The following is a 288358-nucleotide window of genomic DNA, read 5'->3' on the forward strand; positions in this document are numbered from 1 at the left end:
CCCTGAAAAACTGCTGATGCATCCTGCAGAGACCTCCAAAGGTTGTGGAGGAAGGGCGGCCTCTCTTTTGTTTATTTATTTTTTTACCAAATTTTTATTTAGCATCTTTAAACTGGGAAAAAGAGAAAAAAGAAAGAAAAAGGAGAAAAAGGACATCAAAAAGGAAAAATAAAGCATAAAGTGAATAAACAGGCATCATCGAATTAGATTAAAATTTTGAATATTTTATTGGTTAGTTTTGAATAATTGCATACATTATACTGTTTTGAAAACTATAGATCATTGTTAAAGCACTATATGAATTTCAGTGGCAATAATCAGCAACCATAAATCATAAACATTAAATTAGGCAATAACTGGACCAATAGAGGAAGCCATGGAGATGGCCTTGAGTAATTCTGTATGAACAACTGAAGACTTTACATGAAGAGAAACACAAATTTTGGCACAAGCCTGCGCATTGAGTTATACTCCAAAAATGGTTTCCAAGTGGAATTAAATTCTGTGTCAGATTTACTCTTGAAATGTGAAGTTCTTGGGGACGCCAAGGCATATTCCCACAACTTAATTAGCCATTCTTCTGCAGAAGGAACTCTACATATTGTCCAGGAGGAATAGCATTGCTGGTGATTGATTGCAATAAATAGACAGACAGACAGACAGACAGACAGTTTAGTTTGTCCACGACTTTTTGAAATATTTATCAGGGGCTACACCAGGTTCTGGGAGTGTGCTCCCCAGCATGTCATTTGAAGTCCACATGTGGCCCTTGGCTCTCAGCCCTTGTCCAGATCAGGAAATAGACACCACAAGAAGACTAGAAGTATGCTTTCTTGAGATATATATTGTTAACAGAATCCGGCAAGTCTGACTGTGTTTTCCCATCCCTCCCTCTTATACCCCAGTGAGTCATGGAGGAGTAAACCCAAGTCTCTCCCTAATACTTTCTCCTTTCCCTGGACCCAAGGAAGGCTTCTGCCCTTTCTGTTTTTGCAACAGCTTCCAAATATTTCCCTCAAGGCCATCTCCATGGCTTCCTATATTGGCCCAGAAGTAGCTGGGTACCCTCATGCTAACCCATGGTTTTATTAACCATGGTAAATTGAGTGAATGCCAGTTGCTATGTTGAAGCACCACACAAACTAAGAATCCATGGTTTACAAATGAATAACTGAGTTCAAATAACATGCTACACCAAAACTAAAAAGCTGCGATATGCCTAATGGTTATTTCAGAATAAGAAAAGCTGAAATGATTTTACACTCTTAAAAAAAAGTTATATGGATCGATAATAATAATATATTAAAAGTGTACAACAACCAATCCTCAGCAACCCTGGGTGTGGTTTTGTAATATTCCTTATAAATATAATTCTTTAGCGCCTGTAATTCATATTTAAGAGGCTCAGTTTGGTGTAGTGGTCAAAGGCACCAGGCTAGAAACCAGGAGACCGTGAATTCTAGTCCTGCCTTAGGCGTAAAGCCAGCTGGGTGCCCTTGGGCCAGTCACTCTCTCTCAGCCCTAGGTAGGAGGCAATGGCAAACCACTTCTGAAATCTTGCCAAGAAAACTGCAGAGACCAATCCAGACCGTCACCAGGAGTCAACACTGACTTGAAGGCACACACACAAATCATATATCAGTATAATACAATATCATAGACATTTTGACAGAACAGAAAGTTTAATTACTTCTTTGGGAGATGCAATACACATCAAGTGACACAGTGAAAAGTAATTTTCTTGCTTACATGTTTTTTCCTGTCTGATTTGTACAGTGTGAGGGAAATCCTAATCCCCTTTCAGCTCAATGAATGCTGTGATTTTCTCTGTTTCTTCTCCCTTCAAGAAACATGGAAGAGGAGAAGTATCTACATCAAGAGTCTTGTGATGATTTTCTCAAGGGATCTTTACCAAATGGTATGACTCAGCTTCCCCGGGGATTCCTTCTGATGGCCTCTTGTGATGTTGAGTGTAAACTGCAAGCAGCACATTTAGTTAATGGAAAAAGATGCAAATATATCCAGTGATGTCGAGCCAGACAAGATGTAAAACGCAAGAACCACATTTTCTTCCCCCTCCTCCTCTTCAAAGTAGCACCAGAGGACCCCATGTGGTCTAGTTTTTCTCTCGTTATGTCTGTGCGGATGTCAGACATAATGGTACAGTAACAGTTGGGTGAAAAGTCAGTTCCCTGTCTCTTCTAGTGGTAACACCTTTCCTGCTCTAGAACGGCTGGTAGCTGTCTTATTCTGCCCTGCAAGCAGATTCCTGCGTATGAATCGATACCCCAGAAGACTGAGTCTTCACCTGAACAAATAAAGCTCAAAGTACTGCAAGGAAATAAGGTGAAACTGAACCACTGCCTTCCATCCCCAAATATCAGACCTCAAAACAAATCAAAGTTCCCCACTCCTTGTCTGCCTCCATTACTATATTCCTAGCAAATAGTATTTCCCATTTAAGGATGAACAATTTGGGGGAAAACAGTTGTTCTTTCAAATAAAAAAAGGAAGCCAGTTTCTGAGACTGTTTGATCCCTGTAAGTCAGATGCATTAAACTGGTTCAGACATTGCACCAAGCTATAATATGGCTTGTTTCCTTTTGGCTTACTGTGTTGCAGTTCCTAAACCATGGTTAACAGCTTGGCATGATGTGTGAACCCAGATAGTTGTGATTTATTCAAACAAGCAAGGTTTAACACAATGTGAGAACCACGTCTTTAAAAAAATATCCACCACTCTTGTAGATAAATGCCAACCAGACAAAAGCAGTGAGTTATAAGTTGGATGCTAAGCCCCAAGACAGAGGTTAGTAATGAGATTCCCATATTTAGTTGGCAGTGTCCAAACTGACAATATTGCACATGACTTCATTTGCTATTGTGTCATCTACAGAGCAAACAAAAAATAAAATTTTGACCACCCCAGGCCTTTTCTCCTCTCTGTCTGTGGACACTTTTGAACAGATCCTTCCTACATCGTGTGTATGTAGGGATGGGGGGGGGGGGAACCAATCACTGCGAGAAAGAGATTGCAGAGAATATCCTTGACAGCTCAGTTGGGAAGTAAAGCTACTGTCCTTAGGCCATGAAACTCTTGCTGCAACTTAAATCTTTTTAGGAAGGAGGAAGAGCTATGATTGAATTACTACAGACACAACTATCCCTTAGAACCACTTGAAAATGAGATTAGTTGGTTCTAATGAGAGAAGGATCCATAATGGGCACCTTGATCTGCCAGAAGGTACCTTACTGAGGAGCAAACATACCATTTTTCTCTACTTACATATTGAGGGATGAGCCCTTCCCGTATTACCTGCTGGCCGAGTTTGTACTAGACCTCACAAATCAGCCAATCCTATTTTAACCTAGTTTGGGTGGTTGGCTCATGATTCAGTTGTGTTATGAAAACTCAGAAAGTTTAAGTAAACCGTGGTTCAGTTAACCACGAATAACCATGCCATTACAAATAAATCAGCAACCATGTGCTTGCAAGCCACTTTGAGGGCAATCTTTAAGATACGAACTTCAGAGTTGTCACATAGGCAGAATGCACTATTTAATTCTGTTGTGACATTGGTTCGTGCAAGCTGGATACAACTTATTCCCCAACTGGTTCTCCTGCACCACGTTTCCCTCTGTATTCAGTTTGTTTTTATGTGAATAATCACACATTTATTTTTAAACCTGCATTCCAACTGCAGGGACTCATTCCTTTTCAATAGATCTTTAATAATAATAGTTTTATAAGCTAACTCAATGAAATCCGCTTGGGAGACTGAACCCATTCAACACTACTGGAGGCTCTTTGACTAGCACAGGGGAACTTTAAAGTCTGCACAGCATGGCTGATTACCATGTGTGCTCACATTTCAACTAGCCACAATAAACCATGTGTGACCTTTGTAATTCCTTGTTCTTCTCCTGCAATTAGAATGTTGTGTATTTGTGTGTAGCATGGCATTGTATTATAAATAAAAAGGATCATTTTGGGCCACATTCTTTAATGTGTGTCCATGAAGCAGCATTCACATTTGGAAAAATTACCACCACTGCAGAGCCTCAGAAATAAAAAGGCTTCCAGTGGAGACCCAACCCCTGTGTGAACCCAGCCATCGTGATTTGCAAACGGTGAGTTTATTGTTCATTGACTTGTGTAAATGTCATAATCCAAGGATCATGTTTAAGCAAACCACATGTAAATCCACTCAATGTTTTATTTCCTAAATTGATACAGCTGCCCATCTTAAGCAAATAATTCTGGATGGAATGCAGAATGATAAAAACAGCATAAATGCAAGTACAAACACAAACAATAATAAATACAGAAAACAAAAGTGGAGCCACTTCACCTGTTGAGTCAGAAACTCACCTACATGAGGCTCCACTAACAACTTGGCCCTAATACCTGTGAGAAAAGCCAGGTTTTTACAGCCTTCTGGATGGGCAACAGGATCAGACCCATCTAGATCTTAACAACTAAAGATTTGCAAAGCATTTGTTAATATTCAAATGGCTTAAATTCATCTACCATGCAGAACATTCTGGAGATTATGCCATTCCAGGTAGTGGTTTGGCATTTTCAGAAATAAATCCTGAAAATTAGAGGTGGCTTCAAGTGTCCTGGACATAGTATTGAGGATGAAATAGGCCTGTGAGTCAGTGGGGGTTGAGTGACTTCCAGCATTCTTGAAGAAACAGGTGATGTAAATCCATTTCAATCAAGTTTCAAGCCTGGGATGAGATGGAGATTGTTTTAGTTGCTTTTTGGAATTGTCTGTGCCCATTCCTTTCCCTTAGACCAGTGTTTCTCAACCTTCACAACTTTAAGATGAGTGGACTTCAACTCCCAGAATTCCCCAGCCAGCATGGGGAAGTCCACCCATCTTAAAGTAGTCAAGGTTGAGAAACACTGCCTTAGACCTTTTAATGTGGCTTGTTTAAGGATTCCCTGCTATTTTACTTTACAGCTTAATGTAGCTTTCCTTAATTTGATAACAATGCCTATGTTGCATGGAGATCATAGGAGTTGGGGTCCAGTACATCAGGCAGCACATCTGGAGTTGCTTTTTAAAAGCAGAAAAATGGAATGTTTTTAGGAAGTACCATCATCACTGACCACAGTGACAGTAACATTATTGATTGATAAAGTGCCACCATTCAGTGGCAACTCTTAGCAACCACATTACTAATTCTTGCTCCCCTATTTCAGGTAGGGCTCAAGGTGATCTTTCTGAGCATTAGGAATATGTAGTCCACAGAGTTGGATGGCTTCTCTTTCTACTCCATAATGGGATCTCCTTCTTCAGAGGAAAAGAACGAAGTCAATGCCAAAACCTGCCTTTCAGGAATGACCATTTTAGAGCAGTGCTTCTCAACCTTGGCCACTTGAAGAAGTGTGGACCTCAACTCCCAGAATTCCCCAGCCAGCACTTCTTCAAGTGGCCAAGGTTGAGAAACACTGTTTTAGAGACTTTCTGGAATGGTTCATTCCTTGGGTTAGGAAAGAGATCGTGAAAGCCTGGATCCGTTTTCTACTTGCTGGCAGGGAGCGTCGCGTTTGAACCCTCTCCCTGCTGGCAGAGGACGTCATCGGAGAAAGCAGCGGGGCTGAACTTTGGGGGCAGAGTTCCTCCTGCCCCAAGTCCAGCTTCCAAGCAGGGGAGGGCCGACTCGCGTGCTGCGCGGAGCATGCGCGCTGGGGTAGAAGGGAGGGGAGAGGGATGGGGGGGCGGCCGCTGTTTATTTGCAGCTGACCAGGCGGAGAGGCGGCAGAGCGCGAGCGAGCAGCGGCGGAGGCGGTAGGAGCGGCGCCTGGCTTGTTTTCGGGGCTATGCAGGCGCGGGTCGAAGATGAGCTCGGGGGATGCTCCGCGGAGCAAGGCAGTTAGCCGGGCGGCGGTAGCAGCAGCAGCAGGAGCAGTAGGAGGAAGTGGCGGAGGATGGGGTCGGCAACCGGGAGCCGGAGCGGCAGAGAGTCGCGAGCGCCGCTGCCTCAGCCGCGCTGGTTAGCTTGGACTGGCCGGCCCGGGCGCTGCGGGGCTGCGGCGAGCGCCGCGCTCTTGGCCGCTCTCTGCTACTGGAACTCGCTGCAGGGCGAGTTCGTGCACGACGACGTGTGGGCGATTGTCAACAACCCGGACGTGCGACCGGGAGTCTCCCCGCTGGCCGCCTTCTCCAACGACTTCTGGGGCAAGGGCATGGCCGAGAACACCAGCCACAAGTCCTACCGCCCGCTCTGCATCCTCACCTTCAGGTAAGCCGCTGCGAAGCCTCGCACCGGGCACGGCTCGCTGGAAGGCTGGGCGCTGCAGACTCGGAACTCCCGCGCAGGACTCGGGCTGGCTCGCACTAGTCGCCGTAGCGCAGTCCGGAGCCGAGCCTGATGCAACGCCTCTGCCTCTTGCAGGTCAGGGCAGTCAGCGCCGATTCCCGTGTCCCGACCCCTTTCCCTTCCGCCTTTCCCAGAGCTGTGGCTGTTTTGCCACTCTCTTCAAGACCCTGGAAGGTAGCTACCATGTGTTGGCATAACGGATGTTTGGAGCCTGGGAATCCCTGGTTGCCCTCTTGCCAACTTTATTCCTAACAGTGATTTCTGGAATGCTTGCTGAGAAATGCTTGCTCCCCTTGACCACCCACCCAGCGAATCAGCACAAACTTGCCCATCCTCGGTTCTCCCGAGGGAGGTGTTCATTGTACTCTGCACATGGCTGGAGGGCACTATTTTCCTAAGCCTGCCTTGCAACCCTCCTCTTTTCCAGCACCAAACGTGCCCTGTGAGTAGAGAAGCTGGAAGGCTTATTGGCTTTGCACTAGAGATCAGCTGGTAGGGGAGAAGCCCCTAGATAAAATTGGGATTGGCAGTTATGGATACTCAGATGAGATGGGAATGGGATGTATAGAATAACACCGGATGGAGTAACATAAGAGGGGTGTGTGTGTGTGAGTGTGAGTGTGAAAGGAGACAGTTCCCTGCCTCGAACAACTCAGAGTTGAGTCCTTGGTGCTCTCTGAGCTTGACTGTTTGCTTGCAGACGTTTCATTACCTTAGTCAGAGAGCACCAAGGACTCCACAGTTCAACCCTGAGCTACATATATTCTCTTCTGTAGAAATTTCAGAGTAGAAAATGTTGACCAAGAGATGCCACAGAGAACGAAAGGAAGGGCTCTGTGTCAGCTTTGTACCCTGAAGCTGGGAACATGAGGGTGGTAGTCTAACCAGCATTCAGAGGCATTTTTGTCTTGCTTTCAACGTAAATCAGGAAAGCACTGAGTGGCATAGAAGAAATGCATTATGGTAGCAAATGCAACTGGCACCCATAATATAAGGTTGGGCCAAGAGCAAGCTTGGGCTTCCCTGCCTCTCCCTGTTGCCTCTTAGTCATCTTTCCTGTGGGTTCAGTCGCTGCCCCAGCTCTGCTATCTCCGACCTCCAGCTCAGTGCTTATGCCAGGGGTGGCACCTTTGTTCGCTGAAGTCTGTTGGACAGTCACCCACCCCCTTTGCTACGTTCACAGAATACAGCTGAGCCACACATTGTAGCCTAGTGTGTTGTGTGAACCCAGCCCACCTGGTTAATCTATGCTTTTATTTGTACAACACACTGAACCACAAATTAGCCAACCACATTTTAGTCTACATGTCTACATGCAAACCCTATCCAGGTGGTCCCTATGTGGTTCAATGTATTGTGCAAACCCAGAAGTCTCTGTTTGGTGGATGAACCATGGCTACATTGGTGATAGGTGAAGGCAACCACCCAGACTTTTAAACTGGGTAATAGCTAATAGCTCAGAGGGCTGGACCTCTCTTTTTTTTACCAGCTCTTTATTCCTCTTTGCTTCTGCACCAGAGTTGGATAAAGGAATGTTCTTTTAAGAAATGTGGTGACCTTTTAGAAGTATTGCATGGCCTAAAATATTTTCCTTTGGGGAACTTTCCTAAAAGATTAATGCCTTTATTTATTTTTTCTTTGTATAAAGATTCCTACCCATTTCCCCTTAATGCCAAAGGAACCCTTCCTTTTCCTGGATTTACATGGCTTTGTGCTTTTGCCTCAGACTAGCTGATCTGTTTTCCATTTGTCTTCTGGAGTCACAGCTTCTGAGCATGTCATTCTTCTGTCATTCTCAGACCGGTCTTCAGTTTTATAACACCTTCCCCACAGATGTGTCTATTCTCTAAGGAGCCAGACCGTTGTATGCTTAATCAGACTATATGTCCATGTGTTTGTTCATTAAGATATAATCTTTATAAATATAAATACACGCCTATGAGTATAAAATAAATTAATATCTTTTTAGTCTGTCTTTCTCTAGAATTGGCATTATTTTAATTTTTTTTTTCTTATTGCCTTCATACTTAATGCACTACAAATTGTTTAAATCAATTCTGGGAGCTGAAGTCCACACATCTTAAAGTAGCTAAGGTTGAGAAACACTGCTGTAGGGTATCTGATAGAGAAAAGGCTTTCCTATTACTTCCCACCTGATCTAACTATAAATGCAGCAAATTTGTTGGCTGATGATGCCGAATTGTTAAGGGAGGTAAAATAAAAAAGGTATACAAAGGGTGGCTTCTTGTATTATTTCTAACCCATTTATGAGCAGTGGCTGTGTGTTTGGATGTACAAGTAGCCCTCATCTAGCAACTGCAATTGGGACTGGCAACTTGGTCATTAAGCAAAGCCATTGCTAAGTGAAACCGCACATGTGCTTATGATCTTTCTTCAGCTTTCCTTTGCTCTACAGACCTGTGAAGGTCGTAAATGCAAGGATTGGTCGTAAAGTCACATTTTCATCACTGTCGTAACTGCAAATGGTTGCTAAACAAGGCAATCGCTTTTCAGGGATTGAAAAGCATACAGGATTCCCTGTATGCATGGCCTACATGCACTCCAACATGGGTCTTGGAACTGGGGAGGAAGAGCATAGAATGGACCACTTGTGTACATTTGAACTTTTGCCCAACTGTCTTGCCCATGAGAATCATTCAGGAATTTTTCTTCCTGTACTCTGTGGCCTGATCCAGCCCAACTCCCTTTAAATAATTTCCTCCCATTATTCTCTTGGGTTGAAAATAATAAAAAGGGTTAGGTTATCTCTCCAAACTGGATGAGTGGACTTAAAAATAGCAAATGCAGTTCAGTGGAACCTAATGCAAGGTGAAACGTGTTGGCACAAAAAATGCAGATGTCACCTATAGTTTAATAGGATCTGAGCTAGGAACGAGCGACCAGGATGGGATCTTGCAATCATAATGGACAGCTCAATGACACTGTCAACCCTGTGTGTAGTTGCAGCATAGGGGTCAAATTCCATGCTTGGAATCATTAGGAAAGCAACTGAAAATAGGTAAAAAAAAAAAAGGAGCTAGAAAAGATACAGAGGACAACCAAAACGATTAGGGGACTTTCCCATAAGGAAAAGACTGCGGCAGTTGGAGCTCTTTAGTTTGGCACAGAGGAAGATATGGGGAGACACGATCGTGGCATGTGAGTGCATGCATGGCATAAACAATGAGAGGAGAACGGTTTTTCTCCCTTTCCCACAGTGTAAGAATTTGAGATCATCCAGTGAAACTCAATGCAGGGAGATCCAGGACAAACAGAAGGAAGTACTTTTACACACAGCACATCTGGTTTCATGGAGGTCCATGTTTACTAACTGGGTGCTGCGAAGTAACAGGCTTAGGGGTTTCCCAAATGATTCTGCTGTTACAGCAACATCCCTGTAATTTATTTTGCTGATTTAACCCTTTTTGGGCCCATAGATTGCATATTTGGATATCTGGCTTTACAGTATTTCCAAGTTTGATGTCCTATTTACAGTAGTTAAAAAAAAAGTTACTTCAATAGGACATTGCAGGAAGTGTGTGTTGAAGAGTTTCATATTTAGTTCTTGTCCATTATAAACTATAAAGCCATAATAGAGCAGCACCAGATCAACAAATCGTAGCATTTGGCACTGGGTACATAGATCCATAATCTGATCCAGTATAAAAATGGTAACATTGTATGCCATCCTCTGGGGATAGCACCCTGGAATAACAGTTGCAATTGAATAAACCTTGCTTTGGTTTATTTGAAAGGGCTCCCAAAACTAATTCTAACTGGGATAAAGACCTCAAACTGTGTTCTTGGCTTTCTGCACCTTGTTGAGATTGTCATTAGGGTCTTGAACACAGTTGTATCTTGGATATGGCCAGTGACAGCTTCATGTGGAATTAGCTGCAGAGCGGCAGTTGCAGACTTTGCTGTCCGCTGCCAGACAGAGGGCCTGCCGTACTTTGGGGAGTGATAGATGGTGCTAGTAGAACATTTTGTAAAAGTGCAAGTAAAGGTGGCATTCACTGGATTGCTGTTGAGGGGGATATGAATTCTTCAGTCAGCATGTCTTTGTCTCTACTTCAGCTTCAGCCCAAACATTCTTTGTGCTCACCTGGTCTTTTCTCCATCAGTATCTTCTCCCAGGTACTGGTGGGCTCACTTGATAGAGGAAAGGGAGACAATGTATTGTCGAAGGCTTTCACGGCCGGAATATGATGGCTGATGTGGGTCTTCCGGGCTGTGTGGCTGTGTTCTGGAAGTTTTGGTTCCTAACAATGCCGGTCACAGATGCTGCCGAAACGTTAGGAACCAAAACTTCCAGAACACGGCCACACAGTCCGGAAGACCCACATCAGCCATTGAAAGGGAGACACTTTGGATCTAGAATCATATTTTCACAAATTGGGGGGGGGGCTGTTCTTGTCTCTTAGGCCATGTGCTATATATTTCATGGTTCAATAGTGGAGCAGGCCAACAGGTTTAGCAGCTGGTATCTAAACCAGTTTGTTACCTTTCTTCTTGAGTTACCAAACAAAGTTATTGAATTCTAGGACCTAGAGTATTTGGTGTGAGTTTACTGGATATGTACTGGCTTGCATAGATTCAACTTAGATCATTTGCTGATATGACTTGGGAAAATTGTAATCATGCAAATTTGCTATTGACTGGGTTTCACAAAATCAAAGACTTAACTGTCATCTTCTTTTTTGACCTGCCCCATTCATTCCTTTTCTTAAACAGCCTTCCTCAATCTGTTGTTCTCAAGATGTATTATGCTCCCACAGTCCTCAGTCAACATAATGGCTAGGGATTATGGGAATTTGGGACCTAATAAATCTAAAGGGGATCAGATTGGGGGCAGCTGTTTTAATGCATGGACAACTTGTACTGGTGTAGAATACTAATCTGTGGCTTTACCTTTGTCCCATTAGTATCCCTGCAATTCTGTGCATTTGTCTTTGATGGTGAAGATTCAGATTCTTTGATTTAATACATCTCATCTGCTAAATCGCTCTCTCTTTGTCTTTTGGACAAGCATATCCTGTTTTGACAAATGGCTGTTTTTGTCTTGTTGTTGATAAATGCACAATAAGAGTGAAATCAGATGCTGAGCTCTGACCACAGGCATTCATGGGAGAGAGCAAGCAACAAAATGTGCGTTGTGATGTCATGACCCAAGCTTCACCCCTTAACATACTTGTGCATGACATCACAATGCAAGTATGAAAAGGTGGAATCTGCATTGTGATTTTACAACACTTTTTTTTTTCTTTTCATTTTGGCATCATTGTGGCTACCTATGGAGGCTTCTGGCTTTTGCTTAAATAGTTGTGTGTTTATTAATTATATATCCAAAGACATTTCTTCTCTTTCTCCTGCTATTTTGTGGTTTCACCATCATACATTACCACTGGAAGGTCTTGCTTTAATTCATCTTATCTTTGTTGTCATTGGAATATCCTTATCTTTCATAATCTTATCTAAATTTGTCATTGTCTTTATTCCTAGGATTAATTTCTTTTAATTCTTCAGTACAGTGCCCACTTTTATCTGTTCCTGAGCCCAAGTAAACCAATAACTACTGTCTTCAGTTTTTTGTTTTCATTGTAAATTCACTAAGCATTCAGGCTAACATTACCTTCGTTTCCTTAAAACTCAGTTGGAAAGGCAGTTTTCTGAGGAGGGCTAGTTGTTTAAAGTAACCGTGTCTTAAATTTCCCACAGTTCCCCAGGACAGCAGTAGACTCGAGGAAATTAAAATGGTAGCTCAGCTATTTAGTCAGTACTCCTCAGAGGGCCAGGGCAGCAACAAAGAGGGGCATCATCCTTGGCTCCTGGAAAATAATGGTGCCTGGCATCAGTCCATGGTTGGTGATGCAATCCTGAGCCTTACTGAGGAGGACAGAAGAAGGCTGTATTGGTATTCTTGCAGTCAACTGATCATGCTTCGTGAATCCATTTGTTGACAGTACAAGAACCTTACCAGTAGTTAAGGACCCATGGTGGAATGAAGGGGTGGCATGTGTGTGTGTGTGTCAGAGAAGAAGAAGAGAGATTTAACTGGATTTTTTTCATTTCTCTGACTTTTTTCTCTGCTTAGGGAATTGATACTTTATTTGGTTTGTTGGCAGGAAAAGGAAGACTATATTATTTTTTCCTACACTGTGTACTAATTGCTGTTTCTCTTTCTTTAAAGGAGAATTGGTTTTCTATTTTTGGCATCCCATCAGATTTCTTAATCCTGCCAAAAATGCATGCTGATTTTTAAAAAATACATATTGTACACATTAAGAATTCTTTCTGTAGCTTCAGCACCATCAGGAGAACATCTGGGCCATTAGCCACCTGACTGGGCATTTGTACCAATATTCACTTTGAGCAATAAAAAGCAAGAAAGATACCATAAAAATCTTGTAAGGTTTTGGGAAGGAGGTAAGAGTTCTCTGTTTCTGGTTGACTGTTTGGCAACTCATTTGCACAGTGACAGTCTTGTTCCCAGGGAGCTTTCTCGTGGAATAAGAAATGATTTTTCTAAGATATGTCACCGTGTGACAGGAGCTTCCACAGATCATGGTGTCACGGCATCAGTGTTGTTACAGAAATAGAAGAGTCATCTGAATGCAGTCTAAGTTTGCAGTCTTAATTAGGAAGGAAGCCCCATTAATTTCATTGAAACTTATTTCCTATTTTTCTTTGTCTTCTCAACTGACTTTAAAGTGCAATTTCCTGGGCTATTTCTTATGTCTGGATTCACTTTGGTTTCTTTCTTGGCTCATTTTGTTTATTCAGTTAAACACTACTGTCTCGGTTCAAAATTATCACCATAATATTACAAGTCCTTCCTCTCCCTTTTTGCAAATATCCTATGGCTAGTATTAACAGTGCAGTTGTATAAGCATTTCAGGCTAGCAGCATCAGTTTGTCTTGATTCTTAGCAGGTTCTTCAGCTTCCAGGAGAATGTCCAAAGAGTTTGCTACTCTCAAACACTCCATCCATTTCACCCTCATTTTCCAAGCTCCCCTGTGGCACTTATGAAGCCAGGTTGCTGGAACTTTCAAGTCAAGTTCCCCATACAGGTCTCAGTGGAGGCTATTGGTTCTCTCCAAAATATATGGTGAGTGGTTGTCTCCTTGAAGGACGTGAAAGTTGCCTTGGATGTATGACTCTTCCAAGGCTCAGTCTGTTTTGCTCATTCATTTTATTTCATCCAGTATAAGACTCACCATTTTGTCTGTTTCCATTCCTTCTTCCACTAGTGGTGGTTGTTTTGAATAAACAAAATGAGCCATGGTTTTGTGATGTGTGGATCCAGCCTAATTAGCAGTTTTGGATCAAGTTTCTTTCAATAGTTCCTCCTTATTTCCTCATCTGAGAATAAAAAATCTATTAATTTCTGCATACCAGAAAAGGGAAAAGACTGTAATGGTATCTGGGAAAGACCTTGGGAGATGGGACAAAGAGATGCTGCCTAGGGAATGGTCAGATAAGAGACAGCATAGCCCGCAGCTGGATAGTGGGCAGGGCAAGAGGCTCAGAAGGAAACCTCCCCATTTTCTCGAGATGGTAAAGGAGAATTGTACTTTCAGACTTGCAAGATTTTGTTAATATAGATTTACAATAAAGTAGAATTAGTTTATCTGGTCGTGTTTCTGGTAAGGCTGACAAAGTCTATGAGTTCTAGAAGAAGTTGTTGTGGTAGGTTTGTCAGATAAATATGATTTAATGAGTCCAAAATTACAGCCTTTTAGAAGACCCATACATTTAGCTTGCAGTTCTCTATCTTCTCACCTAGCAATTCATCACATTGTTTCTGGGCATAGCAGGAATTAAGAGCCTTTTTCACTAAATGCATGAGAGGCAGATTTTATTCAGTCATCAGACTTTGCAGAAATAGCATGGAACAGTTCCTGGCTGGTCTTGGAGGCTAAGTAGGGTTGGACCTGGCTAGCACTTGGATGGGAAACCAACAGTAAATGCCAGAGCTGTGGGTTAGTTGGAAAACTGAAAAGCATTCCAGAAGAAGGCAGCGCCAAGCTACTTCCCTACGGTTGCCAAGAATATTACATAGACATGTTCATGAAATTGTCAGGAGCCAAGCTTGACTTGGAGCCTTTACCTTCAAAAGCAAGTAGGATCCATTTATTATTAGCTTAATTTAATATATGTATTTATTACATCTCAGCTTTCTATTGCATATCATTGATACCCAATTTATGTCCAAGTATGTCTTTTAGGACATACCTTAACCCTCTGTTAGTTATCTTTGAAAAAGTCCTGGAGAACTGGGGAAATGCCAGAACTGGAGAAAGCAGATGTGAACCCCTTCTTCAAGAAAGGAAAAAAGTGATCCCAGTAATTACCTAACAGTGCACTTATCAAGGCCTGGAAAGATGTTAGAGGAGATAACAGCAGGCAGGTTGCCACGCCTTGTTTGACAAGAACACAACTATAATGGACAAGTGGAATGGATCAATTTACTTTGATTCTGCAAAGCTTTTGACAGGGTTTCACATGGTACGTTCACTTACAAGCTGTTAAAATATGGTTTAAATGGTACTTCAGTAAGGTGGATCCACCACTGGTTGGTTGTTCATACTCAGAGAGTCAGCCCTGATGGTTCATCATTGAATTGGAGTATAGTAGCCAGTGAAGTCCCACTGTGATCTGTCTCAAGGCCAGTATTATCCATCGTTATTGCTATTATTAATCTGGACAGGTTGGAACACTGGGCTAAAGGATCAAGTTGCCTTCAGCAGAGAGAAATGTAAGGTACAGGCATACCTTGGAGATATTGTGGTTCGGTTCCCAGACTACCGCAATAAAGTGAATATCGCAATAAAGTGATACCAATTTTTTGTTTTCTCAGTGCGTATAAAAGTTATGTTTATGCTATACTGTAGTCTGTTAAGTGTGCAATAGCATTATGTCTAAAAAACAATGTACATACCTTAATTAAAAAATACTTTATTGCTAAAAATGATAATCATCATCTGATAGAATGGCTCGATGCAGGGTTGTCACAGACTTTCAAAAAAATGCAATATCTGCGAAGCACAATAAACCAAAGCGCAATAAAATGAGGTATGCTTGTATTATGTTTAAGGAGGAAGAATGTAAGGCACCAATACAAGAAGGGAGGTTTGTGGCTTGGAAGCACTAGATTGGAGAAGGACTTGCTTGTGGTCATTGACAAATAGCTGAGTGTGAGACAAGTGAGATCTCCTAGAAAGGCTAATGCAGTTCTGGGCTTCATTAGAAGCAGCACTGTATTAAGGACAGCTGAGGTCCTTATTCCCCTTCTACTCTGTCCTGGTGAGATCGCATTTCCAGAAGGATATTGACAGGTTAGATCAGCTCCAGAGGAAGGCCACAAGGATGATATATGGACTTGAAGACTTGTTCTAGACTGAAGGGACTTGGGGTGTTCAGTCTGAAGAAGACTTAAGGAGACGTGGTAGCTTTGTTAAGGTACATGGAGGGAAGCTGCAATGAAGATGGCGAAGAACTATTTCTGGTGGCCTCAAAAACTAGGACCAGACATGACTTGTGTAAGTTGTAGCTACTTAGATTTCATTTAAATATAAGGAAAAATTCCTGATAGTAAGTTCTGTGCAGCAGTGGAACAGTCTGTCTATGGAGGTTGTGGGTTTTCCATTTCTGGAGGTTTTTAAGAAGTAGTTGGACAGCCATCTCTTGGTGATGGTTTAATTGGTTTTCTCGCACATTGCAGAGGGTTGGAGTAGATGATCTTCATAGTCCCTTTCAACTCTACAATTCTAGGATTCTGTGAATCCTTCTGATGAACTATTATACAGACAAGGGATACGTCTTACTTTGAAAGTCCTACTGGACACAATTTGTCATCCTAGATGAGATGTGTATAGTGTTTGAGATTAGATATGGCACTAAGTCAAAATGCAGATTGTTTGGTTTGGAATTAGAATGTGGGCATTATGGCTTGTAAATCATGCTCTATGGCTTAGTATGTTGTGCAACTCCAGCCAATTGTGATTTTTTCATTAAACTATGGCTAAACAAACAATTAGCACAATATACAAACCCAGAGAATATCAGTCGGTGTTTACTCTATCTTGGAATCATGCTTGCATTGGAAAGCCATCTTTACCAGACTTCAGAGTCTTAATCACTTGGCTTTTTTCCTCCATAAAAGCTGGTTTGATCCTTGAAAGGAATCTGACAAAGACCGAGATACTTTGGTTTCTTGTCATATTGTATAAGTCTATTGACTTTTACTAAAGATGGGCGTTTAGAAATTAGGGGTAGTTACATCTTTTTGACTAACCAAGAGAAACAAATGTACGTGGTTTGGAGTAACAAGTTCTGAACTGCGTATTAATATAAATGAGAGAATGTGTAATTTGCCCATTAGGCAGTTTAATGGCTGGCTTATTAACAATTTCTTTGTTTTTAACTTATTTCTATAGTTAAAGTTCTTGTCTTTTCCTTTGGTTCTAAGAATGGCTGACGAGAATAGTGAAGTTAGAATTCCATTCCATTGCTTTTATTCTCTTTCATTCTTTTTGGGACTACTGTGTATTCAAAAAGCATTATATAAGATTTTCCCAAGCTGTTGCCCTCCAGATATACAGAATTACAGCGTGTAATTCAAAACCTGAATAATCTACTGGCTGTTTTAGTAAATAGACCTAGGGAGATCTATTGAAAATTAAAAAAAAGTGCCCTACAGGGAGATCATGTAAATATTAGTCCACTGTTTTGTTTGAGTTGTTTTGTTAGTCTCCAGTCAAATGCAAGTTGACATTGGCTGTGTATCCAAATTGCACTAAGCTGTAGTTTGTTAAGTGATGATTTATTGCAGAGATGCTCCAGCGGAGTTCCAAATGCTGTATGTTGCCCCTTAAAGTCTTGGTAGCCCCTTAAAAATTTCATTTTAATGTGACAGAAGGAGGGAATTGTTACATGCAGGATGGGAATATAATCATATTGAGTATATTTAAATTTAACTAAATATTAATAAAACAAAATCAGAATTAGCCTTTATTGTTGCCCTATTAGTTTAATATGGGGGTGGGGAGAGGCAGCCTCTAGCATGCCAATCAAATATCAAGTATGTCCTTTAGCTCAGAAAAATTGGGCACTCCTAGTTTGTTGCACAAATCATAATTGGCTGGCTTCATATAACATGCTGAGCCATAGTATCTAAACCACAGTGTCTCAGTTAACAAAACATGTTAAACCCAAACCAGATAGACCACACTGTGGCTTAGTGAGATGACTAAGACAGTCATCTCAACAACTTAAAGCAGATTCAGGGTGAAACTGTCTTTTCTTGCTTTTACTGATAGGGCTTCAAAGAACTTCCCTTTAAGACGGCTTAAAGAGGAATCCTTGTGGGCCAGAACTATTTTGCAATTCCCATCCTTGATCTTGTCTAATTTATATATGCTTGTGGAGATCTCCACCTCTGGAGATACTGTGGAACAATTCTATGAAATAAGTAGGAGCACATTTCAACCTATGTAGTGTAGTGGTTAAGAAGTTGGACTGAAGCCAGGGAGGATGAAGTTCAAGACCACCCTCAGTTATGGAAAATGTTTGATGACTTTGGGCCAGCTACTGTCAGCCCATCTGCTTCATAAGATTAAGCTGACCTTCAAAGAGCCATACAACCACTTGGTGACTGTAAAGAGAGAGTTTTCTGGTTCTCTTTCCTGCCATTTGGTGGGCAGGCCAAATCTTGTAGACCCATCATAGGGTGGTTGTGTGGAAAATTGTATACCACCTTAGACCCCTGGAGGAAAAGTAGGCTATAAATCTAATGAAGAAATAACAGTAAGCCAGCAATGCATTGCAGAAAGCCATAATATGGTTTGTTTGGATTTGACTTAGTGAGATACGTGAAGCCAAGAATTATGGTTGTTCAATAAACCATGGTTAACAAATCAGCCTGTAATATTATGTTTGAATCTCAGAGCCTGGGAAAGACCTAATTCCCTTTCTGTTTCAATAAATCTGACTATAGAAGTCTTTGTGAGAATTTTATGTTTCAATAGAAGAGAATATATATAACTCAGGGTTGAACTGTGGAACTTTTGGTGCTCTCTGAGCAGACATCTGCAAGCAAACAACCAAGCTCAGAGAGCACCAAGGACTCCACAATTTTGTGCTCTGTTACCAAAAGTTTGATATGACTCTCAACAACTAGATGCTTTCATTTTTTAGAACCCAGTTTATCTTGGAATTGCTGAGGTAGAGAGTTCTTATTTCTCTTGCTGTCCAACCTTTGATGGACAGGAGAGCTAGCTGGTCCATTTGCCTGATAGCAGAGGAATGTGCTGATGTCTAGCGTTTGCTTTGTTTTTCAAACTGCCTTCCTTCTGAATGGAATCCTTCAGTGTAGCTATCTTCAAACACAGGAGTATCAAAAGATCCTGCTGTGGGAAACTGCTGAATTACAGTTCATTAGGACATTCAGCGTGGAACCTTCAACTGGTTTTATGTATTTTTATAACATTAAATGTTTTAATTAGATGACTAATGTCACTGTGATAATTCAGTCACGAATACTGTCCTGTTAATTTCCACAGTAATTACCTTGTTTTTATGCAAACATCATGGTCTAGTCATTTCTGCATTTTGTTTCCCAGTCGCCCTCCTTTCCCCAGCCTTGTGCTTATACGTGCCTGCCAATCTGACACTTCCCCAGGTATGTGATGAAGATGATCCCCATCTATGAAGCTTACAGTGCAGTAAATTGCCACACAGTCATTTTTCCATGAATTAGTAATCCATGCTTAATACGTAGAAAGAAATATGGCACTTGGATTCAACTCTCATATTCTACCTAAATAGCCTGGTTTTGTAATGCCATGAAGCTATCCCTTGAACTGGTTGGAGGTTTAAGATGGATACACATCTGGTTTCTTCTCCTGCTATGCCAGGTGTTCTAGGGAATTTCACAAAGGGCTACAGGTGTGAGTCCATATGGATGCTGGGATGCGCGCGCGTGTGTGCGTGTGTGTTGTATTGGTAATTTGTTCTGTAGTACTGTCATGGTTAGATTTCTTGGAGTAAAATATCAAGAATTTCTTTTGCCATAGTTCAATTAGGTGGAGCAATCTTGGCTCATCTTGAAAAAGCTAAGCAAGGTCAGATATGATTAGTTTTTAGATAGGAGACGAGCAGGAAAAACCAGGGCTATAGGGAAGGCTAGAATATCTTCTTGGAAGAATACAAGAGCAACTCAGAACTGTATGGTTTCCAAGAAAACCTCATAGATATTTTCATGAAGTCTTCAGGAGCCGAGCTCAGTTCGAAGGAGGCATCACGTTTAATACTTTGCCACAGAGGGGGGAAGCCGTCAGTGTCCTTATTCCATATCCTGATAACCACATGATGCACAGAGCCAGGGAATTCAGATGTCACATAACTTAGTTATGATTTATGAAGCATCCATTGTACTTTATTCAGAAATCATGATCAAATAAAGCATGTTAGTATGATATATGAAACCAGCCATTGGAGCCATTTCTGTCTTGTCCAAGTGAACTCCTAAGTTAGGCATTGAGGGGCATGAGTGGTACATGATAGGGTGGAGCATATTTCAAAAATGATTTCGACAAAATGCTTTGAATTGCCATTCTGTTATTCATTAAAGCAGCTCAACTTTTACAGGCTTCTGCATGAGCCCCCCCCCCAAAAAGATGTGACTGTTTTAAAAGTTGCATTAGTGGGCTCCTTAAAGTGGTAGCATCTTTTTTTTCAGGCTTGCACAAAAGCTTGACAAGAGATGGGCTGCAGAACATTTGCAAAGCATGCAAGTCTTTGGCAGATGACCCCTGGGAGGACCAAGGTCTCATTGGTTTGGCTGATACCACTGCCCGTCCGCATTGAGCTCATGTTTAAACATTGCTGTCACTAAGAGCTGGGCAATAGGAGAGTCCTGCTTTGAAGGGCTGCGCAAAAATCTTTCCCCAGACACTTTCAGCAACGATGGCACATCTTGTGCTTCTATTTTGATGCTGTTTGTCTCTGTCATCTGTTACAAAATTACTGCCTTGTTATTTTTACCTACAGAATTCTATTGTAAAGGTTTCCTATTAAGATTTTCTTATTTTAATTGCTGTACTGCCTGGTTAGCAACCATTGAAGAAACAATATTAAAGGGCAGCATATTGATTCACTGAAGATAGATTTGGGGAAAGCAGTTGCAGACAGAGGGTTGGTCTTTCAACAGCATAGCAGAGATACAGGGAAGAACTGGACTCTCCCACCCCATCCTCACCCTTTTGTCTTACTCTTCAGCAGGAGTATCTCTAGGGAAGGGGTCAAAAATTCATAAAGGGGGCCATAGCCATGTGATCAAACCCCACCCCTTTTTTACCTGCATCATAACACTCATGTCTTCCATCTTGACTCGTTTGACCCCCTGCGAACACCCTGCTCTTTAGAAAGTTGGGCAGAGAGACGAAATCTTTAAGCCAGAATTGTATGCCTCCTCTTGATTCCATACTCTTTCCTGCCTATATCGGTTGCTAACCTCCTCCTTCAACTGGTGAAGCTCTGCGGTCCTCTGGATCCCACCACAGACCGATGGGTTCCTGGGCTCACTTCACAAGAGAACTGAACGTGCTACTTCTTTGGTCTCGTTCAGTTTCATCCACAGAAGTAGAGAGACAAAGGAGAATCATATTTGTGTCATGCTCATTTGTAAACAGTTGCTTCTCTGTTCGCCAGAGTGGAGCTAAAATTAGTTCCAGGTAGCCAAGAAAGAAGTAAACTGAAAAGGAAAGGATTTTTCCTCCTCCTTTTGATTTCAGGCTGAGGATTGGCCAAAGTGACTTGATACAGGAAGGGGATGTGATGACTCAATGGTAGGGAACAAATAGCTTGTACCCTACAGATCTCTGGAAACATCTCCAGCAGTTTTCTACCTAGACCTGGTTCCCTGCCTGACTAGGTGACCCTTGGACAGGCAGAGCAATATGTGAACCCAAGGGAGCTTTGTATAGTCATAGGTATATGGTGACCAGTCTGTAAATATGTATAGGATATTCCTTATATGGATTAATTTGCATGGTTATGAGTGTGTGTAGATGGATATTCTGTCCTCTCTAAAACTCCATCCAGTATCTATTACAGTTCTGACTTTGCTTTCTTACAGGCTGAATATATTGTTGGCTGGGATGAGTCCCTTCTATTTCCATGCCACGAATGTAGTCCTGCATTGCCTCGTGACGCTTGTGCTGATGTATACTTGTGACAAAACTGTTTTCAAGAATAGCGGCCTGGCGTTTGTCACAGGTCTTTTCTTTGCGGCCCACCCCATTCACACTGAGGCCGTAAGTATGCAAGATAACTTCAAGCTACAATTACAGTCCAGCTTAATGAAAGCTTAGATCTTCCCAGTCACTGAAAATCTCTCCTATAAAGATAAGTGTAATATTGGCTCAATTAAAGGCAACTTCACATCTTCTCAATAGTTGTGATAGATCATCAAGAGCGAGGTCATCTATTAAGACTTTAAGTTCACTCTAGTGTAGAGCAAGTTTGCTTAGAAATAAATCCCATGAATTTCAGTGAGATTTCAGTTTGCTTCTACGCTTTGAGAATAATTTTAATTAACTGCCTTGATCAATACTGCTAGGAATAAATGCCAAGTGTTTTCATGGAAGAGTAATGGGAAGTTTAAAAATCACACATTGTTTTTTTTTTTAATATGCTTTAAATGGAGATGTGTAAAGTTCATTAACCTGGGAATAGACTATTTTGGAAATTCTGAAACTTTCCATGCCATGCTGGATCTCAGCTGGACCATGCTGTTCGCAGGAGGTGGTTCTTTGGTTTCTGGAAATAAATTGTCTGAACCAGAAACAGTCCAAGGGGTACTAGATATTACATTTCAGATAAAACATGCCTATTTTGAGGTTGGATCACACCCAGATCATCTTGAACCACATCTGGTTTGGAGGATTTACATCTGGAAAATCCTAAACCCCCAGAATGGCATAACTTATCATTTAGCTAGGCTTTGTCTTGGGGGAATAATCTAATTCCTCACTGTGATTTATTTATAAAATCTTAATTTTAAAAATGAGCTGGCACCATGAGCTCATATCAAAATCTAAGCATACTTAGGATTTCTATAATGATTTTTAAGATTATCTGAGAGCAAATCTCCATTAACTCAGGCCTACTTTGCTAGAGTGTTCAGAACAAGCCATATATACAACAACCCTGTGAAGCAGGTCAATATTATTACGGTCATATTGGAGATGAGGGAATGAAGCTGAAGGAGATCCCTTATATAAGGCCATGTAATTAATTTATGTTGAGGGTGAGATTTAAACCATGAAGTGATTTAAAACGTAGTGTCTTATTCAGTACACTAAAACCTTACTAAGATTTTGATATTTTTATCCAAGGATGACAAGAAAGTGGGGGAGTCAAATTCCAAAACAGATACACTTCTGGTAATTCTGCCATGTTTTTAGGAGCCCTGTGGAGGCTTAATCTTTCAGAAAATTGTCTCTGACATGACAAGAAGCTGTGCATTCATACTGCTATTTCAGTGACGGTTGAGCAGAAGAATATGTTAGAAGAATGTCTCCTCATTAATCCAGAGTTTTTCCATTTGTAGCTATACAGCAGGCATCCTTAAATCAAGTAAATACAGTACTTGAGCTGTGTCCACAAATTTAGTATCATTTTTAGCAAACCCTAAATACACTTAAATGATTCCTTTTGTTAACACAAACGGAGATATTGATTCTTCTCTTGCTTTTAAAATAAATTAAAAGAGCATTTCCTTCCTTTAAAAACAAATTGAAGTCTTGCAACGTTTCCCCTCTTCTTTTCCAGTGAGGCAATAACGTAAGACACAATTAGATCAGTTGCGGTGTGCAGTGCTCCTATCAGGAATTCTGGCCTAAATGTGTCTTCTTCCAGGATGATATAATCCTGGGGTAAAAGAGCTGTGGACTTCTAAATGTTGTTGGTCCCCAATTCCCATCAGCCCCAGTTACAATTAGGGCTGATGGTAGCTGAAGTTGAACAATATTTGGAGAGCCACTGCTTTGCTACCCCTGATCTATTCTATTCTTCTGTCCCACCTTTTTCAATTTTTCTCCCTTCCAGTAGTCCGTTAGTATTCCTTGCCCTTGAGCAAACCTAGTCCTCATTGGTTGTTCTGAGTATTTCCCTCCCCATTTTTAACCCCCTTCCTGTAGTATATTGCTAATTTTTATTTCTAAATAGCACAATCTACCATTGAGAGCCAGTTTGGTGTAGTGGTTAAGGCATTCGGCTAGAAACCAGGAGACCATGAGCGCTAGTCCTGCCCAGGCACAAAGCCAGCTGGGTGATCTTGGGCCAGTCACTCCCTCACAGCCCTGGGAAGGAGGCAATGGCAAACCACTTCTGAAAAACCTTGCCAAGAAAACTGCAGGGACTTGTCCAGGCAGTCTCCAAGAATTGGATACCCTTGAATGGATAAATAAATAAACTAATTAACTAACTAACTAACAAACAAACCATTGTGTCCTGATGATTTTGGCTTGAACTCCGAGTTCCTTCAATCAGGGTTCTGTCAAACCCCCTCAAATTCTATGCTGCCCAAGATACAGAACTTAAAATGCAGTTATGGAGAAAGGCAACTTGCTTATATCTGGCTCCTGATATTGTCTAGCTGTCTTCTGCCCTGACTTGTTAGAAAATATGTTTGCCTTTAACTGGTTTGAAGATAATTAGAAAATATTCCTGTAAATTAGAAGTGATGTCTGCACAGACTGTCACTGTTAATGAAACACTGCAATGGGCTAATTGATATTTCTGTTTACAAGTGCTTTCTTTGGGAAGGTGGAGGTGGCAGATGTGGGATCATTGCGATTGTGGAATGGTTCGAGAATGAGGAGCTCCTGGAACACTTAAGGTTGTGGACTATAGGGAGAGTAAAACTGTTCATTACAAAGGAGTCTTGAGTTCTCTGAGTACTTCCCAGGATTAATCAAGCAGTCTTTTCATTCCCCTATTATTTAAATAGGATTATGTGTGTGTGTCTGGGTTGCATATCATTAGATTTGGGGAGAGACTGCAGGTGTGCTAGTTGGAGAATACAGCACACTTGGATTTTTTAAAAATAAAAATGAATAGAGTTCAGAGTGAAGATGAATGATCTTTAGTACGAGCCAAGTTTCAAAAGAAGTCTTTAAAGTTCATGATATTTAGGAAAAGTTATAATAAAATGAATAAATTATTAAGAAACTTGCCCGTTTGGGGGACTGACAAAACTCTCAGTGCATCTCTTGTAGTAATGAAAATATAGGTATGATCTTGGCATTGCCTGATCTTTGAGAGAGAAACAGGGACATCTGCAGAGGCAATGAGAAAAGTCAAAATGGCGGCGACAACTGTATGGTAGGGTTCCCTTCCCCTTTCCCATACATTGTGTGAAAAGAGGGGAGGGGCTTCAAAGAGTTGACTTTTTTGGCTGCCCCTGTAGGGAAATGTATCGCAGTTATGAGTTACTGGGTTCGTTTATGTGGCCCATTAAGACCATCCCTGCGTTTAATTATATGTTACATTAGAAAAGCATTATTAGTAAGTATTCAGGACTTGCCATTATGCTTTACGGAAAACCACATGGGATGGGTAAAGCTGATTGAGGTAAACATTTACAAAAGCCTTCCCTAGAAAGCTTCCTGAATGACTTCACCTATTCTTATTTTTGATGTCATTTGAAGAGACCATATTTTTTTACATGGTCTCAGCATATAACATCATTTTACTGATTTTTATCACCATGGCCAAACAGAAAGTTCACTAAATATCTTAGGGAGATATGAAAACAAATCCTTAACAAACCTAAGGCAGCATTTATCCTATATACACATTTCTCAAAGTAAAAGTGATGATGGTGTATTCTACATTCATTGCAGAAGCTTTGAAGTTCAGTCTTGCTATTTGATTGCAATTGGTAACTTATTTTGCCTTTTTCCATTCTTTTTTTTTTAGGTAACGGGTATAGTCGGCAGAGCAGATGTTCTGGCCTGTCTATTATTTCTTTTGGCTTTTCTCTCCTATAATAGGTATGAGTCTTTTGTCATAGAATGTTTGTAGTTTTTAAGTAAGATATGGTGAACCTTTCGGATCTATATTGATAAGGCCAATTCCTTCCTTCATAGTCTTTTTTTTCTTCCCTTCCCTTCTTAGAATGACTGGGGAGTTAAGGAAACTGAATTATATTACAGTGAAACCTTGGTTTAACAGACCCCAGTTTAAAGAACTTTGGATACCATGGACCAAATCTGCATTTGGACTTCACCCTCACAATCATGGATGGGTCCATTATTTCTGAAGTCTGTCTTGACAATCACCTCTGTGTGGGTGCTAGCATTTTTCCATCTGTGCATTTACCAGCCTTCTTGCTTTAGGGGATAGAAGAGACTTTTGAACCCTGCACTTCTGTAAACCTTCTCCCTTTTGAATGTGGGGGAAGGGAGTAGGAACATCCATGGGAAGGCCAAGAAAGTCAAGATGGGGGCTATGGCCATGCAGTGAAAACCTCACCCCTTTTTTACATTTGTTATGCATGCAATGCATGTAAAAAGGAGGTGGGGCTTAAACCACAGGGCCACCATCTTACCCCTTTTGTCCCCACCTACCCACAGCATACCCCTAGGAGGTAGAGGAGATCAGAAGTTGGGTGGCCCCTTTATATCCTCTTTAGCATATTCTCCACCTCCTATATACTACTTTCTGAAGTAGTTCCTCACCTATCACCATAAAATCCTCTGGACCTGTTGTCTACTCTGTTCCCTGCTGTCCCCCCATCTCTCTCTTGCATCTCCCCACTTCTCACCCAACTTGGCACAGATAGTTTGGGTAGCCTCTCTGCTCATTCTCCATTGTGTGTGAGTGAACATGTGTCTTTTCCCTCTGCCCATCCCCAGAAAGAAGAAAATATTTATCCAGTCATACAGTAAATTCCCCCTTTTTTTCTGCCTTTGGATTTAACAGATTCTTAATTTCCTTCCAAAATAATGAGTGACCTCATTGAACATCTATGATACAGCCAACTTTGCATTATAGTCACACATGTAATGACTGCTGACCACCCAAAAATGTTAAAAGTTATCCTTCCAAAGTCACCCAAAGTTGACCTCCTGTGCTCGACACCCTGATAATCTTGTAATAAAATTTATAGAAAGGAAAAAAGAAGAAAAAGCCACTTCCAATGTGAATGGATTGTAGGATAATAACATGGCAATAGAGAAGGAACATAATTCTTCCTTGCCTGTTTCTACTGTGTTCCAAATCTAACCCAGCCATTGATTTATTTATTCAATTTATAAAGCCACCTACTTGCCAGGCAACTCTGGGTGGTTATATCAGTTTTTACAGGAGTGGGTTGAGAATTTTTATTTCTATTTTTACAGTACAGTTTTCATTTCACAATTGGCTTTTCCTTCTGCTTTGCAGGAGTGTGGATCAGCTTTATGTTGGGGAACATTTCCCTCCCACTGCCTCTCCGTCCTTTTTGCTGCTTAGTTTATTTCTTGGGACTTGTGCAATGCTGGTAAAAGAAACAGGGATCACCGTGTTTGGCGTCTGCTTAGTGTACGATGGCTTCCTGCTTTCACAAAAGGGATCCAGATTGTGAGTAGTAAACGTTAAGTTACTATTCTGGCATTATGCTTGTGGAAACAGACAAGCCTATTCCCAAAGCTGTTCAGTAGCATACATGTCTGTTTACACGTATGTTATTTGTTTTATTTATTTACCGGACTTATATGGCCACCTATCTCATATAATGGTTCTAGGTGACTCACAACAAGCCATAAAAACAAAAGTAGCCTTCCCCCAGGCACCAGATCAGGCAGCCTCCCAATTCAACTCTCAACTCTGTTTCATTTATTTGTTAGATTTATATCAGCCTTTTCTCCAACAGCTCAAAGCAATTTACATGGGGTTTCCCTTCATTTTATCTCCACATCAATCCTGTGGTTGGGCTGAGAGAGGGTGAGTGGCCCGAGGCCACCCAGTGAATTTTCATAGCTACAAGTGGACTTGAACTGGGGCGTCTCTGGTCCTAGTCCGATGCTCAGGAATGGGACCAGAGCATGGTGTGATTCTGGCTCTAAGGGGCATTGTAGTACAGTGGAACCTCAGGTTACGAACGTTTCTGTTAACGAACTTTTCAGGTTACGACCAGCTCCGGCTGCGAAATTTTGCCTCGGTTTGCGAACTCCGCCTCGGGGTACAAACAGGATACGCGGCCATTTTCCCTCCCGTGACACGGTCCGCGGCCATTTTTCCGCCCCTGACACGTGGTCCGCGGCCATTTTTCCACCCCTGACACGTGGTCTGCGGCCATTTTTCCGCCCCTGACACGTGGTCGTAGGGAGCGGGACTCTCCCTCCAAGCAATAGCGGCCTCCCTGTCCTCCACGCCAGAACGGATTAACGGTAATTACATTGAACCTTATGGGGAAATTTGCTTCGGGTTGCGACCAATTCAGGCTGCGACCAGAGAAGCGGAACGAATTAAGTTCGTAACCCGAGGTACCACTGTATATCGATTTGTGTCATTGGTTGCCGAGTTGTTTTGTCCTCGCTCCCCGAGTTACCTTGTGAATTGGGCAGCCATACAAGTTGGATGAACAAACAAACAAGCCAAACACCTCTTAGGCATCTCGATGGGGTTGGACAGAAAAGAAACCTCATTCTTTTGTCTACAATGAACAGATGCTTGCAGTTCAAATGCTTAACTCTTTCCCATGCATACTGTATATCACACAGCATGGCAAATATAAACATTTACAGTTTGGCTTCTAAGGGACCTAAATGTTTCTAAACATTGCAAATTAGCAGAAGCACAAAAAGGGGGAAGTTAGAAACTAAACAGCTTTTCCCCTGTCTTTTTTCTTTCCTTTTAGTTGTTATTGTCGACTTTGCTTTGTTGTTTTCTCTTTTTCTCAGCATGCAGAAATAGTAATAAGTAACAATACAGTGAAGGCCTTAGCATTAAGTATTCAGCTTAAGACAGAAAGCTTTGTTGTACAACAAATATTTTGATGTAATTTGCAGCTGTTTATTAATGTTATATTCAGCTTTGGATGTAAAAAATTAAACAATCTTATGTTTATTAACTGACATTTCAAATTATAATTAACATTGATATAATATCTTTTTTTTCTTTTTCTATCTTTAAAGGTCTAAGTTATCTAAATTTTAGATTATTAATAATCTCTAGTCAATACTGTATAAATACCACTGTATCAAAATAATGTAATGTATTACATTATAATAATATAATAATACAAATTTCTAAAGAAGCTTATCTCTAACCCGTGCTTTTAAGGTATAAGACAAGTTTATTGCCATCTATCTAAAATAATATGTTTCTGTAAATATTTTAAATATTAACTCTTTTTTTTCCCTAGAAAAGGTCTTAATACTGAACTTTGGCTATGGCACTGAGAGACTCATATGAACCTAAATCAAAGGCCATCATTTTTAGAACAAATGTTATACATGATCCCGTGAGGTTATGGTTGATCTCTGGAAAACTCTGTAGTTCACAAAATCATAAACTTGCAGAAATTGCTCATTTTCACATTTATCTCTTTGGGAAGCAATTCAAATGAAGAAATTACTTGGATCTCTCTTTTTTGGGGTCAGTGAAAGGGAAGTAGAAGTTAACGTTGTTGTTGTTTTTTTGGTGCCTTTGAGTCAGTGTTGAACAAGTCCCTGCAGTTTTCTTGGCAAAGTTTTTTGGAAGTGGTTTGCCATTGCCTCCTTCCTAGGGCTGAGAGACAGTGACTGGCCCAAGGTCACCCAGCTGGCTTCTTGCCTAAGGTAGGACTAGAACTCATGGTCACCTGGTTTCTAGCCCAATGCCTTAGCCACTACACCATACTGGCTCTCAGAAGTTAAAGTAGGGATGGGAATAAGATTGGAGAACCTTTAAAGTCATCCTGAGCAAATAGAAAATTGGTGTCATAAAAATATAATAATCTGTAATTAGTACACTGAGGGAAAATATAATAAGGCTAATGCTATTCCCATTGGATAGGTAAAGATAAATGTGTCTAGTGATTTCATGGACATATCCATGAAGTCTTCATTAGCAACAATGGAGGTGGTTTACACTTGTGTTCTTTCAAGGTGGGTCTAGCTGCAGGATTCCAAGGTGATGTCCTGTTCAGATTCTAACTAGACCTGACCCTGCTTAGCTTCCAACCCCAGGTAAGGTCAGCCACATGCCATCACCTGCTAATAGTTTAGCAAAGCCCTAGATAATAATGATTATATGGTAATTATTAACTTTGATTGCTTCAGGAACATATGGCTGCCATATCTGGACAATAGAACTTCCAGAAATCAGCCTGCATGGTCCTGACAGTGTGTATCTTTATACCCATAATAAATTATTATCAAGTACAAGAGTTATAATCTATGGAGTTTAATATTTTATGTCTCCATAAGCCCTTTTTTCTTTTTGGTAGTGATTTGAAGAGACCGGTTTTCTCATCATTTTTAAAACAAACAACACTGCTACTATAGTCCTAGCAGAAGTTTAGACTCATAATGCAGTAGCGTCAGAAAATGCAGCTGTCATCAAGGAGGACCAATGAAATAAGAACAAAAGAAGAGGAGCAACAAAATACAAACCAAAGAAGACACCTGCTTGATCAAGACCTACGCCCACAGTCCAGTGTTCTGTGTCACACAATGGCCAACTAAAGGCATCTGGGAAGCTTACAAGCTAGAGAGTGATAGTCCCTTTCAACTGTTGCTTCCTAAGACCCAGCATTTAGAGTATGTTGCCTATGATTCAGGAGATAGTAAACAGCCATCAGTTTTCGTTTTAAAAGCTATTAATAACAATTAGTGGCCATTAGAATTGGCTGCCATCACTACAGCTAATAATGCAGTAATATCAGAAAGTGTAGCTGTTACCAAGTTCTTGCCAACATTCCCTTGGATGGGCAGATTCCAGCTGGAGTAGACGATCCACCAAAGTCACATAGGGCTTAAGAGGTGATAATCAGCCCTATGAATTGTGCCTGGAAGCCTACCGACAGGCAATACAGCTCCCACAGTAATCATGTCACATGAGTAATGTCGGCAAAACCTGTCACCACATGGGCTGCCTTATTTTGAACCAGCTGTACTTTCTGAAAGGTCCTCAAGTGCAGCACCATGTGGAATGAATTATAGTAGCCCAGACAAGAGGTGACAAAATCATGAATGACCATCAGTAACATCTGTCACTTCAGAAAAGGCCACACCTGGTGCGTAAGTCAGAGATGTGTAAAGACTAACCTGAACACAATTTCCATTTGCTGTTCCAGCAGGAGCCATGAATCTAGAACATCCAGGTGGTGATTTTGTTCTCTGCAGAGGAGCCCAATACCAATTAGAGTCAAAGTGGGACTTCCTCTAAGAGTTAGAAGGCTTCTGAGTCCACAGCCATTCTGCCTTGATGAGATTGACCCTAAATCTGTTTAACTCCATCCAGACCCTAATAGCATCCAGGCTCTGGGATGAGGCTTTGACTGTATTTCCTGATCAGCTTGAGGTGGAGATATACAGCTAGGAATGATCAGCATACAGCATACTGATGATTCTTTACTCCATGCTGATGGATAACCTCTCTAACAGCGTCATGTAGATATTAAACAGGGACACAGGACCAAGTCCTGGGGCACCTCACATCAAAATGCCTGAGAGCTCAGCCTCTTTTCCTGATTGGATCATCCACCAAGGAAGGAGGAGAACCACTGCAGTACAGTGCCCCCAACTCCCAACCCTCATAGATGGTCCAGGAGGATACCATGAACAGTGGTACTGAAGGGTCCAGCAGTACCGGGGGGGGGGTCATACTTCCCCAAAACCCAACCAGAGCGGTCTCAGCCCCATGCCCAGGTTTGAATCCCAACTGAAAAGGATGCAGATAATACATTTCATCCAGAGCCTTCTGTAACTGCTATCCTACCACCACCTGATCAGTTGTTTCCAGTTCCCTTCCTAAGATTCCAAGCATGGATTTTGTTTTTTCCTTTTTATCCGTTATACAGAGGGTTTGACATTTTTATCCAACTGCCTATTGTGATTCCAAAATCTCTTTCCTGATGGATTTTATTAATGGATTGCTTTTTGGGGCCAACACACATCCCTACACTGAACCACATTTGCCATTTTGAATGCCAGTCACCCAGTTTGGAGAGATCCTTCTGGAGCTCTCCACAATCCCTTTTTTTGTGTTACTACCTTGAATTGCAAACTCCGGAACACTGATATATGAGTCAAAGGCACCAGCTCCAATGTCAGTCCTTGGGGGATCTCACTTCGTGCATTTTGGTGTGAGACCTGCTCTTTTCTTCCCATTCTCTGTTTCCTTGGCAGCTGAGTTTGCTCAGCAGCTTTTGATGAGGGATTTTCTCAAAGGCTCTTTGAAGATTCAGCTGTACAACATCTATTGAGTCATTTCTGTCTGCATGGCTGTTGACCCCCTCAAAAAAGTCTAGAAATTTAGTGAGACAAGGCTTACCTTTGTAGAAGCTCCCTTGATACCTTTTCAGCAAATCGCATTTTTCTATGTGTTTGCTTATTTTTTCCTTAATAATAATTTCAACCATTTTGCCTGGGATAAGGAAAAGCTAACTCATCTTTCGTTTCCCAACCCCAGATCCTTTGTTAAAAAGTGGGATTACACTGGCTATTCTTCAGACCTCAAGAACAGGTGCTGATGTTAAAGAGAATTTTAACAATATTTTTGTTATGCAAGATACAGCAAATAATGCATTAATACAGACACTTATTATAGTATATTTGAGATCAATCAGTCAAAATACCCCTTCCTATTATTTTTATGGTCTCATGTTTTTTAAACCTTGATGCTGCTTACACCATTAATATTGAGTTACAGATAGTATCTAACTCTGTCAGTGATTACCAAGATAGACAAGTAATAACAAATGTTGGAAATGCTACAGCAAAGAAGGTACATTTGACCACATATGGTGATGCAAAAAACTCTCAAAAGTATTAGAAGGAATAAATCAAAACATTCAGAACATTTGAAACGTAACATTTGAACTGAAATAATAAATATTAATAGAAGTGAATATGTGTAGCTCAGGGTTGAATTGTGGAGTCCTTGGGGTTCTCTGAGCTTGGTGGTTTTCTTGCAAATGTCTTGTTACCTGACTAGGTAACATCTTCAGTGCTAGAATGGAAAACCCCATTCCATTCTAGCACTGAAGATGTTACCTAGCCGGGTAACAAAATGTTTGCAAGAAAACAACCAAGCTCAGAGAACCCCAAGGACTCCATAATAACTATTTTTTATTAGGAATATTTCCAGGAAACATAAGTATCACAATTTATTGAGATATATGTGATGGTGGCAAGAATTAACCTGGCTCAATACTGGAAAAGAGAAACCCAGCCGACAATAAAAGATCGGGAGACCAAAATTGCAGAATATGCAGCAATGGCAAAACTGATAGCATATATTTTATATAGAAGCCTAGCTAAATTCAAGCAGGAATGACTCCCTTACGAACAATATATTACATAGCAAGGCAAATCCAGACATTTGGAATATGGTTTTTAGGAAAAGGGTTAAGAGACCAATCCGAAACAATAGATGAAATGACTTAAACAGATATGAGCAATAACTTCCAATGTGTAATGTTCAAAATGGAGTACCAATACTTAGATAGTGGTTAGTGGTTGGAGAAATAAATGGAGAAGGAGAATGGGTTACCAAAAGGTTTTTTTAATAATATTTTTACTTCTGTTTTATTAGTTGTTTATCTTCTACTTTGCTTTTTGATCTTTATCCTTGTGTCATTTCTGTTTAAATAATCTCTCAAAGTGTGTGCAGTTAAACAAACAAATGAAATGTGGAGTCCTTGGGGTTCTCTGAGCTTGGTGGTTTTCTTGCAGACGTCTTGTTACCAGGCTAGGTAACATCTTCATTGTTACAAAACCAATGTTTGAACAAAACCAATGTTTTTTTAAGTGTTAAAAACCAATGAAAGCATTAACGTTAAGCAGGCATACGTCTTCTGATAGTGTAGCCTGTTTTAACGTGGAGCCTTTCTATGACTCAGTCTCAGTCTTTGGATCAATACCTTTCACCCTGGTGGTCTGCTAAATAAATATTGTTGCTAGGCTCTCTCTCCATGAGAACAAGACAGAGGCAGAATTCTATCTTTCTAACGTAAGCTTCTGATTTCTTTATTAATTAGAAAAAATGGAAGGCCCCATGCAAAGATGGCTCGGCAGCCGGCAGCTTCTCTACATGCCCCTTTACTCTCTCCATCATCCAGCCGGGAGAACGGGAAGCACCGTGTGGCTCACAAGGGGACGTGGAACTCCTGCCACCCTGCCTCGCCTGAAGAACAACAGGGCAATGGCCTTTCTGTCTTGAGAAAAGCTCCATGGGCTGTACTTAGGTACAAGAATCACACCATTGCTTAGAATATAAATGTATGCAGAATGACAAAGAGGTATATAGGGGTAGGAGAGGACTTTGCATCAGAGTATTTATCCATGTAGTTCAGTGTTTCTCAACCTTGGCAACTTTAAGATGTGTGGGCTTGAAGTCCACACATCTTAAAGTTGCCAAGGTTGAGAAACACTTATCTAGTTAGAGATGGGCAGTGATAAGGCAAGGGTGTAGGGGCTGTCAGCATGGATTGCATCACTGTCCTGTGGGATGGTGTAGACAGTAAAGAAGATGACCTTGATGAAGATATGCCAGCTCCTTTAGCAAAGCGTCACGACGTAAAACTTATCTTAAATCCACAACAGACAGCGTTTGTAAGCAGGTCAGACAGACACCTCCCTAATTCACTGAAGTATACAAAGGGGAAGGAGGTACAGCACAATCAGATTTGCAAGATTGATGTCAGCCCCACTGGGTGGACCAGACCAAGAAGTCAATTCCACAGGAAGGCTAAAACTACTGTAAGCCCTTCAAGGTAGTCCAGACCAGGAAACCAAAACCCAGAATACTAATACTACCTTTATTGTAAGGTTACAGTAACAGAATCTTGTACGTCTGAAAGCACGCCAGACTTCAGAGAGGGGTCTCTTGCTTTTACGTTCCAGAGAACTAGAGATGGTCAATTCTAGATGCTCTCTCTACCCCCATTCCTGGTTTGGACTCAGATTTCTCTTATCAGACCATTGTCTAGGTTGTGGCTCTTCCTCCTGTGTCTCAAGGTTATTCTCACAGCCCATTACAACTACTTTTATTGAGATTGGTTATAATAACAGAATCTTGCAAGTCTTCATCTCTTCCTCAACATTTAATAAAGATAATACCTTGCTTTTGCCTTTTCTGTCATGCAAGGATGTGTGTGTATATGCAAAACCCTGTCTATTAATACATTTTATGCCATCCCTCCCAAGTATGAAATGTCTCAGGACTTTTTCAAATTTTCCAAAATTTAATTCTTTTCCCCCATAAAACAATGAGTGTGATAAGTGTTCCTGTTTATAGAACTGGCCTGTAAAGGATTGAACTGGGTTGTTTCTTTGTTGGGGTGATATACATAAACAAGTTGTCTTAAATGTGATGACAGGCCATACGGCTTTTCTGCAATTTTGTGGTTGTTAAGGGATTTATTCCCGAGAAGGATGCATTTCAGCATTTCCTGATTTTTTATTTGATTGGCTTTGAATAATTACCCTAACCCCACAACCACTTAGAAGAACAGGACATTTCTCTCTCAAACTTCCGTCTCTCTTCCTTTTGGATTCTTTCCTTGTTTTAAAGCAGAAATGGCTATTGTATTATAATATATCCTGTGGACTGCATAATAGATCATTCAGATCTAGATGTATGAGGAGTGGAATTTTTTGTTTTATGAGCTCTGGTCAGGACGTTAAATGTTGTAAGGCTATAAAACTGATGTCTTTGTTTTATCGTTATTCAGAGCCTTGGCAATTCTACTGCCTTTGATAGATGCTGGGTGTGCTCCTGAGGTCAGATAGGATCAGATTGTTTATGCTGTGTGTTTTTGTCTTGGGGCCAATACACATGCAAGACATGGCTATTCTTGTTCCTTGGCTAATGTTGGAACCAGCAAAACAAAAGGTTAGGAGGAAGAGAGCTGAGCACTCTGGGGGAAGCTGCAAGACTTTCTAATTAAAGGTCCAAGATTTGCCAGTTTCTGCTGCTTGTAATTTGTATAGAGTCTCAAAGCCTCTGCAGGATACCAGGATGCAGAAGATCTTTTACGCTAAGTTGTGGTATGCTCTCATGATTGCCATGCCAACCAAGCCTTCTTCTTGTGTGTTGGCTTTCAGCAGAGATGGAGAACTTAGGGCCTCTTAATATTGCCAGGAGTTCTCACCATTGGCTATGCTGGTTGTGGCTGGTGAGCCACAGATCCTCTTTTCCTTGGTTTATGGCTCCCATTATCCACAGCTGGCTATGCCTACTGGCATAGAAGCATCTCTGTGGTAACACAGTTTGAATCTCCTGAAAGTTATACAAACCTTCTTTGGAACGTAGGAAATAGACTTGGTTCATGCATTGCTTGCTTAACAATAGTTTATTGAATAGATTATGATTGGCTGGGATTACACAACACAAAACAATGTTTTAAAAGTGGGTGTGTGAGGAAATGATAGATCAGAGCAGAAGTAGAAACAGCTGTTTTCTGAGATGTGTTGGAAATTCTTTTGTTTGAGCTTTTCTAAGCAATGTGTGGGAATTTCCTTTATTTGTTCATTTGCTCATTTAACAATATTTATACATGTTGCCTGATAAATTCTGGGCAATGTATATGAACAAACGAAGGCAGATTATCTCAACTATTAAAACCATTCATAAACAATAAAAACTATAATAACAAGTAATAATAACCATGCTTCGGATCATCCTAGGGCCCAAAAGTCTGTTGAAACAAAACTGTTTTAAAGACATTCCTGAGTAATTTTTTCCAAATTTTGATTTGTTAAAATAGTGGAATACAAAAGAGTGTATGTTAAAAAATCCTAAATATGAGGGTTGAATGAAAAGTAATGCCTCCAATGTTATAAGTTGCCAACAGATGGCAGTACTGATGCGCAAGAAACTCTGACATGTTCTTTAGCAATTGTTCTTTTTCTTCAGTTGATGGGAAGTTGCTATGAGAAACAGTTGTGTTGCTATTGTGTATAAAATGGAAGCCTCCAGTAAGTACTTGTCAATGAGCTTTAAGCACTGCACCATGACTGGATTTTTGATTGCTGAAGGAGTCCCTCCAGTTGAAATTCACTGCTGAATGCAGGTTGTTTATGGCAGTGTTGTCCAAACTTGTCCACTTTAAGATGAGTGGACTTCAACTCCCAGAATTCCCCAGCCAGCATGGGAGTTGAAGTCCACTCATCTTAAAGTGGACAAGTTTGGACAACACTGGTTTATGGTGATGATGTTCATGTGAGTACCATTCATCACTGGGTCCAAAAATGTAAAATGGTGAACCAGGAAAATTGGATGACCTTTGACAGCAGCCGACAGGTTTTGCAAAGAATGGTTGATGAACTGATTTAGACAACTGGAGGATCACTCAAGGGGAAATTGTCATGCTTGGCATTTCACAGGAAGACGTGGGTCACATTACTGATATTCTTCAGTATCAGAAAGTTTGTGCTAGTTAGGTTGTTGAATGCTGATGGCAAAGATGACAGCTCTAGGAGTTCAAATTTGCCAGCTGTTGGTGTTGCACTATGAGAATGAAGGTGAGGAATTTCTTCCCAGCATCGGCACCCGTTGAAACATCAGCTTATTATTAACACTCAAAACTTTGAAACAACTTTTAAATACAGTTTGGAAGCACAAGAAAGAAATGTTGCTGCAACATGACAAAGTAGGCCTCACAGCTCCTGAGCCGTCCAAGAGGCAACACTGAAAAGTTGGATCTCACCATCTTACCCCATCAGCCATGTGGTCCTGACTCGGTGCCAATCCACTTTTTTTTCCAGAATTAAAGGAATACCTTCAAGGATATCTGTAGGAAGTGAAGAGGTGGAAAGAACTCTCAGGATCTGAATTTAGAGGCTAAGTGTGGAATTCTTTTGTAATTGCTTTTAGAAGTATGTCTATTGTGGGCAGAAGTGTGTAACATGGTGGTGACTGCTTATGTGTTCGTGAAGTCATTTCTGTCAACACAGTTCAAAGAATATTCAAATTGTTTTGAATGTAAATTTTGCTGCTGTAAATATTTGATATGATTCAGCTGTGGGATTTCTAGGATATAACAAAAGTGAATCCATAACCATCTGTTCCAACTGTATAAAACGACAGTTTCTAAGTCTCTTTTTTGCTGAAGCAAAAGCAATAATGGATCCTTTAATAAATGTCTTAAATGCATCCTATCATGTTAGAGTGTGTGTTGAACCATGATTAATTTTAAAAAAGGAACAATTTTCCTTCTTAATATATTCCACAAAAAGAGTGTCTTTACAGAGAGAAATAATTCAAGAGCCACCTGGAATTAGCTCATTTATAATGATTGATTTTCCAAGTTAAAGTCACAGGAGCGTGATTTGAAATTGCAATAGGATCTATAGAAGAGCCCATAACTTGATCCACCAAAACAGAGGAAATAAAAAAATAATCTAATCTAAAACAGTTTTCAGGAGCATGTGAAAAAGAATATGTTCCATGTTTTCAACTTAAAGAATGCCAAATATCTATTAACAATATATATGCTTACAGTACCTTCCAGTTTTGAGAAAAAGAATCGTTTGGAGTGCTTCTGTCTAATTGAAAATCTTGAGTTTGATTGAATATGTATAGTCTGCAGACTATAGTTTTGTGAAGCAACTACTTTATGAAATATTTCAAGAAGGTTCTTACAAGGACAATAAAAATAAGATAGTGAGATTAGCTTTCTTAACTCTAAAAAAAGTAAAACATCTTTCACTCTCAATGTTTATCTTCAACATCAATTTTAAGATTCCTATTAAATATGATAGCTATTCATATGCTTTATTTGAATATCCACTAATATGTTTGTCCATTCCAAGTCCTAGAACTGGCGAAAAGCTGTTCATTTGGTAGAACGTGTGTTTCTTGAAGCATAATACAGTAATATCAGGTTGTAATTTTTTCCAATTTGTTACGAATGTATCCATTCTTCATCTTTATCTAAGTCTGTTTACATTCCAACTGGCTTCTTTCCTTAGAAAATACATTTTCTTTAGATACTTTGCTTTTGGAGTGCAAATTTGGTAACCAGATTGACATATTGCATGAATGCATTGTTTGCTCAGGTATGGTTTGCAAAAAATATGATTTGGCTGAGTTAATGCAACAGATAAACCATGGTTTACAAACCACTATAGTTCACTCAATATGCTAAATCCAAACCTAAGAAATCAGATTATATTTCGGTGCGATGTGAGCCCAGTTAAAACATTTAATAGCTATTCCAAACCTATTTTTGTTGTTTCCATTTTTATTGAGAAAGGAGCACAGTTAATGATATGCAGCTTCACTGCTATGAAACCTATCATGCTGTGGGATAGTGATTGAAACACACATCATAAAACGTATCCACCAGATGTGAGGAATCACTAATATTAAATCAGGAATCACTAATATTAAATCAGTTAACACCAATGAACACCCAAATTTAAAATATTCTGTAATAGTCAAGCTCCTATAGTTAGTATGAAAAATCCAAACTTTTCTGCCAGCCCTGGGGATTTGTGTTGATTTGCAGATACTGGTTTCATCAGATCTAAGCCATCGTTGCACCCTTGGATCTGTGAAGCAATTGATTTTAATTTCTTAGGCTTTTCCCTTGCGACTTCACTGTGTGGATTAATGTAAATTCAGTCATCTCTCCGATTGTTTAACCTGTTTGCTAAGGATATTAATGAGCCTTGTCAGATGAGTCATTTCTATTCTTGTACCTCAGTGCAAAACTGCATTCCAAATTGTAGCTACTTTGAAATCAGTTTACAGCTAATGGCTTCTCTCTCCTCTCCCTTTTCCCCAAACTGGGGGAATTATCATTTTGTCAGAATTGCAAGAGTGTTTTATTAAATGCCTTTTCACCACTTTGTCCTCAGATGTTGTTCTACTGTTCTCAACATACGCTGTCTGAATTTAATTTAAGAAGAGTTATTGCTTATTGATAAAGGTTCTATACTTCATTAATTAAATGGGGAAATTAATACTTTTCAATTGATTTAAAAGATGAGAGCTGCAATTTAGATGAGGGATTTCCTTTTCTTCCATATTTATGCAAAAGGAAGATGTTCCTGAGTTTAAGATGATCTCCACCTAGAAGAAAAATTTGTTGGTAAAAATGTGTGTGTATCTCCTTTTCTGGGTGAATATAAGTTGATCCTTCTCATTTTAAGGTAAATAATGTTGGGGGGAAATGTCTTTTTTTAGGTTAATATGATCTTTGTTGCACTGAAAATACCCATCATATCCAACTATTACAGCTAATCCTGGCATTATTTATAATATTTTCATTGTGCAGAAATATATACTACAAATGCATTTATGTATTTACTATATTTGTTATAGCTTGCATATTCAGCTATGAAAGTTTCTTTTTCAACCAAATGAACTAATAAGAAGATACAAAATAGCGTCAGAAATAAAATATATCATAATCAATTATGACAACATGACAAGAATAAAGCAAAGAAATAATAAATGCAGTTGTAAGTATTCTAATCCCTCGGTTAAGGTGATTAATAATAATTAGACTTTGTTTATGTAAAGCCTAGTGGTTTGCATCTATGTCAGATCTGCTAAAAAATACAGTAGAAGAACATTGTTTATTAAATTGGGTGCCATTAAATTAATTTCTCTTACTAACTGATGCTTAACATGATACTCTTGGGTTATGAGAGTTTCCTTAAATCATTTACTGAATTCATGGCATGGTGATCGCTTCTAGCTTAGATGGAGCTTTCTTCTTAAAATCTGCAAAGGAGGATGTGATATTTAATAGTGACTTGTTTTGACAATTGGGGGGTGTAACAGTATGTGTGTAGGGTGGATTCATTTTGTTAAAGTTGACAGCTAGTCTCTTTTAAACGAAGCTTTGTTCCTTCCCCTACGTCTGTCGTTCCATTTCCCCCTTTCTTAATCAGTCAGAATTCTGTGATCGCTAAGGTTGCTCTGTCCTCTTTAAAAAACAAAATAAGCCTTCAAGGTTTTTTTCTCCTCTAGCTCTGTATCAGGGTTTTCTTTTGTCTGCCTATCTTTTTCTTGTAACTTGACAGTTTTATTTTGACTGCGTAAAGATACAGGGCTGGAAAATTACTTTTCTTTTAGAATACAGCAGATATAAGCAACACAGAATTGTGTTTATCTCAAACATCCTTTTAGAGGCCCTCAGAGTATTTCTGGAAGGGTTGGGATGGAGTGAGGAGGTAAAATCTGCCCCTTAAAGCTTTATCCACCCATTTAACTCTGTTTAAAAAAACCTAATCTCCCCCCCCCCCCCCGACTGACTTTTGCCAGTTTGGAGGGATACACAAAGTAGATGCCATAAGGTTTAAGGCATCCATTTTGCCTCAGAATTTGTCTTCAAATTCCCACCCACCCAAAAAACTAGAGACTGAAAACATCAGAGTAGTGACAATTTGCTGGCCCCTCTGCATCTGGGTTGTGATCTTCCAAATAAGTAGTTCTCATTAATATTTGTGCAGCAATGATTAATTTCAACAAAGTGCCTGGCATGCTAGGATGAGTGCATTTCTTTGTGTGTAGGAAGAACACACTGTACCTCGTGTTTTGTTTGTCAAGGGTAAGGAAGAGAGTGTGGTTTAAAAAAGACATAGTGTCTAGAAACAACATGTGTGAGGGGCAACTTGGTGCCTTCTGGGCATTCAGAACTACAGGTAGTCCCCAGTTTAAGGATGAGTTCTGTTCCCAAGGTCTGTCCTTAAGTCGAATTTGTATGTAAGCCAGAACATTATTAATGTATTATACTGTGTAAGTAGTATTGTGTAATGAACTCAAACCATTGTGTATTTATCTCGAATCATTGTACATTTAACTTGAATTTTGCTACAGTAGGCTCCGTTCTTAACTATGGGTCATCCTTAGACTGGGCGTTCTTAACCCGGGGACTACCTGTATATAAACCCAGCCTAAATCTTTGCAGTGTGGGAGAAAGTTGCAATCCATTGCTCCCAAGTTCTTGCCATTCCTAAGTAATTGCTGTGCTGTACTCAAAACCCAGCCAGATCAATATGGGCAAGAAAAGATCCCTCCATTTGGAGTAACTGAGCAAGATTTCATATATTCCCTGTTTAGATCATCGATCCCAATTTGGTTCAGAGGAGAATGAATAAATGGAAGGATTGTGGCGGAGAATGAACTGTTTGGTTCTTCACATCGAAAGTCGTAATAGCAAAACTTCATCGCCTTAGGCAGCATTTATAACACTTTGCCAGGGTTTGGGAAATTTTCTTTAGAAGTTTTACTTTATTAAAAGTAGAAAACATTGCAAAAGGGGAAAATCCACTCCCAGATTCTTTTTAAGAATCTTTCCCAAGGTTGTGAATGGGATCACACCTGTCTTTTAAAAATGAGAGGAGTTTCCCAAGATGATTTATAAAATACCAAGTAAGAAGGAGAGAGATTTGTTAATTTTTTTTAAAAAAAAAAATCGCCATGGAGTGAATGCAGCCTGTCTTTCATCCAGCTGGAGTGGGAAAACGTGTGAATTCTGAGTGTAGATTGGGTTTTTTCGTTCCCTGCACAAGAAAAGATGCTGCTTCTCTGATAGGATCTCGCACAGATCACTATTCAGTTATAGATGTTGACATGATAAAATAATTTGTGGACATAGGCAGAATCTTCATTTTTATCAAAACAGCTGTGGCTTCATCAAGGAGGCCATTTAATGGGTGGGTTGGCAACTAGACAACTGAGTCAAAGGCAGGAATAAAGTAACATGCAAACATGAAATCCTCCTCAGCAGTGGGAGAAGACCAGACGGCTCTGGAATTGTTTTGAGGCAAACTATCCTCCCCTGGTTAGATGTCTTATATGAACCAGGAAGACAAGGTGAAACTTAGATTAACTTTCTTTCCAGCAGCTAGATACTGAGATGAGAGCCCATCGTGGCCCTGGAACATAGGGGCTTCTCTGGGCCTTCTCTCGTTCTTTTTTCAATTTCTACAGGCTCAGGAGTGAAATGGAGGTAAGAAGGAGATGAAAGAGCCTAAGCCTCTTTCCATCCCACCTCTAGTCATGCTGATTCTTTCTTTAACCACACTAGATTTTTCCTTTTTTTTTTTTCTCTAAAGGTACCAAATAAGTATTGGGAACTGCCAAGCACAAATAGGTTGGGATATGAGCCTGGATGATTGCTTCTCATTGACTGAGAGGTCTTCCTATGGTCTGTCCATTCATTCATTCATTCATTCATTCATTCATTCATTCATTCATTCATTCATTCATTCAATTTATATGCTGCCCATTTCCCACAAAGGGTCACTCAAAGGGTGGGTCTCACTCATGGGTAAGTGGTAGCAACAGACAAGACTGAACAGGCTGTGTGTATGTGTGGAAATGGTGGTGGTGGTGTTGAATTGTTTTCCATCACTCAATAATATTGCCTGCTTTGGCTTGGATTGACTTTGCACAGGTGCATCACCTAAAATTAAACTCAAGTGTAGCTGGAATAAAGGCTGTTGAAATTGTCTTTCCATTTGCCCTTTGTCTTCCAAATCAGCTGTGTTTCCAGCTAGTGCCAAAAGTAAATTCAATTTACTGCAGGCATCTTTCTAAAGAAAAATGGTTGCTGTCCTTTCTTCCTAGTAGTCTTTGGTATAGCAAAGCCTTCTCCCACATTTGCACTCAGAATTCTTTGGTGTAAATAAAATTTAAAGTTGACCTTGGGAAGGTATGAGAGACCCATTAATGGGGGAAGGGAGGGAGGAGTAAGCTGTTAAGGGGGGCGGGGATTGGCAGAAATGTTTACACAGTTCTGACTAAGAGGGAAATATGAGAAAGAAATTCAAATTAACCCTGCCTTGATTTTGCTTAGTAAAAGATGGAAGAGCAAGAAACTTGGACGGGCTTTCCAGATTCTATTATTCTATCTTACTGCAAAAAAAGAGTATTTTTGGAATCCCCGCTATGCCTGTTTCTTGACCTGGCCTATCTCAAAGGGCTGACACCCAGACAGCATGATCGTTGAATTTGGGGAGTTGGTCCATCAGTTTGGAGGCCTCCAAGGCTGGCAAGAAGGCTGGCATAATTTGAATCTCCCCCACGTGTTTCATCTGATATGATCCAGTTTAATTAAGACAGTTTTCATACATTATGATAAATCATAGCTTATTTTTATCATGGTTCACTGATGTTCTGTCACATTCTGACAGAGAAGAGAAGCAAGCTGAATGGATGTTATATTGCTTTTAGGACAGGATTCTGCATGTTACAGAATCTTTGTGCTGTTGATGCTTTAAAAATTCTCCCTAGGATAAAATGTTTCTATACATACGCTCTTGTAATGGATGGCATGAGTGGGGAAGATTCTGGAATGGAGCTTCAAGGTTGTCAGGAGGGGGGAGAGAGATTTCAGGGCAAGCGCCTTCTCAGCCCGCAGCAGGAGTGTGGGAAGACGAAGAGGATGAGGCTGGCTCCTCCCTAGAGTCTCACGGGTTATAGCCACTAGTTGCTTTAGCATAGGTTGAGTCTGGCGAGATTTTGTCTGTTAGGTGCGAGCTAATAAAGGAACTGAACTGTACTGGATTGCCTCGCTGTTCTTAGGCTGAACCTGACAGCTCTTCCAATGTGTTAGAACTACAATTCCACAAATTTCCAACCATTATGTCTGTTGGCCATGCTGGAGGAAATTCTGGGAACTGCAGTTCCAACACATTAAGGAGATACAAAATTAGGGAAGGTGGGATAGGGTTTGTGATGGTGTCTGTCAAGTTCATATGCAGTTTAGTATGGAATTAATTTCATTTTTGAAAGTGAAACTTGCCTGTCACAGGCTATCAGTCTTGAAGATACAGTGTACCCTGGGTCAAGGCACTGTGCCTCCAAATGCCATCTGCAAGGTAACAATGACAGGACGGGCATATGTCTCCTACTTTGAGCAGCTTTTGGTTGGTCACTGTGAGAAAATGATGGACTTAGTTAAGCCCATGAAGGTTATCATCTTATGAGATTTTCTGACTTTTAGTGCACATTTTGAGGGGAACTAGAGGAGGAGAAAATCTAGCATACCTTGCAATTCCAGTAAAATGTCATCACTGGCTAGGTTTGGCGGCCAAGGCACATTGTTCAGAAATCATGAACACCGTTGATGTAACCCTATGAAGAATTGGAGCATTGTTAAAATAATTGTTAATTGTAAGTAAGTCTTACAAACATTTCTGCATGTCCAGAATTTTTTTTTTTGTATTAACAAAAGCAAAAGTAATTGCCAGTTCTTAACATTCTAACAGTTGTTATGCAGATATTTCAGTTTGAATATGCTTGGGTTCCCATAAAAGAAATACAACTTAGTACTGTATTGTCTCTTCTGGTTTGTTCCCAGACTGATAAGGATTCAAGAGATGGTCTCATAAATAACTCCTGAAAGCGCCTTACCTGCCAGTTTGCCGGTTCACAGAAATTCAGTAACAAAAGAAAATTAGACAATTCTGCCACAATGTACAGTATGTTGTGAAATGCTGGTTTGTAGATAGGAAATAGTTCAATTGCTGTAATTCCTATAACCTTAACCATTTCTTCTTAATCTTGCTAAAGGGATTTCATGAAAATTGTGCTTGAAAAAGGAATTACTTTCAGTTTCAGATAGATACCAAGAACCTGACATTTTGAAACTTAAATATTTAAATTCAGATTCATGCAGATGTTGGACATTTAAGAAGGTTATACAGATGGCCATCATTATTCCTGGGGTTCTTTTGCAGCTAACAATGGCAGGTAACAAAAATGCGGATTATGTGACCTTGGAAAAATTCCACCTGCCATTTTGTATGTGAATAAAATACACAAAAACCCTCCAAAAGTCCTCCTCCAAAGAGAAACATGCACCAAAACCTGTGGATATCTAAAACTTTACTGTGGATAATGATTTTTATTTACCTATTATGGATACGTAAAACTGCTGGTGACGGAGTTGCAGATAACCAGAGCCATCTGTATTAACACTCTCTTATACGGCTTTTAATGCAAGTCTGCAGTTGGTTTTTCCTAGTCCAAGAAAAATTACAGGAGTAGAAATAGATTTCTCCTTTAGAGAACAGTGCACATTAATTCATTGCAGTTGAATATGACACCAAGGCCTACTTCACATATATTGCTAATCCCAGATTAATCACGGTGCATTGAACAAGTCATAATGGCCTGGTTTGCACATAGCATTTAACTCTAACAGATGGCTTCATATATCCTGCTAAGCCCCAAACCCAGTGTGGTTTAGCCATCTTGAATTCACTTGGACTGCTTCTTAGTATTGGCTAATATAGCTGGAGTCTTTGTGTTCTGCTTATAAATCACAAACTACTGTATATAGAATGGCCTGATTTACAAACACACGAACCATAAATTTGTTTGTTTGGTTTGGATTTGAGGGTTGTGTGACCCAAGCCACTGTGGCTTGTAAATCATGATTTATGACATAACGTGTTCTGCAAACCCAGCCAATTTTGGTTTATTCAATAAAGCATAGGTAATATGAGCAGTCTTAGCATGATTTGTGAACTCAGCCAGTATGTGGGGGTAAAATAAAACCAGACTGCTGCCTACGTATCGCTTCACAGCTGAACGTTGGTAACAAACAAGGTGGAAAGTAATGGTATCTTAACATCATTTTTTAATAACAATGGGAAGATTTTTTTCTGCTTAGATCCAAGTGGAGAAAAGCTACTTAAATCAATTTTGCAATGTTTTCTAAGCCATTTATGTCTGCATACATGGTATATTTCATTACGAATTCATTTATGGTACATTTTTTATTGTTAACTACTCTGGGATAGATTTGTATGAAAGACTGTACACAAGTAGCTATAAATAACTGGAATTTCATTATGAGGAAAGGCAAGCCCACTTGGGGCTTTTTAACTTAGAATTATAGCATAATATAATTCAGAAATAAGGCTCATTAACTTTAATGGGGTTTACTCCCAGGTAAGAGAGGGTTATGAGAAACTTTTATGTAATTCTTAATGGCTATTATCCTTCCTTCCTTCCTTCCTTCCTTCCTTCCTTCCTTCCTTCCTTCCTTCCTTCCTTCCTTCCTTCCTTCCTTCCTTCCTTTCTCATAATAGTAGAATTTAGAGTCAACACATCAAGCCGTGCAATGGATGCATGCTTGTGACTATGCCGAAAAGCAGGGATATAGGAATCCAGATCTTACCCTTTTTTCAAGGTTTCATTCCTTGCAAACACATAAAGTTATATACTATTTTTCTTTATATGAATATTTCATGTGCATCACAAAATGTGGACAAATGCAACAATTGAAGGATAATTACATCATGCTTTGCATATTAGTCCAGAGAGTAGAAATATTATTATTATTTTATATTAAAATGCAAACCAGAAACACTTTTCCATTTTGCTCCTGAAAATTAACTTGCTCGAGAAGTTATTAAAAATATTCACACTATTCTTCTTTGAGCTCAAGATGGCAAAATGATCTTTTTCACCCATAAATCCCGTGAAATCAAATTAAATTAATACTCCTGTGAAAATTCTCAAATCTCACAGTGAAGAATCAGCCTAATTGTGAAAATCAGACCTAAGTTGTTTTGCAGACTCCTCCAATGTCATTCTGTCTAGGTTCACACTTCAGACTATTGTTTTTGGCTTGCTGTGTTACATATGCCATGGTTTATGGCTTGGTATGTTGTGCAAACCCCACCAATTATAGTTTATTCAATAAACTGTTATTAGAACCGTGTACATGAAAATCACCACCTTCATTCCACTGAGTGCTGTTCTTCATCCTGCTGATTTGATGACATTTTAAGATCTTTCTCTCTGGCTTAGCAGTCTCTTGCTGAAAGTTCCGAGTCCCGTATAACATGCAAAATTCTGTACCTTTATGTCTCCAAAATTATATATGGATTCCAGAGCTTTCTGTTGTGTGATATTCCTGTTCCTTTCTCTTCCTCTCAGTATCAGGTAAAAGGAGAATTGATATTTCTCAACCATCTCATTTTTCCTGAGGCCCCAGGATACATCCAGAATGTTGATTACCTATATTGTTTTTCATGGCTTTCTGGTCTTAATGTAGCACTTACTTTGTGGCCTTGTTCCCAAATAGATAATAAAACACTCTTATCTTTTACCCATGAAACATTTTGAAAATGAAAAACTCAAATTTTATTCTTTTTGCCTTTTGATCAGCTAGGGTTAGTTGTACATAGACTGGATTCTTGCTCCTGTTTCCATGGTCCTTGTGTTGCAGTTCAAGGTTGTGATGGCCTCCACCTCACCATGGTGCTGATGGTCTAGTTTACCCACTGTTAAGCCTTGATCTTTTTCTCTTCTTGGGCTTCCTTACAAATGTTCTGTAGTCACCGTGTTCATGCATTTTGGGTTTTTAAAGAGCAGAACAGGTAGGAATTTGGAGTCAGAGTCCAGATTGAAAGAATGAACTCAAGATGTAGCTGGGCCAGTTTACTGTTTTGGAAACCTGCCAAATAATGTACTGTGTTCTCTAAAACGCCCCATGAGTAGCAAGACCATTAAGTTCAGAGTCTGATATTACCTGACTGGGTAATGTTTGGGGAATGATTGGGATGACTCCTCTTTCTTTATATGAATAGGCCTCTCACTTTTCATCTTAACAAACTGCTTTGTTGTCTGAGGAGCTGATTTACATGGTTCTATCCATACCAGAAACTTTTAACACTGTTGTAAAATTGAGGTCTTGAATTTTATAGACTCCCCAGGTGTCTTCAGTAATTAAATGGTCACCACCACCACCACCACCACCACCACCTTGGGATAATCTTTTCAGGAAAAGCTTACGCATCTTCTTATATGTTCCCATTTGAAATCTCCTTATGTTTTGTGTGTCTCTCTGGGTGTCTGTGTCAGTATAAAAATACTAAGTGTATCAGAGACGTTGTTGGTTTATTAAGCATTTCTGTGATTCTGATAAGGGGCAATTTATGACAGGGCTTTTAGAAAAGGGAAGGAACAGCTAATCCAATGCTCATAGAAGTAGAAGTGAATCCCTTTCCTTTTTAGTTCTTTTGAAATTCCTTCTTTTTAGGGTTTTTTTTTAAAAAAATTCCTTAATGAATGTTGCGTTGTGGAAGTATTTATTGTGTTGTTATGATGACCAACTAAACATTTTTGCAATACCTATCTATGCATTAGCCCTGAATTAGAAATGCTGGAATATGGGGAGCAGACTGGGGACTCAGGCTGTCAAGTACTATGGACTGAATGTCAGCGAGAAAACCAAAAATACTGCTAGGCTGACCAGGTAAAATACAAGAATATCAGCATTCTTTGTGTATATAGTATTAAATCTGCCTGACATGGATGCTGTCAGTCACAAAGGCCTGTGCTACATACCCTGCTTTTTTCTATGAAAAAGAATAAGATATAAGGGGAAATTCTTCCCCCAGCCCTCATTATCTGCTCCATGGCTTTCAGTCTGACTTTCCATCCTACACATAATTACTTTATTACCAAGCTTCCATTGGCCCCAGTGGAGATTTTTAACAAGCTCAGTTGCTGCATTTCTGAGGCTCTGCTGCTGGGGAGGAAAGACTAAGAAACAGAAGGATTTTCAGAAGACCTCCTTTAGTTGCTATTGAGGAGATGGAGCTAAGCTGCACTGTTGATGTGGATCATGCCAGGCATTGATTCACTAAATCTTAAGAATCTAGGTTTCCTGGTGAATGACCCATCTTGTGAAGGCCTGATGTGATTTCCTCTTTAGAGAGGTGATAATCTCCCACGCTTGATCTCTGCTTGAAGTGCTTGGTTCATAGAAGATACAGTACTTGCATTTGCAAGGAGATAGCGATCTTGGCATAAGAGATATACCATGGAAAGTAACCAGGACACTAGGCTGGATTTCAGGAAACTCCAAAGTATTTGTAGATTGTATGAGTATAATTAGAAGAGAAATAACAAGTAGCCCCAGTTTAAGGACAAATTCCATTCCCAAGGTCTGTCCTTAAGTTGAATTTGCATGTAAGTTGGAACAGTATTATTGTATAATATTATGTAAGTAGTAGTGTGTAATTAACTGGTACCATTGTTTATTTAACCCAAACCATTGTGTATTTAACTCAAATATTGCTACAATAGGCTCCATCCTTAACTATGGGTCATCTTTAAACGAGGTGTTCTTAACCTGGGGACTACCTGTATTACTCAGGTCAGTAGGAAGCTATCCTTTAGGGCAGAGAGGACAAGGCTGAACGCCCCTTCCTCATGTTTGCAGATAACTTAAAGAGCTATCTGGTGCTTGTGGAGGGGACAAGATTGACAGAAGCAGTAGATAGCATTTCATTGTACATTCTCAGCTAGGATAAATGATGTCATTGGCTGGGCAGAACATTTTGCAATATCTCTCACTCACCTCTGTCCCTCTTCTGCCTGCAAAACTAATAGGATAGAGTAGCCCTTGCTGGAATTAGTTCTTGTAAGTTGGTTGCTGAAGTCATAAAAATGTATAAGGTTTTACAGGAATCATTTTATTTTGGGGGGCCATTTAAAAAGCACACAAAGAGGTGGTGGAGGAGGGTCTGTTCAGATTGATTCCTCTAGTAACTTTGCACCAAAATAGTAAGACTCATTAGAAATAATCTTAAAATGGGAGCTATTGATTGTCTGACAAAAACAGACGTTTGGATTTTGTAAGATAAGACCATTTTTAGTCTAGTCAGGTACTTAACAAAGATGCCAAGATCAAATACGAACATGTAATATAATGCTTAAATATTGATTCATTGTAAGGGATCTGAGTGTTTCTATAGAATTAGGAATTTTTATCCAGCACCAGAACAAACTCAGGGTTTGCTACCCAATAATTCTAGGAGATTACCAGTAAATTTTGAAAGCTTTATTTTAGCAATTTAAGCATATCACATTCTCTCTATCTCTTTGCCACTCAAATCTTACGTATACCAGAGACCCTTTTTTGGGCTGGCCAGGGGACAAAAGGGCACAGAAAGTCCCCTTAGAGTGCTGTTTGAGATGACCCTTGATGGAGTGGAACCATGATGGGACTTTGGCTTTTCCAGCACTCTTTTATACATAGTGCTGGATTGCTTCAGTTTGATTGCTGGGTTACCTCATACATCATGTTGTGAGCATTCATTTACCTCTGGTAGTCATCCATTGGACCAAGATATTCTCTTATATGGCCATTCTGTGACCATAGGGAATATAAGAATTTTATCAGAAAAGTGTTCTCAAAGAATTCTCAGTCTATTCATAACTTGACCTGGAACATCTCAGATCTTGATACAGTCTTGCATACACAAAATTTTCAGGGTTTTTTTCCAGTTCAACAACAAAGATCAGAATTGTGCAAGCCATGGTATTCCCTGTGATACTCTGTAGAAGCAAAAGTTGGGCTTTGAAGAAGCAGGATAGGAAGAATATTGTTGCTTTGGAACTTTGGTGTTGGAAAAGACTCCTGAGAATACCATGGACAGCCAAGAAAACTAATAAATTGTCATGGTGAGCTCAGACTCAGATGAGGAGACTAACAATGAGCAACCAGTTCCAGAGTTGCTGGAACTGCTGTCTGAGGAGCTGCAGGCAGAGGAGGTGGGGCTGTCCAGTAACCAGCAGGCACAGTCTCTGAAGTTGAAGAGTCTGAGCTGCCACCCCCTCCCAGTGCAAGTGCTCACCGTGTGGAGAGGAGAGCAGAGCAAAGGTGCTCTGCAAGGCTCCTTGCAAGAAAGGAGCCTCATCCTTCCAGATGAGCAACACCAGGACTGCTTCTGTTTAAGAGCAGCAAGCTCAAGCTTCTCTGGGGGAATGACCATTTGTTTTCCCAGACTCTGTGTGCCTTGACTCCTAATTTGAAACCTCATGGACTCTGGACCTGGATTGGCTGATGAAACTTTTACAACATTTGGACCCTTGGACTTCTTTTGACCACTCTTGTGCCTGCTGTTTTGGATTGGAACTCTTTTAAGGCAAACTTGCTGAACTTTGGGGGACTTGTTTCTCTACTCTGTGTGTGTGTGTGTGTGTGTGTGTGCATGCGCACGCGTTTCTTTTGTTTATTTCCTTCACAAAACTTATAAGTAAAGTTTGCAACCACCTCTTTGTGTGCTTGTGTGTACTTGGCCTGGGACAGGATACAAATGCATCATTGAACAGGTCAACCCAGAGTTCTCACTCAAGGCACAAATGACCAGACTCAAATTATCCTACTTCAGACACATTATACAAAGACCCAGCTCTCTGGAGAAGGCTCTAATGCTGGGAAAGGTGGAAGGAAGGAGAAGAAGAGGATGACCAGCAGAAAGATGGATGAACTCAGTTACAGTGGCAATGAGCACACCATTGGAAGACCTGAAGGACCAGATTAGGGATAGATAATTAGGAGTTGAAAATGACTTGATGGTACATAATCAAACAATCAATTAACATCTTATAAGAGAGATAAATTTGTGATTTTTGTAGTATTTTATTAATTTTCTTGACCTTATATTCAAAATATTATTTCAAATAGATCACACACTTTCTGGAACAAATTGCCTCTTGCACATTTTCTTATCCTGTTTTATTTTTATATAGTTTCTTGTCTCTTGCTTTGTTGTCATGAAGAGGGTTTTTTTAAGGATTGTTAAGGTTGTCTGCAGTCTACTCTAAAAATATTGATCAACATACTACTTTGGACATTTTTCTCTTCATCTATGAAAAGTTATAAACCACCTCTTTCTTTTCTGCTTTTGGAGTTTCTGGATCATAGTTCTGCTTAAGCACTTGACTAATTGGGCAAATGTGATAGAAGTATAGTACCTGGGAAATTAATATGGTGAGCAACCCATTCAAGTAGCAAACAGGATTTACTATTTGGTAGGAAATGGAGAAAATTCTTTTTTTCTTTTTTTGGGATTCTAAGCTTTCACTCCAAGAACAAATGGTATTATACTGGTGGAAGAGGTCCTTCTGAAAAAAAACAAACAAACACTTCTCCTTTAGCTATTGAGTGAAAACTTAGAAATCTAGCTTATATGATGCACACAGTTGAACTATACATACTTCCTGTATGACTGGTGGTTCTGCCAAAAGATTCAGATTTTCTGAGATGTACCTTGAATGTTTAAGAGAGGTAAGAACAAGAGCACCCCAGCAACCTGGCTGATACTCATTGCTGTTTGCCACTTTCCCACTTTGAGAACTGTCTTATGAACTAGCTATGATAATTAAGTCTACTTTTTCTTCTACTCATGTTCCTTTATATTAGCCTGAAAGCCATATACAGTAGAAAGACCACTGTATAAATAAATTAGCAAATTATGAATGTCCACCAATACTAAAGTTTATAAACATCATCATCTTCTTTTTCTCCTCCTGTATTTTAGTTACCTGACTGCAAGTAACAAGCAAAAGTTCTTATACTCCACAAGACCTTTTTTAAAGAGGGCTGCCTTGGTACTTACCTATGTAAGTATTGCTAAAAATCATATTCTTACCCCCTTTAATCTCTTCAGGTGAATTATATTCTATTAGAGACTGAGTCTGAAGAATAAACTAATCCAGCAGCACAGTCGTAACTCAAAGATGTGCTGATTAGAGCAGGTTAGGATGAAGAAGACATCACTTTCAGCATCACAAATCTTTTTTGGCCAACAGAAGCCCGAGCAGAAGTTCCTTTTGCTCGCTGACCAGAAAGCTGTGCCAGCAAACTATTCTGTAGATCAAGAACAGTTGACAGGCAGGGGACCTGAAACAGGATGCAGCAAGGTCTAAGCAAGGGGAAAGCTGAATTTTATTATATCGAAGCCCTGCTCCAGCCTAGATTGGAGAGACAATAATATACTCAATAATTTGAGTCCAGTGGAAGCTGTAACTCCTACCATCTTCTTGCAGAATGCAATTTCCTAATTCCTTGAGTGTTGAAATGGTTAGGATTGGATGTGGCATAGTTTAGTCAACTCTGTGTCAGCTTACCTGGCCATCCTGGTCACTAAAGATTGGGATCATTCTTAGGGATGAATATTAAGACTTACTGTTCATCTAAGAACCTATTAATGGAAGGCCATCTACAACAAGCCTGCCCCCTTCTCCTTTATTATTTGATTTGTGTCTACAATCATTAATGTATTAATGCATTAATGGAGCGTGAGATTAGTTGGAGAGCTAGTGTGAGATTTTGAGCCAGTCACTCTCTCTCAGCCCACATTTCTGACAGGGTTCTTACAGTGATAAAATGAAGGGAGATTCCATGTAAGCTCCTAGAGAAAAAGTGGGATAGAAATTTTATAAATAAATTTAGTTTGATAAATGCTGATCAGGATTAGTCTTAGTTCCAGGTTATATATTGAGTATTGCCATCTAAATCTTTGCTAGCAAAATTAATTAAATTAATCAATTATGTTGGTGAAATTAATGGCTCTCAGTCCTAACTTGAAAAAGTCAAAACCAGTTTTCTTTGGACAGCTTTGATGGTAGCTGGAGGCACTAATTTTTCTTGAATTTAGAATATCTAGAGATATGGTTAAACTGATTAAATTGAATTTAAACATATTGCTGTCAAAATAATAGATTTGGACTGATGAGCTGCAAACAGAGTGTAGTAAATGCTTTTTTTAAATAATATTTTGCTGTGTGTAATTTATATCATAGATTACTGGTACCCTTCTATACATTCCTGAACTGTTTTTCAGAAATTTAGTGCATACTTTCAGTGGCCTTTCAATGGAAATTCTTCTCTTTTTTCACTCAGGAAGTTTCACATACCAGTTAGAGAGGGTGGTTTGAATTTTCCAGATCTGAGTTTACATCATGAAATATATTTTCTGTTCTGGGTCAATGGATAGCAAGATTTGTCTGCTGGGAACTTTCCTGAGCATTTCTGACACTTATAAATTGGAGAGATCTAGAGTCCATTTATGTTAGGAAGATATACAATTCTTCTTACTTCTGTATTAGCCACCGGAGAGGAATGCAGTAACATGCCAACTTTGACCCTTATGATCAAGCTAAATTAACAATGTAGGGGAATCCAAGTGTCATCCAAGTGGAGAACATGGATGGAATGTGGAGCTTTGCTTTGGAGCAATTAGGAGGAGGAGAAGGAAGAGGGTTTTGTTTTGTTTTTGGTTTGGTTTGGTTATTTGAAATGTTCTAGCAGAAATATTAAGGCCATGCTAAGCTCCATATTCAAAGATTAAAATGTGACTTGAAGTTTATGTGCTGTATATTTAAAGTAGTACCTTAAATCAATTAAATATTTTCCTTGAAATTGCACATTGTGAGAACCCAAGAAAAGATGCAAGATAAGATGTATTCTATGTATTGTTCTTTTTGATTATATCCTACTTTTTGTTCAGAACTCAAGGCAGTATATACAGTATTCCCTTTCCTGTCCCTTCCAACCCAGAACACAAACCTGTAAGGTAGGTTGGGCTGAGAGAGAATGATTGACCCAAAGTCACTCAGTTTCATAGCTGTGGTTGCAACAGAACTGGGTCTCTCCACTCCTTGTTCAACACTTTAATCACTGCCCCACACTGAGTAGGTGTGTATCACTGTAGGTGATACCTGCCCACCAATGAACCCTTTGAAACCCAGTTTGTCTTTCATATTCAGATCTCTGCACAGCCCTAGAAAATATTTTCCCAAAGTCATGGACTGGCAATACCTCCAGTGAAAAGATAGGAACATGCAGTCCTAAGATTATTAGAGTATGCTGTGTATTAAATCAAATATTCAAGAATATGGAATGTCATGGAAAAAGAAATGGGAGAACCTAACACATCAACACTAGTAGAAAATTATTTGGACTTCTAAGATCTCATTCCATAGATAATTCAACAAAAATGTTTTTGTTGTATATGTTGGATATCTACGTGTCTTTTCTTGAAGGAACTGAGGAATTCACATAATTGTGGCATTGTGATGCTTCAAATTCCTGTGAAATGGGATTGTGCCCTAGTGATTCACTTTGGGCCAAAATTTTCATCACATCTTTTCTTCTGGGAAACGCATTGCTTTTTGTAGGTACTTCTGCTCATGTGCCCATTGGTTGAAAATTAGCAAGAGACAAAAGAAATACATATTGCACGTTCTTATGATTGTGAAAAGTTTCATAATGCAAGGATAGAAAGGTAATATTTTTTTCAGGAACAATATAGTAATCTGAAGAACTTCCCTCTCTTTTTGTTTGTGAACAAAAATTCTGTCCCTGGGAATCTCAGCTGGAGGACTATTCACAAATTGGGTCTGTCTCATACTATTCTGTATGATTAATTTTTCATTTTTTAAAATGTAAAATTAGTCAAAGTGACTTAAATATAAAAAAAATGTATGATATGACAGGAGCATATATGTAAGACTGTTTGACAGTTTATGAGTGATAAACGTACCTACACATTATTCCCTTCTCCCCCCATGTTTGTATTTTGCAAATAATAAAGAATCACCATTCCAGTTTGGAATGATAGCTTATCACCTGACACTGATTATGCAGTGGGGTGGTTCAATAAAAATGATGTATTGCAATAGACTTAGGTTTGCTGGCCATATACAAATGGGTTTGTCTCTAATAATGCCAGTATTTACTCTTCTTATCTGAAGGTGATCCTACTTATGTATTTTCGCCTGTGGATAATGGGAGGTTCCATGCCAGCATTTTCAGAACAGGACAATCCAGCTTCATTCTCACCATATCTTCTTACAAGGTACGCAACTGGGATTCACTTCCTTTCAATATGAGCCAAATATAAATCAAATTTGTTCTATATGCCTTGTTGCCTTTTCCCTCAAAAACTGTTTTTATTAAAATAAACTTAGGAGTTCTGTTATTCCTATGAGCTTAAACTCATTGCCATTAAATCTTCTCAGTGTATGTATTTCAGGAACTCTCCCAAATGTGACATTTGGAGACTTTCACATGTGAATACTGCCAGCTCCAAAATATATCTTGAATGCCTTGAAATTCATAGATTACACTGGTATATTTTGATAACGTGTTAAATGTGACTATGCGTCACCTGCTCCTACCGCAATTATCTATTTGTTTCATTTCAATTTAATCTTCAAGAATGGACTGTGTGATCCTCCACATCAAATTATTGGCTTTATCAGTCTTTGTTTTGGGGATTCCCTGCATGTACTATATAAGTCAGAGGTCCCCAAATCTTTTTGGACTGATGGAGTTCTAAGAGCATATCCTGAATGTTCTCAGAAAAAATTATCAGGGAAGAGGGCTTGCTCATTCACAAAAGAATTTAATGTGGGGGAAAGACCTGGTTCAAAAACTTTGATTATGCAGAATATTTAGTAAGCTTTGTAACATATAGCTCAGATATTCAAGGTGGCCTCCCATCTAAATACTAGTCAGGTCAACTCTGCTTATCTTCCAAGTTTAGAAAAGGTCAGCTAAGTGCTGCCCCCACTGAGTGATACAAGATGTATAAGCATTATCAGCTTGGATAAATGCTTAATAAATATGCCTTTTTGCTGGGTATTTGTGGGATTGTATTCCACCATCTCCCTGTGGAATTCAGAGAGTAAAAAGCAGAGTTATTTCCTGTCTTCAGAGCGAGCCAGCAAGGCAGCTAAGCTATGATTGCTGCAACCAGCCAGAGAGGAAGCTGTGAGATAAACAACTTTTCCCCAAATTTAGGGCAGGCATTTGTAAACTTAAAAGAGGAAACAATGTATGTCAAAATACCTAAGAGAATCTAGAAATTGTATCTCTAGGAAAAAGCAACACATCTTTGGAGTTTTTCCTGCTCCTTTCCTTGGCTTACAGTTTCTTTTTTGCCCTAAATTTGCAATAGCTCAAGATCATTACCAGAAGTAACTCTTGCAGCTTCAGAAAAGTGCCCAGGTCCCCAGATAATTTATCACCACATCAAAAGATTGGCTACATGCAGTGGCTGGTCTTTTAAACACCCCGTAGGACTTCCCTCAAAGCACTGCGTTACAAAGATGGTGGTCCTGTTGGGTCCTTGTTCAAATTAGGCAGTTTCTGTGAAAGAAGAGGGAAGTCCATGCTAAGCCATCACGTTTTAAATTTGCACTCCATGAACATGATCATGGGGTAACCTTTTTTTCCTGTTGTTCATGCTAATCCCAAGAATACAGCTGAACTCCCATCTTCGGGGGACAGACAGCATTGCAATGCAAACCTTCAATGCTTTGGGGTGTTTGGCCTAACCTGCTGAATGGCACCAAGGTTTATCCCTGAGCTTAGCATGTTTGGAGAAGCCACCATACAAGAGAGCAGCCTAGAACAGTTTCTCAACCTTAACAACTTAAGATGTGTGGACCTCAGCTCCCATATGAGCAAGCAGCCTAGCCACCATACAAGAGAGCAGCCTAGAACAGTTTCTTAACCTTAACAACTTTAAGATGTGTGAACCTCAACTCCCAGAATTCCCCAGCCAGCCATGCTGGCTGGGGAATTCTAGGAGTTGAAGTCCACATATCTTAAAGATGCTAAGGTTGAGAAACACTAGTCTGGAAGATAAAGAAACAGCTCTTTGTATCTTGGCAGGAGAGTAAACTCAGAGTCTCTGGAGAAGTAAAAACACATGTTCTCAGGGGTCACATAAGAGGGCAGAGTAGAAAAGAACAGCATGGCTAGGTTTGTAGCCCATTAATGTCTTCTTTTAAAGATCTATGTGTTTTCTTTCTTAGACAACCTACAAAACGTTAACTCTAGCTAAATACTGGAAGACTGGCATTACTGCCTTTCAATCAGAATAATCCTTTTTTTCTTTGATACTTAACACTGAGAGCTATTTTCCCAGGGCTGTTCTCATCTTTTGCACAGACGCGATAAAGCACTTTATAATAATGTTATAAAGCACTGTGGTTACAATTATAACCAGGTGCTATTATTTATGGGCTTTCTATTTGGCTGAATTGGTCTATGTTGGCACTGCTGTCAGGTAACCCAGCTTTGTCTGCCTTGGTATTGCTGGAGTACTTGTCTTGGTCAAATAAATCATTTTCAAAAGATAATCATCACAGCTTCTCCTGGATGTGTGTGTAGATGCAGGTATATCTAAACTGGTGAGTATCGTACTGTTGTTGTGTTAATCTGCATATAGACACACAGATGAACTATATCAGAGCTGTGCAAAGAGGTCCATACAAGCACACAGGAGTTCATACAAAGCCTCTTTTTTTTCCAAGTAGTTACAACAGCTGCCTCTTTTTCCATTCCTGTGGCTCTTTTGGAAACTGCTCCTGGATATTTTTGCATGCTAGTCTGTATCAATCTGTACAAGTTTCAAGGTATTTGTGCAAAGGCCCTATGGCATCTGTTTCTGCATTACTCAGCAATTTTTAAAAGTATATTTAAATACATGAATGCCTTCTATCCACATCTCACATTTCTGAACAGATCTACATCCAAAGTGTATTTTTAGACGTATTGGGGTAATTTTTTGCAAACAAGGATTGTGTGGCTACGAACAGAAAAGAGCAACATCCAATAGGATAATTATGTTAGATCTGCATCTCTGGGAGATGGAGCCTGGTAGTGAAATTCCTCAAGCATCTAGCCCCATAGAGGCCTGCTGTCTTCAGCCCCAGATTCTTCATCTTCCTGGACCCTCTTTTTCTTCTTTTTTAGTAATGTTTTTAAATTTTGATGTTTTATGTATTTATATGTATTTATGGTTTTAATGTTCTGCGTGAGTCGCCCAGAGTCCCCCATTGGGGGGAGATGAGCGGGGGAGAAATCTAAATAAATAAATCAATCAATCAATCTGTAGCTCAGCCCAGGAAAACTGCCTGCTCAAAATTGACTGTTTGAGCTGAACAGTCTGGTGTGATTAGTTTTTATAAAGTTCTCTTCTTTGCCCAGAGGCAGGTGGAGGTATACAGAGTGAATCTCAATTTGATATTTCATATTCATACATGTTTGTGTTATTTTTCATACCCAATTATAGATCTGTGTCCTTAGTAGACCTCAGTTTTTTGTGCATTTTCTTAGGTTGGTTATATCAGCGATACCAAATGGATTAGTTCTAGAGATACGCTTCAAGTTTTCAATATGTTTTGCAAAGCAGTTGAAGAGACATTAATGAAAGCCGTCCTGTATTGATTCTTAGGGCCTTGATTCTCTGGCCCTAAGTTTAATACCCCTTGTTGCAGGCAACCCTCGCTTTTGATACAACATTATTAAAATGGGAAGGCAGTTCTGATAGTGTTTGCTGCCACAGATGGAATCCATGGATTTTCAAACAGGCTTGCAGTGAATCAGTATGAGCTGTCTTTGGTCCAACTGTGATGTTTGGCAAATGAATTCTAAACTGTTCAAATTTAATGAGAGCTTTCATTATTTGGCAAAAAGTAAAGTAGCCAAGAGATTTTCTGTTGTGATGAGCTGAGATGTGAACCTGACTACTATGAACAGCATATGATGAATGTTTTTGAATTTGGGAAGCAAGTCAGTCAGTCGCAGTTGGCAGATGGTACGAGAGGAATTTAAGAGGTACCAAGAACAACAGGCCAATGAAAAGGCACTGAATTAATAACCATATTTTTCATGTTTTTGTTGAATATAATTTCTGAGAAGGCATGTAACACGTTGAACAAATCTAATATCCCTTAATATTTTCACAATGAGAAGAAGAGAAGCTCTGGATATCATGTTTTTATGTCTATATGCAGAATTCATAAGAACATTTGCAGAAATCAGAACTTTCTGGGTTAATATAATATGGTGCATTGTGTTGTCTTAACTATATTTAGAAGTTTTAATGACATAGGAGCCTTCAATGTTTTCTTGTTTCCCGTAATGGTATCCCATATTTTGCTGGGATTAATCTTTGCTCCCCCTTGAGTTTGCACATATTACCAGACCATATAAAATCAGTTTTTAATATAAAACGTAATTAGCCTGGCTGATCCATAAGAAAAAGGAATCCCGTATTTATGTGCTCTGCCACCATTTCCAGTGCTGGATGGGAGAGGGGAACCCAAGGCTATAAACCTGAGTGCTAAAGAACTCATAGGTACACACACATCATGATGAATTGCCTCTCCCACCGTCTGTCATGGCTGAATGGGACAAGAAGTCCCCTGTGTAAGTATACTGCTTTTATTACTTAGTAAAGCTTTGTTTTTACTGTAATTTGATATCCATTGTTCATTATTTCCTTGGGATCTCCCCTGTGGTGGCTCTTTCCTCCCATGTCAGTCAGATCTCTTTATTTCTTAAGTTCTAAATTTAGAAAAAGCTAATATGTGAGTAATAGGTTTTCTCATTCTTTGTTATGTGCATACTCTGTTTTCTCCAAGAAGCTCAACACGGTTTGGGTCCACACAGTGTGCTAAGCTGTCATATGCTTGACTCAGCATAGTACGTGAAGTATTGTGGCTGATTCAGTAATCCATGGTTAACATTAACCCAGCCTGGGTGTGCTGAGAACTTGAACGCTAGGGCCGTGCTGCACTTTGGATTCAGTCTCCTAAAAATGCTTTGGGACATGCAGGACCATGAACATAACACCTCTCTGCAACATTTTAAAGCAGCTTTGTGTTGCTCCCCTCCCCCCCCGATCATGCAGTGCATGCTCTGAACCAGCTTTGGGAGGTTGACTCTGAGGCATTGTGTAGCCCTACTGAACTGACTGCCTTCCACTGGAGAAACATGCAGACTATTGAACTTTGAATCTCTTTTTGCAGGTTTCTAACTTATTCCTACCTCCTGGTCTTCAACGCCTGGCTTCTGCTAGCCCCAGTTACGCTGTGCTATGACTGGCAGGTTGGGAGTATTCCTTTGGTTGAATCAATCTGGGATCTGAGGAATTTTGCCACCCTGATCCTGGCATTTGTGATGCTTCTGCTTTGTCTACATTGTTTTGTAGCCTTTAAGGTAAATAAGCTTTTTTCTGCATTGAAGTTTACATTTGTGTACCAAATACACATAGTATGTTCTTTGTATGGAAGATGTTGGCTAGACAGACATTTGGTTCATGCTAAACCATAATGGTTCATGCTAAACCATAATTCATGCTGACATAGCATGTTGCGTGAGTATAGACACTGTAATTTGTAAAAAATGATTTATGGCTTGGCTGGTGTGGGTCTTCCGGGCTGTGTGGCCGTGGTCTTGAAGTCTTGTTTCCTAACGTTTCACCAGCACCTGTGACCAGCATCTTCAGAGTGCAGGAGCACAGACAGGAGCAGTTCTCTCTGTGCCCAGGGTGAAGTGACCCTTCTGTGGGTATTTATAGAGATCTGGGGGGGGGTTGGGTTACTGAGTGGCTGCTTGTTTTGGAGTCAGCATCTGTGTGTATTTTCCTGGGGATTAGGCAGGGTTTTTTCTTCTACTGAATTGTTAACGAGGGGCTGCTGGGGGTGATTAGCAAGTTCATTGTGTGAACTGTTCACATGTCCTGGTGGTTGAGCTGAGTTCATTGACCTTTTGCAGGCTGTATTTTTCAGGATTGGTAGCCAGGTTTTGTTGATTTTTAGACTCTCCTCTTTTTTATTGAAACTGTGCTGGTGTTTGTGAATCTCAATGGCTTCCCGGTATAGCCTGGTATAGTGGCTGTTGGTGTTGTCCAGTATCTCTGTGTTTTCAAAGAGGATTTTTGTGTCCAGTGTGCTTGAGAGCATGTTCAGCTACTGCAGATTTTTCTGGTTGCTGTAGTCTGCAGTGTCTTTCGTGTTCTTTTATCCTGGTATGGATGCTGCGTTTTGTGGTCCCGATGTATACTTGTCCGCAACTGCATGGTATGCGGTATACTCCTGCAGCGGTGAGGGGATCCCTTTTGTCTTTTGCTGATTTTAGCACTTCTTGTACTTTTCTGGTGGGTCTGAAGTTTGTTTGGAAATTGTGTTTTTCCATCAGTTTTCCCATGCGGTCTGTGACCCCTTTGATATAGGGCAGAAATACTTTATTGGTGGGTGGCTGTTTTTCTTCTTCAGTCGCATGTTGCTTTCTTGGTTTTATAAAAAGAGCCATCAAACCAAGAAAGCAACATGCGACTGAAGAAGAAAAACAGCCACCCACCAATAAAGTATTTCTGCCCTATATCAAAGGGGTCACAGACCGCATGGGAAAACTGATGGAAAAACACAATTTCCAAACAAACTTCAGACCCACCAGAAAAGTACAAGAAGTGCTAAAATCAGCAAAAGACAAAAGGGATCCCCTCACCGCTGCAGGAGTATACCGCATACCATGCAGTTGCGGACAAGTATACATCGGGACCACAAAACGCAGCATCCATACCAGGATAAAAGAACACGAAAGACACTGCAGACTACAGCAACCAGAAAAATCTGCAGTAGCTGAACATGCTCTCAAGCACACTGGACACAAAATCCTCTTTGAAAACACAGAGATACTGGACAACACCAACAGCCACTATACCAGGCTATACCGGGAAGCCATTGAGATTCACAAACACCAGCACAGTTTCAATAAAAAAGAGGAGAGTCTAAAAATCAACAAAACCTGGCTACCAATCCTGAAAAATACAGCCTGCAAAAGGTCAATGAACTCAGCTCAACCACCAGGACATGTGAACAGTTCACACAATGAACTTGCTAATCACCCCCAGCAGCCCCTCGTTAACAATTCAGTAGAAGAAAAAACCCTGCCTAATCCCCAGGAAAATACACACAGATGCTGACTCCAAAACAAGCAGCCACTCAGTAACCCAACCCCCCCCCCCCCCAGATCTCTATAAATACCCACAGAAGGGTCACTTCACCCTGGGCACAGAGAGAACTGCTCCTGTCTGTGCTCCTGCACTCTGAAGATGCCGGTCACAGGTGCTGGCGAAACGTTAGGAAACAAGACTTCAAGACCACGGCCACACAGCCCGGAAGACCCACACCAGCCATCGTATGCCGGCCGTGAAAGCCTTCGACAATAGATTTATGGCTTATTGGGTTGCCCCAAGTAATAGTGGATTATTCAAGAAATCATGATAAATTATGGGTAAGGAACCCCCAACCAGCTCTTTTTCTGGAATTAAGGGTAGGAATAGGAATTGAAAGGCAAACAAATTCAGTTTTACTTTAATTCCTCCCCCAGCTTGCCCCAAAATTTGGCAGCTGAAGTTTGGATGATGCCATTTGGGGTCATGGAGGTTTGTTAGGGTGGAAGTGATAGTGCTTATTTATTTATCCATTTTAATTCAACTTCAGTGGAACCCAACTCCCCGCTGACTTTGGGCGGCCCAGGATATAAAAATAATGTAAATACCACAAAATAGATAGAAATACAGTCAGAGAAATAAACGAAACGGCAATCCAGACAGTTAACATCAATCCACTCACATACTCAAAGGAACTAAATAGTACCTTTTTTAATTGAAATAAATGGGTGATCTTTGACAGAATTGCTTTGGTAGAAGATATTTACTTGATTCAGATCTTGTGGATGCAACATTTCTGCAAAATATGACCTTGAGGATGCAACATTTCTGCAAAATCAGTTTCAATTTTTTCAGGGCTTCTCACTGTCGCGTATTGGGGGAATATTTTAGAATTTTGCTTGGCAGGACCACTTTTTACTTACTGTTGTGCCTAGCCACCCTCTTGGTTACTTAGCCCACTGCAATCCAAATGTAATGGAAAACTGACAGAAGATCAACTTGTTCTTGCTTAGGATCTCTCTGTAACTAGGTCTGATAGCAGGATAAAGAGGTCTGTAGGTGGAATGAGTGGGGTAAGAAAAGACGTGAGAGTGTGTGTTAGGATGTACCCAAAGCTTCTTAACTTACCATGGCAGAAGACTTGCACTTCCTTAGCTCCATCTATTTCTAACTTTTCCCATATTTTTTGCTTAGAAGATCTTTAACCGCTTCGGTTATAATCCATTGTCTTATGACCTTGTTTATGCTCCCTTTAAACTTACTTGCTTAGAAATCACCAAAGACTCAGAACAACAGCTCATCACATTTTCCATTGTTAGAAATGCATGTAATTTAGAAAATATCTGACAATTTAGCCTAAGTTAGTTTCCTTTTTGCAAACACACTCAGAACCTGGTGTTGGCAATGAAATTTGGAAGACGACCTGTGTGTAAATTTAATCATGAGTGCTTCATAATGCTCTAGAGATTTGGATTACATGAAGTAATACAACTAGCAGTTAGAAATATTATGAGACTCTACTCTAAAAACAAAGGAGTTGCTTGTTCTTAGAAATGTTTTTTGCTCATAAAGCAAAGTGCTCAGGTGGCTGTTGCTGTCCTATACATGTGTGTGTGCATGTGTTTCTAAAGCATTTTATATCTTGCTTCAAAACCTGCTACGCTGCATGAGCTCTTGTCTGAGAGGTGCCCATATAAATCAAATAAGGAATAATAATGTTTGTGCTTTTTTTAAAAAAAACGAGGCAAATAAATTTTTTTTTTTAAAAAAAAAATCTGTTATTTCATTTCACTGAATTAGTATTGTTCATCCTGTGGCAGATTTACAGATGCAAACCCCCTTCCCCATTAAAAATCAGAATTTGATCCAACTTAACCTGTTACTGTGTCTGCATCTCTACAAGGCCTAGAGAGTGGGCGGTGTAGTTAGAGGGATAATGTAGTGCTTTATTTGAACTATATCTTTGAGTTTTGCTCAACCATTGTTCAAACATAATGGAAGCTCTAATTAAGCACAATAAGCTTTCTGAATGATATTTTGCCATTTTTCCAGGTTGGAGAAAAAAAAGATATGATTTGACTGACCAGTCCGTGACTGCAGTTATGGTTAAATCTATATTTTATATATAAGTCACAGTCAACTGGTTCTCACAATGCATGAAGTCATAAATGATGTTTTGCAAACCACAGTGGCTGGATTCACACAGCACGCCATACCAAAACCAAAGCAATCCCATTATCACTTAGTGCAACACAGAAGAAAAGTTGCATCCCTGTTTAGACAGAGCAGTTTCATACCTTATATACTGTAGATCTCATGGTTATGCACTGTTCCGCTATAGCCCTACTCTAGTCATGTGAAATTAATCATGCAAACTATCCTTACAATTTCATTTAGTTCAGTGCTACATAGAACCATTTTTAAGAGTTTCCCCACAAATTAAACCTTTCTTAAGTTGTACACATGAAAGGTTGTTTTCACACATATTTCAGCTCTGCAACACTAGGACAAAGATCCATCTGGCATAAATCCCATAATGCTTGGGGCATATCATGTTTAGTGAACTGAGAGTAGATGCATGGTATGAAGTTGGCGTCTTACATTCGTGCTGAACATCCAATAAGATGCATGCATTAGGAGTCTGGGAATCCGGTTGCTGGACCAAACTTGCTCTATAGAAGGCCCTCGACCACCACCACCTCTAGCCTGCCAGACACTCAAGAGCACCCAGATCCTTTCTCCTCCTTAAGGATCCTACAAACCACTAAGATTTCAGAGTTGATGTTTTATGTTTCACTGAGCATTAGATGGGCTGAAGCACCATGAGGAATAGCCTGCCTGTGTGATGCCCATTACAGAAAAATCACCTGGGTAGTTGTGGTGTAGCTGCTGACTTTTCACTTGCCTGAAGTGCTTTTGCTGTGTACCAAAGTGAGTAAAGGAAAAACAGGAATATGACTCGGGAATGATGAACGGAACAATTCACACAATTAAACTGACAAATTGAAAATGTACAGAGAGTTATTCCAGAGAGTATTCAGTGTGGATGATCACAGCTGGATAATAGCTGAACTAGATGCATAACTCTGCATGGAGCCACTCTACTCATGCTCTTAGCTTGTCAGTGTGGTTGTATGAATTTCTCTTGAATCAGAGGAGACTGATTCAGGGCATCTTGCCTGTATTTTTCATTCCACTGGTGCTAGTCAGGCTTTTTCTCACAACAAAAGTATTAACTTAAGCTTGGAGTCTTTTTGCAATGAGAGGGAAAGGGATAAATCTTTTCTTCCTGCTCATGCAACTTGCATCCTTATGATTAGCTCTCGAGAAGCAGCTTCTATTTGAGAGAGAGAGGAGAGAGACGCTGTGTGTTCTGTTTAGTTGTCTGAACTGTTTTGGAACATGGACACTTTTTTTCTGTATGATTGCCACCAAGCCATCAAAAGGCTGTATTCACACAGCATTCTAAACCATAATGTGATTCAACTGGTTTTAGATTAACAAGTTTTTGTGAATGGCAACTTACTCAGTAAGCCACATCTAAAGCAAACCATGGCTTAGCTCAGAAATGGGCAACTGCAGGCCTGCTCTAACCTCCAAGCTTCTTTTTAGAGGTCCCCAGACTCAACTCTGACTGTGGTTCATGAAAATGGGCAGGTTTCTTGCCATTTTGAAGTGAGAAGCACTAAAAAAAATAGCATAAAACCTAAAGAAGACCTAACATAATTTTAAAAATAATTATTGTCAATCTCTGGCATGTGTGAACCCAAACTGTGATTGGGTTTTCACATTAGAATCATAGTATCAAAGAAGTAGTCAGTGCCATCATCCAAATTAAAGGATCTTGGGCTGTCTAGCTTCTGCTTGAAGACATCCAATGAATGGAACCCCAGCACCTTTCTGGATAATTTGTTCTACTGTGGAGTTTCTCTTATGGTCAAGACATTTGAGCATTCAACTGGAATTTGACTTTCTGAAGCTTAAATCCATTCTTACATTATGGTGATCAGGTCTTGATCTTCTTCTTAGGGGCTTCCCTTCAGGTAAGGAACATGTGCTTCCACAGTCCTCTTCTTATATCTAGATATTCCTAATTCCTTCAGTCTTTCTTCTGTGAATGTAATGCCTATTCTCCAGGCTGGATAATTGGCTGGATTCACACAGCCTGTTATGTCATGAGTGTGGCTTATAAATCATAAGCGACATTTCACAAACCAGGGTGGCTGAATTTAGACCATACAATAAGCCAAAACCAAACAGATCCTGTTATGGTACATTGCACTGTATGAAATCTTATATGTCACTCTCTATATAAAATAAATAAAAATGAAGAAAATGAGCTGTTTTGTTCAGTTGTCAGAGACGTGGTATGTAGAACACATATGAGGGCTAGTGTAATATGGTGAGATCAAGGAACTCAACTGGATGACTTTCGACAGTCACTCTCAGTTCAGCCTGTTTCTCATAGCTGTTATGGGGGTAGATATGGGGAAGGCTCAGACATCTTTGGGTTCTCAGGCAAATGGCAGGTCTAAGTGTAATAAAGAAATCACTGTTTTTGTGCCCAAAATGAGAAGATCTGCTACACGGGCTATAGTTATGATTATAGAATATGTCTACTGGATTGATTCCTTTCCTGTCAGTAGGCTTTAAGATGATACTAATTTCTTGTTCATTGGTAATTTGGATAACTGCATTGTTGGAATGGTGCGCAGTGTTGAATAAAAGGCATTTAAGCTATGAAAGTTGGTGGCTTGATTTCATTGCTAAACATTTCTGCATTTATATAGGTTAGCTGTTCTCTTTCCCTCTCTCATTTTGTTTTCCTTGTGTTGTTCTTGAAACAGCCATGGATCGTTTTACTGGAGGAGAGGAAGCCTAGAAGGAAAGAACAGCTTTCCATTATTATTTCTTTGCTTGTTTCAGGAAATTATGGTGCTCTTCTTCAGTAGTTCCCTTGATCTTTTTCATGTATCTTTTCTCATAATGAGGGAAACATAAGTTTCATTTCCCCATAGCCGGTATAGGCATCCTAATTAAGCTTATTCTCAGAAGTTCTGTTATTTCTTGTATATGGGTCATGGTTCTTGAGCATACATAATTTCTTTTTATCTCATAGGAAGCAAAGAGGAACAAGAATGACTGGTTTTTTAATCCCCTACTTTGGTTTTCAAACACTTTTTAATTAGATAAAAGGTTAACCCTACTATCTAAAATAATTAGAATATTCTGCTTAATAATTTTTAATTGATCCCATCACCTGCTTCTTAACCAGTAAGCTGACAGATTTTAGTGCAAATCTATATCTGTCTCTTCAGAAGCAAGCTCCAGTGGATTTAATTATATTTACTCCCAAGGAAATGTGTATCAGATTGCAGCCTACGTTTAGATGAAGTAGTCAGAAAGTCCATACATATGACTGAGTGGTAACCTATGTTGTATAGGGTAAAGGTTAGAATCTGGTGAGGAGCAGAAAGATGTTAATTTGAACCCAATCATTATTTCAGTTTTTCCCATTCTGGAATGCTGCAGATATGTTAATAAAGTACCTCTCCCCTCCCTGACTTTTACTCTCCTGAAAAATAGGGAGGGTCCCTTCTGAGATGCTTTCGCCACTCCTCCTCCTTTGGACTCAAATTTCATTTATCAGACTGTTATCTAGGCTGCAGTTCTTCCTCCTGTCTCCCAACATCAATCCCACATACCATTACATGACAGGCAAAAGTCTATTCCTTTTCATGCCCCTCCTTCGTACAATTAGATTGTAAGCCCTCGTTACTTTTAATCGGTGAAGAGTTCCACCTCATGCAACTGTTCTAAGAACTCTGAAATCAGAGGGAGAGGGAGAATTAAGGAGCTGGGAATCATGGACTATATGCAGGGAGTTGTCCTTACTGGGGAAAAAAGTGGATATATTGGGAGAAGAAAAAAGGTGGAAGATGTCTTCTGTAGATTCTCACTGATTAATTCTTTTACTCAGGCCAACTCTGCCTCAGATGTAGTGGGCAATGAATTGGGGCTTGGGCTCCAGAGATAAGTTTGTGGGTTGTGCAGTTGCAAGACTGAATGGAGGGGACCAAGGTCTGGGCGTCCACTTCAGTCAAACTGCTCTTATCTGGATGCATCAAAGTTGCTACCTTATGAGCTGGCTGTATTTGTATAGCTTCTATATTTTACTGTCCAGAAGTGAAATGCATTTTTTTTCATTTCGTCTGAAAAATTCTTTCATTTTTCATATGAAATTGTTTTCCTAAAAGATCCATTTTGAATTCTTGACTTATTCAAAGTCCCTTCCTTACATTTTGTGAGGCCTGTTTGATTTCCTGATACTTCTGCTAAGGTTACTCTTGTTCTGGTGTTCTGCAATGCTATTTCTGAATCTGTTGCATTAATATTTACTTCAGGAAGAGAAAGCAATATAGTAAATCAAAAATCTCTGGCTGGCTAAAAGGATAGCTCTGTTCTTTTATTCCTGTTTAAACGATGTGTCTGATCTGTTAATTACCTTAAAGGAGCGCAGGAAATGCTTAGATAAACTTTTGCCACGGTTAGTTGTGTCACATATGTATACTGGAGAAGATGCAAGTCTTCACTGTTGTATACATTGAGTAACAAACCCACAAGATTGGATTAGAACAGTTTTCCCCTCTATTATGCTTTCTGCCTTTAATCAGAATTATTTCATATTCATGTGCGTATATAACTTCTACTCCATCGTTTTGCTTTACCCTCTAATATAGTTTCAAATAAAAAAGCTATAAAAGTAAAATAGTTAGAAAAAAGACTGTCTCTTCAGTGTTTTATCTTAATAAGGCTATTATGTCATCATCCACATTTTGTTCAGCGAGATTGTCAAGTATAATTAAAATCTGTAAGGATTAAAGTTTCTAAAATCAAAGCAATTCTTTGTAGTGCCGCTAAGAACAAAAAGAAGAGAGTCCAAAATCCAGGAATGAGGATTAGGCTGTGATGAATTAACACAATGTGTATCTTGATGAGAAGCTGATGAAATATCATAGTAGAACATATTCCTAACTGTTCACAATTTACTGTTGCTTTGACCCTGAACAGATAGAAGGATCTGCCCTGTAAGTAGTAAGGCCACTGTCTCTTATATAGCACCGTTGTCAGCCACGGTGGACAATAGATAAAATGTACCCAAGACATACATCTTGTTCTTCAGAATATTTTTAATTGAGTGCTAGAGCTGGGATCATGCACACTACAAACACTGGGTTTGCTTTGGCTGGTGAGTTTCCTTTGGGTTGGAAGTAGGGTTAGAAAAGATGGGAATGTCATGTGGGGACTACATGAATAAGTTACCTATGCAGGGTTTAATTTGGGCTGTTTGATTTCTATCTGCATCGTTAGCATACTAGAGTTCCATAACCAGGAAACTGCAGCTAACACTATGGATGTGACTGAAGTTTCAATGTAAATAAGATGCTGTTGAGTCTATGCAAAACTGTCTGGGGGAACGTTCTCTGCCCATACACCACATCATCATGGTTAAATTGCAGCTTACTGAGAGCGCTTAGTGCTTCGGCTAAACTGTCATTTCAAGCTTCATTCTAGTCAGCCTGTTAAGGTGGGCCAGATGAAGAAACAGCACGGATTCCAGGAACACTCTTTATTATTGTGGGGCATTCTTGAAGGCCTGTCAGAGTTTCTCTCTGCCCTATCTTATACCAAACAAAATCAAGGCAGGATTATTATTTTTTTCTCACACTTTCCGCATACTCAGGACTGAATTGCTATTCCTCCTCCCTTAACTTTTCATTGCTCTCTTCTCCCTTTCCAGGGCCAGATCTACATTCATTCACAATTCCTCAGACAGTACATGGTCATTTAACTAGTGGAAAAGAGAGGTAGGGTTTAATATAGCGGAAATCTTGATATAAAGTCATTAGCGCCAGACTGAAACTATTGTCACATAACTACTGCTTTGATATGAAATGCAGCAGTTCTATTTCTCTGTTACTAGACAACCCACGACCCGTTGGGTCATCATTTCAGAGATATTTCCTTACCTAAACAGATCAACAGAATGACCATGGGCAGGCAAAAATGCAGTGGGAGTGGGAGCAACTTCCAGTTTCCTGCCGGCTTCCCCACTGACTTTGCTTGTGGGAAGCTGGCAGGGAGAAAGTCAATGGGGAAGCTGGCAGGGAAGGTCACAAGTTGCTCAGGTAAGTATCCCCCACATTGCTCCCCCAGTCCCTCTGTGCTCATGCCACACTGGCCACTTGCACATCCCTGCACACCCTCCCTGATCCACACCCTCGCACACCCTTCCTGATCCTCACTGCACCTCTCAGGCACCCCCAGGCACCCTTGCGCACCCTCCTGACCCACGCCATGCCTCTCACGCACCCCCATGCTCCCTCCCCTACCTGGCAGCAGCCACTTATCTGCCTGCTGGCCTTGGATTGGTACTTCCTGCCGGCTTCTCCACTGACTTTGCTTGTGGGAAGCTGGCAGGGAACTTTGGAAATGATGATTGCGTGACCGCGGCTGACTGTAACAGCACAGCGGTGCTGAAGCGGCCACAAGTTTGCCAAATTTCAGTCCCACAGGAGTCATGGGTCCTGGATTTTGGACATATTCTGTAAGTTAGCCCATTTGAGGTAACTTGGTTCAAAAATTGTTGCCCTATGATGCACCGTTTCACCCAGTTGAAGGTGACAAACAGACAAACAGATACAAGAGTTTTAGTAGTATATAGATACTCAATTTTGGGTGAAAAGTTAAATAGTATTATGCTTGCAGTATTGAAATCCTAAAATGCTATTAATATTGATAAATTTTTTTACTTGTTTATTCTTATTTTCAGTACTTTAAGGTTTCTAAATAATTGGATGTTCATTTTTAATATTACATAAATATTATTGCATTGAAATCTGCAATGAAATATTACAATGTATGAAGATTTATAACATTACAATAAAAGGAAAAATAGGGAGGGAGGGAGGGAGGGAGGAAGGAAGGAAGGAAGGAAGGAAGGAAGGAAGGAAGGAAGGAAGGAAGGAAGGAAGGAAGGAAGGAAGGAAGGAAAACAGATGTAGGATAGATAGGGAAACTCAGTAGAGTTCTATAAAACATAAAAATTCCTTTGAGTTGAACTCAGTTCCTAATAATCAAATCACATTAAAAGTTAGGGTTGAAAGTGACTGCTTGGTGCAGTAATCCTCAACAGATAGTGATCCAGTATGAACCTAAATACCAACATGAACCTGAAGATAAGTGTGAACATATTTATATAGTTTTCTTGGTGTCAGAATAGAGGGGAATTTTTCCACTGCCTTTCTCCAGGGTTTTTTTTAATCTCCCAGTCTAAAATTTAACCCTAGTGGCCTCCTATCAAAGTACTAACTAGGTCTGACTCTTAGTTTTTCAATATCAGCCTGGATGGCTAGCTGGAGCCACCTGCTGTGACTGTTGGTGACTACATGGACAGTTTTCTTTGGCAATAATGGAGAAGTTGCTTATTATTGCCTTTTCAATATCAGCCTGGATGGCTAGCTGGAGCCACCTGCTGTGACTGTTGGTGACTACATGGACAGTTTTCTTTGGCAATAATGGAGAAGTTGCTTATTATTGCCTTCTTCCAGGATATGTTTCAACTTCTTAGTCTAATATCTGTTATTTACACTGGAGATCTGTGTTGCAGTTAAGCTTGTTTATGTATGTATTTAATAGATCTATGAGGGTTAGTACTGTATGCCAGTGAAGAAGAGTGGAGCAATTTATCGTGGGAGTTTGAGGGCTATAAAATGCTCTATAGACTGAAAAATGGTCATAAAAATAACACCATGCAGTTTCATGTTTCAAATTGCTTAGTGATGTCTTGTCACATCTTAATTTTATTGGTCATCAAATATAGAAACTTGTTGCTAGGTAGTAGAATGGAGTTCTCAAGAGAAGACCTAAATGTTACAAGAAGAGGATTGTTTGTAAGAAATTACTGAACTAATAACCAATTACGGCAGGCTTTGACAATCCCAAGGAAGGGATTGTTAAGTACTGTGGCTAAAAAGTATGAATTTTTGGATTGCTGTTAAGGCGGGTGGCAGCTATGCAAATTTAGCAATGATCAGTGATCTTTAAAACAGCAACCAAACATTCTAGTTAGTTCTCGGTAGGACAATTCAATTTCATTTTTTCCAACGTCTTATATTTTAAGAATAGAATGGTAACTTTTAGGATAAAACTGTTATTATTGTTTGTAGATAGTATCTCAGAAATTATGTAAGTGTAACATCAGAGAAGTGTAAAATCCAATACATGTAAACCAAAATCATAACCTCAGTTTATTCTTCCAACTGTGGTAATTATCCCCACAATTGTGATTTGTGCACCATTTGGACTTTATGTATTTATCCAATCTTGTTGATAAGAAAAGTTAGACTTTGGTTTCATAGGAAAGACTTTGAGAGACACACATGGAAGAGCATCATTCAAACACTTCTTGTAAATGATACTGCAATCTCTCTTCCCACTCTGATTCTTCCTGCTTTTCTCTAAGATTTGGACATGCTGAATATCTCAGTTCCTTTCAGTAGCATCTGATGAGTTATAGCAGGAAGAGGCCATTTGTTTAGAGCAGTGTTTCTCAACCTTGGTAACTTGAAGATGTGTGGACTTCAACTCCCAGAATTCCCCAGCCAGCATGGCTAGTTGGAGAATTCTGGGAGCTGAAGTCTTTCAAGTTGCTAAGGTTGAGAAACTGTGACTTAGAGGGAAGTCTGTATTCTCGATATGGAGATGTTCCCAGGATCAATCTATTACTCTGCATAGGGCTGAGAATGGCTATGCTGAGTTTGATATCTTGATTCAAAATAAGACAGGGTCATATATTAAAAAATGCAATTTGATGATGCCATGGCACAGATCAAAGTGTCTAAATTTTAAAGAGAGTGGGAAAATAGATATCTAGTTCCATCCAAAATTAACGTTGTCCTTCACCAAGTGCAGTAATGCTTATAAACAGAAAATAACATGCAGTCAAGTTTTCTAGTTGTATTGTGCTTCAAATCTCAGAATTCCTGTCTTAGAAACTACATACAGCACTATATAAAAGCAAACCAAATAAAACTAGATTCAAATTGTTATCTTTTAACAAGTAATTACAAGAAGTAAAAGATCCATATAGATCAGGCATATTAGAGCTACCATGTCTATGCTGCAAAAACTGAGCCACCCCTAGATGAAGCAAAGAGATTCAGACAATCTTTGTTCCCATCTAATGGTTGTCCAGATTTTTGCATAAGGTATATGAACAAGTGCAACTATTGTAATCTTGGAACTGGATCTCTGATCTTGCCTTATTTGGGCATTATTTTTCACGTGTGTATCTTTAATTATTATTTTGTTGCAGAAACTGGAACACAGAGAAGTTCTAGTTGGCCTGTTGTTCCTGATTTTCCCCTTCATACCTGCTAGCAACCTCTTCTTCAGGGTGGGATTTGTTGTGGCAGAGCGCATCCTGTATATGCCTAGGTAATATTCATACCTTTAATTCTTTTACGGAGAGATGCTCAAGCTTGAGTTTTGAAATCATGGATTTTATTACATTGCATTCCCACAAGCTGCCACTTCTGAAATGTTTCAAGATGTAAATAAACAGGTAGTAGTAAAACTGTCCCCAACTGGAGTCCTTTGAGGTATTTTGTTCTATGATTCCCATCATCTGCAGCCTGGTAGGTCAACATATTCAGAGGAATTCAGATTGTGGGAGGTTGCTGTAATAGATTCTTTTGAACAAGCTGTATGTGGTGATTTCGTATAAAGCTGTTTATATATTGCTGCTGCTTCTTTTTTTTTTTTTTAACAATCATGGCTCACCAAGGGTTAAAATAATCTGTAGATTGAGTTTGAGATGAACATGTTCTCTGGGACTTTACTGAAATAGGTGCTGCATAGACAGTCATTCTCAAATGGCTTGGCTAACTTTTCAGATTGTAAAAACCTGATCTAGGTGAGCATTTGCGGGTGGACAATAATTTTCTATAAACAGCACTATCCTTCTCTGAAAGGAGTTGAGTATAAAGCCAGAGATGTTGCCTTGGCTTGTTTTTATTGGCTTAGTTTGTATAGGAAATGATTTGATAGAGTCACCCTGTTTCTTATAAAAACAAATGGAAGAGTAAATGGCAAACTTGAGGTTATCAAATTGATCCATGGTTTTGCTGAGAAGAGCTTTAAAGAGATATAGAGTTTTACTTAATAAAGTGAGACATTTTGTTATGGGTACATCTACGGAAGATGTTAAGAATGAACAACAAGCATATAAAAAATTACCCCATTAATACAGTGTGTTTCCATTTATTTGTTTATTTATTTTCAAGGGAATCGTTTCCACATCAGTTCATCTCTGTCATGAGAGCCAGTTTGCTGTAGTGGTTAAGGCAAGAGTCTAGAAACCAGGAGACTGAGAATTCTAGTTCTGCCTTAGGCCCAAAGCCAGCTAGGTGACATTGGGCTAGTCACTGTCTCTCAGTCCTAGGAAGGAGGCAATGGCAAACCACTTAAAAAATCTTGCCAAGAAAACTACAGGGACCAGTTCAGGAGTCACCAGGAGTCAACACTGACTTGAAGGCACCCACACATAAACTCATCTCTGTTGTAGGCTCCTGGGCTATTTGTTTTTTTGAGGGCATATTCAGTTCATCATGGGAACTGGCTAGGTTTCCCTCCTCTAACTAGATCATACAGGAGAGATGTATTTGTGAATACTACTCATATTTTTCATGGAAACTTGCCTGACATTTCTGATTTACTAACTAAAGAACATATTATAAGCTTCTAAAAGCACGAGTTTGAAAACAGCTGTCTTGATCAAAGAAGTTCATTGTTCAGCAGTGCTTCAAAATTATTTTATCATCTTGTTAACTATAAGCACTATAGGGCCATTGATTTAAGCAACTTAATTAGTAGATGTTTTAGTTGATTAATGGAAGTAACTGAGATAGCTGAGCATATTTATTTACTTTATAAACATTTTTAGCTCTTTTTATAAACATATGATGGTATGAGAAGAGAAAGTATGACCCGTATTATTGTATTTACTAATAAGAAAACCAGTGCTCCAACTTCTGATCCACACAAAACTAGAATACTATCATCCATGTACGGAAGAGATTAATGGGCTTGTGGTAAACTTCAAAATATCCCAGTGAGAAATGGACATGTTTGCAGGCATGGAATGCTCACTGACCTTTTAAAGCCAGAGAATGAAAAAAAAATTGAGACGGGACAAGGATGGAACAGAGGATGGTGGTCCTGAACAGGAGCAGTTTGGATTGTGGGTCCCATGTAGGATGCATGCAGCTAAACCCTTTAGAAGCAGTTGCATTACCATATCAATGGTGTTTACTGGGAATCTAGACATCATTGTTTCCCAACTGTAATCGCCAATGTTTTCTCATTATTTCTTCCATCCTTTTTCTTTCTACATGTGTGCATCTACATGTGAGTGCACAAAGACACATACATGCAGAGTCTGCTAAGGAGGAATTGATAGAGCTAGGAACCCTTTGTCTACAACCAAGAAAAATGCCAAGTTAATGAAATCCTAGAGATTAATCCTAAAGATGGTGGGACTGACTCTTTTTCATATTTTCTTGTCCAGTGCTCATTAAGGTTTGGTTGTTGGATCTACTAATGAAAGCCTGCAGTTCTGTTTCAGGATGTACAATAAGACTTAGGATGTTTCTCATGTTTAGTGTGGTGTAACAGTTTTATTCAGTGACAGAAGTGTAGCTATCTTGACAAGTTGGCAGCATGCTTCAAAAATTTTTGCCAATTCATATTCCCTTAACTTTTGGCTGGTGGTGTTATAGGAGAGCATTTAGTTTAAAAGGACAAGAACAGTTTCTTCTAGGAAGGGGCAATTTATATATCACTGCTAACCGGAAGAGAAGGTTAATGCAGAGGTACTCCTTGTGGTTGTCAGCTCTTCCTACTGATAAGCAATAACTCCACTCATCTATGGCTTATTTAAAGAGAAGAGTATCGTCCAGATATAGGGCAATGCATACTTGCAGCTGGAGCTATCTCAAGATGATAATCTTAAGCAAGCTGAAAACAAGCAATGGCTACCATTTGAGATAGGATCTGACTCCTTTCTGTGTATTTTCCTTAATTTTTAGCATGCTGCTGAGAGTTTGAAACTCTTCATCTTTGGCATTTGGTAACTTGATTCTGAATTTTCTAGTATAAGAATTGTGCTTCAGATTCAGTACTGGAATTTAAATCTCAGATGAAGAAAGTACAAGGTCTAATTTGTAAAATGGGGGAGTTCTTGTGATCTTCTTTGAAGTCTGAAGGTTCTTCTGATGCATATTCTAGTTGAAAAAATAAGAGCATTGAGAGAACTAAATGTGACTGCTCTCCAAAAGATAGAATAGTGCTAACTATTCTGTCTTGTTTTCCAAACAATGGTGTCTTGGATCTTCTATCAAGAACGTGTAACCACTGACAAATGAAAATAATTTCTCCTCCCCCTCCCCCTCCTCTTTCTCTCTCTCTCTCTCTCTCTTTTTTTTTTGCTCCAAGGGGAATCTGTCAATAAAATGTTCCAGCAACTTTGGAGGTTGGAACTTTTCAATGTTACTGAGTACGTGCTTAATTAGTATTTTCATCTCATACCTTCTTGCCAAAGATAGTATCCTTTTAAAGATTTTCTTTCTACTTTACCTTTAAATTGCCTAATCATTCTAAGATTAAACATCGTTAAGTATGTAGTGATGCTTTCAGTATATTTTTGGCATTTTTTGAATAACAAACATTATTTTGTAAAGATTTCTATTCATCTCCATTTTAGTGGCTTTGAGAGTCATCATTCCACCCACATCCCAGCAGTGAAATTGGCAGAAATTGAATTTTAGATTTCAGTTTAAGGATTAAACTGCATACTACATGAAAAATCTATGATTGGTTTTTCTTATTTTCCCTTTTTTTAATGAATTATAATAGCAAAGAGAGTTGTGTAATGCATAACTTCATGTCTCTGTCTCCAATCTATTGTCCAATTCTGCTGTTATGCCCTTTCAGGACATTTGGTATCATTCTCTGAATATTTCTCTTTTATTTTTTCTCCTGTCTTCCATTTAAGATTGTTCAGATTGCTTATTGAACCATTTTAATTCATAAAATTTTGGTTTTGGTTCAATTGGTGCAGCCCAATCCTCATTCATACATTGATTAAACATATCACTGTTAATTTTGAATAGGGCTTCTGACATTTATGAAAAGGAATTAAAAAGATGAAATGGCTGGATTGGTTTATGCTCTTTTCACACTTTCCTGGCTTGTTCTTGTCTTCCTTTGGGGCAGGGGTAAGTTAAATGACTGTAGGAAGACCCCACTTTGTCATGGAGTTCACTAAATGACTTTGGAGCAGCTCTTTTCTCTCAACCCAAGCTACCTCACAGGATGATTGCTTTGGGAATTAAATTAGGACCAGTCTTGTGAATGCTGCTGTTAGCTCTCTGAGCAAAGGGTAGAAGAAAAAAGTGGATGGATGGATGGATGGATGGATGGATGGATGGATGGATGGATGGATGGATGGATGGATAGATAGATAGATAGATAGATAGATAGATAGATAGATAGATAGATAGATAGATAGATAGATGTGGCTACTGACTTGGAAATGGTTGATGCTGTTCTACACAGAATGTATTTTGAGATTTTTGTGAGTCCCATGTTCTGCATCTTACAGTTACAGACTAATTCCTTGTGTCTCTACTGGATTTGATCTGTGGATAAGATGATGGATGGGCATTGAGCAGTGATTTGTTAGGATGTGTAACAAACCTTTGTACTTGAACCTGCAACTCTTTGAGATGGAGCCCTCCTTTCTGTATACTTCAGCAGCAGATACACTGTCACCTAAGACCATGTTGCACTTTGGTTTCAATCTCCAAAAGGTGATTTGGAGCATACAGATGTGCAAGTATAGCACCTGCCTGCCACAGCTTAAAACAGCCATGCCTTTTTCTGGCTTTGCATGCAATTTTGAGTTTGGTTATCCCAGTCCCAAGAAGAGGTGCTAAGATAGCGCAGAAGGGTACTAGTTTCAGATTCCCACGCACTCCAATCAATCTTTTAGAAACTGAATTCCAAGCTCTCTACTGCCCTAGTTCACAACATGTCTACTGCTGAAGTATATAGAAAGGAGGGTTCATTTGTGAACTTTGATGAGAATAGAAATAATAATTAATAACCCTCAACTTGTACACACAAATCCAGCCCTGTAAGGAAAGACGGATCCTTCCCCCAGTGCTTTCTTAAGGACAAGGAAAGTGTATAAGCCCAATGATCTAGCACTGGCAGCTGTGTAAGATCAACTCTCTAAGTTAGGAACCAATATTGAATCTAGGGAATTTGAGATTGTCTCTTTATCTCTTCTAGGCTTAAATATATTATTATACAATTTTTCTGTGTAGGCATGTATGGAGAGGGGAGAAGTTAGCATATTACAAAGCAGAACACCAGCCTCCAGGGTCACATTCATTTTAAAAAATGTCACATTTGTTCATCTCTTTTATTTAGAAAAACGGCCTAGGGGAGAGGAGAACTGGATTTATCACATATGCATGTGAACATTCATACAGCCCTCCATCAATCTACCAGAATTGCCTGCTTTCTCTGCCTCATTTCCAATATCCTGGTTATTCTTTTTAAACACACACACACATCCAGGTATTGCAGCTTCTTTCCCATGAAACCTGAAAGTATGTGAACAGCTGCCTGTTTTTCGATATCTAATATTCTCCTAGCCTTGTATAAATATCTCTGTATCATCTTTCAGTTACTTGAAAAGCAGACCAGTCAGCATGGGTGCCCTGAAGTTGGGTGGGAGTTGTTTACATTCAAAATATTTTTCAGAGCTCATGTTCCTGTTTGAGGCATTGCAGGTTATCTAAACAATATCCTGACATGAAAGTTGTTGGGGTTTTTTTTAGTTAGACAGCCAAGAATATTTTCCCAATGAAGCCATTAAGATTTAAAATTCAGTTCACACCCAGATTTTCTCTCTAATGTGTTTCTTAGTGCCAGATTGGGGAAAAGTTTGTAAAAAGCTTTTCTCTTTTAAATTCTCTGTTTTGAACAACTGAGCAAAATTTGTCCACTTGGAAAGTGACTGAGTATTGTCTCAAAGTTACGTGAAAGTTGCAGTGTGGAGTTGAGGCTGCAACCATATAAAGGTCTCCATTACTTCACTGATCATAGCAGCACAAGTCATGGATCCCACCCAAGAGAGAAAGTGCCCAGATAAAAAGGTGAAGACCCTCCCAAGTCCAGCTTAACCTCTGGCGACTATATGGACGCACCTGATATTTTCTTGAAAGCAGTATGAGAGTGTTTTGCTGTTGGCTTCTTCTAGGACTTCACACGTAGCCTACTTTTGTTTTCCCAGTCTAGCCTACATATCTGAGATTTCCTGGTCACTTCTTTCCAGTCCTAACTAGTTCTTCCAGAGTTGGGCAGCCCCCAAATCAAAACAAAGAAACTAGGAATGACCTAGCTTAGCTTTTTACAACATTAGGTGTGAGACTTCCCCAACCAGGCCTGGCAGCTTGACTTGACATGGCTTTACTCAGCTTCTAGATAAGAACTTGACAGAAGCCTCATCAACCCAGCTCAGCTAGATAAGAAGCTTTATTGCCAGAAAGAAGGAAGCCATATGAAACAATTGATTGCCCATTGCTTGCACAAGAGTGCAGTCTTCCTCTTATCTCCAAAGGCAGTTTAAACCTATTGCTTTTTCTTCCCACGCATTCTATGAATTAATGGATTCTTTGCTTGGCATTTGGGGGGCTTGAAGCTGAGCAGCTGTTGAATCCTTACTTCACTGTCATCTCTGACCTGAGAAGTACCAGTTCTTGCTTTGACTCCTGCAGTGGATGTTGCCACATGCTGTGATAAAAACTGTGTTGGGCCCATTAATGAGGAACTGATCTGATCTGATCTGCTTCAGCAGTTTGCTCATTGTGATAGAAAGACTTAACTGGGAAATTCTGAAAGCACACGATCACTAAGTAAAAGCTTATTGTTTATAACAAGGGATACAATAATCTGAGAATCAGAAGTAATTCTGAAAAGGAAAAGTAATTTTTAAAAAGACAGACCAGAGGTCTGGCATGTCAGAACAATCCAGGTTTTTCTTCCTCTGCACATCCACCAATATTTGGGCAACCACTTGAACTTAATTAGGATTTTAGCAACTGTGAAGGGATGTATGTGAGACTGTTTTAGTTCTACTACACAGGTTCTGCAGTCCTAAGCATTTTTGTTAAGAATTAAATTCCAGGATTTTGAGAACATGAGCATAATGTTCTGGAAATTCATTTAGGAGCCAGCGTTCTCAAGGTATATGAGAGAGAGATTTCCCCAGGTGATACACGAGGAATGAGAAATTTCACAATAGGGGGTGATGTTCTCTGTCACCATTTCATGTTGCAAAGCATTAGCAAAATTCATGTATATTACCTGTTATTCCTCAAAAGCATTTGAGGAAATTGCTTACAAGTCAAGGTACTTTGTTATGCCCTTTTAAAAATTCAGTTTAGAAGAAGAGTTGAAGGTGCAAAAGGCTTTTGCTGTCATTTACTTCAGCTTGCTAATACAGAAGGATTTTATTTTGTAGTCATTCTAGTTCACAGTGCAGGGAAGATCTGAGAATAGAGTTGCAGTTTGGATTGGACTGCCATCCCTTAAATCACAAGAGTGTGCGCGCGCTCTCTCCCCTCCCACAGGCCAGTATTTTTATTTTAGAGAAGATATTATTATTCCCTTGCTTCCAGGGTTATTTTCCTTCTTAGTTTTCTGTTCATAAACGTTATTTGGTGTTCTCTTTGCCCTGTTTCGTTCCATGCTATTTTATTTAATGTATCAATCTTGAAGAATTTCATTTTTCTTTCGCTTAGGTATAGCAATTGGCAGTAAGATAGACAGAACAAAACCCCTGCATTTATCAGACTTCGGTCCAGCACAGCTTCCGTTAGCCATTTGGCTCCTTATGTGCTCAGGAACTACCTAACAGCAGAACTTTCACTCAGCACAGTTTGATAAAAGCTTTACTGCAAACTAGAAGTCACGGTTATGCAAAAGATTAATTTTGACAGATTACAGGAAGGCAGCCATATATGTGTTTGTGGAGTCCTTGGGGTTCTCTGAGCTCGGTTGTTTTCTTGCAAACGTTTCATTACCTGGCTAGGTAACATCTTCAGTGCACTGAAGAAGTTATCTAGCTGAGTAACGAAATGTTTGCAAGAAAACAACCGAGCTCAGAGAACCCCAAGGACTCCACAGTTCAACCCTCAGCTACACATATTCGCTTCTATTGATATATGTGTTTGCATATGTGTCAATCCCCAAGGTTTAAATCCTAGATTTCTTTGTCTCTCTCCTCCCCAATTTGTGATAGCTGGCTTGGACTTGGAAGCAAACTGGCAACCAATGCAGTTTGCAGAGCAAAGGTGTAATGTATGCCACTCTAGGGGCACTCATAACTGCCTGTGCCACCACATTTCGTACCAGTTGAAGTTTCTGAATACTCTTCAAGGGCAGTCCCATGTAGAGTGCATTACAGTAGTCCATTTGGGAGGTGACCAGGGTGTGAGTGACTGTAAGCAGAGCCCCCTTTTCAGTCTTTGGCTCTGTTTTCGAAGAGAGCAGCAGCAAGACCTCAGTTCCAGCCTTTACAGCTTATGAGAGAGAATGTGGAGGAGAAAAAGGAAAAGGCGGATCATGCAATGGAAGAGTGGGGAACTCAAGAAGACTGCGAGGCACAGCTGCAAATAAGAAGTAGCAGCCACTATGTTTTAGGAAGCAGTTGCTCAGAACAACTCCTGGGGGTTTGCAAGGTTAAATCTTGGGCATTCAAGGAATGCTGATTGTTGCACACTCTGGCAAACTGCCCCAGAGAGCTATGAGGCAGAGAGGAAGAAGCAGAGAAGATGGAAGACTATGTTCAGCCGAGCAGTCTCTCCAGAGGCTGCAGGCCAGGCCAGGAATTTCCTATGCAGAGACAGCTTTTGCCAACAACAAGGGGAGTGGGTGCCTGATTCCCCCTCCCCCCCTCAAGATGGTAGCCAAAAGGAGGAACATCAGCAGTGGTAGGTGTGAAGAGTGGGAGAGGGAACACAAGCAGCCACAGGCATGCCAGTCATGTCCTCACAAGACAGAAATCATGACAATACACAGCTGGCTCCCCCAACTGACTAGGGGGAGAGATAGGGTCTAGTACTTGTCCACCTTCCATGAGACTTGATGTGGGATGAAGAAATGCAACTTTTGGACAGTGTCTCACTAAAGGATGGGCAGGAGAGAAAGGCCCAACGTCTCCCTTTTCCTGAAGGAGAACTTCCATTGTAGTAAGAGCCAGCAAGCTGATTATATACATTCTTTCGTATTAAAATCAATGAGGCTTACAACTGCCTAGGTTTGCCAGGATACAGTGGTGGGTAACTGCAGTTAGTCTCATTTGTACATAAAATTGATTTTACCTAACCAATGAGATTTCCAAATAGCTGGTTACAGTAATTTTGATGGGTCATCTGGTTGATATTAAATGTTATAAGAATACTGGAAACTAGTTTTACACTGCCTAGCTCAAAGCAACTCCAGGTGGTTTACGTAGTTAAATGTAGTAGTTGTGATCTGGTCCTGCTTTGATGGAGAGAGTCTCACCAGCCTGTTTGCAAGGAATCTGCTATCTGATCCTTTAAATGGGAGATTCCAGAGGTTGAACTACTTTAATTTTCTGTGCAGCATCAACCGCCTTGCGGCAATGAATTTCCATAAGCTATTTTTATGGTGCCTGAAAAAACTTTCTCATTGTCACTCCTGAATCTACTGCCAGTCACTGTAATTAGATGACCCTGAATTCAAGTGTTATGTAATAGGCAGAAAGAAATTATCTTTCTCCCAATCTCTCATGTTGCTTGTAATTATATAAAACTCTCATATTCCCTCCCCCAGAGTCACTTGTTTTTTAAGCTATCTAGAGACAGTGCCTCAACCTGTCAGCCAATGGGGAAATTAGATGTTCTCCTGCAGTGTTACCCATTCAATACAAGTTACTGGCATGGAATGCTTCTGTCTGAGATGGCTTTCCTGCCCCAAGGCAGTGCAAGCTGGGTCTGCAGTTCCATAAGAGGGGAAGTCAACTGCTTAGCAAGGAAAATAGTTATTTATTTATTTATTTATTTATTTATTTAATTTCTCCCCCGCCCATCTCCCCCCAATGGGGGACTCTGGGCAACTCACACAAAACATTAAAACCATAAATACATATAAATACATCAAACATCAAAATTTAAAAACATTACTAAGAAAGAAGAAAAGGAGAGTCCAAGAAGATGAAGAATCTGGGGCTGAAGACAGCAGGCCTCTATGGGGCTAGCCATCCCCATGCTTGAAGTATTCCCTCCCCACCCCAGGCCAAGTGACAGAACCAGGTCTTCAAAGCCCTTTGGAAGGCCAGGAATGAGGGGGCCAATTGCATCTCCCAGGGCAGAATGTTCCAAAGAGCGGGGGCTACCGCAGAGAAGGCCTGCCATCTGGGCCCTGCTAATTGGAGTTCTTTTACTGAGGGGATCCGAAGCATGCCCTCTCTGTGTGATTGGGTGGGACGGGTTGAAGTCATGGGGGAGATGCGGTCCCTTAGGTAACCTGATCCCACCCGGAAGCAAACTGGTACCCAATGCAGCTCGCAGAGCAACGGCGTTACATTGGCCCTTCTTGGGGCTCCAAGAATAGCCCACACGGCTGCATTGTGGACCAGCTGTAGCTTCTGGACACTCTTCAAGGGTAGCCCCATGTAGAGTGCCTTCACCTTTCAGGGATCCTTCTCAAGTTAGCTTTGTCTGGCATTTACATTTCCCATCACTTTGACCAGAAGGAAAAAGCAATTTTGGCTTTATCAGGATTGTTTTGGCGGGGAGCTTTTAGAGAGGAGGAGGCTTTAAACTCCATTTTGGAGGCAGCTGAGATTTAGGGGGAGAAGAGGCTAAAGTCCAGCCTTTGGGGGAAATGGGTGAAGAATGATGGGGAGAAAAAGGTTCATCTGCCATTCCTAGCAATCGTCGTTTGGGGCAAGGAGACCAGATAGGAAACATGACCAGATGAGCTAATTCCACTTTATTGTAAAGCTACATGAACAGAACCTTGCAAGTTTCAAAGTACAGTTCTCCTGCCATCTCCTTTGCAGCCTGAGAAACCAGGGAGGGTCCCTTCTGAGCCTCTTGCCCTGCCCACTATCCAGCTGCAGGTTCAGCTGCCTTTTATCTGACTCTTCCCTTGGTTGATCTCTTTTCTCAGTCTCCCAAGGTCTTTCCCACATTCCATTACAGTAAGTGTATGTGAATATCATCTGTACAGAGCCCAACCCATTAATTTACCAGGCCTTTAAGGTAAAAAAGATTATTAATTCCTGCTATCCTACATGTACCCATAATTAGGTAGTCAAGCACAATTGCCTTGGGAGGAGAGGGGAAAGGGGGGGAGATGATGACATGTATCATGATGTCAGCACACGAATGACTTACATACTTGCATCATAAGTAATGATGTCATTACATAATCACATCATTTACATGATGTCGGGATATATGGGTTATGATTCTGATGTCATCACAACTTGTTACGGATGTCACTGCAGTGCAGAGAACAGGTAACAGGTTTGGGAGAATCTTAAGGCTGGGGACGCTACAAGAGCATCATCTTCATCAGAAAGGTTTGGGATTACTTTAGGACCTAAGGTAAAGCATTGCATTGTTTTAATTTTGATGCTGGGTTTGTTTGATTACATTGTAGGTTTTACTAACTCTGCTTTATTGTCATTTTTTAAAAAAACGACCACTGCGTTGCCCAGAAATAAAATATTTAATACTACACTCCCCCAAAACTGTGTAATGAAAACTGATCATGTTCAATGCCCATAAAACAACACTGGGTCTGAATGCATTTGTGCATCATGCTAAGCCGTTGTTTGTTGAACAAACCATAGTTACCTGATTTACACATAATGATAAGTCATAAACTATGGTTACAAACCACAATGGCTAGACTCATATATCACACAAAAGAAAACAAAACAAAGACATATTATGACAATGTAAACCGGAGGTGAGGAGAATAGAATAGCCCTGTCTGGAAGCCAGTAGGGCCTGTGTGGCGGAGTCTTCCAGCAAACTCTGTAATTGACAGTGGTTTGCCAGTAGGCAGCCAAGTTGGGGAATGTTTATCCATTCAGACATGGCACCACTAAGCTTGTCCCTCTGGCAGTTCTTTTAAAATCTTGCTTAAGTACCGAAGACACAGTGCTTGGAGCCTGGGCCTTTTCTACCGCTTATTATTTAAGGCATGGTCTATTCTTCTTTTCAGCCAGGGGGAGAATGGAAAGATTTAAATCTTTCACGTGTGAGCTCAAAGAAAGTTACAACCTGTTGAACTACAATTTGTAGTACATGCAGTAATACAGTTGGGGAAATTTATCTGCTCCAAACTTCCCGAGATAGACAGTAGTATGACGTAGCGTGATAAAATGTGGGCTGAAGGAGCAGCCATGATTGTAAAAAGCCCTGCTGAGTGCATTTCTCCTTTGCTTGATTGTCAGCTATGCAGTTCTATATACAAGAGTATTCACGAGTAATTGCACAGAGCAGTGTTTCTCAACCTTGGTAGCTTGAAGATGTGTGGACTTCAACTCCCAGAATTCCCTAGCTTGCATGCTTGCTAAGGAATTCTGGGAGTTGAAGTCCACACATCTTCACGTTGCCAAGGTTGAGAAACACTGGCATAGAGAAAAGCACTCCTCAGGAGATAGCTATAAAGCAGAATTGATTTGCTCACATTTTAAAAAATAAAACGAATAAATTCAGTTTTGACATTAGGGCTGAATGGATCCTCTTTCCTAGTACTCCAAACAGACAAATCAGCGTAAGTTGCTAGAGATTACAAATTTTCTTTTAGATCCTTTTCAACCAAATCAATTTTTTTTATTTGTGTATTGCCCAAATGAAGCTCTCTGCAGAGAAATCAAGAACGGCCTTTTTAAAAAAGAATTTTCTTAAAAGTTTTAAAAGAAGATAAAAACCAAGACAAACTAATATAAAGTAAGAAAGAAAAAAGAAAAAGAAAGAAATCAAAGAGAAAGCTAAAAGTGCAAGAAAGGAAAAAAAGAAAAAGAGAAAGAGAAAAGAAAGAAAAGAAAAAAGAAAAAGATACAAAGAAGTGGCTTCTGATCTTCATTATAGCAGTTATAAGTACAATTATAAATTTACCTCTTTCTCTAAAGTTACAACATGACTCCCTTCTTTCTATAATCTATCCTGTCTAATCATCAAAACCATAAATCACAAGTTCATTTTTTTCTGTTTTACTCAAAAAGTCCATAAGGGGTTTCCAGTGAGCAATAAACGTAGATATTGTCTTTTCTCTCCTCAAAGAAGTCCATTTGGCCATCTCAGCGAGTTCCATCATCTTCACCAACCATTCTTCCATTGTACGTATTGCCAAATCTTTCCATCTTTGTACATACAATAATCTCGCTTATTTAAAGAGTCTCTTAAAAAATCTTTTTGATTTCATAGGAAGGACAAGACAGTGAGATAGCCATGTATGATTCGGTTGATATCTGATGAATGTACTTATATAAAAAGCCAAGGAAATTTAGGGAATAAAAGCACGTTGTCTTGTGTTACTTCATATCTAGACTTTGGATTTAACTGTTTACTAAATAGCAAACTGATCCTCAAGGGGGAGGAAAAACAAATTATATTTTGGCTCTGTTTGCTGTAGGATTGATATTTTAATATGTTTGAAGACATAATACTCTTGGCAGTTTAATATTTTTTGTTGATTCTTTAATTTCGAAAGAACAAATTAACATTCTATAAATGTTGTATTAATTTGCAACTGCCAGAGGTTCAGTATAATTTAAAAAAAAGACTCTGTGAGCAGCATGAAAATGTAATTTCATTAGGTTAGGTTGACGAGATGATTTTAGATAGTTACGAGTTCATTTATTTTGATTGTTGTATACATTTCTCTTAATAAAACCAAAGCAAATGAAACCTCCAGATCAAGATAAGGCTGTGACATTAAAAATTAAACCTTTGAATACAGCAATGCTAAAAGTATATTTAAACCATTTAGCAGAACGTTACCCTGGAGCTGAACTCTGTTTCTGGTAGCTTCCTGGTCATATTCATGTCGTTTTCTGGGCAACAGTATGGAAATGGTGTCATTGCCTTTTTCCAGGATTTTTCTTTGACTTCCTGTCTAGTCTATAGCGTTGTGTGGTTTCCTGGTGGTGTCGAATCCAGTACTAACCAGGTCTGACTCAGTTAGCCCTTTGAGATCAGCCAGAAGGTTGCCATTTACCCTCTCTTTAAAACGAATTAGTTTATAATTGGAAAGGATCATTAAGAAGGCACCCTGGTTGTTGCACTGTGTCTTGTCTGTACACTGACGTGTGACCTCTTCCCTATCCCTTTTCCCCCCTCCAGTATGGGCTATTGCATCCTCTTGGTCCACGGCTTAAACAAGCTTTACATGTGGCTAAATAAATGGGGAGTCACCGCAATGTCCTTCTCGGCTTTGCTGCTGCTTCTGTTCTCTTGGAAAACAGTGAAACAGAATGAAATCTGGTTGTCAAGAGAATCTCTTTTCAGGTAGGAGGGATTCAGAAGGGCTGGTGGGTGGGAAAGGCGTGTGGGCTTTGTATGAGTATTCCAACGCTTTTCTATTCTGTATCTTTTTGGAACTGAAAAAAAGATTGATTGTTTGGATTATGAACTGAACAACATATATTTTGGTTACCATATAAGCCAGTGTTTCTCAACCTTGGCAACTTGAAGAAGGGTAGACTTCAGGTCCCAGAATTCCCCAGCCAGCATTCTTGGAGTTGAAGCCCACCCCTCTTCAACTTGCCAAGGTTGAGAAACACTGGTATAAGCAATCATGATAGCCAGTTTGGTACAGTGGTTAAAGGCACCAGATAAGAAACTAGGAGACCATGAGCTCTAGTCCTGCCTTAGCCACAAAGCCAACTGGGTGATCCTTGGCCAGTCACTCTTTCTAGGCCCTAGGAACCAGGCAATGGCAAACCACTTCCAAAAATCTTGCCAAGAAAACTACAGAGACCAGTCCAGGCAGTGACTAGGAGTCAAGACGGACTTACACACACACACACACACATTGTAGCGGGGGGAATAGGAAGAAAATGAATGATGCACATCAGACATTTAAAATACTGCCTTTTAAGTCTATTGTAGCATCTCCTTTATCTCTCATGTTTTCCTTGAGCCAAATGACACGACTGGGAATGCAGTGACCAGTCTGTCCCCAAAAAGAGTGCATTTTTCTGTGGTTTTGTGCATAACATAGCAAACACATTTATTTAATAAGCTCCTCATACAAATGCTTGAAAGATCAATGGCAGGAAATTTAATCAGAAGTTGCACAGCAGACAGTTTGTTATGGTAGAACACTGTGTTACTGCTAATGAAGATTCTCAGGGCAAGAAAGAAAAAAAATAGATTTGCTTTCTGTATTATGGGGTTCTTACATGATAAACCAGGACCTTGGTTTGTTCCTCTCCTAGCAAACCAGAATAACCCAGCTCTGATTCTTGGTTTAATATTTGGGTTTGTTAAGAGAACAATAAGTCAGAGATCTGATGGAGAGGCTTCGTGGTTGCTTGCTCACTTTCAGGAGGGCATCATCTGAAGTCCCAGGAGTACATGTGGCTCCAAGAGTTTCTACCAAATTATTTTTTTAATGTGATAGAAGTGGGAAACAATGAAATATGTGTAGACTAATGATAATAAAAGTAATTGGTAACTTAAAGGCACGACTGTATTTTTCTTGGCAACCACATGGAAATGATTAACCTTTGCTTTCTTCAAGATGTTTTTTGACTTTCTAGTCTAGCCTACAACCTTGGAAGGTCTTGGTGTCCCCTTCTACCTACCAAACCGGTCCAACTATACTTACGTAATTTCGTTTCATGGCCCCAACTGCTTTTTCCTCCCCTCATCCTCCACTTTTTGCAGCATGCCTGTCAGCACACTACTCAAAAGCTAAGTGTGCCTCATGTACCTTCATCCCTAATTTAATTTTCCCCTAGACAGGAGAAGCAAAATCAGCCAATGTGCAGCATTACTGTTATTTGCTCATGATAACATAGAAGTTTTCAAGCTTATGACTGGAAAACTGGCCTGGTATTTCACCAGTGCCACCTGCTGGCTGAACCACCATGACTTCTCTTACTCCTGAAATGGGAGGTTTATTGGAAGCTGGAAATGTGTATTCAGAACCTGTATCCTAAAAGATAAAAAAATACTCTTGACCTGTGGCAGTTTCATCTCAAGTGGACTGGTTTATGCACAGCACTGCATTATAGGTTGGTCTGTGAGAAAGACCATAGCGATCCGTTAGGAAGGAAATCATATTGTTCTCACACATAGTATATCTGTGGGTTTTTTCCCCTTTATTTCCTACCCTCAGCTAGTTCAATTGTTATATATTTTCTGCAGGGAACAATATCAAAGTTTATTGGGCAAGTGTGTGTGGAAATTATGAGTTGGGCTATTGAATGAGAAATGGAAAAAAACGTTTTGTTATTGTTCTCCACCTTTCCCTACATGGCTATGTTACGGATACTTATTATTTCCTATTTTAATTCGAAAATAATTTCCCAGGTAAATCTGGCACCAGATTTCAGGCTTTCCAGTTCAATTTTTGCAGAATACTTAGGAGTTTCCTAAGTATCAATATGTCAGATTTTGCTTGTGTTAATTATCATGAAGAACTCACAGGGATAGCATCATCAACTTTAAGTTCTAAATGCATGCCTAGGATTTTGGAGAGTTATTACAGTCCTCCCTGATTGCAACTTTTGGACAAAAGCCTATTAAACTTTTATTTGGTCTTCACCTCCCTCTGTATGATGTTTGTAACAGCTTCCCTGTTCTTTTCAGTTCCACTTGTGCTCCTTGTTGTACATTCAGAGCTGACCCTGCTACTGGATTGAAGGGAGGAGTTTCTAAGTTTAAGAAAGCTGTGTGGGTACTCTTTGGAAAATGTTCTAAAGAGAATGAACAGATTTCTCCAAAGTAGAGACCCAAGCATTGATGAAAGTAGAAATCCTTCTAACTTGGGGATATTGTATATATTCAACCCTTTTTTGGAAAGGTTTATACCTACTTTTCTCTCTCGTTCTTCAGAAATCGGTATAGTTGGAGGTTCTGCAAAAGGAAATCTAAAGACAGCAGTGGAAGCACCCAGAGCTCCCTCTGCCCCTCCTACATCACCACCACCACCTCATTAATTGCATTTACATCCTGCTTTTTCTCACACAGCTCATAGCTGTTAACCTAAGGCAGCCCTTGGCTGTTCTCCATGAGTCTTGGGGACCATTGTCCACTGCCACACTGATCTAATAGCTGTTCTGAGGCTGCTCTCAGTGCAGAGAAACACTCTTCATTAAGATCACCTTATGTCATCTGCAGGACTACTGAATCAGCCAAGGTCACTATTACAATAATCTTTATCAGGATTATTGGGGGATGGTTGTGTGTGTGTGTGTGTGTGTGTGTGTGTGTGAGAGAGAGAGAGAGAGAGAGAGGATGGATGGATGGATGGATGGATGGATGGATGGATGGATGGATGGATGGAAAAGAGCTGGAAAAAATAAGGAAGGAAAAAGGAAAAGGAAATATGTTTCCCTAGCCACTGAGAGCTGTGGCAGTGCCCCTACTAGGTATATGCCATCCTAGCACTTTCCCATATGGGAATATAGCTGTCTGTCCTGACAATGTTGTCCATTCCTACCTCTCTGCTTCAGTGGGTCTGTGTCAGAGCAGAGATTCCCTTTAGAGACAATGCTGCAAGCTTGGATTACTATACGGAGTGTCCCCTTCGCTTTATGGTGAAATAGATACTGTATACAGAACATCCTTCCTTCATTTATTATTCTCCACATGTGTTAGCACTACAAGTCCCAGAATTCTTAGCTAATATGGATCACCACTGTACAATTCTGCAGGATAGGATCCTTTCAAGTATTTATTTTCAATTTCAGGCTTCTTTCTTATTTGATGTTCCTGGGGTCAGAATAAAAAGGAAGTGAATACTCAATAATGTGTAAACCAAGCAGTTCACATTGCTGTTCCTATGTGGTTTGTCTTTCATAGATCAGGAGTCCAAACTCTACCCCATAATGCCAAGGTGCACTACAACTATGCCAATTTTCTGAAAGACCAAGGCCGTGATAGAGAAGCCATCTACCACTACAAAACAGCACTCCAGTAAGTTCTCAGAAATATCCATAACATTCATTCATCCTTCTTCCATCATAGAAAAAACAGCCTGATGGCTGGGAAGATGTTGTCATTTTTTTTCCTGTTAAATTCTTTGTGGCTCATTCTCAATTTACTATCCCCCCCCCAAAAAAAAATCCACATGCTGTATATTTGGTAAAAAATACGTATTTACAAATTGGTGTGTGCTTTGTCAAACTGTTGATGAAGTATCTGCCAGTTAACAGCCTTCTGAAAACTTTTGAAGCTTGACAATCACACAGAACTGTTTCCTAGGTTCTCTGATTAGTAAGGACAAATTACAATATTTAGATGTAACTGTTTGTTTGTTTAACAAGATGTATAACCCATCTCCATCCTCATGGACTCTGGGTGGCAAACAACAACAAAATAAAAATTACAGACAAAATACACAAAATAATACAATCCTATAATCAGTTTCCGATAATCCTATAATCAGTTTCCTATAATCAGTTTCTTGCAACAGTGCTACAGTCAGCCTGGGCCAAAAGCATAATGACATAGGACTGATTTTTCTAGTGTGTGAAATGCAAGGAAGTTTGGGGCTGCATATATCTCAAGGGATATTCTCTTTATGGAGAGAAGTCCATGAAGTGGGGGCTACCACTGAGAATTCCTGTAACTTTGTCCACAGTCAGTGAACTTCATGAAGAAGGGGATTCTCAACAGACCCTCTCTTGATGACCAGGTTGGACAAGCAGATTCAATTCTGGCAAGGGGCCACCTGGATTATCCTGGTACTGAACCATGAAGATCTTTATCAAGTAGTACTTTGAATTGGCTCCAGAAACCTAATGGAAAGAGACATTAAGATTGGTGTTATGCTATACTGGCAGGATTGTCCCACCAGCAATCTCACCAGTGCATTTTGTACCAGCTAGAGTTTCTGGATCATCTCCAAAGGCAGCCCCACACAGAGTGTATTACAGTGGTGCGCTGAGTTGGGATCAAGCCACCAGAGTTGCCATTGCCAGGGTATCCTGGTCCTGATATAGTCATAATTGCCCACTAGCTAAAGCCCCTCCAACCATAACTTCTACCTGCCGCTTGAGGAGGCACTGAAAGTTCAGGAGGACATCCAAGTCTTGAACCACCTCCTTCAGGGGAAGTGAAACTCTGTTGAGAGTAACTGAATAGGTTATTATTGTCTTGAATTATTGTTATTGGATTGCTTGTTTGCTCTACCCAGAGCCTCTGAGCTTCCAGGCACCAGTTCAGAATAACCATAGCACTGAGAAGAAACAGCAAAAATGTACATAGATAAGTTGATACAGATGAATATTTCCTTTAAATTAGCCAGTTGATAAATTAATGCCCAGACACCTTTGCTTTCCGGCTTGGAGTTCATACATTCCTTTGGAGAGAGCTTATGATAAATGTGGTGCCTTGTCAAAACCTCCACACTTATTATCAAAGCATTTCAAGTTTACAACCACACCGGTAAGAGGATGTTTGTGTCTAAATGTAGCATTCTGGCAAGGCTTTGCAGTTCTGGTTTTATAAATACATAGATAATACTATCAGTATGCATAATCACTACCAGTAGGCATTTTTATGTTTCTTTACAGAATGCTTTGTAGGCAAACAAAATATGTGAACATTTTGTGTTGGAAATTGAAAATTAGCATCAGCGGAAAAGAGATCAAGAAAGAGAAGAGGGGGAGACTCTTTTCTTTAGCCCATTTGCCTATTCAAAATTGGCTGAGAATAATTTTCCAACCCTAAGAGTTGCAGATCTCTTTTACAGGGTGCAACGAGCTGTAATGTAATTTGATTTTGGTGGACTGGATTGTTTTAATACAGCTGTTGTGGATTTGTAAACCATAATTTATGGCTTAGTGTAGATGAACCCAGTTGTGATTCATATAGTAAACTCTGTGTAAGGAAATCAGTGATAAACAACGCAACATTGAAGCCCAACCACAGAATCTCTGCCTTTTCTTAGAGAAAGAAAAACGTCTTGAAAAGATTTGACCAACTTGCTCTCCGAGGTCTCTGACAGAGTTTATTGTGCACACAGCTTGAGCCATCCCTCACCTGCTCATTCGAGTTTCCCCAATACCTTGCTTTTCAGCTTCCCCAAATACCAAAGTTTTGAATGTAACAAAAAGGGAAATGTGGGAAGGACTCGCGTGGACTGAATTTGATTAATGCAAATTGAATTTAAGTAAAACTGCAGGAAGTTTAGTCTTGCCCTGCTTCACTGATTTTAGAGGGAAGTCCCTGGCATGGAATGGGTAATCTCTGCCTTCCCCCGGAGCATTTAGCAGAATGGAACCAATTTGGAAGACAGACTGCAACTGAGGGCGAGGCCTGTGTAAGTGGGTCTGCCACATGTTTTCCTTCTGACCAATTCTTTGTAGTTCTCCTTCCTTTTGCATTATAAGCTCCTGGGGGCACAACAGACTTGGAGCCAGCCCTACGTTATAATATCAGAGGGAGGTGGCCATTTCCGGCAGCTGTCTTCAGGTAGCTTGGTCCATTGTGGCATTTATTGTTGTATTTTTACTGACCAGGAGGGAGAGAGGAGCATATCAGGATGTTCTGCTTCCCCTTGCTTAATGACTGCCCTGTTTAGCAACTGTTCGAAGTTACAACAGTGCTGAAAAAGTAACTTTATGACCAATCCTTGTATTTATGACTGTTGCAGTGTCCCCACAGTCTCATGATCAACATTCGGGCACTTTGCCACCGGCGGGCATTAACAACCGTCACAGCGTCCCAGTCATGTGATTGCCATTTGTGCACTTCACAACTGCTTGTGACAAGCAGAGTCAATGGAGAAGCCAGCAGTAAAACTGCAAGTCACAGTCACGTGATGTCTCGCTTAATGACCGTGGGTGATTTGGTTAATGACCAAAGGGGAAGTGAGGTCATAAGCCCCTTGCGGTCATGTGATTTTCCACTTAGCAACCACAGTGCTTAGCAAGAGTTGCCGGTCCCAATTGTGGTTGCGAGGCGAGGACTACCTGTAATTTGATTAGTCTCTTGGGACTTTTGATAAGGAACCTTATAGATGTAGGGATGGCCCAGTACAATCGAAAATAATAACTGAGAGGCAGCTGGCATGTTTTCTTGATTGAACTCTTGCCGCTGCAGAATACAATCTCTCTATTATCTCATGACAGGAACAGGCAGCCCTCTTTCACTGGCACTTAAGTGCAGCCAATTTGTTTGGGAATTAGGCTAAGCACCCAGTAATTGCTGTCAGAGACTTTCTCCTCCATCTCCCCCACCCCCCTTGCCAAACTCAGTAAGCACCAAGTTGCTGGGAAGAACTTTAATTATAAAGGAGGTTGTTTTTAGGATTGATTTGCTAGGAGAGTTAATTAAGCCTCATTAGGTACATAGACTCCAGCAACCCTCTTCACAGAGCATTGCCAGCACCACTGCGCTTATGAAGGGGCAGCATTGAATGTTCCGAAGTTGCTGCTGGCTGCACTAAGAGATGTGCGGTTGCCTGGCAACTTGAAATTAAGTCGTGATCACCTGCTCTCATCTGTCACCTTTTCAACTCCAGCAACTAAGTTAGGTGGGTGAAAATAAACATGGTTTCATGTTAAGGCATTGTTCTTCTTGCTGCTAAAATATATTTGGAGCTAGCAGGGAGATGGGTGGCTCTTGCCTGTTTGGTAATAAGCAACTAAGTGCCATAAGGTTTCTTAGAAAATGGAGGAGAGTTAGAGTCAGCCCTTTGCTTGGAAATGAGCATGCTGTCATGCCCAGAAAAAAGATAAGGGTGGTAGGTGGTGTCTTGCAGGACAGGAGGCTAGAGAAAGTGGCAAACAACTTTCTGGGACTTTGCAAATGGCGACATTCCTCACAGCAGCCGTTTTGTGAGTTGAGAAGCCCTCCTTCCAGCTATTGTACTGGAACACTGTGACGTGTCATTCAAATTCCAAAATTGAGGATCTCTGGCTGCATATCTTCCAAGGTGACCAGCACAGAAATCAATTCAGGGGGAAAAATGGCGGGTTGAGACAAACATGAAAATGGAACGTTCTGGTAAATCTGTGGTTTGTGACTGGTTATGTCCCCCGCCCCGGCCGGAGAATTTTTGTGAATGGTGAACCCCATCCCTACTAGATATTTTCCATGCATATTCCTGACCTGCTTTTAAAACTTCATCTCTGCTCAGCAGCACAGAAAAATTAGTAACACCTAATTATGCTATAGGACAGTTTTTGAAAACTTGGCAATTTTAAGATGCGAGAACTTCAACTGGCTGAGGAATTGAAGTCCACACATCTTGAAGTTGCCAAGTTTTTAAAAACGCTGCTATAGGTCAACTCTGTGTGGAAGGAGTAGCAGGGAGGTAGGTGATCTAAGGCATGAAATAACATAGAAAAAGTGAGTACACTTGATGTCCAGAGTGTAACGCTCTGTGAACACTAGAGAAGAAGCTGAGATTGACCTAGAGATTACTAACATGCATTTTTCTGACCCACCACTTGCCTTTTTCTGGGTTTGAATGAACAAAAATTCACATGACAAATAGGAAAAGGTGCAGTTCTTTTATAAAAACCAAGGCATGTCATTGGTTTAAAATTCTAGTTTTACCAAATCCAGAATGGTGGCTACTATGGATTCAGACAGCTGTTTGGGAAGGTTTAGGTAAATTTTCAGCTACGAGTGAATGAGTAGCCCAGGGCTGGCCAAGAGGCAATGCCATCACATAGACCTCATTATCTCTTTCCTGTAGCCTAGCATATTGTGCCAACACAGTCAATGTGCTTTGGCTCCTGTGTGCATAGTTTCAGTTTTGGCAGGAGGTTGATGCAACTTAAGAGAGATAGAAGGAAAGATGTCAATAAAAGATTAACATACATTTTTAAAAGTAAAGTCTCCCTTGATTTGAGCATGACTCTTGGTCCCTCCATGTTCGTATCCATGTCGTTTATTTGAAAGCAATATCAAAATGGTTTGTGGTAGCCTTTTTCCAAGACTCTTTGTTTCTCAGTCTAATCTATGACCCTGGGATTTCTACTGGTCTCCCATCCAAGATTAACCAAGTCTGATCTTGCTAGGATTTTTTCAAGATCAACCAAGGTCAGCTACCACTTTCTGCAACAGCATAGTTTGAGGTATATCCCAAGAAACATGATGTACATACTACTATTCCTCTAGAATTATAATAAGAAAATCCTGCCTTTAAAAAAATCACAGCCTGAATCTACAAGTTTTCACTCTCGGCAAAATCTCTTTTGTTCAGCAGTGACTCTCAAGCAGGGTGTTTCCAAAGGAAGAAGGTGGGTCCAAAAAGCAGTGATAGCCCTGCATGGATGCCTATATCAGCCCTATTGTAAATTGCTGAGCGAGAGCCCAGTCATTTCCACAGTCAAAAGCCACAGGGGAAGCGGTCATAAGCGATGTAAAATAAACTTCTCAGTTTGTCTGGGCAGAAACTCTTTTCTTTGTGCCAAGCACAGATGGAGGACATTAACCTTACCTTGAAAGGGTCATTCTTTGGGGGAATGCAAACTGAGCAGTGTCTAAACCAAAGTTCATGAGCGATTGATATTCTGGAATGGTGATAATGTTTAAAAACCTTTAAGCATTCTTGCTGCAAAGCAATAAAGATAAATTGCTACAATAGAGCTCTTTGGGAGTGTTCCAGGCATACTGGAGCCGGGAAAAAAAGTCATGCTGTTTGGCAGAACTGTTTTTAGGGAAATCAACAGAAAAATAAGATGATTGATGTTGCAAGAGACTGGAGATTATTGAGAGCTGAGGTTTATTCCCAGAGGTTAATTTTAAAATACTTGCCATTAGAGAGGATTGCGCTTTCCACGAGACATCTAGCTGCAAGGAGTATCAAAGAATGTTAATCTTGCAAGAAATAAAGTACGGCTTATTACAGTATTGCTGCATGGGCGTATTAATGTGTGGGAGCTTCAGCAGGAATATTGGAATATTTAGTTTCTGGTACTGTGCTAAATGTTTAATGGACTATTGGAGTCTGTCTTATTAAAATGTACACGTGCTCTCTCCTTCCTCTCTTTGAAGTGCAGGGTTGCCAGTCAGTAAAACTCCTTCTGCTTCCTGTTGTTTGCCATCGCAGTCCCTGGTTGCCTCTGGTCTTGCTTGCACTGTCATTCTTAAATGCTGGAGACGGGCCAGACCACATGCTTTGCACGCAGAAATGTCCATCATCAAGCTCTACTTCCCCTATTTTATCATTGTTGGCTTTTTCAGGGTAGCCTTTTTTTTTTTTTAATTCATTAAATTTCTCACCCGCCCATCTCCCCCCAATGGGGGAACTCTGGGTGACTCACACAAAACATTAAAACCATAAATACATATAAATACATAAAACATCGAAATTTAAAACATTACTAAAAAAGAAGAAAAGGAGAGCCCAAGAAGATGAAGAATCTGGGGCTGAAGACAGCAGGCCTCTATGGGGCTAGCCATCCCCATGCTTGAGGTATTCCCTCCTCACCCCAAGCCAAGTGGGAGAACCAGGTCTTCAAAGCCTACGGAAGGCCAGGAGTGAGGGGGCCAATCGCACCTCCGGGGGCAGAATGTTCCAAAGAGCGGGGGCTACCGCAGAGAAGGCCCGCCTTCTGAACCCCGCTAATCGGAGTTCTTTTACTGAGGGGATCCGAAGCATGCCCTCTCTGTGTGATCGGGTGGGATGGGCTGAAGTCATAGGGGAGAGGTGGTCCCTTAGGTAGCCTGGTCCCATGCCATGTAGGGCGTTAAAGGTGATAACCAACACCTTGAATTGGACCCGGAAGCAAACTGGTACCCAATGCAGCTCGTGGAGCAGTAGTGTTACATGGGCCCTCCTAGGGGCTCCAAAAATAGCTGGCGCGGCTGCATTCTGGACCAGCTGTAGCTTCCGGATACTCTTCAAGGGTAGCCCCATGTACAGCGCATTGCAGTAGTCTATCTGGGAGATAATAGGCAATGCAAAGAAATATCCTATCCGTTGGTAGGTACAAGCCACAAGAGTGTCATTGTGGAAATTACGCCAATTATGTAATCACACCCAGGATGCAGTTTGATCATTTGGGTGATGATGTCAAGAGGCCCACGGTATCCCTTGTGCTCCTGCCATTCCGAGTGGATCATGCGTGGCTGAAGGGGCTAAAGGATTGGGTGCATAGCATTGTTCAAAGCCATCATGCAGATTTCTGGGCTTTGCAACTGGTGCAAACAGAGCCATTGTGGTTTATTCAATAATCCATGGTTAAATAAGTTGTGGTTTAACATGATATATGAACAGCACTGTCTCCCATGTATTCAAATTCTTCAGCTCCCAATAGTAGGCAAAACTAATTGTGAGGTGAAATGTATTTTTATTTCTAATGAAGTTGGGTTGTTTTCCTTACAAGAGGCATGTGTGTGGGTGTGATAAATATTAGGTAAGCAGTGCAAGAGGAGGATTTTTTAAAACTCTTCTATGTGATATGGCCTTATACAAAAAGTAATCTGAAAGTACTGCTCTTGAATGAAGAAGGTCCATTGATCCAATGAAGCTTTCTTCCTGGGTTTAATAGTAGCTGTGGAGGATAAATGTTCTCACCGGGACTCCTTGAATAAGGTATTTTCAATGCACACTATAATCCTGATAATTTTTGTTTCGAAAAAGAATACTAAATGTGCTAAAGGCAATCAAGCCTTTAACATCACAAGTTGTTTGCTCTTAAATGGGAAAATGCAGGGTAACACGGAGTGTCCAACTACCCTAATGTGTTCACATTGCAGTTGCCTTTACAAATTTACAATTGGGGTGGGTTACAAATACTGTAAAATAAGTAAATAAATGGTCCATGTGAGCCACTTCGTCTTAACCATGATGAAGCCCAGATAAGGTGGGCATCGTCAAAAGAATGTACAACAAGAATGTACCCTTGTTGATTTAAACAAGGTTTGCTTTTATTGGCGCAGGCTTGAAGAGGCACTGCAAAGTGACCCAGAATTCCTTGTGAAATGTCAGCTGTTTTCATTGTTCTTACAAATCCTTTCCTTTTGCTTGGAGCACAATCTGATATTTTAAGGCTGCAATTTTATAGCTCATAGTAATCTACACTGAGCATAGTGAAAGTTCTGAGTAAAGATGCTTGGTTAGGGTGCCTATTAAAATATAAGAAAGGAACATTCTGGTGCAAATGTTGAGATACTGTTTTGCACATGTAATTTTCATACATTTTTCCTTGCTCCAATATACAGCCTTTCTCCAAATAATTGAAGCAGTGGATAATGTATCTCTTCTACCTCAAGCCAATAAAATTGCAAGAGATTGTGGAATTCCAGCTCTCCTTACATACCTATATGGGTGCAAGGACACCAAAGTTCTGTGTGTTTTCAATTCTGTGATAAATGAGAGAACCTAGTCAGATCTGGCTCAAGTTATCAGCCATGTACACTCTGCCTGTCTAGCCATCCACATCCTAGCTGTGTGGCAAACTAAAGAGCCAAATCTCCCTGGAGTTTTGCTGCAGCCACTAGGATGCTGTGTCAGGAGCATTCACAGCCAACATTCAGTCCAGAAATAAGCAAAAGAGCTGCATTATCTTAAATAAATACAACAACAATGAAAAAATTCTAAGAGTAAGCAGTTCCATGAGCTTTTGAGATCATTTAATGGTCTCCTTAGGGCAGGCCCACTATTTGGGTTTGGAGAATCTTGAGATGAATAGGTCATCACAACAAACAATTCACCACCCTCTTCCTTCTTGTTTCTTTCCTTCTTTTCATGCATATACTCATAAATTGGGTTCTTACATCGTAGTATTTATCATCCATAGTTTACAAACCACAAGTGGCTGGTTTCAGATATCACAGTAAGCCAAGCCTATACACTTTATGCTTAACATGAGGCATAAATACTGACATAGATGGGGTTCACCCATCATACTTAACCATATTATGATTTATTTACTTTGGGCTTATGAACTGTGCAAACCCAGCCATTGCAGTATGTAAACTAGGTTATGGCCTAATGGTTTGCCTCATTCAATTATTATTTATTTAATAAACTATGGTTAAGCAAACTGTGGCTTAATATGTTGGGCGAACCTGACATAATGTACAGTGGTACCTCGGTTTATGAACTTAATTTGTTCTGTGACTCTGGTCGCACCCCGAATTGGTCACAACCCGAAGGAAATTTCCCCATAAGGTTCAATGTAATTACCGTTAATCCGTTCTGGCGTGGAGAACAGGGAGGCGGCTATTGCTTGGAGGGAGAGTCCCCCTCCCTACGACCAGGTGTCAGGGGCGGAAAATGGCCACGGACCACGTGTCGGGTGGAAAATGGCCGCGGACCACGTGTCGGGCGGAAAATGGCCGCGGACCACGTGTCAGGGGCGGAAAATGGCCGCGGACCACGTGTCGGATGGAAAATGGCCGTGGACCACGTGTCGGGCGGAAAATGGCCGCGGGCCACGTGTTGGGCGGAAAATGGCCGCGGACCACGTGTCAGGGGCGGAAAAATGGCTGCGGACCACGTGTCGGGCGGAAAAATGGCCGCAGACCATGTCACGGGAGGGAAAATGGCCGCATATCCTGTTCGTACCCCGAGGTGGAGTTCGCAAACCGAGGTAAATTTTTGCGGCCGGAGCTGGTCGTAACCCGAAAAGTTCGTTAACAGAGGCGTTCGTAACCCGAGGTACCACTGTACTTATCTTCAGATTGCTTGACCTGGAGAATGCCATTGCATTATGTGTTCTACCTAGAAAATAAAATGGCATGAGGCAGCCCCCTGCTTTTTGTCCACAGTCTTCAGCTGTACTCATTTAAGAATCCTTCAGTGTGAGGGCAGGATTGCAATCTCGAAGCACAATGGAGCTGAAACATCTGCACCAAATTTTAGATTACCTCCCGCAACTCAGCTTGGAATCATTTGAATTTCTTGCTTGTCTTGGTTCTTTATCAGCACAAGATCCCCATTTTCCCACCCTTGGGAAACCATTTAAAATTACCTTTTTGACCATCCCATTAACTGATACATTGAAAGGGACCTTCACCCTGTCCCATTTCTACAGAAATGTTTGTATTTTGCTGAAGTGATAGGACACAGGAATCCCGTAAGGTATTGTTTGTGGAATAAATAGGAGGAAATATTTATTCTTGTTGACTGGCCGTTTGAGATGGGCCAGGGAGAAAGGTGGTGAGTTTAGTTACAGTTATTTAAAAAATACCATTTCATCTTAGACTGTGCCTTCTCATATTTTAACGTAACACTCAGGCAACTATGGTGGGAAATCAAGTTTCCTGATGATTGCTTATGAACTTATTTATATGTAAAACATGCAGTGGGTTCCTTTAAATTTCATTAAATGAAACTCCCACTATACATCGTTCACGTCTCTCCTGATTTTTGCAACATTAACGGGGGCAGGGGGGGGGAATGCATGCTTTTAACATAAAGCAAAGAGGTTTCTTTTTCTTGGCCTTCCCTTCCAGTGGCAGTTCTTTTCTAAAATGAACTCTGGGGATATTTGTCATGAGACTGTAGTATTTTTTAAACATTGACATATACATGGGGAGAAACCAATGTGATGAGAAGCCATGAAAAAGGCTGGTCTCTGTTTGCAGCACATGTCTTTGTATGAAACCTCTGCTGAGATAGTGTCACTTTTATTTTTAGTATCAAGTGACAGGCAGTGTTTGTTTTCAGAGATGATTCGATGAATCCTTCCACCATCTATGCAGATTCTAGATTTTCATAGAATTGCAATGCTTGGAGGCTGAATTATATTTCGGCATAACGTAACCTGGTGTAATATGACTCCAACATTCCACACAGAGTGGACCTTATAAACGTAGCTATTCTGGCAAAGCAAGGTGTTAAAATTGTGGTCCTCTCCTTCATGGACCAGGCCTGGGAACATACAGCACCTGTTGATGACCATTGCTAACTCCTGGAATTCCCTTGCCTTGCTCTCCCTCCTTATATTTATAACTTTTTAAAAACTGTACTGCTCATCAGGGAGAAATACAGAGATCAACAGAAAATGCAGTGTCTGATTCCAGGCTTGTTAGCTAAAAAGAAAGGCCCCAAAATGCAAAGGGAGACGTTACCAGAGTAACCTCTCCTTTTTGCTAGTTGAAGCAGAAACATAAAAGCCATCTGTTAGGAACAGGCAAGTTCTGAATGTATGCTGTGATCTCACCTTGGTTTCTCTCTGAATCTCTTGTCTAGCCTAGTATCTTGGAGGGGAGATTTGGATGAGGACTGCACTGAGGCTAAAGGCTAAATGATCTCTTTGTACTCCCTTACAAGAACATTTATTCCAAGGGGCTTGGGAGGGATGGCAGATGGCACGTGTGTGCCCTTTAGCAGGAGGGCAGCAATTCCTGTAAATTCCTTCTGTGACAGGGCTGGACTCTTCCATTTACAACTTCCTACCTGAGTTGTTAGGATGTCTTAGACCTTTCTACCCAGCTTATTCTTTCACTCAATTTGATTTAATTCAATTTGATTTGATTTCCATCAGCTTCAGATAGCTCTCGCAAACCTAATGGCCTAAATAGCCTCTAAAACTGATGACCTTGTAAATGTCCCTTTTGGACTTTGGTCTCAGCATAAAAGCTGGGCTTTAATTCCTGTAGACTTGGCTTTGCCAATTGCACAGCCATTTCTGTCTGTCATTTTAAGTAGTTTCCCTGCAAACTAACATTCTTAGTGGAAGACAGATTGTCGCTCTGGGTAACAAATTTCCCCTTCCTTTTCTCTCACTGTGTTTTTAGTTGATTATTGAATTGTCTTTGTGTCACCAAAGTAACCGAGGCATCCAATGAGGGTCAAGAATATTTGTAAAAATGTAAGTGTCTGAAAAGAAAAGATTGGTTATAGTTCTCTATCAATTGAAATCCATTTCTGCCTTCTACTTTTTGTGTTGAAGCCATAATTCATCAGTCTTTTGCAATTTTTTTTCTTAAAAAACTGATTTTATTATATAATAGTTAAAGTCTTCTTACAAGCAAGTTGGGTCTTGCCAGTTTTGTTGACCGGAGTGCAACCATGGTTTGTCATTGTTTTCTTCAGGAATAGCTTGCAGGTCTGGTATTCCCAGGAGATTTTCCATCCAAGTAGTTAACCATGTCAGCAGCTAAGCTGCTTAGCCTCCAAGATCAGACAGGTGTTACTACTTCCTGAAGACTATCTTAGGAATCAGGATAACCTAATAATATTTCTGGGGAGTGGAAAGGGGGCAGTAATTTTTCAAGGCCAAGCTACCTAAATGGATTCTGACAACTGAAGAGGCACTGTTGAAGGAGTCTTCTGAATAATTTATTTGGTCTTAAGAAAACATCCAGCTTCTTTTTTGAACAACAATCAAAGCCGAACTCGATGTAAAGTATTATTTCCGTTCTCTCTCTCCTCCCCCCCCCCCTTTGCAGTTTGAATTGAGCTGTTTCAGGTCTTTTGCTATAATTATGAAAGAAAGGCTATTCTTTGGGAAAAAAAATGCCTAGAATTTTGAAAAGATGGGAACATTGATTTTTTTAAAAATAGAATCTGGCGGCCCTAGTGAGAGTTTAATGAAATTCATTCAGTTTTCTTTCATAAATAATGCAGTACTTGGCGCTTGATTAGGTGAAGCGAGGAGGACTTGGTGGTTAATGAGATGCATAGCAAAAGAGATATTGCTTGCAGATGGTTGCCATTTCCAATGACATATATGCTTGTGTGTTTGAGCCTACACAAGGGCTTTGTAAGAAAGACTCCAAATTGGAAGGCTGTATTTTATTAAAAACCCAAACAAAAAAGCATAGGATTGAATGCAAGCAGACTTTTTTGGTCTCTATTCAAATGCTGATATTGTTTACTGGAACAAAGACTGCACTCTGCACTTTGATTGAGATGTAAGACCACCTCGAGCACTCTCCACCCCCAACATACATACGTAAAATGGTGAAGTGGAACAGGAAAAATGCTCAGCACATCCCCCTGGGAAGCTCCAGTCAAAGGAAAAGTGGGGCAGGGTAGAGAGTAGAAATCCATCTTTTGCCTCTTGAAGCCTTTTCCCCTTTGGCTTCAGATGCTTTTCCCCCTTGACTTTTGGGGTACAATCCAAAAAAGGGGGCTGAACGTTTGCATGTTCTGCTACCCAAAACAGAATCCTCCCTGCCAGACCTCCAAAGGAAGGTAGCATTCTGTGGATGTGTGTTTTTCACCCACAGGCCATGGATCAGCCCCATTGAATGCTGAAGACCCCCATGCATGGGGTTTGTTGCTCTTCCCTGGAGGCCCTGAGTCCCTTTATGAAAAACAAAAAGAAGGAATTAAACCTTGCCATGCTTCAGGTCTTATAAGAAGCAAGGAACATGAAGTAGTTTGGATGTTTTGTATTTGGTAAGATGATCTGATTCCTATTTGTTCCACAGGTTGTATCCACGTCATGCAAGTGCCCTCAACAACCTCGGGACATTGACCAAAGACCTGGCACAGGCAAAGGAATACTACAGTAGAGCTCTCCAGCTGAACCCACAGCACAATAGAGCCCTCTTCAATCTTGGAAATTTGCTCAAGTAGGTGTATGGGCTCCTTCAAGTACTATGGGATCAAATTTGAGATACAGCTATATCTCTCTATATTTTTGCTGCTTTCAAGTCAGTCTTGACCCCTGGTGAGACAAGTCCCTGCAGTTTTCCTGGCAAGATTTCAGAAGTGGTTTGCCCTTGCCTTCTTCTTCCTAGGGCTGAGAGGGAGGGACTAGTCCAAAGTCTCCCAGCTGGCTTCGTGCCTAAGCTGGGACTAGAACTCACAGTCTCCTGGTTTCTAGCCTGGCATCTTTAACCATTACACCAAACTGGCATATATGTGTATGTGTGTGCATATATGTGCATGTGTATATGTATGCATGTATATACTATACATATAATCTACCGCACTAGTCCAATACAGGAAGTTTTTCAACTTCCCAGTCTATGGTGGAGAGAGAATGACTGGCCAACATCACCCAGCTGGCTTTCAAGGCTAAGGGAGTACTAGAACCCTCAGCTAGCATTTAACCACTATGCCACACTGGCTCAGAGAGAGAGAGAGAGAGAGAGAGAACCAATCCAACACAGGTCTAACTGGACAACTCTTTAGCTTTTTGCTTTGGGTGATGCAGAGACGAAATCCTTCCTTGGTCTCTTCCATTGTTTCAGAGTTGGGTTTTTGATTTAGTGTTATGTGTATCTACCTGTTACGGCTTAGTATGAACACAACCAATTAGATATTTGGGGCATTGCAGTAAACCATTTTTCATTGTGATGGCTATGAGCCACAAATCATTATTTCATTGAAACAAGTCAGCCTAAATTATGGATTATGAGACTGGCTTGTTTCAACAAACCATTGTTAAGATTAACCTCAGTCTAGGGCTTAGCTGTAATGCTAAGCTGCAGTTAATAAAGAATTAAAGTGACAGTGAAATCTCCTTGTTGCCACACCAAGGAGAATAAGAAAGAGAGTGCAAGGCTCACTAAAGCTTGTTCCAGTTAGGATAACTGTGCCTTGAACCTTCTTGTAAAATTGAAACTGGCCTAGTGTTAGAATTAACTACAGAATTAAGAGAAAAAGTTATGCAAGTATACACTTATAATGATTCTCTGGAACTCACAGTAAAACATTTTATGATATCTATCTATCTATCTATCTATCTATCTATCTATCTATCTATCTATCTGGGGGGTGGGCAATAACAGTGTTTTTTCCCACGAAAGCACTGAAAATAGCAGCTTTGTGCAACTACCTCTTACCTATCTATTTACTCTTTGATATTGATGGCACCATGCTCTGTTTTTCTAGGTAATAAATCATCCTTGATATATAGTCTTTAATGCTAGATTGGTATAATAGAGCTGTATCGTCTAAACCCCAATAATAGTTGTTATTAATCATACCCATCAGCTTTTCTGTATGCCTGCCTACAAAATTCGAGGAGGAATACAATATTCAGAAATCCAGTTAGAATCATACTGCTTATCCAACAGTAGCTGCTGTATTTTGAAGGCAACAAAAATAATACGGTTCAAACTGCACTTTAAACAATAATAGAAAAATGGACCTAAAAGTAATAACATGTAGACTTTTAAAAAATGCAAGTCTCGGGGTGGATGGAGATGACATGTTCATTCATTTGCATGGCAGTAATCTAATTACATGAAAAGGATTGTTGATATAATAAGCATTTCAAATTGCCAAGCAATATAATAATTACAGTCATAATGTAATGTAATGTAATCAGGGATACCCAACTTTTTCTGTGCGAAGGGCTGTTCTTAGCTTTTGGGGGTTGCATTCCAAAAATAACAGGTAGAGCCAGAACAAAAGCTGAATTTGATTTCATTTAAATTTAATCTAGTTAATACAATTACACTCTTTTTCCATAGTTATTTTTTTCCTCTTCTCTCATATTAAAAATTACTATTTGACTACAACCTTTGGAGATCTCTGGAGGTTGCAGCTCAGATTTTCAGGAGGCCTTAGGTTATGTGCTTCTGATGCAAGGTCTGAGCCCACCACTGTTGTGATACCTGTTGGGAAGAAGATATCATTCTTCAAGAGTAGATTCTTCATGGTGGGGATAGAATGCAGCTTGCAGGCAAGCCGGAAGTCTAAGCCAGGATTAGCAGCAAGAGGTAGAAGGTTAAGACTGATCATTACCCAGAGACAACAGCCAGCTTGGCTGGCTGGGTGGGAAGGAAGAGTCACCTTGGAGCCCAGAAACCTTGAAAAATAGTAAGAATCCTCCCGAATCAGTATAAATGCCATTTAGCCCAGCATACTCTTATCATGCTGATCAAACAGACAGCAATGGGAATCCATATGCAGGACTTAACCACAATAGCATGTTCTTTGATGCTGTTCATGTTCCCAGCAGCTGGTATACAGGAGTCTTCTTTCTTTCATGCAATATACATCCATTATGAGAACCTTATCCTTTATTTATTTATTTCTAGGCCATCTAATTCCAAACAACTCTGGACAGTTTTACAAGATTAAAAAAACAATTCTATAAAAACAACAGATGTCCACAACACAACAGTCCAAATATTATGTAGTAGTATGAAAGAAGAAGAGAAATATCCCTTTCTTCATTTTCTCCACAGATTGTTGTTTCTCCTTCGGTAATGATGATACATGCTATTTGCCATTTTCTAAGCCCCAAACTGCCAAATATTGTAATCATTCTTAGTGGGAGAGTTGCTTCAACCCCTTGATCATTTTGTACTTTTAATATGTGCTGGCCAGAAGTAAATGTCAGCCCTTCAAGGTAGATAGACTAGGAATCCAATTTTATGTAGGTCAGTACTACTTTTACTATACTATAAGGTTGTGATAACAAAATCTTGCAAGTCTGAATGTGCTTCCCCTCTCTCTCCCTCCCTCCCTCCCTCCCTCCCTCCCTCCCTCCCTCCCTCGCTCTGCCTTTGTGAGAACTAGGAAGGGGCTTGTCTGAGATGTTTACTCAGGTTACATTTCTGCCATGGACTCAGTCCTTTTTTATCTGACTGTTGTCTTGGTAGCGGCTCTTCCTCCTGATACTCAAGGCCATTCCCTCTACAGTAATTCACAATATTTCAAGAATGGCTGCACCTTAGCTCTGAATGAAGACAATATGCTAGCTAGCTAATTATTATTGATTTATATAGATTTATGTACAGCCCAGCTCCCAAGGCCGCAGGTGGTTTACAAAAGTCAAGATTAAAAAAGATATTACTCAAGCGATATTGGAAGAGGGGTTTTTTTCAATTATTTTCTTAACAATCCTCAGTGTTCACCTATTTCCTGGCAATCATATGTTGGGTTGATATTTAAATAACATTCTCCACCAAAATCCCAAGTCCTATTTCCTGATCAGCTGTTACCAGTTCTTGGAGGATGCCTTACTCTCAGATACAGTGGGGCAAAAAAGTATTTAGTCAGCCACCAATTGTGCAAGTTCTCCCACTTAAAAAGATGAGAGAGGCCTGTAATTTTCATCATGGGTATACCTCAACTATGAGAGACAAAATGAGAAAAAAAATCCAGAAAATCACATTGTCTGATTTTTAAAGAATTTATTTGCAAATCATGGTGGAAAATAAGTATTTGGTCACCTACAAACAAGCAAGATGTCTGGCTCTCAAAGACCTGTAACTACTTCTTTAAGAGGCTCCTCTGTCCTCCACTCGTTACCTGTAGTAATGGCACCTGTTTGACCTTGTTATCAGTATAAAAGACACCTGTCCACAACCTCAAACAGTCACACTCCAAACTCCACTATGGCCAAGATCAAAGAGCTGTCGAAGGACACCAGAAACAAAATTGTAGACCTGCACCAGGCTGGGAAGACTGAATCTGCAATAGGCAAGCAGCTTGGTGTGAAGAAATCAACTGTGGGAGCAATAATTAGAAAATGGAAGACATACAAGACCACTGATAATCTCCCTTGATCTGGGGCTCCACGCAAGATCTCACCCTGTGGGGTCAAAATGATCACAAGAACGGTGAGCAAAAATCCCAGAACCACATGGGGGGACCTAGTGAATGACCTGCAGAGAGCTGGGACCAAAGTAACAAAGGCTACCATCAGTAACACACTACCCCACCAGGGACTCAAATCCTGCAGTGCCAGATGTGTCCCCCTGCTTAAGCCAGTACATGTCTGGGCCCATCTGAAATTTGCTAGAGAGCATTTGGATGATCCAGAAGAGGATTGGGAGAATGTCATATGGTCAGATGAAACCAAAGTAGAACGTTTTGGTCTAAACTCAACTCGTTGTGTTTGGAGGAGAGAGAATGCTGAGTTGCATCCAAAGAACACCATACCTACTGTGAAGCATGGGGGTGGAAACATCATGCTTTGGGGCTGTTTTTCTGCAAAGGGACCAGGAGGACTGATCCGTGTAAAGGAAAGAATGAATGGGGCCATGTATTGTGAGATTTTGAGTGAACACCTCCTTCCATCAGCAAGGGCATTGAAGATGAAACGTGGCTGGGTCTTTCAGCATGACAATGATCCCAAACACACCGCCCGGGCAACGAAGGAGTGGCTTTGTAAGAAGCATTTCAAGGTCCTGGAGTGGCCTAGCCAGTCTCCAGATCTCAACCCCATGGAAAACCTTTGGAGGGAGTTGAAAGTCCGTGTTGCCCAGCGACAGCCCCAAAACATCACTGCTCTAGAGGAGATCTGCATGGAGGAATGGGCCAAAATACCAGCAACAGTGTGTGAAAACCTTGTGAAGACTTACAGAAAACGTTTGACCTCTGTCATTGCCAACAAAGGATATATAACAAAGTATTGAGATGAACTTTTGATATTGACCAAAGACTTATTTTCCACCATGATTTGTAAATAAATTCTTTAAAAATCAGACAATGTGATTTTCTGGATTTTTTTTCTCATTTTGTCTCTCATAGTTGAATGAATTGGATGAAAATTACAGGCCTCTCTCATCTTTTTAAGTGGGAGAACTTGCACAATTGGTGGCTGACTAAATACTTTTTTGCCCCACTGTATCTTCTAGCTGTAGTCCGAGTAGTTCTTGCACAAGGGCAGCAGTACACAGATTTGAAGTTTCCAGTTTTTTTTTTTTTATCATAGCATTTCACAGAGTTTCCTATAATATTGGCCTTCTTTTTTTTTTCATATAATGGAATTACTTAGTAGTAGTGATAGTATTTTTTATTTAGGAATATAAGAAACCACATTATAAGGATTAAGGCTATATGTAGTGTAGTGGTTAAAGAGGTACAGGTAGTCCTCACTTAACAACCACAGTTGGGACTGGAATTTAGGTTACTAAGCAATGCAGTTGTTAAGCTAATCATCACATGACCAGACCTGATTTTATGGCCTTTTTTTGTGGCAGTCATTAAGCGGATCACCACATTCATTAAGTGAATCACATAGTCATTAAGTGAATCATGCAGTTCCCCATTGATATTGCTTGCTGGAAGCCGGCTGGGAAAGTCACAAACGACGATCATGTGACCCTAGGACCCTGCAAATGTCATAAGTGTGAGCTGGTTGCCAAGCACCTGGATCCTGCAGGGGTACTGTGATGGTCATAACTTCAGGCATCAGTTGTGAGTCACTTTAGTGCCGTTGTAACTTTGAATGGTCGCTAAACAGTTGTTAAACGAGGACTATCTGGACAGTCTAGAGTAGTGGTTAAAGAGGCACAGTGGACCAGGTCCTCCTCTACTCTCAACCATGGAAGTTCACTGGGTGACTTTGGGTTGGTTGTTCTCTCTTAGACCAACTAGTCTAAGCTAACCTTAGCTCAACAACCTCAGAGAGGTTGATCTGGGGAAAAATAGGAGGAGGGAATGCTATGTATGTCACTTTCACTTCCTGAATGAAGTGTGTGTGTGTGTGTGTGTGAGAGAGAGAGAGAGAGAGAGGAAGATAGACAGAAAGACATGGAGATAGATTAGCATGGTCCATCTAACTCCATACAGCCAACTCTCCAGGTTTCAGGCAGATTTTTCCAGTCTTATCTGAAGAAGCCAGAGGTTAAACCGGTGTGTTTTGCACATAGAGCATGTACTCTATTAGTGAGTTCACTCTCTTCCTCAGTGTCTCCTCCAAAACCCCAATCCCTTTTTCCTGTGCATATTTTGGAAAACAATCATACACTTACCTTCATTGTAATTTCAGACATGAATGAGATAAGTTTAAGTATTTGGACTGTTCCTATTGAAGCAATGGTTATAGCAAGTCAACTGAAAATACTGTACATTGTTGCTTGCATAAGACAAATGCTAGATAGGGAGCTGAACTACCTACATTTAGCATCCTTGGATGAAAGGATTCTAGAAGTGTTAGTTATTTATTTCGTTTAGATATACACAAGCAAAGCATAAGTAGAAGCAAAGAACACACCCTTCCGTAAGACATGTTGGCTTCCTCACGGGCTCTACACCTTCAAGATGGATCTCCCTTGCTCTCCTGTTCCCAACTTGCAGGTAGCTGTTTCTTCAGACTCGAACTACACAGACACCACTTAGTTTATAGTATCTCTTGCAATCCTCAGTTAGAAGGACATTTCCTTTCACAAATTCCTAGTGTGTATCACATTCAGATGGAAAGAGGCTTTAAGTCTATTTATGATGCACATGTTTACAATGCTATTTATTTATTGTAGCCTATGAATGATGCACCAAGTGACAAAATAATATTTCCTATTTCATATAGCTGTGGTTGCATTTTGCGGGTGTCCCAAATGTTGTTGCTGTTGCTATAGAGTATAGACGACTTGGAATCTTAGGACTGAGCAGTTGTGTGCTTTTGATTAAATTTTTCATATTGGTCCAGATAATAATCTTTCATAATGAAATATGATTCTACAGAGAGTTATTCACTGTCATTAGGGGATTTGTTTTTGATCCCACAAAATAAAATATTTATGGCTGCCTGTATTTATCTTTGGACAAGCAAAGCAAAAGAACAATTCTTCTAGCTTTCTGCTTTAGCCAGGGAAACTTTCTATAGGCTTCACTTGATACCACATTTTGATAGGAGCCATATAATGAATATTTGGCTTTGTTTCCTGTTTTAAGATAACATGTGTCATAGTTTTCCCTCTCTATATAAAAATAAAAATAATGTGGTGAGAAATGGGGCCAGTGTGAAATATTACTGTGTATAAAAAAGACAGAGCTCTCCTTAGAACTAGACTTATGGAGGATTTTTGCATATTTATCCCTAGGAGCCAATGGGAAATATAAACCACTAAATTAAATAAATAGCAGAGATTGGATAATAGGAGGAATAGCTGTCAAAAGCTGAGTGGTATACACACTGCACTTGAAGGGGCAAATAAATGCCCATTGTTTTTATTTTGCTTTGCCTTCAGCTTGACTTGCACAAACAAGCAGAACAGCATGGCTAAATGGATTATTGCCATCTGAGAATACATGTCAGGGAGATTATTTTAGGGGTTTAGGAAATCAAGGCATTTTGTATTGTAGCTACTCTGTTCACACGGAGCAAATTCGAAGCTTCTGTCTCTGTTTTGAAACTAATACAGTGGTACCTCGGGATACGAACTTAATCTGTTCCGTGACTCTGGTTGCAACTCGAGTTGGTCTCAAGTCAAGGTAAAGTTTCCCATAGGGTTCATTGTAAATCTGGTTAATCCGTTCCGCCCTCCGAATTTGGTCGCAACCCGAGGCGAATTTCCCCATAGGGTTCAATGTAAATCCGGTTAATCCGTTCCGCCCTCCGCCCGAATTTGGTCGCAACCCGAGGCAATTTCCTCTTCAGAGCCTGACTCCCGCCAAGCCTGCTCTGCATTTTCTTTGGAGCCATGCTAACATGCACACCAAAAACCTTCACAAAACACCGCAAAACACACCACGAGCCTCACCGAACATCTCCTTGCTACCGCGACCTCGCCCACAGGAAGCCGCGACTGCGTGACAGCAGGGAAAATGGTCGCGGATCCGGTTCATAAGTAGAGGCAAGTTCATAACCCGAGGTAAAATTTTCCTGCCGAAGCTGGTCGTAACCCGAAATGTTCGTTAGTAGAGGCGTTCGTATCCCGAGGTACCACTGTAATTGCTCTTCTGGTGTTCAGTATGGACAAACTGTTTCATGTTCACTGTAGCTAATGTTTATCAATCCAGGATCAAAATTATGGTTTATGATCTGGCCTTGGTTTAAGCTAAGCAGCAGTGGCATCTGCAGGGGACATGTCGGAAAAGGCAAAATGGTGAAAGTCCATTTTCTGTGTGCCCAAAAGGAGTGCGGCTTACATCACAACACTGCTTCTGTCATCTTGCCTTTTTTGACACACACACACATACACACACACTCCCCATTCTGAGCATAAGAAAAAGCTGTAGCTGAGCCCCACCCATGTCTTTCATCACATCTTAGAGCTGGGAGTTGAAGTCCACTCATCTTAAAGTTGCCAAGGTTGAGAAACACTGTTCTGGTCCATCCCTCTGCCCAGGTAAGGCCAATCCATTTTTTTCTCATGGCTGCTCTGGAAGAGGAAAGAAAACATAGTACTTTCCTCAGACCTATTAAACTATGTCCCAAAATAGGCAGGTCTGGAACTAAAACATTTCCCTTCCCAATCTGTCTTCCAATCTATACATTGCTCTCTGCTGGAGATGTCTTCATTCTTGACCAAAGAAGCTGATTACATGTGATCAATGCCAGTTCTTCCTGTCTAAAACTGAGCCAGGGCCTGTCTGGAGTAGGGCCAGTATATTCTTTCTCTCATGGGATCAAGCCACATATACAATTCAAGCTGTCACCTACAAAATACTATAATCATTTTATTATCTCATTGAAAGCAGCACATTGTTCTCTGATTAAAAAAAAAAAAAAACTAACAGAAAAAGGGGATAATTGAGAAGACTAGATGTTGCTGAGATGTTTTCTTGATCTTTTAACTGATACTAGCATTTCCTGTACGCTTCCTGAATCCTGATTCTTTCAACAATTTTTGGGTTCTCTAAAATTGGTACCAAAATCCTACATCTTGGAGAACTTCAAATGTTCTGTAAATTCATAAATTAGCTGACCCTTCACTGGAGCGGGGAGAAAACATAGGAATTTACAGTTACGGCTTCTTTATATTAATGAAATTGTTGGCATTTTTCTCCCCAAAAGCACAACTGTGTTTTCTTTCCTTTATGCAGAAAGACATTTTCCAGTTGCATAATAGTACGATATTTGCTGTGGGCACATGTGTTGAAATTGACAAGGCCACAAATATGACATTCTAAAACTCTTACCTTGCTTAAAAAAAAAAAAAAGGATTGTTTTGCCATGCTGTCACAGCACCTCCAATTGCACGTCCAGCTAATACACAAAATAAATACAGATGACATGCCATAACCGCATCTGGGAGTTTTGATTATGCCCTGTTAAAAAGTCAACTTTTCAGATGGGCTTGCATTTTGGAATTCTGTTTTTTTAACTGATACATGCCGAGTTTCTATTCTGTTCTGTAACTTTGGAAACCTCCTTTGAACTGCTCAAGTTCAAACATGCTTCCATTGTCATCCCCTGCTCTAATTGGTGAGAGTATCTGTGGCTTGCCTTTTTAGGAATTAATGTAAGAAAAAACAAACAAACCTGGGACTTCATATTTGATGCCCACAGGTATGTGTTCCGTAATCCCACTCAAAATACATCATTTGTGAAAAGACTAAAGCCACTTCAGGAATTAGTTGGCAGTGTTTCATTGACTTTGCTGGTCTGTGGATGAGAACATTAACAGGAAAAACCATGCAGAGGAGGAGTAACAAAGGCTGTGTCATTATAAGCCTGGCACTTTTTTTCTGGTAAGCTGAAATGAAATTAGAAGAATGTCATAAAACAAGATGGAAGTTATTTTCTTTAGTATTGAATTTGGGAGTCCTCTGAACTGTTGGACCCTGAATCTTTGCCTAATAATTAGGCAAACAGAATAATTAGTTTAAGCACTACAAGTCTCCTAGCATAAAATTATCTGAATTAAGACTCTTGTGCTCTTTCATCATGAGCTGTTTAAAATGGCCACACAGATGTGATGGTATCATTTTCCACCCCATTTCCTTGCCCCCTTTATTACTGAATTTAATCTCACTGCCCTTTTCCCATCTGTATCAAAATTAGAAAAAAGGACCCTCCTTTTTTATTTGGCATACCATGTTCCTCTGCTAGTTTTATAAATATGAAAATGAAAGAGAGGGAAACTACCAGTAAGTGACTTTATTCTAAGGCACAAAGTTCCCAGAGGGAAAATATTACCTTAATTAGTGTTTCTGGGGAAGCTTTTCATTAGCAGAACCATCTGCAGTTGCTACAGTGGAGGTCCACCTGTCCCTGAGCTATTAATATTTTGATCTTCTCAGGGAGCTTCAGATTCCTAGTCAAATATCATCACTGATTTTTTAAAAGGAAATTTAGGGACAGTAATAATATGGGTATTGATAAGGTTTGCATAACAGAGGCGTTGTACCCTGCAGAGCCCTAGAGCAGCCTTCTACCATTTTGACACTTCCATCTGCACTGAGAATTCTGTTATTCCCAGAATTCTCCACCTTTATGACCTTTCGTAGACCATCTGGAAGGCACTAAGTTGCAGAAAGTTATTGTAGAGTCAAAATAGTTGAGTTGACATGTTAAAATAAGTTACAGCAGGGGTGGGGAACCTGTTCCCTTAGGTATATATGCCCAGTCAACATGGCCAGTGGTGAAGACTGCTAGGGGTTGTAGTTCAGTAGCATCTGAAGATCCACAGATTCCCCATCCTTGTTTTATTTTTATCAACCCCTTTCTGCTTGTTGTGCTTTGACTATTAAAACATGAAATAGCCCTGTGGATGGAATGAGAGGGCAAGAATCAAATGTAACAGGAATGCCTGTTCATAGTCACAGCAGCATCGACACGTGTGTCTCACTCTGTCTGAGCTCTTCCTCTAGGCAGTGTTAATGGGCATTTCTCCTGTCCTTGAGTTGGCAGATAAGTATGCCACCATAAATTGCTTGCCTTTTTTGCTGTGCCCTATTCTCCTTCAATAGCAAGGCCAGACAGAAGTGTTTTCCTGATATATTAGGAGTGCAGAAAATGAAAGGATGTTCCGTGCAGCCAGTCCTTTTGGAGGCAAGCTTGAAATGGGGATAAATAATACTGGCTTGGAAAGGTTCCTCCAGCCTTAAAGATCTTTATTTTGAACACGCTTTAGTGCTTGTGAGAGGCATTCTTAGTGTGAGACAACAGTCTGCGCTGGGTGCTGTATGGCTGGCTCTGAGGCACCATTTTGATTTTAGGTGGGCTTTCCAAAGTAGCCCCTCATTCCCACCCGTTTGGTCCAGGAGTTCAAAACAGGTTACAGTGATGGGCCCTGCCTGCCCTTGCCTGAGCAGGTTCCCAAGGAGGCTCCATGGTGACCAAAAACTTGGTTGCTAATGTCAAATATGGCCAGATGCCAACTCTCCGTACGCCCACATTTAAAATAATTTCTGAATATCATAAAACAAGCGGACAGGAGCTTACGTCCTGTGTGGCTTGTAATGGTATTTTCTACTCTGCCATTTCAGGATCCATTCCCCCATCCTGTTCTCCAGACCTACATTGATTGAAATTGAGATACCTGCAACCTAATCCTGTAGTGTAAGTGGGCATAAAATTGGAGCCTACACTGAGTAACACTGTGAATAAACTACACGCAAATTAATCCTTTGAGCTTTGTCTAGAGCCCTATTGCTAAAGTTTTAAAATTCTGGCAAATGGAGACCTAAATGATTTAGCTCCTTAGCATCCAAGGGGCACTGTTTTCTTAGGCTGCAGGACTTAAGTAGAATTCAGAATCATGAAGACTTGCTGGAATCTCATAACTGGCTTTTAAAAGAATGAAAGCCTCATTCACTGTAGATTGAAATAAGGGTGTGTATGTCTTCATGTGCCTTAAAGAGCAAATATTATAGGTTCGAATGCGGTGAAGTTATGAGCGTTCATGAATTTGAGTATTTGAGTTTGCTGTATTTATTGGCTGTGATTCTAAGAATGTGTGTAGTTATGTCAAATGAATGGAAAGGATGCAGTTGTAACAGAGATAGGTGCCTTAACCTCTGTTTGTCCATCTGTAAATGGCACCAGTTGTAAATGACACCACGTGTCAGGGGCGGAAAAATGGCCACGGACCGTGTCACGGGAGGGAAAATGGCCGCGTATCCTGCTCGTACTCCAAGATATGTGGGGAAAAAAAAAATCCTATCAGTTGTCACTTACAGTGGAACCTCGGTTTACGAACTTAATTCGTTTCGTGACTCTGGCTGCAACCCGAATTGGTCGCAACCTGAAGGAAATTTCCCCATAAGGTTCAATGTAATTACTGTTAATCCGTTCTGGCGTGGAGGACAGGGAGGCAGCTATTGCTTGGAGGGAGAGTCCCCCTCCCTAGGACCACGTGTCAGGGGCGGAAAATGGCCGCGGACCACGTGTCAGGGGTGGAAAAATGGCCGCAGACCACGTGTCAGGGGCGGAAAAATGGCCACGGACCGTGTCACGGGAGGGAAAATGGCCGCGTATCCTGCTCGTACCCCAAGCGGAGTTTGCAAATCGAGGTAATTTTTTGTGGCCGGAGCTGATTGTAACCCAAAAAGTTTGTTAACAGAGGCGTTCGTAACCCGAGGTACCACTTCTTTTATCTGGAAATGCCAGGGATTGAGATCTAAATTGTACTGAGTTGTGGGTCCTTTCTGTGTTGACGTTCACTATGCTTTCTTTGCTTAAAAAGTACTGTACACAGTGGAAATGTCTCCTTTTTTTCACTGATTTGGGTTGATTTAGATTGAATGATACCTACTTAGAAAAAAAACTTATAAAAAGTTATATTGGAAAGGATTATCCTGCAGTTTTTGCTCTGCCAGTTGTTTTGCATTATAGGTGCTTAATTGTATATTTCTGAAAAAGAAAGTTGTAAGTGTAATGTTAAGTCCTTCAGCTGGCTGCTATTAACATATGAAATAAACAGTAGTGACATTGTCTCAAAATGGTCTTTATGTGCAAAATGCTTGTTGCTTTCAGTTATTCTGTTCTACCAGCACCCCAGACATTAGCCTGTCATTATCCATGAAAAAAACAATTTATTAATTTCCAGTGTCTTGCTATCACAGATTTAGCATCCATTCATAGAAAGTAAATTAAATCCTGGTATTAAAGCAATGCGGAATATTTATTGAGGAAATCTGGATTGAAAGAAGATAGGTATGGTTTTAAAACTGGAGGAAGAAACAAAGTAACCCGAACTATGCTGATGATCTGCAGTGAGAGTCAATGACTTTCTAGTAATGAAAGTCGAGGAACACAGTGGAAAAATGGAACTAAAATTAAATGTAAAGAAGATCATCCTAATAACAACAGGTACAACAACCAGCCTTTGAACTGACAGTGAACATACTGAAGTGGTGGATAGCTTCTGCCTTTTAGGATCAACTATCAGCAATAAAGGAACTAGCAATCAAGAATGAAGCAGCAGACTAGCTCTTGGAAAAGGTATTCAGATACTGTGGCACATTTATAACTACGAAGATCAGAATCATGCAGGCAATGGTTTTCCTTGTGACAAAGTTAGACTTTGAAGAAGCAGGATACACAGAGTACAGTAATGATGCTTTGGAGTTTTGATGTGGGAGAAGATTCCTGAGAATACCATAGATGGCCAAGAAAACAAACACATGGATCATCAAACAAATCAACTCAGAGTTCTTACTCGAGGCACAAATGACCAGACTTAAATTATCCTACTTCGGACACATTATGCGAAGACCTACCTCTCTGGAGAAGACTCTAATGCTGGGAAAAGTGGAAGGAAAGAGAAGAAGAGGACAACCAGCAGCAAGGTGAAGGGACTCAGTTACAGCAGCAATGGGTACACTGTTGGAAGACCAAAGGACCAGTTGGGGACTGGATAAAATCTGTCTATGTGGTCTCTAAGAGTCAACACTGAGTTGATGGCACATAATCACCAATGAAAGATATTTTTGCATGACTTGTATTCTGTTCCAGCATAGTTAAGTATTGCTGACTGCAGTGTTTTTGAAGGTAGGGAGAACGCCTTTCCCCTTCTTTCTGAAGTACCAAACAGCTTCCTTGAGAACAAGAGACTTAGGTGAACTGTTGAATTTCTCACACAGAGTCTTCTCTTTTTTTCTCTCTCTCTTCAAATACTGTACCTCTAGTCTTCAGTTCGGTCCGCCGGGCTCGCTTTGCTGAGATTCTCTGGGCAGTTTCTGTTGCCTGGCATAATAGCAAATGGAAACAAGCGCTGAAAAACAAGGAAAGGGGGCTTTGTGAGTATTTCGTAGGCTGTCCAACAGAGGACAGAAGCATTTGCCAACAGGTACCAAGGCACAAAACATTCACACATCCAAGCACTTCTCCCCCTCCCATTCACCCAGCCAAGCTGTGGAATATAACACTGTCCCAGGCGACAGTAGAAGAACTGAATTATTTAGCCTTTTCTGAAGACAAGACAGGCAGTTTTGAATACGTTAACTGTGTGTTTTAATCAATAGGCAAGCCGGGTAAGTTATTAAAAGAGCTGTCTTTGCTACCCACTCCCTGTTATTTGATTTTCAGGACCCAAGGGAAGAAAGAGGAAGCAATTCTCCTCCTGAGAAATTCCATTCAGTATGGACCAGATTTTGCAGATGCCTATTCCAGTCTCGCTTCACTCTTGGCTGAACAGGTAACTGAAAATATTCAGAATCACCTATCCCGGCTTCTCCCAGCCTGAGCCCTCCAGATATATTGGACTTCCACTTTCACAGTTCCCAGCTGTTTATCACGTTGTTTAGGAATCACGGAAGTGGAAGTCCTGTGCCTCTGAAAGGCACCAGGATGGGGAACTCATGCAGACTAGGCCTTCTTGGTGTGTTGCATTCTGACATTGCATTTTTGCACTATTCAAAATGAACCTGCAGAGAGAGATGCATCCTGCATAGGAGGAAGAAAATAAGTAACCAAATTTCAAGGGAAAGCAATGTTACAGAAGAAGAAACCCAGACTGATTTTGTGTGTGAGCTTTGCTGTATTAGAAGTGCAAGGACTGCAGTGCTCCTTTTCTGAGAATTACCGTCCCAATATATCGCTGGGAGGAAAGGTTGATCTTGTAGAATAAGGATAAATCAGGGCCCTGCCTTGGAAATCTGGATGCTAACACCTTTATCTAATGTTTAGAGCAGAGGATCCTCTCTGCATGCTAATTGTTTTTTTTTCAGATGGGGAGTAAACAACTTCCTTCTTGTACCGTCCCTGGAGGGAAAAATGAAATTAATTGCTCTTATAGTAGCTGGCTTAAAGAGTATGGATTTTCAAGAGTGTGAATCACTGGTCAAAAGACCATTAGTATAATAATTTGTACTAAGGCACATTCATGCTGCTACTGCTACCTCTTACTTTGAAAACAAGAGGTGTAGCCTCCAGTGGATCTTAATCTTCAGGCTGATAGATGAGGTCTCAGAAATAGATCGGGATAATAATTTCCTGTTCTTGCTTTGGAACTTGATGAGTGTTTATAAAAATGATACCCAGTAGCAGCAGGGACTCCTGTAATCAAGATCCATGACTAACTTTAACTTCCCCTTCCCCAGACATCACTTACTGCAAAGTTTCCATCCTTTGCAGCGTTTGAACAGAATAGCAAAGATTTGGAGGTGGTTTCAGTTCATTGTTAGTGGAAACACCTATGGATGTGCTGGTGAGAACACGTAATGTTCCAGTAGAAAGGTCTGTTAGCTGTGGCATTACTTCAATAACATGGGGGCCTCCATAGCAGTATTCCTTTTACCTAGAGTAACATGTACAGCTTGGGTGCCTCCCTGTTGCTATGAACAGTCTTTGGAAATTGGAGTTATAGTAGCCCTCTGCAGCTTGGTGCCCTCCAGATGTTTCAGACCAACCCCCCTAAGTCATTGGTAACAGCTGGGGACCAGGTTTGGAAAATACTGAGCTACAATATGGGCTGTTCCTGTAAGACTGTTATCTAGTCACACAAGAAGTAGCAGGCCTGTTACAGCTGCCGTGACATCAGACTAACATGAGGATCTGTCCATCAAGAGTTACAAATCATGTATCTGCGCTACTCCTATGAAATAAGCATACTGATTAATTATAGGTTCTAGATTTATTTTTATTATGATTTGAAGAGAGAAACAGGGATTTTGTTTTTTTTAATGGTTACAGACATACCTGTATAGTACGTTTTCCTATGCCATCTAAGAATCTAAAATGAAAGTTGATGGTCTTGTGCTCCTGGAATTGTAAAAGAAGCACTTGTGATTAATGTTCTGTGCTCAAGGGAGTTGGGTAGTAAGTCAGTGTAATTACCCTGTCCTCCGCTTGGAAGGTGATTTTCAAATCAGGGTAGACTTGAAAAGAGAGTAACTTTTAACACAAACTAATACCTTGGTGAGCCCCAGAGTTAATCAGAGGGTTCTGGTGTTTTAGACAATTTTGCACCTTTCATCAGAGCTATTTTTCATGGTAGAAAATAGGCTTGTCATTCTTGTGAACTTCAAAGTAACACCACAAACTTATTTTTAAAAATGTTTACTTTCAGAAAAACCTGTTTCCATGGAAATGCTTAAGAGACCCAAATGTTCCAAAGGTAGCAATTGATTTAGTTGTACATTTGATGTAGCTCATTGAACCTGTGTCAGGTTATACAGTATATACTAGAATTGTGCAAGTTGTGCACAGTCAGCTAGGTCCTACTTTGGATGGATGGATGGACGCACGCACGCACGCACACATGCACACATGCACACACTCACACACTCACACATACATGCAAGACAAACTCGTTATCTTAAGACAAGCGCTTCAGAAGAGTTCTATAATTTTTGAGAACTGCTGAAAGTTCTACAGTTATGGTTCAAGGACTACTTTACCCATCGGACTGTATTCCTAATTAGAGTGATGCTTGCTAGGAATTCTGAGAGTTACGGCCTCAACACAGGAGGATGCACCTAGTCGAGGAAGGTTGGTATTAAGGTAGTCCTTGTTTAGCGACCACTCATTCAGTGACTGTTCCAAGTTACAATGGCACTGAACAAGGGGGGACTTACAATTGGTCCTTGACGTTGCGGCCATTGCAGTGTCCCCATGGTCACGCAATCACAATTTGGGTGCTTGGCAACTGGCTCGCAATTACAATGGTTGCAGTGTGCCACGGTCACGTGATCACCATTTGTGATCTTCCCTGCCAGCTTTCCATAAGCAATGTCAATGGTTAGCCAGGAGGAGGTCGTAAGTCGCTCCTGCTCCTGCTGTTTTTTCTCCCAAGGAGCCCCCAAGTGGTATGGGGATCACATACTCCATAGCACCCACCTGTCTCTGTAGTGTCTGCCCATGGCACCTGTCCCCCCCCTTTTGCCCACCAGCCTGTTTGCCTGGGACAGGGTTACAGTGGTGTAAGCAAGCACTTCTGGATTCCCGCTGCTTCCCATGTTGAGGTCATGTGAGGTCCTGCTTAACAACCTGCATGGTCTTCGCTTAACAACTGCAATGGGGACTTCCAGGATTGCCGTAACTAAGTGATGCGATCAAGTGACATCATGCTTTACAACCGCATCACTTAGTGATGGAAATTCTGGTCCCAATTGTTGTCATAACTGGAGGACTATTTGTACCCTACTGAAAGCAGCTCTCCAGACACCCATTCAGAAGCCTTTCTTTTCACCTGATCTTTCATAACTGGAGGCACTAACAATTGAAGTCAGTATCTTCAAAACACATGTTCTGCTGCTGATAGACAACATTTCAAATTCCACCAGTATAATGATTGCAAAGCAAAGAGGAGGCTCAACAAATGGTGTTTGCTCTTTCAAAAACACCACAAAACCAAGAGCGGGCACACAAACAGCAAAAAGCGTGGAGGGAAGTATTTTCTTTACGAATTGTAGTTGACAGAGTATTGGGAACTAATTATAAGGCATGAGGTAGGAACCAACATTAGTTCTTTTATGCTAGAGCAGTGTTTCTCAACCTTGGCAACTTTCAGTTGTGTGGACTTCAGCTCCCAGTTCTGGGACTTGAAGTCCACACAGCTTAAAGTTGCCAAGGTTGAGAAACATTGTGCTAGAGAGAACTATTATGCCAACGTAGATTACGTTTTCCAAGTCCATTAGAAGAATGGCCAAATATCCATTGGCTTGGAAAGGGGGGAGGAAAAACCCTAGGATTTAAATCCAGAAACATAGATACATATGAAGGCTTTGATTTCTTTCTATAAGTGGCTTCATTCTTGTGTATCCATGAGCCTTTTGCTGAATAAGACAATTCCTGAATATGGGGTAAAGTATTTGGAGAGGTAAGATTTATCACTCTGCCTATGTGAAGCCTGACACTAACCCTCTCCCTTTTCTAGTGAGTAACTCAGAGTTAAGTATACTTAGTTGGGGTGAATGAATCCCACCCATCTTGTCTTTATTCCTGGTAGCTTCATAGACATATCCATGTAATTATTTTGGTAAGAGAACAGATGTGGTTTGCCATTACATTCCTCCAGGATGTTTTTTCTCCATCTTCTCATTCTAACCTACTGATATTGCATTTCCTTGAGATCTCCCATCCAAATCTTAACCAGGACCAACCCTGCTTAGCTTCTAAACTAGGTCTACCACGGGCTGAGACTTCATGAGTTTTAGCGAAGAGTTCTGTTCCTTCACAGCTTCAGAATGTGAGACAGAATAATCCCAGTTCAGCAAAAATGAATTGCACTGGAGGTTCAGTGCAACTTCCAACCTTGTTATTTCCCAGGCCCTGTTCATCTGCCTGCTGACTCTTGCAGTCCTCTCTAGCTGCCTTTTGTTTCTTTTCCACCCACTCCCAACCAGCTGGTAGGGCTCTGCTGCCAAAAGCTACTAAAGTTTTTGTCATTCTGGCCATGTCATCCCCTTTACTGGCTTTCTGCCTACTCCCAGATCATACATGCGTTTTTTTCCCCTTGCATTTTGTGCTCTCTGTGGCCTTGCCTTATCTCTCTGCACTGAAACCATCACTTTCTCTGACCTTCCCCAACATTAGTCATCTGAAGGTCTTCTATTCCATGAAGTAATCCCTCACTCTTCCTCCCAGAATGATGTCTCCGTAGAACTGCCTCTCTTGTTCCTTTCTGTCTTCTCTCAAAACCCGCTGTATGTAGGAACCCTCTGGCTCACCCTTTAATGTTTGTGCTTTATTATAACTAAGTCACATAAATGTGGAATTGAAATTCTCTCTTCCCTGCGCAGTTGTGAAAAAAACTGCCGTGATCTTCCTTTCTCTCATATAGTAGTTCTGTAACATTTATAATGTCTGCATGTGTGTCGCATAGAAAGTGATAGGAGAGAGCCAGATCTCTATTCCAAGATACCAGTTATAGTCCTGAAATTGTAATAATGTTAGACTAATGATGCCTGGGATCAAAAAATTACTGGGTGAACTCAGGTAAGATAGTGTCTCTTAGCCTAACCTGCTTCATAAATGGTAGGCCTTCCTCCTCAAGTGAGATTTAAATCTAGTAGACTGATACATGGGTTATCTTGTAGTTTTTCCCCCCCATCTAATAGATTTCTATCCTTTGTTGCTATGGAGACATAAGCTTTCATATGTATAGGTTGTGCTTGTTGACATTTTAGGAACCAGTCTGAATCAGGCCTTCATAACTTGATGTCCTCCAAATATTTATTTATTTATTCGTCAAATTTATATGTCTACCCATCTCACAAGTGACTCTGGGCGGTGCACAACTGACTAAAAGCCATTAATATATAAAAAACGTATTATTATTAAAAATTTTAAAACACTTTAAAAAAACACAAGGCTAAAATATGTTGGACAGGAGGGGCACCAGGTTCAGAAAGAGTGATCTAGACTGCTGGAAGCATATGTGTGTGTCACACTAGATTTCCCTGTTGTCAGAGTGTTGGCACCTTTCTTTTCCACCATCAGCATTTTGCTTCCACTGCAGATGTCCAGCAGATAAAATTCCATGCTTCCAGGGCAATATCTGAGCTGGCTTGGTCAATTTTCCACTTGACTTTTTAAAGATTTTTAAGTAACATAAAGGAATGGCAAACTGGTATGCATCATATTTATTTGCAACAATGGAATGCCTTGGAGCCCCATAAAGATCCCCAGTGGGATAGTAGAGAATACAATGGGGAAACTAGTTTACCTTGTGATAAATGGGTGTTTTGTGAGGAGCCATGCAGTTTATGGCAGCCGTTTTCTATATAGACATCTCCTATGGCAGCCATTTTGTATGAGTATCCTTAATCTAAACCAGTGTTTCTCAGCCGTAGCAGCTTTAAGATGAGTGGACTTCAACTCCCAGAATTCCCCAGCCAGCATGCTCTTAAAGTTGCTATGGTTGAGAAACACTGCCTTACAGGATGGTGGTTGTGAAGATTTAATTGAAGGAGAGAGTACTATACAGTGGTACCTCTTCTTACGAACGCCCCTACTTACGAAATTCTTGAGATACAATCAGCTCTGGCCCCAAAAATTTACCTCTACTTACGAATTCGCCTCGACTTACGAGCCATTTTCCGCCCATTCCACGTGGTCCATGGCCATTTTTCCGCCCGTGCCACATGGTCCGCAGCCATTTTTCCGCCCATGCCACATGATCCGCGGCCATTTTCCACCCGTTCCACGTGGTCCGCAGCCATTTTTCCACCCGTTCCACGTGGTCCGCTGCCATTTTTCTGCCCGTTCCACGTGGTCCGCGGCCATTTTTCCGCCCCTGGCACGTGGTCCGTGGCCATTTTTTCTGCCCTGCCGCGTGGTCAGCGGCCGTTTTTCCGCCCCTGACGCGTGGTCCGCAGACACCGGAACAGATTAACGGTAATTACATTGAACCTTATGGGAAAATTTACTTCGACTTGTGACCAACTCGACTTGCGATCAGAGTCACGGAACGGATTAAGTTCATAAGTAGAGGTACCACTGTATGTGCTGCCTTGAGCTTTTAGAGGGAAGGCAGCATATGGATACGATAAATGATATTTGTTTATCATATTACAAGCTTACAAGCTATTGTAAGCTACACATCTGGAGACTTCCACTGTAGGGAAGATGGACTTAATGGTTCAGTTCTGCTTTGCTTCAAAATGTAGAATGTATCACTTGCATTTTGGCTGTTCCCAGGACCTGACCGATAGACACCAGCTTGCATAGCCTTTTAGCATATTCTGGACACCTCACATTAGATGGTTGGTTTGCAGTTCACCACTTTAAATTTCCTACAGTGTGTCTAAGGTAGTATTTATGTATGCGTGTAAGTATGTATTTTATTTATTTCAATGTATGTGCTCATGTAGTTATTTGTTTATTAGATTTATGACCTAGCTTTCTTCCAGGAGCAAAAAGTGCCATGGAAGCTTGCTACTTGCTTATTCCTGCTGCCAGATTAGCCTGCCTTGAGGATCGGTTCTCAAACTTGGAGCTGGGGAACATAAAAGCAATGACAACTAATGCTGGTGTTTGTGGTTGATCATAACGCCAGTGTCTAAATTCCTTGCATGTAGAAACATTTCTCCCCCCTCCTTCATAAAAGAAGTCCAGCTAGTCATAACATAGCAAGGTGGCTGGCCACTGAATAACAGGGTTTGCTTCCTTTTTTGCCTTTAGGACCATTTAAAAGAAGCTGAGGAAGTATATCAGGCTGGCATAGAGAATTGTCCTGAAAGCTCTGATCTGCATAATAACTATGGGGTTTTCTTAGTCGATACTGGTAAGTAAAAGATAGGTTGTTATTTCTGGTAATCCTTAATTGACTTTTGCTGATTAGGATGGATAATGAGGTTTTTAAAGATTTGTTTATAGAGAATGGGGTGAGATATGAGATGAAGAGATGGTTTGTTATATTTTTAGAGATGGTGTTAAGTTGTTAAATTTGTTTATATTTGCTGGGACAACAGGGAAAGTTACTTCTTTTTTTCTCTTTTTAAATTTTTTTCTTTGCACGTTTTATTTTTTAATACTTTAAACTTTGTATTAGTTTTATCTGTATAATGTAATCTTCAATAAACTATATAAAGGTACTGGTAAGTAAAAAAGAGCCAAAACTTGGGGTACTAAGAACTACTCTGGACAAATTAAAATGATTGTCATCAGAGTTACTAGCTCAGCAGTTTATCTCCAGACTGCTCTGCGAAGTTTTTTCTTTCTTATTTTCCAAAACCTCAGCCCAATGTGTTGCATGTAATGCTAATTTTTATTATGTGCACAGCAAAGCCATGGTAAGTGGATGAGAAGAATGATAAAGGAATGAAACATACTTTCAGCCTTTATATCAGCTTCTCAAAGATGAAGAGCTCTAGGCAGCTGAAGAAAAACCAGAGAAGAGTCTGCAAAACTGGTCGGAATGCATCAGAATTCAGATATCACATACCAGAGGCATCCCAAACTGGATATCTTTCAGGGGCAAAGACTTCAACTCCCAGAATTCTTGGCAGTGGCCATGATGGTTGGGGAATCCTAGGAAAAGTCTGTATATCTGGAGGGCAATCAGGTTGTGAGAAGGCTGACAGAGCACCTAAGGCCCAAAAACTAAGAAGGCAACTCTCAGCTCAGTTGAAAAGACAAATCAGGTAGATGGGAGGACATGTTTTTTTTTAATCTGCGCTCAATCGTGACCAATTCTGCGGTGACTGCCTGGACGAGTCCCTGCAGTTTTCAAGGCAAGGTGTTTCGGAAGTGGTTTGCCATTGCCTCCTTCCTAGGGCAGATCCCAGCTGGCGAGCGCAGGAGGCGGGGTTTCCGTTGCTTCGCGCCTTTTTCGGGCGTGCACGGCTTCTGCGTTACCGGCAACTGCGCCCGTCTCCTGTGCAAGCGCTGCCAGCATTTTTCCTCCCACCAGGGTGAGAGTCCCCATTTATTTACTCACGTAAGTTTTCGAGCTGCTGGGCTGGCAGGAGCTGGGGAGGAAGCAGGAACTCGCTCTGCTGCGCGGAGCTGGGCTCAAACCGCTGAAGTGTCGACCATTTAAGAGTGGAGTCAGACATTATTTATTTGCAGAATTATCCTGTATGTCTGTTCACAAGTCCCAGTTCAATGGGCATATTTCCAGGAAAATCTGCATAGACTTCCAGTCTTACTTGGCCAGCTAGGTGGCAACATCTAGTTTGTTTCAGCTGACCTTGGAATGGGTTTGACCAGGAGCCAAGCTCAATTTGAAGGAGATTTTATTTTAGCCCATGAGCCTGGGACTACCCTGCTTCATATTAATACATGGTGACCTTGAAAAGATGACTGAAAATTTTAAACCATGTAAACTAGCAACCAGCAAATCCCCCTTCTCCTTGCTATAAATCTTACACTGTAGTTATTTTAACTTTATTTGCATTTCGCATGCAGATCGGTCTAGTCTGCTGCTATAGGATATGTGAGTGTGTGACAGGCAGTGGGTTTGTGTACAAAATTTATCTTTAAAAGCTGTTTGCTTTCCAGTGCTAGCAATCTGTCACTTTTCTCCAGGATGAAATTAATGTCAACGCATTGATTGTTGTTTTTGCTTAACATAAGACACGGACAAATTATTCTACTTAATCAGTTCACACAGCTTGTACTTCTCTCTGCTTTTCTTCCTCTTTCCTATAATGGATTGTTCTGTCACGTACCCATGGAAAAGGTAATAGGCCAGCTCCATCTTGTGGAAAAAGAAATATCACATTTGCTATTTGGTTTGGTATTGTGTTTAGATTATGCAAGTCTTTTTCCCCTTATTTAATGTTAGCAGGGCTACTACTGTATATCTGGGCTGCAAAAATCTAGATGACTCACTAAATGGCTTTCTACTGCCATGTAGTGGTTATCTGGATATTTTACAGCCCATATATATATTAGTATTAATATTAATGCCTTTAATTTAACTCTTGTAAACTGCTTCAAGCATCTTTTGAGAAACATGGCATATATTTTTGAAATTCTAATTAGATAAATGCTACCTCTGCCCTATTGGTTGTGAGCAAATAATCACCCTCCTCCTGGCTCCCCAGAAGTAGATTAGGGAATTCATTTATTACTACAGCCCAGGGAAGTCATTTAAAAAAGGCCAGTACAGCGGATCCCTTAGTGTTTAACATAGATTGTATAGTTTGCTCATTGCAAAGTAACAAACTGCTGGATTTGTCTGGTTATAATTACTGCATTTGTATATATACCTCCCTTTGAATGAACTTGAGTTCCTCTTGAATGTTCTGTATGGGTTTTTCTCTCCCGTTTCCATTTGTATTCCTTTCAGATCCTTATTTATTTATTAAACTGGTATGCCACCTGCCTCTCAATGACTCTGGGCAACTCACAAGATATTCTCAGAGATACTAACTTGGTGAGCCATCAAGAGCAACCCTAATCCAGCCTTCTTTTTGTAGGATCTCCAGAGACTGCAGTCTCCCACTATCAGAAAGCCATTGAACTTAGTCCTAGTCATCATGTGGCCATGGTGAATCTGGGCAGACTCTATCGTTCCTTGGGGCAGAACAAAGATGCTGAAATTTGGTACAAGCGGTAAGTGGAAGCATCTGGGCAGCTGAAGTTCTTGGTAAAGGCTGCAAGAAATCTATGCTTTTAAAAGGGAAATGCCAATACTGTCTTTTCAAAGGGGTTATGCCATATTTTATGACCATTTGGTTCTTGATGTTTATTGCAAAGGAAATATTTAAATTCTGCCTAAACTCCAGGCTCTTTTTAGTAAGGGCTGGGCACAGTGGGAGACAGGATGGAAGAGAAGGTGAGGAAACAGTTGGAGAACTATAAAAAAGTACATAACTTCTTCATTTTATTTTATCCTGTACATAACTTACTTTATTTTATCCTTTAGGGCACTTAAAGTAGCATGGAAAGTTGAAATCCTGTCCCCGCTTGGAGCGCTGTATTATAACACAGGCCGATATGAAGATGCATTAAAGATTTACAGGGAAGCTGCATCATTACAGCCATCCAACAAGGAGACTCGACTGGCTCTGGTGAGTCCATGACGTTCCTCTTCGGACTCTGCAGAAAGTATTTCTTTTTGCTTGCAGGTGTGAGAACATTCGCTGGGCTGTGTGAGAATGTGAGGCTAGGCTGAAGCTGCCTTAACCTAAAAATGGAGCAGGCATGTAGGCAGAGAGGACAAAAGCCAGGAATCTTCGGGAGGTAGATAAAAAGGAACAAAGTCATTAAGGACCAAAGAGAAATGTCACCAGAAGACAGGCAAAGGAGGCTGACCACACAACCCTCCCTCCCCACAACCCCATCGACAGTTACCAGACTTGTGAATGAACAAAGCGAGGGCTTTGGAGGATAAAAGGGGTCCTGCAGCCTCCCCACATCCTGGACCTAGATTTGATAGCTTCCATCCCTCTAGCTAGTGCCACACAGCCTCGTTGAGAAGGACATGGCTAAGTGGGGATGAGTGCGTGCCGGAGAGTGGGCAAATGTACATTGCAATCAGTAAAGTTTTGCTGCTGCTTTGAATTCATTGGGTCTCCATGCATTGCATCAGAACCTGATGTTCAGCTGAAAGTGATTTGCGTGGGTTCCTAATTATTTCCCAGATATTGACCAGGACTGGGCTTGTATGCGCTGGCCACACCTACCTATGCTTGTATGCTCCAGTCACACCTATCTGGAAATCTCAGGTAGAGAGCAAGGGGGGCTGCAAGATTCACATGCCTTGATGAGCTGTGTGCATGAGTGATGAACCTAGGAGTCTGTAACACAGGTAGGTTTGGCAGAAGCAGTGAGGAAGAAGGAGCCAAAGCGGTGAAGTGGTTAAGGGGTTGGACTAGAGGAGGGACACTGATTTTCTCGTTCACCTTCAGCCATGGAATTACTCCCTCTCAGCCCAACTTAGAGCTCTACATAAGCCTCTTTTTGCTCCTACATGAAAACAATCAGTAAAAATATGAAAAACAGCTAATTGCAGGTAGTTCTTGGTGTACGTCTATTCTTTCAGTGACTGATCAAAGTTAGGGCAGTGCTGAAAAAATGGACGTACCACCGATGCTCAAGGTTCTGGCCGTTGCAGCACCCCCACACGGCTTGTGATTACAATGTCACAGGGAGCCACAAGCACACGATCGCCACCTGCGAACTTCCATGCTGCCTTCCCACAAGCAAAGTCAATGGGGAGGAAGGAAACCAGCAGGGAAGATCGCTACCAGGGTTCGATCCTTTTAGATAATATCAGCATGTATAAGAAACAACATTGTTCATTGTATCCGTATCCTTTCGCACCATTCTTTCACACCCTCTGGAGGAAGGACGGCTGTCTGGTTTCTGTTACCTGTCTCCATTCCAGGGTCTGAAATTTTTAATACTTAAACTAACAAAATATATGATCTACAGGTAGTCCTCGAGATATGATGACAATTGGGACCAGGATTACCATTGCTAAGTGATGCAGTCATAAAGCGCAATGTCACGTGACTGCATCACTTAGCGATGACAATCCCAGGAGTCCTGGTTCCTGTCATAAACCCAGGACACATGGGTCGTTAAGCGGGAAGAGGTGGGAGTCCCAGGTAAGGAGCGTGTATGCAGGGGTGCTGCGGGAAGATCGGGGCAGCTCTGGGAGGCCAGGGCAGGCTGCCCGTGAGTTGGGGGAGGCCAGGAGAGGGCTTGGGAGGTTGGTGCAGGCTGCATGTGAGCGCAGGAAGGTCAGGGTAGATGGTGCTGCAGGACGTGAATACAGGAAGGCAGGGGGCTGGATGGCGTGGCAGGGTGTGAGTGCAGGAAGGCCAGGAGGGTGGATAGCATGGCAGGGCACAAGCACGGGAAGGCTAGAGGGACTTACCAGAGCAGCTTGTGACCTTCCCTGCCAGCTTCTCCATTGACTTTGCTTGTGGGAACCTGCAGGGAAGGTCGCAAATGGCGATCACATGACTGCGGGACAGTGCAACCATCATAAATGCGAGCCAGTTGTCAAGCGTGCAATCACGATCATATACTGCAAGGGCGCTGCGATGGCCAGAACTTCGAGGACCTGTCATAAGTTCCATTGTTCAGCACCATTGCAACTTTGAGCGGTCACTGAATGAGTGGTTGGTAAACGAGGACTACCTGTATTTCTAAGGCATAAAAAGGAACATATGAATTAGAACTCCACAACTGTGTTTCCTATCTTTGTGAATAGGGATGATGGGAGCAGTAGTGCATCTCATATGAAGTCATACTTGGAGAGGGAAAGCAGAATATTTGAAAGACCAACTGCTAAAATCATCATTCAGCTCAGATGCTCTTTCTCTCTCAGATATGAGATGAGTGGCTACTGAGAAAAACCTTGTTGGAGCCACCTCATCCAATGCGTTTAGTGTTCTCAGGCTGCCTTACTGAGGGAGACCAACTGAATATTCCCCAATATTCTAGGGAGGGAGAATTTTTTCCTTTCCTTTTTTCTTTTTTCTTTTGATAGGCTCAGGTTTTAGCAATGATGGGACAAACAAAGGAAGCAGAGCAAATGACTAGCCATATTGTGACTGAAGGGGCTGAGTGCCTGGAGTGCTACCGCCTGTTGTCTGCTATCTACAGCAAGCAAGAGAACTACAACAAGGTATAGTGACTACTCTAGGCCAAAAGCTGTCAAGCTAAACACGTGGCTAAGGGGCCCAACTTTAAACTATCTTGAAAGAATGCAGAGCAATAAGCCAGAGACCAACCCAGAGACAAACCCCTCTGAGTTTTGCCAGGATTTGTGTGGCTAGCTGCCTTGACTGGATGGTGCTGCCCTATTTAAGTGTCAGAAATGAGACTCTGATTTTCAGAAGATGCTGGTGTGATGCGTCCTCTTTTGCTGCACCAGTCCCATGCAGAGACAGATTTCACTTCTCCATCTATAGGTACCTCTAGTTACCTGTCAAGAGAATTGAAGAACTCAGGATTTAATCTAGGGGGACTTTCTGGCTCTTCCCAGAGCATCCAAAATTCTTCTCTAAGAAGATCCTTCCGAACTGAATTATGGGCTGTATCATTGGGTGCAAAACATAGATGGCAACTGCCCAATTTGGAGTGATTCCTTCTTTTCCTTGCAGCCCCTGTGGCACAGCCTAATCCATATCTGGGTGTCCTTCTCATGCTGGCTGGGGAATTTTGGGAGTTGAAATCCACCCATCTAAAGTTGCTAAGGTTGAGGAACCCTGCTCTAGTGCACAGAGGAGGAAAAGATGGGGAAGTCTTTATCCCACAACTTCCTTTTATAAAGGAAGTAATTTCTGTGGCCAGAACAAAAATGGGAAAGTAAATAGTGATGCAAATTGTATTGAGAAGGCTCTGATAATAAAGATTAGCATCATCAGAAAATAAATGTATAAAATATTGTTTTTTCTAGTAATAAAAGAAGGACAAGAGCACAGAGGCACTAGCTAAATATTATAACTATTACAGAAATTCAGCAAGATATTTTCACTCATGTCCCCTCATGTTAACTTGAGGCCTTTCCACATGTGGCAGATATTGCTGGTTGGAGCTTATAAGAATTGAAATCTACCCACATCTGGAGAACAGAAGTTGGAGAAGGCTGTATCAAAGCAGCTGTTGATGTGCAATAGGAGTTTTGTTCATCCAAATTTATTGTATATATTTGTGCAGGCACTTGAAGCCATAGACAAAGCTTTACAACTGAAACCAAAGGACCCCAAAATCATATCAGAGCTCTTTTTCACCAAAGGAAATCAGCTAAGAGAACAAAACCACCTGGACAAAGCTTTTGAGGTACTCACCTAAATATATAGGTTGGATTGCTTATTTCATTAAACATAAAATGATGCTCTTCAAATTACTCAGTTGAACACATGCATCTGAGGATTATAAAGCAAAAAGGCTGCCGTAGGAAAAAACAGTGAAAGTATAGCTAGATAACAAGGGGATAGGTTCCAGAGACACAGATAATCTATTTTGAGCCTTCTTAAAATTCAATAAGTGACTATATGCTCATTTCCACTGATTACAGTTCAATGTCAGTGATGTTGCCAAAGTTCCCAGTTTCTTCACTTGGAACAACAATCTCTATGATTCATAATACTCCGCTCATATCCAAGAGTTCATTTCGACTTGAATTGTATTCCTTTCTCTTTCCCTCTAATAGAAATGAATAAATGTGAATACATGACATGCTTACCAAACATATTGATTGTTCTAAGGAAATTACAATTACAGGTGGACATGTCTTGAGCCTTCTTTCTTGGCCTTTCTCATTTTGGGGTTCCCATTTGTGGTTGGTTTGCAAGTCCCAGCATTCTTCATCTAGTACAGTCAGTGGCCAGAATTAGTAGTCTAGAACTCTAAGAACCCAGGTTTGGAGAAACTATTCTGTGTCCATTAAGATCTCCACGATATAGATATGGGTCTTCTAATGTCGGCTTTTCATTTTTGTGTTAATTTAGAGCTATAAAGTATCTGTAGACTTCAACCCAGAGCAAGCACAAGCATGGATGAATATGGGAGGCATTGAACATATCAAGGTAAGAAAATGCACAATTTATATTTATTTGTGTGTGTGTGTGTGTGTGTGTGTCTGTGTTTGTTTATTAAAATATTTATGCCATGCCTTTCATCCCTCAAAAGAGTCGTCAGTGTGATTTACAATCCTTTGGTACATTTTTGATGCAGTTAAAGAAATTATAATGTGTGGTTCACCAGATGATCTTGGATTACAACAGTATCTAGATTCCCTATGCCTACTTATAACCTTTTTTTTTTAAGTCAAAAGATGTTTAAATTGTCTATTTAAAAGTATTACAAGCTAAAGTAGCCATCCCCAGGCATATTCTATTTTAGTTTCATTAGAACTGCAACAAAATGCATGTGGAGGATGCTTTTAAATTAAACTTCTTATTCTTTTAAGTTATTTTTTAAATAGGCATAGGAAACCACTGATCCTCCAGATAACTGTTGAACTGAATGTTCTCTCAGCCTCAGCCAGCCTGGTCAATGAATGAGTATAATAATGGGAGTCTATCTAAAAGCTATCAGAGATGGGCTTTGTAAAAGCTTCCCTCAAATGTAGTTGTTCAGCCTTAACCCTAACTTTGTCTTGGGTCACCACTTGTATACCTTTCTGTAAGGCAAAACACAAGGCTTCTGATAACATCTGTACCTGATAGACAGGTTTGTGAGAGGGTTAGTCCCCAAATAAGTTAGGGCTTTAACAAGAGAAGAAGAACTACCAATAGACTATTACAACCACACGGCATCACAGTAGCATACAAACCAACTAAAGCCCTCCAGAACTTCTTAAGTAAACCAAAAGACCTAGTAGCCCAAGAAAAAGCAGGAGTCATCTCTAACATACAATGAAAGAACTGTAACAGCCACTGTGTAGGAAAGACAGGCAGAAGTCTAGCAGAGCACATCCATGAATACCAACTAGCAGTCAGAAGATATGATGAAAACTCCTCAATCTCACAACACACGGACAGACGCAACCATAGTTTTAACTGGGAAACTCTGAGTATCCTAGACCAAGCTAAATCCAAAAATGCTAGGGAATTCCTGGAAGCTTGGCATTCAGACAAATCAGCCATCAATAGACACATAAGAGAGAAACCACATTTACACACCATTCAAAAGAGACAATAAAAAAGCTAAGAAGGGAACAAAGACCAGAACACATCCTCTCCAGCAGCCAACACCCAGATAAGCAGAGATTAACACCAGACAAACAATCAAGCAGAAAACAATACCCTAATCAAGAAACTACCAAGGAGAAAACCCCACCCCCGCCACCACTGGCAGGGCAAGCTACTATATATAAACAGGGAGCAAACCCCACATTCACTGGCATTGATGATGTTACCTAGTTGGGTAATGAAATGTCTGCAAGCAAACAGCCAAGCTCAGAGAGCACCAAGGACTCCACAGTTCAATCCTGCATTACATATACAGTGGTGCCTCTAGTTACGAACGCCCCTCCTTACGAATTTTTCAAGATACGACCAGCTCCGGCCCCAAAAATTTACCTCTACTTGCGAACTCTGCCTCTACTTACGAACTGGATCCGCGGCCATTTTCCCTGCTGCCACGCGGTTGCGGCTTCCTGTGAGCGAGATCGCGGTAGCAAGGAGACGTTCGGTGAGGCTTGTGTGTTTTGTGGCGTTTGGAAGGTTTTTGTTGCGTTTGGAAGGTTTTTGAGGTTTAAAAATAAAATGCATAGGTTTCAGAACTGTTTAGCCATATTTACATTGAACCTTATGGGGAAATTTGCCTCGTCGTGCGACCAAATTCGGAGGGCAGAACGGATTAACCGTATTTACACTGAACCTTATGGGAAACTTTACCTCGACTTGAGACCAACTCGAGTTGCAACCAGAGTCACGGAACGGATTAAGTTCATAACTAGAGGTACCACTGTATTCTCTTCTATTGGGAGAGAAGAAATTCACAAACATATAGCTTTGTTCCTATCTCTGGAGGCAAGAAAGGGGCAGACAGCTGGCTCAGAGTAAAAGTCATAGATGAGAACAGCAGTAGCTGAGATTGGCCAAGGTAGTAGCAGCAGAGAATGAGATATGGGCCAAATTGGGGGGGGGGGTGGAATCCAGCAGTGGATGAACTTGGGATTTTACCCTTTTTGTCTGATGAAGATTCCTGTATGGCCTCAACATTTATTCATTATCTCTGGTCCATGTATCATTTCTCAGCTTAATTTATCTCACAAGGCTGTTGTGAAAATAGAGTGAGGAAGAGAACCATACACAGTATCTGAGCTCTTTCAAGGAATTAAAGTATGATGTTTTTAAAAATAAACAAAATAGAAATACTGAGAAAACAACCATCCATGTTGACATGGAGTCTGTAGAACATTGATATCTGAAAGAAATCTGTAGAACCTGCCTGTGAAGTAATGACTGATAACATTGTGCAAAAAGTGTGTTGATTTTCTCTCTCGTTCCCGATTCCTATTTTTGCAGGGTAACTATATCACCGCACGTCATTATTATGAGAAAGCTTTACAACTGGTTCCAAACAGCAAGCTGCTGAAAGAAAATTTGGCAAAACTGGATCGCTTAGAGAGACGCCTGCAGGAAGGGCAGGGAAGAGGGTAACTGGGTCTGCAAGACAAATGTACGCCTCCTGGTTAATGACCACATGTTTTGGAAACCCCAAGTTTCCCTCAAGACAAAAGCAAATGGAACACGGTTATGGGCAGTGGGGACACAAAATAAGAGGAGTATACATAGGGATCACAGAGGAGTTGCCAAAGCTACAGGGGTCCTGCTGTTTGCTCCTGGAGGTGCTGTGGGACAGGTGAAATCCTAACCTTAACCCAGAGATGATGGTGGGAAATGCTTCAAAAATGGCTAAAATAAATGCATTGCTGGGATGATTGTTGGAAGGGAAGCAATGGCTTGCTTTAGCAAAAATCAGAGAAAGTAGTCATCTTGCAAGAAAAATGCTCTTGAAACCAGGTGCCTGATTAGCCAAGAAAGTAGCTGCATCAGCCAGTGAGGAAGTGAGAGAAGAGATAGGGACAGCTGTCACTGAGGGAAATGCCACTTACCGGAGGCACTTGTAAAATCTTGGTAATAAATCTTGAAGAAGAATTGACTGTTATCTCAGAAGAAAGTGATGTAGCTCATTCTTCTCTAAACACTTAGATCAGGAGCGTGATTTCAGAAAAAGTCCCCTATATGAAACATCATATTTGTGACAGTTTACACTCAAGCTATCACAGCAGTAATAGGAATTTAGATGAGGATATGCTTTTGCCAACGTGATTAATCATTTGTTTTTCCGGGTAATGAAAACTGGATAATCAGGTGAAAAGAGGCAGCTTAAAAACAAAGGGCTGAATGGATGTGCTCTGTGTTAGTGATATTAAGGGGTCAGAGTTGTTCAGAATGCAAGATCTGGGCTTCCCAAAAAAGTTCTCTTCATGCTTGCAATGGATTTCATTTGCGAATCCCTGATCCTTGGGTGACCTCAGAGGCTGATTTGGGGGGATCCTGAGTGCCGATGGTCAGGAATTGGTAAAAGGAGCTTCTGTGAGAAGGAAGAGCCTCAGAATGCCTTCTAAACTCACAGAACCTCCTTGAATGACACATCTGGATCTTGGCCAAGAAGATGCATGATATAGCCATATCTTGCTGGCTCCGAAGCCTTTGGATTTGTTAATTTTTTGATACCTGGGAAATGAATGATTTCTGAGGCATTTTTTTTTTCTAGTGGAAGCTTCACTTCCTTTTCTCTCTCAAATGAGAAAAAAAGAATCAGGTTTACAAAATATGATAAAGGGGGAGAAAACTCATGTTGCAAAAGATTAAGTGTTTATTTCTGAATATTATTTATTTGACATAACAAAAAAATTGTAGCTTTATTTTTTTCTGTGTTAGATGACTTAGACCTGTGGCTGTTATTTTTATGAAGTCAAAGAAGGTAGCAACCTCCAGGGAGGGGGATGATAGTCTGAGAATAGTGGGGCACCTCTGTAGGATTACAGCTCTTGTACCTGCTTGGTTGAGTTCTTAAGGGTAAGCTCTGCTAACATGAAGCTGCCTTGGGCTCAGGCACAATGCAAATGGATGGGGATCATGACATTAAATAAAGAAGCCTGAGCCATTGTGCCTTGGAAAAGGAGGTCTAGCCCCGTGGTGGGTGCAACTGGATAACATGCTATTAAAATCTACAGTTTGGTAATCCAGTTTGATCCTGTCTCTGAGCAGCTGTGGATCCCTTGTTTCAGACTTGCCTTACAATATTCACTGACAGGGAAGCTGTCAAGCAGGATGGAAGATAGTTCATCCTTCCCAAAAATGTGAGGAAGAGTAAACACTCCTCTCCATTTAGCTAGACAATATCTCTCCTTTATAAATACATTGGTGACTGGCTGGAGGATTTATCTGCTGTTGCTACAGAAGAGAATTTGGGAAAACCTGATGTAAATGTTGAATGGTGGAAGTCATGAAGAAGTCATGAAGAAGCAGAACTAAAACCTTTGCTTTAATGGGGTAGTTGCCCATGCACAGAAGCCAACTATCATTGGCTTCTTTTTATAAACATCCCATGTTTTCCTATTTGTTCCTATTTGTTAGTTTATTACAGAGGATCCATTAACGAGAGGGAGGCATAACAGCTCTGCAGTGTGTGTTGCATAGTAGCATTCAAACCATCTATCTGGGAACTAGAGTATTCTGAGTATTTTTTAAGAGGTAGTATACTCCTGAGGATTGAGTGGTAGGGTCTTGGATTCAAGTCCTATTTCTGCTTTGGACTTGGGCAGGTCATGATTTAATGCCTATCTGTGAAATGGTATGATAGATACTTTATATTAAATGTTGGGAAGTTAAGATTAAAAATGCTGAATAAGGTAATGGAACATCAAATTATATAGAAACAGGTCTGAATATTGAACAGAAATAGCACTTTCTAGATAATAAGCTCTTGCTATCATCCTGAACTTTCAGGATGTGGTAATGCAGAAACTTGAGGCTTGGCTGTTAAATGTTGGCCCTCAGAGGCTCAGCAAGCAAAAATAAGTTAGCTTGTAACAGAGACATATTGCATCTTCTGTGTTTTTAATCAAAATTTATTAGCCAGCTGTGGATTTCGGATTTCTTTTCTTGATGGATCAACATGGCTATGAATCAGGGTTTTTTGGTAAAATGTAAGCCTGTTGAGAATAAATATTTCCACTAAAAGCACTGTGCCAAATATATTATAATCCACCCGGATGTACTTCTAGCAAACCCAATTGATATGTTTGGAGGAACATGAAGGAGGCTGAAGTCCACATCTGGAGATCATCTGGTTTGGGAAAGCTGTCATAAATAAGCACATTTTTAGTCTTCTACCCACCATCATTTTCAGCTTCTGCACAGCTATGAATATTTCACATATGATCTCTTCATGAATAAATGTATGAAGGATGCCTCAACTGTTTCAACCATAAATATTTCCATCTTTGTTGAAAATGGCATGTTCAGGGTCAAATTTTATTAATGTCATAGACCATGATTTTCCTTTTCCTCTCAGTTCATCGATGAAACTGACAGAATTTGTCAATTTCGTCAATGCTGAGGAAATTTCACCCGTTTACTCCTTTTCCTTCCCTACTAATCCTGGCCTGAAAAGGAAACAGGGAGTTCCTGATTTTTTTTTCTTCAAAAGAGTATATATGCATAGCAGTATTTACTTGTTAGTTTATATGTTAATTTTCTGAAGAAAATTAGTTTCCTGAAGAATAGGAAAGAAAACAGTGCAGGAGATTAGACTTCGTGTGCAGTTATATCTACATCTAGTTGTTGCAAATCTGTAGAGCAACAAGAAACAGGAGATTATTCTCCCCTGCACAAGCTGGAGGAGCTGTGGTGACATTTATAACAGGAAAATCTCATTTGTGAATGTTGAAATGTGCATCAGCTGAAATGAAGGAAAATTCTGAAGTCATAGATTTGTTTTAAATGCTTTAAATGTTTGTGATTTTGACCTTAGGCATAAATGAGATGTACTGAAAAACAATGGAATAAGTTATTTATGTCCTTTCAAGGGAAACTGATCACAGCCAACTTGAGCTGAAACTGGTCCTTAGTCCATTAGATGATATCACAAATTGAGACTCACTGAATCTCAAGCATTGATATATTTATAGTAAAAATATCTTACAAACTTAATGGCAACATAAATTTGTAAATCTGGGTAAATGTCATCATTTATAATTATATATCATCTTTATGGATCCAAAATGCAGACACTGAAATATATTGTTTACAATTTAATGAAAAAAATGTATAATACTTTCTGGAAAATATGCCTCTGAACTGAGATGATAACAAGTTTTCTGACAAAGAAAATGGTTGAAAATACTATCATATTCAAATATAGTTGTCACTTTTCTTAACAGGAAAGTATTTCTTCACAAGTATTTACACATTTATCTTTGCTGGCCGTTCAAGGAAGCAGTGGGGAATGAAGTCACAAAGACTGGGTAGATAAATCAAGCTAGCTGATTTACTGGACAGATTTGTACACAGGAGCATTATTTCCAGTTTTGATTTCTATGTGTTTCATCTGAAATGCATTCAGAGGAGCGGGTTATGATTGAAAAGTGTCCATGGGTTGCCTGTATCAGCCTTTCTGCCTTCATTTTTATACATTTTGGCCTTTAAATTTGAGGAGCAAAAAACACTTTCATTCCAGCTTGCTCACAGCTGGTTCCATTTTTTTTTTTAAAAAACTGTCCTTGAAAATGGGCTGTCTTTTCCCAGACAGCATCTGCATTTTAAGAGTTTGCTGTTGATAGAGAAGAAAGTCGTACTCATTCCTTTCTATCTTCCCCTTCCCCTCCCAAAAATCCAGCATTAGCATGACCATTTCTCTTTTTGCATGCAGCAACTGGCTAGTACAGAAATAAATTACGTGTTCTGGACATTGGCGCATCTTGCTGAGGTAACCCCCCCCCCCGCCACACACACATGCAAATACACACAATTTGGATCTTTTTCCAGATGAATGGGGCCCATCTTGGGAAAAGACTCACTTTTGTGGTTATTCATATTGATCTAACAACATTCCAATGCATTCCTGACCTGATTTGATCACTCTTCCCTTTTTTCTTCTTGCTGCGTGTGGATTAAATGCAGCTATAAATATCCTAGCTCTCTTTTTTCTACTGGCATATATTAACCCTGCATTATGAACATTTTTTTTTATTCCAAGAAAAATTGTGGGACAACTCCTTTTCTGAAAACTTGAATTGTTTTGTATGGAGAGGGGTCTGCTGAACCTAAACTAACAGGCCATAAGGGCTGCCTGGTTCATTCCATGGATCCAACCCAAAGGGCTCAACATCGTCCAAAGTACCCACTCCGCTGAAGTGGATGGGGAAGACTGGATGTCCGCGAGCTCTAGAAATATTGTTAGGCATGGTAGGTTATTCTAATTCTGGTAAAAGCAATGACTGTGTTCACATATTGAATTAAGATATAACATACTTAGCTATAGTGTATTTGAACCACAGCTGTTTTACAAACCACAGTGGCTAGGCTCATATAATAAGCTAAGCCAAAAGTAACAGCATATAGTTTGCAATTAGCCCTTGTCTCTGAGCATTTCCGTAGAATATACACAGATGTATACAGACCAAATTCACCCAACACTGTAAGTCGTCATTTTAAAAATACATTTGTACCTTAGCATGTCATGTGATCACAATCAACTGTGGTTATTCAGCGAACCGTGGTTTAATATGAAGCATGAGCAGATCCGTTTCCATACAATGCAAAACTGAGCCCTTTGTTGAATATTTTGTGCAATTGTTTCCTGGTGATCAACAATAACAATTTCGTTCTTTTAAAGACAGAACGAAAAAGTCATTGGGTTAAGATGATTTGCTGTCAAACTGCAGTATCCAGTGGGCTTTTTGGGGGGGTTCACTAGAAGCTTATGAATGGACCTTTGAAATGAAGCTGAGGGAGATAGCGGTACATCCACAGCTGAGTGCTGAGCATTTCTCTAGCTCTCTTCTAAGAGGCCAGAAAAAAAAAGGAATTGTCTGCAAAGTGGAGCGTCTGCTTTCCATGCAGAACCCTTTCTTTTTCATCTGTGAACACTAGTTTTGATGTTCTGCCTTGGATAGCCACCATCAATCAGAATGGGCAATATTGGACATATCGGAGAATAGGCAATATGGGACCAACAAATAGGCTGACCTAGTGTAAAGGAAGGAAACTTCCTGTCTCTGCTATATGTTGGTTTGTGACTCTCTTTAGAAGCAATTTATGCTGTAGAGTAGAAGTCAACATCTTTTGGTCCCAAGCTGCATGTTTTACATCTCTGGAGCCCCCACTGACCACAATTGCTAAAAATAATGAAATATAGAAATATATGTAGTATGCTAGAGAATGGCAGTACCCTTGTTGGAAGGTAATGTGCTGAGAGAGGGGGACACAGCACTGCTGTTAGAATTACAAAAGGGATTACCTTGTATTATTTCCCTTGTTTCAATGAACTGTTCATATACTCATATAATTCTGGGGCAAGTGGCTCTCCTTCAGATGCTAAATAAAAACAGAAGGTTAGGGTTTTTAGCACTGCTTCAAGCATTCATAAGCACTATTTTTATGATTACAGGAAGCTGCCTTCCTCCAGATAGATGATCGATCTGGGTAGCCCAGTATTGTCCATTAAGATCCCCATAACATTAAAATCCCAATTTATTTCAAACTGTTTTTCACCATCTGTTATCTGATCTTTGTTTTAACCAAAGTCTGAACCTGGAATCCTTTGCAAGTAAAGCATGTATTCTCTCACTGAACTTTAGCCTCTCTAATAGAGGATACTGACAATCACACACGTATGCTTAGAATGCCAGCAATCATCAGACTTCTGGGGATTAAAGATAATTGTGTAACATAATGATATATGAAAATTATAAAGCCTTATTAGACCCGGGACTACAGTTGGAGTCATGGAATCGCAATTATATGGTTCAGATTGTTTTCTTAACAGCAGCTCTGATCTTGAATTTGAATGAATTCTTTGAAAGCCTGCCAAAATCTCTGCACACTTAGCTCCCTTTTTACAGTTGCACTATGTGTTTAGCTTATTGCTTGCACGCTTTTCCTCTGTGAAAATATGGCCCAGTAGGGCTTTTTTGCCTAGGGCATGTGCAATAGTTAGCAGCGTGCTTCTACATACACAAGCAGCAACAAGAAAACTTGTCTGAGAAATGTCAACTTGGATTATGGTAATCTCTGAAAATATGTGCCAATATTCTTTGTGCTGTTGATCTGAGTTTGTTGACAACTCTTCTTCTGAGAACTCTGGTTGTAACTGATGGCTTCTCTGAACGTCCAGAACTCTCTTTGCCAAAATTGGATGCTATTGAAGTTCTACAAGTTGAGGTTAATTGCATAGATGTGGAGTTTTTCTGTCTTTTTCACTTTTGCCTTTCTCAGTTTTGGGATATTGTTTTTGTTCACTAGATTTAAATGCACAATTTAGCAGTGAACTGTATGCCAGTGGTAACAAGATTTTGAAAGAGCCTTTATCTTCATTGTCAAATTATGAATGGATTTTGACCTCAGAAATTATTATCAAATAAGTCTTTGGACAAAGCAGATGTATATAAATGTCTATTTTATATAAAAATGATAAAACTATTGGTGTTTTTTTCCTGACTGTTTGCTTTTGTAAGTGTGTGGTGCATCTGAATCCTTCATTTTAGTCTATGTGTTTGTGCATTTATGGAGGGAGCATTTCAATGCACTGAAGGTAATAAATCACAAAATAGATTCAAATATCGTTAAAATCCCAATAAAATGAAAAATAGACTTCATAAAAAGAAGGAACTTGTAAAACAATTTTGACTCCCAAGTAAATATCTTTCTAGAAAAGTTTGCTTTCTAAGTCTTATCAAGCAGATCTGGCAACCCTTGACTGCATTCTTACAACACAATTAACCATAGTTCAGAATTAATCAGTTTTTTGGCTTTGCATACCATACATTGAAATTAAACAGTTGGGTTGGTTTCACACAGCGTGCTAAAATGTTAATAAAGGTTGACACCGATAAACTTAGCATGTTGTGTGAATGCAGCTGCTGGGTTTGTAACTGACCTGGTCAAATGTGTTGTGTGAACAATGAGACAAGGGGGGGAGGGATTCGTACCAGCTCAGCTTTGCCCTAGCAAGTGGCGTATTTTAGAGATGCTTTAGAGAATGCCCCCATTGAACATAACCCACAGGTTGGCAGCATACGGAAGAGAAACACTCATTTAGTATTTCTTGTTCATATAATAATGTACACTGTTCCAGGGCTATCACATGCCTTGTACTATAAACTATTTTCTATTTAAAGAAATGTCAGAAATTGGGAATTGCAAGGGTTGCATGACAATTACAGTCTTCTATAGAAATGCAGAACATTGGCAGATACAACCATGATTGTAGGTGAAATATTCCCATAGCTGAAACCACAGAAACATTGGCAGGTACACAGAAGGAATCAGTAGGGAGACTAAAAATCCAAGTGTTCCAAGGAAAATATTTTGAACAGAGCTCTAGACCAAAATGTTAAATTACCTTTTCTTGAACTTGTTTTACATACCCTAGGTTATTAAGAATGCCCAGTTTACAGATGACCCATAGTTAAGAACAGAGCCTATTACAGCAAAATTTGAGTTAAATACACAATTATTTGAGTTAAATACACAATGGTTTGAGTTCATTACACAATACTACTTATACAGTATTATACAATAATACTGTTCCGGCTTACATACAAATTCGACTTAAGGACAGACCTTGGGAACAGAACTCAAACTGGGGACTACCTGCATAAGATTGACCCCAAGGCTCTGTTATCCCTTGGCTGTATGGGGTACTTGTATATGATACCATTATGATAGTGCTACAGTTCTGGAGTTCCCTACCACAAGATCCTCTTCCTCCCTGATTGTTCTTGACAAAATGGGATGCGATGGGGAAACTTATAATTGATGCTAGTCTGAGCTTAGCTTAATTTGGTGTAGTGGTTAAGGCATCAGGCTAGAAACCAGGAGAGCATGAGTTCTAGTCCTGCTTAGGCACAAAGCCTGCTGCAGGACCTTGGGCCAGTCACTTTCTCTCAGCCCTAGGAAGAAGCCAATGGCAAACCACTTCTGAAAAACCTTGCCAAGAAAGCTGCAGGGACTTGTCCAGGCAGTCTCTGAGAATCAGACATGACTGAATGGATTAAAAAAAACAAGTCTGAGCTTTTCAACATAACTGAAAAAAAAGGAATGACACAAAACTCAGTCTGGATCACATGACTTAATCATTTTAATTGTATCTCGAATAAGTTACCAACTGCAATGGCTAGGCTTACACAACACATCAAGCCCAAAATCATACGAACTATGTTTTGGTTGAGCACAGCTTTTCACAACCTGGGCATGTTTCAGAAATATTTATGTAAACACCCAGAACTCTTGGCAATGGCCATATGACTGGGAATTTGTCCATCTATCTGGAGCATGCCCAAGTTGAAGGAAAGCTGGCTTAGCATGAATTGTGATCCCAGTAAGATGTTTCACTCTTTGCACCAAGCCAGGTTATTTTAACTGTTTGCACTGAATGACCTTCAACTGGGTGGGTTCACAGAGCATGTTAAGACATAAGACCAGTGTTGTCCAAACTTGTCCACTTTAAGATAAGTGGACTTCAACTCTCAGAATTCCCCAGCCAGCCATGCTGGCTGGGGAATTCTGGGAGTTGAAGTCCACTCATCTTAAAGTGGACAAGTTTGGACAACACTACATAAGACCATAGGCTGCTTGTCGTCATGGGTGGATTCAGAAGCAAAGCATATTTTGCACCCCGAAGTCAGATCCCAAAACTCTAGGCTATATGATTACTGGGTAAAGGGCCACCTAAAAAAGAAAGATTAGCCATCCAGATGGAGAAAATCTGAACGCTCCAGTGCTGTCCTGGTGTAAAGAATGCCACAGGCCTAATGGTCCAAAGGAGGAAACTTGGCACCTGCAAATGAATTGTATTCAATATCCAAAGCAACTTGAAAGAGACAGACTTCCCTGATAAGTATATCAAGACCTTATGGCCATTTTTACATTGCGTAGGGGAAAAAAAGAGGAAATGCATTTTCAGAACAGAGGAAAGAATGAATATACACACACAAATTGCTGGATTGCACAGGTGCAATGTTAGAAGAATTCATTACGGTACTAATAATTTAAATAGAAATGCAATACTGCAGTAAAGGAGTAATGGCAAACTATGACCATTTAACTCCAGTGCCTGCTCAGACTGTATTTCTGGAGGTAAAGTATGGGCAGTTTTAAGTCCTCTGCTCTTCTTCAGTTTTTAAATGGGATAAGAATTTGACAAAGCTTGAAATAGAGCACCCCTCCCCAATCTAGAGACTCCAGGTGTGTTAGGCTTCATCCCCAATTCTTCAGTTCACATGGCCAATTTCCCCTTTCCTTCTCTGCACATGTCACCACCAGCTTCTTCATGTGCTCAGACTTCTCTCACTCTTTGATAGAGATCTTTACACTTTCCCATAGAAACAAATGACACGCATTCACCGTCCGGGTTCATGCATTGTGTTTAGCTACAGTTTGCTGACTAAAGTAAAGTTAGCTATATTTATCCAATAAGTTAAGCCCTAAATCATGTTTTACAAACTACAAGAACTGGGTTCACACAGTACTCTAAGCAAAATTCAAATCTATCCATTTAGGTTTTGATTTAGTGTGTGGCTTCAAACATCACACTAAACCATGATGCTGTTTCTTTAATTTTGGCTTTATATGCTGTGTAAATTCACATTTATGATTTGTAAATCATGGTTATAGATTAGTCCAATATGTTTATGGGTTAACCAACAAAAGCATCTTGTTCAGTAAATCATGGTTAAGCAATAGCTGAGTAATTGGGCTTACATATACAGTATGTACAGTATATGTAAGCCCAATTACTTACACAGTAAGAACATTTTTTTTATGATGTTGCTGTAAATCTTAATACATTATATTGTTGCAGTACAGTGATATTTGTACAGTATTGACTGAGGATTATTAACACTCTAATGTTTATATAACTTAGACTGTTGAAGATAAAAAAGTATAAGGTATTATATCAATATTAATGACAATTTAGGATGTCAGTGTTAATAAGCATAAGATTATTTGGCTTTTTCATCCAGAATTGAATATAACATTAAAAAAACCTCTACAGATTGCATCAAAGTATTTGTTGTACAATAAAGGTTTGGGTCTTAAGCTGATCACTTAGTATAAGTTCTCCATTGTACTGTTACTTGATGTATTTTGTACATGTTGATAAAGGAAAAAAAGTAGATAACAAAGCAAGTTTAACAACAATTACAATACCAGAAAGAAAGAAGAAAGACAAAAGAAGAAGGAAGGAAGGAAGGAAAACTATTGAGTTTCTAACTTCTCTCTTTCTGAGCACTAATTTATAATGTTTATAAGAAAGGTTTTTTAGAATACATTCATTGGCTCCTCTCCCCAAATAAGTGGGAGCTATATAATAAGCTAAGAAATGCCTTGTTCGTACCTTTTAAACTACAATGCCCAGATTCCCTTGGAAAAGGACATTTAAGGATAAAAGGCTCAGTTGTCCTGTTTCTGCCAAGGGAATCTTGACTGATGCAGCAAGGTGTTGAGAATCATTTCCCTGCTTCTCTTTTTTCTTGATAAATGTGGTGGGTTGCAGACAAAGCCTTTTAAAGCACATTTTTGCTTCTATCCTTTCCTAACCTCCAGTTGTTGCTAAAAGGTTTGTTTAGCTGTGACTTACATGAACCATGCAATTGTCACAATGGTTCCTCTGTCCCATTGGCTGCCTCCATCTGTATGGTAAGTATGTTTGAGGATTAACCCCCACCCCAAAAAAAGGGTGATTATGTTTGTGTTGGGCTGAGGCATCACCTGTTGTGTTATTGTAGCCACGGGGAAGCTTTGATTTGGCTTTCTAAAAACATTCTAGGGAAAGGGAACTGTTATTGAGAAGAATGGGTTGTGTCTAAAAGACCTTTTAAACTTCCAGGAGTATCATGTTGAAGGTTGCCCAAGCTGTTATTTACTTGGAAGTAAGCTCTATCAGATGCAGGGGGCTTTACTTCTGGGTAATATGCATCTACTGTCCTTTTTACAGCTATACCAAGCTTTCTAGTCTAGAACTTAGTTTTGTATATCTCACCATGCTTTGTGTGTTAGGGCCACAACTCTGAGGGCTAGGGGTCTTGTTAGGATTTTAAGAGGGCTACGTGTTGTGAGCATTCACACAATGGCCCTGTGAGGAAATGTGGTCAAGTAACCGATTGCTACCCTCCCCCAATGAAGGATGCTTTCTAATTCTCCATGTTATTGTTATCTTTGGTGGTGGGGAGGATTGTTGGGCACACTTCCAAATAAAGCATTGAGTTGCAACCAACTATCCATTTTATTTTCTAAGAATACGTATTCATGGAGCCCATTTTGGATCCAGAAGCATTTTTGGAAGCAAAGAAACCATGCTTCCCTTCTTTTGCTTTAATTAAAAGAAGTATTGAAAGAGATCAAAGCTCAGGTGTGGCAAGAAGTCTTATGAACATCAAAGGAGGGATTCTTGCAGACCCCTTAGTGTCTCTGGAGCTTCCTTAGGAATAGGCTGTTGGGTTGCTGTTTCTTTCAATTTCATGTCAGTTCACTTATTACGTTTTTTTATTCACCTCTAAGGCCTATCCAGTGTTTCTCAAACTTGGCAACTTTAAGATACTGGTTGGGGAATTCTGGGAGTTGAAGTCCACACATCTTAAAGTTGCCCAGATTGAGAAACACTGGCCTATGCAGAAACACACGTCTTCTTTGGCATCCTTATAGATAGGGTTTAATGTCTCTCTAAGAAAGTCTCAGTCAAGTCTGTTTTTACTGTGCTCTTGTGATAATCCAATGCATTTATTTCAGTCAATTTCAGGGGACTTACTTTGCATGTTGCTAAAGAAGTCCTTTATTTTTGCAGCTTTGTTTCCCTGGCTGTTAAAACAGAGACTGTTCCAAGATACATTGCACAGATGGTCTCAAACCAGGTCCAGATAGTCAGCAAATTAAATACATTGCCATCAATAGAAGTAGATGATGTATAAACGGTACCCCAGAACACAAGCCAAAAAGGAACATAAAACTTGCAAAAAATTAGCTGAAGTTAGTAATGGCAGGGAGGAAATTAAGCTTTTCCCAGGATGCCGAGCACAGCTGTTTGCCAACAGTGAAATTCATAGCCAAGTATAGCTTCTTGTGTTGGAAGAGCAAAACACAGAATTCCTAGTCTAAAATGGGAGTTGGAGCACTAAGTTGGTAAAGCTGCTATAAATACATTAAGTAACTCTGTGAGGAATAACTTTGTCTGATCCAGCTAGAAAATGCTACTAGACTCCCATGGAACAGCTTTTCTGAATTAGATTTCCTCAGTTAAATTTGTTGGAGTGCAGTCCCCATCAACCTAATCTAAGAATTCAATAATAATAATTTTATTAAAGTTATAGGCCACCCTATTCCCAGCAATTCTGGGCAGTTTACAACTGATAAAAACAAGGAAACAACAAACCAAAAATTCTTTTGAAACAAGGAAACAACAACAAAAAAACAAAAGGAACAAAGATGGCAGAGATAACAAACCTGGATGGAAACAAAGAAGAAAAGGGGCTTCAATTGTCCTTGCCAAAGGGTCTTCAGGGCCCTTTGAAACCCCAGCAGGATGAGGGTTGTTTCAATCTCAGAGGGAACTTTATTCTAGAGGGCACATGCTGCTACAGAGAAGGTGCGTTTCCAGGGATTCAATAAATGGCATTGTTTAATTGATGGAACCTAGAGCAGTGTTGTCCAAACTTGGCCACTTTAAGGTGAGTGGACTTCAATTCCCAGAATTCCCCAGCCAGCCATGCTGGCTGGGGAATTCTGGGAGTTAAAGTCCACTCATCTTAAAGTGGCCAAGTTTGGACAACACTGACCTAGAGTGTGCCAACCCTGCCAGATTGAACCGGCCAGGCAGATACAATGGGTTACAGATGGTCCCTCAAGTAACCAGGCCCTATGTCATGTAGGGCTTTATAGGTAGTGACTAGCACTTTGAATCGCACCCAGAAGCAAATTGGCAACTAGTGCAACTTGTGAAGCAGTGGTGTTACATGAGCATAGCAAGGCCTGCCTTTCATTGCCCATGCCATTGCACTCTAGACCACCTGAAGCTTCCAGGTAGTTTTCAAGGGCAGTCCTATGTAGAATATATTGCAGTAGTCCAATCTGGAGGTGACAAGGGCATGAGTTACTATCTGAATCTAGTAGTGGATCCTGTTGAAGAATACCCAGTGGGCAAAAAGGCAGGATAAAAATCATACAAGTCAACAGCTCCTTCCAGCTTATTTTTAATGATGAGCTTTATTTCTCACGTTGCATAAACTAAGCTTAATAAGAAATGCTCCTTAATCTTTTTCTTTGGGATAATGAAGAGGCGTAAATGGATTTCAGAGCCAACTTTGTAGATGGACTTAAAAGTAAATATTTAACTTAGATCTCTGCTCTTGGTGGAGACCTACACAAGATGGCCAAGTTCTCCATGAAAATGAATGGAAGTAGCAACGTTGTGAGTGAAAATCATAATCTCTCGTCTGTTGTGTGATCACTAACTTGACCAATCTGACATAACCAGCTTTGTTTCAAAAAGGACAACTCCAATTCTGAGAAGCAACTCACAAACAAAACCGACTTCTCCCTTTTCTTACTCTGCTTTCCTCCCTTTCTTACTAACTAGCCAAGACATAAATATTCTGAGAGGGATTAGTCAGCCTTCCTTGAGGAAATGAAATGAAAGTGTCCAGATGGCATGGAGTAAAAGGACTGCATGTGACTGACAGGCGTACCAGGTGCATTTGTATTTTGACTCCTCTTTATTTAAAATTGTCTTTTTTTTTTTTATTAAAACCATAATTAAGCAACCTCTTTTGGAAAGGCTTGGAAGGACTTGGAGGGTTCATGGAGCCCTGGGGCTTCTGTTTTTACATTCCCGGCACAGATAATAATTTTTAGTTTCTTTCAATTAAAAAAAATGAATAGGATGTTACCATTTTGTGATCCTAAACCCCAGCCTCAAGTGTAACTTGTTATTTCAACAAAGTTTCTGGGTCCTACATAAATATAAACCTTAGATACATTCTTAGAAATGGCGGCTTACTGCAGCCCAGCCAGACTTGTCTTCTAGTAAATGCATGCTTAGTGATTAGCCACCATGTCCACCATGGTGTGAAATTATCCATAATGTTGTGAGTGATTGTTTTATTTTCATATCTTTTGTATCCTTCTCTTTTAGTGTTCTGTGTTCTGTCAGCTCTGAAGCTCTGTCAGCTTCACAGTTATCAAACAGTCCTGGAAACACACCATTATTCTTCCTTGAGAACATACTTTTTCCAGAGGACCTAAATCATTCCATTTTATTTTTAAATCATTATTTGAGACAGAAAACGTCTTTCTCTTTTCTTAAACTAAAACACACAAATCAATTACAGGTGCAAAAAGAAAGCAAAAACATTATAAAACTCTGACAGAGGTGGCTTACTATGGCATTGCATTCATACAGTCAAATAACTAACACATTTCAACATCAGACCATATAAAGTAAATGTGTTAACAGGTTTATTTGAGCCACATAATAATCAGGGGCAAATGACCTTTCTATTTCTGATAGAGGAATGGCTTTGGCACCAGTTCCTTTTTTACCCCTTCTAATCTCATATTTACTTAATCAGTCATATTTCATGTTTGAAAGAAATTTATGAGCAGATAGCATGGGATAATCCCACCTTGTTTCCCAAATTGTAAAATGCTGTTGTGCTAAGTATCTTTATCTTTATCTTTTTTTTTTTTTTTTGGTGCCTTTCAGTCAGTTTTTTTTTTTTTATTCTTGGCGACTGCCTGGACAAGTCCCTGCAGTTTTCTTGGCAAGATTTCGAAAGTGGTTTGCCCTTGACTCCTTCTTCCTAGGGCTGAGAGAGGGGGACTGGCCCAAGGTCACCCAGCTGGCTTTCATGCCTAAGGCAGGACTGGAACTCACCGTCTCCTGCTTTCTAGCCCAGTGCCTTTAACCACTTTGTGATGAAATGCTTCTTCTAACTGCAAAATGCTTAGCAATTTTCTGTACTGCCCTATTTCATCCCAGCGCAATTGTGCACGTGCTTCCTCTATTACAGCACACTCTATGGTTTGCAATGGACTATTAATTTGTTCCATTCACTTCCCGTTTATTTCATTCATTCAACGAATGATTTAGAAAGACTAGGAAACTCTCCACAACGTACTGTATATTCCTGGCACATGGACAGTTCATTGTATAACAGAAACTGAGGCACCTACAAATGTCAAGAGAGGTAAAAGAAAAGTATGTAGGCTCCCTCAGGTCATTTTGGAAGCAATCTTAGAACTTTAAGAGTAAAGTATCTCAGCGTACAAATTATTTAAGAACCACCACTGCTGGTCAGTTGGTCCCAGGCTTCCCACAAAAAATTACTCCTGCAGTCTTCCAGAGTTCAGAAACAGACAAGTTAAGCGGAACAGAAGAACGTCAGCCATTGCCTTTTCAAGAACAGCTGCCTGAGAACCTCTTCTAAGCCCCTGGACTTTGAGAAGGTGGAAAGAGGTAAGGTTGTGCTTCCTAATATCTTTCAGTATGTATTTATTCAGGGGCATCCACGGGGTGTGAGTGTGCCCAAAAAATCAAGATGGAAGCCATAACTGCAATCGAAGCCTGCCCCGTTTTACATGCTTTGCACACATGACATATCAAAATGTGGCAGAGCTTCAACTGGATTTTTGCATCCAGCATCTTTTTTGACTCCTCTTGGACATCCCTGGATTTATGTATTTACTAGGCTTAAATGCTGCTCCAATCCAACACTGACCCTGGGTGGTTTAGAGACCTGAGTACACTAATGATTAAAAATGTAACAACGTGGTTAATGTACAAATACTAAGGAACGTTCCAGTTACATACAGCGTTCCTCTGCAGGAGAGCCAGTTGCAACACATCAGACCCCAAAACCTTGCTGAAAAAGCAAGGTCTTAATCATTTGATGAAAACCCAGCAGAGTTGGGATCAGCCCAATGTGTGGGGGAATGCTGTTTCAGAGAAGGGGGCCAGCCTCTCACCCTAAAATGGTACAGCTGCAAAATGTGATGTTTGCTTGCTGTGCAGCCAGCAAGGGTCAACTCTGTAGTTCATTTTGCTGTTCCTCTGGAAATTTATTCATTCCAATAAATAGCAGTAAAGAGCTGCTGAAATTGTTCTTGGGTCTTGAGGTCTCACCAGAATGTTCTAAGCCCTACCTAATTTTCTTTCTTTCTTTTTTTCAAGTCAACAGCTGAATTCACATAACATACTAAGCCATAAACCATGGTTTGCAAACCTCAGGAATATGCTAAGCAAATGCCAGAGTAGTGCTCTGCAGAATCCAAGGGCTTCCAGGACAGAGATACCGGCATTTTTTTAAAGCTCTCACTTGGCTTGTGCTTGTTCAAAATATCCTAAAGGTGTTTACTTGGAAGGTAGTATTTGCTCTCATGTAAGACTGCGAGAGGAGTACAGATGATTTTCCCTCCCTTCTGCTTCCCAAGGAAGAAAACGTGGATTCTGTTCCATGGACCTGAAGGGTCAGGAGGAGGAATTACAACTTGAGTCCTTCTCAAAAGTTATTGGAGGAAGAATGTCTGTACCAGGATGGCAACCGTGGCAGGTGTCTGGTTTTTTTTTTTTTTTGGAAGGGAGGGAGGAAGGAAGGAAGGAAGGAAGGAAGGAAGGAAGGAAGGAAGGAAGGAAGGAAGGAAGGAAGGAAGGAAGGAAGGAAGGAAGACAAAAACAATTTTATGTACTAAACAAAATTGGTCTTATGTGTATATTCATGTCCTGTTATACAATTAAATTATTAAGCTTTAAACCAGTTCACTTTACAATAGGAAAAAATAGGTATATAAGGATATAAACTGGTATAAATGGTCCAGATTTCTGAGAATTTCTCCAAATGGGACTCCTAATGGTAAGATGCTTGTTCAAATATGGAAAGAGGGGCAAGTTCTTGGGACCATTTTAGACATTCTTCTGGCCTGTCTTCTGAATTTTGAAGGCACAGGGCAGGTCACCCACGTGTGTGCCAGGCAGGGGAAGGGGGGCAGATTCATACGATATCTGCTCCCTTATCTACTCCACTTCTGAAATATATGGCTCACCTGGCATGAAAATGGTCAATTTTACAAGGATAAAACATGCATGCAAATATCCATTAGACTTGAGAAATGGGCCTTTCAAAAATGAAACAGGTGGAAGGAATACTGAATATGCTTCCTAAGTGTTTCACAATTTCACCTTTTTTTCTTCCAGATTGTCATGTTCTGTTCATGTGACAATGTTTAGAGCAACCTTCCTCAACCACGTGCCCTCCAGATAGCTTGGACCAGTGTTTCTCAACCTTGGCAACTTAAAATTTAAAATTAAATTTAAATTTAAAGAAAACTTGTGCCCCACAAAGCCTTAGAATCCAAGCCCCATCTATGTGCACGATGCACTCCCATCACTTTGCATCATCTTGCGCAATGTTTCTCAACCTTAGCAACTTTAAGATGAGTGTTCTTCAACTCCCAGAATTCCCCAGCCAGCAAGCTGATTCTTGCTGATCTCTTAGCTTTCTACAGTCAGGATTTTGTCAAAATGCAGGGGAGCATGTTGGGAAATTATCAGTCATGGAAACCTCTGCTTGTATCTGAACGATATATTATTACTCCTAGGAACTGCACTTCATCTTTTTGTTCTGAACAAAGATTAGCTCTTATAGATAGTTCTCATTTAGCAACTGCCTCGGACAGTGACCATTTGCAGTTATGACAGTGATGAAAGATCACTGATAACTTTGCAATCAGTTCTCGCATTTACAACCTTCGCAGGTTTGTAAAGCAAAGGAAAGCTGAAGTAAGATTGTAAGCACAGTCACGGTTTCACTTAGCGACTATTTCATTTAATGACCAAGTTGCTGGTCCCAATTGTGGTCCTAAACAAGGACTACCTGTATAGCTAAACTAGAAATAGCAGGTGTCCCTCAGCAAGTTCTCTAAGAGCTTCCAAATGCATTTACCAGCTGCGCAGTAGAATGGTCAAGGGATACTATTTTGTAGTCCAGGACTCACTGACTGATACAGCAATATATTAAATACCAGTGAAGTTCTAGTAATGCCTTGGCAAGAGAAGCTCATTTGGGTAGCTTCAGTTCTATGACTGATCTTCCTAGAACACAAGGGCAAACCTTTTGCTGCTGATCACAACCCTCTTGTCTAATCAAGCTTCTAACTGGTTATGCTGGCTTATGGCTACCACTTAAAACAAAGGCTGTACATTTGGGTAACTGTCCTTCAGCCATCTGGTTTCTGTCTTCTCCCATCCTCCCTCTCCCCATTTAATAGGTCTCCATCAAGCTAGGCCGTTCCCATTTCTGTGGTGGCAGTTTGATTGGTGATGATGTGGTGGTCACTCGTTGTGTTGTGGATCTTGATCTGTAAGCTCTACTTTATATAACTTGCTTGGAGAGGAACCAAAAGCAATTGAAGAAGATGCCTGGTTACTTGCCTGCTGAGATATGGTGGCAGCTTATGGAGTAGTGTGTGCAAAATGCTTGTGGAATCTGCAAGCAAAAATGTAAGCTAAGGTTGAAGGGAGGAGGTGTTAGTGCAGTGTTTTTTAACCTTGGGAACTTTAAGATTCTGGGAGTTGAAGTCCACACATCTTAAAGTTGCCAAATTGCGTTAGTGTATGCAGGGGTTCAGCCTGTGAGTGATTGAGGGGAGGCTGGGAAAGGAATGGAAGAGAGAGCAGACATAAATGGCATAAATGACATAAATGGCAGTTTAATCCAGATGGAAAGAAATCTGGGGAGAAGCATTTCAATCATTCAAAGACTTTCTACCATAATGAGGTAATTATAAATGAGGCTGAGAAATTCCTCCTACAGTTTCCAAGATGTCAAGACTAGCACTGAAGAGACCTTACTGAAATCTGTGTCATTCTTGTTTCTTTGATCTTGTCCAGCTGTGTTGGCAAGATCAAACTAATGCTGTAAGTACTAAAGGTGGCTTGCCTATTTGTTGTGTGTCTGTGCAACCGCAAGTGCACTTGAGGCAAAATCCTGCTGCTGCACACTTCTCACATTCAAGTGGCTTTAGCATAGCTCCTGACTAGGTGTCCTCCAGATGTGTTGCAATTGTAACTCTTATCATTCCAATTTCTAAGACAGAAGCCTTGGAATTCTGGGAATTCTGGCTAGAACTTCTGGGAGTTCCAAACCTAACAGGTGGGAAAGGCTCTTAAGTCCACGAGAGCTGATGACAAAAATGAATTTCCTAATAGGTTTCAGTCAATTAATTTGGCGATTATGGTACTGAATTTGCTTGGTAGCACCTCTGCAATTTGGGGGACTTTTCTCCAATATAGAATCAAGGAATCATAGGTCTGATTTTACTATATTGGAAATATACTTTGTGCAAAGGCCAGTTGCCTGAATGATTATTCTTTCCACTCTTTTCTAGAAAAGTTGTGAAGAATCTGATTGTGACTGTTGGTGAATTCAATCTTGGCAGGATGGATGAAGAAGAACAGAACGTCCCAGTCTCTGAAATTGTTGTCCATCCTGACTTCAACAGATCTGAGTATATGGATTTAGGTATAGCGTTGCTGTATTTGAAACACCATGTACCATATGGTAAGAAGAGACTTGAGTGAAACACTATTACAGAGAATGGGGGGAGATAGGAGGCTTAAGTATATGCCAAAAATGGGAAATGCTTGGGGGAGGAGGGCTGAACTCAACCTCCCAACCTTTGGGAGAGCCTGTGACATCACTAGAAGGAGTGTTGCCAAGATTTCTTGGGAAGGGAGTTAAGGGTAGGGATAGGAATGAGAGGCTTTCTAGGGGCAAACTGTTCTCTGGGACCTAGGAACAAACTTTTGATTCTTTATTGGATCCTTTTTCAAAAAGGGAAAAACCTGGAGATCAAATGTGAAAACTTCCACATGCAGCATTGCTGTACCACTGAGCTATTCTTTGCGGACAAAAATGCAGAAATGAAATCTTCTGTGTGAAATTCGTGGGTGTTCATCAAAACAAAACACTGTTTAAATATTGCCATGTGTATTCCCTCTCTTAGGCTATGAAGTACACCCTATCTCTCTTCCTCACAAGGAAGATGTATTTGAAGCTGGAACACTCTGTGTGGTGAGTGGATGGAGCAAGGTCTCCGAAGATGAGTATATGATCCTCAGTTTCATACGGTGAGTAGCATGTGAAGTTTGCTGTTGACTTGCTTTTTAATTATTGTAGTATGAACCTGTAGAGCTATAAGACTTAGTATGACTTACTATTAGCTTTGCTGCGTAGAGTTGCTGGAAGTTACAATACAGGACCTTATAAAGCCCAAGTTCTCCGCCATACTGGATCCCACTTTCTCTCCTATAATCTCATGGCTTTTCCTCATTAATGAAGTGAAATGCACTTTGCCCATCCTTGAATCAGCTGAAAGCTATATCAGCACGGGCTATCTCAGTGCTACTCCCCATCCTGCCTCTATTGCCTCTGTTTGAAGTCACAGTGGTCACCTGGCTTCCCTCTACGGTAATGGGAGGCCAGGCCTACCATGTTTTACATAGTTTGAAGTTACTGCTGGACATTGTTAGCTGAAGGAGTACATAAGACTGTCTCACACATGGACCAGGAACAAGATAAAGGTAACATCATGAGAATGATGGAAAAGAGACTTTGGCTTGATGTGCTTATTCCAAGATTTAAGTGCAAGTGGGAAAGGCCCTCAGTCATATTTTGTTTTATGGGGTCTTTTACTCTACATCGCCATCCTCAATATGAGCATGAGTTAATAACAGCCTAATCCAACACCTAGCCATCTGGAATAATGAGTGTGTTAGGGATTGTGTAGTCTATCAACCCAGTTGGGAAGAGCTTGAACAATCTTGCTACTCTAGCACCCTCCAGAGGTGTTGGACTGCAGGTTCCATGACCTCTAGCCCTTGTGGTCAGTGAGCTATGAGAGATGCCATTAATCTTCTTTGAAGGGAAGAAGATAGCTCTTCAAAGCTCCTCTTCAGATAGGAGACTGCTTGGAGCTTTGAAGTTTCCTTACCAACTATAAGAGGAGAGAAGATGTATTTGCCCAAAAGGCTTGAAGGAGGTAGAGTGGATGTAAAGGAAACTGTAGCTCTCTAGACTTTCAACATGGAGGAAAGTTCTAAGGTACATTGGCTATTTTAACTAGGAGAGTGGAATGATCTTGGCTGGGTAATCTTAAAGTGTCTTTCCTTGAGGTGGATGTATAAGCAGCCTAGATTTCTGCACTGAGAGAAGCAGCAGTTTTGGGCACTGTTTTTCAACCTTGGCAACTTTAAGATGCATGGACTTCAACTCCCAGAATTCCCCAGCCAGCATGCCAAAGTTGCCAAGGTTGAAAAACAGTGCTTTAGGGAGCTTGCCTTCTTCAGGACTAATGGGAAAGTCTATTGATATAGATCTATGTTCCAACAGTAAAGAAAGTGCCATTGAGAAATCCATGCTGACCCTTAATTAGCATTTTGAAACAAAGGGATTTTCCTTTTACCATGAGCCATTACTTCTATTTTAGAAAGTCATAATCAAAAATTTACATTAAGCTGACAATTTTAGGGCATCAAATTTTATACTAAGATTTTTAATATAAAAATTATTGTTTACATTTTACATGTTTAATGTAAACTTAAAAATAATGATGATTTACTGCCTGAATATTACCACCTGCCCTATGGAACAAAATACCCCACAAGATTAGGATGGCTGTGAGCATTGGGCCAGGATGTTGAGTGAGCCATCCTTATTATCTTGTGCTAAAATGTTATAACCTGATAGATGTCTTTCCCTTTTTATCTATTTTTTTTCATTTGAATTTTGTGAGCCACCCAGAGTTGTATATGAATGGGCAGCCATATAAACTGAATAAATGAATAAATGAATAAAATTAATGTTCCTTATAGCCATTTCTTGGGGTTTTTTAATTGCTATATTAAAAAGTCATTTGGAATGTAAAGATGTTGTCTGGGTATAAATGTCACAATATTTGTTTTTTTAAAAAATGACTTTATTACATTTTAAAACAAACACAGTAAAAACTAACAAGAACTGATATTAAAGAAAGAAAGTAAAAAGAAGAAAGAAGATTAGAAAAGAAGAGTAGTCAAGATCAAAAGTGCAGAAAACAAGAAAAAGAAAAGAAAAAAAATGATTTCTGACCCTCCTTGCAACAGATGTGAGTAGCAATATACATCAAACTCTTGTTTTAAGTTTATAACATAACTGTCATTATTTCTATTTACCCATAGTATTTCTAATCATCAAATCCATACAACATCATTTCATTTTTTTCTGTTTCCTGCAAAAAGTCCAAAAAACGTTTTCAATTAACATTAAAATTACACAATGTCTTTTCTCGAATCAAAACCATCAAACATCACAATGTTTGTTGTTTGTTTAGTTTTATCTGGCTCAGTGTATGGTGTGAACCCAGCCAGTGTGAATTGTTCAACAAACTGTGACTAAAACCAAGTCAGAGCAGATCAAATCAAAACTTTATTATAGTCATTGACCAGAAAGCCTATAAAATAAATAAAATCTGATACATAATGAAACATTTAACAATTTTTAGATGTAAGCAAGGTTACCCAGGGTCATTCTGTCCATTGATGGTGGCCTTCTCATGGCAAATCGATGTCACTAAGTAGCAAAATTTTGCCATAAAATAAGTGACTTTAGGATTTCTATCAACTACAAAGTTACATAAAATTCTCCGGTACAATAAGGAAGACTTTTTTTCTTTTTTACTGATGATTGGATTCCTCTTACATAGGAATAAAAGTCACAGCCTAGAAAAAGATGCTAAATCATATTTTAGTTTGGTAGTGAGGATATGCAGATTATTAGCCTGGGTCTGGAGGCGGCTTTCCTGTTCTGAGATTCCTTGGAAAATATATAGCTTTTGGATCCTGATGAGTTCCTTCCTTCTGCAGCTGGGTCCCTGTCAAAAGTCCTGCAGGAAGTGGAACTTCCCATCCTTGACAGCATAACCTGCAGTGAACTGCTGAAAGCTTTAAATTTGCCCCCGGTATGGAGGTGGATGTTGTGTGTCAGCTTTCCACCTGGTGGAAGAGATGCGTACAAGGTAGAAAATACACCACAAGTGTTTAAAGCACCTCAAAAAAAGAATTTACAGGCTGTCCCAAATACGTTTTATCATTGTTAGGAGGCTCTGTCCCTCATTTCTCATGGCATCATATAACAATGTAATTTTTTTCTAATTAAAGGCAATGCACCAATCACGGTGGAATAATTCCTGGCATTGTATTTCTAGTGATCAGTTGGATTGCCTTGATGAAAATATTGACACTTCTGATAATTTCAAATATTGAGCCATAACTTAATGGCCCCATTCAATGCTGGGATCTAAAGCAGTTGCCTCCTACTTAAAAAAAAAAAGCTAAAAAAGAAGAATAGATACAGAAAGCGTGCTAACAACCTTGGTTTATGTGATACCCTGTTTTACCTCTGTGGTTGAGGCAATCTTGAATTTTGTATATTTGCTGGATGTTTTTGTACATTTGTATGTGGTAGAAGAAGAAGCAGCGCAAGGCATTTTCAACTGACTCCAAGTGCTGTCCAAGCCATACTTTAAATTGTCTATTTCCAGCTGGTGCATCTGGAACCTAACTGCGTCTGAAGACAAGATCATTCTTATGGAATTTATCAAAGTAGACACAGAAGATCAGATTGAATGTGACCATGACTATGTTGCTTTCTATTCAAGCAAGAAGGAATTAATTGGTAGGTGGAAGGTCTCTCTTGTGATTCCTTGTGAAGTATCAATCAAAGATTTAGAAAACGGCCCTTGACTCAGTTGGGCCATTTCTCTATCTAGCCCAGTACATTCAGTTGTGACTAGCAGCTTTTCTCTGGACTGGTGGCTTTTCTGAACTAAAGGAACATTTTAAGGATTGAATCTGGGAAATGTGTTTGAGGAAAAAACCTGCTGTTTCTAGCTAAAGAGCATGCTAGCTGGACATTCTGGGAGTGATAGTCTTAGCATATCTGTACAATGCAAGTCTGTGGAAGATTCCCCTGTGTTGGGGACCAAATCCGTGCAATGGGTAGACCCAAATTCAGTGATAGAAGAGTCTTCTGTTTTCTTCTTCTTTTTCTGCCTTCTCTTTTTTCTCTCTTTCTCTCCTTCTGCCATCTTGCCCTGCAGATGGGTGGGGAGGAAGGACAGTCCTTCTTACCAGATGCCTTGCGGAGGGCTCTGGGGAGAGTGTTGTCTGAACCCAAGAATCCTAACCTTGAGCTACAGCAGTTTCTCCTTTTGTAGCACCTAAAGCTACTATGAGTGGGTCAGTCAGCTGTCAGTGGGGTTTATCTCTTGATTTTATTCTCTTCTAACTGGCAACATCTGTGGTGATGTCTTACCTTCCCCCTTGCTGATAGTCTGACCGAGCCATTGTTATATTTGTGTCTGATGGCAACATTCGTGGCAGAGGCTTTGAATTCACCTTCAGTGCTCTGCATCAAGCATCTGAAGTGGGTAACTTCACCTTTGCCTCTGGACCTCTCTGTGGATGACAGTTGGCTTTCCAGGTGCAGTATGGGGAACAGGCAGCTTCTTGCTCTCTACTTATTCTCAAAAAAGCAGGTCGACATGCTGCCTCCATTTGCATATTTTAAATATATTGGGGAGAAAAAAGAACTTAATATTAATTTATCCAGTTAATAAGGTGCAGTGGATGAATAACACCTTGCTTATTTGCTTCTGTCTCTCTCGCTCCAGTGTTGTAGGCTCTGGCTGTGGCAGTGTTGCAATGCTGGTGGAAGAAGGAAAGATTGACACGGCTAATTACCCTGGCTTGTATCCCAGCAGCACAAAATGCCACTGGCTCATTGAAGCCCCAGTGGACCGTGTCATCAAGGTAATAAGGAGCAATGACCTAGGTTGGAATGCAACCAACTTTCTCATTATGCCTGTGTGGAATCAGGCAGTCATAAATCATTCCTGAGGCAATGATCTTGCTTATCTGTGTTCTCAAAGAACTGAAGTTTGCTTCACATGAGAGCCTTGTCACTGGCAGAGTAAGGCAACTGCCTCAAGCTGATGATTTTGAAGGTCAAGAAGGGGAAATAGATTATTATTTAATTTGATGCTAACTGAATTCTTTTTCTGCCAGACATAGGGAGAGAGGTTTGGAGGATTTCATGCCTCATGGAGCAACGTCATTTGTTGACTTGTTTTACTGTGTTCCTTGATTTGGTTGGGATAGAGTTGTTTGCTATGGTCTCAGAGATGCAGGCCATGATGCTGTTTAAGTAAATGCCCTTCAGATGTGCTAGGGCCACAATTTCCAGAATGTACCACTGGAAGTCTTGGGGGGCATCAGGATGGAGAGTATGTGTATGTGTGTTCTTTGGGGTGAACACTGCTGTTTTCCCTTTCAGTTGGAGCTTGAAGAGTTTGAAGCTGAAATCAGCCAGGATTGTATTTATGATGCTGTTGTTGTTTATGATGACACTGAAGAAGAGCACCAGCTAGGTAATAACTGGTTTGACTTGATAGAATGCAATGGCTGTCTGAAAAGAAAAATGGAAAGAGTCTACCTGGTCCCTCTACACTGGTCTACAGCTCCCAAAATTCCTAAGCAGTGTGGCATTAACCTTGTCTGCTTATTCTTGAAGATGGTATGGATCGGTGTTTGTCAACTTTGGTAACTTGAAGATGTGTGGACTTCAACTCCCAGAGCTAGATGGGGAATTCTGGGAGTTGAAGTCCACATATCTTCAAGTTGCCAAGGTTGACAAACACTGGTGTAGATTATACTCTGAGGGAAATTCAAGCAAAGGGGCAGTGGTGGGGGACAAGAGACAGTAGACTATCCCATAGCCAAGATGTCTGATTTAAAACATTTGCCTGAAGGTGCTTTCTGCCTCCCGAAATCTTGAATCAACCTCGCTGAGGTGATGCAGATTGAGGGAGCTCTTTTGCCCTATTTGAGATGTGGCCCTCATAGAAAAGTACTTCAGTGCTGATGGCAGGAGTTCTATTCCTTTTTTCCTTCTAGCTGTCCTCCGTGGTTTCTCAATTCCTTTTCCTGTGTGGAGCCCTGGGAACATCATGCTGATCCATTTTGAGAGTGATAAGGAAAATAACTTCGGAGAATTCAAGGCCAAGTTTGCTTTTTTCTCTTCAGGTTGGTTGGGGATCTTCCCTTTGACATCTACTTCTGCTAAATAAAAAAAATTGCATGTCTTTTGGTCCAAAGTCAGTGAGAGTGAAGAGAAAGTTAGATAGATTCATTTAACTTTAGGGCCTCACCTGAATGTATAAGTCAGGCTGGGGAACCTCTTGATGGCACTGGATTCTACTTACTATCAACTCCAGGCAAAGGTGAAAGGTACAGCTATAGATTTTATACCACTGACATAAGTAGTCAAAATAGTCTATTGGGGCAGGAGTGTTTTTGCAATGAAATTCTCGTTATCTTTCAGAGCCATCTGCAATTGGACCATTTTGATCCTTACTAGTGAATGCTTTGGGATTATCAAGTGTTTCTGAGGTTCTAAATTGACTTGTACTGTGGAGTGCAATAAGCATTAGCAGCCCCATTTTCAACAATTTATCATGTCCATCATGATCCTTTTTAAAAAAGGCGTTTTTGACAGAACTATGCAAAGAGATACCAAGAGCGAGTTTTTAGGATGCAAGGAAATATAGGCTATTCTCATAAGACATTGTGAATTCTGTTCTGAGTGGAATGTGCAGTCCTTGAGTTTTGTCTGATCAAGGACATCTGAGAGAGAAAAGACCATCTATCTATCTGTTACATATACGTTTTGCAGCTAAGTTGACTTTGGGATCTTGCTATTTCTAGGTTATGTGATGGCCCAGATCTCTGCATTCCTGCAGAAGACCCTTGCATACATCTTATGGGTTATAGAGGTTAACTGTTTCAGGTAGCAAAATGTGTTCAGATGATCCAATCACAGCTGTACCAATAGAAGCGAATATGTGTAGCTCAGGGTTGAACTGTGGAGTCCTTGGGGTTCTCTGAGCTTGGTTGTTTTCTTGCAAATGTTTCATTACCTGGCTAGGTAACATCTTCAGTGCTAGAATGGAAAACTAATAAGTTTATTCTTTTGTTTGTCACTTGTAATAAAGTCCTTCAAAACCTTAACAGAGCTCTTCTTTATATCCAGTAAGAAAAAAATTATCCAAATCAATTTCTTGATTTAATATCTGTACAGGTCCTTTAGGGAATAAGTCATCCACCAGATCCATTTGTGTTACATTTAAGTCCCCCTTCCAAGTAATTTCATAAACATCTGTTGCAATTTGTCCTTGTTCTATAACTTCATTACATGTTCTGTCCATCTTGTCAAGCAATTGATCCATTCTATTAAGAAGCTTAATAGAGAGATATTCAAAAGTTTGCAATATAGATTTCTGCTCCATATTCTTTATCCTCTAGCTCCCTCTAGGGGCCAATGTTCAAGGGGCCAATGTTCCATTGTAAAAACAGCCAAAACATTCTTATCATAAAAAAGCTACAACAGTCGCCATTTTCTCATGAGAAAATATCTTCTAATTAATTCAGAGCTATAAGTCCAAATTGCTCTGGCTCCTTAATCCATTGTTAACTTTCCAAAATCCATATACTAAGCACCCTTTTGCTGTATAGTCCAAGAAATGATAGATTTTCAAAACTTTTAAAATCATCCTCTAAGGAGGAAAAACTCACCCATGAATACAGTAAAACCTTGCCAGTCCAAAGGGTCTTAACCTCTTCAGTAAACAAACAAAAAATTTAATAATCCAAATCCAAAAAAGTGATTAAGAAATAAGGCTCGGTCAAGCTTAACGTCCATAAAAGGCTGTTTTTTTGAGAGTGTGAGCTTGATGAAATCCTAACTCCCAGCCTCTCCACTCATAAGCCAACCGGAAAACAGCAGTTTCTGCAGTCTACTCGCAAGTAGTGGTTGTCCAGAAACATGTGGATAATCTCAATGATTTCTCCTTCTTCCGGAGAAATTTCGCCGGTCTGGATCCAGCATCCAGCTGCAATTCTCCTCACAAAGCTGTTCTGCTAACGAGTAGGACATCAGCTCGCCATGGCGCTCCCAGGAAGTCCGGGAAAGATCCCTGATTGTTAAGAGAAGGGAGCATCAGAAAAATAGGAATATGTTCCGTGAGTGGGGCAATGAATACAATTACAGTGGTATCTCTACTTACGAACTTAATCCGTTCCGTGACTCTGATCGCAAGTCGAGTTGGTCGCAAGTCGAAATAAATTTCCCCATAAGGTTCAATTTAATTACCGTTAATCCGTTCCGGCGTCCACGGACCACGCGTCAGGGGTGGAAAAACGGCCACGGACCACGCAGCAGGGCGGAAAAACGGCCGCAGACCATGTGGCATGGGTGGAAAAATGGCCGTGGACCACGTGGAACGGGCGGAAAATGGCCGTGGACCATGTGGCATGGGCAGAAAAATGGCCGTGGACCACGTGGAACAGGCGGAAAATGGCCGTGGACCACGTGGAACAGGCGGAAAATGGCCGCGGATCCGGTTCGTAAGTCGAGGCGAGTTCATAAGTAGAGGTAAATTTTTGGGGCCGGAGCTGATCGTATCTCGAAAAATTCGTAAGGGGCGTTCGTAAGTAGAGGTACCACTGTATATATATTTGACCGTTTTGTGTTGAACAGTTGGGAAATAACTTTTTGCTGAACAAAAGCTTCATTTCTTTCTTACAGCATCATTTAAAACTGAATATGCAGGATTGGTTTCTGTAGCTGCATCTGAACCAAAGGATGTCCCATGGGGTAAGCAAGTACCTCAAAGATTAATGGCTCCACTCTTGGATTTCCTAGGAAACAGCCTGAATATGAAAGGAAAGGGGAAGGACTACTGGAGCCCAGCACTCTCACCTTGAATTTGACTTAGGCACTTCCAGACAGTGCTATTATTGTAACATCACCCTGCCTAATTCATAAAATGATATGGGAATTGGGAAAAGTCCAGGTGCTAACATCTTCCTCTTCTAACTCTACTGTATCTTCCCATCATTATTACTGTCTTCTCTGCACCCAAAGCATCTATTAAGAAAAAAAAAGAGTAATTAATTCTACAATATCTTTTGACAAGATAACACCAAGATTTGTCTGTCTGGAAGTATTCCAATTTGAGCTGTCTGCTCGCTCATGCCTGATGTTTATGGATTCCATCGTTGCTCATCATGAATATAAAGCTTGTGCTGGCTGTAACAGTTACATCTGAAATGCTTCATTTCTGCATTTGGCAAATACTGCTAGAGAAATTCTAAGTTTTGTATGAACAAAAGTATCTAAGCGTGGATTCTTCAGGTCTGATGTGTGTTGTTAAATGCAAAATGTATTTGGAATTGTAGAAGAAATATTAGTTCTAGGAAGGTATATACCAGGGGGAGTATGTATGTCTGTATGTATGGTCACATCTATGAGATGACAAATGATGATGATAAAAATCTGAAACCTCACTTGGCAGGCAATACATTATTGAACTCTCCCTCTAGCATTTGGTTCCTCTTCCCCTCCTCCTGCTGCAAATATTTGTGGTTCTCCCCACTTTGGTCCCTTGAGGCTGTCAACACATATCATTGGGGGAGAAGAAGCCTGTCCCCGTCATGTGAGTTTATAATCACTTTCTGGGTGATTATAAGTGTGGAGGTGCCATTGTCAACCCAACTTGGGTGCTCACAGCAGCTCACTGTGTAAAGATGTAAGTAGGGATGTAAGTTGTTAAGCCTGGCAAAGTTGTCTTTAGTAGGCTTGGGGGTTATTTTGAATAAAGTAGATAAGGTTGAATTTGGACCTGGGAAGAACACTATCATGTTTCAGTTCGTGCAAGGTCCTGAAACATTCTGGATCATCTCTGCAGTTTAATTTATTCTGCAGAGTGGGTATGAATATAATGAAGAAGTCTTAGCATTTACACAAAAATTCCCAGGATTTGTTGCAGGAACTCTTGAAAGTTAAATCAATTTGTTAACATTTTGCATTTACATAAAAAATATATGACTTAACAGCAGCGGAGCACTTCTTTTCTAGAACAAATAATCCATCATATTGGACTGTTGTTGCTGGGAACCATGACAGGATACTGAAAGAAGCCTCTGAGCAGGTAGAGGCAAACTTAGCTGCGTGTTTCTTTTCCTTCACTGGTGGAGCATCTGCTTTATGTACAGATGGTCCTTGGTTCAATTCCTATTCAGCATCTTCAGGTATGGCTGGGAAAATTCTTGCAGAGTGAAGAGATTACTTAAACAAGCAAGGGGTGAAAAAAGAAAAAAAAACCCAAGCAATTTCTCTAGGCAATTACTCCTATGTTTGACCCTACCCTACCCCACTCTACCCCCCCTACCCTACCCCCTACCCCCCACTCACAGAAGAGAGATTGGAGAGGAAGGGATTACAAGATTACAAGAGAGTAAGCAGGCACACAATGGAGAATACAGCGGGCTGTTTGCATCGCTCACTCATGGTTCCCAGCCCTGAGTGCTCGGGGCTGCCAGCACCACCGCATTCTTTTGATGTTGTGTGCCTACTTACTCTCTTGTAATCCCTTCCTCTCCAATGTACAGTATGTAAATGCAAACATTAATTCCCTCCTTGCTAATTATCCCAGCTCTGGAGTGAGTGTTCCAAAGGGTGGGGGAGTTGTTAGGAGGCAAACAAAAGCCAGTTTTGAAATTGATTAGACTTGTCGTTTCGAGCCGGCTACCCCAGCACCATCCAGGTGAGCATTCCGAAGGACGGGGGAGTGGGGAAAAGGAAAGCACAGTCAAGGTCATGTAATTTCCCTCTTAGTGACCACTTCGCTCACTGACAGAACTGCTGGTCCCAATTGTGGTCACTCAACGAGGACTACCTATCTGTTTGTTTACACTGAAAGTTAAATTTGATCTTCTATACTAACCTGAAGAGAAGCAGTCTAATCTATTATGTTCTCTTCATTGTGTGAAATTGTATGAGAAGACCACAGCAGGGATTTGTCAAAGACATGTTCTTTCAGAAATAATATTTTCAGCAGCTGCGTGTTGTCTATAGGTGTAGAAGGACAAGTCTAGGACAGTAGGAAGAGTTGCTACCAAGGCAACGGTCAGATAAGCAAGGCGTGAGTCCAGACCAAGAAACTAGCTTGAGAAAACATCTCAGACAAGCCCCTCCCTGGTTCACACAAATATAAAGTGAGGGAAGCACATTCAGAGTTGCAAAATTCTGTTACTATAGCTTTTAAAATAAAGGTAGTCCTTAGTTTCTTAATCTGGTCTATCTTGTAGGCCTGACAATAGGAGGAACTCATCTGCCAAGAGAGTGGAGGAGTGGAGTCATCTGCCAAGTTATCTGCCAAGAGAGAGAAAGAGAAATCCTCATCTCTTTCTTCTTTCTCTCTGGCATCTTGATGAGGATGGCATAAACTGTTCTTGCCAAAAGTCCAAACTGATTGTTTGCAGAGGTGATCATTTATCATTGTACCGAAGGCTTCATGATGTTGGGTTAAGGGCTGCAGGTTAGTCATTCCAGCTCTGTAAATCCCCAGAGAAACAAGTTTGCACATGATATGCTAATTCATGGGGTTTGATAGCAAAGCACAATCTGAAGCGATGCTTTGTTTCAGAAATGGTGGTTTGATTTAACCAAGGTTTATATCTGAACCCAGAATCCTGGGTAAATAAACCATGAATTTTACATCTAAACTAGAGCTGGAAAATAAATAAGCGAGGTTAAAACTAGCTTGTGCAACAAATCTTGGTTTAAAAACTTTCTGGCTTGGCATTTTGTTGCAACAAACCCAGAGGTAAATGAAAAACACACACCTCTAAGAGTTATGTCCAAAAAGGCAGACTGGAGGAGTTAGCAAAATAGAAGGGCAAATTGTGTGGTATATTTGCTCAGATGGGGATGCTGGCAGGAAGAAGGAATTACATTGCAGCAAGGATGAAAGGTGGCCAGTATACATCAACTGTGGGCTAAAGTAAGGAGGCTTATCAGCAAAAGGCAGCACTAGCGGTCCTGGCAGTTCTTGTTATCTTAATTCAGTGTTTGCTACAGCCTAAAAAAGATAGAAACAATTCTTGGCGCAGTAGCTCCTACTGATTAGGGAGAGTTCCATAAAGGAAGTTGCTGATTATTTTGCAAAGAGATATTAGCTAAGAATGTAATTTGTCACTAGATTGGTATTTCCCCTCCTCACCACTACACCCCCCCCCTTTTTCCTAAATGGCTACTACTGAGTGGAAAAGGCTGGCTACTCCTTCTATTGATTCCAGTCTCTTGATGCAGAGGAGAACAGTCAACTGCATTACAGCGCACCAAGCCTTTGCTGCTGCAAGTTTTGATTCCGATATTGCCCTTGTTCAGCTCAAACGGCTCTTCTCCATAGTGCAGCGGTGAGGCCAGTGTGCTTGCCAAGTTACATGGAGCTGTTACCATCCTTTGTGCTTTGTACTGTGACTGGCTGGGCAGGTTTCCAAGAAGGTTAGGTCCATTTCCTCCTTGAGCGACACTGACACTGTCAAAGGTCTTTCTCCGCCTTAGTTAAATCTTAGCAAAGATAGGGGCCAGACCGGCAGGTTGGATGAAACTTGTTTGTCATGTGCGGGGCTTAATACCTTCCTCTGAGTAGAGTATGACTGTTCTTTTCATAAATGGTCATTACCCTATTGTTTTTGTATTCCTGTGGGCCACCCTGAATGTTAGCCCAGTACATCCAGAGGACATATATACCCAGGACATCTAGTTTAACCAACAACTTCTCTATACCTTTCTGTCTTACAAACCATCTTTGCTTCCAGTTCCAACCAATTCATATAGCCCCCTGTGCTCTTTACAGTTCTTACCATTCTCTTTTTGTGGACTTCTTCAGCTCCATCCAAATGCAACTTTCTTGGTCTTTCTCTTCCTCTACAGCCATTCGCTCTTTGTTCATATATTTGTTTTACCATTCAGTCTTGATTCATTCTCACTCCATGTCAAAATCACCTCAATGTACTTCTTTGTACCATTTTTGCACTCAACCCATATACACTCATCATCCCTTCATTCTTGATCCATTCCTCCTTGTTTTACCCCATACATTTTTTAAGTAGCCATTCCTACTACATCCAACTTAACCTAATCTTATGTTTCTCCAGACATACTCCACTCTCATTTTCATCTAATGAAATGGGCAAAAGCATGCTTTGATACCCAGGTATGCTTTTGACAAACTTCATTCACTGCAACAATGTACAGGTAGTCCTCGCTTACCAGCGGTAATTGAGACTGGGAACTCCATTGCTAAGCGACATGGTTGTAAGGCATGACATCATGTGACCACACCAACTTATGACAGCAGTTCCAGTTGCCATCATTAGGCGAATCCTACACGTTTGCAGTGTCCCAGTCATGTGATCGTCATTTGTGACTTTGTCATTTGTGACTGTTGGCTTTGCCATTGACTTTGAAGTGAAGGTCGCAAATGGCAATCATGTGTCTGTGGGATGTTGCAATATCATAATTGCAAGTCAATTGCCGAGTGCCCGAATTACGATCACATGACCGTGGGGATGCTGTGAAGGCTGCAACTACAAGGATTGGTTGTAAGTACCCCTTGTTCAGCACTGTCATAACTTTGAACAGTCACTGAATGACTAGATGTTAAATGAGGACTACCTGTACTATTCACTACCTTCCTACCTGTCTCACATCTTTGCACTGCAATGGAAAATCAACTCTTGCAGGGGTGTCTGCAGGGCAAAATCAAAAAAGTTAATATGGTGGAACAATGATCTCATCGAAGTGCCACCTGTTTTTATGTGCAATGGGCAGAGCTTCAATCACACCATTATGGTTGCCATCTTTTTTTGCTGCACTCTGTGGACAATCCTGAATTCTTATATTTGAGGCTTTGCTCATGGCTAATTTCTAATCTAGCCAAGACCTCTTCGGGAGTTTGCTGTGAAATCTAGCTAAAATTGAATTCAGAATTAAACATCTGGAGACCCATGATTTATTGCTGACCCCTGATGTGAAATGTGGTAACCTCCTTTTTTTGCTCTTCTCCATTTAGAGCAGTTGTTCTTCAACTAGGGGTAATTATTCAAGGGAGTAATTTGGGGAGTTTCTAGGGGTGATGGAGCAATTTGTAATTGCTTGTTTGTGAGTTTGAGATCACTGCTGTGAAGACACTAATGTAAAACAACAGTCTGTTTTTTTTAATGGGGATAAATGTTATTATTCGCGACCAGGAAAAGGAATAATAGGGTCAAACAGTTTTAAGAACCACTGATTTAGAGGGACACACCATGACATTTAATAAAAAGAGAGATTCTGCATTTTGAGATCAGTGTATAAGCAGCTTGAAGCACACTGCACACATGCTAGGTAAATATATATTAGGGGCATGAATATTTGATTTGAAGTTCAATTTGAAAATGCATCAGTTGAATCTCTGTACCAAATTAGATCTTTTAATTAAATCAACAAGTTTATTTATATCTACCTGAATGCCTCCAAATCAATTTGCATAACTTTTGTACCTGTGCAGAAATGTTTATTTTGTATCACTTTGGAATTCAGAATCAATTGAACCAACTCAGTTTTCAGTTTTTGCCTGAGTCTCAGACCCTTAGTATTTTCTTTGATATATGTTGTTTTCTTTTAATTTTTTTTAATTGTAAGCTGCCCAGAGTCACTGTGAAATCAGGTGGGCTCGAAATTGAAATAATAAGTGTATGCATAGATAGAGAGAAAGAGAGAAATATGAATTTGGCAAAAGTCACTCCTAATTCTGGGAATTCTAGTGATCTGAAATGTGCTATATGGAGGGGAGGGGACTTTTCACTTGACTACTAAGATTTTCTAGATGGTTTGAAGTAAGTTCTCTTGGTATTCATCCCTTGAAAAGTAACATCTTCCTATCTGGTATGATTGCTCTTTGAACACTGAACAAACTGCTTTGTGGTAACCAGGAAATTGTCCTTGGGAGTGTTGCTAATGGCCAGGTACAGTAGATGGAAGAAGAATGCTTAGATATAAAGCTGTTAAGCCCCAGGGCCAAAAGTGAGGATGGGAGTCTCAGCACATCAAGATACCTTGATCCTGTGGCAATCTGAAGGTAGAAGGAACTGGTTGACAGGTTGTTCTGTGCCACTGTTTCTTAAACCTTTGCTCTCAGAACCCCTTCCCACCTTTAAAAGTTACAGAGGACTCCAAAAGAGCTTTTGTTCGTATTTATCGATATCTACCATATTAAAAATTAAAATTCACACATTCATAGAATATTTATTTACTGAATCATGTAAAAATAACAATATTAAACCTATCAGATATGAACATAAATAACATATTTTTCATGGAAAAAACTATATTTTTAAACAATTAAAAATAATAATGAGAAGGGTGACATTGTTTTAAATTTTTGCAAATATCTTCAATATCTGGCAAATAATTGTGATTTCATGGACCCCCGAGAGGGTCTTGGGGGACCCCCGGGGTCCTTGGACCACACTTGAAGAAATATTGTTCTATGCTATAGTGTCAACATTGCAGATGGCTGAACAGTGGCATTTGCAGCTTCAGATGCAAGGATTACATGACCTAAGGAGGCAATAAAGGTCCATCTAAATTGGAGTAGGCAATCTGATGCTTTCCCAGTGTTTTGGAATTCAAATTCTTTCAGACCCAGCTAGCACAGCCAGTGGCAAGGGATTGTGGGTCACTTTATTCAAACATCTGGATGCCATCAGGTTGCATATTCTTTATTTGGATCGAGGCATCAATAGAGTCTGCCCTGTGTCTTCTATTGCAGCCCCTTTTTCTGACCTATTTATGTGCCTCTAAGCCTAACCCAGATGGAGTCCAAACCTTAGTATTATGTTTCTATCAAGATTTTTCCCCAGCCCATCAAACAAAATTGCATTACTCTGAAATGTTGTTCTGCTATTTTACAGTTGGAGGCCTTGCTAGCCGTCTACAGCAGATGGATGTTCCCTTGGTGACAAATGATCTCTGTGAGCAAAAGTACTACTTTAATCACCCTGGAGGGATCACGCCTAGGATGCTCTGTGCTGGTTTTGCATCTTTGGGAGGTCACGATCCCTGCCAGGTAACTGTCACGTTAATCTAACCAAGATAGCAGACAGGAAAAAATATAGAGTGCAACAGAGAAGGGTAAACTAGAACAAGGAAAGTATGCTCGAGCTACCAAAAGGTGGGGTATCTGCAGCTTATTTTATTAAAGAATTTACAGTCATAGACCAAAGAAGCTTATAGGCTGAATTTGGGACTCTTCCACACCTTGCAGGAAGGGAAGAATAATAGATTGGGGGGTGGGTCATCATTATTGTTCCTGGGGCATCAGATGATTCCTTTGGGCAGGTACTTCACTGGCGCTGAAAGCCATAAGTCTGCCATACGGATCTCACAGCCATTCCCTCCACTGCCATTGCTGAAGATGCAGCTCAGCTTATGAAATTCCATGCCTGCCGTGGGAAATTTATGGATTTAGAGATGTACGTTAGAAAAGCTGCTCTGAATATAAAGCAATTCCGATGTGTGCTTTCTGTAAATTTTGCAAACTCTGTGTGTGTGTGTGTTTGTGTGTATGTTTTCCCAGGGGGATTCAGGCCTGCTGGTTTGCCAAAATGAAATCAAGCCATTTATGCTCCATGGAATTGCTAGCTGGGGCGTTAGCTGTGCCCAGTCCAAGAGACCAGGGGTTTATACAAGAGTGAGTGCCTTTTTTGACTGGATTATATCTGTAATAAAAGGTAAGCTGGTTCTTATCACTTGTGCATTGTTTCTCTTTGGTTCTAAATGCTAAGCCAGTGTTTCTCAACCTTAGCCACTTTCAGATGTGTGGACTTCAACTCCCAGAATCCACTAGCCAGCATGGCTGGCTGGGGAATTCTGGGAGTTGAGGTTCACATACCTTAAAGTGGCTAAGGTTGAGAAACACTGTGCTCTTGAGTGTCATTGTTCGAGCAGGTTTCCCAAACGGTGAGGTGTACTTCCCTTGGGGAGGTGCAGACAGAGTCCAGAGGAGATGTGAAGATTTTTATTTTTTATGTCTTTATTAAAAATAAAGTTTCATTGTATTGTTTTCATTGTTTGTTTGTGTTCATTTTGGTGTTTAGATTTTTAGGGGAGGTGGGTCCATTAAGATTATGTAATGGCAAAAAGTTTAGGAGCCTCCAGACTGGAACCAAGCTCTGGAGAAAATTCCCAAATAAAATCTGCAGTGCCAATTTGGAGCTGAAGAAGGCTCCTAAGAAAGATCTGCTTAACTGTTGCCCACTTCATGCTTATCCCAGGAATCCAATCCAAATCATATCCATGTGCTATTAGTATTTTTCCAGACTGTTCCTTATCCAAGATGCAGATTGAACTGATTCAGGCATAGAAAAGCAGATGGGACCGTTTTCTCACTCTGAGTGTCAGATTTTAGGCCAGGCGTGCTATAAATCATTACCATTCTGGAAACTCAGTTCACCTTCAGGAATTTGATGATAACAGAAATTTCAAGGAGTCAGTACTATCAGATAGCTTGCTTTATTGAAGAGAAGAAAGAAGCCACACAGACACACAGACACAGACGGAGAACTGCCTACCACAAACACAGAAATAAGTCTGTCTCTCTGTCTGTCTCTTTCTTTCCTTTAAGCCTCTTTCTCCCACTGTCTCAAGCCCATGGACTCTTAGTCATTCTTTTCCCAGACTTGAGACTGCAATGCACCTATTCTACTTTTACGCAACTATTCAGCCTGGTTTAAGTCCACTTGTTCCTGCCTCTTCATTTTCAGCCTTTACAATGAGGGAGAGGGGAGAACTTCCAGGCCATAAAGTTGCCATTGCACCAAGAAGGCTTTTTTTCTCATAGCAGGTCCTCTACTCTGGTTCTGCATGGGGGAACAGATGACAACAAAGGGTGGTGAATTTGCCCATGCGCTCAGGTGTCCCTTGAAAACTCTGCTCCCTGATATCATCTGGCCTATTGGGCTGGACCCGTATGAGAATTAGTTCCCATCACTGCTTTATATGCAAGGTGTCTTTGATCTGAGGATACCTTGTGCTGTAAAACTTTTATTTCAGAGTTTGTTTTGAGATGAGGCAGGCCAGATAATTAAAAATACATAAAAAGGAAATATTTGGATTCAATATGCCTGTTCTGTTGACTTGAAGCAGATGGTATCTGTTGGTATCAGATGTATTTCTTAATGGTAAACATGCATATCCTAAATAAGATATAACACACTATTTAAAAGTTCAGACTTTTTGGTGTTATGATTTTCAAAACATCAAGCAACATTTGAACGTATTTTCCAATTTCTTGGAATATCAGACTTTTTGCTAGCGCTCATGTTAATACAAGTTCACTGTAAAATTACCACAGTAATTGTAAGATTAGCACAGTAATCTTACAGATGGGTGAAAAATGTAGGCTTCAATATAATCTGGGGAAAGCAGCCTTGATTGTTTGCATTTCAGTATCTTTAGCACAATTTTACGATTCTCAGCTAAAAAGGCTAGCAGAACAATTTATATAGATCAGTAATCAACACAAACAGTCCCAGGAGGTTTAGAACATAAGAGACACGAAATTAAAAGAAAGAAGGATGAGAGGAAGAGGAAAACAAGCCAAGTCAGACACCAGTTTTTAAAGTTATTTAACTTGGTCTGCTTGCCCCTCATTGGGGTTAGCACAACTAATTTTATTTTATTTCATTTTTCATAAACTCTTAGTGCACTGTCTTTCTGTCTCTCTGTCTCTTTCTCTCTCGTCTCATAATAGAGAAGGGACCAGTGGAGACGCCAGTCAGTAACACTGGCCTTGAAACCTCAATACAGTCATTGGAGTCACCGGTCAACGCTTCAGCGGTTCGAGTCCAGCCTTCGCGTTAGCAGGGTGAGCTCCTGTTTCCTCCCCAGTTCCTGTCAACCCAACAGTTTGAAAACTCACGTGAGTAGATAAATGAGTACTCTCACTCCGGTGGGAGGAAAAATGCTGGCGGTGCCTTGCAAAAAGGAGTCGGGAGCAGTTGCCGGTAAGTGTGAAAAACCGTGCACGCCCGAAAAGGATGCAAAGCAACGGAAACCCCGCCTCCTGCGCTCGCCAGCTGGGCTCTGCCCTAGGAAGGAGGCCATGGCAAACCACTTCTGAAACAACTGCCTTGAAAACTGCAAAGGACTCGTCCAAGCAGTCACTGCAGAGTCGGTAACGACTGAGCGCAGATTAAAAAAAAAAAAAAAAAGAACATTCTGCAAGCTGTTGATGGACAAGGTACATAACATCAACAGGCCTGGTATCACCCTTTGCTTTACATGTAGTACATTCTAAAAGTGTTGGTACTGCAATTCCCAGAATGCCATGCTAACTATTCTGTTAATTACCATACTGATATATCTGGAAGGCATTACATTAGCAAAGGCTGTCAAGTAGTCATGTTTGTCTGTCTGTCTGTCTGTCTGTCTATTTAATTAATTAATTAATTAATTAATTAATTAATATGCTGCCCAACTCCCCCAGAGGGTGACTCTGGGCAGCTCACAATTAAAATCTAAACGTTAAAAACAGTAAAAATATAAATATCCATATTAAGTTAGCTTAAAAAATAATACTATATAAAAAGACTATATACAATTCAAGATGACAGGGAGGGCAGAATCGATTACCCCACCAGCCAATTCCAACAATGTGAGCCGCCATCAGGCTCCCAGACAATGGATGTTTTCTGATTGCCACATATAACATCGCTACTTGGAGAGCTGCTCTAGTTGCCAATGGCTTTCTGGGTGAAATTCAAGGGGATGTTTGTCACCTTTAAAGCCCTTCATGGCTCAGAACCTGGTATCTGCAGGTTACCTAGTCACAACAACACCTACCTATCTAATATGTTTTGGTAGAGTGGACTTCTTCCCTATCCCTTTGTCCAGGGTATGTCACCTGCAGGAACCATGGAAGGTGGTCTTTCTATATCCAGATGGCTCCTACTCCATTGGGGCTTAGGAAGTCCATTAAAATGTGGGGAGGGACTTGTGACCAGAAGGATGTGATGTTGCTTCCTCTGACTGGAATTTCTTGGTTTAATTGATTAATGTTCTGGTGCTCTATGTGGGGCAGACATGATGTTATTGTTGATCATTATTTTATTTTATTTTCATTTCATTGTATTTGTATGTTTTAAAGCCAACTGGTGAACATTGGGATTTATGCCACTCAGAGGTGTTTGTGACACCTAAATCAGTTGTGGAATAGAATCCAAGAAAATGTGATTCTACTCAGTGCAGGAGGCATGGCTGTCCTAGAAATTTCTCATTGGGAATTTTTAATACTGAACTACAGTGAGGGCGGGTTCTTGGGGGTCATACTGATATAAAACCAGCCTAAATTTGGAGGTAGATGTATTATTTTTCTGCCATAGTTTTAAAAGGACATGACAGAAATGAAATACAATTGAGCTGGATCAAAGTCACTCCTGCTGCTATTTTTGAAATCAGAAGTCTTCCTGTATCTCCATTGCCTGTGAAGTATTTTATGTCCATTGGCGTGGCCTTATCCTTTGCAGGATGCCCATCAGAACTGGTTTTGAACAAGCCCAGGGGATTTATCTCCTCCCCTTGTTGCTCTGCAGACTACACTGGAGATACACAGTGCGGGTGGATGTTTTGGATGGCAAAACATGTCCTAAGTCATCTGTCAGTAGTAAAATCTGAGAACTGCAAAATGGAATTCTTTGCTGTCTATGAAGAAAGCCAGAATGGAAGAAACATCCCTGGTAAAAATATTTTTCTATCTTCACTACCAAGGCTCTCCCAGGAGACACTGTAGGAAACTGTGTGTAAGGAATGGGGGTACTTTTCCTCTCCATACATAACTAGCAGCAGGATGAGGGCAGGTTGCTATCAAGTGAGGACTAAGCTGTATGACATCTGGTTTATAGCATTCTCTAAACCCAGACCATGCATTTGATTATGGTTAAAACCCTCAGTGTTAACCACCATTAAAACCATGACTGGTTGTACATTTGCTTACTTTAAGCACAGTCAACTTTATCGGCACAAAAGTTGCATGGATCCTCTTCCAAAAGGATTCAGATTGATAATCCCTGACCAGCAGTGCTTGCCATGTTGAGTTGAGCATATTAGCTAGATGAATGTTTTAGTCATGGTTAATGCAAAGCCATGTTTAGTGCCTTGTGTGAGCATGATTATTGAGTCAGATGACTTCTCTATCTACCTTACTATTGTCTATGCTAGGCATTCCCACCAGGGTATATTCTACATGTATTGGCTTTCAATGCCTATAATTTATTTAACCATTTTAAGCTCCGATCAAAAGCCTATCTAGTTCAACCTTAAGCCCATACATAGGATGCAAGCGCAATTCTTTTCCTGCTTCAGATCCCCAGCAACTGACCTTCAGAGGAATGCTTCTTCTCATGCTGGAGGTAATACAGGTAGTCCTTGACTTATGATGACAATTGGGACTGGAATTTCCGTTGCTAAGCAATGTGGTCGTAAAGCACAACTGCATCACTTAGTGACAGCAATCTCTGCAGTCCCAGTTGCCGTTGTTAACTGAATCCCATGGTCGTTAGGTGAGGCAACTTCCTGCTAGATTCCCACAACCAAAGACAGTGGGGAAGCTGACAGTAAGTTGCAAGTCTCAGGCCGGCAGGCAGGTAAGTGGCTGCTGCCAGGTAGGGGAGAGAGTGAGAGTGTGTGTGGGAGAATTGGGGAAGGTGTGCAAGTGTACGCAGCAGTGCGCAAGAGGCACTGTGCAGATTGGGGAGGGTGCACAGGGGTGTGTGAGTAGCCAGCACGGTGCAAGCACACAAGGACTGGGGAGGGTATGCAGGAGGGGGAAACTTGCCCCAGTAACTTGTGAATTTCCCTGCCAGCTTCCCCATTGACTTTCTGTGGAAACTGGCAGGGAAGGTTGCAAAGGTTGCTCCCATGATTGTGGGATACTTGGCAACTGGTCATAAGTGCAAATGGGTTGCCAAGCACACAGATCACAATGACTATGTGATCATGAGTCTGCTGGGACAGCCATAACTCCAAGGACCAGTTGTAACCACTATTCGTTCAGCACTATTGGAACGGTCACTGAACGAATGATTGTAAGTTGAGGACTACCTGTTATAACACCATTGTGACCAGATGGCTTTTTGTGGATTTATCTAATCTCCTTATAGAGCAGTCTAGGTTGATAATCACAACTGTATCTTTTCACAGTGAACACTGTGATCCAACTTTCTAAACATTCCCTACATTGGGATAGTTTTCATTGATAAAATTATAAAACTACCATTTTCCCCCTCTCTCTCTCTCTCTCCCCCCACCATTAAAAAATCTAATCACAATCTTTCCCATCATGGAAGCAACTCCAATACCTTCATTTCACCTTGTTGTACCCCTTTTGCATATGTGTTGGCAAGAACTAGAAAGGCAATAACATTATTAAATTCTACCTTAGAGGACTGAACAGCTTCAATCTAATTTGATGACCTTATTTGGGTGGTGGTATTTTCTCCCTTAGGTAAACTATGTCCATCAGCCTGATCTTACCTTCCTGAGCCCAGGTCCGGTGGTGAAAGTGGAATTCCATTCCACTCTTCATGGTGCTTTTGCTATGACTTATAAGGTCCTTAGACTTCAAGGTAAGCTTCTGTTCTTGTCTTTCATCTATTCCATGGAGTGGCTGATTTCTTTTTTCCAAAGACTAGTATAATGTAATATGTTCTCAAACATTATGGAGAATGTTGTAGGAAATTTTGTCCTGGAAGTTTTTTGAAATAATGAATATACTTTCTTGTGAACAATGCGTAATTTGCAGCATCTGCTGTATTTTCAGAAAAGGAAGTTGATAAAGGCAACGAACACAACGCTGCCATTTTATCCAACGGTGTTCAAGTTATTTCTTCACTAGCATTCTTATTTTTAACTATTCTTGTTTTTAAAGAATGCATACAATCAATGGCATTTGGAGCACACTAAGTGGTTTGTGGTTTTTTAAAATGTCAATACTTAAAATAGCATGTTGCAAAGAGAAAAGGAGATCATGGTAGACTTCATTTGGATGCTGTTAATACAGCTTAACAACATACATTTAAAAAATTTTGCTCTCTACCTTCACAACCACCTTATATGGTGGATCTTATTCCTGTTTTACAGATGAGGAAATCAAGGTTAGATGGCTAGGATCCATAAGCCCTTGACCCAAAACTTCAAATCCCCATTCAACTGCCCTACTGCTCCCTGCCTGACCATCAGTCTCCCTCCAGAGATAAGGACAACTCAGCTAGGAAATATTTTTTTTATTATATGTATTATATGGAAGCCATATCTGAAGCTTAGCAGTTCATGAATGGGTGGGAGAGATAGCATAGAATCAATATCCAGTCATATTTCAAATCCTATGTGTCCTTTTACAGTACCATCCTATGAAGATCAGGCTTCCCATTCTTTCTTGCCCTTGTCCTATCTGTCGGAGACTTTACATGTTTACATTCTCTGTATTCCTGCTTGCCTGTCTAGATAAGTAGCCCCACAAGCTAGGCTAGGATCTTCCTGACACAGCCCTGACAGAGACCCTTTTTCTCAAAATGTTGTGAGCATAAATTGTAGGTTGAGAACAATGCACACCAACCTTAGCTCTTCAGACAATATAAATGCAGTAAATAAGACTAATGTCATCAACTGGTGGAGAATTTTTCAAGGTTATTTGATGAATCCATGGCAGAACTGCCTTAGCCATTGAGATGGTATTCCTGTATTTATTTACTTATTGGTCATATTTATATAACTGCCCATCTCACAAAAGACTGACTCTGGGTGGCTATATAAATATGATCACTATTTGGCTTATCATTCCTAGATTTGATTAGGATCCAAGACTGGGAATGCAAATCACCTTCTGGAATTTGTAAGCCCATATTTGGGTTTGCCTTTAGCAAAGATGGACAACTTAAAGGCTCTGTGTGCTGCATAGTCCTGTTCTTTCAGCCTTTGAAAATCCAGTGGCAAAATTACAATTTTCAGTGGTGGTGTTTTTCTGTTTAAACAAAATGTCTACCCCTGGTATGTTAAACTTCTGATATGTTTTCTGCATTTCCACAAGGGACTGAAGATTGCAGCCTCACCTCTCCAATGCAACTAAAGGCTGCCTGCCCATTGGCTTATAGGCTGATACAGTTTCTTTACATGTTCAATATGAAGACAGTTCATTTATATGCAGTATATAAATACCTTGAAACAACTATTATCTTTGCCTGTGTATATCTTTTGCATGTGTGTTTAAAATAATTACCCTATAAATATGGTTTTGGTGTCATTTAAATTATGACATCATTTTATTTAAAATCTCTCTTGGAGTCATTTACAACACAAAGTGGGGAAAAATATGGTAGGTGCTGTAGGGCCATTGACAAGGGGCCACCCATCAGCATTTGCCCCTGCCTTCCTTCCCTCCCTCCCTCCCTTCCTCCCTCCCTTCCTCTTACAGGGTCAAAGAGAGGAAGTGGCATGAAAGAATCCAGTGACTCGAGCCAGCAGTTGTCCTCCTGCAGAGATGTGAATCTTACAGCCCGGGAAGGAATAATTCAAACTCCGGGTTTCCCTAATGGCTATTCCAGTGCCACCAGGTGGGGTTATGTCTTTCTTTCTGACCTGTAGAAATAAGATTCTGCTGGGGGTCCAGTTTGAATACAGCAGGCTTTTCCAAGTAGATATTCCCCAAATGATTGGACTCTAGTTCCCCTCAGCCTGGCTGTTTTCTGCTCATCTTCACAATCTATTTTTCACTCAAATAAATGTACTCAAGGTGAACACACTATTACTGATTAGGCTTAGCCTTGAGCAGCTCTTTAGTGAGTTAAGAAATTCTTTCTTTCTTTTCCCTTTGCTTCACATTTCATGACTGTATAATTTAATCTTTATTGTTGCAATATTGGGGGTGGATTCCTTTTCTTGTTGTCTCTCTGAACTATTTAGACTCCCTGGATCATGTCAGACTTGGCTTAGTAAACCAACATGGAATGATTTACCTCTTTTCATGATATGATGGTCAATTCACATGCCAAGGTTAAACTGCAGTTCCTGGTTTAGATTATAATGAAAAACTATGGTTTATATCAACTTTCTCCATATGGGATTTCCAGATGTTGCACTTCAATGCCAGAATCACCCAGTTAGCAAGCCAATGCTGAAAATTCTGGGTGTGGAAACCAGCCAGTTTGGGGGTGGGAGGTGGAAGGCTGGTTTATTAGGATGATGTGAAGGAGTGCTACTTTGCAGCACCCCCTTTGACTCAATTGTTAATGCAAAGCAGTGTTGAATGGGCAACTGTGTTACAGATAGTCCTTATGACCGTTCATTTAGCAACATTCGAAGTTATGACGGCGCTGAAAAAGTGACTTATGACCGGTCCTTGCACTTACAACTGTTGCAGTGTCCCTGCAGTCACATGATCAAAATTCAGGTGCTTGACAACCGGCTTGTATTTATGATGGTTGCAGTGTCCCAGGGTGATGTGATCACCATTTGTGACCTTCCCAGCTGGCTTCCAATGAACAAAATCAATGGGGAACTGTGTGATTCACTTAATGACCATGTAATTTGCTTAATAACTGCTGTGCAAAAAACGTTGTAAAATCAGGTGTGGTCACGTGATGCCTAATGACTGCCCCACTTAATGATAAATTTTCCAGTCCCTATTATGGTCATAAGTTGAGGGAAGGAAAAGAGAGGAAAATGGCCTAAAGCTTAGGTTTGGTTTGATAAACCAGAGTATATTAAGTTGACTATACATCTGAAACTGCCTTGTTATTGTTTAATTGCTGTAGTTGCCGCTGGAGGATTGTTGCCCCATTAAATGCCATAATTTGACTGGATTTCTTGGACTTTGTGGTTGAGAATTTCCTTCCCAAATGTCATGGCGGACTTATACTTTATGAAGGATCTGGACCCACAAGAGAGATGCTTGGTGAGAGATTTAACACCAGACTTCTATAAGGATGGGTGTTATCCCCTACCCCCACCCCCACCTCCATGGTGTTGATTTTAACCCATGTTTTTGATGGAGAGACTACCCAAGGCTGATACATCTAATGGTGCGAGGTGACAATGTCCTAAGGTTCTAAACATGAAAACAGCTTGGATTGTTGGCGCTCTTAGGGAAGCTATCTTTATACTGAGTCAGACCATGTGTGTCCTCATCTCAGTACTGTCTGCATCAGAGGCAAAGGATTTTCAGTGGCTTAGGGTTGCACCTATTGTTTTGTATTACTGCAATGGGTGAGGGCTACTTTTAAAAAGAATTAGGGAGGTTTTTGGGGGGAGAGGTAGCCTAGTGTGTTAAGCCCATTCTAGTTTAATCAATAGTAGTGTACTGCACTTCACTTCACTTTTTGGTGAAGACATATAGGAATCTGGGACCACAAAGAAGAGTTCACATAGCTTGTGAATCATGGATTGCCTCATCTAGTCTGCCCTGAAGGGCAGCAGACTTCCTCCCCTCTTAGCCATATCTAAGAAGCCTTGGAGACTGAATCCACCTTTTTATATGCACAGCATGTTGTCTGCCAGATAATTATTGCGGCTGCTCTCATTCAGTGCACTGTTTACCTCTCTGTTTGGATGAAAAAGGAAACACGCTGAAGATATGTTCAGATGTTCTGGTCATCATTCAAAGAAACAACTACTATAGGTGTGTCCAAAGTCTTGTCCCGCTAGGATTTGTTTCATGTCCTACTGGACTTCACACAGCTGTGGTTTGTGCACCAGTTGCAGGCTTGCATGGAGCAGGTACAAGATGTCTTGGCAATAGTGGCTCATCTCCCCACCACGATTAGTCTGGGTTATCCCAATGTACTTTATATGGCACTGCCATTGAAGACTGCTCAGAAACTACTAAGGGTGTGAAGTGCAGCAGCCCGCATGTTAGCAGGTGAGAACTTCTGCACATGTAACACCTATACTGCAGGTGCTGCATTGGCTTCCAGTAAGTTTCAGGGTACATTTTAATTTTAATATGTTGGCTTGAACTTTTAAAAGTCCTACCTGGCTTGGCTCTTTGGGACTGCCTCCTCCCTGTGGAACTGGCCCATCCGATGGGCTCCTCTCCATTGGGGATGTTCTCTATCCCCATATACTGAAGTGAGGAGAGTGGGGCCCAGAGGCAGTGGTTCTCCATGGGACTTCCCTTTATATGTCTAGTGGGCATCAACCTTGGAATCATCCCATAAGGGTGCAAATATAGAACTCTTCCATAGGGCCTCTGGAGACCAATATAATGGTGATTAATGAATGATCCCTCTTTTTTTTTTTTACATGTTCTTTCTTCTTTTTTATGCAATCAATTTGAACATGTTAACTGTTTATTCTACTGTTTTTATAATTGTTTTATCATTGAGGATTGGATGTTTATATTGTTTTAGTTCTTGCAAATGTTAGATGTTCTTTGGTTGTAGTGATAAATGAATACAATAAAGAAATAATATTGCCTGTGGCTTTTGAAGATTCCCTTGCTTTCACAGAGGGCTTGCTAGGTATCATGGAAAGCAGATCTTTGAGAAAGAACAAATAAAAAGCATGTGCCCAGGAAAATTAATGAAACTGAAGAGGCAGAATGGTCAAATTACCTTTTTATGTTTGTCTGATAGGTAACTTCTGTAATGATACACCACGTTATCCATTAAAGTCACACACCTGCATGATGATGCTGAACTTCACTTCTGGCACAGTTACAAATATGAAAGGTTTTGCTGTTGCCTAGAAAAGCCAAGAAATACAGTCCAGTAAGTAGAAGGCTTTGCCAGATGTTGGAGAAAAGGAGCAAATGCAAAAGAAAAAAATGAGAGAGAGAGAGACAGACAGACTTGGGAAAAAATAGTAGATGCATATTTTCTTCTTGCTGGGAGGTGGGAATGGCCTGCTATATTTATTCAGTGAAGTGCTTGTAGTAAGGTTGCCATGGGAAGTAAATTAAATAATACAAACAACTTCTATCAATTCAAAACATCCATCCAGAACCCAAAGAGGAGCCTACCCGGACATTTCTGCATGATGGCTCTGGCCATATTCCATCCTATCAGCTGCTGTTGGAGGGTGTGTCTGCACTGGGTATGATGAGAACAGGTTTTGACTGTAGTTTCCATTGGCTCCAACCATTATGGACAACAATCGGGGTAGATTGGAGATGTCCAAAACATCTGGAGAAAAACCAGCTTGAGGAATATCTAGAGTAGCTATTAAAAACAACAGAATCACCCATCGCAGAAAGAGAACCCATCTATCTCTTCTATCTCTTCATGGACAACTGTTCTAGGCTGGTTTCCTTCCAGCTAGGAAATATGCCTAGATTAGAGATGCATGAATAAAAAAGAAGTGAGCTCCATTTACCATGTATTCAACTCTTCCACCAGAGGCTCAGGCATATTTCTCAGTTTTAATTCAGAAAGCCCTCTTTTTGCCATAAAAGAATATCCAGTGAAGCTGAATGATGGACTAGGAATCATTCATTCACTGGACGATTAGACTTGGAATTTGTTATTGTTAGATGTAGTATGAATATTTACTTGGTTGGTTTTAAAGAGGAATTAGATCAATTGATGGAGAATAAAACAGTTAAAAACTACTGCTCATAAAGATATATATATATAACTTCCTCCAGTGTCATAGATTAAATGTTTTTAGTAATAGTTACTTTAATACTCATGCCCCATAAACTTCTCAGAAAATGTTTGGTTCCTGCAGCAACAGGACTGATCTGATTCAAGAAGGTTGCTCTTATGCTGTTTTAGGCCAGGGGGAGAGACTCTCCTTTTCACCTAAGCTCAATTTTTCAAACGTCTAGTTAATATGTGATAGTGTATATGCATTATGTGTGTATATGTGTATGAGTTGTGTGTTAGTAGAGGACAGGAGTGAGACAGTTGTCAGAGAAGAAACAACACTTTTTTTTTGAAAGACTGGAAACCTTATTCTTTTTGCTGAAAGAAGAAAAATTAATTGATGATTTATGGATTTGAAATTAAGAAAGATGCAGATTAAATGAGAAGGTGAGGGGATTTGCAAAATATTTAAGAAGGAGGAGGGACAATAAGATTATAATTATCTGTTGAAAAAAAAGCTCAGAAGTCATTTATATATTTGTTAACTTTAGTTTTCTTTTTCTTTTTTTGCATTTCTTTGTTTTTCTTTCTTTTCTTTCTTCTTTTTACCTTTTGATTTGTCTTTTATTATATGAAAAATTCTTAATAACTATAAATAAATAACGAAAAGGAATGAGACAGCTGTAAATCTTACTATTTATGCATATATCTCTACTTGCTGAACCATCAACTATCTTTGTATTAACTCAGAAAAATAATTATTTATCCTGACATCCTTTTTCTTTTTCCATTAAGGTCCTGTACAAGATAGAGCAAGAGATATTCAAAAAGGTATGACTGCTGTATTTCTCTGTATGAAAAATGTACTGAAGTAGGAAGGAGTAGGTAGGAAATCAAACCATCAACTATGTACATAACTTTCTAGGTAGCCTGAATTATGCATGTCTTCCCAGTAGAAATATCGCATTTAATGCAAGCACAGTCTTTCCCTGCCTCTCTTCTCAGAAGTATGCATTCAGAAATGTCCTAGGCCATGTTAGACATGACGTGTATTTACACGTACGGGTTCTGTAAGGCATGTATGCCTTATGTTTTTAAAAAAACTGCCCACCCTCAAGAGGGTCTGAGAAGGAATGGAGGAGGAGAAGGAAGGAGTTTGCTTTTCTTTCTGTTAGATTTAGTCCATAGGAGGACCTGGGATTTGTGCCAAAATGTGGAGCCAAGGAGAAATTTGCAATACGTCAGAACCAATTATGGTCCTGGTCTAGTCCCAGCTGGAAGGATGCTCCCAATGGCAGCAATTTATTGGCTCATTAACGGAGAGAGCTGAAGCTTTGGCGGAATCAATGGCCATTTTCTTCTCCTTCATGAGAATGGCTTTTTGAGCTGAGTTCAAGCTGCTTGTTTGATACGGCTTAGTTCTCATGCTTTCTGCCAGCTGTCTACTCCAAGGTTGTCCTCCTGGTACTTTGAGGACTTGTGCGGGCTCCTTTTGCAAATCCAACTATGCATGCATTTAATATTGATAGAAAACTCTATTTTTCCGAATGGGGGACTTATTATTGCAGAAATAGCCCATGGAACTGAAGGAGACCTCCATTCTTCTGCAGTTTAAGGGTATTTTACACAGGCCTTGTCACTGTTTTAATTTGTTTATACCTTTTATGTTTTTAATGATGCTTATATGATATTCATATCCTTTCAAGCTGTTCAGAGCCTCCTCCTGCCCTCTGCTCAACTCACTGTTGCTGTGGGGAGGGGGATATTAATGCCTCCAGAGGGATATGACACCTGTGTATTGCTTGAGATACAGTAGTGGTTCTTTTTGCAGAGCGTTCCTATCAGATTCAAAGCTTTCCCTGCATTAAAACAAGTATGATCATGTCATCCCTTGTTTTTATGACATTATTCAAGAAATACATTTTATAATTTATAATTTTATCAGATTGAATGGGTAGTCATTTTATTCTCACCTTGATTAGATTTTTACAGAGCTGAACACAGAGACAAGATTAGGTAATAAAGTGTGTGTGTGTGTGTGTGTGTGTGAGGGAGACAGCGCCTGTGTGTGCATACATTTGTTGATACCTTATTTACTAATTGATCCAATTTTTATATCTGCCAATCTATTCGAGAGGCTCAAGATAAAAAGAAAGAATTCCATTAACTCAACCAACCAAATAAACTGTATTAAGGCCCAGTAAAACCACAAAACCATTAATCACACATACCCATGCCACAGCCCCCATGCCAGAGCCCCCATTGTAACATCTTGACCACAATCCCTGGGTCAGATATTCACAACGATGAACCAGAGTTCAGCCATCTGGTTCTTTTCAGCCGTTTTAATACTTTGTATGACCTTCCCCACCCCTTTGGGAAAGGCTTGTGCAGTAGTGGGCATGAGAGGGCTGCAGACCACCTACCCAGCTAGGGTGATGAATTGGAGTCATAAAGCTATCATATTGGTCTGGCATCTGAGTAAAAAGGCCCTAACAAGCAGGGTTGAAAAATAATAGACCCAACTGATTTAAGTTTGCTTTTTGCCACCTATGTGACGTGTACTAGGTTTGAGAAATTGTGGTGGATAGCAACAGAGAGAAAGGCTATCAGGAAGGAGGGGGTGCAATCCAGGAAGGAAAAGGAGACAATGCTGGGGGAGCGTGGGAAGCATAAGAGGTTCAGGATAGCCACTCCCTAGACTCTCCCAGGATATATCCACTAGTTGCAGTAGTATAGATTTAGTCTGGCATGATTCTGTTTATATGGTGTAAGCAAATAAAGGAACTGGACTCAACTGGACTGTTTCACTGTTATTCTCGGGCTGGGCTGACAGAAATGCTTGTTTTACTGATAAGAAATGCTTGTTAGGGAGACATCTGCTTGTTTTGCTAATCTCTAAGACCACATGATGCTTGCTTGAGACCACAGGTATAAAAAGCTGTTGGGATTTGATTGGGGTTGCACCTGCTTTGGGGGATAAACCCCAGGTGCCCTATTCTGCGCAGAACAAGTTGTTCTTATCTCCACCCTTGTTGTGTGATTCATTGGGCTATAGTATGCCAGGCACAAACCTAGTGTTCCTGGACCACAACAGCCTTGCGAAAGACCAATAGAGCAGGGGCTGTCTGTATTTCAGGAATGGGGAGGCTGTCCCCTAGGGCAGGTGCCATAACAGAGAGGGCATGCTACCTCATGCTATAACTGAAACAGATTGGGTTCAAGAATGAATTGATTATCAGTGGAATTTTTAAAAATACAGTTTTAAGTACTCTTTCTGCAATCTGGTTCCCTAGAAATCTATTGAGACTACAACTCCCAGCATTCTAGAAGCTTCAGTCTGCTGAGTGGGAACTCTGTGAGCTGCAGTGTAAACCCATTTGCCAGATGTCAAGTTAATGAAGGCTGGCCCAAATAACAGGGAGCCTGGTTTGTTTGTTTTTTCTATTTGGTAATGGGAAAAATAAAAATTCTAGCAATATAAGAAGTGTTGTTTCTCCTTTCTTTAAGGATGTCCAATCTTGGATTTGGTCCCAGTTGGGGTCACAGAAATAGTTTCTCCAAATTATCCAAACATTTATCCCAATTTATTAAGCTGCACTTGGACAATCTATTCTGCTTCAGGAAGCAAACTGAAAAGTATGATAAGAGATTTTGTTATCGAGGACGCTAAAGATGACATTTAGGACTCCCTGAGCTTTTATGATGGACCAGATCAACGTTCACAATTGCTTGGTGCATTGTCTTTCATCTTTTAGTTGATGGCCCCAAATATAGCTGCCTTCCCTCACTGTGGACTGGAATTACCAAATTGATGATTAAGCATAGATGGTTGGCAAGTCTACAAGCAGCAAAGAAATTGTATTTTTTGTTTTATTAGGCTTAGAAATGCATCAGAGATTTTCTGAATGAAGCTGTAGGCTATTAACTACTGCCTTTCCCTCTATGCATATTTATGCATTTTAGCCATTTCTCATTGAAAATCTGATCGTTTGGTTTAGACAATTGTGGTCTCAGAGAGAGAGGATACTTTCACATGACTTTGGCACTGCACCTTTGGATTCCCATACTAAGGTCCTTGATGAGCAGTTCAAGCAATTTTCTTCCAGCTCAGCTACTCAGAACGTGTAGTGCAAGATGTCTGCTTTGTGATTTGAGGTACTTGAACTCCATGGATCTGGGTGGTAGGCTGCTTGTTCATTTATAAGAACTTCCAGCAAGTCCCATCTCCTAAATCTGTAGATCTTCCCTTGGCCACAAAGTCCCAGTGTATCATGACATCCTTGTTCCAGGCTATGGGGCAAGGCTCAGTCAGACTAACTGCCTTTTGTTTTCTCCAATGTGACCAATGCAGTGAGACAAGGACAAGCAGAGGAAATGCAGGTTATAATGGTGTAGTCAGGACAATCATGGCAGGAGTAGGAATTGCTCTGATGAGCATTTTGGGGGCGGTAACACTGATCATGTGGAAGTGCTCTCAGTCTGGTGCAGTGGCTGAGAGTCTGACTGATAAAAAGTCCAAGGTCAAGTCCACTCTTTGTCCTGGCAGCTTATTGGGGGACTTTGAGCAGTCACTGTCTCTTAGCCCAATCTATCTCATAAGGTTGCTTAGCAGTACTTAAATACTTAGAAGATAAGCACTGTATATGCCATCTGGAGATCCTGCAGGAAAGGCAGAAAATAAATCTTCTTGAAAATAAATAGTTGTATAAATCATAGAGGGGAGGCTAGATACATGGTTAATATAGGCAGCAACAATTCACCCTACATTCTCTGGCTCTTCCCCAACCATATGGTAAATTGAAACCCTTTGGCGTGGCAGTCTTCTTTGTCTTGGGGTTTGCAGGAACACTGTGTGGCCACAAAAGGGACCTTCAGCTGTTTTCGAGCAGCAGCTATTTGACAGTGCGTTTCAGAACAGATGGCTCAGTTGGGGCCAGGGGCTTCAAGATCAGTTTTGAAGAGATGAATCAAGGACCAGTTCAGAGAAGCAAGAATGGAATTGAACTCAACAGTCCATGTAATAATTTTAAGCTGAAGGTGGGGGTGGGTGAGTGGGGGGAGGCTGTTTTTCCTAGAACATAAGCTTCCCAACAGACTTCCTGATTGCTTTTTTTTTTTTCCTAATTATTTAGAAAGCTTATAGGTCACCTTTTATGATACATCAGAGATCTCGAACCGTTTTATAAATAAAACAAACAATCCAACATTGGAAGAAGCAATCTGGAAGACACATATTTTAAAGGCACATTTAGAATCCTGTGTAGTGTGCATATGTCTATAAATCTCTGGCCAAGTGGCTTCCAATAAAGAGACATCTTAAGAAAAGTTGAGCAGTAAATTAATGTACACTTGTTTTGATGTGGTGTGGGGTTTTTTTTTTGGGTGCCTTCGAGTCAGTCTTGACTCCGGGTGACTGCCTGGACTAGTCCCTGCAGGTTTTTTGGCAGAGTTTTCAGAAGTGGTTTGCTACTGCCTGCTTCCTAGGGCTGAGAGAGATGACTGGCCCAAGGTCACCCAGCTGGCTCTGTGACTAAGGCAGGACTAGAACTCACAATCTCCTGGTTTCTAGCCTGGTGCCTTAACCACTACACCCAACTGGCTCTCTTCGATATGTTGCACAGATATACTTTATTTTGGTAAAGTCTCTGTGACTGACTGACTGACTGACTGACTGACTGATTGGTTAGACATAACAGAATTGCAGGGCTCCAGGCCCTCATTTGCATGGTACAGCTGCCATCTTGACTCTTTTTATTACCCTTGCAGGGTCCCCTTGGAGAGACCCCATGATAATCCACCCAGATGCCCTTCTCTGCCTTCTAACTGGCTTGTGCCATTGCATGAGAGAGCTGAAAACGTTTAGCGCCTCTTTAAACTAAACACTAATTTACAGAACTATTTCAAAGCAGCACAGCTTGTTTAGAAAAGTATAAGGACAGGATCTACTTGTTTAAAAAAATGAAATAAATCATATTGTGATCTGATATGCTGAGCTCTCAAAGATTTCAATGTTCTCTCGTACGAGAACATCAACGCTGGCTTTGCTGACATGTTTAAAATTTTAACTTTAATTTAACTGGGAGGTGTTGAGGTTAATTAAATGAAATACTTTGCTAAAATAGGGATGACTAATGATGCTAACAGTTTAATAAAAATAATGTGAGCTTTTAGCTGATACCTGTTCTTTCCTCTTGCAGGTTAACCTGTTAAACAAATTGCTGCTGAAGAAAGTAAATACTATCCCATAAATGCATATTATGTAAGCTTGGGAATTGGACAAGGAAAGTTCAGTCTGTTGTCCAAATCTGGTCAGGTGTATACTTTACTAATTAAAGCGGAGGCGATATGTTGGGAATGAAACAGCAATTATGTGATGGACTGGAATGGAGGAAGGGGGGTGAAAACGGTGCTCTCGTCTCCAGAGCAACGCTCTGGAGATAAGCGGAGAAAGCTGGCGCATCCCGAAACATTCCAGAAGATAGTAGAGAGTTGTGCCTGGGAACTGCTGGTCAGTCTGAGAAGATTTCTGAAAACAGGTGCTGGCAAATAAATCTTGCTGATTGAACCTGCATGGTCTCCAGGAGTTCTTTGGGCTAGGCCTGACAAATTACTTCTTAATACATGTCTGTATTGGAGGCTATTCAGAATAGTTCTACTTTCTTGCCACTTCTCCCAGCAAATTTAAATACTTAATGTGAAGAAAAGATGGTAGTTGGAAAGGAGCTTAAAGCAGACATAGCAAAAGCGTTGCATGGCCTTAAACCTGATTACGTCGCACAGGTTTATGGAATTATCACTCGCATGCTAGAATTCCTATTGCACAATTAATAGCTGGACCTTCTGACACTAGGGAAATGTGGAATTCCAGTGGAAGATCCATTCTCTGTGGAGGCAGTGCCCACAAACACCTCACTGGAAGGACAGGGCAAAGTGGAAGTGTTTAGTAGCAACCTACAGTAGCTACTCCAGCATCTTGGCCATGGCTCGTAAGCCTACAGTTTGAAAACAAGCATTTTTGTGTAGGAATTTTGATTGATAAAATTTGGGTTCTGACTGCTGGACATTGTAACGTAAGATAAGCAAATACTGGAATTACTTCTCAAAAGATTGTATCCCTAGGATATAATCCTAGCCTAGGGACTTCTACTACATTCTCAGAGTGAAACCAAAGTGTCCTTCATGGGAATCATCCTTGGGTTGGAACATTTGATATAGGTGGCGATGGGCCCAGAATGTGCAAAAAATGGATTTCACTTAATTGTAGTTTTCCAATACTAAGTTTCTTGCATCAATGCACCAATTTGCATTCTTTGTGAGAAGTTAATTGTAGTTCATATATACTTTGATATATATTACTCATATATGCAGTTTTTCTTTTCGCAAATTACTTTTTGCAAATTATTTCTCCTATAATGTGTTTTTTGTGTTTACTGTCCTCTGATACGTGTGTCTGCATACTCATATTTTGAGTAGCAAACTGAAACACAATATAGCAGATACAGCATTGCTAAACAACAGGTGTTCCAGGTGTTATGAAACTACAATTCCCAGCATTCCTCTGCATTGTTTATATTAGGAGCTGTAGTTCAGCAACTTCCAGTGCACAGATCCAAGAAATACACATTAGATAAGTTCTCCTTAAATTATGTACTCAGTAGATTTTTACCCCAGCCATAGATGTCCCAATTACTGTTGGTTTTGTAAACTAGTCATACAGATTTGCTAACCGCGGGATATTGTAGAACCTTGCAAGAATAGCAGAACGCTGTATTATTTATTTATTTGTCACATTTATATCCCACCTTTCATCCAGGGGTTCAAGGTTGAGCTCACATCAAAAGGAGGGAGTTTAGGTTGTGAGCATTTCTGCACATGAACCCAGGTCTCAGTGTATAGCTAATGTGCCACATTGCTTTTTGCAAAAAGGATACACGCTGTTGCCATGATTAAATTGTGCATGTTGTGAACTCAGAATGTTGTACTTTTAGCACTCAAACGGACAAAGCTGTTCTAGGAATCACTGACCTGCTTCCTAGCACAAAAGGCAGCACTGGGATCTCAGTGAAAGCTGTGCACTTTCATACCAACTTCTGTGGTTTTCCTCCCACAGATGATATCAGTCTGTTAGAACTGGAGATCCCCATTCAGACAGGTACTATAACGGGGGAAATAACTTTCTTGGTTCAAGTCCTTTATCTACAATTTCTATGCAAAGAAGTTTGACCTGGAAAGCAGCTGATCCAGAGTTGCTAAGTTAAAGAAACCTTACAGACCAGGATGTAACCAAGCCAAAGCTCTTGTAACAATGGCTTGTTCAGAGTACTAAAATAGTAGTATTGAGCCCCATTGATTTGTATCTCCTGTGAACTGGCTTCAATAAAAAGCCTTGCATGTAAATGGACAAGAAAGGGCTCTCTAGGCTGTGCAAATGCTGTTTTGCAGATGATTCATATCAAGCTGAAGTGGTCAAGAGAGTACAGTCATGTGTGAATCTTTCATTATCTGCCTAAATAGGAGAATATTTAGGAGAATAACGCCTCCTATGATTGGGATCAGATAGTATAGAGGAATTTAGAGCTGGCTTTGGGGATAGGGAATGAATGAATGAGCCATTAAGAGGGGACTGGCAGAAAAGATTACATGGTTCTCAGAAAGAGGGAAGCGTGAGAAACAAACTCAAAATGAGCCGGGCTTGATTTTATTGGTTTAAGATGGGATAGAGAGAAACTTGGACAGACTTTCAAGATTTGGTTATTTTAACTTACAACAATAAAGAGCATTCCTGGAATCCCTGCTGTACCTGTTTCTTAATCTGGCCTACTTTGGAGGGCTGACATCCATCTTGAAATCTCTGAATTCCTTTACCAGAAGACACTATAACCTAATGATGCTTTATTTTCTTCTTAGGAGACACCATAGCACGTATCTATTTGCCAGAACAGGGGGAGAAAATGGCCACTGATGCAAAGTGCTTGACTGCAGGATGGGACATAACAGGTGAGGATGATTGGTACTGTATAGCCAGTGTTATGTTTCTGAAAGTACACATTTATGACAAATGGCTATGCACTGCCACAAATGAGTATTGAAACAAAATACTGCGATATGGGAAGCTGGCATTCAGGATGCCCACAAGTACATTCTGTTCTCTTCTGTTCTTCGTTTCTCATTCTCCCTCCCCCCTCCCATAATGTAATGGTATATGGGAATGACCTTGGGAGACGGGAAAAAGCTGCAGCCAGGGGAATGGTTGGATAAGAGGCAGCTTAGCCTGCAAAAGGAACATGGGCATGGCAAACATCTTAGAAGATATCCTCTCTAGTTTCTTGGGCTGTAAAGGAGGCGGTGGGGGAGAGATGTACTTTCATACTTGCAAGTTTCTGTTAATGTAACCTTATAATTAAGTAGAATTAGTCCATCTGGTCGTGCTTCCTGTCTGGACTACCTTGCTAGGCTGACACTAGGCACAAGGTCCTCACTGGATTCCTTTTTATTTGGGATATTTGAATCCTGTCCTGCTGGATTGATTGATTATGTACCATCAAGTCAGTGATGGCTCTTAGTGACCACATAGATTTCTTCCATGACAATCTGTCCCTAACCTGGTCCTTCAGCTCTTCCAATGGCGCCTCCATCACCACTGTAACAGAGTCCATCCACCTTGCAACTAGTCATCCTCTTCTTCTCTTTCCTTCCACTTTCCCCAGCATTACAGCCTTCTTCAGAAAGCTAGGTCCCTGGTGGGTTAGCACTTTGTTTAAATTCTTTTGTCCCTTAAGAAAAGCTTGTGTTTTCAGCTGCATATGCTGGTACACCTTGAGCATTATAGGTATCATTTTGCTCCTATTAGCAACAGTATATGAAGTCTGCACATCAGAAATCAAGGACACAATTGTGTAAGGGATCAGTTCAGGCCATCAGCAAGAGAAAGTTCTCTCTTCCTTGTAACATGCCATTTGGGAGAGAGCTAAATTACACAAAGAAAAAGAGGAAGGTCAGAGAGGAAAGAAGAAAGGATGGCTATCCATCTACTCCTTGTTTTAGTTCCATCTACCATTCTGAATAGGTTCTCCTGGGGGAATACAGTTCTCAATAGGAAAAATAAAGGGAACCCCCACCCCTAAGTAAACTGACAAAAAGCTTCATAAGATTGTGTATGGAAATGTGTGCGCCTAAACCTTCTGGGAGGATTGTTTTCTTGGAACGTGCATTTAGGATCTTTGTTTTGGTGACTCATATTCTTATTTTCACTAGCAGACTCTAAGTTGTACCTGGGCTGTAAGGAACTATTTGATAAAAACAATTTCCTAAGTCTTTTTCCACAGTTGCATGTATCAAACATCTTCCTTTGTTTTCCATCTAAAGGGTCAGTTTTCCATAAGACTGCAGCAAACACAAATATCACTCCTCACAAATGATGCCTGTGCCAGATAGTGGGGTGAAGAGATTAAAAACAATAAACATGTGGAGGTGTTACAGGGATAACTTCATCTGCCGTATGTAACTGGTGTGGGATGTTGTCATTAAATGGGAGAACTGTAACCTTGCATTTGTGATCAGTTAACTGCAGAGGCTTCAATCATACTGGTTGCATTTTTAATGCTATCAGTAATATCAGTGTTTCTCAACCTTGGCAACTTTAAGATGTGTGGACTTCAACTCCCAGAATTCCCCAGCCAGCACAATCATTAGTCAATACCAGTTCTGGTTGTAACTGAGGAGCATTTGATCCATTTATATTCCACATTAGGTATTTAAAATCCATATTTATACCAAAAACTTAGAAAAGTCAATACCTGTAGTGCTTAATGTGGTAGTCTCCTCTTCAGTTTCTTGTGTCTGTTGCTTATGGCCCTTTGTCACTTCCATTTGTATTTCTTCCAATTCCCCTTTAAACATTCCTAGAAATTCTCTTGCTTTTTGGACTGAGTTCAGTCTGAACTCTGTTGTTTAAAAGTGAAGATCACTCCTTCCAATTTATCCTATCAAAATGGTATCTTTTTCTGTTTGAATTTGTCAGTAAAAAAAGTACTCTTTTCATTTGTGCAATATTCTAACTGGAATTTCTTTAAGTACAATCACATCTGCATTTTTAATCTACAGTCTGGTAGTAAAATCCTGCTGCAACACTTGATCTCTGGTCTTCTTTCTGATAAAGTGCACAAAAATATCCCTTGGTACATTTCTGAATTTTGCAACCGCATATTGATTCTATAGACTTTGTCAATTTCTACTTCCATATCATTTTCATCCCATTTCAGAAAGTTTGCTAAAGGTTGTACAACTTTTTTTCTGGTGTCTTCTCCAGGATCCTCTGGAACTGTTCTGAGTTCAAGCAGAATTCTTTTTTTCTCAATTCCAGTAACGCCAGATTGTCTAAGTCCTTTTCCATATCTCTATTTATTATTTCTGTTTTACTTTCTAAAATTTCCACTTTGTCATTGTTTAACTTCTCCTATACGTTGCCCTGTAGAATCTTTTTTTTGTAACGTCTTTTTTCATCTCCTCTTTCATCTTTACAAATTTCTTTCATTCTCACCTCAAAAGTAACCAACTCAGTTTTAATAGATTTGACAGATTCAGATCTGCTTTCCCATCTCTTCAAAAAAAAATTTGTAATATTTCTGGAGTAATTCCCTTTTCTGTTGGTTGTTCTGATGACCTTCTTCTTCCCTCACCAGGCTTTTCTGGTGGTCACCATTCTTTTATTTATAATCCAGAAGTAAATGTAAGTAAATTACAAAGATGAAAATAAAAGGCAGGCTACTTCATTTCCCCCCACCCCCCTTTTGCCTTCTCTATACCCTTAAGGTTTTAGTCCAATCTGTCTTTCCATAGTTTTAATGACGCAGTCTGTCGTCTCCTGTTACACTTATCTCCTTATTTTGTAAATTCCACTAATTATCGTTTCCCTTTGATGTCAGACAATCAACATTCCCAGGAAAGTCTGGTTTGTTTATTTAATTAATTCCAAATAATGCCAAAAACACTTTCGCCAAAATATTAATCTTTCAAATTTATACAATCCCCTTTATCCATTTATATCTTTCTTGGTCAAAATCTCATTAAGCTATTTGCTGTTGTTTTAAAGTCTTTTAAAAGTATTATTTCCTCTTTGTTTTACTTTCTGTAATTCAGAAAGAAGTCTAACTCACCCAGAGGCTGTTTTCTTTGTCCCACTGTTTTCGAAGACTTTTCAACTTTTCAACTGTAAATTGATTATATCCAAAAGTGATAAAGAAAGTGAGGGTTTAAAGGAACTTAGTGTCCTTTAAAAGGCTGCGCTTGCATGTGTGAGCAAGCTGTTTCTCCCTTGACCCCCTGCCGATCTACTCATGAGAAAACCACAAGACTTCCATCCCATGGTCTCCTTAAGAGGAGCAGCAGTCCAAGGTGCAGGTGGGCAATCTCTCAGTCTCTCCTTTATCTAGAAAGACTTTGTTGGCCAGAAATCACCACCAGCTGCTGTTCACTTCCAAAGTGCCATCTCTGCTCCTTTGGAGACATCTGGTCTACCATAGAACTTCATCCAGAAGCACTGGGTTGTCCTTGAAGACTACTGAATTTCTGTAAGGCCTTAAAAACTTGGCTCTTTCCCCAGACATTGGGCCAGGTTGTTGGAAGAGCCCATCTTACAAGGGTTGGGAATGTGTGCTTAGCCTTGGGTGTACTATGTTCTTTGCTATTTTTATTTTTGTTGGGTTTTTTTTTTTCTGTTTTAAGCTTATGTTACCCTCCTCCTGCCCCTGGTTGCAATTTGGGAGGTGGGTAGCCATATAAATTGATTAAATAAATTTAAAAATCCCAGACTATAAATGATCTTTATCAAATGAAGAGTATTTTCTTTATGCCACAGTCATAGCTTTCAATGGGAATTAGCTATTGACTTCCTCTTTGGAACAGTGTTCTTGTACGGACTGAGTACCAGCAAGATGATGCTGAAATATTATGTGGGCACAACACAGGTACTAATTTGATAATTGCCCTGATTACTTTCCTTGATGTAGGAATGTACATGATAAATGTGTCGTGGTTAAAGATCTGCTGACAGGTGTTATAACTTTTTTCTAAACATAGAGGCTGTGAGGGAATGGTTGGATGAAGGACGCGCTCGAGGAGATAAGCATTCCCACGCTCCTGTTGAGGGCTAAGGGAAGGCTCCTCAAGCGCAGCCTTCATCCAGCCATTCCTTCACAGAGGCCATAAAAATGGATCTGATGCAAATAACTTAAAAGATTTCCAGAGAACTGCCTTGCTTAAGAATCTGACTTAGGAAAGGTTTCCCTGAAGCATTTCACCTGCTGTTGAAAAAGAAGCAAAATATATACAATATAGAAGGCCACCCATGAGAAGAAATTCAGAAGAGTCCATCCCCATTCAAAAAGTGTGGGGTTATAAACCCATTGCAGCAATACCTAGCAGCTCACTACCCAACTCATCCATTTGGCATATGCCCAACTGTGTGTGTGTGCACACATGTACAGAGATCCTCTGATAGAGCCTGCACAAGTGTATGAAGAACCCCATCAATGCTGGCTAAGTACATAGAGAAAAAGTAATTGTGCTGTGCATATTGGTGCCAAACAGACCTTACAAGTTTAATAAAATGACCAAAAGACTTGCAATCTATCATTTTTCGTAAAGATGTCACATGCCAAAATAGCAGTGTATAAAGCATAGTGTGTGAATTTCCATTAGTTTACTTGCATTTGGTACCACACAGGTTAATATATATATATATATGCATTTAGCTAGGATTTAACATGATGCTAAATAGCTAGTTTTATGCAGAGATTCTAGCAATTTTCTTGGGTCAAATATGGAAACTAACCAAGAGCTCTTAGAATCCATCTCAAATTGAGAGGCGAGCTTTACAAGACCCTGAATTCTCCTCCAGCTCACACTGAAAGCTCCTGAAGAATTCCCAGTCCTCCCCATCCTGCACATCTTTGCTATTCTTTCCAATCTCCAAATGTTGCCTGACCACCCCATTCCCTTCAACTGGTAGATATGCAGGAGCAGCAACCGCAATGATTGGTTGACAAGCAAAAAATGGGAAGAGGTTTTTTCCCTTCCTTGTCACTGTTGCCCTGCGAGTTTAGCCTGAGTGAGGAAGGTTATGGGAAATAAAGTTTTCCAAAGACTCCTGCAAGGAAAAATAAATTACTTGAAGATAACCACTCTGGGTTGCAGAATTTGTGAATTAGCTCTGCTCAATTCTGCAAAATATTTCTTTAATGTCCAGTCTCAAAACCCAAATTAAGAATAAATAATCTGTCTCCTCCATTCAGAAATCAGATACCTTTCAGTTAAAGGAAGGCCCAGTTAACAATGAGATTCTTCATTTTAGCAGAGGTTAAAGTGGGGTCTGGAAGCACCCTCTCTAATGCTGTTTCAGAGAATTCCAAGTCCTTCAAATCTCCAGAGAGAAGTCTTTCTAGTTTGATCCCATCATCTCAAAGTGATAGGGAACATCTTAGAAAGAATTCAGGAATGGAATCAGGTGAACCACAACCAAGTATCTGAAAGTTCTCATGGAACTGTGCTGCAAAACATCCACCCATTAGCGTCCTGCCTTCTGTACAAAAGAGGTGATCTGTCCGTGTGGCTATGTCATCTTTGAAGTTGCTTTTTGGATACTAATGAAACCGTAGACGACTTCTGTTTGGCATTTTTCAGTGCACCAAGCAGTTGCAGAGAGGTAGACTGCAACAGCTGTTTCTTTACAGCTTTCCCTTTACCCATCAACTCTCGCATTTTCTGCATCATCTGCTGCACTCGACTATCCCGCAGCCGTAAGAAGAAGTTCTCAAATTTTGCAGTAGTCGGTGAGTTCATTTGTAAGAAGTTCTCCACTTTTGCAGTAGTTGGTGAGTTCATTTGTAAGAAGTTCTCCACTTTTGCAGTAGTTGGTGAGTTCGCTTGGGGTTCAGGAATCTTTTTCTTTTGCCAGATATTAGCAGGCCCTGCTATAATCGGTAGCAGAGGGGAGACGGCAATTGCACCCTGGAGTTTCGGCTTCCTAGGACCGAAGCCAGAAGGAAGAACAAAAAGCTGCATGATAGGGGTGGGCTGCAGGGGATACTGTCCAAGAACAGCAGAGATTGGGACAACAGGCCAATGAGCAACATTGCTAGGAGGGGATAAATGAGCAGGTTTTTTAGGGGTGGCAGGCTTGGTCAATAGAATGGATATTTTGGAAGCAGTAGAAGATGAGGAGAAAGGGAGAACAGAACAGGGTTGATTAGTAGATGTGGCTGTGGGAGTGACAATGATGATGGAACTAGAAGGTGCTGAAGTTGGGCTACTGGCTGGGGCAACAGTAGTGGCAGGGTTTGTGGGAATAGATGGTGTTGCCACTTCACTGGTGGCAGGCTCAGATGAAGATACTGGGACAACTGATACAGAAATACTTGGGGTGGCAGTCATAACATTGGAGGTGGAAGGAAGTGTAGGTACAGGGCTTGGAGAAGGCTCAGTAGCCAAAAAGGTAAGGTGCTGGGAAAAGGACTCATCCATCATTGTGGGAGTGGTACTCGTAGATGATATTGCCGCTTCAGTGGTGGCAGGCTCAGATGGGGATACTGGGACAACTGATACAGAAATAACTGGGGCGGCAGTCATAGCACTGGAGGTGGAAGGAAGTGTAGGGACAGGGCTTGGAGAGGGCACAGCAGTCAAAAAAGTAAGGTGCTGGGAAAAGGACATATCCGTTGTTGTAGGAGTAGTACCAGTGGTGGTAAATAATTCAGGAAAACTCTGCTCGGCTATCACTGCATCAAGGCCGGTGAGAAGCTCAAGCAAGGATTCTGAGTCAGTTGTGATAGGAGTAGAAGACGTGGGATCCAGAGGTTCCATAGAGGCAGTAACAGCAGAAATAACAGTGGGAAGTTCAGGAACGGTTCCAGTGGCAGTGGCTGGAAGAGTCGTCGTCATGGCTTCTGTTGCTGCTGTGGGAGTGTTTGATGCCGAGGTGACAGGTGCAGGAGGTGTTTCGGTGGTAGAGAGAGTGGTGGGGAGAATGCTGATAAGCAGTGTCTCTTGTAGGGTAGATGATGATTCAGTGTCTCCAGGTTCTTGGTTGGTGTTTTGTGTTGTTGCAGGGGCTTCATTGATCTTATCTGGACATTGAATCCGCTACAGAGGAAAAAAACGCAAAGCAGAAATCACACCTTTGGGCTGTTAAGGTTTTGCTAAGCTACGGTCCCTCTGATTTTCTTCTGCATGAGAAAAGACTGCTCTGGGACATCTCTAGAGGGGTTCTAAAGTGCTTTGTCCAGAAATGTCAAGTGCTTCTGATTGTGCTCTCATTTCTTTATTGACTTCTTGCTTTCAAGCATTTCCCTTTCTCCACTCATGAAGCAAACCGTAAGTGATTCAGGTCCCCGCCAGTTTCCTATCCCTTTAACAACTGAAAGGCAGGAACTCACGAGGCACAGGTTTTGTCAGCCTAGGGATCCAGGGGTGGAGGACACTTTCCTGACTGAACTATGTAGCTTTGCAAAACAGAGGACTTCTGCCATGGATAAAATGTAGAGCCTGGAACTGTCCCCAAGGGGAATGACCAAGACATGTTGGGGCCTGCAGCACTTCCTCTTGGTCTTTGTTCTTTTCTGTTTTTAAAAACATTTTTCTGCTTTTTGGAGTCAGATTAGGTATGGTAATAATCTCATTAGCCTTTGTGCAATAGTAATGTTCGAAAAAAGGGAGTAATGTATTTCAAGAGGAAAACTTCTATTAGTACCAGTAAAAGCTTTCTTTCCAATGTAAACTGCAGATGCAGGACAGCTGGTAGATGTGTACATGTGCGCGCGTGTGTGCACACATGTAAGATCATAACAATGGCTTTATTTATTGTATTTATATAGCTGCCCATCTCACATAAAGTGATGCTGGATTAAAGAAAGTCGCTACTTATTTTTCTAAAATTAATGCCAAAGTGAATGCCATAATCAATTTCACCTCTAGCATTCTCCTTAATGGCATCCCATTATTTATCCTCAAGGCAGGTATCTTACTTGACTTGATAATATGGCTGACCTGACCCCTTGCTTGGCAATCCTTTCCTGTACTTCTTCCCTTCTCTCTCATAAAAAAATCGGATTTCCTTGAACCCTTGTCATTCAGAAAGCCATTATTTATTAGCAAGTGCCCTTGGTAATAAATGGGCACTTGGACTCATTCCCCATGAGCAGAAAGTGATGCTTGTGCATAGCATGGAGAGAATCACCTTGGGAGCCAGTGATGCAGAAACTGGCATCTCCTCCTGACTGCAAATGTGATGACGCCATGGGGAAACACTGTTGTTCAGCATATATTCTGCACACACAAAGTTATAAGCTTAGTTTCTGACATTTTTCAGGAGATCCTAGACTAAGCTTCTCCACATTGGTGATTCCAAAGGAGCAGAGAGTACAATGGTCAGTGATGATGCTGATCCAGAATTCTGAGACATAAGTGCCGCTACTCATGTAGAGGCAGAGAGAGCATCTGGGCACCCTCCAGATATATGGTTTTCAACAACAGAATGGTCAGTGCTGAGAATTCTGGGAGCTGAGGTCCATGCATCCAGAGTGACTGTAATGGTATATGGGAATGACCTTGGGAGACAGGGGAAGAGCTGCAGCCAGGGGAACAGTTGGATAAGAGGCAGCTTAGCCCACAGCAGGAATGTGGGCATGGCAAACATCTCAGAAGGAACCCTCCCTAGTTTCTTGGGCTGTAAACATGATGGGGGAGAAATGTACTTTCAGGCTTGCAAGATTCTATTAATGTGTGCTTCATTTAGGTGGTGTTCTTGTTTGGACCACCTCGCAAGGCTGACAGTGGTCCAAGTTTAGTAAACAATACTGGATCAGAATAGATAAATATCAGTAAAACAATTTCCTGTATTCCTATTCTAATAGTATAATTCTTTATCCAGGATCAGAGGAATACTGGAGATATATTAGAACTCTGAGATACCTAGACCATTTTGGTGGAATGGGGTGGTGAGAATTTTCAGCTCCTGCCATAAAGAGTGTTAGATTGCAAGGTCACGCCCACTAAAAAATAGACTAGACAAGTGTAGGATGGTGAGGCTGAAACATGGGGATGAGTGAGAAGTAGATGGAGTCTTATCACCCATGCTATGCAGCTGATGGAGGAGTTGGAGCGCTGGATACAGATGGCTAAGGTCTCAGTCTAGATACCCTACTCACCCACATAACTAGACTGACCATCTTGGAAGTAAAACAAATAAATGCATTGAAAATCCTATTTACTCAATGAGCAAATGTTCTCAATAAGGCCTAGCTGCTTCCATTCCCTTTTCTGTTGCTATTCCTGTGCTGGACCTTATCTTTTCCCTTCAGTGAATCTTTCTGCCCATTCTAGTTCTAACACTAAAAGTGCTTTCTATGCAGATTACTGGAAAGAAATGCCTCAGATCAACAAACACATGCTTGTTCCTTTTCCTTACCTTCACAAAATACTTCTTCAAGGTGCAGCGATAAAAAGTGAGGGTGCAGAAGTCTGGAAAAGTGGGCATTTCTGCCAAGTCAGAACATACAGGCCCTAGGAAAGAAGCAGAGGGTTAGAGAAAACTTACCAAGGCCTTCAGGTTACTTCCATTAATTTTCACTGAGCCCCAGTATATACCACAATAAACACTGTTGTACCATTATAGTCTCTGCCAGCTTTTGAGAATTCAACTGAGTGGGCTTTGGTTTCCCTCCAACTTCTGGGTTACCAAATATTAAAGCAATTCCATGACGTCCTGCCAGGTTGCAACTTCAACATCTGTGCTGGATTATTAAATATGCAACTGGCTTCTTCAAGCTGTGAAAAATTGTGTTGAAGGAACACTTATCCAGATCTTTTGGAAAGAAGCCATTGGAAAGTTCTTGGCACTTTATAACATTTGATTTCTTTACAAATACAGTGGAGGCACAGCTTTTTTTTCAGATCAGCTTGGTCCTTCAGGGGAACATCAAAGGCCACTCTCTACTTTTGTTTAGGCCTAAACAAAACCTATATTTTATTTAATTTGAATTACAATAAACATACATTAGTTAATTCAGTTATGAATGAGTGTGTATACCTAACACTCTTGTACTTATTAATTTTCCCCTTCTGACACTTTAAATTTCCTAGGAATTATATGTGTGAGGCTTTGAGAGTTTCAGAAGGCATGCAACCCTGCTGGCATTTTCGCAGAATCCCCCACACCATTCTATCATCTTTCCCAGAGCCCAAATTTGTTCATTTGTTTGTTTGATTTAGGAGCTGCCTGACTCCAGACTGACTCTGGACAGCTCACAATATAAGCAATATAAAAATAACAGTCTACATAACAGTAAGCAGATGACAAACTCAATAAAACAAACATCATACAGCAACAAGAGCTCCAACCACCCTACCCCAAGACCTGGGAGAACAGCCAGATCTTTAAGTCCCTCCAAAATGCCATCAAGGTTGGCCTCTTACTCAAAAGTCAATCTGCCTTTTGTTTTCTTTTGCATTCGTCCTGTGACCATAGACAACCTGCATGAGACATAAGGATGAACCCTATTCTGCCTTATTTGCTCTCTTTGGGGACTCCTGGCAGTAATTGTGCTGTTCACTTAAGTGAAGGACTAGAGTAACAGTTTTGACCTCTTACAGCTAAGAGATTCTAAGCTGAAGAAAGCCTTTTGAGGTCAATCTAGTCCAATCCTCTTCCTCCAATCTTACAAAGATATCTTACTTTAACCATAAAACAGTGGATATTGTTGCTAGCTGACTGTGTCAGCAAACCTTTAAAATAACTTAGCTAATGGTGATTATCCTTCCTCCCCACAGATCATTCCCTTTCCTGTCTGTAGTTAGTAGGGTGAAAGATCCACTGTATAGTATATAGGGCATAAATAGGCTCTACTTTACTATTATCTGTATAGATAAATTTTAAAGATACATTGCAAATCTCTAGTTTGCATTCTCGTATCTTTCATGCTAAGGAATGAATATGAATGAATGAATGAATGAATGAATGAATGAATGAATGAATTCACACACACACACATACATACATACATCAACGAGGCATTCAGATCATACTCAGTAAATCAGTTCTGAGAAGAAACACATGAACATGTATGGGTTGCCTCGCGCTGGCATTGGAGATTAGTTTTTATCTTACTTATTACATATCAGTGAAAATGATAGCAAGAAGAATCTGCCATATAGGTTTGGCAAAAATTATTTTAACTGCCTTGCAAGAGAGCCACAGACTTGCATAAATCTAGCTCAGGCTTTCCAAGTTGAGCTTTAATAAGCTTAAAAGGGAAGTAAGACAATTCTGTAATTGCAAGAACTGTGCTGGACTTTACCTTCTGGGACGATTCCATGATTTTCATATAGGTCTAAAGTTTGGATCAAGGCATTCTGGCAGCCGTACATGGTTCTTAAGAAGCAAACTGCACTGACTCGACGTGGACTGTTCAGGGTTTTGAAGAAATGGTCATATTCGGCATCTGAGAGTGGCATGCCAGCTAGCGATGGATCTTGTATCTGTATGTCTGTTGCAAGAAGCCATTTTGAGAGTGCTGCGTAAGACAAACAAGGACAAGAGGTATTTACATTGCAAGTAAAGAGACTTTGTTCTGCATGGCTTTAGGAATATTATTCATCAGTTGCACTGAGCTGCCAAGAATCGATCTTCTCTCTACTTACTGTGCTGGAATGTAACTTTGGCCCTGGAAATGGGATGAATGAACCTACACAAAACCCAACCCCAAACAAAGACCTACTAGAAGACCTCCAAGGTCCCCTTCCAACCCTATGATTCTGTGAATCATAGAATGCCTTAAGGAAGATATTTCAGGAAAGATTAGTCAATCCTGGGAAAGGAGAAAGTGTGAGAAAGAAACTCAGAATAACCCTGCCTTGATTTTGCTGAATATAAGATGTGGTAGCGAGAGACTGATTTTGTTATAATATCCTACAACTTTGAAGAACATTCCTGAAATCACTGCTGTTCCTCTTTCTTGACTTTGCCTACTTCAAAAGACTGACCCTTGCTTGGAAATAAGTCTCTCCAAACTGCAGGAGTGTGAGAACAGCATTCATTTCAGGAAGTGAAGCAGAACTGGGAAGACAGGCACACTATCCATTTGGCTATTCCTCTCCTCCACCATTCATTGATCTGTTCTATCGAGAGTGCCAAAAGACCAGCTTTACTGTGTTTCTTTTCCCAGTTAACCTCTTTCTTTTGTTATAATAAAGACTGTGTAATTTGAAGGATTGGTGCCTGATTTTGTTTTCCTTTTCCCTCCTCATCCTCTATTCTTTTTGTAATATATATTTTAGATGATAATCCTACCCTGCAGGCTTTGCCTTGTTTGTTGTTATAACTGAGAGTCTACTCAGTTCCTTTACTGCCATGTGAAAATGCTTTAACACAGCAGTAATTATACAGAACACAGAGCACACACACACACACACCTACACAAAACCCAACCCCAAACAAAGACCTACTAGAAGACCTCCAAGGTCCCTTCCAACCCTATGATTCTATGATTGAAATTCAGCCTAGTTTAAACCAGGAAACTATTGACCCTGTCAAAACTGATGTTAAAACCTCTGCCTCCTCTCTAATCTTTCTGCAAGGAGTGGGCTACCAAGGTTTATAAGAATGCTGAGCTGTCCAGGAGCTTTCAGTGATTCCACTCTCACTGAATGCATTTGTTTCTTTTCTTTTTTTCCCTTACTGTAAACATATAGTAACATTTAACATTTTTGACCTTCCAAGGACATCTTTTTGTGTAATAAAAGAGTACTCAAAATTCCTGAAAAGAAGATTCTCTTGTCTTGGTCTAATCATGGGAGCAGGGGTGTCCTCAAAGGATAGTCAAAAAGTCAAAATGCTAGCCACGACGGTGCAATCAAAGCTCCACCCAGGAAAGAGGAAAATCAGACAGTAAGGAAGAGGTTAGATTAATGTTCTAACTCACCGCAAGCAAGGAGAACAAGAATGGCTGAATGCCACCTCATTTTCTTGGTGGAGTCTTTGGGCACAGACCTGTTCTAATGGAGGAACCATGAGCAGGTATGCAGATAAAGGAAAGGTCTCCAGCTCTTTCAATCTCTACCTTATTCTGCTTGCCAGGTGGCATTTTGGTTCAGACATATTGGAGGGAAAAGAGAAAATAGCGTGGGAAGGATGAATGAAGAAGAGCCACCACAATAGGCTAGGTCACAAAAGATGCTTGTGACATCACTGGGTGGCAAAATTCTTTCCAATATACTTTGCTTAAAACAGAGCTAATCCTGCCATTAAGTGGCATAAGTCAACTGCTTCAGATAGTCCTGGCAATCTGTTGGCTGTCCTGTATAAACTTTTTAGTGATTCCCTTCTGTCAGAGGAGAAAGCTCTCTATGTCACATAAGGTCATGAGTGCATAAATTATATTGCTTGAGTATTATGGAAAACATTACCTAATCACCAGTGTTGAAGTAATATGCAGCTACTAATCCAGCAGGCTTCTCTCGGGAGTTTTGGGCTGACAAAGTGATTTGACTGTCTCTCGGTTTCATGGCTCTGAATAGCTTTGGAGCCACTTATGGAAGAACCACAGACCATGGTAATGTATGAATTTAATCTGTTTCAAATAGGACGTGATTACTACTGTGTGTTCCTTCATATTAACTGAGGCTTTATTCAGTCAAACAAACTTTAATGCAACCCCATTGTTAAACCCGCAAGGACAAACTTTAATTGGTGGCTGAAAGCCAATCATTTTCAAACTGCTCAATTATGACACATTACTGTAACAAGGCGTGAAAAATAAAAATATAAAAGAGGGAAATAAGCATGTTTCATTGCCAAAAGGGAAGAAAAAATGAGCTAAGTGGTAGGGCATTTATTGCACATAAAATGTTTGTCAGTTCCTAATATGAAAGCAGGCATTAGCTAGATGTCTCTCACTCTGAGCCATACAAGTTTGTAAAATTAGTTTCTATAAATCTACATTCTTACAATTGGAGTTAATGCAGGATTCTCAAATTCACAACCCATGTGTCACATATGGCCACTGAAATACTTTTTTGTGGCTCACAATACTTTGTAGTCACTAAGACCCTGTTCAGTTTAAGATTAGTACTCCCAGAAAATCCTATACAAGATTGTCAGGCAGTGGATCTGCAAGGACTTAGAAACAAACAAGATTATTACCAGAAGCCAGCATGGATGCGCTAAAAGGAGGTTGTGCCAGACAAATCTTACTGCTTTCTTTGACGATGCAATTAGATCAGTGGACCAAGGGAATGCTCTGTAGTATACTTAATCTTCAGTAAAGTATGATAAAGTAGACCATGACCACCTTCTTGATAAACTGGAACAATATGGGATGGACGATCCCACTATCAGATGGATTCACAGTTGGCTGAATAAATGTTGCCAAACACAGTCCTTAATGGGTCCACGTCCACATGGAGGGAGATGTGCAGTGGGGTACCTCAGGGTTCTGTCCTGGGCCCAGTACTCTTCAACATCGTCATAAATGTCTCAGATGAGGAGATAGGAGGGATGCTCATAAAATTTGTGGATGACACAAAGCTGGAGACATTGCTAATACCTCAGAAGACAGGCTCAAGGTTCAAAAAGTAACTTGACAGATTTGAATGCTGGGCCCTATCCAACAAAATGTTGGCCAATGGTGAGAAATTTAAGGTTCTACACTTAGGCAGGAAAAAACAGGTGCACAGAAGAAGACAGGTGGTACCTGTCTCAGCAGTAGTACTTGAGAGAAGGATCTGGGTGTCCTAGAAGACCACAGATTAAGCATGAGCCAGCAATGTGCCCCAGCTGCAGTGTGCCAATGCAGTTTTTGGCTGAATCAACAGAGGTATAGTGTCAAGATCATGGGAAGAGATAGTACTGCTCTATGTTGCACTGTTCCGACCACATCTTGAATACTGTGTCCAGTTCTGGTCAACACAATATAAAAAGGATGCCGAGGAACTGGAAAAAGTGCAGAGAAGAGTGACAAAGATGGTAAGGGGCTTGAAGGCTAAATCCTATGAAGAGTGGTTAAAGGAACTTGTTATGTTTAGTCTAAAGAAGAGAAGGCTAAGGAGAGACAGGACAGCAGTCCCCCAATGCATACAAGGATGACACAGGGCGGAGGGTGTGGATTTATTCTCTGTAATGCCTGAGGGTAGGACAAGATCCAGTGGGTAGAAAACTTTACAGGGGGAAATCCAAACTCAAATTAAGGAGAAATATCTTGACTAGGAAAGCTATTAAGCCTGCTTCCTAGAATCATCGATGCTCCAATAGTTGAGTTTTTCAAGTAAAGTTTGGACAGTTGTTTGGAATGATATGAAGATTTTTGTACAGGGCATTGCATTGGGCTAGAAGACCTCCAAGGTCCCTTCCAACTCTATGTTTTCAAAAGGTCAGGGCACCAATGGTCTCATATACATGCAAGCTGGGCCATAGGAAGCACTCCAGGAAGAGGAGTGGTACAACAGCTCTTTCAGCCCCACCCAGCACGTCTCCTGACTATAGTGGTGGCCAGTTGGCCAGGATGTGCAGTCAGTGCCCCAAGACTTCTCAGACTGAACTGCTCTGCCCTCCTGAACCCAATACCTGCTCTTGTACTCCATGGTGGGTGTTGTTTCTGAAGCAATACTGGGCAAGGCCAGCAAGGAGAGAAGGCCTTGGCAGAGAAGATGGGCAAATAGGCTGGGGCCATCCAAGGGAAGGTAGGAGGAGGGCTGGGACTGGCCTCCTTGCTGCAAGGATGTCTCTGCCTGACAAGGAGCAGGGAAGACAGCCAGCAAACCAAGTACAGGTAATCCCTGGGTTAGGAATGCCCGGTTTAAGGACACTGAGTTAAGAAGGGAGCCTACTGTAGCAAAATTTGAGTTAAATACACAATGGTTCAAGTTCATTATATAAATATACTTATACAGTATTATACAATAATACTGTTCTGGCTTACATACAACTTCGACTTAAAGACAGACCTTGGGAATGGAACTCCTTCTTAAACTGGGGAATACCTGTATCCCACAAGCTCTTGGCCATAAGGAAGTACTGAGCCAGACAAGGAGAGAAAAGAGAAAGCAAGTGAAAAAAAGACCAAAGGAAAGATACTTCTCTCTGCTCATCAAGTTGACAAACGAGAGACAGTTGCCATCATGAATAATGAGGATTAAGTCAAGGAAGCAGAGAAGCAACTTTCCAACACCACATTCTACCAACTTCTCTCCTCCGATTCCATAACAAAATATTCGGGAGATGTACACAATCCGATTAAAGAATTTCCTAGATACATACAGGAATGTATCTAACTGGAAACACCCCAGGAGCCCCAACCAAGCATCTTCCACCTACTTCCCAAAATACATGAACCAGGCAACCTGGGCTGTCCCATTGCCTCAAGCACTAGAACTATCACAGCTGGAACTTCAGGTTTCATTGCCTCTGTACTCATCTCTTATGCCACCAGCACTCCCAGCTACCTAACAGACAACACAGACTTCTTAAGAAAACTGAACTCTATAGGCAATCTCCCTAACCACAAAATCTTAGCCACCATGGATATTGAGGCACTATATACCAATATTCCCCACACACATGGATTTCAAACCATCAAAGAACATCACTGTCAATGCGAAACAGCACACTTTGAAGCCAGACTGTGTGACTTTGTATTCACTCACAACTACTTCACCTTTGGCGATAACATATACTTGCAAATCTGTGGCACAAACATGGCTCCTAGTATGCCAACATGTTCATGGCTGTCCCAGAACAACTCACTTTCTTAACTTACCCCCTGAAGCCCCTCCTTTACTTGAGAGTCATTGATGACATTTTCATCATCTGGACCCATGACTTCCACCCAATGAGATCAACAGGCAAATCAGTAGAGCCAGATCAGTTCCCAGGGAGGATCTCTTAAAAGACAGAGCACAGAAACAGAACAACAGAACACTACTGGCTGTCACCTACAGCTCAAACTGATTATTAATAAGCTACAGCTCATACTGGACAATGACACTGCACTTTCTCAGGTACTGGGCAGCAGGTCCATACTGGCAGACAGACAACCCAACCTGAAGCAGATTCTCCAAGCAACAAGAAACAACCTAACAATGACATAACATGGAAACCAGACCTTGCAAAAAACCTAGATCTCTATTTTGCCTCCACATGTACCTCAATGGCATCATCGCAGGCCTCTACAAGATTAGAGATGCCTTCACGTGCTCTTCCTCCAATGCGATATATGCCATCATCTGCTACCAATGCCCCTCTGGGTTCTCCATGGGACAAATGGAACAAACTTTGTGCAAAATAATTAATGGATACAAATTTGACATCAGGACTCAAATAAGGAGAAAGTAATATCAGAGCATTTCAAATACCCAGAACAATCCATTACAGATCTCAAACTAGCTATTTTGGGGGGGGGGAAAAAAAACTTGAACAGCACTATTGGGGGAGATATTGTTGAACTCACATGGATCAAAGGGTTTCAGGCACCCTCAAAAGGGCTCAAAAAACCCAAAGGGTACTTAACACATTACAAATGTAAAGTACTTGCAATCTGTCTCCTATGTATCCTGCATCTGCATAACCAGCCTGTCTTCCCCTCTCTTTTCCCCCCTCACCCTAATTTAAATGCTACTTCAGCCTAGCCACTCTATGCATCTGGTGAAGTGAGCTGCATCTCATGAAAGCCTATGCCTTTTAGTAAAATTAGTTAGTTGGAAAAAGTACTACCAGACTTCTGATGTTTTGCTACCTAATATGGCTCTCCTACGAGAAGAAAATTAGATGTTTTAAATGGGTTTACTGTGGTGATTGTTGCATTCTTTCTTAAGAGGGTTCTTGTCACAGACTCCATAGTAAGTTATAATTTCATAACCGTCGAAATTATAACTCTGTTTAATACTCATATTTCTCCATTTTGCCTCCTTCCCCACTCTCTGCCTAAGTCCCTCTTCTTCCCGTTTGCTGCAATGTCTCCTGGGACTTGTGGTACAGTGATGTTCCTCTTGTTGTGATTATGAATTGTGCTATTTTATTGCATATTCTATTTCGGTTTTTAGTGTTGGAGCACGAATTACTGGATACATTATGGTGTTGATTGTATCTGTTTGTATTATTTAAAAAAGGGAAAACGAAAGCAGGATTTGGGCAACTCTTAATGGGGTGGGTTTTCTAAATTTTATATTAGGCAAGATCTTGGAAAAAAATACGTATCAACCCAATAATAAAATCAAATATTAATATTCTGATTAACAAAAAACGTTGCCAACTGAAGGGCCAGAGCGAAATGGCTGTTTCACACTTTTGTGTTGTAGTTGTTTTGCTGTAAAACCTTTTGAAAAACAATACACTGATTTTCTTCATTTTTGATTTGCTAGAAACTTTTCTATCAATGTATGAAAAAGATTTGGTGTTGTGGCCCTCCAGCTAATGAGCTAGTCCTCTCATACGGCTGTTGTGATGATCTGAGTCTGATACCTCTGACCTCAGGTGAGTGTAGTTTACTTCTATTTAAAAAGTGATGCGTGCAATGCACTATCTGTATATACACACACACATCAGAAATATGTATATTTCTGCACGGTGCAATAAAAGTATTTTACATATGTCAAATTAACCAATAATCAGTGCAGATGTCCCAGGCTCCTATGTGCATACAAGTGCACTCTAGGCAGATCTGTTCAGAAATAAGCCAGCACGCAGTGAGGACTGACCCTCGAGTAAATCTATCTTGGATGCAAAGCCCCTCAAACTCAATGGAACTGAAATGCCCACTGGACTCAAATTTCGCAGTAGCGCCCCGGCTTCGCTTTTTGCAACGCTACAACTTCTTGCACGTTTTGCAACCGGCATTAACAGTTCTTCGCGCGCCCAAGCGCCTTCTGAACGGGCCGCACAAAGCCAACCGGAAGTGGGGCACAACGCGCGCGCGCGCTGGACAAACCGCCCTTCTTACCGCTGTCCCCCGATTGGTTTAGGAATGGTTACGTATTAAGCGGCGGCAGGTTTTCTAGCCAATAGCAATCGGGCGCGCGTGTTTAGCGGAAAGTTCTAAAAACGGGGAGGGGGTGTTTGTTTTCGCGGGACCTCTTTTTTTTTTTGCCGGTCAGGAGGGGAAGCCTCTGACGTCATCTCGAGGAGAGGGAGGTGGGCCGGCGGGCGGAAGTGCTTTGCGATCAATTCGAAGTCACTTCACTTTCAGAGGAAAGGGAATAGAGGGGCAGCAGGGGCGTAAGGTAGGTGGCGCTATCGGGGAGTTTCGCGGAGATCCTGGGGAAAAGAGGGAGCTTTCTTTGATCAGTCGCGGGCATGTTGGAAGTCAGGTTCAGTTTACCCCGTAAGTTTCACCGGGAAATTGCAGAAGAACCAGAAAACTTTCCCCAACTTGTCTTTTCCCGATGTGCGGGGACTACCTCTCCCAAAATTCCCAGCCAATTTGAACTATAGACTCTCTTAAATGTGCTATAATTTGACATTTATTGGGAGTCAGGTGGTCTGTTTTTTTACTGGTGTAATGTAGGCCGTCTGCTGGCCTAGATTATAGTTGATAATTATAGTTAATAATATTAGTTGACGAGAGCATAGAAAGCACTTGCTAAAACAATGAGATAAATAATCTAAAGAGCCAGAAAAATGAATCATCAAAGTACAAAACAATAAAAAAGCTCAGATCTTAGCAGATTTAGATATAATTCCCACAAAACAGGCCCTATACTGGTTTGGAAGACTAAATCCTTGCAGGGATCAATACAGTTAGATTTATTGAGAATTGCAGAGAGCCAGTTGGGTTCTCCATGTGTGCTTGTCTAATATTTTCTTTCAGAGTTATGCTAACAGTTACATCTGTCTTAGGAACTTGTTGTACGTCTTTTCCCCCCCTCCAGGCAGGAGATGGCTGAAGAAATTGAAGAAAAGGTTACAGTGAACTTTCCCTTTCCTTATACACCATATCCCATTCAAGAGCAATTTATGGCTAAACTTTATCAGGTCTTGGAGATGGGGAAGATTGGCATATTTGAGAGCCCAACTGGCACAGTAAGTCTCTTTTTTATTTTCACACACGCACACACACACACACACACACACACCCCTAGCCTTTCTGCTATAAAGGTAGAAGTGTAAGCAGGGAAGTCCCCAGGTTATGGTGAAAAAAGTCCAGATAGCAGCCATGACAGTGTGATTGAAGCACCATTTATTTTTCATGGGCAAGGCATCCATCTTGACTTTTTTAACCATACCCTGGGGATACCCCTGAGTCTAAGCATTGGGGTGAAAAAGGAACACCTTGCAATAGGGGGCAAACACTAAGGTGGGGGGGTGCTTTCCACTTGCTATCTAATATGTGGCAATTGCAACTTTTGCCTAATTAGCAGCCAGCCTACAGATATTTTGTTAAAAATGGGACAAATTTTAAAAGGTTCTAGAATTTTACTTTGAATTCTACTGATAGTGAGATGGGCAGTATATAAATTTGATTTATAAATAAATGTTAACATCCTGCTTACATTCTGGTATAAAAGTATATCTCCACTCCCTCTTCTCTGTTTATTTATTAAGGGTAAATCATTAAGTCTGATTTGTGGTGCTCTTTCCTGGCTCCGAGATTTCGAAGAGAAAAAGAAACTGGAGGAGTCCCGGCTATTAGCAACTGAAATGACTGCAAAAGATGAACTCAGGAAAAGCAGTACAAAGCTTTTAGACAGCCAGCCAATGACCAATGAACCAGACTGGATAATGCAATTTGTGCAGGAGAAAAAAGAGTGGGAAATGATACACAGACTGAAGGTAAAAATAGGCTGTTTATTGGTCTTGCTTTATTCAATCCTGATGATGAATTCATAGATGTAAATAGAAAAGAACGTACTACAGACACTTGCCCCATTGTAACTTCCACTCTTCCACTTTTTGCGCATGCTGTATTTTAATAAAAAGAGCAAAATCAAATGAGGAATCATCAGATATGATACTCTAAGAAGAAAATGGCATCTAAAGAAAATAAAATTGACACTTGATACTTCAAAAACTTACAAATGAATGTATTTGGCAGCACTCCAGTACTTCATAAAAAACTAAAATATATTCTTCCCATCCTCAGGTAGATGAATAAAATATAATGGTGGTATGTGGGCCCTTAAAAATAGCAAAAGAGTTGCAGTTATAATTAAATAATGTTTAGTAGAGGATATAGTGCTTTTAAATTAGACAAAATCTGGTCTTCCTTTGTTTATCTAAAGACTTGCTTATGAACAGATCTCATTTTACACTGAGATCATTTTAAAATGAGAAATGTAAGATTATATCTGTTTAAAATGCAATTGAGGCCTACCTTTGCCTGTCAAATATTTGACAATACATGCATTGTTTGGAACTACTGTAAAGATCCATTAAATGTTATATATTGTTGGGTAATTTTACACAAATATTTATGATGGCAAATTTCAGGATCCAGGTGGTTGAGCTTTCCATGCAATTCTCTGATTTCTTTAGGAAGAGCAGATCAGGAAGAAGAAGCGAGAAGCATGCCTTGAGCAAATTCGACACAATGTGAAATTGAAATATGCGTCTAAAAGGAAGGTGAGCATTTCCAGTGCTGTGACTGAAGTTTTACAGAGCCCTGTAAAATAATTTTCCGAGAAATCAAATTGCAGATTAATGGCATGGAATGAAAAAAAAATTGATCCAAGGTTATCTTATAGTGCCTCAAAGAAAACTACATGAACAATGTATGAGTTTAGGATTAAATGGATAAATGAGTTAATCTGTAGTTAGATAAGAATTGCTGTGTTGGATCTGGTTTCTGTATTGATTTTTCAGGTTTGCAGTGACTGCACTTATTGTAGGCATAACATATTAGACAAGTATTGAGAAATTCCAAAAATAACAAATTATATAGATATATTTTCCCTCTGATCTCCCACGTGAACTGATTCCTCACTGAGAAAGGTAGGAGCTCAGAAGACTCCCTACCTTTCTAGGATGATGGACTACTTGGCTTGCATTGACGGATGTTTTCCTTGTCTTTATCTCAGCGGATGGACGAGGAAGAGGCAGAGCACCTGCTTCAGCTCAGTAAGGACATTTTACCTTCCCCAGCTAAGCCTGGTTCTTTGGAGGTTTTAGATGTGAACGAGGAAGATCTGATCCTTACAGAATATGAGAGCGATGAGGAGCAGAAAATAGGAAATAGGTACGAATGGTAGTATGACCATAAGAGGTTGAAGCAAGGAGTTAAAGTCTCCAGGGAAGCCTGCCTGTCTGCCTGCCTATCTCTCTCTCCCCCCCCCCCCAATATATATATCTGTTGCAAGTTTTCTAGAAAAGTTGGGCCATGAAAGCGGTTGGGTTAGGACAAGAGTTCAGCTCGATTAGGTATTCTATCAATTTTGCCTCCCCAAGAGGTGATGGAATCTTCCAGTTGTTCAATCACGAAGCCAAAGTTGGGGTGGATGGGTAGGACCAGTAGAAACTGCTGGCTTAGCTAGGTGTTCTGGAATTTGTCGTTTAGAAGGTGTCTGATTGGGCAAGGCTAGTATATGGCAAAAATGTTTCTGAGAGGCTACTAAAAGAGTTGCTTTTCTGTTTTCACTCTTTAGGTTAAGTGGAGTGGATAGTGACGATGATGACCTAGAGGAAGAGCATGTTACAAAGGTGAGTTTCAAGGGTATTTGTTTCTTCCTACACCCGTTCCAGGGATGCTTTGCAAAACCAACCGTGGGAATTAATATACAACTGTTTGAACACCTTCTTTTCCTCATTCCACACCCTGCCAATTTTCCTTTATCTGTCTTATTCCTTTCCTGTCTGTCAGTTAAAATTGGATAATGCCCTGTCTCTTTTTAAAAGATGTAGTTAAAACAGGGATAGCCAACTTTTTTGAAAGGAATCCCCGAAGCAGCTTAATATCACATTGCCAATATTTGCTGGCAAAATATGGAACTAAGTGATTCAACATTTGTAATTTTCTTTTGCCTGGTTAAATGGTGCATCAGTGGTCAAAACAGGTATTGTCTGAAACAAAAACATCATTCTAGGCAAGACATTCATTTTTATCACAGAAATTCTCCCCAGCAATGACAGTTGTAGTTTCTCTCATTTTAATATGTCTTTTTTAAACTTCATTCCATGTCTTTACATAGTTATTTTGAAATAACATAATTCATATTTGTCATAGTGATTCCCAGTTATTTTACTTCCTTCTCAATCTTAAAACCCGTTTTATTCAGCAATTCTGTTTGATCTTCTATTTTCATGTTTTTTGTTAATATGCTGTCTTCTATTTGTATAAGCTGTCTTCTATTTGTTGATCTTAAAACCTGCTAATGCACCAAATTCTTTTAGTTTTCCCATTCATGTTTCAATTCCCTTTAAAGGATCTTCCAAAACCAACACCAAGTCGTCTGCGAAAGCCCTTAATTTATAAATTTCTTTTTTAATCTTTACTCCCACAATCTTCTCGTTTTGTCTTATATCAATAGTTAGTATTTTGAGAATCAAAATAAACAAGAGAGGAGACAGTGGGCATCCCTGTCTTGTTCCTTTTTGTATCTCACAAGGCTTTGTTAGATCTCCATTAACAATTATTTGGGCTTTCTGTGAAGTGTAAATCGATCTTACCCATTTTATAAAGTTCTCTCCAAAATTCATATCTTCCAAAACCTTGAACAAGAAAGCCCAGTTCAAATTGTCAAAGGCCTTCTCTGAATCTAAGAAAATCAGTACGGCTTGTTTTTCATTATTTGCTCCAAGTATTCTAAAATGTCCAACACATTTCTAATATTGGCCTTTAACTGTCTTTTAGGAAAAACCCACATTGACGCTCATGAATAAATTCTTGCAAAATTATTTTCAGTCTATCAGCCAGAAACCTTGTAAACAACTTGTCATTATTCAATAATGAGATCGGCCTATAGTTTCTTGTTAAAGTCAAATTGTGACCCTCTTTAGGTATTAGTGCTATATTGGCCTCTTTTCAGCTCTCTGGCATCTTTAAAGTAGAGTTCATCATATTTTGTAAAGGTGGTAAAAGTTCACCCTCAAAACATTTATAGTAACAACCTGATAATCCATTTGGTCCAGGCACCTTTCCTGGTTTAATCTTTTTTATAGCTTTATAAACTTCCCTTTTTGTTCAAGGTCCATTCGTAATCTGTTTCTGTTCCTCTGTAATCCTCGGTAGATTTTGTTTCTTTAGGTACTCATCTGTTTTCTCCAGAGAGATGTCACTTGCTTTATACAAGTTGGAATAATATGGATGAAATGCTTTTTGTATGGCCACACTATCTGTTAATACAGTATCTCCCTCTTGTAATTTCAATACCATTTTCTTTTTGTAATTTATATTGCCAACCATTTCCTCGGTTTGTTTGCCAAGTCAAAGTTTTTTTTGTTTTACATAGTTCGTTTTTATTTCCATTTCTCTAACTGTTAACATAGATAACTGTCGTTGTAAAAGCTCAATTTGTTGAAAAATATTTAATCTTCTCTGGAAATGTTTGGAAATTATTCTTCTTTTCTCTTTATCTCATCCAAAATAGCTTGTGTTTTTTCTTGCCTCTTCTTTTTGAGTTCACTATTATGTTGTATAAAATAACCTCTGATAAAAGCTTTACTTGCATTCCAAACCATTATTAAATCAGTACCTTTATCTAAATTTTTGTTGTGGTTGAAGCACAGCCATGGGTCCACAGAAAAGTTGTCCACCCCTAAGTTAAAATCTGTTATGGGCCTCAGCTAATTCCTTGGCCAGACTTAGACTTGTTTGCTGGAATGTAGTCGAAGTAGGACAGTTTATTACTTTCTCAAAAATTGCTCAGATAATTCCTGTGCCCCAAGAGGACAAATTACTTTCTGAGCAGGTCTTCCAGAGACTTTTCTGTAAACTTGTACAAACTGAGAACAAGAGAGAACAGAGTCTGTATTGCTGTGAGTCCCAGGCTGGATCTGTATGAATAGGATTCTGGTGTCTTCTCGCACTCTTTTGCAGATTTATTACTGCAGCCGGACACACTCCCAGCTGGCTCAGTTTATCCATGAAGTTCAGAAGAGCCCTTTCGGTAAGGAGACTCGTCTGGTGTCCTTGGGCTCTAGGCAGGTAGGTACCTTCCTCAAAGGAATTCTGACATTCCCCAAGGAACCGTAGCCCAGGAACCGCCACCAAAATTAACAAGTTTGTGTTTGGTTTCTCTGTCTCTCCCCATAATGTTTTTATTCCCATGCAGTCCATTTTCCCTCTGTTACCAGACTGTAGTATGAGGTGGGAATGCACAAAAGGCAGAGGAGTAATGTCTTTCCCTGACTAAGTGATGAAAGGGAAGATAAAAAGGAACTAAATGTGGCCTTGCTGTGGTAGTCCTCTGACTCCATCCTGTCAACGACGAGTTCCAAAATGTCAACAAGAAGAATAATTTTAATTTTAAAAGTATTTTCAGGAATCAGAATTCCATGCAAAAATTCAGTAGCCAAATAATGCCTCTTATTATTTATTTATATTTATTTATATATCAAATTTGTCACTGCCCATCTCGTTGAAAAGCGACTCTGGGCAGTTTACAAAGGAGATAAAATCAATTAAAATACAATATAAAAACAATCTTAAAAATAATAAATAAATTCCAAGAACGATGGAATTGGCGAATAACTCGGGAGTGACATCAGGGTGCCAGCCACCCCCAGGATTGATTAAAACTCTTATCGCCCCATGTGAGTCAGCAGAGCCAGGTCTTAAGCCCTTTCCAGAAAGCTGGGAGGGTGGGAGCCCGCCTCACCTCTGGAGGGAGAATATTCCAGAGGACGGGCAATGGCAGAGAAGGCTCTCCTCCTGGGCTCCGCCAGCTGACATTCCCTCACTGATGGGGTCTGCAACATGCCCTCTCTGCCTGACCGGGTGGGACGGGTTGATGTAATGGGGGTGAGACGGTCCTTCAGGTAACCTGGACCCATGCCATGTTGGGCTTTAGCAGCCTCAGAGATGATCCATTCCTTTCATTGTGAATCTGGATGTTTGTGACTCTCTATAGCTTTCTTGGCTGCTGAAAGAAATTTGCACTGTTTTCCCCTAGCAGAAGCAATACTGAAGGGAACACAGTGAAACCTTTTTGTTTAATAACTGATCTCTGTTTGTGCCTGTCAATTTATCTTAGAACTTGTGTGTGAACGAAGAGGTGCGGTGCCTGGGAGCTGTCCAGCTCATCAATGATCGTTGTATGGAGATGCAGAAGAATAAACGTGGTATGACAGTGAATCCTGATGGATCAGTGGAGTCTGTAATTTAAATGGTGCTGAAGCAAAGTAAATGGAAGCTGTGTGTGTTCAGATGATGGTGGTAACAATTTTCAACAACAGGAGGGAACTGCAAAACATTTTATAACCTGCATTGCTTCTGTTCAGGGTTTCAACCAGCCAATTTCCTATTGTAAGATACTTCATTTGGTTCTCCTTCTTTCTTAGTTTTCTGTTTTTTCTTATCCCAACAGTAAATATTCCATGCCATCCAAGTATACTTGATGTTCATGGGATAGATTTGGGGTTTACCCCACCTTAGAAGGTTTTTTTCTTGGTAGTTTGCTAATGTTGGGATTCCTCTGTACCTATGGTTAGTTTTTTTTATAGAGGTATGCAGAATATTTTGTGGTTGAAATATTATGGGTGAACTGTGCTGTTTTGCTTACATTAGAGTCCAGATGGAGATCACTGTAACTAGCAGAAACCAGTAAGCAGTCAGTGGGTGCTTGGATCCAAAGTGTGCAAAAACTTCCCCAAAGTCCCTGTTTGGAGAATGAAAGTGGCTGTTTCCAATGTATTTAAAATGCTCTTGAGTGCAAAACCGAGTATTGTACTTGAAAGAAATTTGTTTGGATGCAAAACTCTTCCAAAATTTTTGAAATAGTCAATTTTTGCACTTAGTACAGTAATTTTGTGCTTGAAATGGAAAGTTTTGTGCTTGAACCAGTTTGAATGGAAGCTTTTCTGTACCCTTAGGCACTAGTATTTGATCTCTTGCAAAGTCAGGAGTACATGAAAATATTTTTTAAAGTACTTTTTTAATTAAAAACCTCAAATGTCATGAAACATTATGTAAGAACACAGTTCCTATGAGATTTGTCTCACAATTTTAGCTATTTTTTAATGTCGGGGTGCCCTGATGCCAAACCTTACTATAGAGAGTAATAATGACTACATTATATTCAGCACATCTTCAAAGGCAATCACAGCAATATGTGTGTTGACTTTGATTTTATCCTTAAAATAATCCCTGGAAACTCAGTTAGTCTGACTTTGGCTGCATTCAGACATCATGCTAAACAATGGGTTGTTTTAACCTTGGGTTTGGGAACAATGGTTTCTAAATGGCTCACACAGATGCACACATGCAAAGCCATAATACATTGTTTGGGAGTTACTGCAGTGAGCAAACCCTCTGATAGTTGGCTCACGTTACTCTTGGCTTGAGCTGAATCTTCCTGCTCATATCCAGCCCATGCTGGTTCAGTGATGGCTAAGACTGTGTACATTTTCAATACTAGGAAAAAGGGCAAACAAGCAAAAAAGTGTGCATGGTACCATAGAGGCACTCTGAAGCCTGGCTGAGGCTGATGGGACTTGGAGTGTAAAACACATACTATCTCAGTTGGGGAAAAGGATGTTCCACATACCCTGATCACAGTGCTGGCTTAACAGGACGCTGCATAGCTCTGAAAGCTTTCCCCTCTGATGATTTGCCTTCAGAGAAGAATACAGGAGCAGAGACCGAGGGCAAGAAGAGACGTGTGAGCCGAACAGTATGTCCATTTAGTGCCTATGAGCATCTGCAGCTGCTTCGGGATGAAGTTCTGGTAGAGGTGAAAGATATAGAGCAACTGGTGTCTCTGGGGAAGGAAATGAAGGCCTGCCCTTATTACGGAAGCCGATACGCCATCCCAGCTGCTCAGGTAGATATTTGTGGAACTCCCCTTGGAGCTTTGCTGACGTTTGAAAGCGGTCTCATTTCCTTCATCTGTAGCCTTGTATCCTTTCGCTAAACCACTCTGGGCTGATCAGGCTGTTGCTTTTTCATGCCTCAAAATGCTGACCAACTATGCTTGGGGAGAGAAAGCATGTTTGAGGCTTAACTGCCTCCTAGTTTTCTTCCCCCCCCCCTTGTAAATATTCCTTCTTTAGGACCCTTTACATATTCTTTGTGATCACCTGGGTTTGCTTTGAAGTTACATGCAATAGGAATGTAAGTTGTTGCTCATTTTTTAAGGAGTAAATAACATATTTGCCCCATCACATCACCGCGTCCCACCCAGTCAGGCAGAGAGGACATGTTGCGGGTCCCGTCAGCGAGAGAGTGTTGACTGGCATGGCCCAGGAGGAGAGTTTTCTCTGCCATTGCTCCCGCCCTTTGGAACATTCTCCCCCCAGAGGTGTGGCAGGCCCCTACCCTACCGGCCTTCCAGAAAAAATTGAAGACCTGGCTCTGCCAGCTTGCGTGGGGGGATAACAACTCTACCCAATCCTGGGGGTGCGGAGCACCTTGATGACACTCCCTGAGTGATCGCCAGTTGTTCTGGATCTTTTTATTTTGTATTTATTATTATAATATTGTAATTTTAATTGATTTTAATTGTTTCGTAAACCGTCCAGAGTCGTTTAACAAGATGGGCAGTGACAAATCCGATAAATAAATAAATTAAAAATAAATATTTGCAAGCCCAGCATGGTGTAGTGATTAAGCTGGTGGACTAGATTCAAGGCTGTCTTTAGCCAAGGAAACTCTGGGTGATTTTGAGCCAGTCATTATTTCCCAGCTCAACCTACTTTGTAGAATTGCTGCTGTGGGGAACGATTGGAGGAAGAGGAGAAGGAGAGTTATATATGCCACTTTGAACTCCTAGAGCAGTGTTTCTCAACCTTGGCAGCTTGAAGATGTGTGGACTTCAACTCCCAGAATTCCCCAGCCAGCCATGGGGCTGGGGAATTCTGGGAGTTGAAGTCCACCCCTCTTCAAGTTGCCAAGTTTGAGAAACACTGTTCTAGAGAAAAGGTGAAATATAAATCTACCAAGTAAGATTAAACAAATAAGTCCCCATTCACTCATACTCTACATGTCATAAAAAAACAATGTATAAACGTGCTCTGGGTTCCCAGAAATCTGATCTGCAATTGATAAAGGTCAGACTGGTGGACTCCCCATTTAATTAACACCTCTGCCTGACCCACAGTTGGTAGTGCTGCCATACCAAATGCTTCTGCATGAAGCTACTCGAAATGCATCTGGGATCCAGCTGAAGGATCAGGTAGTGATCATTGATGAAGCTCACAATCTGATAGATACCATTGCTTCCATCTACAGCACCCAGGTGACGGGCTCACAGGTGAGTCAGGCCTGAGGGCCTTTCTTCTAATACCTGCAGGTTTCTTTTTGTGGTCTCTGCGCACTGCTATCTGTATCAGGCTTTTGTAAGAGACTAAATTACTTCCAGTCTCCAAGATGGGATGTCCCTGAATGCTGGTTAACATAGTACACAAATGGAATGATCTCACTACACGTCTTGCTTGTGACCTTCTCAGACGCCTTTGTGGCGAAACGATGCTGGATTAGATAGGCCTCGTGATTGTCTTATGTTTTATTTCCGTTTTAGCTGTGCTGCGCCCATTCTCAACTATGGCAGTACATGGAACGATACAGGTGAGGGTTTATGGCTTGAAATTCTGGTTTGTGGAGATGTGTGTTTGCCATGTTTGCATACAATGGCAGATTAAGGTTTGCTGCAAACTACCTGGGAACTTCTAACTTTCCACTCTTAGATGGAGAGGAGGAGAAACACATGTAGCAAGTAACTTTATAGTCCGGACTGGACCTGCACAACATACAGTATAGCCCATGGGCTGCATACAGCCTGCCAAACAGCCTTGTGTAGTCTGCCGACGTTTTCTGAAAACTTAACAGATCCACTGTCCCTAAACCTGATGGCCGCCAGGAAGGATTTGCCACCACCTAGTTTTTCACAGCCACCTCTGCCCTGAAAGACATGCTTGCCAAACACCTCCAGTGTCTCCAGGCCTTACCATCACTACCGGCTCCAGCACTGCTGCCACATCACGAGCCACTGAACAGCTGATTGGCATGCCAGTTATTCCTTTGTGGCCCACAATTATTTTTAAGGTTTCCATGTGGCTCTTTCCCCTCTGTAAGCTGTGCAGACCTGGTCTAGACAGTAGGGATGTTCTGATGCAAAGCTTATCTTCTTAGACCTTTCATAGCAGAGAGTTGATCGTGGATGCTTTTGCTGAAGAAGCTCTTCTCCAGCAAAGATACTGAAATGCCAGCAACACTTGGCTATATATGTTTATTCATTCCTCACCATTCACCTAATTCTCTCCATGGGCTTTAACAGTTATAAGCTCAGCTTGGCTATCTTGTGTTGTGTTACCCTTGTGCATTCATATATCATCTGATCTGTCTTAGGAAATGCTTGAAAGCTAAGAATCTGATGTACATTAAGCAGATTTTGTTTTTGCTGGAGAAGTTTGTGGCTGTTCTTGGAGGTAAGGACAGAGTTCTTGCCTCTTAAGTTCTGTGGGGTGATATCTTCCCAGTAGTGCTACTTCTGTGGTGGAATGTCTTATCAAGCTCAGTTCCATTGCATCATATGGTAGGCTTACATCAAGGAAGGTAACATTAGTTAATTTCACATTATACGGACTGCAGGGATATCATTCTGTGAGCTTTGCAATGCCTTGTCTTTAGGAAACACAATAGATCCTAGAAAAATAGAACAGGGCTTCAGCAATCCTGTTTCATCTCTTTCCCCCAAGCCGATCTTCCTTTGATCATTACCATCTTTAACTTCTCCCGCAATTCTTTGTCAGTTTCCAATATTGCTCATCCCAAATAGAAGAGATGTAAGCACACAGCAAGTGAAGGATGAAATTTTGATTTTAAGCAGTGCTGTAATGGAATTACTGTTTGCCTTGGGACGCATATTTTTCCTCAGGTGTATACTTCTGCTTTGGATAGATGCTTTATAATTGCATTAGCGTTGCATATTTACAGATATTGCTACCAGCTTAATGTACTCAAATTCTAAATTGCTTGTTTAATTTTTTTTAAATGCATGTACCAATGCAATAAATGTAATTAGAAGCAAATTGGAAACTATTTGAGATATAAGCTTGAATTAACATAGCAGAAAAAGAATATGTCCCTCTTAGGGGATAACGTTATATTACAAAAAAGACTAAAAACTAAAAGCCCATCTTTTGGTCGTATAGTTGCTTGCTGGCCAAAAACTTACAGATGATTTAGACTATGGCTGGATTCACATAACATGCTTAACTAAGTCAGATAAAGACCTACTGGTTCATTTTTACATGCCCTGTTAAACTTCCTTTGTTTTTTCTTTTTCTGGTGTGAACTCAGCCTGTTTGATAGCTGATGAGTCAGTGTATTATGTAAATCTGGAACATGGATTAGTTCAGCAACCAAGTTAAGAGTCTTGTGTGAAACCATGGCTTTTTGGGGGGGGGGGCATTAAGGTTTCTGTGGAGGTAAACTAAATGATGTGTTAAATATGTAGCATTGCAGTTGCCCTGTTATTTTTGCTGGCACTAATACAAGCACATATAGGTCCGTTTCTTATCAAAACCTTCCCGTTTGCTTTGCAAAATTCTTCATTGGAGCCAGTAGAACATTTTTTAAAAAGAAGTTCCTGTGTGGAGTGAAAAGGGGGAAATGTTTGCAAAATGAGTGCCTGGGAGAGGAAGATTGAGGATTCCCTTGTCTGGTGAGGCTTGGAGATGTGCCCTGGTAATATAGTTTATCCCATAGTGATACATTGTTTAGTCCATGGTGATACGTAGTTTAGCCCAGATTGTCACACTTGGAAATAATTTGTTAATTTTTGCTCTGCTTTTTATGTTCTCCAGGAAATGTAAATCAGAATCCAAATAAGCAGACCATACCAGAAGCAGGTAGGTTGTGGGTGTGATTCCAGAAAATGTGTAAATTGGCATGGTTTGGCCAGCATGGTGTTAAGAAGACTGAACTGAACTGAACAATTTGTCTGTATCTGGTGTAAGCAAACCAGTTTTTTTTTCTTTTTCCCATTCTCTCTAAGGGGTACAACTGAAATCCATCAATGACTTTCTGTTCCAATGTCAAGTTGACAACATCAATCTCTTCAAGGTAAAGAACTGCCTGACTTGTACCAAAGTCTAGAATTTGGTGGGGAATCAAAAGTCATGTTTGAGCCCCAAAGGAGATCTCCCCTTTTTCTTTTACACCTGGATCAGATTTTCCCTGGATTAAATTTTTAAAATCCAATATGTTAATAGCTGCTTAGGTAAGACACTTACTTAAGACTACTACTTACAGGTTGTCCTCGCTTAACAACCATAATTGGGACTGGAATTTAGGTTGCTAAGCGATTTGATCATTAAGCAAATCATCATCATAGGCCTTCAGATTATTTATGCCCAGGACCATTCAGGCTGCAAACTACCTACAGGTAGTCCCCACTGAATGACAAACAATTCAGTGATTGTTTGAAGTTATAATGGTGCTGAATGAGGGGGACTTACAATGGATCCTTGTAATTGCGGCCATCGTAGCGTCCCCATGGTCACATGATTACAATTTGGGCACTTGGCAACCAGCTTGCAATTATGATAGTTGCAGTGTCCCGCAATCACATGGTCGTCATTTGTGACCTTCATTGCCAGCTTCTGACAAGCAAAGTCAATGGGAAGCTGGCAGGAGGTCACAAAGGATGATCACGTGACTGCAGGATGCTGCGACCATATGGGATTCGCCTAACAATGGCAACTGGCACTGCTGCAACTGCTGTCATAAATTGGTGCAGTCATGCGATGTTGCACTTTATGACCATGTCGCTTAGTGACAGAGTTGTTGGTCCCAATTACCATAGTTAAGCGAGATAGATAGCTAAGAAATCTATAGTTAGATTTCTAACTATAATATTATAGTTATAATAATATAACTATAATTAACTATAGTCATTTCTATATTCTAGAAATCTGTAGTTAGATTTCAGCTTAATTTTGAAAATGGTTTTATAAATAATTATTCTCTATCTGCACCTGAATAATCAAATTCATGGCTCCCTTCGTGCAACTTCTATTTGGGGGATGATCTCCTGGCCTGGCTCATTCGCCAGGATATTGTTAACCTCCCCTTCCCACCATATCAATTACCAATCTACAGGAAATGTACTGATGCCACAGTTTCAGCGTGAGTTTCAGGACAGTACCAACTCCCATTTCATTTTGTTGATTGACCAAATAAGTGGAAAGGTATCAGATGCGATCTGTACCATCCACCTGCAGAACAGACCTTGAATTGTCGCAGTGGCTTCAGAGCTGCCAGTTTATGGTGGGATGCCTGGGTTACGAGCCAAGTATCTTGGATAAAAAGGGAAAAGAGGTAAAGCAAAGCAGTGGAAGATGCAGACCCCATTAATGGAAGGAAGATGGTGCTCTTGGGTAACTTCTAGGAGTTCCTGTAAGGAGTCCATCCTCACCACGTGATAGGAATTCTGTCCTAGGAGGACTGCATACTTCTGTCTCTTAAAACCCTACCTTTAAGGCAGTGTTTCTCAACCTTGGCAAGTTGAAGAGGGGTGGAAGTCAACTCCCAGAATTCCCCAGCCAGCCATGCTGGCTGGGGAATTCTGGGAGTTGAAGTCCACCCCTCTTCAACTTGCAAGGTTGAGAAACACTGCTCTAAAGTATTGACTGATTGATAAATTGTGATAATCTGGAAGAGGAAGCTGAGACTAGAGATAAGCAGATAGGACAACTAGGGACCTTTTATCATGCATGTCCTCTCCTTTCAACAGGTGCGGCGCTACTGTGAGAAAAGCTGCATCAGCAAGAAGGTAGTACATCAGCAGAGCAGGACAAAACTCTGGTTCGATGTTTTCTAGGTGTACAAGCGATGCCTTTTTTTGCCTGTTTTCAGACATTTTCCATGGGATACAGGAACATAGGAAGCTGCTTTAGATTGAATCAGACCAGTTGGCTTAATCTGGTTAGCTATTGTCTGTGCAGAGATGCAAGCCTGAACCTCAGGGATGCATGGGACTTGTGAAAGGTTGAGATATGGCTCCCAGAAGTCTTCAAAATTTGTTTGTTTGTTTGTTTATTTATATGTCACACTTATGTAGCTGCCCATCTCACACAATGCAACTCTGGGCGATGTTACCATATTGTAATTTTTACTGAGTGGAAAGGGAAATGTTATTAAATCTATGATAGGAGAGTAATTATATTGTAATTCTAATTAAAGGTAAGTTAAATACATTAAATTAATCAAACTTAGGGAGCATGGCCTTTAGAGACCACCTGACTAAGAGCAGAGGCTCTTTGTGGGTTCTGGGGGGGCGGTGTTCTGGTCTTCCTTGGGAAGGCAGATTATTTTCCTCTTTCCTCTGCAGGAAGGATTAAGGAGCAGGGAAGAGTTTGTGGACAATGTTTAAACAATACTTCTGGTCTCTCTTCTTTTTGCAGCTGTTAGGATTTGTGGAAAGATATGGGGTTTTCAAAGCCAAGAAGGAAGACCAAAAGTTGGCTGGCTTGCAGAACTTTTTGCAAACCTTGAAAAGGAAACCAGAAAAAGAAGGTAGGTTTGGCTATAAAGCAGTTCTTAGCAGTGTTAAGACTTGGAAGGAGATGAGCTGGAAGAGGCAAGACATAAAGATAGTGATATTTCAGTAGGTTTGGAAACAGCTGGGTATATGGAGCTTCTCTGTTTTTGTGTTCTCTCCCTTCATTTCAGTGGAAGTAGCACATGTTCACATTGGATTTCATGTAGAGCTGTGTCTTAGGACAAATATATTCTCCTCCATTAGAGGAAAAAGACATTTTTCTACCTGTCTCTTGAAAATCAATGAAGTATCATAGTTTGAGTTTTCTTGCTACAATAATTCAGTTTTTGGGAGGCTGAGGACATATATGAGCCATATATCATTGTTTTCTTGATAAACTGATCTGTAACAAGAATGTAAAAGCTCCTTTTGGCAAGAACGTTGATTCAGCCTCTCTTCTACAGTCTTTTTTGTATTAACATACATTTAGACAGAGCCCAAATGAAAATAAATTGAACATGTTACTTGTTTGGTTGTTGAAGTAAAGAACTGGGAGATTATGTTCTGCAGGTGAGAAGATGGCTTTTGAAATGAGAAGTTGATTTTTGATCTGCAGGTGCTCTGCAAAGTTCTCCTGGGGAAGGTGAGGATGACCACCCCAAAATGTCATCTCCGCTAATGCACATTGAAAGTTTCCTAGCTGCACTCACAAATGCAAATCAAGACGGGAGAGTCATTCTCAGCAGGCAAGGTATTGTATATCTGTATTTTATTTGATTTATTTAAAAATAATTATATATATATATATATATATATATATATTTATATATATTTATTTATTTAAAGATAATTCTATTGCAAGTAATCCTTGCTTAGCGACCACAATTGGGATTGGCAACTCCATTTGTAAGCAACGCAGTCACTAAGTGAAACATTGCATGACCACAAAGGACTTATGACATAATTTCCCATTCAGTCATTGCGAGTCATTAAGCGAGACATCATGGGACACTGATTTGAGATTTTACTGCCAGCTTCTCCATTGACTTTGTTTGTTGGAAGCCGGTTGTGAAGTGCGCAGATGGCGATCATGTGACTGTGGGACACTGCAGTGATCATAAATGTGAGAACTGGTTGTAAAATTATTTTTTCAGTGCCATTGTAACTTTGAATGGTCGCTAAACAGGGCAGTCGTTAAGTGAAGTCTACCTGTATCTCCTCAGATGCCTTTCCTGAAAGAAAAGTCTGACAGTGAAAAACCATTTTTATCTAAATGCTTGGTGCTTTTTCATAGAAGGACTTACCTAAATAATTAGATTGCAATTTCAGATGTGGAAATATTGTCCTCCAGGTGTTGCTAAATTATTGCACCTAATACCCTTCATTTTGGATCCTGGGAGTACAGCAATATTAGGGAGGTCATGGTGTTTATCATTACTTATTAAACCACTTTATTAAGTATTGTCATAACTTAATCAAGTGATGTTCCCATATTAGGTAATGGGAACCCTCAGCAGTTGCATTTGTTGTCAGCGTTCTTTCTCTCAGAATATTTCTACTGTTTAACTTGAAGAATCCTGCAAATCCACAGTAGCAAGGCAGGTGGTGGTGGGGAAGCAACCTTGCATTTCAAGCTGCCCTTCCATGTGTTTAATTGTTTACTTGCCAACTCTACTAACGTGCTGATATTTCCAGGTACTTTAGCATTGAGCAGCCTCAAGTTCCTTTTGCTCAATCCAGCTGTGCATTTTGCCACGGTGCTGAAAGAATGTCGAGCTGTGATCATCGCTGGGGGCACCATGCAGCCGGTAAGGGACAATGTGGACATCTTCAGGTTTCATTTGGCTGACGGGCAACCATTTTTAAGTAACAAATGATTGAGGGAGCTGATTTCCCTCCTCACTTCTTAGCAGATGTTCCCCAGAATGTGGTGGAGGAGGCCTTTCCTGTAAAAGGCAGCAGAACAAAGGTGCCACTTTGAGCCTTTGGCTTATTCTGCCCCTTCCTCTTTATTGGTACGGTTTTGTTTCACATGGCAAGCCTTTCATAGTGTTTAGAGATTCAGCTTCTTGCTCTGTTTCTTTAGTCTGCCTGCCGTTTTTGCCAAGCTCTAGAAGGATCCTAAATTTTTGCATTCAGCCTTAAATGTTTAATTTTCTCAGAAAGAAACAGGATTTTGGTAACACGATAGTGGCAGGTTCCATCACGCTAGGCTTCTGATATGTGGGCTTGAGTGCTGGTGGAATCTGAGTGGTACTCTAGAGGAAAGGCTGTAAAGCATAACTCGTAGCATATAGATCCAGTGATTTATTGGCCGTGAAAGTTTACATTGCATCATGAACTTAGATGGTTTATGCTTTAGCTTACAATCTTTTTTCCCGTGAAAAAATTGTTTGGGGAATTATATTGTTGGGAAAGATAGATAGGTACTGTCTTTCTGTAGAGCAGCTCTTGTCAGAGCAGTAATGTGAGAGGTGGGATCAATATGAATATCTGCTGTCCTTTCTTTGGTCTATTAACAAAAATCCCAGGCTCACTTTGGTTTGTTAATCAAATGAGTAAATCAATGTTATAATCCCACAAGCATGGTAGCTTATCAAGAAATAAATTCAGGAGACAGGATCTGGTCAAGTGGCCCTTGAGAAACACCACAAAATATGGTTCCTCCCTTCCATTCTCCCTCATAACTTTGAAATTCTTTAACAGCCCCTTCCCATTTTGGCTTCTCTCATTTAAGCAACCCCTATAACAGAGTTTTCCAATCTAGTGAGCTCCAAATGTGTTGAACTAAACCTCCTATAATTCAAAGTCTAGATGAAAGGTGAGAGTGGTATACAGGTAGTCCTCACTTACCAACTGCCTTGTGCAGTGACCTTTCAAGTTATGATAGTGCTAAAAAAATAACTTAGCAACCAATCCTTGCATTTACGACCATTGCAGCATCCCTCAGTCATGTGATCATTCGTGTGCTTTGCAGCTGGTGCACATTTTCATTGGCAACAAGCAGAGTTAATACTGTATATAGTATGGAAGGCAGAAGTAAAATTGTAAGTCATGATCATGTGATTTTTCACTTAGTGAGTGCGATGCTTCCCTTAACAACCCAATGGGAAGTGACATTGTAAGCCTAGTCACAGTCGTGTGATTTTCCACTTAGCAGCTGCATCGCTTAGTGACTGAATTACCAGTCCCAATTGTGGTTGCTAAGCGAGGACTACCTGTATGTATATGGAAAAGATGCCTCTGTGTGTGTGTGTGTGTGTAAGAGATGTTTTGGAGTTCAGCTCCCAACATGGCATGGAACTGTAGAGGTGTAGCCTAATGCATTTGGAGGACTTCTGTTTTCTGTTGGTATGCTTGACACTATGGGACATATTCATAGCTTGGTGGCAAAATTGCTGTTTTCTATGCAGAAAGTTCTAGGGTCAATCTCTGCTATATTCGGCTCTGATTATACTGAATCAGCCTGATGAGTATTCTGACTTTATCAAAGGCACCTTTCTACGCCTGTATAATTCATCTGTAAATATTTTGATTGCATTTTTGTACAACCCTCTTTGTAACTGATGTCTATTAAAATTCAGCTGGGGTGGTTTAGATAGCAGGGAGGTGGCTCTAAAGTTATTACAGAAGTGAAGTGGAACCACCTAATGACACCACTGCCCTTCATTTGTGATGCTTCAAGCAAGTGGGCTTTTCAGATGAGGAAGGTTGCTGAATGAAGGGTCTGTAGAGCATTGACTCTACAATTCCTTATTTTATCTGAGTCAATTGCAGAAAAGAGATGGGGTTAGTCTTCTTCCTCTGCATCACACACACAGGTTGGTTTGAGAAGGACCTCGCCAGTGGTAGGGGCAGTTCTGTTACATGCAGAACCTCTCAAAAATACTTGAACTGGCACTTCCAGCTTTAAAACTCAGATTGGAAGGGACTTTCTACTTGAGAAGCTTCTAATACCAAATAGGATGAGTAATACTGAGTTACAGGTCCAAATAGTCAGGCATGGCATATGACTATTATGGGGTGCTGATTCTTTTGCTGCAGGTCTTGGGCTACATGGGCAGAATTTTGATTTTGTCCTCCCCAAGAGTTGAACACACTGAGCAGGGTGTGCTGTGTAAGTCTTCTAAAAAAGGATTTTTGCTGTGTGACTTGTAGGTGGCTGACTTCCGGGAACAGCTGCTTTTGGGTGCTGGTGTTGACACTGACAGGATTGAGGAATTTTCCTGTGGTGAGTCTTGGGGAGCAGGGGGAGCCCCAGATCTCTTAATTCTTGCTTGGGTGCCCTTTGAAGCAAGGTTTGGCCTACCCAGTCATGTCCTTCCAAAAGGCTGCTGAGGGCTGATCTTCCATCTCTTCTTGAGCTTTATGGGCAGAAACTGCAAACTTCGACCACTGCACTTACATTCTATTAAAATGAAGGGGCAAGAGAATGAAGGAGGACTTCCTGTCTTATAAACATGCATGTGGAAAACCAGGAAATATTTCAGTGACAAATCAGACCTACAGTAATTATAATACAGAGTGTTCTTATTTTTAGTGCCAGCCAACCTATCAGCTATTCCCCTTTCCATTTTTTCTTACAACCTGCTCCCAGTTTTCTATTTTTCCTCTTCCAGTGGTCAAACCAAGATCCTGTGCCTATTTAGTATTACCTCATTTGTTTTAAGTTTTTCTTTCGTATTTTGCAAATTTCCAGGTTCCCTTCATTCTCTTGACTGCTGTTTCAATTACAGAGAATGGAGTCAACTGTTAAATGTATCTATGATGAGTTCTAGAACAGGCACAGCTTAGGTTAGTAGTTTAAAGCCTGTTTTCTTTTGGAAAAGAATATTTTAAAGATTTAAGTGATTGTGATGAAAATGGGCTTTCTTTTTTCTTCAAATGTTTCAGAGTAAAAATTAGGGTAGGCAATGCATATTCCACTGTAGAATCAGTGGAAGCTACTAAAATTGTGAATTCTGAAATTGTTCTAAACGGGTTCTTTTTAAAGCATCTGTCTGATAAAATTCCCAATATTTTTTTTTCCATTTCACACTTGAGTTGAGACTTCCAGCTGTCACAATTGACAGTAATTGCTCCTTGTTTCACTTAAATGATGGGAGGCAGGTCCAGGTGTTTGAAAGATCTGTTTATATTTTTGTTTTACTAGCACCCAGAGTCTATTAATGAGAGGAAAGCGTTAAAGGATAGCTTGGGGAAGATTCAGTTACTAACCACAACCATCTTCTCTGAACTTTCTTTTACAATATTCTCTCTCTCTCTCTCTCTCTCTCTCGTTATTATAGAACATTTGCACACAAAACTCTACTATTAAACAGCCATGCTACAGAAAGGCAACCAAATGAAACTCCTATTTTAAAAATGAGCATAGAAGAAAGAAAAGTGCATCAATTTCTTGCAGAACACTCAGATCTGTCATAGAGTCCAAGCTATGTTCTGCCTGTTCCTTGTCAAAATCTTATTTTGCTATCATCAGTTTATAGGCCTTGGCTTTGATGGCTAAAATAGCAATTGCAAAATTAATATCAGAGCAATTAATTTTTGTTAGACCAATTCAAAGGTCACCTGAAATGTGCAAAATTGTGATTTCCAGATTTGGTCATCAGGCAAGCAGAATGTGGCAAGTAAAGAAATTTTTTAAAAAGTATTCAGCATTGAAAACATGATGTCTGCATAGTCACACTTTCAAAATGGAGAAGATTGAATGTTTTAAGTGCAGGTTCTGCTAGGTGCTGTGAAAGTTTCTGTCAGCCCAACAACATACACCAGAATAAGAAATCAACGCCATTATAAGTCAGGATGACTTTTATTGTAATAACTGTAGTACAGAATCTTGCATGTCTAAATATGCTTTTCTGCCCCCCCATCTTCCTCTGAACAAGGAAGGGGCTTGTCTGAGACATTTTCTCAAGTTATTTTCTTGGCTTGGGTTCAAGCCCTGCTTATCTGACCATTGTCTCGGTAGCGGTCTTCCTCCCGTCCTTTAAGGCCATTCTCTGTGCCCTCTACAGTTTCAGATTGTGCTGAATGTTGCTTGGAAGAAGAACCAAGCTGATCTCATGGTATTTGTTAAGTCATTGTAGCTGAGTATCTGGTTAATGGTACAAGAGTCAGGAAGTTTGGCTTTTCAGCATCTTAACAAGAACAGGAGCTTATTCATTTCTTCCTTTGATTCTTGTGTTATCAGGTCATGTGATTCCCCCTGACAACATTTTACCCATCATCCTCTGCAGTGGTCCATCCAATCAGCTGCTGGAATTTACATATGAGAAAAGAGGCTTGCCTCAGTTGGTCAGTATTTTTTCATTACTCTTCATTGCCTCTTTAGACAATGGAGCTTCATAGGACAACCATATCTGAAATGGATATTGCCAAGGTCCTCCCTGCCTGGTTTCTGTCATTTGGTTTAGACACTTGCAAAGGAAATGGATCCCCTTTGTGGTTTCCTTTGGACTCCACAAGTAGCTCTCCTCCAAGAAGATCCAACTTACTGTATTTCCATGTCAAGGGAGAGGCCATCCTGATACTGTTGAAGCACAGATGCTCATATATGGGAGAAGTCATTAAGAAGGACTCTGGTGTTGCATGGAGTGGATTGGGAAACCAAACATAATGTAGGATTTCTCATCTTTGTTTTGGCAGTTGGGCATGGTGCTCTGAAACAAGGCAGGCCACCTTTTCTTTGGTTTAATTTCAAAAACCTTCTGGAAGAGATCAGCACAGACTTCTGGGTAGAGATGTCTGCTTTTTCCTAGCAGCCTATAATTGTGGGAAAGAAGGAGTCAAGGAGAAAAAGAGAGGAAAGATGGGTGTCAGAAAGAAGAGAGTGTCCCATGACACCTGACTTTGAGCCTCCGTGCTTCAGATTTGTCTATCATGTAATCTCCCAATTGATTCTCTCTAAGCTTCAGTGCTCAACCTCTGAGCTTTGAGCTTTGTGAACTCCCTTCCAGCATCCTTTTGCAGCCCAGCCCACTCCAAGTTCTGTTCTCAAAGAGAATACAGCCACTGATAGAAGAAAGGTTTTGTTTTGCACCCTGAAGATGGAAATTGTTGATTTTTCTCCACTTTTCAGATGGAGGAGACGGGGCGGATTCTTTCTAATCTGTGCAACGTTGTCCCTGGAGGTGTGGTGTGCTTCTTCCCCTCCTATGACTATGAGAAGCAGGTATACATGCACTGGGAAAAGACAGGATTGCTTACCCGGCTGACTACTAAGAAGAAGGTAATTCCACAGCCTGATGCTGCTGGTGAAATCAAACATCAAACCATTATTGGCTGATTCCTCTTCTCTGGTTTTGTTGTTCTGTCTCAAACTGGTCCTGCTGCCTGCACAGTGAAGCGGAGAGGGTGTGTATGTGGCCAATCCTTGCCTGTTAACCAATCAATGATACTTGCTGGGTGGCTGATCATTATACTTCAACTAAAATAGATTAAATGGTGCTTCATCATTTCCGGAAGCAAAGGGAGTATGGCTTATTTGTGTAGGAGACAGGAAAAATTGTACAAACCATCCTGAAATTTGACTGGTGGCACCACCAAGACAACCATGGCTGATCAGGAAAAGAAAAGCAGAGTCACACCTGGTTAGCCCTTGAATGGGGGAAATCCCAAGGTTGTGGGCTAGGCTGGGAAGTTGAAAAACATCCCAGAAGGCTAACTGCTTCCATAATGTTGCCAAGAAAATCTGATGAAGTTGTCACCGCAAGTCAAGATTGACTTAAGAGAATCTTTATCTTTAGTCATCATGGTTATTCTTTACAAACTGAAAATTAGCATCCTGTAAATTGGACAACTAAATCCAGCAATTTCCATTCCTCCTTTTGTAGGCATACCAGTTATGGCACATAGTCAAAGCCAGGGGCTCAAGTAGTCTTTTAGTCCCTTAATGATCTTGCAACATAAGCTTGTCTATGAGAATAGGGTTGAGGTTGTAAGATGAACCCAGCTAGATCTGGCCAATGGCCCCTCAAAGACAGCATCCTGTGGCCAGCTAGATAGATTTGGGAAGCTCACAAGCACAGAGAGTAGGGCAATCACTCTTTTTCACTAGTTTCCTAACCACTGGTATTCAAGGCATGCTACCCATTACGTACCAATAGTAAACAAAGGAGATGGGGGGAATTCATCATCCATTACTCCTCAATGTCCATTAAGTCCCAAAGTATGACATTTCTATGATGACATGCCACGAATAACCTACATTGTGCCATTTACATCAAGTTGTTTCATTTGACATAATAACATCTGTATATTTAACTTAAATTTAAGACTGGGCTACTTCAGATGCAGTAGACTCTGCTTTTATTTTGGAGGGATGTTTGGATGGAAATTCTGTCCATCATATTTGAAGTTTGCTAAATGGGGATCCTTTAATTCAGTGTTTTTCAAACTTGGCAACTTTAAGATGTGTGGACTTCAACTCCCAGAATTCCCCAGCTAGCATGCTGGCTGGGGAATTCTGGGGGTTGAAGTCCACACATCTTAAATTTGTCAAATTTGAAAAAAACTGCTTTAAATCAAGGTTTTACCGAAGCTGAAGCCAATATCATTGTCCTTCATTTTGGTGATTGTACAAAAGCCACAAAACTTTACAGCTCCTGAGATCTTACTATCCATATGGTGTGAGTGATGTTTCTTCATGGTAATTAATCTATGATGCTGTTTACAGATATTTCAAGAACCCAAGAAAGCGAACCAAGTGGAGCAGGTCTTGGCAGAATACGCCAAGTGTATCAAGGTATGAAACAGAAGATTGGAAGATTATTGCGCAGTTGGGAAGAGGCACTAAGCTGATTGTAGAGGTACTCCTGCTTTTAATCATGCATTGTGGACTTCCTTTGACACAGCGCTGCAACCTAGCAGATGGCCCCATGACAGGAGCATTGCTGTTTTCTGTAGTTGGTGGGAAAATGAGTGAAGGAATCAATTTTTCGGATGACCTGGGAAGGTAAAAAATGAGTGCTTGTGCTTACGAGGGGTGGGGTGGGGGGTGGAATTATTAACTGGAATAAGTATTTTCTTCTAATGGGTATTTAGAGTTTGGAGACTTATAAAATGTTGATGGAGTGAGGGCGGCATACTGTAGGTTTGAGCAAATACAAAAGTCTTAATTTTCGGAAGGACCGTTCAAATGGTGACTTCTGGGTTTAGCTTTTAGCACAGGACGTGTGACTATAATGGGACATATTCCACATAGTGCAACAGATTGAAGGCCAAAATAGAAGATATTAGGGCAAAAAAAAGAGAGGGAGAAAGAAGCTAGTGTGGCAAGTGGGCAAAGCTGTTTCACTTTCTTCTTTAAGGTGAATTTGTTTCATAAATTTTCCCCCTTTCATTCCTAATGCCAGTGTTATTCCTCCCACCCTGCTCCCTGCACCTGCCTTACTGCATATTGGAGTGGGACAACTGCACAGCTTGATGCACAGGATGGCAGAAACAAGCTGCTGGAAATCAGGCTTTGGAGGCAACTAGGTGGGAGGGTTTTGTAGATTGCAATGCCTAGCCTTGCTTTCAGAGACAAAGCCATTTCTTCTTACAAATGATTCTGAAATGAAACAGGGGCCTGTTCTTGGTTGAATAAAACAGTAGTCACGGGCTTTGTACCATGAACCATACCTGTAGGAAGCCAATTTGTATGCAGAATATTACTCCCAAATTGCTTCTTCCCCCCCCCACCCCATTTTATTTAAAACTCCCCCAAATTGCTGTTAGGATTCCAAGGGTAAAAACATTAGGCTACCTTGAATACACTTGATATGCCAGTCTGTCCACTGTAGGTGCCTTAGATTGAAAGTGTAATCTGTTTTTGAAAAGGCAATTTTATCTACTAATCAAAAATGGTGCAGTAGGTTTCTCCTTGGCACCGATTTTCATGTTACTTTACCAAAATAGTTTTTCTTTTTTTTAGCTTAGAGAAAGTTTTATATACTGTTGAGCACTTGATTTATATGTGATATGCTTAGATTGTAAATGTTTCTGTTTCTTTTTGTTCTTTGTATTTCTTCCTATTTTTGTTTATCCTTTTGTGAAACATGTAATAAAATAAAATGACATGGTGGGGGGGGGACCCTTAGATTGAAAGGGTCTATTTGGCATTGCAGGATTATGATACAAGCTAAAGAAATAGCTCTCGGTGATTTATGTGTTTCTCACTTTTCCCCAATCTCTCTTTCTCCAGGTGTGTGATTATGGTGGGCATGCCCTACCCCAACATAAAATCCCCAGAACTTCAGGAGAAAATGGCTTACCTTGATAAAACAATGGTAAAAGGTCTACTGTTTTCCACTTAGCTTGATCCATTTTGCTCACTTTTGGGGTCAGAGTAATATAGGAGTACAATTGCTATGTAGCGGTTTTCTGTGTTTTTTTCCTCTCTCACTGTAGTCATGCAACTTAGAACATTTGCATTGCTGTGTTTACAAATTCTTCTTCATTCATTTTCATACATGAGATAAGCTGCAATTAGTCCCCATTCTTAGGCTAACTGCGATGACATTTAACTACTGCAAGTCCCAAGATACTGAATGGTAATAGTGGCTGAGTATCAGCTAACATAGGTCTCTGGGGTTGTCTTGGCTGAAACTGTAGGAGGTGGTATGGTTATGCGTAGCTCTCCTCTCACCTTAATACAGATCGCTGATTTACCACTGCATGATCCAAGAAGGATCACCCATTTATTTTAGATGGATGAACGTGTCCTTAATGCTATAGTGAGAATGTTGTCTGTTCATTTCTTTGGAAGAAGAGCGTGGCACTGCTTCGCTGTTATCAAAGGCATTTCTGTTTTGCTGGTGGGGGTCTTAAACATGTGTCAGATTCTACATTTACTTTATCTGTTATCTCCTGTTGCCATAACATATGCATTGCCTACAACTAGCAGAGAGAGAGTTGCAGACTGCCATGCCTGGCCATGTAACCACTAGAGCTGGAAATGTAATCTAAGTAGATAATTGGGCCAAATGATTGTCTCCAACACAGCCACTTTCCTGGGGCAGCAATTACGAAAAAGCCGGGTTTATCCATTCCGAACATGCTATGTAGAGAATAGGGTGTCCTCTATATGTGTTACACTATGGTTTCTTGAGTCACATCTATAGCTGAATAGAATTAAGGAAATTCTATGCAACATATGTAGGCCTTCAGTATCTTTTGGGTAGAAAGGTGGGGTATAAATCAAATAAATAGAAACAGTGGCATCAGTTGTAGGGGAAGGCTGAATTATTGGGTGGCTTGAGATGAATACTCATAACTTCTAGGCTGACTTGTCTATGTATCCTGTCTGTCTTGGTTTTCTCTAGCCAAAGTGTACAGGCCAATCTCCAGGAAACTTGCTCATTGAAAATCTGTGCATGAAAGCAGTCAATCAGTCAATAGGTAAGTATGCAATTAGGGTGCAGGGAACCTGCTTACTTCATTGTCGGTCATAAAAAGGGAATCACTCCCAAGCAACTGATCAGGGAAGTTTTGATAAGGTAGCAGAGAAATTAGGAATTGGTGGTCCTTTCATTTATGTTACAAGTTTATCATACAGTGGTACTGCATGTACATTTTCATACGAGCTTCTGTGCAGAGTATTTCACCAAAATAATGAAGTGCAATGGCGAATGATCATCTGGGTCATGCTTTGTACATAAGAGGATCCTAGATTCATTCCTGTGTATCTCCTAAGGAAACCCTTGAGTAACATGAGAGCAGAAAAAATCTCTGCTTCTGATTATGGACAACTGCTACAGGCGAGATGGATCTTCTGTCTGAATATGAAAGAGTTTCCTCTAGAATTAGGCCATGCATAGATGTTTTCCTGTGTACAACCAACCTGCCAAAAATGCTAGAGAGGGGCAGGCAGTGAGAGACTAGCAGGAAGAATTTGCCATTTTCTCCTACCTAGTTTCATATATTCATAATCTAGCTTCCTAGATTGCTGAGTTTGGGAGCAGAAATACCAGGTTCCCTGTTTAGCAGTATGAAATATTGAGTCCTTAGAGCAAAATTTGCTTTATTAAGGAATAGCTCACACAGCAGTTTCAACATAACAGCCTTCTGCAACCTGAGTGCCTTCCAGATGCATAAACTTCAACTTCTAGAATTCTCAGCTGTGACTGTTCTGGCTGGGAAATTTTGACAACTGAACTTCACACATCTGAAGAACAGGTGCAGGGTACAGAGGGCTGTACCCCCCATTCCTTGCCTTGGTCATCTTGAGAGAGGAAATATTTGTATATCAGTCTCATTCTTGCCCCAAGGCTTGGGTGCTGTTGGGAGGAAGGAAAGACAAGCTGTTTCCTTGAAGCGCTAGCAGTTTGCAACAGTGCCCAGTGACTTCTCATTTTGTATTGAATTGAATCCTATGTTACTCATTCAGTGTTACAATTACAAGTTGAGTGGCCACATAAATGGATTAAATAAATAAAATGGTTCACTTTTACAGGAAGAGCAATTCGGCATCAAAAGGACTTCGCTAGTATTGTGCTTTTAGATCACAGATATACACGTCCAGCTATTCTCAACAAACTTCCTCAGTGGATTAAAAGCAGAACCCAAATCAAGACTGGGTTTGGACCAGCTTTTGCAGCACTAAGAAAAGTAAGTCCTGAATCAGACTCCATTTGCAAATTCCTATGGAATGATATAATCCTAGAGAATCCAGGCATCAATCAGTGCTAGACTCTTGAGATTTATTTTTTCCTGCTGTTGAAAGGTGCTCATTATTATCTCTACTGACTTTCATCACTGCATGCCTCATGCAATTCCTAATTTCTATCTTGCAGTTCCACTGGGAGAAGAAATCAAATTCCAAGTCTGTCTCTTTGTGAGGAATAACAGATCTACTCAAAGCTGCTGCCTCCACCCACCCAAAATGTCTACTGTGTATTTAAATGCATTACACTTTTATTGCCTGATTTTAATTTTGAGTATGTTTTTTCTTCCAGTCACTAAAGAAGTTTTTTGAACTCAGCATGCTTTGTGTAGCATATAATATCAAAGTGATACATGAGATTAGGGTTGGAGAAGAGGCGCTTTCTTCTGTTTATGGTAGAATTGCATTTTCCATGGGAGAGATTAGGACAATAACATTGTTCCCCCTGCCCCTTGATTTTGCAATATCAGTGCCACTTGGATTTTATTTTGAGGTTATAATGTATGCTATTCAGAGTTCAACTATTCAGGTAGTTAACAGGGGTGTGCAAACATTTTGAAATTGAAACAGAGCTTGAAGTGGTTATTTCAAGTTTAAATTAGCTTGTTCTAACCATTCTGAAAGCATTTCACGCTCAAAACAGCTATTTCAAATTCAAAATGTTTTCTATACCACTAGCAGTCATCGTTGCTAAAATCTGTGTGTGGGATATAATCAGTTACAGACTCCAGGTTCTCCTTTTTACTGGACCTTGACAGATCTGTTTTCCCTTTCTTTTAGACTAGAGAAGCGATGCTGTGCTGCCAGCATCAAATGGGGCCAACTACGAAGTAAAAGGAAAATAATATCTGCTATGGTGTATTAGGCAGGATATTGAGTGGCACAGGGATCACTTTAGCTTTTGAAGCACTGCTCTTTCATTAATCCATTCACCCAAGGAATGCTTAACTTCAATTTGCTATCCACCCTTAAGCAAAAGCTGCTGATTTAGGGGAACAACATAGGTCTACTGTTGTGTTTGGTCAAGGTTAGCTTTGGGAGGGTGGATGATGGAAAGGAACTGCTAAAAAGCACTTTTTAAAAAAAGCTTGTATAAGCAAAAGCTGATAAAAAAAAAAACTCCACCCCAAAGGGCTGTGCAGCATTTCAGATGCAAAGGCAAAAAGGGGGTGAAAAACTGTGGGACAGATCTGTCTACAACTCTTCAAATCAGCATTTCTCAACCTCAGCAAGTTTAAGATGTGTGGACTGGGGAGTTCCAGGAGTTGAAGTCCACACATCTTAAACTTACCGAGGTTGAGCAACACTGCTTCAAACGAAAGGCAGCTGCATGATCCTGGGAAAAGATTGTGGGCAGTTGCTATGTGAGTGTTTCAAAGCATCTTTTTACCTTTGAATTGCTGCACAGCTACATTATCCAATCCTTTCCTTCTTTAAGTACTTGCTTTATACTATTTTTTAGCTTACTTGCACAGAGATAGAAAGAAAAGCATCATCCCTTACACATAGCTTACTGGTGACATTTTCAAACCAGAGAGGTTTATAACACTGTTCAGCGAGCACGCACACATGGCCCAGAAGTGTAGCTCAGGCGGATATTGTGAGAAACATGTTCGCCGATGCTTAAAGATACCTAGAGCAACTGAACTGTGTGGCATTGCCTTAACACACTTGAGTTTCCACCCTGATGCTGCAAAGAAATACTACCTTTCACAACAGGTAATTGAAAGTAAGACAAGGACAAGAAAGGTAAAGCAAAGTATGCTTTTGGGAAGAGGTTAATACATTTTCCTGTATGCAAGCTAATAATGCATCACCCTTGATTCCAGTTTTGTCCACTGAAATTGGTTCCTATTGCACAAGGATGCAAAAGCAGTCAGGCTTCTTTTAGCTTTTCATTTAGGGCATTCAAGGTAAATAGTAGAATAAATGCTTGTTTATATGTAATATTTGCACTGAACAGGCAAATGCTCTTCTTTACAGAGCTGGAAAGGATATGAGCGTTGAGAGAGAAAAAAAGCTGTTCTTAGCAGTAGCTGGGTACCCTTTGAAGCTCAGGTTCTTCCCCAACTTCAAAGCTGAGTCTTGTTGCAGATGCCAAATGCCTAAACGTTTTCACATGCCAGGTTCAACCACGGAGGCTCTTCTAAGATGGAAACCGTTTCTCATCATCCTTGAATGCAAATTGCATGGTGGCAGATTCTGCTGAGTGTGTAATTAGAGATCGTTCATGTTGCTGTTCTGGAGTGGATGGCAAAGTGGCAATATCCACTGCTAAGTATTCTCAAAAAGATGGAAACGTCAAACAACAAGATGCGTCTCTATTAAACTTCCATATGTTTCCTTCTGAAGGGCCATCTAGGACTCCCAGTCATCCTCATCCTCTTCCCCAGCTGGCTGCTGTGGAGGTGGCAGGGGTGGAATTGTGTCTGAGATGCGGCCAAAAGCACCAGCTGGCACATTGGGTGTGTTGCTGTCTCCACCAGCCGCTGGTCCTTTGCCCGAGATGCCTGCAGGACAGAAGACAAAATGGAACGTTGCGCCAGGAGATCTACACTTCCTCAAATGTGCAGACCTGACATCTCAGTGACAAAGATGGGGAACTACCAGCCCCGCAAGGAAAACCAAGACAAACAGAAACACATTTCTTAACTTATTCACTCAGCATTTTGCACCAACACAAAAGAGCAAATGCAGGCTGGAAATGCAGATCCACATCCCCAAATTAGATGGCAGATTGCAAAGAAAAATGAGGTTAGATGTAAAAGCTGCTAAGGAGGACACTCCTACACCTAAAATGCAGAGGGAAGCTTAAGTGTAATGCTTTGAATCCAAAGCTCAAAAAGTGTTCCAGACTCAGTGTGGGGGTGCACACGCCACACCGATCAATGCCTCCTTAAAGAAGCTGCATCTTTTCCTGGATTTGTATGGTAGCTGTACAGAAAATAAGTTGAAATTAAGGGAGTGCCAAGAGTGTGCGCACATCCATCACAAAACACCTTGTATCTTGTCAATGCCTGCTTAACCAATTTATACTTTCCTGGGGTTATGGGGCAACTGTGAGCCCAGGAAGCTGCTTTTTTTTTTAAGGAAGGGGTGGCAGATGCATGCCCTTATCTACTCTGAAATACCTTTCTGGCTTTGGATTCAAAGTGGTGGACATTTCTAGAAAAACCCCAAGCCTATTGCAAATCCTGTGAAAAGGCTTAAGGAGAGAATATTCCTGTGACTCTCCTGATTGCAGAATTTTTTAATTCCAGTGGCTCCAGTCTGCCTGGCCAAAGATGAGGGATTTGGGGACATACAGTTCAACCAAATCTGGATAGTCACAAGTTTCCCACACTAGTCGTCTCATCATCTCACTTGGGCTAAAACCTGGAGCAGGTTTATTTTGCCAGATGGCTTGATCTTAGCAAAAAATGAAGATGATAGGTTTAGTCCTATATGCAATAGTGAAACCTTCCTGCTTTTTCTGTGCAAAATTGATCAATTTCTGCTATTTCTGCTTTATGGCTGTGTTCCCATAGCCAGGTTAACCAGATCAAGTAAACACCTAGAGATAAACCATACAACATGATTAGCTTGTTTAATGTGAATGATTTAAATGGGCAAACCCAGAAAATGGGTTCATTCGGTAAGTAGTTAAGTGTGTTGTGTGAATGGAACTTTTTCGTCTTGTTCTTCAGTGGAGCTCAGAGCGGTTTTAATTGTTCTGTCCTGATCCTGTTCTTGCCTTTGTGTCTCATACACGGATTGTTTTAATTTTAAAAGCATTGGAAAATCCCATAAGAAATACATCACTTGGCTTTGAACCCCAGTTACGGTGAAAAAAAACCCTTGTTTTCCACTAATAGGAAACCTTCTTAGCTTTGTCTTTGCTGCACCACTGGGGAGAATACAACAAGCTTCTGTACCTTTGCGCCGGAGGACCAATTTGTTGAAGAGATCTGACATCAGATCTCCGCCTTGCCCAGTAGCTCCCACTGGAGAAAACACAAAAAGAGAAATCCACAATCAGACGCAGAAGACGACAGATGGAGAGAAAATCAGGAATCGGCAGGTAATCCAAGACTGTTTTGGATGAAATCACCACATAGGACTGTTATCCCAATCTACTTGGGCAGTAGGCATTTGGGAGAAAATGTCATAGGCATTCTCATAAAATAGTTCCCTGGTGGATCTCCCCATCATCTCCTCTAGCCCAAATGATCACTACATCTGATTTAATCACCTTACACAGGCTTGTAAACGTGACCTGCAAAGGAGTATTAGGGTGGATGTGGTGCCTGTGCTATTGATTTCGTCATAGCCTCTCTGAGTTTAACAAAGCTCTCTTAAAAACTGATAACCAAACATGATAGCAATCACTGCCATCTTGCTGCGATATTATTCTCTAATGGGCAGAGGAAAAACTGGAGAAGACTACCATATGGAGGGATTATCAAATTGGATTGTCTATGAAAATGGAGGGGGCAACCTAGCAACTTTTTAGCTTGCCTAAGCCTTTCAGTTGAGACAGGGAGCCTGGCCTCCAATGGTACAACAGTGCCAGGTACAGTGGTGCTGCTGGGTGTCACAACAGAAACAGGTTTTCTCAACCTCAGCAACTTTAATATAGGTGGACTTCAACTCCCAGAATTCCCCAGCCAGCCATGCTGGCTGGGGAATTCTGGAAGTTAAAGTCCACACATCTTCAAGTTGCCAAGATTGAGAAACACTACTCCAGGTATTGTCAAGACTATGGCACCCATCATCTATGACTGTGGGAGGAACTGAAGAGAGTTGAGGTACAATTGCTTCCTGAAGGCCACAGATTTCTCTGCCATACAGTAATGCATTCTCACAGTCACAATATATGTGTCCTCTGAATATATGATATAACAGCATTATATTAACTACCACTCAGATGTTTGAGAGATGTTTCAATGTTTGATTCACCCTGATGCAGTGGAGCATGCAGTCAAATCTAAGTACAGAAAGATGGCAAAAGGTGGAAGGACAGATGGTACCTTGCTCCTTCTCCTTCTGCTTTTTCTTTTCTAGTTTCCTCTCTTTGACACTACGGAGCTTGGCCTTCCCAATGCCACCAGCTTGGCGGATGGATTCCAGAAGAGTGGCCCGGCCACTTGATGGATTCACAACTTCCTTTGGTGCTCCTTGAACAGCAGCTGTAGAAAAGTAATTTCATTACAATACCCTTAGATGCTGAAGGCTACAGACAGAAGATGCCTTCCCCCCCAAATCTGCTGTTTTGCAGTAAGAGCTTTATAGCTTGAAATTTAATTCTTTCGTTAAGCCATTGTCTTATTTTCTCATTTTTTTTTTCTTGAGTGCTTTATTTGGTTTCTAATGCATGCTCTGGAGAAATCTGTCTCATGGGATTTTCTACCACAACATATAATGTTCACTACTCAGGATAATTCACTTACTGCAACGTTCCCCAAGTTAGTGTCCTCTGTCTTTGTGGACCTCCAGCTTTCATAATTACCAGCCAGAAAGGTTATTAGCAATTCTTCCTTGGGGAAGTAGGATCTGATAGTCAACATTTGGAAGGCACAAGTTTTGGGAAGGCTGTAGTTGTGCTTATTAGCCTTGATAGCAAAATGGAACCTTCATATTCAGATGCTTTATGTGCCTCCAGCTCATCAGGTGGAAACATAAGGAGATGCCTATACTCCTTGTGGTTTTCTTAGATAGCCCCAGCTGGCTATGTAGAAAGAGAAGCTACTCTAGATGGACCCTGATGTATTTCAGAAATCTCCACCCTTTGAGTGCTATTTCCAGGAAGGTGATGCTACCTGACTTTCATTGAAACTAACAAAACCTGGTATAATGCGCTGGCTAATTAGGAATTAGCCAAGAATCAGAAAGCTATTGGTTTGAATCTCAGTCTTTCACACAGCTTCAGTCTTTCCCATTTGCAATATAACAGGAAAGGAATAACAGTGAGTTATCTTATGGAATCATTGTAAGTATAGCTATCTAGATCAATCAGGTACCTGCAGCTTCTTGAACATTTGAAATGTAATAATTGTCCTTAATAATTCCTGCAAAACTATGGAACAAAATCACACAGCTAGTTCTTCTATTTTCTGGGACAAATATATTGTGCATAATAGCTGGCTGCTATCTCAATAGTAACATTAAGTGAGTGGTTTCCCAGCTTTAGTCCTCCAGTCTTACCAGATGGCGTATTGCTTCTCTCTTCTCTCATCTGAGATTCAGAAGGGGGTGGTGCTTGTGGAAGAGGAGGGGGAGGTGGGACACTAACAGGAATTTCAGGGGGAGGAGGGGGAGGAGGGGGAGGGGGAGGGGGTGGAGGCCCCCCCTCTTGAAGATCTGAAAAAATAGAGAAGGGACACAAATTAGTATTCACAAATAGAGTGGAAATACTCTGCTGATCTCCAGCTATCTGCTCAACTGCTTTAAGGTTTCAATTCCTCAAGTCTCAAAACAGCAATACTTTAGATTTGCACCTTTGTGTTTCTAGAGAAGATGCACCCTTTTGAACATCAGAAAATGGAATGGGAGCACTGGGTGGTGGTCACCAAGGAACTTATTAGCACTCTCCTGAGGAAGCTTACCCATTGTGCTAAGCCATAACAAGTTTGGTTTGATTTGCCTTAACGTGATGCATAACTCTAGGCATCATGGATTGTAAATCAGTTTATTGCTTAAGTGAATTCTATAATTGAACTACTACAGCTTCTGAATCACTTTGATTTTTATTCTATAGGCTCTAGACCAGAAATACTGCAGTATACTGACACCCTTGGAAGAGCAGAAAACCAACTAACTAAAAAGCGACACAATAGACTCAGGGGCCTTTTATGCTATTGAGTCCAACCCCATGCACAATGCAGAAATCCAGATTAAAGTATTTGTACTGGATGGCTGACCAGCGTCTGCTTGAACACATTCAGTTAACTGTCTCCCTCAATAACAGGTTCCACTGTCAATCTTACTTCTTACTGTTAGGTAGATTTTCCAAGTGTTCAACTAAAAACTAAAAAAACTTCCTGCAATTTTGAGATCATTGTAGGATGATAGTGACTTTTTTCTGTGTGACACCCCTTCAGATACTCAGTTGCCTTTATTTGCACAATCAATCTCAATCTTTTTGGGAGACTTAGTTTTCAGCCCTAGAACCTGTTTGCTTTTCTCCAAATTAGTTAAAGTTTGAATCCTGAAAGTGCGGAGCTCTGAACGCAGCATTCGAGGTTCCAGCTGATCAAACCATACCAGAGTGGAACTATTACAGGTAGACCCCGGGTTAACAACGGCCATTTTAAGGACGATCCATAGTTAAGAATGGAGCCTGGTGTGGCAAAATTCGAGTTACATACACAATGATTTGTGTTAAATACACAATGGTTCAAGTTCATTACACAATACTACTTTTACAGTATTATACAATAATACTGTTCTGGCTTACAAATTTGATTTAAGGACAGACCTTGGGAACAGAACTTGTTCTTAAACTGGGGACTGCCTGTATTACTTTCTTTGATTTGGCGACTGAACCACTATTAATGCAACTAGAAACTGTTTTCTTTTTCTGGCAGCAACATCACACTATAGACACACTCATAAAACCAAGGAAATGACTTGGCTCTTCTATAGGCAAATAGCCTTACAGGTGGTTTATTGTCTGCCAACTAGATATATCTCACTGCTTCCTAAGCCTCATTAAAAACAAGAAGGATTACAGTCATCTCCATACCACTATTTGCAGATGTTCACAGGAACCATAAATGAACATGAGAGGTACCCTGGGTCTTATTCTCTAAGCTAGCGTCAGAAATCCAAGTAATATATACTTACTTAAAATGGATTAGTAGTTTGCCAATCTGGCAGCTCTGGTTATTCACCCATCACTAGATGACATATACATCAGGTAAAAAGCACAAGGACTCTTACTGATTACGTGAAACACTGCTTTTGGGTGTAAATGGCAGGCAATAAGTGTTGGTGTTATTCTGTTTCATTAAGACTTACAGAGGCCCCTTGAGGAGTAACATCTCTCTGCTGCCAGAGCATCCAGATGGAATGAAGGCAAGAGTCAGTGCATACATAGCATCTGTGCAACTGGGCAGAACTGCCTCATGTGCCCATTTGCCTCCACCCTGCCCTGCTTATTTTCCGTTGTGCCCTTCAGGGGGATCCAGTACCTTGCCGGAAGATCTCTGTGGGTTCTGTACTGAAGGTGGGCAGCTCAGGTATAGCAGCCCCAGGAGCAGAAGGTGCAATGCCAGGGCCAAGGTCAGCACTGTACATGAGGTCTGCAGCAATGCCAGGCAAGTCAGGCAGATAGGATGGCACGTTTATCTCGGGTACCTGCCCTAGGTCTGGTACATAGAAGTAATTTTCAGCCACCTGAAAAGCAGGCACAAAATTAGAAATAAACAGAAAACACCTTCTGAGTTCCTCTGTTTCCAGAACTAAGTAAAAAAAAAAAAAAAAGATCATGGCATGACAAACTCTGTAAAAGTTTTAAATGTGTGTGCTAGAACCCTTCCTGTATTCCCAGCATCCTCAGGGGATCCTCCTACTTTGAAATCAAAAGTAGGGCTATTGCAAATCATATGGGCTACTGAAAAAATGTGTTTTGCCAGAATGCCTTTGCCATCTCTTGGGGATCTAGCAAGAGAGGGATATAGGAATTTGTCCTCTTCTCCATACTACCAAGTGGCTCACCAGCTGATCAAGTTGCCCCCTCTTGGTGATAGAGAGGGGGGCATCAAAAAGCTTTTCTTCTCTTTCTGTCTCAAGAGCCACGTGGGTCTTGGTTACTGCACCAGCCAAAGGATCAAGGAAGACATACTTCTTATACCTGGGGAGGAAGAAGAGAAGGACAAGACAATCTCATCAGTCTACTACAAAGAGAACAAAGCAAAGACACTTAGGTGGGGAAAATTTATTTTTCCTCCATTATCAGGGTTTCACCATCCTTTTTGCAGGTTCTAAAGTTATAGACAATGCTGGAACAACTTTCTGCCCACAGATATTTCTACCCACAAAACAAGAGGCAGTCCCAACCCAGGCCTGCCCCAATTGATCAGGGGCTATTCACCATAAAAAAGATGGGAGAAGTTAAGAGTATTTTAAAAACCCTGCAGAGACAGACTCAACAGCTCACTTAAAGGAGTAAATATTCCCACTTGTTCTGTAAGGCTTTTTCTTTACATTTACTTAGCTCATGTTTTGAGACTGTTATGTGCACTTTAATAAAGAAAAACTGAAGTTGATAGTTTATCCAAGGGACCAAAGCAGAGGCGCAAGCTTAAAATTTAGCTCACATTTAATTAATTATATCACAAAGTCTCAGAGGGAAAGGGGCAAAAGCAATACTTTGAGAACACTACAAAATTAAAGAGGGATTTGCAAGAGCAGGAATAAACTTATCAACCTGTCAGTTTTCCCCTCCTTAATCTAATCAGTCCTGCATCAGTTCTGACTTTTATACTGTTCTCCAACCTAAGATCATATCACTTCCTAGTGTACAGCTATTGCTTTATAAGCATGACTTTGCTTAATAATAACCAAAATATTCACAGGAAAGCGAAGTAAAAAAAGGAGGAATGGGGATGGAGAAAAAGATGGACAAAGCAGAGAAGAATCAACAGGATTTAAGGCTTATGCTGAGAAATAAGGGTGAGGACTGGAAATTTGGCTTCTAAGTGGTACAATCAAAGCAGAGGAAGCTGGGGGATGCTTTAAAAAAACAGCAACAAACCTTTATTTTTGGTCACCCAGGACTAACATAAAACCAAGCAGTGGCATCAAGAAAATGGGCAGGACCACATTCCTAGGACCTTCTTACTGTTTTATCAGCTGAGGGGTGTTCTTGAGGATATTCCTTATTTTAGGCCCACTAAACCCATCTGAAGTCTTAAGGCACTTTATTTGCTTAATTTACTGACAGAAATCAATGCTGAATTTTTGGTAGTACAATCAAGGACATCTTGGGGAACCACAAAAGGATGTGGTGGTCACATTCAGCTGGTGGATTCCCACTCCCATAAGAACCCTTTCCCTGTTGAGAGAAGAGTAAGGCCACTGGCAGTTTCTGATATCCCAGAAAGGAAACGTGGCACAGAGAAGCAACTGCAAGGCAACACTTACAGGTTCTCGGTGGTATTGAAGAGCAACAGGGAGCTGAGGGAACTAATGTTTCTGGGAAGACTGCCAAGGCCTTCTTCTGCATCATCTTCATGATGGACGTTTGTGGTAACTGAAACTGGGAAGTACTTCAGCTTCTCCTACAAAATTCAAGCAACGTAGCTGTCAAGACCCCAGCAGTCCTTTACGTAGATTATTTAGATTAGGCATTTAGAAAAACTTAAAGCCACCTATGCCCCTCAGATACACAGCCCTGTTTGTTTCAGTGCCCATCTGGTTTTCCTGCCTCTCTTTCCTGCTACTGGTGTGGGATGGGGAAAAAATCAGTCTAGTGACAAAATCATTGTAAATGTTTTTGTGTAACAAAACAAGTGTGTGAGCCAGAAGCAGCTTCATTGGCCCTTGTCTAGTAAGCCAGCTTTTCCATTTCCATTATGGCTTCATTGCAATATCAAACTTATTAAATGAGAGGGATGGGGTAGAAAAAGCAGGACATGCATCTCTTTATCAGTCAGTCCAACCTGAAATGTAGGTTAGAATTCAGGCAATTAATTTCTGCTGTTGCAGTTCCAGTTCCAATTAGCTACCTGAAATCAGTTTGCTGCGATCCAGCGTTTGCTCCTTACTACAAAATATCCAATTGCTGTATTCCCTTTTCCAGATGGGTTGCTTGGCCTTACCTCACAACCCATACATTCTCTGTCTAGCCTGAACTGGGCGTTTTAGGAAGCCTGAGGTCCTAGAGAATCACCGCCAAATGTAAACAATACCAGGATGAATAAATGAATGATATAATAAGACAAATCTTAGTATATTCACAAGAAATTGACTATTTTCACGAAGACAACTTTCAAAGTGTTTTGTGTTCTTGTTATATTAATAGGAGTCATCCAGTCAGATGGATACTTTCCTGTGGGTTAAAAAAGACACAGAAAATGTAGTAACTGCTTTTAACAGCCTGCAGCTTACAGAGGATGCTTTTATTTATTTTATCCTAATATATGGAAACAGAAATTGCCAACAGTCTTTAAAAAACTGCAAATCCCCCACCATTAATTTTTTCAGTTAAATTTTTCTGATGCAGGCCTTAAAAATGCATTTTTTTCTAATGTACACTCTCCCGTTAAAGATAATTAACTGCTGCATTGTACAGCATACAACTTTCAGTAGCCAAACACATTTCCACATGTGTATTTTCAGCAGATTTTTCAATGAAGGAAAAATTTACCCTAGCTGATTTTTCTCCACTGCAGATGGGAATAAAATGCCCAGATCTGCTTCTTGGGCAGTGTTTCTCAACCTTAGCAGCTTTAAGATATGTAGACTTCGATTCCCATGTTGGGAGTTCTGGAAGTCAAAGTCTACACATCTTAAAGTTGCCAGGGTTGAGAAACACTGTTGTAGGGGAATGTGTGGCTGTGTTCTTTTACATCTTGATTTGAGACAGAAGGACAGTATATTTGATCAACATGTAGGAGGTCAGGTTTCAACTAGCAAAAGGAGGGAGAAGCTATTTTTGATGGACTATAAAGCTGTCTACATATCCTGCACATTAACTCACTGTGAGTTCTGGGGCTAGCCTGAAATATTCATGCCACTTTTACGGTGACTGACTTGGCTTCCGTTAAACTACAGAAAAATTTAAAGCGCTGAATTATTCAACAGTACTTTTATTTGGGGGTTTTTGAGAAAGAAAACAACAGCATGAGCCAGAAGCAGCTTCATTGGCCCCTGACTGGTAAGACAGCTTTTCCATTTCCATTAGGATCCAGAGGTCCGTATAAGCTATATCCCAAGAAGTCAACGTCATAAACTAAATTCTCTTGGGGAAGGCACATTTCTCTGGCTAGCAGAGTTTTGAAAAGAAAACAAAAATCTCTGTGGGTTGCTCCTATTCTTTGTTGTTGGTTGTCCTATGTAGCCACAAGGGACTCCTAAAAATGGGAAAAACTGCCAGCTTAATTTTAACTCATGTGCTCAAAAGAATGCATTCAGGGCTTATGCGTAGAGTCTCCAATCCAGGAGCTACAATTTTATTGGTGGAGGTTTAGTCTCTTGAATAAAGATTATGCAAAAAGGAGGCACTAATTCAGAGCCCCCAATAACTAGAAATGTACAAAACATGGATCACAAACAACTTCCTGCTCTGGAATATTTATTTCTGGAAAACTGCTCGACCACCCCAAGAATGACTAGATTAGCAAGGTCTGGAGGAAAAACTGAATGTTCCAAAATTTCCCAAAACATTTCATACACTCATTAATAAATTTCTAAGGAATCCTAGGTTTTCTAAAAATAGAGCCTGAAAACTTCTAGACTAGAGACAGGAAAGAGCAGGCAATAGCCAAGGGAAATGGGAGCTTCCCCATCACTCCATTCTCCACTCATATAGACATTGACTAGGTCAGAAAACATAATTCTAAGATGGAATTTTATCCCACACCTCTCAATGATACAATCAGTGAACACAGAGACTGTTCATGGGTACAATATACAAAAAAAATATTATTTATTTATTTGACTTATACCCTACTGCAGTCTATGACTGAATCCAGGCATAAAAATGCAAACTCATTGCTAGGGACTCATTTTTTAGTATTTTTACGGAATCCTTCAGGGGCTGCAGCACAGTCCAAACAGATTTCTTACATAAAGAAGGCATCTTTCTATTCCATGCAATACCTTTGCTGCCCTGGCACCTCCTCAGGCAATTGTGACACTGTCTGACGCTAACAAAAGTCCACAGCAAAGAGAAGCCCCTTGAGTAGAGAAATGTGACCATGTGTCCTCTGACGTCCACCCTACCATCCTTACCTGCAAGGATTTCTCATCCAATGCTCTGTGCTTGCTCTGAATCTTGTGCCTTGGTTGTTTCTGTGCCTCTGGATCCTGAGCACCAGAGAAAATAGAAGCATATTCTTGCAGCCGCTCTGGTGCAGGGTATTTAGAGCTGGAAAACACCTAGGAGGAAAATTGTAGAAAGACAGAACTGAAACCTGGACAGAAGGTTGCCAGCACACAATCAAGACACTATGGAGGTTTTTAACAGAAAGAGAAAAATACAGGATGAGTGTGTTAATACAGAAGGAGGAATGAAGTACGAATAAAGTATCTCAGAGTTTAATTCCTTACTTATAAAATAATCTACTTTACAAGACTCTCTGATATATGACAAATGCAAACCTATAAACGTAGTATTAGCATGGAGGATTTACAACTGGGGACAATTATCATGCTGGAGTAGCAGGATTCAGTTCCAAGTTCCATCTCAGCTTACTACCAATTCGTTAACTGCACTGGGCAAGCCAAGTTCTGGCTTAACACTTCAGATATTTGCTGGTGTAAGTAGTATCTAGATGCTTGGAACACTTTAAGCATTTAAAAAAAATACTGCTGCTCTAGAATATAAGAAAAGAGTGCAAATAAACAGGCTTATCACCCCATCCCCAAACCAGATCATGACTGTTACAGAAGGCAACAGGTTAGAGCACCTTCCTTCTCTAATCATCAAGATACCAATTATTACTGCTACCATTTTGTATTTGCATTTTTTAAAATGCCCATTCAGGCAATTGTGAACGGCATGGTAGCTTGGACTTTAATCACAGATGAATGCAAGCAACACCATTCAAAAGAACCATTGCAATTGGCATCCAAACCTTAATAGCCTTCTTGCTGCCCTTTATCTTCTCGATTTTGGCCTGAGCAAGGGTGACCCGCTCATCGATTGCTCGCAGCTGTGCCCGGCTGGCTTCCACTTGTTGGGAGATCCTAAGAATCAATCAATCAGTTTGCAGCAACATTTAACGAATGGGCAACAAGAAACTGTTCACTGGTTGGTATACAGATTAAGTGAAATAATGTATTTCCAATAAAATAGCTATCATTAAAACACTACCAACTCCTTTCCCCCTAATATGACCAACCAAGGCAAAGATCGTCATAATTTTGCCAACAAGCCCATCAAATAGAAATAGTAGTAATTATAGTAGTAGTAATAAAAGGAATCCATGTAGCCCCACACATATTGAGGACACCAGGTTAGGATAAGCTATGTTATTACTTTACATCTGTCTGCCACATAGGGTCAACTTGGATCTTAAGCAACTGTTTTTCACTCTCAACCAGTTTGGATTCCCACACTGCTTCATGTTTGGGATAGACAGTCATCACAGCAAGTACTACTACGGGACAAAAAGAACTCAGGAATAGGTGTTCAGGTTTGATGGAAAGGAGGAAGAAACTGATTCAGTTTGTAAGTCAGAAGCAAATATGGTCTGGGCTAAAGAACTGCTTCCTTTTGCAATAAACCATGTCTTCTGCATTATGTTGTCTTCTTCCCAACTTCATCCTTTTGAATTTCTTATCAGGTCCACAAAATCTTGAAGCAAGAAGCCCTTCCCAAGCCTTCCTTACCTTTCAGTGAACCTCCTGTAACACGGTGTCGATGAGGCTACTCTTAACAATGATTCAGAAGCTACAGCTGGTGCAAATGCAGCAACCTGGCTTCAAGCAGGGAGGGGTTGGCTGAGTAGCATCATGTCAGCATTTTGGTTGCTGCCCGTAAGCTCTGGGTCCAATTTAAGGTGTTGGTTTTAATCTGTGTCCCACATGGTTTGGACCACTGCATTTATAGGAACATCTCTACTGCCCTGACTCAGCCCTTCTTATATGCTCATCCCAAGAGGAACTGCAGCAGGTCCCCACTCCTCATGAAATGAAAGGAGTGGGGATCAGAGGCATGTCTTCTTGGTAACAGCCCTGCTTAGTAGAATGCCTTGGCCACTCATTTTCCCTTCGTAAGGTGGTTAAAACCACTGTGTTCCAGTGAGTCTTGGGTGCAAAGCTGGATCTGGGCTACCATGAGAACTTTTTTGGTACTGATGTGGATTAATGTTTCATTTTACTGCTACACTATTGTAAAAGACTTTAGGTTTTAAAAGTAGGGCAATATGTAAACATCTGTATAAAGCAATAGATAAATAAAATATGAGCTGATATAGTACGTCTGATTGTCAAGTGACTAATACAATTGTGACTAGCCAAGGAAAGTCTTTCAAAAAATAGTTATTATATCCAGAATAGAGAGCCAGTTTGGTATAGGGGTTAAGGCACTGGGCTAGAAATCGGGATACTGTGAGTTCTAGTCCCGCCTTAGGCACAAATCCAGCTGGGTGACCTTGGGCCGTCACTCCCTCACAGCCCTGGGAAGGAGGCAATGGCAAGCCACTTCCAAAACTTGCCAAGAAACCTGCAGGGACCAGTCCAGTCGTCAATACTGACTCAAAGGCACAATCAATCAATCATCTAGAATAGTCATCACACAGATGAAATGTCTCCAAAAAGAAAACCACAAAAGTACCCATTACACATTTGTGCACATCTGCATGTAAGATTTTAACAAATATAATACCTGTAAAGAATTTAACACCCTCTTTTTAACAAGAGTGTTCTTCCTTGTGTTAAGCCATCTACAACAGACAAAACCACCTTCCCTCCAAATAAAGTCCAGCCTAAAGTACTAGCCACTCAGATGAAACCATGTCAAGTTTCCCTAAGTTATTAAAGCTGCAGTCAGAAACAAAGAACCGTTATAATCCTTCACATTGAGGCAGTGAAGGGGTGATTGATATTTGCAGTAGATAGATTAATGTCACCCCCTTCCCCAACTTTGCAGAGATAAATATATTGAGATTAAAAGACAGAAACAATGTGCAGATGAAGGGGAACACTAATCATATTCACTGGCATAGCAGCTCTCTGTCGCAGAAAACCAGCATTTAGAGCAGGCTGTCCTGATTCATTATTTTTCCAACTTCAAGGATTCTAGGCTGAACATGAAAGAACTGCTGTTACAGTCTGGAGAGTAATTTACAGGATTGTCATTGTTTTATTTATTTATTAATTCAATTTATATGGCCGCCCATCAATCAAGGTGAGCTAAATAAAACAATGGATTCCAAAAGAATCCAAATAAAACTACACCGAGCCTCAAAAAAATCACATACACCCATCCCAGAGCCCCATACTAACATCTTGACCCCAGTCCCTGGGGGAAGTGTCAGATCTTCATGGCCTTGGAAAAAGCCAACAGAGTAGGGGCTGTGCATATTTTGGGGGAGAGACTGTTCCTACAGCAGGTGCCATGACAGAGAAGGCTCACTTCCTAGAACTCACCAAGAGACTGACAGTACCTGGAACATGCCCTCTCTCCCAAATCTGGCAGGATGGGTAGAAACCACAGGGAGAGATGGTCCCTCAAGTAACTTGGTACCATGTCATATGGACTTTAAAGTGACAACCAGCACTTTGAATTGTAGTGGGAGCCAGTGTCGTTCATGTAGCAATGGTATTACATGGATGTACCATGTTGTGCCTCATACTGCACATGGCACTGTGTTCAGGACCAGCTGAAGCTTCTGAATGCTCTTCAAGGGCAGTCCCAGCATTTAGGTAGAATTTGTATCCCTCTTTTATTTTTGGTCAACTCAAGGCAGCAAACTTACAGTACTTGATATTATGTATATTAAATCAGTCATGTACAGTATGATTAAAACGTATGTATGCCTATTTTCCTCACAACAACAATCCTATGAAGGGGGTTGGGCTAGCCCAGTCACCCAGCTGGCTTTAATGCTCCAGGGGGGACTGGAGCTCATGGTCTCCCAATTTCTAGTCCAGCACTTAGCCACCACACCATACTAGTTCCTGACATAGGACAGGGCCTTTTCCACACTGTTGTCTCCAAGTGTTTGGGGCCATAATTCCCACCATACCTACATTTTCAGTTCCCTGGATAGAACTGATACATACTGATGACCAAAACATTTAAAGGGATCAAGGGCGGAGGAAAGTTGATATACTTATGAACTATCAGATTCACTTCTCTTCAGCCATGGGTCAGTCATAATTTCTTAGCCTCAGATAGTGAATACCAAATAAAGGGACAGGGAGGTAGCAAGTATTTTCCAAAATGTATTTATTATTTAATTTATACTCCACCTTTCTGCTTATACAAGCACTCATGATAGCATACAACAATTAAAAATTACTCACTGAAAAACAAAACAATAAACTCAGGACAATTAAAATCAAATCCAAAAAACTAAAACCAGAAATTAAAGTCAGTATCATTGAAATAATTATTCTGTACATTCTTCTGAACACCCTAGAGGGATTAACGTACATATACTTATGTTTCAAAGCTCTGAGAAATGCCCAGATAAAATCTCCTGAAGGAATTGCATTCAGAATATAGACACAGCACATGTTATACACATGCATGAAAACCTCCTCTTCCAACAAGCAACAGAAACATCTCCATACGTTGATTATTTATTCATTGACTACTATATTTAATTACTTATATTATCTTTGGTTTGTTGTACTTTGTTTTTACTTCACCATGTAGAATTGTAAGATTGAGGCTGTTAACAAGTGTAGTAAATATGGTAAATAAAATTAATTCACTTGCATGTATGTGTCCAGATAAACACAGGATTAAAACAATCTTTTTCAGTGATTGTACTATATAGCAACCCTGTGTTTCAATAAATTCAGGAACGGCTACTTCAGGTAGAGAAAGTTGATCTTTAATGGTTAAGTACAAATGCTATTATTATAAACACCAATATGGTTTTAAGAGAAAATGATTCATTAAGTCCAGTCATTAGCATTTGGAATAGGTGAGAGTTTTATCAACTGCCAAATAAACAGTATGGTGACTGGTTCTATGAATATGGCTAGCAGAACGTGGGCCATCCACGTATCTGCTAGCCATATACGTCCAATAATCAAAGAAAAGAAATGGAGTATCAGACCAATCAAAGTGATTACTTTAGTAACAGAGGAGCTCAATTCTTTGATTACTCCTTGATACTGCAAAAACAGTGGGCACAGATTATCCTCTGGTTTCCTAAGATTTGGGTTGCAAATGCAAAATGGGGGGATCACATTAATCCACTGAATATTAAGTTATCCAGAATATAAAATGAATGATACCGTACATCTGTCTGTTGAATCCTTGGCATTTTTAATAATGACGGACATATACTTTACTCCTTCCAGCCAAAACAAGTTGATTGACAACCAGAATGTAAAAGGGAGATCCTTAGAAACTGGGCTTCTCCTTACAACTTTATGCATGGATAAAGACAAGAGACCCAAAGAAGGCAAGCAAGCAATTAAGAAAAAGCCTATAAAAGCATAAGTGAATGAGAGACTGTATTTGATATAAGACCATCCATAGGGTAAGCATGCCTCACACAGAATCAAGTCCCTGGATTCAATATGAGTCACACTGGGAATGTTCCCCATCTCTCTTTTTTCAGTTGTGTATGCAGAGGAATGACTGCATTATAGCTTCATGCTCTGTTACAACTCTGCCAGTGCATAACCAAGAGAATAGTTTTGAGGATTACTGTTCTTTAATTAATTTGCAAGGAAGTCTCTTGGATGGGATAAGGTTCTGGTATGCTGAAAACAGCTGGTGCCAAGGGAATTGATAGCACAATATGGAAAAGGCAGCTGAATAACAGTGAAATTCTGCTTGGTTCACGAGATTTGGATTCACAGGGAAGCAGAGAGTTGGGAGAGGATCAGAATGATGCTTTTAATAAATATGTACCAGACTGCTGGCAAAACTTTATGACCAGGCCAGGCAACACAACTTGTCTTAAAGAGATAGTCACCAAGGGGTCATTTGCAATCAGCAGCTGAACCTAGCCATGGCTAATCTTCCCACAGTAACTCCTTTCAAGAGAGAGGGGGAAAAAGAAAGAATGGGAAGTGATTAGGCAATTGCTGTACTGCTGAACATCAGAAACATATACAGAAGGCAATTTCCTTAGACTATCCAGTGAGTCCAATTTAACTTTTACTGACCCAGATTTTTTAAAAAAGATATAACAAGACTAATACTTATTATTTTGTTATTTCTTTATTCAATGTACAAGCTGCCTCTCATTGTCTTTAATTATTGTCTGTGCAATTTAAAGCACATTAAAGTATTAAAATAAGAAAAACAATAAACTCAAAAACAAACACCATATTACCACATCAGAGAAAGAAAAGAGACATAAATACTGAGAGGTTAACATCCCAATATCAACACAGAATGACAAATCAGTATGCCACAGGTCCTGCTAAAAAAGCCACATTTTAGGCCTTTCCGAAATGACTGCAGGGCCAGCGTGCGTGATCTTTTGGACAACGCTTCAAAAGCAGAGGTGGCCATAGAAAAACGACATCTTCAAGAGCTCAGTTTTATGGATGGACCTGGAGCGTGCCAGCCCTACTAGATCAAGTAGGATGGGCAGACATAAATGAAGGAAAGTAGTCCTGCAGATATCCAGGCTCTGAGCCATGAAGGGGTGTATAGATGACAACCAGCATCTTGAATTGCTCTCAGAAACATTCTGGGAATCTGTGGAGCTTGCGAAGCAGAAATATTACATGGACAAACCAAGGTGCACACATAACTACTTCAGCAGCTTCGTTCTGGACCAGTTGAAGCTTCCAACTGGCCTTTGAGGGCAGCTCCATGTAAAGTGCACTGCTATAGTCTAGATGCAGGGTGACTACATCATGAGTGAACTTTTAGGAGTGTACATACCTCAGAAGCATATATGTTGCCTGTAGTGCACATTCATTTTGCAACTAACCTGACTACAAATGCAGAAGCTCAATCATCAGGGCATAGTTATTCATAGATTTCTGGAATATGAACCTTGAATTCTACCTTGCATTTTTCTGACAGAAATATGAGGCAATACACTGTCTAACTTTCATAGGGGGGTGGAGAAAGAGGGCTAACAAACCAATGAGACACTGTTCCTTTTCCTATCCAGGCTCACAACTTCCATGAAGATGACATGCAGTGGCTTGGCTTGGTTCTAGGTAGGTAGTGCTACTGTTAAAACGAGGGGGAAGAATCCAATGTTGAATGTAACAATTCCTTGCAAAGGAAAACTAGTGTAAATATAAAGCCTCTTATTCATGGCAGTAACTCAAGCACTGCTGCCCCACTTTGGAAAAAGGAAGATCATGACGGATTTCCCAGAACGAGGAGAAGGGCAGAGATATCACTGTCCTTTACCCTCAAAGATAAAGCAAATGTTACCCATCCTGTAAACCAGAGGCCCAGGTACTTCTAAACTCTTATTAACTGCTCTTGAAAAAAGCACAGATGCTTTCAGTTTATAGCTGCTTAGGGATGCAGTTAAAAGTCCACTATAAATCCCAGCTTCATCTCAAAAGTTTTAACAGCAGCAAATTGCAGTGTGTGCTTTTGCGCCATCGACAAATAAGTTCAAGCGCTCTGTCAGAAGGGGCAAAACATCCACCTCCCGCTGTTTGGCCTTCTACTCTTTTCATTTTCAGATTTAAAAACAGCCTCTTCACCTCCTCTTTTATGTCTGAGTAAGTGCAATCAAAAAGTTGACGGTTAAAAATCCCGTGAGAAAACATAATCAAGGCTCCTTCTTTCCTTCCATTAAGCAATTGGTTATTATACTAATTAATGTTTATCACATTTTGATTACTCCTTGAGCCTGATTTCCAGGTGCTGAAGTGCTAGGAGACAGTCCCACTTTGGGAGGCGCTACATTGCCTTGAAGGATCTGTAAAGATCAAAGCTGTCAAGTTCTACGTGTGCACGAAACAGAATCTCTTGTGCAGCAGGTCTCTTGGAGCATGTACCGTATGTTCTTGCCCTGTGCAATCTGCGGTGCTTTCCAAACTTTTCATTCGACAGAAAGAAAATTTCATCAAGTTTGAAGGGCACCATTCTCTGGCCACTTTCCCGTGGGCTTCAAAATACAAGCGCTGCTGCAAAACAGCTCCTTATGAGGAAATGTCAAAAGCCCAAGGCTACATAAAATGAACCCATTATATGGTCTGTCCCACAAAAGCTCTGAGTTTCTGAGAGCAGCACAGAGAGAATCTCCAACACAGGCAGCCACTGAATGTGTTTAAGGGTTCAAGGGATCTGACTGAAAGAAGCAGGGCCACCAGCTTTCTAGCGCTTTTTTTTCAACTTCATTTGCTTAACAGACATAGTAATAGGTTCAGCTAAGCTTTATCAGAACAGTCAAACAGTTTTACTTCCCTAGCTAATGTTTTGCATTCTTTGGTGAATAATTCTCCCCCTCTCAGTGCAGCAGTTCGTTCTAAAAGTGTGGGCGACAAGCATTTCTTTTCTTAGGTACTCTAACTTTTAGCTGAAAGCTATTCTAAACCTGAATCACATATTAGAATATGCATTTAAGATATGTGGGTATCTAGTGTGCCTGCACCACTCAATGTTGCTAAATAGTAGAACTATTTCTATCTGATTTAAGAAAAGAGAACTTATTTAGCAATTTTCCAACTCTCTCAATCAGATGTGCTGGCAGTTGGCCTGGATCCAACTGCTGACCCTCTGATAGGGAAATCTTGATCTTCTTATCTACCATCTGTTTTCTGGCATCTATGATGCCATCTGCTTTGGTTAGTAATCTGACTTATAGTTCTTTTCCTCTTCACTGAGTTTTCTCCCAACTCCCCCCGCCCATTCAGGAAGAAATGAGCCCCCAGCAGTACCAAAAAACTGCCCAATGCATTTTGGAATCACCAGCCATCGTTTCTCTGGGTTAAAATCAACAGTCCCTCTGCAACAACCACTGAAACTCTCTAGTCTTCATTAGCCATTTTAGCTGATTGACCAACATCTCCATTTTCAAGCTTCTTCTCGCCAGGCTTGTCTCTCTCAGAATCCTCTCTGATGGAGTTTTGATTCCATCTCTAATGCCAGTGTGGCATCTGATGCCAGCACACCTACAGCCTGCCCCCCTTTCCTATGAAAACTTTCCTAAACTAACTAAACTAACCCTGCTCTCAGCTCCTTATCTGGAAAGCAAGCACAAACTGGATTGGGAATCTACACAGATCCACAAAGAGCCCTTCAGATACTGTGATGGAGGGCAGACTCGTCACAACAGCTCTTTCCAGGTGATTCAGGGCTTCATTCTGACATTTCTGAGTAATGCAGAACGGAGCTGAAAGGCTAGTTATCATTAGGAGCCACAAATGCTACAATGAAAGCCCATTAATACAGTACTTCTAAGCTCCTTTAAAAGCTGCCTGTCAATCATGCATCTGTTCTGAAAAAATACAGAATATGTATTAAAATTAACTTGCAAATAACTGGAAGGACTTGAAAGGAAACTGACTGATGGGGATGATTAATTGAGAAAACCAATAGCACACGAAAGACAGCCGTCAGCAGACTATGAGCAGATTAATGATTTTCTGAGTTTAGCAGCTGGTGTTAAAAAAGAGAATATTAAACATAAAACCTGATAAACCATCCAGTTGAACGATCAACTACTGTCAAATTATGATCCAGTTAACTGACTATTTGTAATATATTCCAAGAATACCACTGAGTAGGTGTTTCCAGACTATCCTGTCCTGTCATGGCATCCAGAAGCAGCTGGCCCCAGTCATGGGCAATTCTAGGAACAGAGTTACAGTGGGGCAAAAAAGTATTTAGTCAGCCACCAATTGTGCAAGTTCTCCCACTTAAAAAGATGAGAGAGGCCTGTAATTTTCATCATAGGTATACCTCAACTATGAGAGACAAAATGGGGGAAAAAATCCAGAAAATCACATTGTCTGATTTTTAAAGAATTTATTTGCAAATCATGGTGGAAAATAAGTATTTGGTCACCTACAAACAAGCAAGATGTCTGGCTCTCACACACCTGTAACTACTTCTTTAAGAGGTTCCTCTGTCCTCCACTCGTTACCTGTAGTAATGGCACCTGTTTGACCTTGTTATCAGTATAAAAGACACCTGTCCACAACCTCAAACAGTCACACTCCAAACTCCACTATGGTCAAGACCAAAGAGCTGTCAAAGGACACCGAAACAAAATTGTAGACCTGCACCAGGCTGGGAAGACTGAATCTGCAATAGGCAAGCAGCTTGGTGTGAAGAAATCAACTGTGGGAGCAATAATTAGAAAATGGAAGACATACAAGACCACTGATAATCTCCCTTGATCTGGGGCTCCATGCAAGATCTCACCCCGTGGGGTCAAAATGATCACAAGAATGGTGAGCAAAAATCCCAGAACCACACGGGGGGACCTAGTGAATGACCTGCAGAGAGCTGGGACCAAAGTAACAAAGGGACCATCAGTAACACACTACACCGCCAGGGACTCAAATCCTGCAGTGCCAGACGTGTCCCCCTGCTTAAGTCAGTACATGTCTGGGCCCGTCTGAAGTTTGCTAGAGAGCATTTGGATGATCCAGAAGAGGATTGGGAGAATGTCATACAGTCAGATGAAACCAAAGTAGAATGTTTTGGTCTAAACTCAACTCGTCGTGTTTGGAGGAGAGAGAATGCTGAGTTGCATCCAAAGAACACCATACCTACTGTGAAGCATGGGGGTGGAAACATCATGCTTTGGGGCTGTTTTTCCGCAAAGGGACCAGGACGACAGATCCGTGTAAAGGAGAGAATGAATGGGGCCATGTATCGTGAGATTTTGAGTGAACACTCCTTCCATCAGCAAGGGCATTGAAGATGAAACGTGGCTGGGTCTTTCAGCATGACAATGATCCCAAACGTGGCCCGGGCAACGAAGGAGTGGCTTCGTAAGAAGCATTTCAAGGTCCTGGAGTGGCCTAGCCAGTCTCCAGATCTCAACCCCATGGAAAACCTTTGGAGGGAGTTGAAAGTCCGTGTTGCCCAGCGACAGCCCCAAAACATCACTGCTCTAGAGGAGATCTGCATGGAGGAATGGGCCAAAATACCAGCAACAGTGTGTGAAAACCTTGTGAAGACTTACAGAAAACATTTGACCTCTGTCATTGCCAGCAAAGGATATATAACAAAGTATTGAGATGAACTTTTGATATTGACCAAATACTTATTTTCCACTATGATTTGCAAATAAATTCTTTAAAAATCAGACAATGTGATTTCTGGATTTTCCCCCCCATTTTGTCTCTCATAGTTGAGGTATACCTATGATGAAAATTACAGGCCTCTCTCATCTTTTTAAGTGGGAGAACTTGCACAATTGGTGGCTGACTAAATACTTTTTTGCCCCACTGTAAGTTAGAAAGTGTTATGTCATCTGAGGCTGCACAGCCCTTTCCACATGTAAATCTGTGTGCCAAAAATAAATTTGTAAGTAGTTGGAAGATCATGGTAAGAGCCCGAGTTGATCTGGGAGAGGAACTGAAGGTGATCTCAGTGCTGTTACCAATTCAGCTCATAACCTTGAGTGTCACTTCTGTATTGATGCAACAAGCACAGCTAAACAAGGAAAGATCCCATCTGACTGTTTGAAGAATTAAAGCCCATAAAATTGACTTGGAAATATCGAGCAGGTAGTTATATAAATGCACAAAATCTATCATTCTGGAAAAAACAATCTCAGGCTGCTACAGATCTACCGTTAAAGTTGCACCCGTAGTATCTCAATATAGCATTTCACTATGTGATTTAAAAAGCCCCACAAATGTTTACTCATCTTTTATTATAACAGCATTTTAGTAGTATGTGATTGTAATACTATGATTGAGTTAATGGAACTTTAGCTTTTCACGTATTCTGCACATATATAGAAAATGTTAACAGATCTTTTTGATTGTCATTAGAAATCCACGCGAGTTTGTGGTGTGCAATCCCTGAGTGCCTTGAGTGTAATCTCTAGAGACCTTCGGAAGTTGCAATAAAATTGCAATTTTTGAAGTGACAGGAGAAAATCGTTAAATACATGGCTGGAAAGTAATTATATTTAATTTTATTTAAATGTAAATGAAATTAATTTTAATTTTTGTCCAGACCCTTCCCACTATTCTTTGGAATACAGTCCTGACACAGGCATCCAAATGTTGTCTATGTGTGACAAAACATATATTGTGATATCATAATGTGTGTTTCCTTATTTTGTATCACTGTGGCTAAAGACACAACATTTATAACTACTGGAATGCTTGATTCCTCTGTGTTTATCCTTCCCCAAGCTTGCTATGTCTTCCTGAGTAATTTTTAGCAACCAGTCTTTTTTTCTATGAATTCTACAACATGTCCAGATTACCGTAATGTGCTTTTTCTTGATTTATCTCCCTCTTATCTCCCAGGTTCTTGTCTTGCTATTTGACGTATCCTTTATGCCTGCTGATCTGCCTACATGTTTTCCATTCTGCATTTTAAATAGTTTCTGTATTCTTTTTGCATTTCCATTTTTTTCCATTCATTCTAAAACTTAAAATGATGTAATACTTGTTTACATGGCACTTTAGAATTTAACATTAAAAAAAGTCTGAATGCAGGTGTGGGAACTTGTTTTTGGCCTTTTATGGTGAATCCAGCCATTGGAATTTGCAAACCATGGTTTATGGCTTAGAATACTAGGTAAACCCAGATAATTGTAGTTTATTGGAAACACCACAGTTAGCAAGATGGCTGGGGAATTCTGGGAGCTGAAGTCCACACGCCTCAGAAGTGCTGAGGTTGAGAAACACTGGTCTAGCATAATGTTTGGGTTTTGTTGCTGTATTCTTAAAATTGCCAGGTTTGTCATATTTTACAAACCAGCTAGAAGAAAGTAGAGCCATTCCATTTCCCTTCAGACACATGACAGATTTTATTTACCCTAAAGTACTGAGTTTTGCTTTTTTTAATTAATTGGCCAACAAGACTCTTCAGTCCCCCATCTCAAGACATTCTAATTTCAAGCAAAGCCAATTAACTAAAGTAAATTTAGTCCAAGAAAGGGAAAACTACAGAGAGAAGTTGTAATCTACCAGCCAAGTGTGAAAAGCAGATCTTTCACGCTTCTTTTTCTCTTCCACTTTATTGCTAGCAGTTCTCAGCAATAGATATTTCAAGCCACAGAGTGTTATATCTCAAGACAGTTCACACACCACTAAACCTCTGATTGAAATCATTCCTGTAAAGTGAAGTGTCTTTTCTGAATCTCTTCCTTTTTAAATTTATTTTTATTACTTTTAAAATAATAACAAAAAAAAAAAGAAAAAGAAAAGGAACAAAGCACAAAAATAATTATAATAGAGATACATACATAGTCAAAGGAAAAAAAAACACATAGAAAGTGCTTTAAAAAAGTGAAAAAATATAACAAAAACCATAATATATGATGGATCATTTTAACAGTAAATTGTTACAATTCTATATATACTTATCTAATGCAAATATTATTCAAGTATGCATATATTTTTAATACACTTATATAACTATGTTTTTTTAACCTACTGTATTTTGCATAAATGAGTCCCATATTTCATTGTACTTATCCATACAAAGTCTAGGTCTATAGGCAATCCCCTCATAGGTGGCAAGTGCAATCAGGTCTTCAATCCATTGAATGAAAGGGGCCATATATTTATCTTTCCAATGCTGCAATATCAGTCTTTTGGCCATAGTAAGGGCACAGAGAATCCTGGCTCAGGTGTAAGTCTTGAAGCCGATCCAACAAGATCTGGCAGAACTTAAATGTGATTTAAAATTGATGCAAGAATAAATGGCTTGTTATGAGGATCAGCTAAATGCCCACCAGACAATTGTTCAAGCCAGTCATAATATTTTGGATAAACAAATTAATTACTTAGAGTCACAATTACACAGGAAAAATCTACGTGTAGTTGGAACTGAGAATTCTCCAAGTCAATCAAACCTGGCTGAATTTATGGAGGATTTTTTCAGAAAGCGCCTTCCTTTGGGAATGGATTTTCCAGTTGAGATTGATCATGTGATTAAAATTCCTTTAACAAGAAGGAAGACTGGAACTAGTTCCAATGTCATTATTGCGGAATTCCTTACCACCACAAGAGATGAGATTTTACATATATTTTGCCAGGAATCAGTCTTCTTTAAAGTGGGGTTCTAGCCAAAGTAAGATATCAATTTATCCTGATTTTACTAAAGAAGGTTCTGAAAAGAGAAGGCTGTTCACAAAAGCAAGAAGTCTTGCCAGAACAGTACAACTCCAGTATTTCTTGCATTTTCCAGCCACATTCTGCGTTAATCATCAAGACCAGATTCACAGATTTGATAATCCTTTGAATACAGAAGCCTTTATCTTATCTTTAAAATCTGCTGATGGACAAGCCTGATTGTGCTTCATTCTACAGAATCTGTTGCGCAAGAAGTTTGAGTTTGCCTACAGCTCCCCTGTAAAAGCCTTTTTAAAAGTGTCTACACTTGCATTTTTTTTCCTGTACTCTTCTTTGTGTTATGGTTAATTTCAAGATAGTCAGCCTGGCTATACTGCCAACTCTACTGTCTATTTTTAACACACAGTATTATTTGCTTCAACTAGTAATGTTTGAAACTGTTCTGTATTTTTATTGGTAAGAAGAGAGAAGTAATCACTGTGCTGTCCCATGTGGGGAGTCATCAATTTCTTTGATTTTTTTTTTTTAGGGTTTTTAAAAATCTCTTTAATAATGCTGTTTGTTGTTTTATTTTTTATCTGAAGAAGTAAACTGTGATCCACATAATCACATTTTTTTTCTTTTTAAGTATAAATTCATATATGTCTGGATCTCTTCCTTCGGGGCTGAATGAATGGAAAAATACTAAATACTAAACCACAGCATAAGATTGACTTTAGTGGGAAAGCCCAGTGTTTGTTGCAATGCAAACAGGCAAATTTTCCTAAATTTATTTAAAAAAAAAGATTGCAACAGCAGCCTGCAAGTGGAACTTTTCTGAAGGACTTGACAGATTACAAAAATACCAGGGTTGATAGTTTGCCTACTCTCAAAGATAAACTTCACTGGTGAAAGTTCGAAGGAAACTATCTGTTGCAGTTTTCTTCCTTTTAATTTCTTCTCCTTCCTAACTGCAGTTGTCTGTGTATATATAAATTATTCCTTCCATCTGAAGAAGTGAACTGCGATCCACAAATGTTTATGTGTTGATAATAAATTTGTTAATCTTTAAAACATCAGGGACTTTGGCTGTTTTCATAGGTAAGAGAGATTCCACAATATCACAGGTTGGGTAAAGATCTGGCAGAATGTTTAAAATCCAGATACATCAAATGAAATTGATGACAACAGATTGATGACAAACCAAAGAATATTGTCTATTATTAATGAAAATAAAATAAACTAAATAGAGTAAATATGATCACTTACCATATATTTAGCTATGCCCTACCTGAAAAATTACAACTGGAAGAAATTTTGGAGAGGCTCTGGAGGCCATGTTTAAGGCTTTCGGGGACCTCACAAGATTCTATGGTCTGACGCTCAACTCACCAGGTTTTTTTTTGGAGTTCCCAATACCCTTTGCTGTTGCCAATTTTCAGTAATTAGTTTAAAATCAAAATGAATAATCAATTTAAATTGAATAAGGTTATCAAGGTTGGGGTCAAAAGGACTTTGTCAGGACCACATCATTTTGGGGGGGGCTCCACTCACTTGACTGACATATTTTATTTATTTATTTTTATTTATTTATTAAATTTTTCAGCCACCCATCTCTCCCCAATGGGGGAACTCTGGGTGACTCACAACAGACATTAAAAACATAAATATATATAAATACATAAAACATCCGTTAAAAACATTACTAAAAAGGGGAAGGAGAGTCCAAGAAGAGTCTCCTTCTCTGAAAAAAGGATAAATCTAGTTTCTCAAAAATTGAAGACTTTTGTCTTAAACAAGAGCGAAATCAGAATAGATTAAAGGACCAAGGAAAAAGAAGCCAAAACCCAAGATAAGCAATGCAAAGCAAGGTAAGAGCTCTAAGAATAATTACCATTGGAAATGTATGTTTTTTTAAAAGATGTTTTTATCCCACCTTTATTATTTTTATAAATAACTCAAGGCGGCAAACATACCTAATACTCCTTCCTCCTCCTATTTTCCCCACAACAACCACCCTGTGAGGTGAGTTGGGCTGAGAGAGAATGACTGGCCCAAAGTCACCCAGCTGGCTTTCCTGTCCAAGGCGGGACTAGAATCACTGTCTCCTGCTTTCTAGCCTGGTGCCTTCACCACTAGACCAAACTGGCTCTCACGTACCTTTTGTCCTAATGTTCTAGGAGTCATTGAGGTTGAATCCTCCACATACTAGACGGTGGGGATAGGAATCTGAGCAGATGTGAAGGGAGGTGCCTACAGGGAATATTGTTGTCTGTGAGTCACATTGGTGCCCAAAGGCACCATGTTGGAGATCTGGGACAATTTTGTCTTTAAAATGAAAGCAGAAAGCCTTGGGATAATAGCTTCTTGCACTCACATGAACAAGCTTATACATTAGGCAAATTTTAGAACAGGAGGAAGTAAAAACCCTTCTCACTGCACATTTGTTCCAAAGAGCTGTTGTGTCAGTTTGATATTAGGCCCAAGTTCTTTTGACACATTCAGTGCACATGCTTCACCAGAGGCACTCCGATCCATGATCTTAACAAACAAATTCTCACTCTAATAGCTCAAACTGAATGTTTTCTCCTGATAAGCTGAAGCTTTTTAAAAAAAAGAAAAAAAGAAAAGAAATCTAGACACCTTATCTCAAGAAAACAGGAAGGAAAGGTTATTCTCTACTACACGGCAGGTACCTCACCTTGAAAGTTTCCCTGTGATTGGCACAGAACACCCAAGGTTGTAAAACTTTTAAACAGAGGCCTGCATAATTACCAAATCATTATTAATTATATCAGAGAACTCCAAGGCAAGGCAAAGGAAACAAAAGACCTGATGGAGTCTCTTCTGTTGTTGGAAAGAATAATTACAGCCATAAGTGTACTCAAGAATGAGAGCAGAACACAGTTGGTGTTCCAAGATTTGACTGTGACAGGCATGTTAAGAGAAGTACAAGAATGGGAGATTACTACAATGATTAGAAATTAAAACACTCCCACCTGGTTACCTTTTTGTTGTACGCTGCCCAGAGTCACTTGTCGTGAGATGGGTGGCTATATAAATTTGATAAATTGATAGATAGATAGATAGATAGATAGATAGATAGATAGATAGATAGATAGATAGATAGATAGATAGATAGACAGACAGACAGACAGACAGACAGACAGACAGATAGATAATGATAAAGAATATGAAAATTTTAGGAAAGGTGCCTTAGAGATCAGCTGCCACTGCAAGCCCTACCTATCAAGAATCTCTTCTTGATTCAGTTCTCTAATGAACACACAGAATGGACCACTTCTCAGGTCTAGAGGTCCCCTTAAGTCAACAGCTTGGTATTATTTATCAATCAAATCAAAATTGTATTTATGGTCCAAGACCAAACACAATAAAAGACCAGCATATAATACAATAACTATAACAAAAATTAAAATTGGCAAGAAAATCCTAAAGCATTTAGCAGCTAAGATAGAATGGAGGAGGAACCAGACGAGTTCTAACAGTTATATCTATTGATAAGAGTTTTGCAACCTTCTTAGAGATTTCTGAAGGGTGGTCACCCTGGAGAAGGGGAGCAACCTCCTGGTCACAATAGCAGTTAGAATTATTAACAATTGGGAAGGTGTTATTTAATAAGACGTTTACATATTATTATTGTATATAGAAGAAGAGTATTTACAATCTGCACTCACATTTACTTCTGGGCCACAGAATTAAATGCTACATGCCCCGAGGAGGCATTAACTAGAAGGCTGATCTTATCTGTATATTGGGATATCATAATCATCATTTCCTGTAATTTTAAATCTTTTGCATTTTGGCATTTTATGGGCCAACTTCCCCAAGTAAGGAGAACATTCTAAAAGTCCATTCACTCTCTCCTGAATGTTGCGGAAACATACCTGCAAGGTTTATTTACCTCCAACATCAAACACTTTGAATGTTTTTAAGGAGGAAAAAAAAGGGGATAATATTTAAAAAATGTAAAAGCCACCTAGAAAACTATGTTTTATAATTATTTATCAATAAAGTTTACATGCCACTCCAACTGTATATGATTCTGAGTGTAAGTGGACTTACACTCCTACTTCTAGTAATAGGATTAAAATCAGTAAATGTAACAAAATAACCTAATCTCACCAAATACAGTTCCAAGGGACAACAAAACCAACTATCAAAACAAGAGAACCACTGCAGGAAGGATTCATACTCATGCCAACAACCCAAGGCCCTTTGCAATAGGCAGGTCTTAAGGGCTTTCTGAAACCTTAGCAGGATTGTCCCACAAAAAAGGGGGCAATGAAAGAGAAGGCCCACTCCATTGGTCCTTGATAGTAACACTCCCAGAGGAAGCCCTCCTGTCCAGATCTTGTCAGCAGATGACACTGGGTATAGGCAGTTTTATAGAAACCTAGGTCATGAGGGGCTGTAAAGGTGACAACCTGCTTCTTGAAGTTACCTAGTCACTCTAGTCCAGCTTTTGAAATAGCACTGTTATGCTGACGGAATGAGAAGTGTCTTTAATAACTAAGCCCACCGTATTCTAAACCAGCTATAACTTCTAAGTGGTCTTCAAGGGGAGCCCCATGTACCAAGTACTGCAGTAGTCCATCTAAGAGGAGACCATGGCATGAGTGACTTGAAAAGTCTCTTGATGCAAAAATACACATAGCCAAAACACAAGATGGAGCTGTGCAAAGGCCCTCCCTGCCACAGTTATCATCTCCTCCTTGAACAGCAACTGTAAATCCATGAGGGCTCCCAGATTACAAAGCAGTTTAACATTAATATCCAAGATGGAATATTATTGGCCCCGTATTGCTTCTGAACCCATAGCCATTCCTTCTTGCTGTGACTGAGCCTGTTCCAAACCCTAACAGCACCTTGACTCTATCTACTGTTCACCCTGAAGTCAAGCTGAGCACTGGCATACTGATGACACCTGACACCGCACTCCCCAGTGGTTTCATGTAGATATTAACTAGGAGAGGCAAGAGAATCAAGGCCTGTGGCACACCACAGCAAAGGGTCCTACCAGGGCAGTCTGATAGGACACTCCAGTCATTGGCATTAAATGGAGCAGGAGTTTGAAACTTTCTTTTTCTAATCTACCTTGATCCATAAAGAAACTAAGTATACATTTGGGTCTACATGCACCAACAGGAAAATTCTTGGTTCTAGATTAGAGGCAGGCAACTTTTTGGTGACTGATGCACTTTTAAAAGAAGTTGGAGAGATGACATAACTTTTCATAAGCAAATAGACTGGGAGAATTGGGGGGTATGTTAATTTTTATTTATATAAATCCCATTGGAAGGTAATTGATTCTAATGGCTCCTGAAGTTCCTCTCATTTAGTTTCAATAGAATTTAGAATGAAATTCATTTAGTTTCAACCGAGGACCTCACGTTCTTTGTTCATAGTTTCATTGCCATGCATGATTTTATCTCTGCTATATATCTGCTTATCCAACCTTGGCTCTAAGTTCAAAAACCACAAATGCTGTAATCTTTCCATGTAGGGGAGGGTTTCCATCTTACTAGTCACACTGGCTGTCCCTTTCCGAATCTTTCCAGCCCCAAGGTTGCAACTGTGGTTTGCATGCAGATGTAGACACAGTATGACAATAAACCACCCAGTAGCTGCCAGTGCAACAGTAATATATCATAGCTTAACACTGCCCTAAATTAATGGTTAAACCTCCCCCAATACTAACAAAGCATATATCAAATCTAAATTACATCCCTCTTTCCAAACTCAGCTATATTTGGAAAATTACACTCCTACCAACAACACCCATGAGAATTCCTTCAAGATTCTTGTACTTTGACAAATGAGAACTCACAGAAAGCACTGATCTACTACTGGAAACAAGATAAAACCAGATCAACTGACTATGCAGCTTTCTCCATATCCTGAACCATTATTAAAATACATGCATACATCAGTTTTCTCCTTCCAAGGTTCTAATATGAACAAACCATACCTGTTGAAGATATCACCTGAGATTTTTTGCAGATACTGAAGTGTATCTGCTATCTGATGAATAGCTTCTTCCCTGCGGAGGTCAGGCTGGATGAGGGGAACAGAGTACGTCTGACCTTCCAGGAAATACTTCTGGGTCATAGTGGACATCTTGGCCTGCAAAGAAACCAACAGACTATTTGATTTCAAGAACTCACATTTCTCTCATTTTTAAATTGGAAGGGAACTCAGATTGTTCTACCAGGTATTTGCAGCAAGAAAACTTCTAAACTGGGTACCTCTAGAACAGAGACAAAGTATGCTTCTCCAGATGTTGAACAACTCCCATCAATCTCATACAGTTCAATCTGAAGGGCCACACACTGCCCACCTGGGATTATTCCTAAATTATCCACAAGTGATTTCTCAGATTACTGGTAACTACTACCCATGCCAACACCAAAGACTGTAAGACCTATTTCTGTTATGTTACACTGAAAAACATGATTTGTGCATGTAAGTTTCTTCATTCTTGGCTTCTTCGCATCAAGTAAAATATAGCATTATCGGTACCACATCAGAATCACACAATTCTGATTCTGTTAGTTGGAACTAGAGCTCCTCTCCTGCAGGACCAGGATTTGGGCAAAAGGTGCTACCATAGAAGATCTGGGGAGAGCACAGGTGATTTCCAACCTCTAACATTCAACTCTACTCCTCTGGAAACACATATTTAAAGGTAAAAGGAAACAAATGAGTTTATGCCTTCGTTACAAACCTTTTCTCCAGCCTGATGCCTCCAGATGAGTTTCATAATCTCAAGATATCATAGTCTGTAGGCATCTTAACAAGGAATTGTGTGAGCACTAGACTGGAGAAGCCCGCAGTACTATGTTCCCTGATAATTTATTTTTGTTTTTTGGACTACAGTGGAGTCACAGGAGTTGGCAGCTCCATCATCAAAATAAGCTGGGAATGCAGTGGATCAGTTCAAACTGATGAAACAAAACTACCCAAGGAGAAAAAGAACAGACTATGTTTCCCTGAATGCCTAGGTTCAAAATTAATATCACAATTTGCCCAAAGGGCTCTTTATTTCTATTGTGATGGAAGTAGACCAAGCAGAAGGTGACCAATGATCTATTTTGAACAAACTCCACCTTGTTTCCCAGTGAGCAGTGAAAAAGGAAGGATAGCTATTTCATGAGGAAAAAGCAAGAAGAACTTGAGAAGTTCCTTCAATAGGAAATGTAGCTGCAGAGGGCCTTCCTCAGTTAGAAAAGTTCCTGAAAGTGCCAGAGGAACATTTGCTTAACCTTAAAGAAAGAGGGAGCAGGATCAAGCCTATTGGCAATCCTCAACACATGCGCAAATACTGATACCAAATATCAATTCACAGGTTCAAATTGTATGAGTGGGGATTCTGACTACTCAAGAGTTCCAGTTTCTGCATACCCAGGCCAGATTTTGTGAACATTTTATATGTTCACAGCTTATTTCACATTTTGTAGAGAAAAGTGAGGCAGGAAAGATCTGCTCACTCTCTGCAAGTATCCTGAGCTGGTTATCTTTTCAGGTGCTAGGCACTACTACACAGTTCCAAGGCTTAAGCACTGTGTGTGTGTTACATAAACGTGTCAGCAGAGAACACCAAAATCTCTTAAGATTTGGTAATTTTGCAATATTTTGGGCCACTATATTAAAAAAATACCCTTAACTTTTCATTAAATTTGGGATCTCATAGACAAAATCTGGAGATCTTGCATAGGCCATGTGGTCATCCACTGATTCAGTCTGCCATTTCAGCAGAGCTTCCATTTGTAAATCTGCATTTATATCTCTAAGTTGGACAAATATCTAAAAGGAGAAGTGATGTATAAATAAACCAAATGACAACCACTATGCAATTTTTTTAATCAGTCTGACTAGCTTAGATGATTCAGAAATACTTAGAATACTATTATTGTTTAAAATTCTGTAGTGATTCTCTGCAAAGCTCGTGCTACACATTGTTATAATGTGCTAACATGCTATGACACAATGAAAGCATACAAAACACAGAAGCCCTTGTCCAGAAAGGGAGCCACAAACAAATAAGAATGTGTTATAGGAAGTAGTATTTATTGTAAGCTCATTATGGTGGCAACGATGGCATTTTCACGAAAGAAAATATAATTTCTTATGGAGCATCTTGAAGAGCTTGGATGCACTTGGAAAAAGAAAAAAAGAAGAATCCAGTGGATTCAGATTATGTGGTGATGAGACACTGGCACCCCAGAAGGAGCTGGGAGTCAGATGTTTGGTTCTTTGTAGGCTTCTCTGGAGAGGGATTAGGGAAATTATACACAATTGCTTACTTTATTACATAAACAGAAACCACATTGCCAAAAATTAGCAACTTGCCACCAAATTTTGATAGCTGATCCTGAGGAATTCATTTATTTATTTAATAAACTAATACTGGCTCAAGCACAAGGTAACTATGTTACCCATGTTGGGGGTCCCAGAAGTGAAGATGCTCATCATCCTGCTGCAAATATCCCAATCCACAGGCAGCCCACTGTCACTGTGAGTCTATAGTCAGACTTATCTTATACATTCAATCAGAACATCTAATGCATGAGCTCAGAGGGACCGAGCTAATACTGGCAGGACAGCACTGTGCTCTGTTATTCTAGGAGAACTAACTAGGTTGAAGTTTGGGGTAAGCATACAAGCTTTACTTAGAGAGGTGACATTAGTTAAGCATAAGACACAGGGATGAAGGAGCCTATGGTTCTCCAGAGGTTACAGAAATACAATTCCCACCTGATAGCCTAATCAGCTCTGAGGGATACTGAGAGTTGCCATTTAGCAATCTTGGGACAGTCACAGATTCTCTGTCCCCATAAAACAACTTCCTTAAATTGACAACACATATTTAATGGAAAATAATACTAAAACATATTGATAACATCTAATTTTACAAAACTTTACAATTACAAATAAGGTTTAATATACTTGTTTGATTTTCTAAGTCATGTTCTGTGGCTTACCACTCCCTGTGCAAAGCCTAGTATTCTGCTCTTCTAGTAGCAGAGTTCTAAGGGAAATGTTTTATTAGATTTATTTTCATTAGTAGATGCTATTAAGATACATTTCTATAGAATCCAAAACAAGACTAGTGATTTAGATCCTCCAAATTCTGAAAATGTAGTAAACTAGAAAAGACTTTGGATTTTACCACATTTGACAAGAAGTTACGGACTTCTTGTCTTGTCTATAAACAAAGTTATGGACAATCCAAACTCAAACACTGCCAAGGGATATAGTATACCTGTAAGTTATCTGAATTTTCTGTCTTTTTTTTTCTTTGCTTAAAAACATGAACATAACTTTTGTTTCTTCGAACACTCCAGCCAGTTTCATATTAGCTTCTGACACAATATTGTTATTCTACCAAATCCTACCTGTGTTGCCTTATAGATAAATGGCCCCTTCTATATAGATTCGTGTCCACTGAGAAAAGCATTATGCATTGGGGTTTTGAACAGAAATCAGATAATCTTGCAAAAGAGAGCAGAATAGGCTCTGATTTAGCAGATCTCCACGGTGAGGATGTGCCGGTCTCCAAGGCAAGCGACTTTCAATTTGTATTTATTTTGACTAAGCAAGGCAGCACCAGATACCCAGGTAAGTCAGATGAAGAAGAGAGAGAGAAAGCCTATTTATATCCTACTTTAATTAAACTATGTTCAGTGGTGTTATTAAGCAGTAATCAAAAATGCAGATGGCACTGATTTGATTGGCACAAGGTGCACTGCATTGAATAGTAAAAACCAGTGCCCCTATAAATAGGGCTAATCATCATCTTGATGGGAGAAAGGAAGTGAGGAAAAAGCAGCATAACTAGAGGTGTAATTAGACCCTCCAGCAACCTGCACTTCACGGCTGTTCTCATTACTTGCCACTTGTCTAAACGCAGCTCCTCAGTGCTGATGAGTAGAGCCTGGATAAAAATCTTAAGAACAGCAATCGACTTAATTCAAAGAGCCTTTGGCCACATCCACAGTCAAAATGCATTGTTCAGTGACAAGAGAGGCCAGGTGGAGTTCAGTCTCCCAAGATTAGAAATGGGAAAGTGCTCCAACAAAGCTTCTACCTCCAGCTGGGTCTTCTTTGCCCAGTCTTACAGTGAAATAATTAAACTGGACAGCCAGAGTTCCCCAAAATGCACAAAAATGTTTGCAGAGGAGGGAGTCGTGGGGCAGTTTTAAAAGATGCAGTGTTTTTCCTTGAAAGAAAACTATTTGTCCTGCTCCAACCTACATCTCATATACCAACTAATCAGCAGAACGATAAACTTCCTGATCCATTACATACTATTCCTACCCACAAGAGTGAAATAGTTAATGTCAAACCTGTGATCCAATTAGTGCTGTACAAAGTCCTCATCTATCCTCTTGAATTTTTTTTTTCAGGGGCACATGTTCACATGATGGCAGCACACATTATAATTTAAATTAAATTAAGAGGACCACATGCTGATCATCTGGGATAGAGCATCCTAAACACAGATGTCAAAAACAAACCACTGACCAGTTATCTTCACACCAATGTCTCACCTTCCATCTTAGGACTTTGCATCTAATAACCCTCAACTTCATTCACAGATTCAGGTCAGCATTCCTACTTTACACTCTAAAAACAGTGGACTACAAACCATAACCTTTGGGTCACATGCAGCCCTTAAACCTCTTTGTTGTGTACCCCCTCCGCCCCAGATGAATCTACCAAAATTCAGAGATAAATGATCAAATCACAAAGATAATATGGTATGTAAACCTTCTAATGAAATTTATATCACTAAGATTAAAAAAAACCAGATTCTTCCAAAATCTCCAGGAATACTCTACATATTTGATAAAGTGATATCAGCCATCAAAAGTTGTCTGTTTCTGCTCTTTTTCTTGCTGGTATGTGTAGACCCACACACAGTAGTGTGAAAAAGAAAGTATACTCTCTTTGAGTTCTATGGTTTTACATATCAGGACATACTAAAAATCATCTCAAAAGTAGGTAAATTCAACCTCAGATGAACAACAACACATGACATATTGCACCATCTTTCTTAAAGTGTAGAACTGGACCTTGTACTCAAGGTGGAGTCTGACCAAAGCAGAATATAGTAGGACTTGGCAATGCTTCACATTTGATTCCAGAAAGGTGTTTTGGGGTATACTGGACTATTTTCAACTCTTTAAACATACCATTAATTGATCTCAGGTTTGCACTATGTAACCACAGAGAATTCAACTACCAGGAGTTAAAAAAAAATTAAATGAACCCTTTAATACTTTCCCTAGGGATTGAGGTAAGAAATTATCCCATCCACTCAGCATTGCTAATCACAAAAAGACACGCCCACCCATGTATGTCAAGACATTCAAATTGCCTTTGGCTTTCTAACGTGACAACAGAACATATTTACAGGGTGGCACTTCATATTTTACGTACCGAGAGAAAGAAGCTAGGTAATGATGATCTCTGCTTATTTGCAAAAAATAAACAAGACTCTTCAATCCTGAGCAGGTTTCTTTTAGTTCTAAATTAGAATCAATGTCCAAATGTTGAATTATGTATGCAGATCATGGCTGGAGTGCCAGGAATAATTAGCAGCCCCTTGGAATACTTTGTTGCACCTCACTTCAGTTGCTGGTTCTCAATATTCTAAGAAATTAAAAACATAAAATAAATGCTAACTCCTACAAGCTTAACTTCCCAGTACATGCTTGTAGCCTTAGTCATGTACTGCATTAAGCCATAATATGGTTTGCTTGCTTGTGGCTTAGCATAATATGTGAAGCCAGCACATTCTGTAAACCATGATTTATGGTTTAGTGCAACGTAAGAAGCAGTGTAAATTCTACAGAGGCAACCCAAAGCTATTGGGCATTAAGCATTTGGCAGCAGAAAGAGTAACTGTGACTCTTAAAAATAACAGGTGTTCCAGGAGTTACCATAACACACAAATACATCCGCAAAGGCAGCAAAAAAGTAATATTCAAAAGCACCCTGTGATCAGGAACACTAAATGTTCCAAGAGGAGGAACTGGTTGGAAAGAACATGTTCTATTTCTTCAGGCCCAGCAAGAAATCAATAATGTAGAAATAATGGCAAACCAGGGCTGCACTTGGGCATAAATTATTCCAGGAAGGGTCAGCATAGAGGTTATTAAGAGACAAAATTGCTTTTCTGCAATAAAAAGAGCTTGTTTCAAAGTCTCAGTCTCTAGCCACAGAACACAACTTTGCTCTACAGACTTAACAGCTGCTTTCAGGAGTGTTATTAGTCTTATCCACCATCTTTAATCAACTGGAAGCGTGTGCTTTCTAGTTTAATAAATCCCAACAGAAAATAAATCCAAACCCACAAAAAGGGTGGACCTTTTTTATTTTTTTAAAGGGACAGCTCTTCAAGTATGCCAAAAGATGGCATCTTTTTCCATTTCCATCAAGGGTTCCTATCAAAGGGCAAAGCCAAACTGTAAACCCTTTTCCAGCTATACATGTATGGAGAAAGGTTTGGGAATCCCTTATATCAGCATTTCTCAACCTTGGCAGCTTGAAGATGTGTGGACTTCAACTCCCAGAATTCCCCAGCCAGCATGGAGTTGAAGTTCACACATCTTCAAGCTGCCAAGGTTGAGAAATGCTGCCTTAAATGATGCATACTTCCTCTTCTCCAAATGTATGAATGGAAGTAAATTAGGCTGGTACATTTACAGTGCTATCCACCTAGATAGCTACTTGTGCTACCTACTGAAAAAAAGCCAACTGCAGAAAACAAATGCCAAGTTCCATTTCATTGCATTTTGAAAATACTCTAAGGGGAGCTAGAAAGTCTCCAGATCCAATTACCCCTCCGTTATGACCTGACTACTATTCTTTAGATATGCCAATATCTCCATCATGGGGTAATTACACTACCGTATCTCTATTGCACTGGTTATGGATTACAGAGGTTCAAATATGGTACATAAACCAGGGCCCCTATGGTTTATAAATCACAATTTATGGCATGTTGTGTTCTCCCAGCCAACTAAGGCTTATTCAGTAAACTAAACCATGGTTAAGCAAGCTTAGGATATCTGGGACCTAGTCATTGTCTAGCAGATTTGGAGAACAAATTGGGGAACACTACTGTAATGATTCCTGATGTAGAGGTGTAAGCTTCCCCAAATTGTTAAACACTGTTCTACAGTTCAATTAGTTTAAGGCCTTTCTGTTCGATCAGGCAGATGTATTTAAATGTTTTTAAAACAAAATTTTAAATGTTAAAGTTTAAATGTTAAAGTTTAATGAAATCTAACAAAGATAACATACACAACCGTGGCCATATTGTATAACATACACACCGATAGTGAACCAAATCTTAAAAGAAAAAGGAAAGAAAAGATCCATATGGATGAACTGAAAGGTGAGAAAACCTGCACTCCAGGACATACATAACTTCAGTAGCTTCAAAACATTTTTATGGCCATTTGAACAGATTTTTGTATACCCAATCCTATTCTAATAGAGACATCAGCGCTAACCACGCTTAGCATGTCTCACCCAAACCTTAGTGACTACTCATGAACAAAACTTCATCATGAAATTATTGAACAACACTTTAACTATAAATTCAGTTTGGTCCCTAATGGCTTAAAGATAATAGATTTTAATCCCATGACAATTATCAATTAATTTACCCTGACCAAAACACTTTGCTGGGTGCCATCCCACTAGTGACTTATAGCATCTTTCAGAGCAATGTTTTTCAAGCTGGGCAATTTTAAGATGTGTGGACTTCAACGCCCAGAATACCCCAGCCAGCGGAAGTGGGAGTTGAAGTCCATACGTTTTAAAGTTACTCAGTTTGAGAAACATTATTTTAGATAATCCAACCCCTGTGCTGACATTAATGAGCACTCAGTAATGGCTGGTGTGGGAGTTGAGGTACGAGAAAACCCTCTGATATAAAGAAATGGCCTTAGCATCAGGACTGCATTATAAATGCAGTAACTTTCAATTTCAGAAGGGTTTTAACTTTAACATAATTTTCTACCTATTCCTGGATTTCATCTTCTCTTTCTCACCTCTTACAATCCCCCCCCCCCAAGATTCAGGAACAAACATATTTTACCTAATTTATAAATGAAACATACTCCAGAGCCAGAGATACACTTTGTGAATATTCCAAGATGCAATGTTATAAGAATATGGAAGGTTGTGGTGGAATAGTGTTATGAAGGCCGCGCTCGAGGAGATAAGCATTTCCTTAGCCCTCAACAGGAGCGTGGGAAGTTTAAGAAGATGAGACTGGCACCACCCTAAGGAATTCACGGTGTTGTGGCTTGCTGGCTTGGGAACTTAGGTTCAGTCTGAAGAGATTTCTGTCTTGAGGTGGAAGCTAATAAACGCAACAGAACTATATTGCATTGTCTCGTGGAGTTCTTTGGGCTGAACCTGACAAAGGTGCAACCACACTCAAAGAAGTGATGACTTTGAAGGATCAGTTCCATCTGCCATGCAATGGTGCTTCTCGTAAGACGTCAAGAACTAATTCAAATTCAAACAAGAAGGGGAGAGTTAAGTTTCAACAAATATACCTGACAAGTGTTAAATATTTTGCTGCAGCTGAATGGTTTTTTAAAAAAATCATGTTGATGCATGAAATGAAGTGTCAAAGCTTTTGAAGTTTTTATTAATTCCTCTAATTTAGGAAATGTAAATGCTGCAGTGACAGGCAATTAAATAAGTGGCAGCAGTTGTCTAGCAGAAGTATCCTCTCAGCAAGGTATTCTGATTATATACCTCTTCTCTCCAGAAATACTGTATCTGAGGACAAAGCCTTGGTGTCAAATACTTCCTCCTATGCTCATTCCTTTCATTTTGAATAGAAGCTCATGGTGGAAATGGGAAATCACACATATATTTAAAACAGGGAGAGACCACAGCCCTTTGGATGCTACTGAACTCCAATTTCCATGAGATCTAGTTAGTTTGGCCAATGGTGAGCTCTAGGTCATCAACATCTGGCGGACTAGTGATTGCTCGCTCCTGATGGAAAGAAATGTGAAAACAGTTAGAAGTGAGAAAACAGAAATCACTATAATCCATTCTAGACAATCTCAGGAAACAATCCAAGAAAGAAAACAAGTAAGATGGATACATCTAAGAAAGACTTAGTGCTATCCAATTTTAAAGTGTAAGAGGGTTAACTAGATATTCAGCAGTAAGAACATTTATGGAGTACCTACATTTTGCTCCCAGATAGAAAATAAAAGATTGCTTAAAAGAAAACGATTTAATTCTAACACTTTAGGTAGGCCACCTGTGAAACTTCAGATATGGCCGAATTACAATTCCCAGCAATACGCACCACTGCCCATGCTTCATGGGGTTGCTGTGAGTTGTAGTTCAAAAACGAGTTGCATAGTGCTGACCTAAGCAGTAGGATATTAGTCTTTTGTCACAGTGAGGTTCATTTTCATGATTCTGTGGTTCAGTTCTCCAAACCTTATATCTTGTCATTCACTGTCCCATTCTTTACAACAATATTAAGCAACCTATGATTTCAAGGCAAGTATGGCCTTCAGACTAATCTCATGTACTTTTTGGTCTAATTTCAAAACTCCACTATAAGCGATGAATTCAGACATCTGGTAAGTTCTGCCAGTCTAATCTCTGATAGCTTCCTGCCCAGGATAGATAGAAACATGAGGACCTTTACTTTACCTTTTACTTTTATTTATTCTTCTCTTGCTTCAGCTACCCTCTCTACTGGCATGTAGCCCCCAGTAGATTATCCAAGAGAGAACTGGCCCTTCCTGAACAAAGGTTATTTTGCCTTGCACTTAGCATATGACCACTGATTTTTAAAGGAAGATTCAAGGATGCATCTATTGATCCATGACTCAGTGTTTGTAGGCCAAAACTGAAGAGAATGGTTACCATTATGTAGTAAACTGTGCTTCAGATGACTGTTCTTAGAGCAGCTTTCTTGCTCATATCTTACACTTTTTGCTGATAGCTAATTCTGCAAGAACTGGATGCTCCCTGCAGGCAATGATTTGTTCATTACATTGAGAATTGCAAAATCTGCTGTGGTAGTTAAAGAAAATGTAAACTCAGGGTCTACCAATAATGGAGTTCTTGTCTTCCTGACCTACCTCATTTGATAGTTTTCTCTCCTTCTAGCTTCTCACAGAACTGGAAAAATCATTCAGATAATTTAGACAGGATGTTTTCCATAAAATAATAGAACAAAAACTAAACAAAGTCCCATATTAAAGTCATAGAATAGAGAAAAACTAAACCAAAGAGAAATGGGCAATTTGGGGGGGCAGTATGCTGCAAAGCCAGCTGGTTCTTCTAGGTGGGCTCCCCAGTCTGAGCTTAGTCTACAGAAATAATGGAATAAGGGTGATGGCAGCAACAGGACACGGACCTATCACAGTAAGTAAGCAGGCATGTTCATGTGGGAAAAGATGGTCCTTCAAAAATCAGATAAAGCCATATATAGGACACAACCCCACATTTTAATGGCAGCTTCCAGATATTTTATTCTGAAATTAAACTGTCACCAAGAGACATAGATACATTTCACAATTTTTCAAACAATATGATTGTCCCACAGTGTATGACTCATGTGCTTACTGCAGTTATATTTAAATAACCAGTGGGTTTTTGCACATGTAGTAGCAAAGGAACAAAGCAAGCAGCAGCAGTAAGAGAGATTAAGACCCAAAAATTGAGAGAGAGAAGCCCCTTTTTATACCTACTGATGACATACCACCCTCCCCCTAAAAATTATACTTGGCAGCAAAAGAACCAGCTATGATTGCAGGCTTGCCAAAGGCTATACAACTGCAGTAAAGCAAAACAGATTTGACATAACCTGGGAAATTGGCTGACAAGTACAAAGTTACCCGAAGGAGCCAAAGTAATCAGAATAAGTAAGGCACAAGAAACAAATAAGAACAGACAAACAGAGCTCCGAAGCAGGACTTTACACTCAGGGACACCAAGACATAGAAGCAAGCAAAGAGGGAGAAAGGCCAAAGAAAGTGTTGGCGTCAGACTCTACTGCAATCAACCCTATAGTAGTTAATATGAGAAAAAAAGGTTCCTTAGCCTCTAGTCTTCGCCCCAGCAAAAGAAAAAAGAAAAAAAGGCTAAGGATATTAGCTGATGCCAGGAGGCAAGCAACTTGGACAAGTGACCCACCGTAGATGTCCTTTCCCTATCTTCAGAACTGCTGAGGGATTTCCCAGTTCCTTGATAATTTGGTGGCTCTAGCAAACCAATCACATTAGGACAGTGTTGTCCAAACTTGTCCACTTTAAGATGAGTGAACTTCAACTCCCAGAATTCCCCAGCCACCCATGCTGGCTGGGGAATTCTGGGAGTTGAAGTCCACTCATCTTAAAGTGGACAAGTTTGGACAACACTGCATTAGGAGGTCACAGGTGACAAGAAATGCACAGCAAGTTGTGGGTGCTCTTTGCATTGCATCTTCACCATGAAGGAATAACACCTAGTTACTGCTGGAAAAATGGCAACAGAAGATAGCAAGGGAACACGTGTTTCACATGTGCCACTGCCTCAAAAGTGTGACACTAAGAAGGCACAAATAAACTATAAGTATAAATGCATCTTCTATTACCTTGTCTTTTTTGATTCCCAGGTATCTTCCTACTTGTTTTCTTGTTCTATCCCCAACCTTCCTTTTTAAGACCGTTCAGCAAACATCACATCATTTTACCATCCTAATATTGCCTATATTTTAATTATATTTGGTTTATGGATGGGGCAAGTAAAGAAATACAAAAGGAAAAGATAGCAAATTAGTGTAAAATAAATCCTGCTTCAAGTATGATCGTGGGTTTTGCAGAGCACCACAATCTCTCCAACAGACAATGGGGAATTTGGAAGGGGCAGAGCCTCTGAATGAAGGGTTGGCAGGAAAACATGGGAGTCTCTGTGTCACATAGGAAGCTAAAAATGGGATAAACTATGCAATG

General features: G+C 40.4%; 5 protein-coding genes and 2 long non-coding RNA genes across 17 annotated transcripts in view; 4 read left to right on the top strand and 3 right to left on the bottom strand.

Annotated features, from left to right (window-relative positions):
* The first annotated feature begins 5782 nt into the window (after positions 1-5782).
* TMTC1 (transmembrane O-mannosyltransferase targeting cadherins 1) lies at positions 5783-145049 on the top strand. 4 transcript variants are annotated; one of them, XM_015887540.3, is made up of 20 exons: positions 5783-6255; positions 21474-21651; positions 25322-25395; positions 26789-26965; positions 33573-33779; positions 52849-52930; positions 56066-56169; positions 61139-61328; positions 74444-74565; positions 88590-88754; positions 92280-92393; positions 105771-105914; positions 120449-120557; positions 127487-127589; positions 130231-130366; positions 130680-130824; positions 133257-133394; positions 134429-134551; positions 135223-135300; positions 137749-145049. In XM_015887540.3, exons 1-20 carry the CDS (start codon positions 5942-5944, stop codon positions 137881-137883), a joined length of 2838 nt encoding a protein of 945 aa, XP_015743026.1. In that variant the 5' UTR covers positions 5783-5941; the 3' UTR covers positions 137884-145049. The 4 variants fall into 4 exon arrangements, with proteins under 4 accessions (XP_015743026.1, XP_025020449.1, XP_087997335.1 ...); XM_025164681.2 differs by lacking the exon at positions 88590-88754 and having other exon boundaries at positions 137749-145048; XM_088141209.1 differs by lacking the exon at positions 33573-33779 and having other exon boundaries at positions 137749-145048.
* LOC148215970 (uncharacterized) lies at positions 107323-130220 on the bottom strand. The gene is made up of 3 exons (XR_015796269.1): positions 128745-130220; positions 119641-120134; positions 107323-107909 (listed from the first exon to the last, which is right to left on the bottom strand). It is a non-coding gene; the product is annotated as an uncharacterized LOC148215970 (long non-coding RNA).
* A 9915-nt stretch (positions 145050-154964) lies between the features above and the next one.
* On the top strand, positions 154965-193271 carry OVCH1 (ovochymase 1). The gene is given in 27 exon segments (XM_088141497.1): positions 154965-155060; positions 156775-156866; positions 157894-158066; positions 158512-158625; positions 161408-161579; positions 162085-162223; positions 162839-162873; positions 162875-162972; positions 163224-163354; positions 163878-163971; positions 164498-164661; positions 166531-166621; positions 167187-167255; positions 167984-168105; positions 168107-168189; positions 168519-168591; positions 170754-170847; positions 170850-170948; positions 174404-174558; positions 175069-175222; positions 182959-183097; positions 184298-184437; positions 186116-186250; positions 187862-187897; positions 190577-190801; positions 191913-192086; positions 193267-193271. Coding segments are annotated over 27 exon segments (3102 nt in total).
* Positions 193272-199016: 5745 nt separating this feature from the next.
* Positions 199017-208360, bottom strand: LOC112540291 (uncharacterized). Of its 2 annotated transcripts, XM_088141212.1 has the most exons (3): positions 205729-208360; positions 205530-205624; positions 199017-203206 (listed from the first exon to the last, which is right to left on the bottom strand). In XM_088141212.1, exons 2-3 carry the CDS (start codon positions 205596-205598, stop codon positions 201683-201685), a joined length of 1593 nt encoding a protein of 530 aa, XP_087997338.1. In that variant the 5' UTR covers positions 205599-205624; positions 205729-208360; the 3' UTR covers positions 199017-201682. The 2 variants fall into 2 exon arrangements, with proteins under 2 accessions (XP_087997338.1, XP_087997337.1); XM_088141211.1 differs by having other exon boundaries at positions 205530-208360.
* A 1182-nt stretch (positions 208361-209542) lies between these two features.
* Positions 209543-243630, top strand: DDX11 (DEAD/H-box helicase 11). 4 transcript variants are annotated; one of them, XM_088141213.1, is made up of 28 exons: positions 209543-209670; positions 214472-214583; positions 215978-216128; positions 216651-216878; positions 217581-217667; positions 218123-218280; positions 218687-218741; positions 221077-221184; positions 222233-222320; positions 223818-224020; positions 225296-225448; positions 225716-225762; positions 226543-226622; positions 228003-228047; positions 228194-228261; positions 229934-229972; positions 230604-230715; positions 231297-231431; positions 232376-232488; positions 234839-234911; positions 236871-236974; positions 237759-237908; positions 239355-239423; positions 239533-239633; positions 240864-240948; positions 241984-242059; positions 243114-243268; positions 243454-243630. In XM_088141213.1, the coding sequence occupies exons 3-28, from the start codon at positions 215985-215987 to the stop codon at positions 243496-243498; spliced, it is 2721 nt and encodes a 906-aa protein (XP_087997339.1). In that variant the 5' UTR covers positions 209543-209670; positions 214472-214583; positions 215978-215984; the 3' UTR covers positions 243499-243630. The 4 variants fall into 4 exon arrangements, with proteins under 4 accessions (XP_087997339.1, XP_007425154.2, XP_087997340.1 ...); XM_007425092.4 differs by lacking the exons at positions 209543-209670; positions 214472-214583 and adding an exon at positions 215191-215329; XM_088141214.1 differs by lacking the exons at positions 209543-209670; positions 214472-214583 and adding an exon at positions 215362-215430.
* Positions 243609-288358, bottom strand: part of WASHC1 (WASH complex subunit 1) — a 50113-nt gene continuing 5363 nt past the window's right edge. For 2 of the 4 annotated variants that reach the window (XM_088141216.1, XM_088141217.1), the window contains exons 2-11: positions 276331-276485; positions 257105-257216; positions 256260-256406; positions 253449-253585; positions 252021-252156; positions 251495-251699; positions 249507-249662; positions 248333-248491; positions 247238-247306; positions 243609-245833 (exon numbers count right to left, since the gene is read on the bottom strand). In XM_088141216.1, coding sequence (XP_087997342.1) covers positions 245682-245833; positions 247238-247306; positions 248333-248491; positions 249507-249662; positions 251495-251699; positions 252021-252156; positions 253449-253585; positions 256260-256406; positions 257105-257216; positions 276331-276479 — 1422 coding nt within the window. In that variant the 5' untranslated portion in view covers positions 276480-276485 and the 3' untranslated portion in view covers positions 243609-245681. Of the gene's footprint in view, positions 245834-247237; positions 247307-248332; positions 248492-249506; positions 249663-251494; positions 251700-252020; positions 252157-253448; positions 253586-256259; positions 256407-257104; positions 257217-276330; positions 276486-281804; positions 281944-284475; positions 284827-288358 lie in introns of those variants that run through there. The other 2 variants (XM_088141219.1, XM_088141218.1) reach the window with 2 other exon arrangements.
* Positions 246688-250180, top strand: LOC148215971 (uncharacterized). Its single transcript, XR_015796270.1, has 3 exons — positions 246688-247383; positions 248367-248579; positions 250060-250180. It is a non-coding gene; the product is annotated as an uncharacterized LOC148215971 (long non-coding RNA).

The sequence above is a fragment of the Python bivittatus genome, unplaced genomic scaffold (assembly GCF_059951505.1).
Source record: "Python bivittatus isolate LINGU-HERP-01145 unplaced genomic scaffold, Pbiv_v1 ctg000330_np1212, whole genome shotgun sequence".
Classification (NCBI taxonomy): Eukaryota; Metazoa; Chordata; class Lepidosauria; order Squamata; family Pythonidae; genus Python; species Python bivittatus.

Bases quoted from the DNA above. Each gene is read 5' to 3' on its own strand.
- DDX11 (XM_088141213.1), top strand. From the start codon at position 215,985: ATGGCTGAAGAAATTGAAGAAAAGGTTACAGTGAACTTTCCCTTTCCT. The intron at 239,424-239,532 runs GTATGAAACAGA...CCTTTGACACAG, and splicing joins AATACGCCAAGTGTATCAAG to CGCTGCAACCTAGCAGATGG. The intron at 240,949-241,983 runs GTAAAAGGTCTA...GGTTTTCTCTAG, and splicing joins CTTACCTTGATAAAACAATG to CCAAAGTGTACAGGCCAATC.
- LOC112540291 (XM_088141212.1), bottom strand. From the start codon at position 205,598: ATGCCCACTTTTCCAGACTTCTGCACCCTCACTTTTTATCGCTGCACC. The intron at 203,207-205,529 runs GTAAGGAAAAGG...TTTCCTCTGTAG, and splicing joins TGAAGAAGTATTTTGTGAAG to CGGATTCAATGTCCAGATAA.
- TMTC1 (XM_015887540.3), top strand. From the start codon at position 5,942: ATGGGGTCGGCAACCGGGAGCCGGAGCGGCAGAGAGTCGCGAGCGCCG. The intron at 52,931-56,065 runs GTAAGTATTGCT...TCTTATCTGAAG, and splicing joins CTGCCTTGGTACTTACCTAT to GTGATCCTACTTATGTATTT. The intron at 134,552-135,222 runs GTACTCACCTAA...GTGTTAATTTAG, and splicing joins ACCTGGACAAAGCTTTTGAG to AGCTATAAAGTATCTGTAGA.